The 243793-nt window shown below is 36.3% G+C and overlaps 2 protein-coding genes across 2 annotated transcripts; one reads left to right on the forward strand and one right to left on the reverse strand.

The window, feature by feature from the left end:
- Nucleotides 1–46093: 46093 nt before the first annotated feature.
- Nucleotides 46094–49664, reverse strand: NDUFA4 (NDUFA4 mitochondrial complex associated). Its single transcript, XM_075049928.1, has 4 exons — nucleotides 49473–49664; nucleotides 48737–48825; nucleotides 48341–48401; nucleotides 46094–46313 (listed from the first exon to the last, which is right to left on the reverse strand). The coding sequence occupies exons 1-4, from the start codon at nucleotides 49512–49514 to the stop codon at nucleotides 46257–46259; spliced, it is 249 nt and encodes an 82-aa protein (XP_074906029.1). The 5' UTR covers nucleotides 49515–49664; the 3' UTR covers nucleotides 46094–46256.
- Nucleotides 49665–72713: 23049 nt separating this feature from the next.
- On the forward strand, nucleotides 72714–240914 carry PHF14 (PHD finger protein 14). Its single transcript, XM_075049939.1, is given in 21 exon segments — nucleotides 72714–72774; nucleotides 72777–72830; nucleotides 72833–72895; nucleotides 73485–73595; nucleotides 84001–84650; nucleotides 89392–89536; nucleotides 100794–100953; nucleotides 108776–108887; nucleotides 110990–111127; nucleotides 113036–113182; nucleotides 116807–117077; nucleotides 117650–117756; nucleotides 119252–119347; nucleotides 120918–121021; nucleotides 122302–122433; nucleotides 129907–130075; nucleotides 143046–143096; nucleotides 143259–143380; nucleotides 184134–184251; nucleotides 205943–206056; nucleotides 240208–240914. Coding segments are annotated over 21 exon segments (3000 nt in total). The 3' UTR covers nucleotides 240283–240914.
- Nucleotides 240915–243793: the final 2879 nt, after the last annotated feature.

The raw sequence follows: 243793 nt of genomic DNA on the forward strand, positions 1-243793 counted from the left end.
AGCAGTGACTCCTGAAGAAGAGATTGTATTTGGTGTCGTGCTCAGGCTGCCCCCCTAAGTGTATCTCCAGTTTATCCCAAGACCTGAAAAACTGGCATATAGCACTGTTAACCAGCATACTGCCATACTGACAGATGGGCATGAGTTTAAGGAGCCAAGAGATGGAATACGATATCTGATGTGCATTTCAGTCATTGCTTTCCCAGCCAGGAATGTCACAGCTGCAGCTTGTTCCTGGTGCTTATGCCTGTGGCTAAGGGGATACACCATCACTAGTTCAGCTCTGAGGTATATTCATTTAGAAAACTAATGTCTGTTGTCCCTGGCATGAGACATGGTTTCAGAGATTTAGGATTAGCTGTCTACAGAGGAGTCTTTGTCTTTGACTCTCTACCAATGTCTTCCATTGAATTGGCTGGTAAACCCCACAGTATGTCAACTGAGAGGGTGAGGAAGGTGTCTGGAAGTATTAACAAGATAAAATTAAGTTTTGAAACAAGTGTTATTACTAACCAATAGCACTGAATGAACGGTGCAATGCAAAATCCTTAATATACCATCAAATTGCAGAGAACACAAAAATCCATTTAGGATGGAAGGGACCTCTTGAGATCACCTAGTCCAACACCCCTGCTTAAGCACAGTCAGCTAGAGAAGGTAGCCCAGGACCACATCCAGACAGCTGTTGACTATTTCCACAGACGGATTCTCCAGCTTGTGTGTCTGGGCAAACTGTTCCAGTGTTTGACCTCTCTCACAGTAAAAAGTCTTTCTTGTGTTCAGCTGGAATTTCATGTTTCTCAGTTTGCGTCTGCTGCTTCTTGTCCTATCACTGAGCACTACTGAGGAGTCTGGCTCCCTCTTCTTCATTGTCCCCATCAATTATTTTGCACATTGATATGATCCCCCTTGAGCCTTCTCTTCTCTAGACTAAATAGTCCCAGCTCTCTCAGCCTTTTCTCATGGGACAGGTGCTCCAGTCCCTTCATCATCTTTGTGGCCCTTCACCAGTCTCTCTCCAGTATGTTCACGTCCCTCTTGCACTGGACATAGCCCAGAACTGTATACAGCACTCCAGGTGTGGCCTCACCAGTCCTGAGGAGAGGAGAAGGATCACCTCCCTCGACCCGCTGGCAGCGCTCCTGCTAATGCAGCCCCAGATGCTGTTGGTCTTCTTTGCCATGCGGGTGAGCTGCTGGCTCACAGACAGCTGCTTGTCCACCACGACCCCAAGGGCCTTCTCTGCAGAGCAGCTTTCCGGCTGGGTGGCCCCAGCAGAGAGTGGTACACATTCCTCCCTAGATGCAGGCATTTGCATTTCTCTTTGTTGAACTTCAAGAGGTTCCTGTCAGCCCCGTTCTCCAACCTGCTCCATCCCTCTGGATGGCAGCACAACCCTCTGCTGCATCAGCCACTCCTCCCAGTTTTGTATCATCTGCTAACCTCCTGAGGGTGCACTCTGTCCCATCCTCCAGATCATTAATGATGTCAGACAGCATTGGTCCCAGTATCAATCCCTGTGCTACACCACTAGTGACTGGCCTCCCTGGGCCTGAGCATTCAGCCAGGTTTCATGTCTAACACTTGCGTATTTCCAATGATGGTCTTCAGAAGCAGGTTTCTACACTGCACATAGAGATCTACATAGATTTTTTTTCTGGCTGCACTATATGCATACCCAGAAGTTAAGCTTTACTACCGAGTCCAAGCATTGCAGAACAACATGATGGTGTCAAGATGTATCCTTCTAGAAATAATTCATTTCATTCTTAGTTGGTAGTTATGCTAATTCTGGTATTTCTGTTCATATACAATTGTGCCAGAGTAGGTAGTAACTGGGTGTGATTTAACTTTTCTTCCACACATGAGAGTAAACCGGAGCAACCAATTTCATCCCAGAGAATTTGGATTTAGCTGCCAAACACAAGCAGAAAATTGTGAATCTGATTTGCTAAAACATTTTCAGTAGAAAAAGATTAATAACATGCAAAATGAAAGGTCTGATGGCTCCCACTAATTAAGTCTCAACCAAAGTGTTACTGTAGCTCTCATTAACTTGTCATCTTTCTCTTTCAAATTTAAACTGAAGTAGATAATTTGTGTGAATTTTACATTTTTTCCTTTTTTTTTTTTTTTTACCAGGTGTATCATGGTTTAATTATAAGGATAATATGCTCTCAGTTATGCTGCCATTCATATCACTAATTTTTAAGCGACCCATCAAAAGATAAAATTTAATGTTATAATTCTATCCTTTGGCCATTTTTTTTTTTTTTTTTCCTGAAGCTGAATTCATGAATGCTCTCTGAAATGGCACTATTTGGTTTTGACTCTCTGCAACTCTGGATCACTAGCTTAACACTCTGCTCTGCTTTGAAAGGAGTCCACATCAAAGCGGTAAGATTTCTTCTGCTACACCAGACAATAGAGTTGCTAAAGGATAACAATGCCCCCTGGGAAGGAAGTGAAACCACATTTCTAAACTCTTGTACATCAACCAAAATTGTAACATTCTCTGTATTTGGAGGCAGAATAAGATCAAGAAAAACTATCAGAAAGGGACTTGTCAGATACCAAACACAAAGTGCAAGTTATCAGGATCGGAAAAAGTTGTATTTCTATTTGTTACAATTTCAAAGTAAATAGCTCCACAGGGTTAAAAAAAGCAGTAACTTTTAAGTAGGAGAAAAAGCCCCTGTATCTGGCAAGTGAGTGTATTTCTTTTTTATAAATTGTACTCTGCAATCCATTTGTATACACAGAGACATAAACATATCTATTTGTCAAATTGTATATATCAAAGCAGTCAAAGTAGTCCTCTACATAGGTTTATAAAATGATAGCACATGGTAGAGTTATAATATTTATTGAATATAGCAAAAGTGACTTCTGAGTATTTTTCCTCTGCTATACTTTTTACTGAATGATCAGCTTTTAATATTAAGAGGAAAACCTTACAGAAGACAAAGCTGCAAGAGGAGTCATAGATTCCAATAACCCTTTGTCCATCTCTATGCTTTCAACTCTGTGTTTCCTTTATTTCTCAGACGAAATAAAATGCATCAAACCAAGTTCAGTTTCTGCCTTTTAAAATACTGAAGGTGAAAAACAGGGAAGCTGTGGATAATGTGGTAAGCAAAAAAAGCTCTGTGAGAAGGGGATCTTTGTTCTGTATCGGCCATTGTCAGAGAAGAAAAGTGGCTGTTCAAAAAGAGAAATGAGAGACTATGTTTTCTTTTTAAATATAAGGGATAATAAATCCTACAAAAGTATATGTGCAATATGTAGATCTCCATTGAAAAAGTATTGTAACAGAGGTAGGAGATGGGGGTGATGATGGTTATGGTAATAGAACAAAGGCAGAAATATTGCACAAGGATACGCATATAAGTGTCAGTTGATTAGGCAGTACTGAAACATAGTTCCAAACAAATTCTGAGGACAAAAAAATCATGGATATTTCACTAAGCAGTTAGCAAAATTTAAGTCAATAGCTAGATTTTTGCTAAGATCAGCTTTTCTGTGTTTAGCTGCTGCACTCACATTTATTTTCTGTCTCAAGGAAGTTCCCTTACCAGAGAAGACTTCCCATATGAGTCAGGGCATTTGTTGCAGCCCCCTCATGAGCCTGACCTTCAGTTCCTAGTGTTTGAGGCACACATAGAGAAAATTTATTTACCATTCCTGAGGCCTGCTGAAATTCACATCTCACTGGGGACCTGGCTCTATAGGCCCTACATGATCTCTTTCACAGACTGACCCTATCTTCTTCTGGAATATATTGGGGTATTTTTCTTATTGTTGGTCATTCATATTTGCTGCTTTTAGATATTGCCCTGCCCTCCATCCTTCTCTTCAATGGACAGGGGATTAAATACCATCATAAAAGCCTTCCTAAAAGCACTTATCTCATGTCTCTTCATTATTCCAGCAGAGCTGGGTTCTGCTTTTGTTGGCTATGTGTGGATTTGCATAGACTTCCTATCACTTTTTACTAGAACTTTGTGTCCCCATGTTGCCTTAGTGGATGCAAAAAATCAAGTCCCTTTTTTTCATATATTTGTCTGTATTTTTCTTCCTTAGCAAAGTGACCAAGTTCATGTTCATATGGAACACCTGGCCTGGTACAACTAAAACAGGGTCTTTCTTAGTAGCTAAATAAAGCTATAATTCTCCATAGGCAGAGAAGACAATTTGAGATTTTTGTCTATGGCTAAAGTTCCTCCCTCAACAATTTTCATTAATAATTAATGGTCCTAGATAGAAACTGTCTCAGTACTGAAATTGGGGGTTATGACTGTCTATTTAGGCTTGTCCAAAATCTGACAACCAGCCATCACATAAAGCAGAAATGCTATTCCTTGCTTTTGCAGTTTTTTTGAGCCAAAGATACACAACCAAGGCAATGTAGTCGCTTTATTAAGAGCTTCTAAATTATTTTTCTGTATCTCACAAGTCATTGCATGGAACTTTATTACCTGTTTTTGAAAATAACATAATAATATGTATATATTCTGTTTATATTTCTTAATTTTCTCAAGTAGTAGCTAAAGTTGAACATGTTCTGCTGGAATTCATATTGATTCTACAATGATCTGACTTATATTGCCTTTCTAGGATGAATTAGTCAATGTAAAAGGACCTCAGAGATAGGCTGTTATAGAGCACGGACAGGAACAGAATACCTTCACACTTCTTCGATTTTATCTTCCTTTTTCAGAACTGGGTATATAGCCACTTCTTTTTGAAAAGTCCTCTGGTTTTCTTTTTGAACTTCCAAACAAATGAAATGAATATGTAGAAAGTTTGTTTGACTTCTCCCTTCATGTGTTTAATACTTCAGTGGGTTCATACCAGAAGCTTTGTTATTTGATCATTCCTGATGCCTCTTGGAACTTGCCAAAATTCGGTTCCTCAAGAGTGAGCGCAACAAATGGTTGATCACCCTTACTGAGCTCTTCATTAAAGCACTCATCAAAATATCTCACCGCATATCTATAGCTGCATTCAGTGTAAATGTGTATCCTATTCATGTGATAATTCCATTTTTGTCCTTTATTGAGCTTTGTTGTTGTTAATATTCTTGCCTCCATACAGTGACATCCTCATAGAATGACCTCACCTTATTAGTGCTTCTATCCTGTTCCATCCGCTCTACCAAGTTCAGCAAGTATTGTCACTTGCATTGTTTTATCAGTCTCTTGGCATTTGTTTTATCTTGATCATATTCTTCAGCAGCAGTCTGAGCCCCATTCTGAACACATGCTGTTCTTACACTGCTGGCAGACAGTGTAAATAATTGACCTTTTTACCATTCAGTCTTGCCCACAAAAATGGCTTCAAAAGGCATTTACTCTACCTTCCTTTACACTTGCCCAGAGCATGGAAATCACAGCCTGAGTCTGTTGACAATGGTACCAGCCACACGGGAGTTAACCAGAGTTTCAACCATCAGCCTGATCACAGAGTAGAACTTACATGGGCTTCCTGATGGGACCCAGAATCCAGGCAATACTGAGTCTGAGTTTTATCCCTCTTTCTATTTTCACATTTTAAACAGAGAAGCAGCTGACTTATTTTTGGCCAACTATACCTTTCACAGGTATCCTTCTGTTTAACTACAGTGCACTCTAGAGTACTAATGGCAGGCAATAAGCCCTTCATCTGCTCAGGCATAGACCTATGAAGTAACACACTTTTCTGGTCTTCCCCAGCATTTCCAGGTAATTAGTTTCTGGAAGCAAGGACACAACATGGCCTTCCCTAAATAGAACGTGATCTTTACCTGGAATATTAAAGCAGCACAGTTCTGCTGACATCACTTTATATCAGCTGACGATCTGGCCCATTGATTCTTTATTGAGAGATGAGCATAATCAGTACCATTAATATCTTGCCGGAAGGCACTAATCCTACTTTTACAGCTTATTGTTTCTTGTAATTTTTTCAATTGTCTTTGCTGCTGATTGAAAGAGGATGCTTGCATTACTGATTTCAATGAGGCTTAGAGGAATAAGAACGAAAAAAACCAGGCTTGCATGTGGAGACACTTGTGAATTTATAGTATATTTGTTGGTTCATCTATACCACATTTGGGAGGGTGAATTGGTGCATAATTTGGGGCAATTCTATGAGACATTTTGTGCCATGCATAATTTTACCAGCAGATAAAATTGCTCTATATAAAAGTAGAGAACCTCATGCTCTCCTCCACTTGTCTGATTTAACAAACAAAAGTAGTCAAACAGTGGAAAAAAATGCAAGTGAAACAATGTTTTTTGAAAAAACGGTATTGTTCAATAAACAAGCTAACAGATTAACATTATCCAAGCACAAATATTGTAGGGCAACAGAAAGATGCTGCTGAATAGAAAATAATTGTTTTACAGAGACAGAGTTGTTTTCTGTGTTGTTCTGCACTCCTCTGTTCTTAATTTTCCCCCTTTTTCCTTCCTCCCTCTAATCTGACTTTCCCTCTATATGGGGTGGATAAGCCCCTTATTGCTTTTTCTTTCTTCTTCCCCTTTTTCTCTACTTTTCCTTTTGTTCCAACTACAGCTGGATTTATCTTTATTACATGGTCAGGTCTCAACTGTAAGTACATTTTTAAATGCCTACTTTGTATCAGTATAGAGGTATTTTCACTCTCGAACAAATGCGGTTCCAGTTGCACTACATGGCCACTGTGTGAAGTAGAAGGAAACCAAACATGAGAAGTCCTAAAAGCAAGTTAGGAAATCCCACTCTCACAGAGTCAGTTGCCCTCAGAAGAGGTGAAGCAGCTGAATTTACTGAGTCAGTATAAAAACGAGGTCTCTGAGCATGCATATTTCCCTTCCCAAATCCTACAGCACCCATGCTTAGAGAACACAGGACACATTTCTAATGCACTGTTATGTAATGTCGCCACTAACAACGTCAATATGTTTCCATCAGGTTGAGCTCTGGGTCTCCCAGATTGCATCCATGACATGCAGACTGCCAGCCAGGATCAGGAAATATTTTTTCCCTGCTGAGGTCTGGAGTAGGGTTTTCAGTCTTCCTCAGCTGGTGTTCAAGTTGTACATAGTAATATCCAGCACAAACCAGCTGTCTGTCACTGCGTACCTTATTAGTGCTGAAGTGGTAGGGAAAGCAACAAGTTACCTAGTCCACTTTCTTGAGGAATGCTGTGAATTCCTGGGGAAGCCTAGGACCTCTACTAGTATTTAATTAATTTCCCAATTTGGTGAAATGTGGCAAAAGGCAGACAATTCAGCTTTAAGACCTTTGGTGGCTGCAAAGGATGCCACATGGGACACTTACATTATTTCATGAATAGGTTTCTTCCCAATCAGCGTGGTGCTGAGTGTGTCCAGCTCTGAAACTAGAGAACACATATATCAACTTTGGGTACAGCCGGGTTTTATTCCCAGCAGCATCCTGGCAGTAGGACGTTGTACAAGCTCTGTTGAAACAGGTTTTCACAGAGGTGCAGCAGAACTCGGCAGAAAGAAAGATGGTTGCATATTATCAGTTGAGGCCCACTGGGAAAGCAGCAACATAGACACTGGCCAAAACAAAAAATAAACTCTATATAAAATGTCCAACTGTTTTGATAGCTTGGCTTAAAATGAGAAAACAATGAAAGGCAGAGTTTAAGCTGTCACTTCATCTTTAAAATATATTTTTGTACCAGTCAATGTGTGTCTCCCTAGAAGTCTGCAGAACAGTAGAGGAATGGAAATAAATTAATGATGGGGCATGCAAATAGGAGCAGCATTTTCTTGGGGAAAAAAAAAAAAAAGCATGACATTTTAACAAAACTAGGTAACCAAACCTGATGTATGTATTTTATTATCTCCTTTGTCATAGTATAACCAGGTAAATTAAGATAGTATTTAACTGATTTAACTGTATTTTAGTGAGGCATTGGGATTGCTGGATTTTTGCTTAAGGACTGAATAGTAGGATCTTCAATATATTGTCAATGTCATTATAAATTAAGTGAGAGAGCTATCTGTTGATTTATCTCAGATGTTTACAATGTAAAATTGCAGAGAAGTTTTTTGAAATCATATACACAAATATATATGACACAATAAATGACACCTGCCTAATACAGCTTCTAAGTGCTCCACTAGGAACACTGTGCCTTTCTCCTTTGATTTAATGGAAATTTGTTACATTCAGTGAAGTACAGTGAAGTGGAGACACCAGGTTCTTTCTTAAATGGGGGAAAATATGAGCCCCGTTACCTTTACATTTTATGAGTTGCTTGCTCTTTAGTGTTTGGCAAGATAAATAGAATTACATACTGTGGGTGACTCAGAACAGAACTTCACTATCAATCACCTGCCTGACTCTGCACAAATTCTGTAGGGCATTCAGGACATTTTGCTGCCTATGAATATTTCAGACAAGATGAATCCCTAAAAGCTTCCTGATGGATTAATACTGGAAAGTAGGACTTTTTCTTGTTTTATAGCTGTTTGTCAAAATACTATTGCCAGTACCGCTCTGCAGTAGAAGCATGTCTCTTTAAATGAAGGAACTAACCCAGGGGAATATTGCTGACTCCCTTTATCACAAGTCATTTGAAAGTAATGATATTTAATATATTAATATTGTATGAACTGCAACAGCAGAAAATAGAGAGTTGTATTAGCTTCTAAGCCTTTAATATGGCACTAATGAAAGTGAACTACAATGGATGCTTTAATAAAGCCACATCAACAGCCAGAGACATCCAAAGTTGAAGTCTATGGGCCTGGGCCTGTCATAAATCTCCAGAGGTTCCCCAGCAAGCGCTATGGGAGGATAGTCCCCCACATTGTACAGGCAGATTCTCTAATCACGATAAAACTGCATGGTTGTTGGCTGTCTCTTCATAATGACAAGCCACTTTTCTTGAAACCTTTCACTGCCAGAAACTCTGGAAAGGGACTATTCTATATACAGAAATGACTCTGCTAACTCCAACATACATGTTCATCACTTCCAAAGTGCATATGATGGAAAATTGCTCTGTGAACACATTTACCTGCCCAAAGATCTCCAGTCACTACTGCAAACAAGGCCTCCAAAATGCTTAAGATACCTCTATCACTAGTGATCTTATAATAAGAAATTACCTTATTTGATTTTACATTGAAATCTTAATATTTAAGAACTAAAATGACAGCTTTATTTTAAATAAATATTACTTCTGGTCCTCCACACATCCTCAAGAGACTGTTCCAACACTAATAGAGTAAATTTGCTCTGATTTGTGGTGCTTTGCTCACATTGGGGAAATCAGAAGTACTGTCTGGTGTATCATTTTTATCAAAATATAATTTTGCTTGCATCTGATTCATTTAATTAATTATCTGTCCATCTAAGTACATAGAAGGCATCCATTAGTAAAGTGTCTATTTCTCTAATCAATCTACAACAAATTACAGTTATCATAAGCCAGGCATATAGAATCATGATATAGTCAACAGAGCATTCGTCATAATGTCGACCCTTCGACCACCTTGGATGCTATACCTTTGCAACTGAAATTTCTTCTCCCTTTTAGCTCATCTCCAGCCTTAAACTGTGCTTCCACCTTCTGTCAAACAGCTGCTACATGCCAGTCCAAGGACAGCTGCATTTCAATTCATGTGAAAGAATTCCTATATCTCCCATGACTACCTCTCCAGGTTGTTATAAGTATTAATTAAATTTCGCAGAAGGCTTAGAGACATTTGGATGCCTGCAAAGTATTATTAATTACAACCTCATGCTAAAAGTAGATATCTTCAGACTTACACAAGTCCCAAACAAAGGCGTATGCGCCTAAGCTTTCTTGAACTTTGCAGGAGTTTTCACAAAAAGATGTGAAATTTGGAGGTCAAGCATACTTTCAGTCAGAACATGAGCTTTTGCAGAACAGAAAGAAAATACACCAACTTTTCTCATTTCAGACTTTGTCAAATGACAGAATATTTTTCTTTATTAGCACAAATATTAAACATGATCTGACTATCACTGCAGTACATCTGTTGTAGTAATGGATATGAATTTGCCAAGCTATTCTCTCATTTTGTTGTAGTAAGAATAAAAAGCCCAGCCCATTAACAAGAACAGGGTAAATGATCTCACTTCATCATTTTCAAAGGGACTGATGGAATATGAAATGAGTTTCATGGCAGTAAAGCATCATGGTATTACAGAAATTGTTTGAAATTACATAGATAAATGAACAGACAGACAGACAGATAGCTGCAAACCAGTCTCTTGCATATTTGTATGTATATATATTTATATATGTCTGCATGTATATATATACACGTATTTATATTTAGATTTTAATACAGAAATAGGATAGTATTATTTCACTTCTATTATTTATTCTTGTGACATTGTATATGTCCTTACCAGACATGTATTCATCCTGTGACAAATCAAGTTGGTATAAATAATAACTGTTGTTTCCATCAGCTGAGGATCTGGCACTGCATGCGTGCATGTGTGTATGTATGTATGTATGTGTGTACATATATAGATGTATGCATCTATATCTACATGTGCCAACATATATCATAAGGAAACTTGGAGTGAGAACAGTTTAAGGTTTTCTTTTTCCATTATAAAATCTTCTATGCCCTTTTTATGTCTTCTTCCTTTATTGATGTAACAGGCAAAAATCAAGAAAGCAGAGAGAAAATCCATGGAATAAAAGAAATGGCTTTGAAATTACATTGATGTTTAGCTGGGGTTTTATTTATTTATTTATTAAACATGGTTAAAATCATGGTTTGTCCTGCAGTGTCTGGATTCCTCAGAAAAGTTTTGGCCATCTTCCCAACAAATGTTCCAGAACTGGTCCCCTCATGATAATGCTATACCAGAGATACCAGAAACCACTGGAGGTTGTACAGTGTTTCTGTACACTGGGACACAAGCCCAGGCTTGTTATCCTTTCAGAAAAAAATAATTTTATATAGATTTAAAGTGATAAAAGGCACCTATTAAGGTTATGGTATCCTAACATATTCCTTACAAAATACAGTGAAATACCAACTTTCCCTTGGCACGTGGTTAAAATGCTGAAACTCAGCGCAAATGGGTCACAGATTTGAAGCTCAAAGCCAAATGAGGAAAAACAGGATTGTGGAGTTCTATGAAGTCTTTCCTTTTAGAAAACTAAGAAACAACACATTGAGTTCTGCTGTACACAATGGGGGTTAGTTTTCAAAAGCACAGTTTCATGTTTAAGTGCTAACCATGTTTTCCCCAATATTGGACAGTTTTAAGGTTCAGCTGGACAGGGTGCTGGGCCATCTTGTCTAGACTGTGCTTTTGCCAAGAAAGGCTGGATTAGATGAGCCTTGAGGTCCCTTCCAACCTGGTATTCTATGATTCTATAAATATGCACTTTCCACTTCTTTATGTAAAAATCTTCTGATGGCTTAACCGATTATACACCATTTTTACATAATACTTTTTCTTCAGCATGCAACCTGCTTACACAGGGAAGGAGAAAGAGGCTTACACAAGCAACTATGCATCTCAGTGCATGCTAATTTCCGTGAACACAATTTTGCGACCTAAATAATATTCTTTTTTTTTTTTTCTCCTACTCTTAGATGTTCCACAACATAAATGCCTCTTGCATCATGACTTGCTTCTAGCTCCCTGTCCCTTAGGGAGCATCCAGCCCTTGCTGTGCCCTGACAGAAAGGTATTGATTGCTGCAAGACGGGGATGGCTGCCCCTGGCAAAAACCATGCTGACTTATGAAGGTCATCAAAGAAGAATTATGTTCAGATTCTCTTATTTGCTAATCAAGCAAGAATACTTTGTATTTAAGCAATAAAAGTATTTTACAGTCAAATCTGTTATCTTTGTTCACCTAAGATTCCCACAGAATTCAGCAAAAATATGATGTTCAAGAAATACGGCCCCCAAAAAAGAAAGCAAAAAGAAGTGTTATCAATAGCAAATGATATTCAAGATTTCAATGTTAAAATACAAATGTAAGAAACTTAGTAAACAGCTACAGATGGATAGAAAATAATATTAATATAATATTTTAGATACATAAGCACCAATTTTTAAGATGCAGACTACCATCTGCCAGGTGTAAATGTGAAATGATCCCCTGTTTCCTAAGAATCCTAGCTATTCATTGCAGCATATTTCACGCCACATAATATATTTTCTAATATTTTGTAAATTAAATGTATGAATAGATATCCCAAGTTTTAGCATTGGAGGTGTGAAATTAGTTCTGTACTCACACGTGTTTTCAATTGCTAGGGATTTAGAACATCCAGAAGCTTAGCTGGGAAAAAACTGCTCCAGTTATATTATACCAAAGTTAAAGTAATCCATACAGAACAAGAATAAAATCAGAATGGATTTTTTACAGAATCTACCATGTAAAATTAAACAGTGATTTTTTTTTTAGGACTGTTTTGGGGATTCAATGAATTTTAAAGAAACCCTTGTTTTAGGCACTAAACATGGTAGTGTGCCTCATTTCTCACAGCCTCTGAGCCTCGTTCATATTGCAGTTATCACAAATTCTCTATAATAACAAGATCATTTTGTTCACAAAACCATAATCTTGCAAAACATTTGCATCACTAATGTAATTAAGGACTTGTGCACAGGCTAATGTGTTCTACCTAATCTTAGGTTAGCAAATTTTCAATTTTGTGTAAGGAATAGAATTATAATTTTTCCTTTTAGTAAATGCTTCAGGTTTTAATGACAAAAATTAACTGGATAACATTAGTATATTCCAAGAGACAAAGAAATCTAGGCTGTGGAAAATTTCCCTGCCACAAACAAACAAACAAATCTTTCCATGTAAATTTTACATGACTAATGCTAACTGTGTGCTGAGCTTTTAAGAAATTAAATTGCTGTGCTATGTTGAACCATCATTTCATGCTCTAAACTGAGATAAAGTGAATAACTGCTAATCAAATACTCCTAATCCAAAACTCATTGATGTCAGTAGGAGACATTGTACTTGTTTGGCAGTCTATTGAAGTGTAACCAGTACTCTAGAAGCATAGGCTAAAATGTAACTCTGTTTGAAATGTTCTTAATTCAGACTAGGTGCTATCTTTTAAAGCAAATTACTTTTAGGCATCTGTGCTACACCCTAAGGTGGAATACTTACTCATTGTTATATTAAAAGCTCATGATTCCTAAACAGACCTTTCATTAATTCCTGCCTAAGAAAACAGTTGGCCTGAGCCAGAGAAAATGCAGAATAATTATCACTGTCAAAGTGCTCAGTCTCTTGTAGGACTGGATCCTCAATATGGCTATATAATACACTGTTAATGAGGTTTCATTAGAAACCACCCTCTCAGTCTAAATAATTTCTGTATTCACATTTATTACAAAATAAAATACAGGCTGGTTTAGTTTTCTAAGTAAGCCCTTTCCATGTTTTACCTATGAAAGTCCTAAATCTGCTTACTTATTTCTCCACATTAGCTTACATGTAATACTTAAAATAGATGGCATTTACCATACAGAGTCATTAAGAACAAATTGGTTACTAGGCCATATCTTCTTTGTCTTAGAAGCAAGAGTTTCCAGGGTAGGGACATAAGTCATATAAATAAAACATGATAAATGTATTGGCAAAGTAGCAGAAAAAAGAAGTCTCAACTCTTCCAGTATGGTCAAGATGTAATCCATGTATGGAGTGAAGAAACAGGATTTTGAGGATGATAAACACAATTTTAGGCCACCTCTAACATTTCCTATTAAATGACCTAACCAGAAATATGACCCAGCTAGACTCCTTCCCCAGTGTTTAGCCCAACTGTGCTGGAGACCAAATGGCTGGGGTTATGCATGCTTTTATCTCCTCAAGGTGCTCAGAGTATCTGAGTGGCCAGAAGGTGACTCACAAATCCTATCTTCTCATTCACCTAAGGTGTTTTATTCATGTAGTTATAGTTACAGCTACTGCAGTATTTGCTGTTTCTGAACAATTTTGGTGCCACGTCCTAGGCAATGGAGCTCCTACTGATTTAGTGTTTCTGAAGATGAAAAGGTTATCTAACAGTTAGACTTGGAGATTAAATATTACAAAAACAATGTTAATAAGAATTTTTGAAGATTTTAAATGTCCTGAACATAACATTTATCTTTTACTAGTCACCAGTAGTGAACGCTTTGTGAACAATTTCTTCTCCAGGGTGTTTGCCTGCTCTTGGTACAAAGCCTCGTCATTCATGAACTAGTGTAGTCTCTTAATTACTGAATACTCATTACCTGAACCCGTTTTCTTTCTTCTCCTGTTTAAAATAGTACCTGATTCAAGTGCAAAAGCACTATCACATTAGTTGAAGGATCAGCTAAACTTCAGGAATGAATATTAACAGTGAATTGTGTTCAGTTTATTACTAATTACTAAATACTAATTATTTTTATTTCCAGAGACCTCTCAAGCAATAGGTCACAACATCACTGCTCACAGAAGCACAGATCTTGTTAGAAAAGGGGACTACTCAATTGCTTAATATATGACTAACAGCAGAAGGGGTGATAAATTCTGCTGCACACTGGAGTGTCTCTGCTTTCAAACACTTGGCTTTATAACCTTAGCATTGTTGTCTTAACATCTTTTTTTCTGTAGAGTTTTATAATGAAGATACTTACTGAATATTTAGAGCTTGTCATATCCACTTAGAGTCTACTTAAGTATACTTCAGGCAACAATGAAGCTATATTCATCACACTCTAGAAGTGGAAGACAAGTACTAAAGATTCAGTAAAGGCAAAGCATTATAAAACTGCAACTTTTATGAAGTCCATGTGAAATTAAAAAAAATACATATAATTTATAACTTAATAAAAGCTGTTTTAATAAAACATGTATCTATACTTATGAGTTTCATATTAATACATAAAATAAATTATATCATAAAATTATTTAATATTCAAGTAGAAAAATAACCCTCCAATAAGAAGTCAGAAATCTACTACTATACCACCAACATCAGATTTTACTGTTGTAAAATCCATGGGTGCAATCTCCTACACAGTGAAGTTAATGAAGACTGGATTTGTGTTCAGACGGTGAAGTTCAACATTTTTTTAGTTTCTCTGATACATGCAGTTAACAATCAGTGCCAAATTAAGATAAGCTTCCAGCTGTTTTTTTTTCATGGACTCCTGGAAGCCAAGCCTCACTGTTTTCTTTTGCTGCTTTGCACTATTCACCATACTAGCAATTTTCCTATTTGTATCTTCACAAAAGCCATATCAGAAAAAAACATCATGGAAATTTACAATGTTTCCAAAATGAGACTCCACTGTCCAAGTTCATATTTGCTCTCCTCCCTCCTGCTATTCTCCTTTACACTCTTCCCTATCACCAAAGACTTTGGCAACCTGGCCAATATGATCTCCCCTATCTGGTTTTGTGCCACAGCCCTTGGAAAAGCTTTCAACCTCCTGCTTAAAGGAAAGGGCCTCTAACTACAGCAGGCAGAGCAAACCAGCTGGTTCATACGGGATCTTGAGCAAGGAAAGAGCAACCTACAAGCTGAGTAAGGCCGTGTGTCAAAGCACTCACAGAGAAACAGCCCAGGAAATGTGTGTACACTGAGCGTGGCTGAGGTGTGCTGACTCCTACACTGATCCTGGATGCTGTGCTTGAATCAGGCATTAGCCACCACCACAATGGGTGGAAAAAATAACAAATCCCACAAGTTAATGTAGTTCGCTTGTATATTTTTTGAGAGCAGAATCATGTTAAAGATACTCAGACCACTTGCTTTACACCTTTCCTGTTAGGTATGTTTTTCATTATTTGCTGCAGATTGCAGTCCCCATGTCAATCCCTTCAGGATTGCCTCCTCCTTTTAGAGAAAAGAAAAAGCAGTACAAGTTGTAAAAACCCTGGTTATTCAGACGTGCATGCAGAAGCTGATTTATTTTTAATAGAACTGCAGTACTTTAGGTTTAAATCATATTAATGTAAAAGCATGTTTCCTAGCCCATTAAAGCTTAAATTGTGCAGATTAATATACTTCCTCTACTACTGCTCTGTTTTGGAAAGCAACCAAATTGAAAATTCAGTTCAGCCTGAAACAAACATATTTTTATTATTATCTTTGATATAACTGGTCTTGTTACTAACAGTATATATTGCCAATGTAATTTGAGGCAATTGAAACAAATGAGGGTATAGTTATGCCAGATAAAATATAAGACCGTTTCATTTCCTCTGTGAAACGTCGAAGTTTATGATTCTGGTGTCTAGAACAGAATAGAGTTGAGATAACCACAACCCACACACCAGTTTCATTTGTGGACTGCAGACACTTCTTGATCTGTGCCAATAGATTACAGTAGTATGTTTTTAAAGAGCTCATCATTTATATAAGAAGACAAGAGTTGAAATGAAAATGTGTAGAGGAAAACAGCCCTCATAAAGTGAAAGAAGCCCAAGATAGCTGTAAGGTGACATAACATCTATCAGTGAAATGAAACAGCTGTCTCAGGCAAGACAGATAAAAGTAAATGACTTCAAAGCAGAGGAGGAAAGTCAGGACCAACCCTGAGTTCCTCTGTCTTAATGGGTGTCCATAATGTAGGAAGGGGTTGAATACTAAATGTAAGCTTTTAAACACTTCTCCACATCTGGCAGCTGCTGGACAAGTATTGGAGTAGATGGTGCATTGCTGGGATTCAATACTGTGATTTTAGTCATTCTTTGTGTTCTTGGTATGCATATGACAAATCAGATTTTTTAGAGACAATTTAGAAATTTTTGAAAGTATCACTCAGTGACATTCCAAAAATTTCGGACAGTATTTTTTTCCACAAAAAACCTCTGTTAAAGACACAACAATTATATGAAAAAAAAAATTATCTGTCTTACACACAAAAAGTCCTTATGAAAAGTTCAAAATTAATGCTGAAAGCTGAAATGTTGAAGTACTTCAGAGTTGAAAGTATTGGCATTCCAATTAAACGAGAATTAGTGCCTGTTTCCTTAAATTTTCCCTTGAAATTAAGCAAGTGAACAAGAACTAATGTAGTCTAGGCTGGAAGGAAATATAATTTTTAAGGCCCTGCAGCAGATCAAGCAAAATAATCCTATTTCAAACATTATGTCATTAGAGTTGATCGGGATGATTAGTTTTGATTGGGCAAAAAATAGCCTAACACCAAAGTAAATTATCTGTTCAGATGGAATAATGGAGAGAGCTTGAAAATTGTTGTCGGGTGTTGGGCATTATTTTTATGCAAAGTGAAAGTTGTGCACTTATAACCATGTTTTATGTTCCTCATTATCTGAAGTCTTACTTCCCTACATTTGCATATGAACTTAAATTTGTGGCATAGTTCTGAACACCTACCGGTGAACAAGTCCATCATAGCATCTATAAATAAAAGTGAAGGTGCCTGAACTCTTCATAAAGCTAAGAAAGAAACAATTAGAGCTGCTGATTAACACCCAGGAGGTGTCTGATTGTCTTTGTGGTAACAACACAAGTATTTTTTCAGTCATCAGCCCACCAGATCACTGGAAACAGTAGTTAAAGGTGAAAGACTTTGTTTACTCTATTCTTTGCTTGTATTTGTGCTAGAGGTGGGTTTTGACAATTAAATTGGCCCACAAGCTATTCATAAATACAAATGTAATTTGTGATATTCAAGCAGTGTGATATATTCATATAAAGGAATTTTACTAAAATAATGCCAAAGAAATATTTGCATTACAGGCTAATATAGAAATAATTATTAGCTGCAGTAGTAGCATAGCCCATTTTGCTTAATGCTGAAAAAAAAAGCAGTCTTGCACATGAAGAAATAATTATTAAAGACAAGACAGCAGACATAGCAGTAGAAAACTACATCTACAAACCAAATGGGGTGAGAGCTTACGGACTAGTACATTAGTGCTGTCACATTGCCAGTGAGGTCCAAGGGGCAGCTTTGGTACAGCACCCTCCCAGGCCATGTCTAAATATGGTACTGGATTTAACTCAGGCCAGGGAACAGTCCCACCACGTAGTGTAGATGCAGCCAGCCTATTCTGAAACATTAGTTTAGCTGTGAGGATGTGACCCATAACCTGATAGCTGGCCTGAAGTCAGAGAGGTGTTTATGGTCTGTTTCATTTACAGGCATGTCTTGCTATCTATCATGAATGTACTGCTGAAAAATTGAATGGTTAGTGATACAGTGGCCTCTGAAGCAAGTTCTCCCATAAGTATTACTGTAAGAAAGAGGGGGTGCATGCTGTGTCTTCAGAATTGTTTAACTCTGAAGCACATCAGGCTTGGAGGATGGAGAACAGGAGCATCAGGATTGTCAAATGGGAGATTCTGGCTTTTTAGAGACTGACTTTAAGGTGTAGTCACTGCTCTGAAAGATCTCTGCTGCTTCATCTGTGAGACTGCAACCAGACAATTACTGCTTTTTTCCAGCCTCCACCTTTGATTGATTGACTCAATTGGACCTTCACTCATGTAAGAAAGGTGGTGAAGCTGCTGCTGCTGCTGCTGCTGCTGCTGATTAAAATGCAACTGTTCAAAAAGAGGCAGCAAGACAGCTCACTATAAAAGGTTTGCTTTGGGCAGTATGTTTCACAGACCAAGCAGCTGCTCTGCTCTGCACAGCCAGCTTCCAAAAATACTGTTGACGATCTTGCCGATGCTCCTCCAGCCTTACCATCCTCTGTGAGGTATACTGTCCCCATCAGATAAAAGACTATATATTTGCCATCATGTTGTTTGCTAATGTCTTTGATATGCTGAAGGACAATTCATTGTTTTAATGCATGATGTAGTGTAATTCATCATGCAGCAAGAACAATACTAATCACCTTTCCTGTTTGCATCAGCCATCACTCTTCAGCCCCTATTGTATCTGAGGCAATCTGAGCTCATTTATATTAATCATGAGTTGTTTTTATAGAAAAAAGCCAGTTACAGACTGTATGCATAGGTACCATACTGCAGAAAAATATAGAGCGAGCTGAGTATTAGAGAAGATAACAATAGGAAACGAGAAGGGTGTTTTCTTTTCTTAGGTTTATAAAGCAAATAAATAGATTAAACAAACAGCATATAATCAAATGTTACAGAGAAAAAAATATTCAGGAAACCTAATGTGAAAATGAAGATAAGCTCAATTAAAAGAAATTGAAGAACAACTTTCAAACTATCAGAAGACTTAAAAATTCTCTTCTGATTTGCACTTTTAAAGAACTGCAATATGAACACTATGAAATATTGCATATATCGTCTCAATGGTACGGTCTCAAAAGTATAGCTCTGTACCAAGTTCAGTGCATTTGCATTGAGATTTATCAACCTCCTCTCCTAAGCGTGCAAGCTGGACATTTATTTATTTTCGTTTCCACTATTAAGGGTTTCTTACGTTATACATCAGCTACTGGGATGAATGCAGTATTCTATTGCTTATAAAAAAAAAAGACTACCTTTGACTTTTCAGTTTACAACTGAACCTAAATATAAATGCTTCTTGCATTTATTTGTTATAAAATGCAAATGCCTAATTTTAAATAAAAAAATAATTTTACATCCAAAATAGTGACATTGAAATTGTGTGCCATCAGAAGTGAACTATATCCCTAAATAATTCTCTGACTCATGCCTATTATAGTTTTCCATGGACATAATATGTCATAAACCAGTGTATTTTAAAGATGACAGTACAAAATAACCCTACATAATATTTCATATTAATATCTCCCAAGGCACAGTATAAAACCAGGGTGTAAAAGGTGCTATATCATTTAGCATTAACTGAGTCAAGAATACTTATTTTTCTCTTTAGCTTTTAATGTTGGATGTAATCCAAAGCTAATTTCCATATTTCTACTAATGACTAAGAAATTTTCTTTTCTAGTCTTAAACCTTATAATAGAATAGCTCATAGAGAGCAGTTTCAGGCAAAAATAAGAGTAACCTAAAAGTACAGTTCAGCTAGAAACATAGTTTTTAGATCATCAATCCCAAATCAAAGGGTCAGTTCCCCCAGCGTATTCATAAAATCCCATGTAAGATTAATGTCCGTTAGATATCACAAAACCAAGGGAAGAATATAAGCAATCTTGATATCAAGGCAATATTTATCAGTAAGTTAGTTTAATGTATAGCAGAATATTCGCATTAAAAGAATTGCAGGGAACAGAAGAAAGAAAATGCATTCTTTTGAGCCAAGTCATCAGCTGACATTTTGGTAGCCAGATCTGGTAATGGTGCCACTTTAAGTGCCATGAAGATGCCTTGATTCTCTTCATTTTTTATTCACCAAATGCTCACAAGATACAACTCCTTAAAAGATATTCAAGTCATACATTTCTACCTGCTAATGCCCAAATACATGATGCAACTAAGATAAGGACTCAGACTGGGGAAACAATCAGAACCTATTCACAGTGAAAAATTCCTAGTACTGCAAGGCTTGTATTTTTGTGTAAACTATTCCATGAATTTGTCATGTTGGGGTTTTTTTGTTGGTTTTTTCAGTGGTTTGTAACACAGAAAGAAAATAAGTTGTCCCATTACTGTGGTATGTGAGAAGCCGAAGGAATGACATTGGCAGATGCCCTGAAAATGAGGCAAATAAGGATGGTATCACTCTGGCAGTGTGGTTACACTGGACTTGGATCTTAGGCTGAAAGTTTCAGGAAAGCAGTAATAAAGGCATTTAAGGCACAGCAAGAGTCTCACCTACTGGTTTCCAGGCATGTCTTATGGTATGTATCAGATTAAGAGCACTGGGTTTTTTTAGGAATAGTAAATACAATATTTCATAAAGGTTCAAGTGAAAAAGGCTTGGTCTAAGAGTTATCATTATTGATAGGAAATATTGAACAGATAGGCAAACCATTAGATTATTACAAGATACAAAAATATTTCTAAACTATTCATCCATTTGAAACAGGATTGGAAAAATATTACTGAAGACATTCTTTTTGAGCTGGATATATCTTCTGCAGTGTGATTTATGAAACAGGAATTCCATCATCCTCTTTATTGTTCTGCTAGCTAAAAAGAAGACTTTGAAATGGCAGGTTTCTTCTAAAATTAAGATTTATTGAAGAGATAATAAGAAAGATTAGACTTGTCAATGTCTGCTGGATGTATGGTCTGAGCAACTAATTTTTCATTTTGCCCAACAATTCTTTAAGCTCATAACAAGTTTTCTAAAAAACACTCTTTTTTGCATGAAGCCTTATTTCAGTAAGTTTTTAAAGAGAGTAACAAGGTAACCACCAGATTTCTAAGACATCAGAAGTAATCCAAGACTCCTAACCATTCTTATGTTTCCTCCAGGAATATAAGGTGAAAATCTGCACCTTATTCAGATTTATTTCTATTTATTTCTTTATTCAATAGCTTTATATAAATATATATAGAAGAAGCCTTGATAAAAGCACATTATATTTCTCATGTATAAGGAAATTCTACTGGTATCCCCACTATTTGATTCATTGTATTAATTAAATTAAGTCTTGTCACATAGTAGCAGCCCTGAAACATGACAGGGAAGTAAATTGTTCCATGTTATAAGTGGTAGGGTATTTACATATTTGTCCAATTTTTCTGCTGATCTACAAACATATTAGTGCTTTACATGACTTTTTTACTTTACAACTTGCATATAATGTTTCTGCCTGAATATCAGATAAAAGCTTAAAGGAAGGCTTGGTGTTTTAAAGGAAAACTCTTTTCTCAGTTAGCAACAATTCATCATTCAAGCCTAGGGCCTCCTGAAAGCAGCTGCAAAGAAAAGAGTGGATGTTCTGTTATTTCACTTGCTTTCTGGCTGTCATTTATTTTATTAGCAACACTACAGGGGACCAATTATAACAAGAATAAACAAGATATCTATTTGGGTTTTTCATTATTTGGCTGCTGCAGCTCCTTTTCCTCCGTTAGAGCTTTTCAGCTGAAAACACCCCATGGTTTTGCCTATAAACAGGATTTTGGAAGCATACTTAGAGTAATGGTATTCACTGGTGCAGAATAAACTCAATCATAATGTTAAAATGAAGTCTCTGGGTTTGTTTCTGCAAAACTGCAAGCTTCGGTGTGAATTTCAGTCTGGCTGCACCTTACACTACCTTTAAAAGAGTAATTGCAGTGCTGCCCTGTTTCAAAGACTTTGCCAGAAAAGAACAGCTTTAGCTAGTGGTCTCCTGTAGAGCTTTCAGGAGATGTACTTAAATTAAATAATAGCTGTGCCCCTGTGTCTAGGTCAATGTTGTCAAATTTACAACCTCTGTCAAAGGCAAGGCCAAGTCTTGCCTTTGTTGGCCCATACAAATTATTACTTATCTTGCATATCCTTGTGGCTTACAGGATGTGCCCTATCATAACCTTGGAGAAGAAGAAAGGGATACACTACAAATAGAAAATTTTGACTATGCTACAGCCATTTAGCATTGATTCATTGACATATTAGAGACTTAAGTCTGTTTGTTCTTTTGAGTCAGCATGGAGGATCTTTGTGAGTTTTAAAAAAGAAGTAAGGATGTTGCATTCAGCCTGCCAAAGAAAGGAGTTTATACTGCATCAAGCCACTGGCTACTGGTTGGGCATGGAATTTTGGTGAAAGGACCATAAACATTAATTGAAGATATTTGTTCCTTTAATACTCCAAACACAGGCTGGATGCAGCCCCAAGGTTTGCCCCTGCCAGAGTTACTTTTGATAATTGTGATTGCAGCCATAATTTTCTACTAAAGCCCAAATGTTTAATATCATATGGACAAGAACTCAGAATAAGGGAAACAATTCATACATCTGTTCACACCAATTAACACTTACAAGATCTGTGAGAGTCTCTGTGTAAAACTTTGCATTCTTACTTTCATCTTTGTTTTTATTTTATATGAAGTTTTCCTGCCTTTAATGCTTATATGCTTCCCAAGTTAATTTGTCTCACAGCTGCCCCGTGTTTCTCTACGTTTGTGAAATACCTTCCTTGCCACCATATGTGGACTTATTCCTTCTAGAAGACCAATAAACACCAGACTACCTATCATATGAGTATCAAAAAGCAATAACATTCATATTAGCTATCAATAAACACGTGAGCAATAAAATGAGTTAGTGTCCCCATTAAATGACATTTCTTGTCCTTCATATGTATTTTATATAGATTATAAATCTTCTGGGCATGAACCTTTCCTCTATCTGAAGAAGGATGAATACTTGTAGCTACATGTTTTGGATAAAGGTAGGGAAAGGGTAACAGCAAAGATGGTGTTGTAGATGTGGCCTGCACATCACAGTTTTCGAGTATACCTTGATGGCTGCTAGTTTTGTGATGGTATGTATGTTAGTCTGGAGGTCTCATGCACACACAGTGTTATCAACATAGGTTGCCAGATTCTGTGCTGAAAATTGTTTATTGAAAGATGATGGCCTTGAGGTATTTCAGCATATTTAGCTGCTATTGAACTTTGCACTTGCTTGAAAATATCTGGTTTTTTCCAACTTATTACAGTCTAATAAAAAATACTATTTCTTCCTACAAGCTTCAATACAAACAAGTGTTTCTCTATCATTTAATTTTAAGTAGACTTTACATTTATATTGCACAGGCAGTATCTCTATACTTGACAAAAAGCATAGAAGAGTACAATGATTCTGTTTCAAATGATCATTAATACAATTTGACTTCCCTAGAGAATGAAGTGCAAAGAAATTTATGAACTGTGTTCCAGGTTCAGAAAAAAATAAAAGGAAGATCTTCATCTGGTGAATTTATCAGATCTATGATGATTAACTGTAGGTGATGTTCTCGCTTACGGTGTTGGAGCAGAAGGTAAGAAGTATACCATTTGAACTTCAATTTGGCTTTGGATTTCACTCAGTGTCACTAAGTTGATGAGTATGCTTAGGGAGTTAAAAACAATCTGATTGTGGTATCATGACACAAGTTTGTGAAGCCCTATCCTTCATGACTGACTAAAACTAGTGGAGAAACATGACGTTATTGATGAGATTGATACTAACGTTTCTCAAGAAGATAAGCTGCCAGTCCCACATAAACAAGGAGAAATTTTTGCTAAATAAGCCTTTCTCGGATATTAACAATCTCACCAGCTGTTATTTCCTCTTGAACTTGGCAGGAGCATAGAAAGGCAGTCACAAGGTCCCCCTTCAGCTATATTTTTATTACACGCATTTCTGTTGTTTCTCTTAATCTACGTTTGTAACTTCATAAAAGACTCCAATGATTACAGATATTTATGACTAACAATTTGTTAGTCACAAATAAGTGTTATCTATGAAAATTTATTCAAGCTGTACTGTTGACCACAATCAATCCACTGCAAGACCTTACAGAAGAAAATGGAAAGGCTGATTAATGAGTTCATTCATCACTCTCCAAAAGGCCCTGAGGTTAATACTGTGGAACTGCTTTTCTACATCTGGGTTTGTGTATGCTATACCCTGTATGAGTCCATCTTCTCATCTTCCTCCTACAGTACAAAGATGAATTCTAGATACAGCTCTCAGAAACCTTTCCAAGTGCCTTACAAAGCAAAGAAGCTAGATTAAAACAGCTATAAGAATTTTCACAAAACACAGAAATACAAATTATTACAAAAAATATGTACTATACCCTGAGGATATCACAATGATTGTAGTTCAACTCCATTAGACCTATGGCAAAACCTGGATTCACACCATCAATACTTACATGGTGTGTGGCCACTTGGGAGATGATGTCTGTCCAATGAATACCTCACAGTGACCACCTACACCTCGGTCGCACAGAAACTTCTCACTGGAATGAGCAGGGTATTTTGAAATTTGATTTGTAGACCTCTGTCAAGCAGCACTGATATGACCATCACTTAAGTGGCAATAATTTGTAATACATCTACACAACAGCTATCTGTTTGGGGTTGTTTAGTCTGGAGAAAAGGAGGCTGAGGGGAGACCTTATCGCTCTCTACAACTACCTGAAAGGAGGCTGTAGTGAGGTGGGTGTTGGTCTCTTATCCCAAGTAACAAGCGATAGGATAAGAGGAAATGGCCTCAAGTTGCACCAGGGGAGGTTTAGATTGGATATTAGGAAAAATTTCTTCATGGAAAGGGTTATCAAGCATTGGAACAGGCTGCCCAGGGAAGTGGTTGAGTCACTATCCATGGAGGTATTTTAAAGACATATCGATGTGGCACTTAGGGACATGGTTTAGTGGGACTTGGCAGTATTAGGTTTACAGTTGTACTCAATGATCTTAAAGGTCTTTTCCAACCTAAATGATTCTATGATTCTATGAAATTTTAGCATTCCTTGGCTGACTTCAACTACTCCTTTAGCTGAGGGCTCCTACGTCTGAAAATGGACTTATTAGAAGCCTGTCAGACCTTTATCTAGAGACTCTTAGGCTTGATGGAAAATGTTTATTTCATTTAGCACTTAATGCTTTTGTTTCTGTAATTTCCATACTTCTTATTACTTTCATACTCAACAGCAATTGCTACAGAAAAAGCAAATAAACAGTGTCTGATTTGATCGACAAACAGCAATACTTGAGGCTTATCGTTTGCAACTCAGAGCAACTCAGCCAACCAAAGCTGCTTCTTTTTCAGCCTATTTCCTTAGATGTTCCATATGGAGTCCTTACCCTCAGTGCAAGGGTTTATCTAGATAATAATGAAATGAAGAGAAAGTCTTCATTGGTTTTTGGTCCACCTTTGGACAGGTTTTGTCAACATTCTTTTACAGAGAAGAGGAAGCATCTGTTGTTCTCAGGATATGGAGGTCAAAGACGGCAAAGGCTGCAAAGCACTGGTGGAAAACCAGCAAAAAAGAAAACTATAATATAAAGAACTAAAGACAGTGAATACTAATAAATTAATCTAGATTAATTAGTCTATTCAGACCATAACATTATCAAGTTCTTTGACTTGATTTTACCAAGCTTTCAGAGTCTACATTATTTTCTTCTTATTCTGTGTGCTGAGTTCCCAGTGCTCTATCTGGAAGCCTGGTTGTAGTAGAAGTACTGATAGAGTCATCTTTGTTTTATTTTATCCTAATTTAGTGGCTAGGAAGAAATTTTCACATGATCCTCATAATTAATCCAAAATACTACAGATCTAAATTACAGGTTTTCCCAATGTTTTTCAGTATTTCTTGAAAGAAGAAGGAGGTTGGGAGGATTAAAAGCTATGTGCTGCCATGAGAATGAGATTTTGCAATTCTTCATCCTGCAAGACTACACAATGGGTATTTTTTATTTTGTATTGAAAGGGGAGACCTTTATACAAAAAATTAATAAAGAAATTCCCTGAAAAACAACAACAAAACTCTATTTGTAGTTTGGGCACCACCTAAACATTGATATTTTGGTAAAGGAATTAAAATTATTAAAAGAATAATTATGTCAGTACTACTTTGACATGGAATAGAGCACTCAGTAGTACTGAGCCATGAGAAACCAATAAAGAGCATTTTGCTCATTTAGGAACTATTTTTCTCTGACATAACTCTTCCAAATGCATTGGTCTGATGCCTCATATATGGCAGCAATTAGAATCAGGGGTCTCCAGGAAAATAGCTAATAGATTATGAGCAGTATAATGCTATACCTAATCCTGAAAGCTGAATGAATGACACACACAGTTCCAGGTAAATGTTCATTGGGGTGGAGAACTCTGTGAAACATTGAGTTATCCTCCAGTAAAGCCAATTTCACACAGCAATAGACTTCTAATACTATTGCCGCTTTATAATCCATATCTAGTAGTCTCTCCCCACTGCTAAGAAATATTTTGATATGTTTACAATGCCTAAGAAGTACCAACATGATTGATTAAACTATGCCAAAATAAATGAAATCTAACTGGTAATTGATTGTGCTTTCTTTACTAATCAGCTTTTGAAAGGACATTAAGGTTTCTTATGCAAAACAAATTAAGACTCTTGTTTCTATATCTGCCCATCTCTTCTTCCCTATCAATGTGTAAATCTGTTGATCCACTTTTGCATGACAGAAGACAGTGGTTTAAGTTTCTACATTGATTAGGTTACTACAAGCTTTGTGAAAACTGGCGACTGGAAGGAGAAGACCCAAATATGCATCTCTGATGTAAAGGGAGACAGAAATTCAGTTATTGACTGTGGTTGGAATCAGCCAAATGCCCATGCAGGTATGTGTCTAGCACCCTGGCTAGCAACAGCACGTGCTTCTGGTGGATGTCATGAGATGATGGAAAACTTGGGCTCACTTCTCCTGGAAGAGTTAGGGGACAACATTAAAATCTGTAGGCAATGAGGCATTAATAATTCTACTACTCACAACATAACTTGCTTTTATTTTGGTTATTCATGTACTTGATAGTACAAAAATGTTAGGGATTTTTTTATTTATATATGAATATTTATTACTAACATATAGCAAACAAACAAATTGCTCCTGGAATAAGTGGACTTTAATGGGCTACTTTTAGAATCACAGAAAAAGTAATTTCTAACAGTGACCAGAGAACTGTATTAGAGAAAGGAAGATGTTATTTTCACAGAAACTAATTCTCCATCTCCTTGCCTCACTGCAGAGCTTCTGACTGCAATCTTCCCCACACCTCCTTCTCCCTAGTTCCTTGCAACAATCTTAACAGAGTCCAGCTGATCCTACAGTTTGACATGCAAATCTTTTGAGAGAAATACTACATTTGAAAGAAAAAGGAGAAATCTTTTGTGTAGCAAATTTGTTTGCTTATTATTATTATTACTACTACTATAACTCTTATAGCTGCTTCATGCTATTTAAGAGCTAAATAAATAGTATAATAATTTCTAAGGAGATGGAATAGCTGGAGAAGGACTGAGAAAATATACAGCATTGCATGTTAAATGTTTTTTTCAAATTATTATACCATTTCTTATATGGCTTTAATGTCAATACATATGGAATGTCTCTCTACTTATATAGAACCCTGGATTTCTTCTGTATGTTGCAATTCTGACTTACTTCCTTTCCTCCTTCCAAAGTGCTGAAATTTGCTATGAAGCTACCACTGTCTCCCTAATGTGCTCCAGTACAATCATCCTCATTACCAAAACCTGAGGATTTCTGACATAACTGCTAAACTTCCAAGTAGTTTCTTGGGATTTAGAAACACTGCTCTCATTGACTGTAACAAGATTAGTGAGACTCTACTGCATGCTAAGCTTTGAAAATTTAGGTGGAACCATTAAACATTAATGACTACAATGGTTAGACTCAAATAAATTAAAACAATTGAACTAATAATACCATCGTGCCTCACCAGAATTTTATGATAGTTTCTCATAAAATAAAGACTAATTCATCAAGGAATTTTATTTTGTCCTTCCTTCAAATATTCCTTTGATGTCTCCTGTCAGCCATGACAAATAATTCCCACAGTAGTGCTGTTTACTGTATTGGTGCTGTAGAACTGGTTAAGCTCTTTTTTGTTTTCTGTTGTTTATAGATAATTAGAAGTATTTTAGAGCTCTTATAAGCTATTGCTTAAGTATTTGCCATTGTGGTATTATAGTCAGTTCTTAAATTTATTTATATATATATATGTACAAACACAAACATATACACCTTGAACTTTGAGGAGATAGAAAAATAACAAAGGAAAAATGAAAATTGGTGAACTAGTTCTAAAAATACAGTATTTATCTTAATGTTCCAATGCATTTTAGTGATGGGAATGGAAAATGTGTTGGAGAAAAAGTACTAATTTTCAGTGTGGCTTGAAAAAAGGAAATAATAACAAATAGAACAAATCAGGGGTGATTTGCACAGAGTATACAAAAATCAACAAATAAACAGCAGCCTTTACTATGCTAACTAAGGGAAGAAAGGACCATAGCCCCTAGGAAGTCTGGAATCAGAAATTTTGTATGCAGGGGAATGTGAATTCTGCAGCAAGATGCACACATTTGACTGCATCACGGTAGGGAGTAATGTGGACCCCAACACACAGAGCTAGCAAGTGTCCATGTTCTTTTCTCCTCATCTCTGCCTGCTCTTGTCCCTAATCTCTCTCTCTAATAGCCCAACTGCAGATACTTCCCAAGAAACCTGTAGCTATCTGCTGGAAGCCTTCAGAATTGGAGAACAGGAAGGCTGCTGTGATTTCTTAGTGGAAGAGGGATGCATATGGCATTGAGGAAACCCCAACTATGGAAGACGATCATGACTGCTGTACTGGTGTTTGCTCAGGTCTCTGCTCTCTGCTGAAAGTATCACAAGCTCCAAAGTGTTGCTACTCCAGAAAGCTTTGCACAGAACAGGACTGACTTGTCTGGGACGCCGAGCAAGCACAGCTTCATGTGCCACTGAATGACAGAACTGTGAATTTCACATGTGAAGTAACTGGGAGAGAGTGCAGTCGAAGTAACTTTTCTTGGTCAAGTGCCCAGGCATCTAGAAGCAGAAAAAATTGCACAATGCATTATCACCCAAATAAAACCTGTATCCTTTGTTTTCTGAGCTTTCCTAGGAAGGCATCTTATTAACAGTAGCTTTTAAAATAGCCATAGCATGTGACACAAAATGTTTAAAGTCCATGTCTTCTGGAGGGTAAAATGATAGGCAGTTAGAGAAGACAAATTTAGGTAAATAGCAAGAGTGAGTTCCACACCATTTCAGTGTTTCCATACTCAATAATAATGTTCCTTAACCCGTAATTCACCACAAACTTCTGCAAATACTTGGGGTGTTGCTGGTTTGCTGCTGGGATTTATAGAGTGAATGATAGGATTCATGGGCTACATCATGCTTCATGGTAAAAGACATTTTTTGTCAAAGTCACATTAAATTTGTAGCTGGAACTAGCTACACAGTGGCTAGACTTAGAGGGTTTGATCCTGTGAAAACATACCAAAGCAATAGACTTGCCTATTGATATAAGGGTGAACGTTTTGGTTTCAGAGAGGCTAGTCATATAAATGAAGCTGTGCATGCAGTTTTACATACCTTAAGTTGGATCACATTGTTATCTAGTTATTTCTCTCTTCATGCAATATATTTATAATTCTTAAATAATCCTCCTGGTTATAGAAGGAGAAAAAATCTCACTTTAGGCAATAAAGATCTCCACATATATTTTTGTATTTCACCTAATTTTAAAGTAGCTGACTTCCCTCCTCCTCTTCTGTATTTGTCATTTAAATAAATAAAACCCCTAACAAACAGAAAGTATTGCTTTTGGACTTAAGTTTTCTGCAATTTTTCATCTTGAGACAAATTTTTTACAAATTAGTTAAAAGGTCCTCAACGGTCTTCTATCAAAAGTGCTGATGTAATTTGGTAAGAGCTTTGGTAGGAGGATGCTCTAATTAGTGCAGATGGATAGCTACAAAACTCAGTTTAGCTCCACAGCAGTCACTAAAAAGAGGAGTATCTATATGAACTATAGTGTTTCCTTCTGAGTTAGTTTCTTTCTGACACTTATTTCCATTTGTACTCATTCTGTTTCTCACTGATTAAATTATTTCCCAAATCTCCTTGTTTTTTCCATCATTCCTTATAGTTTAGCACTACTACCAAAGCGGTTTTGCTCAGTTTACACATTAAATGCAGTAAAATGTGTTACCACAGAATTACATGCCTCAGAATGTGACAACCTGAAAACATAATTTTCTGTGTTAAAGTGGGTTCAAACACTGTGAAATGTTTCTTTTTTTTCTTGATAGGCAGCTAAATTTGCTCTATTACTAGTCTGCCCTGGTCAGTTCTTAAAGTAATTTCTAAGCATTTAGCTCACAGTAAGAGAAATGCTTTATTTTATAAAAAATAAGTTTATATTTTTAAGTTCAATGTTGGCCATCTTGGCCTAATTAGGTGGTTATTCAAAATATTCTGAGGACAATTCAAACCTACAGTAGTAGCACAGGTGAAATTGCACTGAAGACAAAGCAACTGTGCTTTAATTTGGTCAGAAATGTAAGTGGAAACAGTAGCTTCACTATTGATTTTAATGCATGCTCTGATCTCTAAGTAAAAATTCCCAATGTTTCAGTGCAAGTTAGCTAATTTGAGTTAATCAAATCCTTTTAAATGAATAAAGATTACAATCCTTTTGATAGTGTAAGTGCACCTAAGTTGCTGGAGTTCACCGGGCTCCTTAGGTCACTCATCACCCCATTTTTAGGCTGCACATTCTCAGTTCTTCTCTGCCGCACTTCATGCTGGAAGGACGTGCCTCCTCCCGCTTGGTTATAAGCTGCAATACAGGAACCTTTTAGGGCTTTACAGCGTCTCTGAACCTTTTACGCTGACCCTTAACAGAACACTGTTTCCTCTGGATCTGAGTTAGGCTTAACAAAAGGAAGCTCTGAGAGCATCTGGGCAGCGTAAGCATTTGCTGTAGTTGGCAGCAAAAAGAAATTGTACCAAGGCAGAACCAATGTCTTAATGTGTTAATCCAAGTAGCTAAGTTAGAAAAGGAAAATAACTTTTCATATTAAATAGGTAACAACTTGTTTCATTTAAGGACGTGCTCCCTCTTTAGACAATATGCTAGTAGCTCCATCCATTTCTAGAACAGAGGCTTATCTGAACCTCAGCTATCTGCACGTGACCAGGATCTCAAATGTTGTATACACACTATATTCATTAATAGCAATATATCTATATACATTTTCTATCATGATAGCATTCTAAATTGAAAGTTAACAGAATACATTTGCCATTTTCATAAATGCTATTCCTAATATCAAAACAGAAATTAATAAAAATAATTCCTTTCACTGATTCCACTGACCTTGGAGGTACTTAGTAGATCAGCAAGTTTTATTATTTTAAGCCAAGTAATATTTTATTGAGCCACACAGAACTACATGAGCTGATAGTGAACTGAACGGTGCTAATATATACACACAAAAACTGACCCAGGCAGATAATGGTCACAGTATACTCATAGTCAAGTAATAAATATCAATAAGTGCTGGGAACTAAAAAGAACCAAAATCATTGCGTTAATAAATTGACTTATAATCATTGGTTACATTTTAGTGCAGCTACTATTTAAAAAAAAACACAATTATTTTTAGTATCTAACTGTTTTGTGCTGAATCACATTTAAAACAGCACATTGCTGACAATTTTATAAGCTTGTGTGCTAAGGTTATCTTAGTTCCTGTTTTGTCTTGTGCATGACATAAAAAGGAATGCTTTAAAATACCAAAAGAAATTCTCAACAGTTTAAGTTTTATATTCCTTTAAACCAGTGTTCTTAAGTTTATCAGGAAGAAGTATACCTAAAAGCACTGCTTAATTAAAATTCAGTATATGATTCCTTGGGGTTTCACTTAAAGGTCTAAAAACTCACCAAGCAGCTTTCAGTTTTTCCATTTCTCTCACAAAGAGAAAGAGTCATGGAAAAAAAATTTATCGCATTTTTTTCTTCCCCACCTTAGCAGCCACAGGAGATGGAAAGCAAGCCCTTGAGCCTGGCCAGGTATCCAAAAGCACTTCTTATCCTGCTGTTCTCTTCTTAGTTCCCCCTTCTAACAGCAGGTGAGGGCAAAGACTATCTGCATGCAATTACCAAGTTTTGGGATTTCTTACAGTGACTTTGTTTTTATGTATCTTGGGTAAGGTACATAAGGCTAATGGAAAAATAATCAACTTCCTATTTCTGTTGGACCCTTGACAAATGAGTCTCAGCTTTTCCCACAATTTATTAGCTACTCCAGTTTATACCCAGTAGATGGTACAGATGCTACAAGAAATGTTTTGAATCTTTTTCTTAGCCAGAGGACTTGTATACAACTTCATATTCAAGGACCATGTTTTTTAATTTTTCTGCACTAGTAACCACATTGCTCTATAATGTAACAATGCTCAGAAGGAAAATTAAGTTCCCGTTACTGACTGAACATTTTGTGCTGAACTACTTATAATAGTGGGTTTTTTTCCTCACAGAAGGACTTGCTCAGGATAGGAAATAATGCAACAGAGGAGAAGTGAGTCTGTAAGAATTTTGGGGGTATATATTAATGTAGTCCCTGATATGGGGTGATGGCTGTATGGTCACATATCTCTGGCTAACAAAATGTTTGCCCTCATTTGACCTTCCATTTTATTAGGTCAATTCTTTAGATTTATTTTACAAAGTATTCAACTTTGGGTTCCCTCATTAGTTCCACTACCAGTAGTTAATCCCACTTAATGAGACAGGGAGACAAGAATTCTAGCTACATGCAAACCTTTCTCTTGAATTATGTTGTTAGGTTTCAGTTTGACAGACAGTGACATCTTGACAGAGATGTCCATGTTTTCTTCCATTCTCTTCAGTACTTTCAGAGGACCGGCCATTTTGATTGTTAATGGATTCATAAAGAAATTAAACAAGCCATCCTTGCCTCAAACTTGATTATGCTTCACAGAATCAGAAAAAAAGGAATAGGGGTCGTGTCTGAATGACTCTAGGCACATCTGCACTTACTGTGCATCAGGACTAACCTATAGGACATGTGGGTCTTATGGAGATACGTGTGTACAGGGCATGGTGTATATGACACACATCAGACAGGACTTAGCACTGGATAGGGTTTGTGGTGAGCCTAGCCTTCGTGTGAAAGTGGTCTGCACTGTCCCAGTTTCTTAAATAGCATCCCTTTTTTTTCCTCCACTGGTCTAGAAACCTTGTTCAACCTCTGTGCTGTCTGTTGGATTTTGGTTGTCTGGTAATCCTGAAACTGCTTAAAATCAAGTACAAACCAATAAAATACTTACGGTTTCTTCCCTTATTTTTTTCTTCCCTTCACCATGCTGGTCTGTATATAAATTGATTGAATGTACCTTTCCTCTCTTTATCCCCACTGTGGCCACATTGCTGAGTTTAGGGTTGAGGTAATTTTACAAATGTTTATCAGTTCCAGTGTTAAAAATAAATTGGACCAACTTGGTGTTTTCAGCTTTCAGGGTTCAAAAGTGAGAATTATAACCAGCTATGCTGGGAACCAGAGATTTGGTGAACTCTAAGCTTTTCTTCGGGCAGAGGAAGCTACACTCGTGCTTGTCGAGGAGATTAACGAGAAATCTGATTGAGTCTGGAAGACTATTGCTGCAGTGGATTACAAGTTTGATCTTCTCTTTTTTTCAGGGATAAACAACCTCAAGGGCTAGGACACTGGCACAGAAAAGCAGATAATATCACCAGCTGTGAAGAAAAAGTGTGGCCATATGGCAGGCCCAATAAATGAAAGTAAATTAAAGTGAAGCAATCCATTCAATAAAAGCACGGTTATGTACTGTTGTACAAAATAGTTACTTTTATTTTTGTATTTATAGATTAACATGTACCCTTTCTCCAATTCCTATTTTATTTATTCAGACTGCATATTCTTTGGGAAAGGCCAGTCTAGTATTAGGAGTATGCACTGGATCCTGGAGCTATCATAGTGCAAATGTTTAAAATCAAGTCTTTGAATAATCAGATTAGAATAAACACAGGGATGAAGATTTATAGCTGCTGGTGGAGTGTGGAATTTCTAAAACTGCATAGTACACTACATAATAAGGAGGGAATTTCAGGAGAATTTAGCAGCTGACAAAAGAGATGTATCCTCTTAACTCTTTGATCTCAGGGACCTCAAGAGTATTCAGAGAAACCTTACCAAATAAAAAAAAATTATATAAAAAATAAAAATTCTCACAACTGGTCATTTCCCTCTAGACTGCATGTGTTACTGTTTCTTAAACAGGCAATATCCCTGAATATAAAAAAAAAGAAACCAACCAATCAACCAAAAAACCCCGATAATGATAAGCAATATTTCAAAATCCTTCTTTGGAATATTTTATTATATTCAAAAGATATCACAAGACAAATCATCATGTATATATTCTACATAAACTTATCCTACATAAACTTATTAGCAAAAATAGGGCTAGCTACCTACCTTAGAATAACACACAAAAAGTAAATCACAGTAACACCCAAAAGCATTAATTTCAGTGACAGCACATCTGCACTAAATGCAGCTTCCTCACTTCTCAGAGAATGCTTTCCAAGTAAGAACAAGAAAAGGATTCTGATGGTTTTAACTCTATCCTAAAGCAAGATAATCAATGAATCAGATAAACTATTAATCTGTTTAAAGCTTGTTACTGCTATTTTGCCAAGGCTGAGATGCTTTGCAGAAAAAGCAGCCAGGACGCTGCCTGCCAAGAACCAGACATCTCATGCATGTTTCATAAATATGTTTCTCCACTGAAAATAGAAGGATTAAGCAAACACTAGTTCAGTTTGCAAAAGCTTCCACTAATGATTTTTAAATAACTCCAAAAGAAATCTTGGCTCTATTTAAATCAACAGTAAATTCTCATTGCATTCAGTATGTCCAAGATTTTACCTCTAATTTTTAGCCATAGTACAAACCCTTTCAGTTTTAAATGAGGGCAACAATAACTCATACAAGCGCACTGAATATGATGATGCCTATTTTTATTACACTTGTTAAACTTTTAAATACCCAAATAGATGCCTTTTTACTATTAAGTAAAATCTACTTAAAATTTGGATAGATTAAATCAAGCTTATGCCTGCATTAGGTGTTCATAGTAAATATTAACTGCAAGAAGCCAAGATTTCATAATAAAGCTCTGCCATTTGTAACATAACATCACCACACACCAAAATTTTGTGTGAAATAGATCAGTCCTCAAGGAAGGACCTTTCTTAGCAAGGCGAAAGATACTTCCACAGAACAGCGATGCTGTGTTTAAAAGAGTGTTGATAAAGAGTCCTCCTTTACTTAGAAAATCATAATCTTTATGGAATAACAGAGAAATAAATATGAACACCAGCAAGGTTTGCTTTGCAAGCATGGTGGGATACCAACATGGCATATTAAAACATGCTAAGAAATAGTCTTATGGCCTGATATGCATTATGAGCTACCATAGCACCTCACACACCTGGGAACCCAGTGGAGAGAAGATAAAGAGAAGATTTCCTTTCCAGGCAGTAAAATAGTAAGAAAGCTGTTCACAGACAGCCACTGGGTGACTGCAGTAGCCTCGGCTGCTCTAATGATGCACAGATGTACGTGCAGCTGGATGGGCTTGGACGGTTGGCGCAGCGCACCGTTCAGTGGCCGGCTTCCAACCCTGGCGACGCAGAGCTCAGCCCTAGAAATCCTGCCTGCTGCTTGCCCAGCGTGACTGCCTCTCTTTTAAGAACTGATGTCCCCATACAGATTCAGCTGTAAAAGGACACACCATGCTCATGAAGGAGAGAAGAGCATATGCCATTTAAATGCCATGGGAGATGAGTGCTCTGTAGTGGCTGCATGCATGTCACCATATTAATATGTAACATATCACCTGAAGTGCAAATATTAAGAACATTTCATGTGTGTATACTGTATCTATATAAGGCATGTATTATGCGTGCATATGTGCCCACTTTAATAGAAAGTATTTTATACTCACAGCTGTACAAAAATCACTTGTAATTTATAATGTACGTTCTTCATTCTGCTTGTATTGTGTACTGTGCAAATGCAAAAAGCAAAAACAATTCCCATGGCTCTTTTTTCTTCCAATCATAAAAAGTCATAGAAACAGTCTAAACCCTTCAGTCTCGCCCTTTAAAATCATTAAGTATGTTCTAGACTGCATAAATTCACAAGGCAGAGGGCAGTGCTGCACAGCAATAATCGAGAGAGCTCTTAACAAGCTGGCCTGGAGACGGGCAGCCATGGCCTTACGGTAGCGTTAGGTAGCTCTGTTAGCCCGAGTGGATGCAGTGTGCTATGCTCATGTGGCTCGACTGCTACTAGTGTGCAAAAACAGGCTTGTTTGCCCAAAGTCGTACTGCTGCAGAGTACAGCATTTTGCTGGATAGGTTTCCTTAAGGCTTAGGGCATACCTGAAAGCAAATTGTATGGTCCCTTAGCTGGTGGTGTTAGCCAGAACATCGAAGCACACCTCTCACCAGAAATCAGAAGTTAATTTTTCTTCTCTGTTGGAAGTTGTATGCGCTAATTGGTGCTAAGAAAATTAATATAGTCAAGATTGTTTAAAAAAAAAGCAGTTTATTTGGCTTAAGAAACAGAGATAAAATCCAAAATAGTATGCATTCTACAGAACTAATGTCGTTGAGTCAAAAAATCATGTGAAAACTGACCTTGCTGAAGTTAAATGTGTTTGTATGCATATACAAAATAGTAACTATACAAAGTAGCTCTAAAAGTCATCTCTGGCACCTTGGATTGGTAAAGCAACTTTTGTGAACTATGTCTACCCAACTGAATATCCAATCCTAAAGGGAAATGTTGGTCTCATTCGAAGCAATCACAAAACTCCATTTGACTACAGTGACTTGAAAATATCACCCTGGATGCTCCTACCTTCCTCCCTGACCCCAAAATAGTCAATAGGCTCTTAGTACAAAGCCTGCTGTAGCTGATGGGGAACTCTCTTTTAATTTCAACAGGTTTTGTATCAGTTCTTGTGCAATATTGCACAAGACTGGTTAGAAGCAAGTAAGCAAGTAACGTTGTATACCTCTGTTGTGGTTTAACCCCAACCAGCAACTAAGCACCACGCAGCCGCTCACTCACTCCCCCCCATCCAGTGGGATGCAGGAGAAAATCGGGAAAAAGAAGTAAAACTCCTGGGTTGAGATAAGAACAGTTTAATAGAACAGAAAAGAAGAAACTAATAATGATAACACTAATTAAATGACAACAGCAATAATAAAAGGATTGGAATGTACAAATGATGCGCAGGGCAATTGCTCACCACCCGCCAACTGACACCCAGCTAGTCCCTGAGTGGCGATTCCCTGGCCCCACTCCCCCCAGTTCCTATACTAAAACGGGACGTCTCATGGTATGGAACACACCGTTGGCCACTTTGGGTCAGGTGCCCTGGCTGTGTCCTGTGCCAGCTTCTTGTGCCCCTCCAGCTTTCTCGCTGGCTGGGCATGAGAAGCTGAAAAATCCTTGACTTTAGTCTAAACACTACTGAGCAACAACTGAAAACATCAGTGTTATCAACATTCTTCACATACTGAACACAAAACATAGCACTATACCAGCTACTAGGAAGACAGTTAACTCTATCCTAGCTGAAACCAGGACAACCTCACTTCTGAATCTACAAAGATCTCTTCTTGCTACTAGCAGTCTTTCAGTAAAAAACAAAACAATACAAAATGCAACTACCTTTGAGTCCTTCACAGATGCACTTTTAAGTCAAATATACATTTAATGTGGCACTGGTTTTGGCTCTAAGGTACCAAATCACATACTCGCACAATCTTCAAACAGCTAATAATCTTCTAGCTATGTAAAGTACAGCGAATTCCCATTTTCAGATATTGCTGTGGCCAGGATGTGATACCACTTCTTTTTCAGAGAGGTCAGGCTTCCACCAACGATCCTCACTTTGTTGGTAGACATTTTTGTATCAAGGCAGTTTCCTACTGCAAATTCTACAAAGTTTTACTTGGATCACTTAACTTTCCTGCTTACTCAGAAAGCTGGTGTCACAGCTGTAATGAGATGTTGATGGGAAAAGGTGCTGTTTCTTTTTAACACAAAAGTAGCCAGTCATTCTAGCATGTCAGGAAATAGCATAGCCTAACAGAAGGAAAGCTCCTGACAAGTAGAAGATATATGAGTGAAGAGGATTTCTCAGGCTAGTAAGCAGAAACCCTGGCTATCTAGCTGAGGAAAGGATGAGAGAATAAAGACTGAAGACAAGAAAAATGGAGACCCTAGGCAACGTATCTATACACATTTATATACTGCTGTCACTGAGCTTTTTCATTTTCAATAAATGCAACATACAAACAAACAAAAACTCCATCCACTTTTCTATGTCAAAATTCATGTACAAAAACATTTCCCTGTGACAATAATTTGTAATGGAGGAATTCATTACACGTCCACTGCACATTTTACATCCTCTGCTTTCCTATGCCTGAGTGAGTAGGCCACTTGTTTCTGTCTCTCCATGCTCCTTGCTTTGGATGTAACAAATCTCTCTTTCTGGGGTCTCAAAAAGCTCATTATTCTTTCCCATAAAAGCTCTCTGTAATGACTGAGAAACACAGCAAAACACATCCAAGTAGAATTTCATATACACTACTGGACTGTTTATTTTGCGTTTGATGTGCACACAGGTAGATAATGGAATATTAAGCTTCATCCGGAAGAGCTCCACTGTTTCTGAAGCATGCTGTTTAAGCTCCATGAGCCGGTGAATGCAGCTACATGACTCATTTGACTGCTGGGGCAAGCACCTAGGCTTCAGGATTAGGAAGTCTATTGCAATGTACAATATAAATCATATCTACCTGCCTGACCCTTGCATGCTATGCTCCGTGGTGGAAATATTTCTTTGGTAAGATTCTCTGAATTTGAGGATCCCATTTTAATTTTGTGCATTGTCCTCTATTCATTATCAGCTCAAGCTCACATTATTAAAGTGTAGAATTTCTAAAAACTCGACTAATCTTTACTCCAGCTACCAGGCCAGCTGTGAAAGATTTGATTTGATATGGGGAACAGGTAAGGTTTGAGTCATCTTCTTTATCCTCACCATGTAAATACTGCATGGCAGTCTGGATCACCTTTAAACACACAGCTGTTGTAGCCTGGGCCATTAGTCAACTCCTGACCTTATTCCCCTCTGCCAGGGACTGATGAAAGCAAACAATTGCCAGGGCCCTGGATAAAGAGCAGCTTGGGTGGTGGTTCTTCACTACCTGTCCATCCATCCATGCAAAAAAGTTCTTTCATATTTAGATGTTGTGCCACCAGCATAAAACAGTTCCTGGAAATTTTGTCTCCCCTTGTTTTAGGGAGAGATATATTCAACCACTTACTTTGTTACGGTGCATTACAGGAAAAGGGACGGGGTCCCTTCTCCGATGCTGAATAACAATTTGCTGAACAACTGCTTCCAGTGATGCAGGCATTTAATTTTCATACATAAAAATAAAATTAGATTTAAGATGGAAGATCTTCTGAAACCCTTTTCCTGTTTGAAGGTGAGAGGTAAGTTTTGTTCAGGTACAATAATGTAGGGTGAGATATAAAATACTATGATCTTAAACCAATATAAACAGTTTCTGACACTGAAATCATTAAGAGAAAGCATATCAAATTAAAATACATACAGTTCAGACATGTTTCATACATACATTTTACATTATTTGAATGTTTTCAAAGTAAGTTAATCTTTAAAGAATGCCATTATGAGGCTATGTAGAAAGAAAAAGTGCTATTTTCAAAATTAATCATAAACTTGGTTTTGGTTTTATTTAACACTATTGCACTACTACAAACTTGTCATTAGGAGTCTAAATTCAGAACAGGGTGCACCAGACCTTGTTCTGTAGTTATTCTGCTACTGCTTTTTTATTTTGAGTAATAAATTAAACCCATTGGAATGTCATGCTGTTGTTTTTACTCTTAGCATTCTAATTCTCACTGCATCCTAATAGGCCAAGCAGTCACGGTATGTGTAATGAGCAACTTCTGCATTTGCAAATACATGTAGAAATTGATGGACATAAACAGAGAAAGCTCCTGCACTAAACCCAAGAACTTGCTGTCATTGATGTAAAAACTGATGCAGCTCCATCTGCCTATTCTGTCACATATATATTACTCCTTTTTTTTCTGGAATAATTCCTGAACTTACCTGGGCTTTTACAAAGGGGAGGAAGAGATATGATTTCCACGTGCAGAAAACCACTTCAATGATCCCTGGTCATTTTAAGCACATTGTCTCTGTTGCAGGGATGAATTTCTTCCCCTAAGCTTCAAAATATGAGGAATTTAAATGTTTGACACATCATGAAGATAAGAACAACATCTGAAGCAAATTATCCCCTTAACACTCTATCAAAATCCCATAGACTATCATGAGATATAAGTGGTACTAGAGTAGGAATTCTGAAACTGGGATGAAATTCTGTTTTCTTCATGTTGATAATGAGTTATGCTATTTTCCTGCTCTCAGTCTAGCAAAAAGAAAAAAAGAAAAAATGTTATCAGTACTGAGGAAATCTTATTAGATTCAACCCTATTTTTAAACAGTTAGGACCAAAATCTTCATTCAGACACACTGGTGCAACCCCATTAAATTCCAGCAGTGGCACCACTGGTAGAGAAAGAATGGCACTCAGATTTTTCACCATTAAGTAATCTGTTTTCATTACCTTCTCAGCAGTTTGTTTCATTTCCCTGCAGTAGGGAAACTAAAATTAGAAAACATTTCATGTTCATAGTTAGTTTGCTTCCAATGTGAAAAAACAAGTCTATAAATTTGTTTATTGGATTATGCCTTGTGCAGTTCTACTAAAAAAGTTGTCTTTACATTATAGTGATGAACTGTAAATGGCATAGTGCTTTATTTTGTCCAAAGTAATTCAAATTAATGACCCTAGAAATATTATTCGAGGTGTCTAAGTTATAAAGCATTGCCAATAGTCATGAATATTACCAGCAGAATTTCTATTCTCTTTTGTAATGTATGCATTGCCATGTGTTAATAAATTATTTTCTGATCATCTTCAGAACTTGCTGTCTCTTGCAGGAGTTCCACATGCCAGTCTTGTATCAGTTCTAGTAGCAAATGAATGTCAGGTAAATGCTGATAGCAAACTATCAAATGTTTCAATGCATTGTTCTTGTCTTGACTTGCATACTTAAGTTCTTACTTCACATTACCTAAAGTAATACTGATTCTGACTAAAAAGGAAATAGAAAAAAAAAGAGCAAGTCCAAGTGTGGTGATCTCATAGGTTCTTCAGCTTGTAACTGTGAGAATAACATTAGCTTAGAAAGTCTAAAAATTAATTTTTAGTTTCATTTACATGAAACTTTAAAAAAAGAAAAAAATGTAGAATACCTTTCCGGTTTTGATAAATGTTACTCTGGATGCTAGAAATAGATTTGCTTCTCAAGAACGGAAGGGGTATGTATTTTCTTGCATTGTAGTGGCTCATGTCATTCTTACCAAGAAGGTGTTAAGTCTTACCAACCATAGATAATAATATTTTGAAATGATTAAAAGAACCCAAAAGTTCATCCAAGCCGGATGGTACCAGAATTAACACACATTTGGGAAACACGCCATCATAGTGGTATCCAGAGACACTCTTAAGAAGCTTACAGATCAGAGGAGGAGATGAAATGATTTGAGCTTCATAGAGACTTCTTATGACTAAATACTGATGCCAAGACCACTTCTAAGGAAAAGTGGATCGATCGTGAAATCATGAAGTCAACCAACTTCCAGATTTCAAAAGAGGGGACTGAAGAGTAAGCTTTTCTATGAAGTAATATAAAAAACCTACTGTGGCAATGATGCAAGTGAACATCTATTTTTTTGAGTTCTCATAGACCTGCTGTGCTTCACTTGGTCCTAGACAAAGGGTTTTCTAGCTTATACAGTTGCTTTCATAGTAAGGCTGGCCAATGAGTAGAAACAGTAACTGTGTGCGCTTGAACCTATCTAATTTTTCAATAACTCATTTTCTGTTCTAAATACCTTTTTAAAATTCCTGTAATAACTTTTCAACCTTTCTTTCTGACAAAGTACTACAGTCCAATCAGCATGAAACACACATGTGCTTAGTTTTAAAGGTCATTCAATAGTCACACACCAAACTATCTTTAAAGGTAAAGCAGAGCTTGAAAACAGATCTGAAATATATTTCCTCAGATGAGATTTGGCTAGAAATCCTATGCAAAATTTAAATTATTCTTTTAATATCAGGCACAGCCTTCTAATTTCTTAGAGGCATTTAGATACTTTATACTTACAAGGAATTTTCCTTACTGCAGGCAAATAACATAAATCCTTCTTACTGGCTATACTAAAAATACAACCAAAGAAAATACATGTGTCATGTTAAATTCATGCGTCATGGAAACCTGTAATTCTTTCTATCCTAGTTGGGCAGAATTAATTTCAGATTTGATCACCCTGCTGCGCATCAGGATCACTGATAAGGAGGCACAGAATAACTGCGTTAACAGAAATCTGACAGTGGCAGGCACAATGCTGTATTGTAAAAATAACAGACAAATCTTCTGTACGTGGCTCATTAACAAGACATGCAGGCCAAGCCTACGCTGATCAGTTCAAAAAAATCTGCCACAAACTGGAACGTAGCAGCTGTATCCATCTTAGTCAAAACATAAGACAGCAAAATATCAGTCTCTTTCAGATAACACGACATCTGCTCAAGCAAAATTACATGCCATGGTGTTAATGAAGGACCTTAGTTTTCCTATTAATGATGGGATTTAGTTGTTTCATAAAAGTTAATAGCCAAAGATGAACATTAGAAGCTAGAATCCTGAAAATCCAAACTGCAATCATTTCTTCATGCTGTCTTCAGGGAATACCGTCTCTGACTTCACGAAGAAGAAAGAGGTAGAAGATGGCTTTAAAGGAGAAGCTATAAAGATTATGGCTGAATATTTTAATACAGATACAATATTGCCAAGCTGTGAAAACAGCTCTCTTTCAGAAACAGTACACTACAAAAATGCAAAAAAATGTACTGGCTACTGATAGACCACTACCAAGCAGTTATAAACTAGGGTCAAGCACATGCTTTGGTTTTACATGGAATAAATGGTTCCTCTGTCCCTAATGAAAACTCACAGTGGAAAAAGGTAAGCAGAATTTAAGGCCTTGCAGCACTGGAATTTTAGGAGTAAAAACAATGTATGAAATAACAAAAAAAGGAACTGGGGACTAACAAAGTGCATTTGTATGTTTAAAAAAAAAAAACACAAAAAAACCCAAAACAAACAAACCAACATAAAAACCCCTCCAAACTATTGAGGAAATAGTAACAGATCACAGAACTGAATTACTAGGATAGATCAACCCATAAGTTAATTATAAAATATCAAAAATTGTCTAACTTTTTTTTCAGGGATTTTAAGAACACACACTGTCATACTACCAATAGAGTTGGATGAATTTCAATGTTTTTATGTCCCAAAGCTGAAGATTTAAGCAAGTGCTTAACTTCTGCCCACACAATAATTTAAGACAGCACTTACAGTAAGTAGTGTGGCCTAAGGTCTCTATAGGTGTGAGGGTTCAACAGTAAGAAAAACAGCTGCAGTGAGAAATTAGTCCCATGGAACCAGAAAATAGCATACTATGTTTGTATGAAAATAATATGTTATTGGTTGAGCTGCTAGTTCACACAAAATACAAAGCATTCTTCATTTGACCTGTTTCTTTTTGGAAATCATATAATATTTTTCAATTACTGAATATCTCAAGCATTAAAGATTGAAAAAGAAACAAAAATCTTATGACATTTATTAGTTTTGCCAGGTAACAGTGACTACAGCCTGTTACCATTTAAAATAGGACAGAAACATACCACCAAAAGAAAAAGGAGCAAGTCTCCCCTCAAGATAATGGCCTTTAGAATGAAATATGATGGTTTTAACTTAAAAGACTTAAAAGTTTTGTCTATTCTCAGCAAGTATGCTGCTATGAGGAAAGAGGAAGTAGCATTGAATTAATTGCCTTTTTGTTTTCTAGTCAAGCCATAGTTAAAGCTTTAAATAGCTTAAGTACTTGCTAAATATATTTTGAAATACCTCAAGGGCAGACTATTTATTTTATCTTAAGTGCCTTTATTAAGGAAGACATAAGCCTATACCCTCTTCAGCTAGCAACCTTGTCTCACCTTACCAAGAATCAGGTTTACGTCCTGGATATTGGTCTTTCTTAACATCCGGAGAAATGATCTGCATTTGAAGATCACGATAACATCAGTAAAATCCAGAAGGACTACCAACTAGCAAGTTATAACACTTTCCATTTTTACACAACCTACTTTTGAAAATGAAAAGTGTTGCAACAGAATGTTCTACTTCCTAAAAATATTTGGATTCAGATAGCAACCATAGTCCCCAAGGAGGCTTACAGACTTTGCCCACCACTGTAAACATCATCTTTGTCATAACACTCATTTTCTTCTTCAGACTCCATGAGAGCCTCTCAAACCAGCAAGTGAAAACTGGAAGTAAATCCACCATTTTGGCATATAACAAAAAGGAAGGTAATCTGAACTACCAAATAAACCCCATCCAATTGACCTGTAAGAATTTTCCACGTAAAATATGAAGTCTTTGCAAATATGTTATTTTGCAGTCAATGACCACAGAATAGTTTTTCTTCTCCAATAAAAGTTCTTGCTACCCAGTTTCTTTGAATCTATCCTTATTATTTATAACAGCAGCTATGGTTACCTACATCCTGAGTCCACTTTAAGTGGACTGAAATCTATCAAGACAGGAACAGCTGTAGTCTGTCAGGTAGTCCAGTATTAAATCCCATACCCAAGGAAATACCAGATGTTCACAGAAAAGCACAAAGAAGAACCTACCATAAGTTACAGACTTGCAAAGACATTTTTGTCTTCCCATAGCAAGACTCAGCCAAGTACTGAAGTATGAGAAATTGCCCTTCCTGAAAGATATTTTTGTTCTTACATGGAAACCTAATTATTTCTCAAATCCTGTACCCTGTTCTGCTTACTGTGTGCTTTCCTTCCTCAAAAGTGTGATCCACAGGAAATCTTGAATATAATCCTAGAATTTTATTTTTTAAATATTTAAGATCATCTTCTTTTTTATTAACAAAATGCTTATGACTTAAAAAGAAAAAAAAGAAAGAAATAAAGAAAAGAAACAAAACCTTTTGCAGACAGCTTGGCCTTTTTTTTTTCCTTCCCTCCAGCAACATATGGCAACATCTGTTGCCTCTCTGCTGGACAATGACTTGTTAGCATTGACTTGTCTGCTACCAAAACTTCTTAAAGAGGCAAGTAGAAAAATTTAGGTGCAATTAAAAAAAATATATATATACACACACATATAAATACTGGCTTTCAAATTCTTGCCGTTTGTTATACTGCATGAACATGTAATTATTTCTCTGAAGTCAATGGACTGAGTGTAAAGCCCATCAAATCAACTTGGCTTTCTTGTTGAGGAAACATGAATTGGCTTTTGCTTATTATTTGACTGATCATAGAACAAACTGTCAATAGGAGGATATTCTCATTTTGCAAAATTGGAGTAAAGAATAGACACGTCAAGTTTCAGACATTTATTAAGCCTCATCAAGACACTTTCAAACACATGACCAAGTGCAGCATGAGGCACATTTGATTATTTCCTGGATGATTAAGCATGACAATTGTGCGGACGGCTTCCGGAAGACCTTTCTGTGCAGCTTACGGAGATGAGTGTGTTGTTCAGAAGTCAGGACGGTCCTTTTTCAGTCTACTGTAGTCTACATTAACTGAGTAGAACTAGGAAAGAGAGGGGGGGAAAAAAGAGTAAGAAGCTCAACTATCCATTTGCCATAGTATTTACTGAAAAACAGGCATCATTTGAACTCATGTCAGGAAAATGAAATCATAGGTTGAGTCTGTACAATAGACAAAAATAAATAAATAAATACTTTGAACAGCAGTAACTTTTTTATAGTATCTTCATTCTGCATACAGTATTAGAAGCTCTGCATTTAAAATGAGACAATGCTCGTGTCTACAACTATAGAAAATCCCACAATCTCTCTTCTTTAATCCCCAGAATTAAAAGTCCATTCACACAAAGTTCTTCCAGTACTGCCGAGTTCATCCTTTTTTCCCCAAATCTATGTGCTCCTGTATATCGAAGGCAATACCTAGCTTGCAAAGTGGCATAAAGCACGGAGTATGTGAACAGATAGTGTCACGAGGGAACATTTACAGCGGTGCTGCAAAAGCCAAATTTGGTTTAAGTAGCTGCATCTAGAACTGCATGGTATGACAAGGAGGAAGGAAAGTAAGACCAGACCCTTTCACACTCCCAGTTTGTATTTATAAAGCTGGATCCCATTACTAGCAATTCAAAACAGCCCAGTCACTGAGGACAATAAATTTACAGACTAAAAGCATATTTTGGCATTCCAGTCTGACTTGACATCAAGCATATGATGCTACAGGTTTTTTTAAAAAAAAAAAAAAAAAAAAAAAAGGAAGAATTACTTATCTATTAGCTTGATTATTTTTAGTTATGCCCAAATTCAATTTTTTTTTGTTTTAACTTCCTCAGAGAAAACAAAACAGCCTACAGCACATTCAAATTACAGCTTCCTGTGCGACTCCTACAGTAACAATCTGGTCTTCAACTCTTTTCTTTGGGAAGACTGAGAAAGTTGACATGACAAAGAGAAGTTATACGAAAGAAAAATGGTTTCATCAAAAGCGAAAACTTGTTGTATCAGAGGTTTTTACTAAACAGTCATCCTCAATTTAGAGTATCAGCCTTGCCATTTCCCACAGTGCAGATTTGGAAAAAAAATTCCCAATGATACACACACCCAAATATGGTAAACCCTGAGGTTGTGTTTGCATGCTAAGACAGAAGGGGAATGCTACACAAGGCATGCACTCTTCAAAAGAATTTGTGCTGCGCACTAAGTTGAATTTGCCTCTTTCAGATATTTAAGAAACAGCAACATTCCCAAAGCAGCAATGAAAAAAAAGTATTATGTTCTTCCTGGACCTTTAAGGGAACTGCAACATATTTTCTTTTGGAGTGTGTGGGGTTTCTTACTTATTTCAATGACAGGAACAGTAAGGTATGGTACTGAACAGACACCAACTTTTAAAACATAGTAGGTTTGCTTGTTTAGTAGCTTGAGAATAATCTTAAAATATTCTTAACAGGAATCTACTAAAATACCACTTTAGTAAAATGTGATAAAAACATTATTTCTGTAAACTGCCAAATCTTTTACACATCTTTGCATGCTTCCTCATTAATTCAATGAGGTAACTTGAATATTACTTAAAGAACATTTCTACTGCATCCAGTTACTTACAGACAATTGTTTTTGTTTTCAAACAATCAACTATAGAACTGAGATAGTGTTTATGTTAAACACTGCCGTTTTCCTGCTTTGCTTCTCATGAATAAAGGCCAATAGTTTAGAGCTTAGAAAGCTTTAGTTCAGAACTTACGAGGTTTTGTCCTTCTCCCTGTAGTTTATTTCTGAGTATTATGAGCTAGAATACTCTTCCTTCCGCATAGAATTCCTCTTTTTCTTACAGTGCAATATATATGACTGCTTCTGTATAGATTCCTTTCACCCCATTATCAACCAACTCTAGGAAAGCTTTAGACCTCAAACTTGTCTCTCTCTGTTCTGAGTTCTAGAGACAAACAAATGTTGCACAGCAGAAAAAATAGAACACTCATTCAGCTACTCTCCAATACACTCAAACATCCTAAAGCAACAGGCTACACCTTTGATATTATGTTTCTTAAAAATCTGTATTTTTCATTTTACCTTGTACTGGTCACTGGGAGACAGTTTGTTCCAAGGTTCTGGATTATTTTTCTTGTCCCAGCTATTGACAGAAATGCAAGATATGAGAACATGCTAAGAGAATCACACTACCTTCAAAATAAACAAAATCTGTAGGTGTACTGTAGCTGTTAGACCATGGAGAGTCACCCATCCAAATAAGTTTCCACAGAAAGAGACACAGTCCTTTGTCAGCAGTCTCTAAATATCATATAGTATATAAACAAATCTCCAAATCAAGGAAATCCACACACACTTGGTGGCAGTGATAATGCAGAAAGACATTAAGGCCTCCAGAAACATAAATACCAAGGCAGTGATGCTGACTTTGGTACATACAGCAAGAGAACTGGGCGCTGTGAATTCTTTTATACATACCAGACATCAGGGTTGAACACTGCCAAACGCATGAGATACAGGGCTGCGCCAACACCTCCAGATCCAATGATCAAAAACAGAGGGATCAACTAGAACAGACAAACAAAAAAAATAAATGTCACACCATAATATAACAAAATAACATTATTACATATCATTTCTGACTACGGCAATGGCAAACCAAAGAACAAGTTCACACACTTGAAGCCATAATGCGTGCCCTCGAAAACCCTGACATCAGCTCCCTGTGTGCAGGGCATCCCTGGGGGCAGAGAGGAACTAGCAGCTATGAAGAGGCAGACATGAAAAAAAATACTGCTACATGCAGAACAACCAAACGTCCCATAACAGCACGTTTCTGAAAAAACAACATTAGTCCCTCCACTGCCCAAAACAGCCCCCACCGTCTGCACCCCGGATGATAAAGTAAGAAGACGGGGGCGGGGGATGGACGAAAAAAGACGAGCAGGAAGAACGGATGAACCACCTTGAGCCTTGCTGCTGCAGCAGCAGAAAGGCCCACACATACCAGAGGAAAAAGGGGGCCTGGCCGAGTCTCGCCCATCAGCCACGGCGCACCCGAGAGGCCAGGCATCCCGGGGCAAAGGAGACAGAGGAGCGAGGCGGGGGGCGAGCGGCGGGGCCGTGGGCACCGGCCGTCAGCAGGGGAGGGCGCAGAGAGGGGCCGAGGCGCCGAGGCCGAGGCGCCGCAGCGGCACCGCCGCCGGGTACTCACGCTGGGGTGCTTCCTGGCGTGGCTGACCATAACGCGGAACATGGCGGCAGCGGGCGCAGACGAAGGTCTCGCTCTCTACCAGGCTGCGGAGCCCCTCCTCCCCCTTCAGCTGCCGAGGCCCAATGTCACCCGAGGCCCCCGGCGCGGCAGGTGCCCGCCGCCGCAGCCCGGATGTAGCAGCTCCGGCGTTCGCCTGTTCGCTCTCCGCCGCGGCCCGCGGCCCTCCCCCCCCGCCCGGCGCCCCGCGCCGACACCGCCGAGCGCCCCGGGCTTCGCAACTCCTGCGACAGCGCAGCCCCCGTCCGCCCGGCCGGCCGCGCCGCTCGGGGAGCAGGCACCTGCCGGGGCACCCCGGGCCCGCTCCGCGACGGGGAGCCGAGCAGGCGCCAACGCCGCCTCGCCTCGCCCAGCCCCGCCCGCTGCTGAGAGCGCCGTGGGCAGCGCCTGCGCCCAGGGCGGCGGGTGGCGCGGCGGGCGGCGCGGCGGGCGGGCGCTGGCAGGGCGCGAGGCGCCTCCGACGGCCGGCTCCTCAGGGCCGCCCGCCTCCCCTTCCTGGGCGCTTTCCCCTCACACCGCCTTCGAGCCTCTGCCACGCAGACGGGGGCCAGAAGCCGCCGCAGCCTGCCCGATAGGCGCCTGCCCTCTCCTCCCTGGTAACGGGACCGCTTTGAAGGTGTGCGGCGGCGTGCGGGTGCACGGGCGAACACCCGCCTTCGCCTTCTCCTCAGCGAGGCAGACCTCGGTGTGGAGGCCTGTCCTCACCATCACCCGGGTTGAGGGGGTGGTTTGAAGGTGAGACAAGAGAGTTAGGGTTTCGTTGACTTGAAAAAGAGTGAAATTCATCGTAAAACTGGCAAGTTAATTACTCTGCTACGGGCAGGGTGGCGAAAGGCGGGTGCCTACACAGTGTTGAGGGAGACCTTCGATTTTCAGGTTTAGTGTACACATGATACTCATTGAAAAGATTATCTTCTGCAGGCTTATCATTAAATGTTTCCTATTTTGGCCAAGGTTGGGTTGGATTTCATTATCGTTAGATAATTCTAAATGAGCAACAGGGCTACTTACTGTATAATACTAAGTGTGTCCAAGTGCTGCCCTGGTTTGGTCTCCATTGCTGTATATCATAATTTTATACAGAATTGGGAACCTAAGGCCCATCTTTGGGTAGGATCATTAGCCACTTTGATATGTGATTTCTTTCACAAAAGGTAACCCAAAAAGTAAATTTGCACCCAGTCATTAAGAAATTCATCTTTAGGTAGAGGGGATATCAGCATGCTACTAACCTAAGACAAAAAGGGTCCCTTTACTAGGTTAGAAGCAAAATAACTTTACATGAATGCTAATGGTTTGTGTGGATGTGTATCACAGTAAAATTTTGAAGTAAAAAATAATGAAATGGCAGGGAATAAATGTATTTAAGTAGATGGATGCCTTTTATTTCACTTACTGGTTCCACAGACTGGCTTCTGCTTATTTTCAAGAATTGTCTCAAACTGTCACTGTCACAATAAATTCTACAAAGAAAAAAAAAAAAATCATATTCCTTGCTTATCATTCCATAATCCAACCTTTTTCAGTTTGCCAGAGCCAGTTTAATCAGGCTAATGGATAGCCATGCACAAGACAAGAATGCTGGCAGTTGGCCATATTCAGTAACTTGTACAGATATATTTGACAAGTCATTGGATGACACCAGAAAAATTATAACAATGGAGCAATGCAATCCTCTTACTTGCCTCCCTCATTTGTTGCAGAGTTGATAAACAGAAAAGGAGCATAGTTAGTGTGGTCCAAGAGTCTGTTAACTGTTTCAGTATAGATTATGTGGTGGGGACAGTATTTTTTCCATTTTTTCCAAATGAAAAGAGCAATTTGCCCATGCAGTTAAAAGTATTGAAAATAATTGCATCACTACTCTTTCTTCTATGGGAGAGAAATACCTGAATACTCCAAGAATAACTTGGAAGGTTACACTGCTTACCCTCTAGTACAGTAGTTGAGCTTTTCACCGTATATTTGGATCACAGGAAATAGCTGTTGCCAAAGCAGCTGCAGGGTAACCAGGGAGAGACCAAAGGGTAGCCAGTAGCCATGTGGGGCTGCTCAGCAAAACTGATCTCAGACTGAAAGAGTCTGCTTTCTTCTGCACAGCTGACATAAGGCTAAGTGGCAGAAATTCAGAGACTTTGAGTAGCCTGTTTCTACACTACTATGGGAAGACCTATCAGGGATGCATTATTTCCACTAGGCATCTTTCGGGCACCTATATTTAGGAAATACATCATGAGTTTTATATGCTTCTCAGTATATTTTTTTTTTTGCAAATGATTTATTCTTTTGCTAGCTTCTTGTGCTTTTATGAATTTAAACAGAGGCATAGTACTGATCAGTTTGCAAAATTTGTCATGCATTTTATGGGCTTTCATAAATTTTAACCATTGTGTACATCAGCTTTTATTGCCTGGGCCTGTATGGCTTAGCTGGTTCATTGTTCATATACATGTCTTATTATTAATGTTACTAGGACTTTATGTATGTTAATGAATTTTACAGGCAAAAAAGTTGAAGTGTGAAAACAAGCAGAAAACAGATCCTTTCATTATAATTTCAGAAATTGTGAGTTAATATTCTTAAAGTACACCCAGTGCAGGCATCGCTAAAAATGCAATCCCTCAGTTACTTGGCTTGGTGAAATTCTGAGTATAAACTCAAGCCACCTCATGGCATCTTGATGGTGGATCTGTGGTTCCTAGAAATACCTACTTAGCGGCCATGCTTGTGTGCTTGAACTATTCTATAGTTCTATAAATTGTATGTGTTAATTTATAGTAATGTTGTCAATATATTGGCCATACTTGAAGGCTAACAATTTTCTATTACTCATCAAGAATCCATCCATTCCCTTAAAGAGAGTGAACACTAGATAAAGAATTTTACCACTCTTTTATCTGTCGCTTAGCTCCTCAAGCTGAAAGTAAACACATTTATTTCCTCTTAAAGCTTGGTGTCTTTGTGTTCAGACCTGACAATTAAATTTATGATGCTTTAGTTAGACTTGTCACTTCTTTTATTCCGAGTAAAGTTATTTTTGTGTAGGTTTCTGCTTTTTAAATAAGTGAATCCATAAATTCTTCAGGTATTTTGGCAAGGTTTTGTGATGAACTGGTCCATTAAGAACTAAAGGGCTAGATTTGCAGTAGTGCTCAGCACTGCTGAAAATCAAGTCCTCGGGTTATTCCAGTGCTTTATCATTTATTTTTTCCACTTTTCTTTTTTTCTCCTGTACAGCCTCACCTCATGCCTTCTGTCTCTTACTTGTCCTTCTTTGATTGCTATCAGATCTTGTTCCTATCCTTAGGCTCATTTGAGCTTTTCGTTTCAGAAACTTTTCTTCTATTCCAGATGCTTTGTTTTCATATTTGATGGCCTTCCTATTTCTAAAGCCTTTCTTCCCTAAACCTTATTTGTTATTATGAATCATATATCCACAGATTTCTACTCTATTTAACATCAGTTACGGTGTGCTTCATTTTTTTTTATACAGAAAGCAATCAGGTTTAGCCACAGGTATAATTGTGTCTGATCTCCTGAAGAACAGGAACATGAAGTCATAATACAATCACAGGTTATTTGAAGAATTGCACTCTTAAGTTTTGACAGAATCAGTTGATTAAAAAAAAAAAAAAACAAAACGAGAGACATAATTATAGTCACTTTGAAGTTACATATTTTAATTGGAGGAACACAGGAAGGAAAGAGTACTAAATTTGGAGATGTTCCAGTTGGTCACAGATCAAGAAACTAAATTCATTGTGTATTGTCCTATATCATCAGGACACTTCTCTGTTAATCAGAACAATGTATAAACTGAGGATTTTCTATAGGACATAGCAGTTTTGGTAAAAAGGCATAGACTTTTAAAAATAATTCTTAGCAGAGAAAAGGAATTCTAGGAGAGCAAAATGTATTTAGAAACTTTGGGGAAAAAAAAAGTAAAAATGGAAATGTAAACCCTGGCATACATGCAACAAATACACAGGGATTTTTGTAATTTTTTTTTTGTGGTTTGTGACTTTTTTTTTTAATGTCTTCTTGTTCCCATCTGTATGTCTGTTCCCTCTGTTGCAAGTCCTTCTATTCCTTTCTCTGCACTTAGTGGGGGGCAACAGCAGAACAGGATATATGTATGCACACCTCTGCCAAACCCGTTTGGAATAGTCTGTTTACATCTTCCTTAAAGTCTGACTTACATTTGGTTTTAACACTGTGAAATGGAGTGGCTGCATATTCTATTTTTGCATCCCTGGTCTAAGGGCAGTAAGGGAATTTAGAGGACTGAGGTGGATGCATAGGGGCAGTAACATTGCAATATAGCATCTTGTGATAAAACCTTCCATCTTGTGATAAAATCTTCCATTAAGTGTAAACATTGTAAATATCGTAACAGTTCTCAAAAAAAAAGTTGAAGAATTTCAATATGTTACAGTTAGTTAAGTCAAATGTTATGTTTACAAAGAAAAAAATTTGAAAGAAAAAAATACGGATCTAGACCAGATATTTTTTTAAAACTGCCACAAAAGTATGTGTAGCATTTAAGAGAACTATGGTGAAAGGAAAATAGCTACTGAAGTCTTAAATACTAACAAAATAACACAAGGGCTATAATGAAGAAGAAATGAATAACAAATGGTACTGAAATATATGGTACAGGAATATTCTACTACTTCTCTCATTTGTATCTGTCAAAAGTGTGGGTTGATAAAGCTTCTTGTCTCCATACATCCATTAAAAGTAAACAATAATCTTAGCATTATAAATAATTATTTTATTTAAAAAATCCCAGCTTCAGTTGGAATGAGTTTATATAAAGGCATGTTATACAGCATAACCTGCTAGCAACCATATAAGCAAAAATTCTGTTAAATAGGCATGCTAGAGATCTGGAAAAGAAAAAACTTGGCAGCAGTGGTTGTATGTTCTATTATTAAGGGAAGAACAGTTTTCTAGAGTTTATAATCTGCTCAGCAAGTTGAATAATATTCTATTAAGACAGAAAAACTTTTTTTTAGCTCACTTGCATTTATGTATATAACTTATGCTTATTCATTTATATTACAAATACAAATTGTGTCCTGGATTTTTACAGTGCTATTTGTAAACTTAAGGACATTAGCCCTAATGGAGAGAACTTCTGTAATATTACACTTTTAGTGTACAGCTATATAGACTGCTGTAGCATTAAAGTAATTATAATTACTTTAAAGCAAGTAAATCCTTACTTTAAAACAAAGGCTTTTATTTTAAAATTAAAATAAATACACTCTTTACACAAAGAGAGTGAATATGTACATTTGTGCTATTTAGCAAAAGTGAAATTACCAGTAATAAAATGAAGAAAGGATTTCCTTAATCTTTCTTTCCTGAACTTAAGCATCTTCTGGCAAAATGTGGATGTATCTACATGTATTTAAAATTTTGTCCTTGAACATAATTTTTATAAAATCCCAGTTCCTTAGTTTTCATAAATTGTTAGTGGTGAAACTGCATAAAAAATCTAGAGGGAAATTTGTTGTTTGTGCATGCAGAGTATAAAAGAATCACTGGGCGGGACATTTCTTAGCATAAAAATGCTCTTATCCATTCCTTGCGTAGCAAACCTATTAAAATGTATATTTCACAGGGAACCACGTGGCTATATGGGTTGTTCATGATGGGATATTGAGGTTTATTACCTGTCAGTCAACAGACTGAAATCTGTCTCAATTCAATCTCTCTAGAGAGTTTGGAGCAGCAGGGGCTGAAACAGTGGGAAGCACCTCAGGTAACAGATCCTGCAGGAGCAAACAGGTTAAAGCACCTGTCACCAGCAAGACTTCTTAGCCTACTGAAAATAAAACATTTCAGTTGAAAGACTTCAGTAGTTATGGGAGAAAAACAGAAATAGAGATGTGTAAGAGTAATAAGACATTCCAAAATGTATTAAAATATTCAGGTTTTAAATACCAACATTTACAAAATGTATGTTTGGGGTTTTTTTTAAATGCAGTATAATTCTGTGACTATTAGGAACAGAAAGCAAGAAAGAGAATGACATGGCAAAAGCAGAACAGCTGAGAATCAAATACTTAAAAGGAACTAAATTGTGGTCACTGCTTATTCTCTAGGTTCAAGAGAGCAAGTGAAACAGCTGGTCTTTATATTTAAAATAGATTTTGTTTTAAATGATATAATTTGCCAAAAGTTGGGTTGCAGAAGTACAGACCCCACGCAGCTTGCACCCAACTGGAAGGCTTGAACCTGACTGGAAGACCACAAGAAATTATTGGAATGCCCCCCCCTAAAAACTATGCTGATTCAGTGCCCTTTTACAGATAATCTCTCTCCTGCAATTGCATCCATAGATGGTATTTCCCTGTAAGCTGCTCTTGTGTTCGATTTGAAAAACCATCTGAACTCTATAAATAAAAGATAAGTTTAATGGCTCAATAGAAAGTCAAAGAAAATGCAGAAATGTAGAAAATGTAAACAAGACTGGTACCTGGAACTGTTTTTAACTAGGTGCTGCCTCAACTATTCAACAACTTGTTAGAGACAAAACTGCTTCTGTTTCTAATGCTTATAATTGTCATATGTTTTTTGATCTTTCCTCTTAATACAGGAGGTTAAAGGTTGCTTTTTAGTTTCTGCTGTGGAGTAAGGAGAAGCACACTTGAATAACGCTTCCAGGACCATTCTGTGCTGTTTCTTTTACATACGCTGGGAAAGAAATAGGTAGTCCTTACAAGTCCTCTGCTCTGATGTTCAAAATTTAAGTTAGCCTTTAATTAATCTTTTGTTTGCTTATAGTTTTACCAAAGTTTACTCAAATCTTAGCTGATTATTTTTTTTATGCTGGGAATCTACACTGACTGAGACAAGTTACAGATTTCCAGGGCTGGCCTGACAGTCAGGTTCACACTAGCAAGAACTATTATATTTCATCAGCATTGGCTAATTATTTATAAAAATCTGTTTGGAGTCTGCTTTCTGAATAAAGCTGTTGTTCTTTACCAGAAAAGAATAATTTGGTATTGACAGCCCTTTCCAGGACATATTGCTGCTTAGGAGAAACTGATGCAGCTGCCACAGGAGTGACTCAAGCAGACAGTCTGGGAACAGAGCAAGCTGCTTATAAGCAGCTTCTGAAATGTAAAAATATATATATATATATTAAAAAAAGTATAATTGATTGTGAAGCAGCTGTAAGGAATGATATATGAGACCTCATGTTCACTATGTATTCTAAACATTAAAGAGAACAAAGAAACATGAAACCAGCATGTTTGCAAAGTATAGTCTTATTGCTGTGGCATTATCTGCCCAAGCTGTGCCAACAAAGGATTACACAGTTAGAAAAGTATAAATAGACTTTGTATTCTAATTTATTTTTCTGTATTTTTTTCTTTAATTGATAATGTCAGTATTTTAATGGAAACACAATTTATGGAAAGAATAAGGTTCCCAAATCTAACACTTTCAATAAGCCAAAACTTGTTCTCGTTTAAGACAGTGATAGAGCCTTTAGAGGACAGGATGAGACATAATTCTGATCAAGCTATTTTCCACAAACCTAGGCTGGAGAAAATCTCATCTGTCTTCCACTAACATGAGTCGTATGCTTTTGTTTCCTTTATGGAAAGGGTAAAGAGGGATTCTTGCAATTTATGATACTGCTATTTTGGAAGTAAGAAAGTTATTCATGTACTTTCCAGAGAAAATGTTATTTGCCTCTCTTTTCTGCTGTAGTTTTTAGAGGAAGGTTAATGTTTGCAAAGTAGAAAGGTTTACTGAATAGAAATTGCAAAAGAATGTTTTGCAGGTAGTTTAGAAATCCCATATGTTTTATGCATTGCAGCAAGAACAGACACGTCAATCCAGCTGCTAATAGCAGATGACAGAACTATTATTGATTACTTGGGGAGTCTTTGAATTATGTTGCAGATCCTGACACTGTTGGGTAATACAGAGCCATCTGAAAAGCATGAATGTGGAGCGTGTTTTGCTTGTGTTTCAGTGAATGACAGTGCTGTGGGGGCAATACATTTCACAAAACTTTAGAAATGCAAAAGTTACGGGTTTAGTTTAAGCAAGTCTCCCTTCTGAAATCAGTAGAAAGATACAGGCGTCTCCCAGAGGCAATCTAAAGTAGAGCTAGAATAAATCACTCAGGATGTCATCCCTGGCCCTTGCCAAAATCACTGGACATACAAGCTGATGCACAGAGATAGACTTCAGCTGCATTTTAGAAGATGTTACTGGACAAACCTCATTCTTTCATTACCTTCCAGAGCAAAACCAAGGTACCTGCAGTATCCTGGTATGAACCTGGAAAGACCTGGACAGCTTCTGCAGAACAGCTAATATCTGTTTCTTAGTACTCTCACATGGTTCACACCGTGCAAAAACATTAGTCTTGGGGTTCCTCCTACAAGGGATATGATGTTGGACACTGCAAGGACTGATGAGTTTTGTAAGCAGCTTGGTTTTGCAGACAGAGGCATTTATAACTAAGGATAAACTATTGATATTTTGGCAGTGGTTTAAACCTTTTCCTGGCTTTGCCACCTGAAGTACAATTTAGACATAAACAAAATCTGCATGGAATGGCATAGTGCCAGGTTCTTGTAAAGAAGCAAGTAGTGGATCTCCAAGCCATTGCCCTTTTACAATTGCAGGATCTGCAATTATCACATTCACTTGAACCATAGTACTTTGTGCAGATAATTTCTAGTGTAGTGGAATATGAAATCCAGTCCCAGCTTGCCTCCTTTCTGGGTATTAGCCACTAAATAAATATACTATACTCACCGTACTTGGGGGAAAGGAGATAGGCCATGTTTCAGCCTGGATGCAGATTGAAGTGCTGCATTGTACTCTAACTCATCTGCCACGAATTTTGAGAAATGAAGTTTTTTGTCTGTATATGCATTTATCTAGATTAGTACAAAGCTCGGCGTTGTTTCTAAGAATACAAAGTATCCCATGATCTCTCTTTAATAAATCACAAAATCTCTATCAGAAAGGGCATGAAAGTAATTGCTTTGGCTTGCTCTTGAGTTTTACCTGTAGTTTTTTGGAAACTTATACTCTGTTAAAAATTGTGTAATGTGCTACTTAGCAAGAAGTAGTATTCCCATATTATCCTTTCTTTAAATATGGTTTCATTTAAATATAGGGAATTGTATTATTATATTTATGGGAGAAGGATAATAACATGTTTTGATGTGTGACTGAGCCCATCCTCTTCCTTTGAAGGACATATACAGCATATCTGTAAGATTCACATTGTCTGATTTCATGAAATACATAGCTGTAATAAGACTGCTGTGCAGGATTTTCTTATTTTATTTGAACAGCAGAGTCTAGACTGAAGTGAAAATGATGCGAAGAGGAAAACTACAGCATATCTTGATGTTTTTTCTTATATGTACTAAGACATCAAAAATTTTCTTTCAGAACAAGCAGAACATAAAAGCAAATTTAATTAAAAAGGAGTTTCGTAAAGTACTTTCATTTTTTTTCTATGAAATGCTGTTTTCATCTCACATCACACAAGAACTCAGATTAAAGACAACAGAATGTTGTTTGTTTACTTGCTTGTTTCAGAACATCCTTGGTCCAAAAAAGTTGACTCCTGTCTTTCACTAACCTATTTGCCTAACTTACAAGCTTGTATACTTTGAGATGTTACTCCATTGATGCTGTCTCTGCCCATCTGTTTTTCCTCTTTGGGACTTGCCCTTAAGAAACACCTCCTTCAGGCTGCCATCCCTATTTACGAAGACATAAGCAGAACACTAACACTTGTGTGAAAGAGCTGTCTTAACAAATACATGTAGTACTCCTAAAGTGTTCAGGCACCCAATACTCTTGTCTTTTCTCCATGGAATGCAGAACAGATGTGGATGAAATGAGTAAATTTTAAAACTGATATCTTCTGCAAGCATAATATAAAATGCTGGAGTTCTGAAAAGCAATACCCATGACAAAAATATGTCTCATAGGAGATACATTTTACACAACCTCTCCACAGCAGAATCATTGCTAATTTAAAAAAAAAAAAAAAAAAAAAAAAAAAAGGAGGCCAGTCTAGAGATGAACTAATTTTTTTAAAAGTAAAACAAGTAAGTCTTTAAAAGAACAATCTGTCTTATCAAACTTGGATTCATTGTATTTGTTTGTACGGTAAAATGAGCTTTGATTAAAACCAGGCCAAAGTGAAATGACTCATGTGATTTAAAATCAGAAAATTCCAGTGTTTTAAAAGAAGTAATCCATACTGCATCTTCCAAAGAAACAAATCAGGACAGTGGGAATTTTTGCTCCCTGTCTCTCCCTGCCCGCTCCCCCATTTGATCTCTCTCCCTGTCCACTCCCCCATTTGATCTGGGAAGGAATGAATCATGATTTTCAAGGTCATAGTTCTTTTAAATCAACTTGCTGGTATACTGTTTCACGACCATGGAGTCTGGAAGAGAGAGAAGAGTCATTTGAGGGAACAGAAAGGACTGTGTACTGTGGATTCCCCGAATCTTCTTTCTTTAGAGCCACCTTGAGTCATAGAATACAAATAAATAGTAAGAACACAGACAGGTATGGTTTTATTACATGGACCACTAAAGGATGTAGTGAATCACTAAGGCAAGGTTACACAGTCATGTTAATTCACGGTAAGTCCAAAGCGTTACTCAAGACAGTTTTATCCGTCCTTTGCCCTTGGCTACTCATGCACTAGCACCGGTTCACATAAGGCTGTGCAAAAGAGACGAAATAAAAAGTTTTTATCTGGATCAATTCCAGCTCATTGCTAATGCTAGCATAAAGGATGTGATTGCAAAAAGCACCTGGGAGAAGCAAATGGGAGAGGGGCGATGGGATCGTGCCCTCTCACTACAGGCCTGACTGATCTGATCATGTAGCCGCCACGGGCTGCGTGTGTCACAGCTGATCAACATGGACTGCTGGTGAGCTGGGGAGTGGTGCCTGCTTTCCTCTCTTCCCACGTGTTCCTGTCCCTGTGTCCCTGCCCCTGGCTTGCACTGGATCAATTGGTCTTGGAGCCACAGGGCTTCTTGCTAGGGTAGATTTCTGTCAGATCAGAATCTGGCTCACTGCATTGTTGGATAATTGCAAAATATGATGCAGGTATTGAGAACAGAAGATTTCATGTGAAACTGCACCCTACCATCATTGTGACTAGGGAAACATCATTATGGTTGGACGTTCTCATTAAAAAAAAAAAAGTAGTTATGTCAGTGTAATTGAAAAGAACTTTTCTATTTTAATTTTTACAGCATTTCCCGCATTTGACAAACATTTAAAGCAATCTGGAAATTGATTCCATTCTGTATTTGATGAGAAAAATCCCAATGGCCCCATGTTTTTTGTTTGTGTTTTATTTCCCTTTCCAGTAGAAGTATTGAAGGGACAGAGTTTAATCCAAGGTCTCTTATTTGTCCCCTTCTCATCTGGGAATGGGAAGAGGAAGGGAATGAGGAAGGGGATAGCAATACTTTTACAATTAATTAGAGAAAAAAAAAAAGATAAAGCTTTGGCAACATTTAAGAGGACAAAGGAATGTCCATCTTCAACATCAGAATGTTTTCCTGCTAAATTTCAGAGACTGTAACAAATGAGCTTCTGAAAACTCCTCTATTATTTTCTAAAACGAGGCTATTTTCTGTTAAATATTTTAAATAGGGGGTTTCTGCTATTTTGCCCTATAATTGTCACAGTGTAATACATGTACTTAATCTGTATAAGCATAAAAATTATCACCGCTAGAGGATGATATTTAGCATACAAATATCTCCATGGAAGATGGAATGGAATCTTCTAGCGAGAAGTCTTGCCCATGTTTGGGACTGAAGATGTTCAAGTCTCTTCAGGATCTCTGGTTTATGAACCATCACAATTACAGTAGATTCCCTCTCCGGTCACTACCACTAAACCCTCCAAAACTGAGTACTGCCAAGCTAGGTTTCGAATAATGTATAAATAAATGAAAAAAAAAGTCAGTGTTTCTCTTTTTCACATGGAATAGGTCATCACTCTGAATGTCTGGCTCAGCAATATGACAGTATGGAAGAAAATCTGCTTCTTTTTCAGAAGTCCCACAGCTTCCAGGATTTCATCCCAGTTCTCAAGAAATACTTGAAATCGAGACTGACCTGTTAATTATTAAATTAGCATTATTATTTCTGAAACATTTATACCTTGAAATATTTATTTCACAGTAGCATATAAACCACAATTACACAGAGACTTCTGAAGGTCAAGCTCTAACAGGGACTGTTCTGGGGGCTCTACCATCACTTAGGAAGGTAAAAATCTCTTTCCCTGACTTGCAAAATCAGTTCATCTCCCCACATCTGTTTTCAGGAACTTGTGCTTCTTGCCAAGCTATTGATGGTCGCAGGCCATAAGACTGGCCTTCGCTGTTGTCTGTTTTCTCCCCAGCCACAGAATGAGATCAGATCTATCAGTTCTTGCTGCACTTTCCAGGCAAGGTGCCAGTATCGCTGCCATATGCCGCCAGCAGGGTATCTTAACAAAGATGTGTCTTGGTGATTGTTTTTTAAAAAAGAAAGAAAACTGTGTATATATTTCTTGATGAAGTGGAGCTCTAACATAACTGAATGCCTTTTGGTTTGCAATAAATTGGATCTTAAATCAGCGCAAATTCTTAAAATAAAATTTTTCAAGAAAAACCTGCATAATTTGGCAAAACCATTTTAAAAACAGATTAGTTTCTATAAAATCTGTGATGATAAAAGACATCTTCTGTGTCTTTGCTTCACATTGTGGTAATCAGTGAAATAATGGATATTAGAAAAAGGAAGCAAATTGATTCCTAAATGTCACAATTACATTTAACAGAGAACTTTAAAAGCAGTTATTTCCTTTATTGCTTACTGGTTTTATTATTTCATTATAATTTTTCATACAAATCCAAACCAGGCCAGCTCAGCTTCTTTTGTTTACAGATAATAACTACATAGAATTTAAAAGGAAGCTATAGAAACCCCTTCAGTAGAATTTATTTTATAGCAATTCACAACGTTTTTTGTCAGTATAGCTGAAGCATCTTTTGTCCTCAGTGAGACCAAAACAAGATTGTATTGGAAAAGCTTTATGTGAGAAGGGTCATTGGCACTCACATTCAAAGTAATTATTCTTGTAAAATTAATTAACTTTTTTTTTAAATCCGAGCCCTTAGAATACTTCCCATTAGTAACAGCAGGTCTGTGCTTTTTATGTTTGTTGTGGCAGATGTTCTTTACATCCCAGATTTTTTCAGAACAACAGAATGGTTTGATGGATGAAAGATTGCATCTGGAAAAAGTGTTATCAGTCAGTGTCATTAAAAGCCTGAGCCAGAGCACACTGAAATCAGTGGGAATCACTGGGTTATGTTCACATTTTTCATATCTTGTTAAGGGGGAAGTATGTCTTGATTATTAAAGAAGATTGGAATGATGTTCTTTACTTGTCTTGCACATAATTTCTTTCTTCAACTATGGGGAAGAGAAGGGTTGTATTGATGGGAGAATCTGTCCTTGCACATATAGATGGCTGGGTTTGTGATCCCATGAGGCCTGCAGGCTTGCACAGTGAATACCAGGTGGCAAACCCCCTTGGGGAGTCTGGATAGGCTCCTAAGAAATGCCGGGAAGGGGTAACTGGTTGTGATGTACCAGTACTATTGACAAAGGGAAGAACATTTAAGCAAACATAGAAGCTAAAGACTACGGTTTCTATGATAGTGTTTTGTAAAATGCTTCCTGGCCTCCGTGGGACCATGGGAAGAGGTGGAAAGGCAGATTTTTTACTACCTTGATTGGATAATGTAAGTAGGAAGAATGCACATTCATCATGAATCGAGAACAGTTTCACAATAAAGGGAGTACTTTATCTGAAATTCATCTGAATGAGGTGCCAGGGAGCTGCAAGTGGGAGTTGCTCTGTAAGGGAAGGTGAACAAGGAGCTGGTGCTGACAGCAAAGCAGAGAGGGCATGGGGCCCAAAGAAAAAAGAGCAGAGCAGGTCTGGTGATGGTAACCAGGGTCAGCCAGTGTTTTGATGACTGCTAGCCAGGTACATAGCAATGAGGTAAGTCTACGGTCAAGGCAGGATCGGGCAAGATCCTGGTAAGATCGGGCAAGGCAATACAATGTTGTTCAGGCAGGAACCACGGGTAAGAACTGAGCTTAAATGCAGCTGCAGAGCTCCCCCAGCAAGGCTTCTCCTGGCTCTTTCTCACACAGCTCTTTCTCCAGAGTGTGATCCAAGGTCACAAGGCTGCATCACATCACTGCTCATCTCGAGCACTGGCAGCCAAACTTCCCTAGGAGCGTGAAGAGCCTGTAGGTGCAGGTCCCTAACAAAGAGTGACATTGTGTGATTTTAAGTTTGAGACTTAAGATCTAGAAAGTCGTAACTGAGCATTTAAACTGGAGGCTGTGGAAGAGCTTACAAACGCACAAGAACACGTGGCTCTGAAATGGTGATGCTGCTGAAAAGAAAAACTTGGAAGTTCTGTATCTTCCAGTAAAGGATTGGCCAAAGCATGTAAATCTCAGGCAGGAAATGGGAAACTGAGTGTTATTTAAATGAGTTCCCAGGACAGGAACAAAACAGAGGTACTCGTAGGCAAATGCTAGAAGTTTAAGAAATAAGATGGAGGAACAGGAATGTCCTCCCTTACTTAAAAAAGTGACATAGCAGACATTGAAAATTTGGTGGGAAGAAGACAATCAGTGGCACACTCTAATATCAAGACAAAATATACAGAAGATGATAGAATAAAGTGTGCCCAGGGCTAAGAATCAAATGAAATCAACTAATAAACCACCCCACTGAATTTGTATGGATTGACATTCCAGACGTGAATTGGACAGAGGTAGTACTGGGTGTCTCTTAATAATCCCCCATAAAGGATGGCAACACAGACTGCAATATTCTGAGAAAAATTGGGAAGGTAGCAGTTGTACTGAGGGACTTCAGTTATCCCCCCCTCAGACTGGATGAACATGATACTGAGATATAAGCAGAAATGAAATGTTAGATGTTATGAATGACTTTTTCATGGAATAAGTGGTTAGCGAGCCCACATCCAAAAATACAAACCTTGACTTTGTACTGAATAACTAGCACAATCTAATAAAAATCTAACTGCTGAATTGCTCTTCTCTAACAGTGACTATGCATTTATTCAGCATTCCTACAAAGGCGGCAAATCTCAAAAACCCTACACTTCTTGTGCTCTACCTCAAAAGGGACATCTAAAAAATGAGGAAGCTTCTTAACAAGGTATCTGAAAGGGATAGTCCATGGAATTAAATTCTCATAGGCATGTAAGCTACTGGAGAACACTATACTGGAATCACAGCATTAGTGTTTATCACCTATGGAAATGGCAGAGAAAATATAAAAGGAAGCTGAAATCACTTTCCAGCAAAGTCAAGGAGACTACTATAAACAAGAAGGAATCCTTCAAATTGTATTTAAAACAAGAAAATAAAAACTATCATAAACTCTAATAGATTAAATGTATGAATTCTTTCCATCAGTATTTTCTGTGAAAAAGAAATGAAGATACTCCCATGCTGGAGTGCTGTTCTCTGGGGGAAAAGGGCTCAGCAGACAACCTGTCTGAATTTGAAGTTATTGTGGAAGCAGCCAGAGATAAAATATTAAACATAAAAAGATAAAATGCTCTGATAAAATACTAGGAAACCACCACTATCACAAAAACTCTGAAAGAACTCATGTATGAACCAGTTCAACTACTAATGGTGTAAACTCTTATTCAGCTGGGCAGTAAATAAAATAGCAGATGAAATTCAGTCTAGATAAATGCAAAGGAAGTGAAATGTAGTGTAGATAAATGTAAAGAAATCAGTGCTTCTAAGAAAAAGCAATCCTAGCTTCACAAATAAAATGATGGACTCTGAGTTGACTGTTTCCACTTAGGAACAAGACCTGAGGATTACAATTGTTTTATGGAAGTGTCAGTTCAGTGCAGTCAATGTTCACTCCATGTCCCAAGAAAAAAAAAAATCTTAAAAATTACTAGGAAAGGAATAGAGAACAAACCAGAACACATTATTATTCAACTGAATAAATGCACTATTTGCCTGAATTTCAGTGCTGTCCTCTCATTACAGAAAGGCTATATATAAAGATTGGAAAAGATTCATAGAAGGAAAACGAGGGTCATTGGAGAAATGGAAGTCTGTCTCAGTCACACTATCAGAAGTGACTGTGTTGGCTGGGATCCTTCAGCCTGGGAAAGAGATGACTTGGGAGGTATAGCAGAAGATGACAGGAGCCAGGTTCAAAACAAACAAAACAAGGTTGTTTTCATACCTAAGGTAGCAGATCTGTGGAATTCTGTGCCAAATAATGTTGCAGTAATAAATAACTCTACATGAGTTACAAGGGAGAATGGACAAGTTCTTAGAAGAAAGATTCTTAGAAGAAAGAGTCATTACAGGCCACTAAATGGACAAATGACATCAGGATCAAGTAATTTCCACAGCTGAAAATAATTGGAAGTTTGGAAATTAGTAGATAGTATCATAAATACTTGCTCTGTTCCTGCTTTTCCCTGGCTGTCCACTTAGTCTAGATAGGCCCTTAATATGAACCAGTACAACACCTCTGTAGTCTAATAATTTCATAATTCTGTATTATTATTAAGTATTCTTATTTTTTTATACAGTGGCCCAAATTATATGTACTTTACAAGCACAAACAACATGGATTACTTGATGAGCTTGCTATCTGAAAGTCACATGATAAAAATTATTAATATTCTTTCTATAGCTTTCATATCTAGGAGCTTTAATCATGACTCAAAATTCTGCTACACCTGAAATAAATCATAGACCAAAAACCAATACAAAAATGGAAATACTAAGTCTGCCCCAAATGGATTGGAAATATAAGAATAGAACAAGAAACAGAAACAGATAGCTATAGCAGGGAAGCACAAGTGAACTGTGAGACAATGTGAGAGACAGTATCCATTGCACCTTAAAACTTTTTGGGGGAGCATGGTGGTAGAAGTGTATTTTGAAAGGAAAAATTAATTGAGTTTGCAGGTATTTACATGGAGCATATTTTAACTATGAAGGATGGCTGAAAAAAAAACCCACCAGAAACTTGTCTGAAAAATTAACAGAGAACAGAAGGCCAATACATAGTGTTAAACAAATTTGTATGGCAAATGTCATCTGCCATAAAGAAATGGCAGATGAAAGAGTAATCTGTGAAGTGTAATGTATTGGTTTTATGTGGCAAGGTTTTGGTAGCGGGGGGGAGTTACAGGGGTGGCTTCTGTAAGAAGCTGCTGGAAGCTTCCCCTGTGTTCGAGAGAGAGCGAGCCCATACCAGCCGGCTCTAAGATGGACCCGCCGCTGGCCAAGGCCGAACCAATCAGTGATAGTGGTAACGCCTCTGTGATAACATTTTTAAGAAGGAAAAAAAAAGTTGGGAGAGTGAGAAACAGCCGCGGGAGAGAGGAGTGAGAACATGTAAGAGAAACAGCCCTGCGGACACCAAGGTCAGTGAAGAAGGAGGGGGAGGAGATGCTCCAGGCGCTGGAGCGAAGATTCCCCTGCAGCCCGTGGTGAAGACCCTGGTGAGGCAGGCTGTCCCCCTGCAGTCCAGGGAGGTCCACGGTGGAGCAGATCTCCACCTGCAGCCCGTGGAGGACCCCACGCCGGAGCAGGTGGGTTCCCGAAGGAGGCTGTGACCCCGTGGGAACCCCACGCTGGAGCAGGTTCCTGGCAGGACCTGCGGATCTGCAGAGAGAGGAGCCCGTGGAGCAGGTTTTCTGGCAGGACTTGTGACCCCGTGGGGGACCTGCGCTGGAGCAGTGTGCTCCTGAAGGACTGCACACCGTGGAAAGGACCCATGCTGGAGCAGTTCGTGAAGAGCTGCAGCCCGTGGGAATGGCCCACGTTGGAGAAGTTCATGGAGGACTGACCCCGTGGGTGGGACCCCACGCTGGAGCCGGGGAAGAGCGTGATCAGCCCTCACCCTGAGGAGGTGAAGCGGCAGAAAATAACGTGTGATGACCGTAAACCCCATCCCTGTCCCCCTTGTGCCGCTGGGGGGGCTTGGTGGAGAAATCCGGGAGTGAAGTTGTGCCCGGGAAGAAGGGAGGGGTGGTGGGAAGGTGTTCTGAGATTTTGTTTTATTTCTCATTACCTTACTCTGGCTGATTTGTAATAAATTGAGCTAATTTTCCCTAAGCTGAGTCTGTTTTGCCCGTGACGGTAATTAGTGAATGATCTCTCCTGTCCTTATCTCGACCCGCAAGTTTTTGTTATATTTTTCTCTCCCCTGTCCAGCTGAGGATGGGGGAGTGATAGAACGGCTTTGGTGGGCACCTGGCGTCCAGCCAGAGTCAACCCATCACATGTACTAAAATCAAACCCAAGAAATTTATGACTGATGTAGCAGACGTGAATTCACTGGAGGGATAAAAATGGAAAAGGAACATGCTAGAAGCTGAGAATAATCTTTACAATAGATATGGCAACATCAGAACTGCATTTTTGAAAACCAGAGAAAGGAATATTGATGTAAATGAGAAGGGAGATGAGCCTAGACAAGAATTTTAGCTGAATGGGCAGATAAGAAAGCTGCATGTGAGGTATGTTTTGCATTGTATCTTTCAGATGTAACTTGAGTGGCAGGATCTGCAGCAAGGTCTGAGTTGAGGATGATGTCCTTTGTATGGGCATGAGTGACAGGGAGTGGTCTCATAGTGGCTGAAAAGGAGGTAGGCATATAGAGCCAGGGTAAAGGTGGGAAGATCTCTCTTTTAGCTATGTCAAGCTTTAGCTGACAAAAATCTAAAAAATGACATTTTTTTCTTAAGTTAAAATAGCTGTTTGATTAAGGGGTTGCAGGGCTGGAACTTGACAGACAGTAGGGAAGAGAGGGTATGGAAGGCAGGAGTCTGCCGCCTATGAGTATCTATATGAGCACAGGTACCTTACATGGTACCTGACTGCAACAGAAATACATAGATCCATCTTTCCTAATCCTTGGGTTTAACACCTGCATCCTGTATCGACAAGTAAAAGAGGGAGTAGGGCCCATCTCTACCTAATCCTAAAAAAAGACACACATTACTTAGCATGACAATTCACGCAGAACTAAAGATATAGGTAGCCCTAGTTCTAATATTTCTTAACCTTTGCAATCTTAATATGTATGGTTTTGTTTAATTCAGAAAGCTCTTCTATTGAAGATATATACTGTTGTTTTTTACTTTTCCTGGCCTCTTTTACAACACGTGTACCCTGTAATCAAAAACCCACCATAATTAATGGACTGAGGCTCAGCGTGGCCTAAGGAGTGCAAGAAATATCTTAATATCTGATGGGAACGTTCCCTGGCAGCATTTGACTGCAGTAGACCTTGTAGCAGCGTGTAGTTTATTATTTCAAAGTCTTATTGTTCAGAGACTATAGATACTGAATTCCCTCCCTTTGTAATTTAAAACAGCAAGGACATCTGATTCAGTCTTTTTCTCTTTATATTTTACCATATAATTCTAGACAAAAGAGCAGAGATCACTGAGAGATGTTCTTGCTGTAATGGCACAGTTAAAGAGTGAAAGCTGGAACAATTCTCTTTGGAAAGACATTTGAAGAGGTCAGTCTCCCTACTACAGATGGCGATGTTTTGATGGACAAAAAAAGTTTGTTGTTTGGATTCAGACAGGTAGGTCATGGCTTTAACTCTCTGCTCACTGACAGGGAAAAAAAAACCCAGATACAAGACTTCATACTATTATTTCTTCATTCACAGTTGATGGATAAGTTAAAAACATACTTACTCTTGAGTTTATTCCATAGATGAGGAAATGTTGTATTATTGTATTTCTTTCTTTGAAAATGTGACACTTTCATTAAACTAAGAATGATATTTTTAAGGTAATTTATGTGAGTGTGACTGTATTCTCTGCTGACTTGCTATTGTGTAACTCCTAAAATGGTCTTTACAGAACCACAACAAAGATTCTTTTTTTCTTAGGGCAAAAGTACAGTCAGAAGATATTATTTTCTCTCTTTTTCCAACAGTTGAAGCGCAGCACTGAAATGGAGATTCAGACACCTGCTCTTGCAACAGGCTGTGTACTGAAGGCTCGACCTAAAGAGAACCACTGGAATGCTGAGATAATTGGAAGACCTGACGTGCTTGACATGACCTGATATCCTGAAATATTTCTAGGCATTCTTTTAGGTATTATGTTAGTGATGGAGCTGCGATAACATTTTCATACTAGATGTACTATTTCAGCTCTTCATAATTTTACTCTGAAAATGACCTTTTAAGATAATTTTGTGTATGAGGGTAGTACTTAAAGGTGCTAAACTAATAACACTTACAATCTATTTAATGGATATAGCAACATCAGTACTGTGCCCAGCTCCCAGCAGTGTGCCAGTAATACCTCATTTTTTCAACCAAAAAGGCAACTGAACATTTCAACATCCTTGATTATCTGCTGAGATTGGCAAAGGCCTTGCAGAAATAAGGGAATCAGACATTCTCTCTGAAGGCTTCTTTCATTTGGAGCATGAATTTTCCCTTCTTTTCCCCTTATTTGAAATAGTCTAACTCTGCTAAAGGAGGTTAGCATCTACTAAGAGGGACTTATCTTTTATCAGATGTTTTAACAGCCAGAAACTTCCAAAGAATGATGATCAAAAGATAAACTGATAGTTCTATTTAATTTCTATGCTGTACATTTTATTTACTTCTAATTAGTAAATTTGGAGCATTTGCTGGTAAGCCCTATGTTTGTAGTGCCCAGAAGTTTAGTGAAATAGTGAATAAATTTTTGGTACTTCACAGTTCTTTTCATTTCATTGATGTGTTTTTTTTCTCTTCAGGAATGAGGGCAAAGTATGCAAGCTGACTACAGAAGATAAAGAATGTGTGCATGCTACTTTCAGAAATAAAAGTAAGTGTGAATATTCCTCTGGAGAGGGAAAAAAAGAGAGGAAGAATAAAAAGAAAGATCTGGGACACAAAAGAGTAGGACAGAAGGGCTGAGAGGGCTTGAGTCATGGGACAGAGTACAAAGAGGGAAGGAGGAAGGAGCAGTTGGGCAATGTGAGGTGCTGATGAGGAGCAGATAGAGGCAGGCAGCCATTAATTAACTTCTGCTTGATCACTTATTCTTGCCATAACTGTGTAGGTTGAAACTAGCATAATCCTAGCATTGCAGGCTGCCCCAGAGGGCTGAACTGAAAGCCAGACAGTCCATACATCTGCTTGGACTTTAAAGGAATCATAAATTCCTCAACTGCTCTACAGGGTGCTCCCCTCCCCTTGTCTGTGTTACATGCTGAAAGCCCTTATTCTTTGAAGCTGTCTGTGTCCCTCAATCGGCTCTTCTACACGAAGCCAAATTTGGGGTCAGTTCTGTTTACTTTTCCTTCCTCTTACATGTGATTTGAGTTGTCCTGTTAATCATCATGTATCGGAGAAGATCAGGGGCTTGTCCATTGGCAGGCAGGGGGGTCTGCAGAACTTGTTGCTGCATGTCAGCATGGATCTGCAGAGACTAAAGAAAGTCATCCGAGCCCTGCTACTTGTGCTATTAAGACTGAAATTGTGTGTGAAGAGAAAGTAGGATGGAGATGCCAGTTAAAGGGAAAAAAAAAACCACCTTAAGGAGTAAAAAGCTAAGACCTATGCAAGTCCTACTGGAACAGGGAAGCTGATCAGAGTTTTGAAGGAAAGACTAGACTGCATTGGCTGACAGCATATTTGGCCAGGGCTGGCAAAACCAGATTCAGGAAAGGAGTTCACTGTGCAGTCAAGCTAAAGAATTGGTGGAGGAAACAGGACGTGCCAGTGTGAACATCGACTATGGATGTGATAATGTGCTACAAAAAAACTAGGAAATTCAAGCACAGAATGAACATAGTATTCACATTTTTCTTTGGAATTTTCTGCCCTTCCAAAATACTCAAATTCTGAAACACGGAAAATTATTATTGAAAGTATTTCAGATGCGTAATTACATCATAGGCCATTTCCATGCTCTATTTAAAAAAAGAATAATAACATACCCATCACACACTATCCGTCTTTGCAATACAAGGGTAAGTTTTGGCTCTGGAAAGGCTTGCGTGGGTGATACATGTAGAGCTGTGCTAAATGTAGCGCAGACTCTTGTCACGGGCCATATACTTGCCAAACTTCATGTTCCCTCTATGCTTCATCATAGAACTAGTTCGACCCTACTTGCATTTATCCGTCGTTAAACAGACATCTTCCAATACGGCTCTTACAATTCTGTCATAAGTTTTCATGTTTAGCACTATTCTTGATCCTCTTGGAGAGCTTGCGGAGCCATACCAGTATGCCAGAGCATCAATTCTTTAAGATGTCCCTGTTCTTCTAATTAACAAAAACAAGTTTGAGGAAAAAGCCAAAAACCAGGTTCTTCCCTCAATTTGTTTAAACACCTCATAAAGGTTTTGTGCAGCTGGCTCATTTAACGTGGGGGCCTGGCAGTCCCATGTGTGCAGAGGTAGGGATGCGGGACTGAATGCCGCGTGTGCAGCGGGGCTGGGCTGGCTCTGGCGACTGGGAAGGCGTTGGGACCTTTGCAAAAGGCAACGGCCCTGCGTTGCTCACCTTCGCCATCCCTCTCTCACCGTTAGGTTTTGTGCTTAGCTGCTGGACTCGCGTGATGCGGTCAAACAAAAACCCCTGGGTGTTTTTTTGTTGTTGTTTTTCTCCAAACACAACGGCTTACTATTTGCCGAGAGTGCAAGAATGAGCTTAACAATGCGACCAAGTCCACAAGGCACTCAGCTCTTAAAACAGGGGTTAAAAAAAAAAAAGCTTTATAACGCTTCGTTTCGGCACGGGGGGACAGAGGAAGTGCCAAACCGGTTTGTGAGCTGGTTTTCCTAATAAACGAGATCCTGAACCCCCCCCGCTCCCCGGGAAGGAATGGGTCCGCACTGAGACTTTGTGTTACGTGCTCCTCACTCCTGGGACTGCCCGGATCTCCACCCAGGGGAGATCCCAGCGCTGGCCGGGACGCTCCGCTCCGCGCCGCCTCCCGCCGCCGCGGCCCCGGGCGAGGCGGGGCAGTGCCCCCTCCTCGGCTTCACCTCCCTCCGCGCAGGCGCGCTCGCACGGCGCATGCGCCGCGGGGCCGGCTGCGGCCAGCTGCGCAGGCGCGGTAGCGGGACCGGCCGCCGCGGGCGGGCGCGGGTCTGCATCCGGGTCGCCGCCGTGCCCATTGTCTGGGGAAGGGGCCCGGGGCTCGGCGGCGCTGCACCCGAGGGCCCCTGCCCGTCCGCCGCTCACCCGCGCAGGCTTTAGTAAGTGATCCTCAGCGGCTCTTCCCGCCCCAGTCCCAGGGAGATGCCGGGGTGCCCGCGGAGCGTTCCCGTCCCCCCCCCCCGGGAGGGCGCGTCGCCGTCCCTCAGGCGCCCCGCGGCCCCGGCTGTCCTTTCCCCGCGCCTCTCGTCGCTGGCGCTGTCGGATCACGCGCGGGCGCTGCGTCTGGAGGTGCTGGTGGCTCCGGGGGCCTCAGGCGACCCCAGTGCGCGCCCACCCCCGTCCCCCCCGCGGTTCCTGCCGGTAGCCCGCCAGCCGCGGCCGGTCGGTGCCGCGTTGTTTCCCGGCGCCTGAAGGGAGCACCGCTGCTCCGCCGGGCAGGCAGCTCCTGGCCGGTTGGCGGGGGGTAGAGCCTTGGCGGTGTGCGTGCCGCCGCTCCCCTCCCTCACCAGTGCGGACGAGTGTCTCCGGTACCGTCTGCATCTTGCGGCTGGTTTTCGGGCGCTCTGGCGGAGACTGCCCCTGCCTGTCGCTGCTATTCTGTCTTTCCTTTTAATTTAACCATCTTTAACGAGGCTGAGTTTTCATTATGCCACCTAGTAACTATACTGTGCTTTTTTTTTCCTGCAGTGGACCGCAGTTCGAAGAGGAGACAAGTGAAGCCTTTGGCAGCTTCGCTGCTGGAAGCTTTAGATTATGATAGCTCTGATGACAGTGATTTTAAAGTTGGAGATGCTTCAGGTAAATATGCTTCCTCATCTCCTCAGTTCAGAATTATCTCATTTTTGGTTTATGGTTGCTCATTTAATATCACATGGGAGACAGAATGCTATTAGTGAACTGTTGGAGCCACTTGAAGTTCAGTCACTCAGTTGGATAACTGGAAATTGTTATGCTGCGGATAAGAAACAAATTAAACAAAACATCCGTACAGTACTTCAATTGCAATTAATTCTTTCTCAGCAGAAAACTCATGATTATCAAGGAAGTTTTGGCAGTAGCTTCTGTGCTGACTGCCTTAGCTAGATCTATTGCTTTTTATTTCTTCAGTGTGGAGATAATTTTTGGAACACTCACTGCATTTAGTATTGAAATAAGAATATTCTAAAACCATTTTGTTTTTAAACAGTATGGATAATAGTTTTTTGTGGACTTAAGAACTTGCCTATTTCTCGAGGTTAATTCCACTCGGTGAATGAAAACTTTAAGCAGAAGGATAATCTGTTCAGGTTCTTTTTGTTTTTTTACAAAAACTTAAGGTGTCCATTCAGATAGCTATGCAGAAGGGTATATGCATTTCATACCAGAAGGAAGTCCTTGCCTCAGAGTGTTTTTGTTCTGCAGTCTTTTCTCTGTGTACAGATTCCTGTATCTGCAGTGAAGATACACAGAAACTGAAAGTAAACAAGATGCCAAAATAAAATGAATAAATTCAAGTATATTGGAGGGAAGGGAAAGAAGGGGCAGGACCACATTTGTGAATAAACTTCACATTGGATGATCTGTGGCATATGCTCAGGGAAATAAGGAAAGAGATGCAGGATGTGTAAGGGAAGCATTATGACAGCTTGTCAAATAACTTCACTTTGTTATTTCTGCACTGGGCACGCTCATCTATGTTTTCATGTGCATGTATCGTGCAAAAATATTCCCCATCTCCATTTAAAGGCTTATTTTTTTTACATCTGGCAAGCTCCTCTTTATTAATGAACTTAAAAATGCTTAATAATAATTTCTCCAATGCCAGTTTTAAGGTATGCCCTAATGCTTCTTGGATTTGTTTTGTTTTTTTTGGTTTTTTTTCCCCCCAAGCTTAGACATACTTCTCTTGGTTGGTCTGGTAGAAGCAGCAGGCTGCAATGACTTAAGAGAGTAAAACTGATGTCGTCTTACCAATTTAATGCTAAGATTTTGGGAGGCTTGTTTTATTTACTTTTAAAATCTTGTTTTGGGGACTTTTGATCCTTTCTTTTGAATAAGGGCACTGCCTTTTGTAAAGACAGTTTTCCATAAAAGGAAATGATTTTTATTTCCCAAAGAAAATCTCCCTATTCTGGAACAGTAGTGTAGGCAGGATTCAAGGGAAAAGCAGAATTGGAGTATGGGAGATGGACACATAATTCACAGCAATATATGATCTGATAAAAATACAATAATTAATTAATTAAAAATAATGAATAAAGCTTCCTAACTCAACTATGTCTAAATCAGAGGATCCATCTGTAATTGATATCCTCTTTCACTTTTAAGATATCGTATGTACACATGGTGGGAGGGGGTGGTGGTGGTGTCCGTGTCTAGCCTTGAGAGTATTTCAACCTCAATTTCATTTTCAGAAAGTTGGATGGGTTTTCCCGTAAAAAAGCAACACTGGATTGAAACAAGTGTATGAGAAAAACTCAAGTTCTACTTATAAAATGTTTTTCTAATTACTGTCGTGTGTTCATATATCTCGTATAGCGTTGTTTTAACATTTCAGAACCTATATCTATCACTTGTAGTAGAAATGTGTTCTGTTTAGTGAAATTTAAAGTTTAGTGAAAACACTTTGAAACAGCAGCAGAGTTTGACTTTTTACACTTTATTCAAAGATTTTGAATGTGAAAGGAGAAAGTTGTGAGCATTTGGAGAAGTTGCAGAGTAGAAAGTTATTAAACATGTATCTCTTAAGTTGAAAGAAAAAAGAAATATTTCTTATGTGTAATACAAGTTAAGTGAATAGTTGCAGCATATTTGAAACAGAACATCTGTGCTGATTTAAAATGAAGCTGGTATAGCCTTAGATTTGGTTGTACCTAGTCCATTTAGATTCGGATGGAAAAAATGCTGAAATAAAGAAACTTTTTAACAGACACAGACATATATAAATAAAATCAATAATTTCAAAGTTATGTATATATAAAGTATATGTGTGTACACACACAAGCAACACTTCTAGACAAATTCTGGATTGTTGAAAATAGAAAACAGGTTTTCTTTTTTAACTGTGGGATCAGCCTTCAAAGCATAATGTGTATTTCTCCAATACAGTCTGGGCTGTTGCTCTTTTTCTTCTTTCAATGACTGTAGAGGTCTCTCCATCTGCAGTCCATTGCAAATCAGTATTTATTATTTGTTTGAATCAGAATTTCATTGCATAGTTTGCTTACAAAGGGAAATAAGTGACAGAAGGAAGAAGCAATCTTTATACATTGAAAATGACCATAAATTCTGCTCCTGCACTCAGAAAAATCTCGTAAGTATGGTAATTCCATGGCTCTGCAATGTATGTTTATTTGATTCACAAATGCATGTATAGGTATTTAAAAAAAAATAAAACAAATTTGAAAGTTAAAGGACTATTTAAATACTGATTTAAAAGAATTCTGAAATTGTTTAGTCCATGTTGATTATGTTGCATCCATGTGTATGAGCTTTAGGATGTTAAGTGTTATCTGCTAGTAGAAGATATTACGCAAGTCTAGAAGGACTGAGCCCTGAACATTTAAGCTTTTACACATGGTCATTGTTCTATCAGATTTGTGGGAATACAAGATGCAGTAAGGGTTTGAGAAGTTGGTATTCAAGTACTTTTAGGAAGTAATCGGCGTTTCTGAATTTTTGTATTCAGAGTCCTGATGCTTTGGTAAATTTTTTTCATTACAGAAAATATTTCTAAACACCGAACCTCCATTTCCACCAAAAAAAAATCCATAGGAGATATGGCCTTTACTTACAGTGTAGTTAATGTCTTTTCTTCTGGATTTAAGTCACACCAACAGGCAATTACTACCTTTTCCACTTTAAAGGTCTCATCATTCTGACATCTCTTTTGGGAAATTGATTTTAGAATTGTTACAGTCTTGTAAATTTACTTAATGTAAATAGTTTTCAGGCCTGTGGGCTTTTCATTATGTTAATATTGAATGAAGTAATTTTTTAATGGCTTCTCTGTTTTTATGTAATAGAAAGTAGTAATGCCATATTATAAAGTACTACATTTTTCTGGTTTTTATAAACATCTTGAAAAATTTGTTCCTTAAGTAAGAATGTCATATGTAATCTTAGTGTGGGATCAAAAAACCTGTCCCTTTGGAGACAGAGCATACAAATATGTGACTTGAAATGATGGTACAGTAATATACTCAACTGAAGTTTTTTAATATGCTTCACAATACAGATCAGTTATTTGAAGTTTTGCTTTTAAGTTAATTAGAGCATACTTTGGTTTTTTTGTTGTTTTGTTTTTTTTCTTTAGTGAGAGCAGCTGAAGAAATACTGATGTCTGAAATCAGTGTATAGTTGTAGAGTAATCCCAGCAGAATTCCAAAGCAAGGATTTACCACTTTCTGTCTGTCATTGGTGAAATCGGTCAGTTTTGGCAGGTCATATACTGAAATTGAAATGATTCAGAGAAATGTAGTGTGGTCCCTGAACAAGAATGATGTGTGAATTCAAGGACTGGCTCTCTATCTCAGTGTAGCCAAGAAGAGCATAGCTGCCTTGAATGCTGCCTTGAAGAACTGGATTCTGTCACTATGTCTGCTACAAGTCTCATAGACTCAAATTTTTAGACACATTTGTAAATGTTTGGGGTTTTGGTGCTGAGTGTGAAGCCTGACTTGCATAAATATTATGTACTATTACTGCAATTGAGGTCAGTAGGATGTCTGTTTAAAACATGTAATGATCTATATAAATGCTATGTTAGGTATTCTGAAAAACCTGTGGCTTGATCTAGAAATAAAAAGTTGCAAATATTTTTATCTTTCTGTAATTCCTTTCCTCTTAGCACAACAGAGATTCCACTTTTGCTTTCCTATACAGTATATTGTAATATAAAGAAATGTTTGTGAAACACCAAAATACTGTAGTGATAAACACTACTGAAATATTGAGGAAGAAACTAATATGTTTGTTTTTGAGAATAAACTTAAATGATATGCAAAAGAAAAGTTGTAGGGTGTTTCAGTAGACAGTGAAGGTAAGAAAAAATATTTAATAGCTAATCATTAGTTAATTATCATGTAATTGCACAATTTTAATTGTTACGATCATTTCAAGGTTTGCCTTTGCAACTGTAATGTGTAGTCCCTCAGAGTGGAGTTCCCAAGGGCTTTTTCCCATTGAGAAAATGGAAAATACGGACATTAGGTTCTCTTGGGTGATCTCCACTGCAGGTGAGATCTTTTTTCTGTACAGATGTCTGCCACTTGAAATAGTGACTGAGGAACATTTTGAACTTGCATTCTCTTTGGAAACACTGAGATTTCTGTTGTTCTGTGTGTTTACTGACAGCGGAGAAGCAATGTAACAAATCTAGGCTTTCATTCCAGTATCTGGGCAGGGTGGATTTAGTGATGGGATGACATTATTTTTCTATGTTTTCCCCCTACTGTGACTATTTGTGCCTCGTCTTTCCAGTCTGTCTGTCCCTTATGGAACCCTTGCTCATTGGTTCAGCGTCATTCTGCTTGTTCAGTCAGTCTTGAACAGGGTTTTCATGGTCTCCTGCTGTACTACTACTTTACTTTCTCTTGCATTGCCTCTTTTTTGTATGTATGTCCATCTCTTGTGTATTTCCTGCCATATGGAGAAGGTTCTTCTGTGCTTTATTAACTCCAGCTTGGTGGGGTGGTCTGTTTGCAGCCTGGCCACGCTTGAGAGTCTAGATGTGCCCTGTGATGATGGGACGTTTCAAGTGTTTCTTGAGCATATACTTGTTACAGTGCCTCAGAGACTTAGACTTAGCATGTCCCAGACAAATGTTCAGCTGTCTCCCAGATGTCACTTCCCTTGTACAAGATGTGAAACTCTTAGGTGTTTCTTGGAAAAATACATATTCTAGCTCACTATTCAATAATTTGTATTGGAATCCAACTTTATGGATTGTTTAGGACTGCAACTTTGCAGGGAAGTCACGGGGTATGCAGTACTTTATCCCAAACAAGTAAAGTTTGATAATGGTAAAAACAGGGAAACTGGGAAATGTCAAGCAAATTCAGGAGGTAGGGTAACCAATTCCATGTGTGTTAGAACGTTGTAAATCAGGCAGTTCCCAATGACTCAAGTCAAAGTTGGCAGCCTTTAGTTTTGAGTGCTTTTATGACTTGAATAGACATCTACTGAAATGCTGTGTGATATAATTACTACTAGTGTAGAAGTGAGGAAACTGCTTACCAAACGACTTCCATTTATGTTCCTCCTCCATCCTCTTTTCTATTAAATTAAATACTTGTCTTCTGAAAAAAGTGTAATCATGGATCAGTGATGAGTTTCATTTCCTATTCTGCCCAGTCTACATCTGCAGTTAATACAGATTAGATACTTTTTTCAAAATGTTATTCGAGAAGTGAATTTCTCTCCTTAGAGCCGTAATATCTTAATCTGTGTTGGTTTTGTTTTATATGTTCTTAATCACGTTACTTTGGACAGTTCCATATTTTTAACTGCCAGCATTACTAGTGCTGAATTGCCAATAGTCTACCAATGTTTAATCATCATACTCAGCAAAATAGCATAGAAAACTGGTGGCATATATCTAACTGATCCTAGACTCTCTTTTTTGAATTTATGTTGAAAGTGAAGTATTAAGGCTTTTCAGTTCTTGCTTTCAGTATAGTTATATTGGTCTTAGCATAATGGACCTCTGCGGCTTTAGTCTAATAGACAAATGTGATCAGGATTTTACCCATTCCACAACTCTGCCTTTGGCAATTTAACAGCTCGTATTTTCCATGTATGATCTAGGTTCCCTGCCTTATTTTTACATCCAGTTATTAATATCAGAACTTTCTAGTTAGTTTAAGCATTTCCTTAAGGGTTTTTTGAGTATTAAAATTATTTGCAATTTCTAGATTAGATATATAGGAAGTACAGCTGTTTTTACATGTACGGTATGGCACATGTGCAAAAGAGTTTTTTTGTGACTCTTGAGCGGTTCTTGTAAGGAAGTTTATGGGCAGAGGCAGTTGTCCACAAACACTTTTTCCAGTGCTTTCCACTTTCCCCATCTGTCAGGATGCAGGCAACCTGGGTGAGGGATTGTTCATGGTGTGTAATACGGTGTTTTAGCAGAGCCACCCAGGTAATTTCACGTCATCATGTCAAAGATTTGTTGTCTGCCTTGTGATTGGGAGAAAGAGGCTAAGGGACACCTAGACAGGGTGATGGTGATCGAGTGGCTTTAACCTCCAAAAGAATTAGGTTCACCTGGAGCTTTTTTTTTTTGTTTCTGCCCTCAAAAAGAGGGTATTGTGAAGCACACTGTGGGCTGGATGACTTCTCACGTGGTGCCTGTAGATCATTATTGAACAATATTATTTACTAGGAATAACTTCAGACATAGGAGTTGTTGTCTGTATTGCATGCTCAGTTTTTCAGATTTTTCATTCCTTTTCAGTGTTCCAGGATCCTGGATTATATTATTTGTATGCAGCTTTGGGCACCTGGGTAAGACAACCAGACAGGACTCAGTGGAAAAAAAGAACTTTCCAAAATGATTCCAGATGCTTCTCTTCTGCTATCTGGAGTTGGTTAGGCTTTGTTAATGGAAAAGGCAAGCCCAAAATTGAGTCTGTGATTTCCTTTAACTAGCTTATCCTTCAGACTTCAGTTAAACACAAGCAATAAAGCTGCTTTTTACTGAGCTGCTTGTTAAGCGAAATACTGCATTGAAGAATCAGCCTGTCTTCTGTGAATGAGTGGCCATGTATTACGTAGTGTAGCACTTAACTGTCTGTATACATGGATTTTCTTAGAATCTTAAAAAAAAAAAAAAAAAATCACAGGGTACCATGTGTAAAGTTGCTGCTAAAATGGTCCTGCAAAACCCTGGGAGGTTTTTTTCACTGCTGTAGCGATTTCAGTAGCTTTCCCCTGAAGTCTAGTGCATAGTATGTATTATACAAGACTCAACAGCTGATGTGGCAATTAGTAGTTACTTTTTTTTATCTTCATTACAATTTTTCATATGTTAATTCTGGAGCGTAATGTTTTGTCCCAGTGAATTCCTCTCAGAATTATCCTCTTTGGATTTGACTGCCACCTGCTGTTGTGCTCAGTAGAGCTCAAGGTAGAAGGTGTACAGAAATACATGACACCTTTCTCACAACTGTTATCTCTTGTATTTATTCTCAGTGGAACTCTGTATTTTTCACTATTTGATGGTGTATCTGGCCCCGTCTCTCACTAAGAGTAGCTTGACTTCTGTCCCACAGGGAATGACATGATATGATTGCCAGTTTGAAAGAGCCATTCTTAAAGAATTTCTTTCAAGGAGAAAACTGTATGCTACAGCCTCTTCCTAGCTGAAGGTGCATCTGACAGAAGAACACCTGCAAAAATAGCTGTTATCACAGAATGGCTCTTTCTAGAAAAAGCTCCTATCATGGTGGATGCATTCAGACAGAAGAAGGATGTCCCTTACTATAGGTATCTCTGGTGTCTACGTGCATGCAGAAAGGAGAGTACAAAGCATAATGTGCAGGCAGAAGGCAAAGAGAATTTGAAGGAGAGAAGTGAATGAAACTAACATTTATTTGTTCTCTGCTTTATGTTGTTTGCATAGCATAAAGCAGCTAGAGAGTATTCTCAGTGCTGTAGTATTGATATACAAGAATTACTGTTGGTAATTTAGAGTGCTATTAAAGATCAAACTATATCCAGACTAAGATTCTCCCCAAAAATGAAGTCAAAGCTTAAATTCGCAAGGAGTCTAAGCATATTTAGAAATGGAACAGCACAATTAAAGCATCCAAACAAATTACTGTCATGGAGTTATGTCGGGGAAGTAAAACAAAAGAAAATAATATAAGGTAACTTAAAAATGCAGTTGAATTAATTTTAACATGGCAAAACCCTCTTCTGCCTTATTTACAGTGAGACAAGTAGTGCATGCTAGCACTCAGAATCTGTGAAATGAGATAAAAAAATACATTTTGCTTTTAAACATACATATGGCATTTAATCTATAATATCAACATCTAGTATGGGAGTTTAGCTTTAGGAGTTACTTGTAAAGTGTTTGTGAGAGCTGGTAAATATCATAGGACGGGTTGGGTTGGAAGGGACCTTTAAAGATCATTTAGGCGAACTCCCTGCCATGGGCAGGAACAGCTTTCACTAGATCAGGTTGTTCAAAGCCCCATCCAACCTGACCATGAACATTTCCAGTGTTGGGGCATCCGCAGCTTCTCTGGGCAACCTGTTCCAGGGTCTCACCACCCTCATAAAAGGTTTCTTCCTCATGTCCAATCTAAACCCTAGCCTCTTTCAGTTTAAAACCAGCCCCCCTTTTCCTGTTGCTACAGGCCTTGGTAAAAAGTCTCTCTCTCTTATAAGCCCCCTTTATATAGCAAAAGGCTGCAATAAGGTCTCCCCAGCACTTTCTCTTCTCCAGGCTAAACAACCCCAACTCTCTCAGCCTTTCTTGATAGAAGTGTTTCAGCCCTCTGGCTGTTTTCGTGGCACTTCTCTGGACCCACTCTAACAGGTCCATGAATGCGTATCCAAACAAAGCTCTTGTATTTTAAAAATAGTTTTTTAGATTGCATATTAGTTAATACTGTTTTTTGTTTCTTAGGCATGCCTGAAGAGTGTTCTGCTATTTCAAAACTTCTGTTAATTATGTTGTACTTCCATTACTACCATTAAGGCTGGTAGATGTAGGGAAATGACTGAATTACTCTTTTCTCAAAAGACTGTACAATAACTTGTGTTACTGCGTTCTCATTGTTTTTCTGGCCCTCTAAAAGGTTAGAATATTTGCAGGAAACTTTTACTTTCTATTAGCTTCTAAGAGGACTTATAACATTAATGTCCTGATCAGTAGTAGTAGCACTGATGGATTCTTTTGTTGGTAATTACAGAATCTCCTCATCAAATACATGCACATACAGGTATATGCAGAAAAAGACAAAACTGACTATTATATTGAAGTAACAACTGAGTTACTGGCTACTCATAGACAGTGTTCTGTGGGGTGGAAATAAATGCCACGTGAATTTATTTTTGTTTATTTGGCTTTATACAGAGATGGATGTGCACAAAAATTCCCTGTAAGGTGATACTGAGAGGTGGTTTTTTTGTGTGGTAACTAAAGCAATTAAGGGTTATTTTAATTTGCAAGCATCAGTATGTTTCTTCTTTGCATCTATGTGACAGTGCATCAAGAACTTGGTGATGGATCTGAACAAACTGAAAAATGTAGCCATTGCCTAATTGATCCCCATGTTGGATCAAGCAACTTTGTATTTTCTTGTTAATTTTAAGAAATATTTTCTGAGTTTTTATTCATTAAAACTAAAAATGTAAATGAAAAGTAGTAGGTGAATGTAAGATGAGAGATAGTCAAGGTGGATGATGTTTATAAAATTTAAACAAGTTCACTTGTCATCTTTTTCAGTATTTTTTAAATATACTTTATAGCACAGGTGGCTTATTTTTGTGACACCCCCCCCCCCCCCCCCCCCCCTACAAATCCTCTTCTGTTCTTTTCTGTTGCACAGATTGGCCGGTGTTAATTAATGGAAATAGTGACAACACACAGAACAATACCATATGAGTGGTATAAGGTTAGAATTTATGTATTGTTGTGCAGCTGCAACACTGAATGAGGCATAGCTTATGTAGGATTAATAAGTGAAATAACACTGGAAATTAAGAGCCCCCAAACCCAGAAAAACAAATGTGTACTAAAATGAAGGTGTGGGATTATCCATACTAATGTTAGTACTTGTTACGTAAACTCTTCATTTTGTAATTTTAAACCTCTTCTATTGGATAGCTATTTTATTTTGAAGATTTAGAAAATACCTCCAGCAATTAGAAAGTGGAATGCTCTTTCTTTAAGATGTGACTTCACATGGAAATTATTCTGTGCTACTGCTTATTGTTAATATAAGCTGCAGTTCAAAGGAACATTTAACGTTCATTTAATAAATTCTGCCATCTTTTTTTTGTCATCTTAAAATGCACTCATGTTTAACAGATTCTCAACATACCACTTGAAATAGCAGTATTTGGACACCAGCTGAAAAAATAGGTGGAATACCTTATGAGGGAGGAACATGCATCATTCTTTTGTTTAACAACTTGCTTCAACAGATTTTATTTTTGGGGGTACATTTGTGTCGGAACTTTTTTTAAATTTTCATATGCTCAACAGATTCTGAAGGAAGTGGTCATGGGAGTGAAGATGCATCAAAGGACAGTGGTGAAGGTTCCTGTACTGAATCAGAAGAAAATATCTTGGAGGAGGAACAGACAGAAAAGAAAGTAGAAGACCAACAGCCAAAAACCTCCACTGAAGAAGAGGTGCCAGCAGCAGACAAAGAGGTAATTAAAACAGAAAAGAAAGAACAAGATGAAGAAGAAGAAAAGCCAAAAAAGAAGAAAGAGAAGGAGAAAGCAGCTGAACCTGATGCTGTGGCTGATGAGCAAACAAATGAACCAAAAAAATGGAATTTACGCAGGAACCGACCTTTGTTGGATTTTGTATCGATGGAAGAACTAAATGATATGGATGACTATGATAGTGAAGATGACAATGACTGGCGGCCTACTGCTGAGAAAAGGAAAGGAAAAAATGCCCTGCGAAAAGAGGGGAGTGATGGAGATAATGAGGATGATGAAGATGATGGGAGTGGAAGTGATGAGGATGACAATGATGAGGAAGGTAATGAAGAAGATAATAGCAGCACGGCTAGTGATGGAGGATCCAAGAAGAAGAAGAGTAAAGTTCTTAACAGGAGTAATGCAGATGATGAGGAATTGACAAATGATAGCCTGGCTCTTTCACAAAGCAAGAGTAATGAGGTAGTGCAACCAACTTTCTATAATATATCTGTTGACAGATGGAAACTACTCGCCAGTAGCTATTCTGTTAATTTGAAACGTTAAACTGATTGGCTGGAATTGTGTTAACAGAAATAAGCGAAGCAGCAAAATTGTGCTAAATAGGCACTGCATATTAAATAGCCTTGCTTGGACAATTTGGCCAATCTAATGCCACTAAAGTCAATAGAGAGACTTCTCTTGACTTTAGTGGGGGTTGGATAGCAAGTAGGAGGTCCAGTATGCAAATCAGTATGTATTAGCGAGACTTCTAGTTCTGTTTTAACCTAAATGTTGCATATCTGTAATGTTCTAAAAGTTAAAAGAATCTGTGACATATTCATAAAATAGCTAAATGATAGGTTATTGTTTATACTAGCCTTTCTTTGTGACAAACATCGAAGTCTGAACACTAAGTTCAGAGATAGAAGAAGTCTAAGTAAAGAAATATGCACACTGGGTTTAAAATCAAATAAGATAATCATGATAATTTATGTTGGGTTTTCTTATAATGCTCACAAATGAACTAATTTCTTACAGTACTAAAAAGCATTTGGGAACTATTATTATATTAAATATCTTTTGACTACAGAATGTGAAAATGATGTAAGTGTTTAATAATGCAGCTTTTTTTCCTATGCACAATTACAGTTGCCTTGAAGGTTGTGCTTGTGGAAAAATTAAAATATTAGGTTGTCAGGGTGGTTGACTTCATGTCCTGCAGTAGCAAAATTTTGAACAAAGTAAAAAAAAAAAAAAAAAGCATTGCTGTAAAATCTGCATTCAATTTTCAGGAAATAATTGCAATGTCAACATAACATTTGATAAATGATAGTGGTATGACACTATTTAAAGTTCTGCTGTTCCATTTAATCTTTATTTTAATGTGTAAAATGACAGGGAACTAAACAGTATTCGGAAGAATCAGTTGTCTCCTTTTCAGATACTTTGTTATGTATTATATATATAGATGATTGCAAGTGAGCTGTGCTGTTTTAATTACTAGTAATAATTATGATTGGGGAAAAAAGCATAATTCTGGGGTTTTTTTTACTTTTTGTATAGGCATCTTCTTCTATTGTCTAGCTCTGTAATTCTAGTGCTGTTACCCGTATTCTCTTGGCTCAGGAGCTGAAAGTGCTCCACCAATACTGATGATCAGAACTTCAAATAGAGATAGGCAATTTTCTTTCAGAGTTGTTTCCCATATCAGAATGGAGATGCGAGTCTACATTCTTAGGGATATATTCTTGAATATGTCCATAATTTCCATTGACTTGAAAAATTAGGCCTGTTTCAGAAACCCAGAGCTGTCTCTGATGTATCTTTTGTGAAGCTTCTGAATATGCATGGACCTCAGATTCTGTTCTTGCCTTGGATTTAGGACATTGATCTAAAGATAAAATCAAAATTTGAAAATTTGAAGTTCAAGTTATAATTTTGTAACTGATAATTTATCTTTACTTCATGTAGAGCAAAGTACTATTTAAGAATAGGTCTTTTAACAGAAGTCTTGCAACAGTGAGTATCTGTAAGACTGGATTATGGACTGTAATTTTTAGATTGATACTCAACTGCTTTATAACAGTATACTTTCCACTACTACAATATTTTAAAATAGTAAAAAAAAAAAAGTAAAAAAATCCTGTCTAGCAGACAAGTCTCATTACACTGCAGAAGCGAAGTTCTTAGAAAACCAGATGTCTGGACGCATAATTAATTTATGAAAGAATGTTCAGGTAATTAACTCTGAACATGTTGTAGTGTCCTTAATATGCATTCTGTCTTTCCTTTACTGACTTTTTGGGGGTGGATGTTGGGGGGGGGGGAGTGTTGGGAGGGGGGTTGTTTGGTTTTTGTTTCTCTGTGATTTTTATTTTATTTTTCTATGTTTTACAAAAATATTTTGAGGTTTCTTTTTTAGCCTCAAGCATCATTAGTAGATAAGTGGTGCTTTTCTGTTTTTATAATTGCTACCACTTTATGGGATTCTTCTGTTCTCAGTGAGGTGGTTATTTTATTTTTTAATTTTTTTTATTCCTTTAAAGTGAGAAGTATATAGGCATATAGCTCAAAATGCTCACTTTCTTCATTAACACCACAGAAATGGAAATTACATAGTGATTCAGCTGAAATACTTTCTGTCGCTAGGGTAGGCAACAGGACTTGTTCAGGAGTTGGCAGCAGTTACCATCCCTATGTAAAAGTTCCCATGCTTTAGGCAAGTAGGGTCAGCTTCTGGGATGGGGCCTTTCAGGTACTTCCATGGACTAAGCAGAGGAGAGCAGCATACATTCCAGACCGCTCCTCCCTTTCCATGTCTGCATAGAAAATTAAGTTATTCTGCTGCTCTGTTTGACCTGTTGGCTGTCTTCATGTAAGGTAAACCATAATGAATGGGGATACTAAGACTAGATCCAAATTTGATGCCCTTCCATCATTGCTTGTTTCTTTTTTTTTTTGCCCATGTTTACATATGTTATCACTGCCTATAGTGTTACTTCAATGTTCTTTCTACAGTGCAATTCTGTTTATTTAATTTAAAGTAATAGTTTGGGGTTTTTTTCTTCTTTTTTTTAATTACCTTGGGCTTCTGTAGCAGTAGAGATTGCAAATTTCTTTTAAATTTCTGTTAGTGAAGCCAAATAAGTCGAAGGTACTGTCAGAAAAAGCTAATTTCTGTAGAGTTGCGAAATGCATCTGAGAAGCCTGTGCCATTGCACAATTAATCTGCCAAAGTTGTTATTATCTACTGCTATTTTCCTATCTGTAGGGTGAATGGTGAGCTAAACGTGGGTATTTTGAGTAATGATGGGCCACAGTATTTTTGAAAAAAATGTGCAAGTTTCTTGCTTTCCTCAAAATGCCTTGCAACTTTGACCTAAAAGTAGGATGTTGGAAGAAATGCTCTGTTAAGTCTGAACTCTGTAGCAGAGAATCTTGTATTTTTCACGATTAGTTGCCTTCCTGTAAGCAAGCATGACTGTGTGAATGGCTGTATAATCTTTCATTTTTACTTCTAGATGAGGGTTGGGGTTCTTTTTCTTATAGGTCATGTTTCCTTTCATTGTTTAGAGAAAATGGATGGGAGATCCAGAAGCCTTTCCTAACTGCTAAAAGTATGTGTTTGACCTCTCCTAGGTCAAAAACATTGTAACAAGCCACCTCTATTACTTGAGGTAAACTATTTGAGGCCAGCTTTAGGTGGTAAGGTTATTCAACCCCTTTATCTTGCTTTAAAATCAAGCAAAGTTTCGCCCCCCTTACCCTCCAAATACCTGTCCAGATAAACCTAAAGTACAAAGACACTTTATTAACGATTCACTGAAAATTTTGTGTGGATACTTACTGTATCAGATTGAGAGGCTATCATGAAATAATTCCATAGATTAGTGTGAGAATTTACCATCCTTGAGGAAGAATACCTACTTCAGGTAGCATTCATGATACTTTTTATCTGCTTAGGCTACACAGGCATAGTATTGGTGCTGTGTTTTATGTCATAAATGGGAGGTTAGAACGAGAAAAAGATGTTTTAGAGGGCATCTTCCACCTTAATTTTTTTTTTTCTTTTTTTCTCCTGGTAGGATACCACAGCAGTTTTGGAATATTGTCAGATCTCTGATATTTTGAATGGATGCCATTTAGGCTTGAACTCTCAACCTCTGCTCTGAAGCTATTACTATTTCTTTATACTGCAATGATTGTTTTTTACTAGTGTGCCTAATTTCACACCTCCCTATATGCCTTCATATCACCAATGAAGGTAGTTAAGCTTAATGTTTGCTTTTACTATAAAAAAAAAAAGAAAATGTATGGAAGCCATGAAACCTTTCAGAAGAGACAGCAGCTGTATCTCACAATGAAAATACTAAGAAGCCTAGATGGTGTTCATGAAAAAAATTAAATTTACATACAGCTTTTGTTTGGTTTGTCTCTCTGTCCTTAGAGAAATTCCCTGTTAAAAGCCACCTTCTTTTTATCTGTAGTTCACATTGAAGGTTGCCAAAACAGAGCAATGTACTTGTTCTGCAAATCCTTACTCCTGTATATAATCAGAAGAAAATAAGTTGTTGCAGTTTTAATAAATCATATGGTTTTGCACAGAGACTTATAAATTTGCTTTACAACAAAATAGAACTGAGTTGATAATTAGTTATATTTTACGTAAGTGAAAACTTGGCAGGCTTGTTTTAGCTGTTTATTTTCAGATTTTTCAGATCCATGTGACTTTTTTTGGAAGGTGCAAGTTACAACAAAATGAAGCAACTTTTCTGAATATTGGGACCTTTGAAGGTCATCTTTGGCCTTGGTGGCGTTTTGTTTTGGGTTTGGGTTGGAGTTTTTTTGTTTGTTTTTTTTTTTTTCTTTCTTTTAAATGGTTTCTTAGGTGTGTGTATTTGTTCCTTTTGTAGAACATAAATGTTTTAAAGACATACATGTTTCTGTCTGAGGAAACAAGACCCTTCCCTGGCCTTTGGTTCTTACCAGATCTGTAGGTATATTGAGATCGGATTGTATCCATCCCTTCTCCCAGCTCCTGTATGTGTGGATGAAGTGTTTGTATGTTTTGACAACAAAGAAGCTTTTAGTCTGGTGAAAATAATTTTCCATCTTTTTTTGTTTGTTGTTCAAAACCTGAGAAAATAACAGATCTTTTCTTTGTTTTAAATAAAATCTAAATTCCTGCCATAATCCATGTGTCTTCATTTTTTAATATTAGGACTCATTGATCCTTGAGAAGTCTCAGAATTGGAGTTCCCAGAAAATGGACCATATTTTGATTTGTTGCGTTTGTCTTGGAGATAACAGTGAAGATGCTGATGAAATAATCCAGTGTGACAACTGTGGAATAACAGTGCATGAAGGTAATACAACCCTTCATTCTCATTGTGGGAGAAAAGCACGTGCTTTGCTTTTAATAAAATTTTGACTTGCTTTCAAAAAAAAAAAAGCCTTTAACCTCTGGCAGATAATTTTTTGTAATGCTACATGGATCCTTTTTAGTGGTGACACATCTATCTAACGTTAGCAAAGCAAATATAAGCAACTACGGGACAGGACATGGTCTACAGATACCTATATAATGAATCATAGTCTGCAAATATTGGAACTATAACTTGTATTTTCAGGGCTTTAGGATATTATATTAAATGTATTTTTGTCTTACCTATTTCAGTATATGAATTTGATTCCATAACTGAGATATGACATCATGAGAATAGGAGGTCCTCTAAAAGGAAAGGGTTTCTACATGTATTTTTGCTATACCGAAAAGGCAGAGAGATGGGGAGGAGGAGAGAAAGGAATTGTCCATGGCATTTAGTTATAAGTGAAAACAGCTAGCCTTGAACTTTCTCATAATTTTCACTGACAATTTGAGATGGGGAAATTTTAAAGTTAAAACATACTCAAATCATTATTTTGCTAATACCTTCAAAATCTAGTCTGTATGTGTGTTATAAATGTAGGAGGTCTGGTTTTAAAGAAACACTTCTGCAATAATTCTGAGGTAAGCATATGGAATTTTAACAGCCATACATGGAAGGTGAGGCTGTATTGTGTGTTACTGCTCTTGAGTATGGAAGGTAGGGTAGATACTGACACAGAGACGCATACCTATTTTGTTGAAAAACAAAACCTGTTTTTTCTTCATTAATCAGCTTTGTGGTTTGGGTTTTTTTTTGTTTGTTTGGTTGGGTTTTTTTAGCATTTCTGATATCCTGTATCTTTTTAGGGCTTCACTTTTTTTTTTAAGGTTTCCCAGGAAAATGAGATAGGCTACTTCAATCCTTGAAATGAAAAGAAGGTAGACTTTCATTATTCAAAAGCGTAAAAGGCATTTATTTAATTTATGTGACTCCCTTTTGGTTTAAAATTTTTTGGAGCTGCTTAGCATGCCTTTTCAGGTAGGAAGTGCTTTTTATGAATCCCCTGCTCCCCTTTTGTTTTCTCATACTGGATTGAAAATTTTTTCAAAACAGTATTTTTCATGCATCAGACTGTAGTTCAGTTCTTTGCTTAACATTAATTAGGAAACTGAGGATGGAATCTCTGTCCTCAGGTTCAGATGCCTTATGTTAAGTGTTACCATATACTCTAACTCCTGAACTCCTGTTGTGGTCCTTTGAAGAGCTAAACAGTACTGTCAATGGAGCTTAGAGAGCGATTTGATTGACCTAATCTATGATGAGCTGAATCATGCTCTAGGTGCCTTTGAGGGCATTAGTTGGGTCTTTGTTGACTGTAACAAGTGTTAGACTCCTAAATTTAAGTGTCTTGGTATGCTTGCAGAATTCCTTCCTCTGAGTCCATGGAGTTTTTGGAAAGTAATGTGGAGAATATATTTTATTTGAGATGTAGTAGGGTACTAAAAGTTAGTTTTATAGAATCTTGATAGATTCCCACCCCCCCCCCCCCCACCCCAGCACAGCCTACTATTAACTCATGAGAAAAGAAAAATGGAATGAAAGTGTCTTTTGCTGATAGTTATGAATGCCTGTTTCAGAATTCCCCAAACATTACATACAGTCAATACATCTAAACCCTAAAGCTGTGGAGCTCCCTGAAAATTCTTCTGTAAAATTTATTTAAGGATTGTACATTTAGTCATATTAAAGTGCAGAATGATTGTGATAGAAAAATGATCTCCTGCCTTTTTAGAATAAAATGATGGCAAATTTCTTTTTTATTCCAGAGGAGTGCCTTAAAAATCTCCAAAAGATCACTTCCTCATTTTCTTTAGTTTACTAAACCTTTGTCCCTACAAAAGGTAAGATTATAGCTGGCTTTCCTCCACAGGAAAATAGTTCCATAGTTCAAAAGTCACTTGAATTTTAGTAGTTCAAAATCAGCCTAGAAGTAATTGCTGCCATTCTTCTTTTTAAAGTGTTGTAGGCAAAGATTCCCTAGAGTCCCACTGATATAAAGAGTACAATGTGTATATGTTTCTTTTGTTGTTATTAGAACAAAGTAAAAGATGAATTCAGAAGATTTAAATTGCTGGTTTGTTCTGGTAAGTTCTACAGTCTGTACAAGCCAACTGAGTATGGATGTTAGTTAATTTTTCACATTTACGGTTAAATGTTTAGTTCTTTACAATTTATTTTAATAATAAATACTTAAAAGCATATGTAAAGCAGTTGTGAAGTTCTGTTTGAATAGGTGAAGTCTTAGGGGAAAAAAAAAAGCTGTGTAGGTGAAAGTAATTGTTGACTGTGGTAAAAATGTAAATTTCCCCAGCAACAAGCTGAACTTCAAAGCTATGGTAAATGCAGTTTGGAAGTTTGCTTGATGTTTTATGTGTATGTTTCATTGCTAGATATGTATATCAATTTGTAAATACATTAATATAGTTTTAAGTAGAAATGAACATTTATTTCAGTGTATTTTTTTGTACTTTGATATTTTATAATGGTAAGTAAGAGCAGGTACTATTTTAAATTGGAGCTTTCTTCAGTAATTTGTTTAAATAATTGCAGCACATCAAAATTTTGTAAAAAAATTTGGAACCTTTGCAGCTTTAGTTTGATTCCGTGATCTTATGTATACATATGTTCAATAACTTGGAGATTTCTGCGCTCCTGCCCAGTGGTCATTGATTCATTGTATTACTTCTGAATGCATGAGTAATAAATGAAGACACAGACTATCATAAAGGAGTTGCAGTGAAAAACAAAATGCAATGCAGCAATTACTTTTTATTCCTGTTGTCTTAATCATTCAACTCACGTGATTTCCAAAAATAAATTGAGAAGTAGTTGAAGAAATAATTACTGTCTAATCATATAAACGTTGCTTGCAACCTTGAGAATGATTTTTTTAAGTGTTAATAGAGGCAAGGTTTACTCTTAATATCATTGGCTTGGATCTGTACCTCATAACTGTGTGCCCAGATCACTGACGTAGGCTGTATTATGAGAAGTCCTTTGTACTCTTATACACAGCTGCTTTGTAGTCTGAAAAATGTGTCCTAGTAATAAGTGAGTCTGTTTTGTAAACACATAGGAATCCAATAATTTGTTTTATTTTTGCAGGTTTCCTTTTGTAGGTAGATTGCTGTGGCTGCAGACACCATGCTGTGTCCTGAAATTTGTTCTAATGAGCTCTTGAGTTTTTCAGAAAATGCAGTTTCTAGCACAGTATTGAACAAAGAGGCTCCTATTTATGAATTGGATAGAAATCGATACAGTGATGTTTACCTGAGTTTGCCTGCAGTTGGGAAGAATAATACATCCATCTCTTGTGAACTAATTTTGATACTTAGCACTTGTCTTTTCCCTAGAGTCTCAAACCCAAGTTGCCTGTTATCCTGAAATGCCCAGACAAAGCTGCTGGAATAGCTCAGGGTTTTTCTTCATAGTTTTTGTATGCAATTTCAAGTTGTATTATAAATTGATATGTTTTCTCTACTTTTCTATAGCACTGTAGATATTTATTTGGATGGAAGTGCACTCCTTTCACACTTTACTGGTGTCCTACCCACGGACCCACGTAATGATGATATTGGTGATTAGATTGTTCTTTTCCTGAAGACCTTATTTTCTCTCTCCTTGTTGACTATTACAGAAACTGTTTCACTTCATAGGGAGGGGTCTTATACCCTTGGCTTGTGCCTTTGTGCTCTGCTGAAGTGGAAGTTTGTCTACCACAGAACCTTTCAGGTGACTGGAAAAGGTTTTTCTGTGGTGGCTGCCTCTATATTTAATATGAAGTTATTCACTAGCCGTGAAAATGCTGCCCTTGAGTTGAGCCTACTTCTTCTGGATGCTAGGGCTCCCTTCCTTCCCTGGGGGAAGCTCTTGCTCTACTTGTAGCTACTGGTCAATGGGCAGGTTCCATGCAATAGTGTGGCCCCTTCACCTGAAGGCGAGCCTTCAGGCTGCAATCCCTAAGTGGCTGCTTGCTAGCATAGTTGTTGGCAAGAATCTGTTACCCTCTTTCAGAGGGTATGCTAATGCTGTCTTGCATTTTAAGTCAGGCAGGATCTAGAACTCCATTCTCCCTTGCTCTGGTAAGTTTTGGCTTTTCTAGCACAAGGTAGCTTATTGCTGTGCATACTGCTCCATTACTTGTGTACCTGGGTACTTGGTATTAGCACCTTTTCCTTTTGAGTACCTGGTGCAGCGGCTGCCTGTTTCGTCACGATTTGTGTTCAGTTTGGTTTGGTCACTTGTGTTAATCAGCTATTACATGAGGTCTTCCATGGGAAAAGAGGAGCGATAACTCACGTGGGAGCAACTCTGCCAGTGCTCATGTGGAACACAGCAACATAGCCAAGAGTTAGAGGGGGATTCTGTTTCAGACCTAGAGTCATGGACCCTTAATAAACACTTCTGCTTGCCTTACTGACAAGTTTTGAGAGTGTTAGAAATTCAGTTTCTTTTCCAGTGTAACTATTTGCTGTGTGATGTTCATATCACCTGCATGGTCTGCATCAATTGTCCAAAAGCTATCTTTGCTCTGCAGACATATGTCCAAAAAATGTATAAACTTTGTGGAACAAGTAACTGGTTCAAAATGACAGAAATCTGTAACTGCCTCTAAAACTGTGTAAGTAGCATACATATAATGCTAATTTAATACCCACTTTTATACTTTGCATTCATCTTATATGTCCAAATAGCCTGTAATGAATTTATTTAAAAATTTGTTCTCATTTCACATACCAACAAATTTCCCCCCCCTCCCCCCCCCCCAAAAAAAAAGAAAAATGTTTACATTGCTAGGGGAAAAAATCTTCCGTAGAGAATGTGTAGTAGTACAGTTGCTTTTTGGAGTGTTTACTTCTGTGTGGAGATAATTCTCATTTCTTTTTCTAATAATCTTCTTTAGGCACTAATCTGTCATTTTGGATAAACGCTTTTGTGGTAAGATCTTGTAATAGCAGCACACCACCAACTGTGGTGTCAGGTTTTTTGACATATTGATAGCAGCGTGTCTGAAGAAAATGTCTGGTGCCTAGCATAGCATGTGCCATAACTGTAGGTAGTACACTTGCCAGCTATTGCCCTTGGGTTAGTTGCTGTGAATGAAACGGGAGAAGTTCTACATTTCTCCAGCTGTTTCTTTTCCATCCCCTCTATTTGTTTCTTACTTTACTGTGATTTGTATGGCAGGAAATAAAATTTCTCTTGCTAAAAGCAATAGTGTAGTCACCATATGCTTTACAGTGTAGTAAAATGTTTTTGCATTTTAATTTTGCTGCTTACCCGGGTCTGCTGCTGTCTGGTATAAAAATTCATTTTGCAAAATGATGTACTTCAGTACTCTCCATTTACTAAATAAAAATACTGTTCTGAATTTATGATGTGTGAACTGATTAATGTCTTTATTCTAAACTGTTGGTCCAATTAAGGATTGAATGTAACGTATTCTGAATACTGTGATCTCACAGCATTTAATTTTGCAAACTTACAGTTTGCCTTGAAGTTCATGTTTTCATGATCTTTATAATAAGATAATGTTTCAGAGTATATGTAGGTGTAGTCAGCATATGCATATATTCTGTCTGACTGGCAAAAAATTACCCTGCTAGAGAAATGGAGAAACAGATGCAGCCGAGGCAAGAGTTAGGTGTCTCTTACCATTTCACTCAGCGGTATAAATTTCAGAACAATTGTTTTAGTGGTAGCATTTTAAAGTGTTTGCAATTTCATTTTAATGACAATCACATAAAAAATAAGCTATTGACAGAGTACAATGACTTTTAAAATCAGGGAATAAAAAAAGTTTGTTTTCTGTATAAAATGACATACATTTAATAGACAGCTTGGCTGTAATCATAATACATAGATGCCATTAATGGAACAGTAAATGTCATGAGAGTTTAAACTTTTTGACTTTCATGTGTTTAAATTCATATGTTAATCTTATACTAAACCAGTTTTATTGTTTAGTGTAAGAGGTATTCAAGGAGTTGGCAGACATGGAGTTGTGATACAGTAAGCTAAGAATATATGAACGTGAGGATTTAATGAAATTTAGTTGAAAATGGGCTCTTGGGCGAATTCTAAAGATCCAAAATTCAGAATCTTTGTGAACATTAAGGGAAGGCAACATGCATTTTAAGCAAAGTGTTTAAAAGTTGTTTTGTTTTCTTCATATATTTTCTAGTGAAAGGGGTGGGTGGTTGACTTAATGCTGGATAGGTCACAGGTGCAGTGATAATAACTGAAACCAAACATGTTGTTTGTAAGATGTGTATCCTTTCCTCTGTAGTCCTTTCAATCCTTTAGTCACACATTCACAAAACTGCAACACTTTTAGAAAGAACCTAAAGATTGCCTCCTGATGTTGCTTGGGAGATTTACTTGTAGCGAGCCCTTAACATTGCTTTCTGTTCCAACACCAGCAATTCCCAACAATTCATACAGGAAAGTTGGATTGGACAACTTTTTCTTGATGATCAGCTTAACTGTTTAATACTAGAATGGAATAATTTATCAAGCAACAGCTTTATATCTGCATGTCTGTGCATTTTAAGGAGTCATAAAAATAATGCTTTTTAAAATTTTCGTTACTAGGACAAAAATAATTCTTTCAGCATAGGAGAAGGCAGACAGTAATAAGTTGAACCTTTGTTGTACTTGGCAGTTTTAAGGATCCTAAAATGATATATTTAAAGAGGTAATTGTCTGTTACACATAAAAGAATATTACTGTGGTAAAAATATAAAAATACAGCTGTTTTTAAAAACTTTGAACTCTTGATCTATATCTTGTAACTTTTCAGACTGCTTTGGACAAAAGTGCGTTTAGATTTTTTTATCAAGTGCGTTTTGTACTGTAGGTCTGATTTAATACACAAAAACTCAATTACAGCCATGCAGTAGAAAACACTTTTTTTTTCCCCCAGTTTCAACTTACTAAGGGAAATATAAATCCCTTAGCATGACTGTTATAAAGTTACTTGAAATTGGAAAGTGGAAGCTGCTGAAAGTGTGGTCTAGAACTGCAAGTTCATCTTTTTCATTAGTGTAAATTAATTACGTCTGCTTGCTTGAATATCTTTGGTTATCTGTTTATCCACGATTCTAAATTTTGACAAGGTATGTATAGCATTCTGTTGTTTAAAAACTTGATGTTAATCTGACCAAATTAATTTTCCTCTTGGCCGTTAGTATTGCAACTTGTGATAACAAGAGACGAAATAGAGTCAGAATATTGAGAAATTTTGAAAATTTTTTTTTTTTTAATTTTGACACTATAGACACTTACTAGGTGAGCAGAGTTCCTCAGCTTTGCCAGGGTTTTTATTATGGTTGCTAGTTAATAATCAGAAAGTAGATTTCCATTTACTGAAAAACTTTAAGGAATTGAAGTTTTTTTTGTTTCTCAGTATGTTGGAACAATTTTGACCTGCTGCAGTTAGGCTGCAGAATTAGTAAACATCTTGTACAATAAATACAGTAAAGTTTATATGTAAAAAGTTGAGCAACTCACAGAAGAGACTGAGGTATTTATTCGGGAATAACTACCACATGTGATCAGAGCACTGGTTTGGAGAGAATAGATTAATATCCTTGCTCTGGTTTGGAGTGGGCAGAGACTTCAAACTCTTTCACATCCCAGATGAATGCTATAATTATCTTAGCTTTTTGTTGTTCCGGAAATACTTACTTGGGCTGAAATTCAAAGTTTTAGCAAAATTGATATATTTCTACAATAGAGTTTTGTTCTGAAACTGCTTTTGCCTTCATATCTCAATTGAAGTGAAATAAAGTGAGGTTTTTTTCCTTGTACATTTGAAAAACAAACATAACATCTGCTTCTGTACACATCTGGCGTCTTAATGTCAAATGACATCTTTATCTGTTCCTTAAATCAGGACAAATGTATTTTGTGATTTATTATTTTTTTATTCTGACTTATTTTGCTGTTTTTGAATCATGAAAGTTATATTATTTAAAAATCGAGCTACTAGTAATTTTTTGCTTCACTATGTATTTTTGGCCTGCAAGGAACTTTCACTACTAGTTTTTTAAAGGCATTTAATTCTCTTCATATACGTATTGATTTTTTGGTGTCAGAACCACATGCAAGATTTGTAATCTTACTTACAATTTGTAGCTTTACAGACATTTCATGAATACAGCTGTTCAACAGATTTGTATTATCCATATGGATATTACATTGATGAAATATGATCTCTCCTTTGGTTTTCGTTAGCACTTAACAGCCCCAAAGCAGCAAATGACCCTTTACAGCAAACATAAGAAAAATTCTGGGTTAAAATACTTGCTTATCCTTAACAAAAAATACAGCTTAACAAGTGGTTTCCAGTTAATTTTGGGACTCAGGTCTTCATTTTGTTAAGTACTATTAGATAAAATTTAAACTTCAGTTGTTGGGTCCTAAGACTTGAGTACAAATTATTTATGATGCATTACCTATTTAAGTATTGCTAATAACGCTGAGTTTTGTTTCACTATTTGTATACATTAGTCCTAACTCCTCCTAGAAAGTAAACTCTCCAGACACATTATGTAGAGTTCAGACTTTGGAGCATACTGGAATCGGTCCATGCCACTACTCAGTCAGGAACAATTACAAAATACCTTTTCTGAAACCTTGCACTGAAGTTTTTTTCCTTCGTGGTTAAAGGTAATGATCTGATGTATGTGGGTATAAAAAACTACCACTGAGTGCAGCGTTTTTGTTGCTTATGTGCTTTCATAGCAAACAAGGTTTTGTATTGCAGTTTTGATTCTGTAGCTTTATTTGGCAGTGTATAGCAAGTCAATGACAGTCTTATGGGCTGGTTTTCCTTTCCTTCAGCTCTGTTGTGGAAAAGATTGTTTCAGTGTATTTATAAGCAATGATTAATGGTAATCTAGTCTATTTTCTCCAGATAATGACCACCTCTTTTGCTAGTTGTAACAGTATGGTGTTTAGCTTTTGCTAAATGGCAGTTAGGGAAAAGAGTAAATGCCTCCTTATCTGATAGAGGTCTTAAACTCTTTAAAGCTGTCATTAAGACTTATGTACAAATTGGGACAAAATATTTTGGTTAAAAATCCAGACAATTTTTTTTATCTACTTGAAAAAAGGACCTAGATTTGTATTGTTATAGAAACAATGTCTAATGTCAACATATACGGTAAGGATGGAAATAATTACAGCACACGTGTCATTTTCTAGGAAGAAGGTTAAAAAAATTGGGTATAAATGACTGATAAGTACAATAAGGTAACTGTGAGAATGAAGGGAAGTCACCATTCTCATTTTAGCAGACTGATAGCACTTAGGTTAGAAAAGCAAATCTAATTACTTTCAATTGGTGAAAAAGCACCAGTGTTTGAAAGAAACTGATTTTATTTTGCCATATGGATTGATGACAGTATTACTGCTTCTATAGTGTTAGGTAATTTTTAATAAGTATATTTAGGAAAACGTTAGTATGTTAAGTCTTAAGGAATTATAAAAAGCTTAATGATTCATCAACTCTATGATAATGGGCTGTGTGTTTGTACATTAACGTAATTGCTTAAAAGCGGCTTTACTGGCGTGTATTCAAGACTTTGTTATTAGAACTTAAAAAATTACTTTCCGGAATACTACTTAAACCTGATACCACATTATAAAGAAAATGGAGTTGCCTTATGTGTGAACTATATGATCTTTTATATATACCTAATGAAACTTGTCTGTGAATGCACTTCTGCACCTTACTTGTCCTTTGATTCTGGAATACTTTTATAATGAAAAGTAACATTCTGGCTTCTTATTTTAATTCTTATTGATGAACTTCATTCTGTAATAGAAGACTATTTTTCTTAAATGGTTCCTACAGTATTATTGCTTATTTCCTGAATGTAGTTTTATTCTTTTATGCAAACCTCTGTTTCTGTCACAAGGGGAGTTACAGCACAGTTGCTATTTTATTACAGTCAGTGGGTAATGAACCAAAGTAAAAATTATGTTGCTATTTAATTGCAGAATTCAATAATTTAACTGTTTTGCAAGCACAAATGTTGACTTGATCGCTGTATTTGACAAATAGCTGAATTTAATCTTTTATTAAAGCCTCTAGTGTGTGTTGTATTGACAATGACTTCTCTTATTCAATAACATAAATATTCAAAATGTGGCATATACAGAAATACAGCTTTGTGGTGATAAGCTTTAAAAATTTCCTTTTTGTCATTTGTAATAATAATACTACTAGTCTTAGTCTTGTGCAAAATTTAAATAGCAAGCTTCTAAATCACTTTGAAAATACTGTTTTCCTATATTTGTGGTGATTAAGCATGCACAGACACCTTAACAGTCATAAAGAATACCGTGGATATACCAAAGAATAATGGAGAAACTGAATGATTGAGTCTAGTCATAATTTAAAACCAGGTAAAAATGAGAATGCTTAAAAAAAAATTAATATACTTCATCAGTCACCAATATGGTGTCTCAAAACTGCTCTGCAAATTGCACTTTGGTTTTGAAGTTATAGAAGGTCTTTTAGGATCAGTCCTATAACCCCTAAAGTATGCAAATAATGTTTTTTATTTCATGTGTATATTCTCTTAGTTGATTTGGATGCTGAACGCAAAGTGGAAAAGTGGAGTGCATATTTGTTGACTGGATACTACTGGCATAATCAACCTCTAAACCCTCCCCACCCCCCAAAATAATGTTCATTTTCAGAGTAGGGAGAAGGAGAGAGATAGGAATATCCAACAGAAGCCTGCAGATGCTCACAAATTCCTTAGCTTGTTGCTTTTAACTTGAAAATATTTCTCTATTTGAAAAAATGCTTTGAGTTCTTCTCAGTCTTGTTGGTTGCTTTAAGTCTTGTTTTCTTACTTCCCTTCTTATGGATAGTCTGGAAGAATACCAAGTGTTGCTAAAAGAATAAAGTAAACCAGCCATCTTTTTCTTGTTTTTTTCAGTTGTAATCTAATACGTCACATAAAATAGATCACTTCTTAGAATTAATATCTCCTTAAAATGTAAATTTTGCACTGAGGATAATATTTGCAAAAATATCTTAAGCTTTCTTGGGACTCTCAGTATCATTCCTCTGAATGTTTATGTATGTATGTTTCCTGCTGAAATCATAACTGACAACTGTCTACTACTACAATTGTCTTGTCTTATATTGGTCTTCCATTTTTCATGTGTGTAGGTTGCTATGGTGTTGATGGAGAGAGTGACTCTATCATGAGCTCAGCTTCAGAAAATTCCACGGAACCTTGGTTTTGTGATGCATGCAAATGTGGTGTCACACCTAGTTGTGAATTGTGTCCTAACCAGGATGGGATCTTCAAGGAGACTGATGCAGGCAGGTAAGACTGAAGAAGTGATGTTTTGAATTTGATGTCATCTTATGTTAAAAAGGTTGGGTTTTGCCCTAGTCTGTTTCTATAGGAGACAGTGTCATAAATTAAACTTTGTTGTTGATATCCTCTCTCTCTCACCTCACTTTTGACTTGGGTGCTCTTTGGATAGTCAAGCACCTCATTTTTTGTGTGCTTCTAATATTCTTCATGCCCGCTATAATATTAGGAAGGTGTTGTCTTAACGTGAATTAGAACGAAAATTTATGGACCTATGAGCAAAAGATGTACGTAGGTGAAACAAAGATCACCATTTACTTCAGGGAGTGACAAATCCTGTTTTTCAGTATGAAGTCACCATGTATTGTGATACGTATATAGATGTTCTACTGGATATACTAGAAGACCTTTCTTTGTTCCCTTGAACTACTTGTGTGATGCATCTTTTTTAACACAAAAACATATTAGTGAAGGTGATGGGAGCCTTTAAAAAGAAACTTTTGTTTGTTTGTTTGCCTCAGAAATGCAATTTACATTTAAACAAAAAGGTTTCTTGTGTAGAGGAAGTTAATGTCCTGTAAACTCTTACTCAGTATTCACACATCTGCAACGATAATGGCATGAAAGACATTTCTCAGTTAACCAGTGGCTTGAACTATTGACAGCAGGGACTGGGGATCAGAAAGTTAGAGAAAAATTGTGTAGTTGTTTTGGATTTGCTCAAGCTTGGAGGTTGCAGTGAGAAGAGCAGTGTTTGAGTCCCTAGAGCCGCACTGCTGAATAGCAGTATTATGTTCTAGCAAGGACAGCTGCTGTGGCTGGTCATAGTGGTTCTCTGATGGTGACTGAGCTTGTAGTGTTTGGTATCTGCCGTCAGTCACTGTAGAATCTGAGCCTGTGTTCTGCTAGTTCAATTTAATCAGCTGCCAGAAACCTGCATTTTGTGCCTTTCTAGTATTGTGCTTCTTTCATGGTTAATCCTGAAGAGTAGCAAAACACTGAAGTGCTCTTCTTTAGTTAATAACACCACAAAAAAGAATGAAGTCTGCAGCAGAGGGGGAAAACATCTTCCAGACTTCTTGTCGTATTAGATTGGGAGAAGTAAGTGGCCATTGGGAAAATCAAAGCATGTGCTCCATTTCAAGGAAGGAAGAGTAGACTTCATCCTCTCTGTAGTATTGTGCTTCATGCAAGGTAGCACCACTGCAACCTTGTACAGACTCTGCTCAAGTCTGGTGACTTTCAAGTATGATGGAAGTGGGAGGAGAACTCCATGCTTCTTTTTAGGATAGCTAAGGACTGGATGTCACTAATGGCAGTGGAAAAAAGTGGAAAAAATGGAAAAAAGTAATAAAATTATTGAAGTTGTGCTAAAGGTATGCAGACAGACCTAGTATATTATGATTATTTGGAATGATGAAAATTATATTCTTGATTTTTGAGAGTATGCTCCACTTCTGATAATTTCCAGCCAGAGATGAGCTTTTTAGGATAGAGTTCAGGTCTAATTTGAGAATAAGTGGATTAATTCTCATGTAATGTCTTCCATTCCTGTCACATTTGGAAAATAAATTAAGATGTAGATATTAAGGGTCCAATTTATGGCTAGTGTTACTGTTTTTTGGTGGGTGGTGGGTTTTTTGGGGTTTTTTTTGTTGTTGTTTTTAAGACCATGGCAATTAAGTTCTTTTTCCATACATTTTACAGTTATATAAATTGCAGGTGTGTGGTAATATACAAAGCTTTCAGATGCTAGTCCTGTCATAAGCTTTTCATTGATCATGTTAACATGGAAAGGCAATAATTAGTTGGTAAGGCTGTTCAGAGGAAAGAGCAGCTTTCTTAGCCCCTTAGTCCTGTTTGAACGTATCTGTTTGAGATAGATCTCTGCAAACGTTTATATTTCTATCTTACTGATGATGATTGATAAGTGGGAAAGAATCCAGTTAAATATTCAGTATTAGTACATATACTTCAAGTACTTTAAAATTTAGAAATGTCAGCATGTGTTACTGTAAAACCTTTTGTGTTTTTTAATACAAATTCATAGACACATTACTATTTACACTTAGCTGTATATTGTAGAACAACTTTTTTTGTACTAGTAAATCACAAAATATAACCATGTCCTTGCTCTTTCTTCACCCACTGGTTTGTAGTGGTCTTCATGGTTTTTCCTACTCATTGTGAAGAGTTCCATAGTTAGACTTGCACAAAAGCTAGGAAGTGAGTTAAAATGAAGTAAAAATTTAATCTTACCATCTGTATTAGTAAGCTTTTATATCTGTTACCATTTAAGTATACAGCTGTCTTGTAATGTATGCATAAACATACCCATATCTGGTTGGGGTTTTTTTCCCCCTTTTTCCCAGTTCTTCGGTGTTTGCTGTTTTTTGGTTTTTGTATTTGTTTGGTTTTTTATTTTTTCCCTACTTTCCGGTTTTACACAGACTTTACTGTTGCTAATACTGTAATGATCTGGTCCTGCCATCACTAAAAGCTCAGCAGAGCTCAGGATGATGGTTTGGAAAGCTTTTTTTCACATACTGCATTGTCTGTCTTCAGAAAAGTAAATACGGTATTAAAATGTCATAAGTTGATTCAGGTTTTGTGGATTAAATTGTACATGCTCTTGCATTTCTCCCTTAGTTTGTATTTTTTTCTGATAGCAAAAACAATTTGAGTTTGTGTTGGGAATAAAGAGATAACTAGGGTATTCGTAACACTGAACTCTGACTGTTCAGTGCAGATGCTAGCAGTAATCTTTGGAGGCATCTACCTTTCTCCACTCAATATACATTGAGCTCAACTTCTCAATTTGTAGCTGAGATGCATTTTAAAGATATACATTCAGCATGTGAAAGAAATCTTTTTTCACTTCATGTCTTCTATATGCATCTTATAAAGGGGAAACGCTGAAAGTAGAAGAAAATACTATGCTATTTTAAAAGAAAAAAAGTTACACAAGTAAGTCAGGATTTGTAGTGAATAATTTTGACCCCATAGAAGCAGTTGTGCTTCTTTTTAAATACTTTTGGGGTTCAGATCCTCAGTTTCTGGTCAGTCTTAGCTTCAACAGTGTCTATGCATCTCTCTTATAAAGCTGTTACACAATTAAATTGTACTTTTCAGTTCTCTGTTCTATTTTAATAATAATGCTATATGGAAAAAATGTTTTTGAAGACTGAAGTCAATTGTCTAACAGTTAGGAAATGTGAGAATCAATATCACCTGGAAAATTTCATTACAACTTTTTTATTCCTGTGTTCTTTAAGGCGGTTTAAGCACTATATATGTAATTTCCCATTTAACCATAATAGAGACTACAGTCAACATTTAAAAAATTGCTTAAATTTCTTCTTGTAAAATGGTGGTATGCTTTTGGTTGATGTGGAAGTGTTTTCTCTGTAACACTGGTTCTCTGTGCAGAAGCACATGCCTGCTTTGGTGTTTGTGGGCATTAGCACAATAATTTATTATAGTTATTACTGTATTTTTACCTGTTGGGTAATGTGATATGGCTATTGTGAATAAGTGTAAGTTTATTCTCCCAGATGAATAGAGCCTCTGTAATAGAAAAAACAAATACTAACTACCATGTGAAAATTCTGTGCTCGCTCTCTTTCTATCATTTATTTACAAATTTGAATTCTCAAGGGTAATAGGGCACTACAGGCTAAGGGTGGGGTCTTGTGGCAGGCAATGTCCATCATGTTTTCATTGTACTCGGTAAACTGCAACCCAATTCAGTTCTGTTCTTGAAATACTAGCAGAGTGGAATTGCTGAATAACAGAATCCTTTAACTTACCATTGCTGTCCATCCCCTTACCACCTTTTTGAAATAAATTCTCCATATGCATCAGTGCTGGAAATTACACAAACCAAACTTATTCAGTTTCTCTTCATGATCAAGTTGGAGTAATTTCTCTGTTCCTATGTGAAAGTGAATTATTAAAATAATGAGGTGCTTAGTTTCTCAGCAGAAGCCTTTTCACATTAACCTCTCAGTTTCACAAGCATAAATGTGAATTTATGAAATTTTATTTCTCAAAATGCTGTTATCAGAGAATATGAATTCTGCCCTTATTTCAGTATGGAGTTTTTCTTCTTCCCTAATCAACATCTGTCATCATTGCTCCAAGCTAAATGGATGGTAAAGTAACAAGGAAGATTATTCTTCTTTGATTACCCAATTTGTCTTAATTACAAGGTTCTAAAACATGTGCAGCTAAATAAATGAGCAGGAAAATATTTAGAACTGGTATTAAAAGCAGCTGAAATTGCTTCAGCTGTGAACTTGACTGACTTGTGTATGTTTTTTAATAAAGATTCAGGTCTGAGTTCGCATATAGGTGGTTAAAGAAATGAGGCATTTGTGTGCCAATCACACTGAAATGGCAGTTTAAATCTGTGATACTGTAATACTTGGGTGACATGTACTAAAACATTTTGAGAAGGTCAGTATGAAGCAAGCAGCCAGCTGTTGGGTTTATCATAGATAAACTTCTACAGAGTGCAGCAGCATTTAATACACCAGTGGAGCATGAAAAAAATGTGCAAATTGAATTGAGAAGCAGCTGCTTGTAGAAGATGTGTATCTTTATATTGAACTTTGGAGGGTACATTTAGGAGGCTGTATTAAAACTTACTATCAAAAATCTCCAACCAGAACCTTGGATTTTTGTGAAGAATAGTAATTGTGGAGATGTGTAACTTCTGTTTATACAAATTTTTTCTGTATAACACATCTTAAATCAGTGGAAGAGTATAGAAAAGAAGCCCTACAGAATTCTGATGGTTTTTATTTACAAACAAGCAGTCTCTCTATCTCAGGGTTACAGGTATTCTGTGTGTGGTATTTTGCTTTTTAAAAAAAAAGGTATTTTGATTCCTTTTGAAAATGAGTAGAATATGCTCATTTAAATGATGTTTTTATTTTAGTAAATGCATAATATTTACCAAAATACACACTTATGCACACACATATGCTTTTTTGTAGAAGAATATTTCATAAAGGTATTGTAGTGATCTAGGCCAAACTATTGCTAGCTCTGGATACAGTGTGGAAGGGCAGAGATGGTACAAGGTGCTCCATTGCTCCGCTGAAGGAGTATCTTGTGCCTCCATTGCTTTTGTGGGGAGGCAGACAAAAGATGCAGTTTTCATATACTAATGAGAAGAATCTTATTTTTTGTATATAACATTGTATTAAGTTAGGGATTTGTGCTGGCATACTGAAGTGCTTATACTGTAATAAAAACAGCGATGAGCTTTAGTCCTTATCTGAGCAGCAAGAAGTTTGGCAGAACACTTGAGTATCTCACCTTGTTCTCTGGCAGCTAGCTTGCTGTAATATTTGTACCATGTTATTTAAAGGCAAGGTTGTAACTAATCTTTAAACTTTAAATTTTCTTTGAGTCTTCCAGTAGTTACAGTGCTGTGACCAAACTGTTTTGTGCATGTGGACAACCCTAGTAAAATCTGTAAAGACAAAGCAATGCAGTTTTTCCATGTAAATGTGTATTTGGGATATACATTATTCTCATTGTTTTAATTTTTTGTGTTTTAAAGGGAATTTACAAATTTACGACTTAGCATCTCAAACCTGAGTGATTTAACAATAGGGTAAAAACTTGTTTTCAAATACACAGGTGAAAAGAGTCTTGTCAGATATGACACTGTGGATCAGTCAGTGTTGTGGTTTATGTTAGATTAACTGGGAAATTTCTTATAGAGTGAAGTGAGTTAATGGCTTCTAAGTAGTTTCTTACTGTTACTGGGATTTTTCTGTTATCCAGTTACTGTCATGGACTATTTTGGGGGAAAATGCTAAACAAATAGTCTGTCCACCAATTTCGTACATTGCAAGATCATTGTTTTCTTTTGTAAAGACTTAAATGTATATCTATTTTTGAGCTTGCTACTGAACCTTTCATAGCTTGCTTTTTTGGAATTTCTGGTTGGACATACGAGTCATATATAATTAACTTTAAACTTGATAATTCTGAATGTGATAAATTCCAGCAATGTAGGTCTAAGGACCACTGATGAGAAATGTGCTGATTTGGGGAAACATGGGAAATGAGGGTTACATGTAGCTCCTGACTAGTATAATCATCAGCTTCAGGATTTCTCTTATCTGTAGAGAGCCAGTTAATACATGTTAATAAACATGCTGTTTAAGTGCAGCTAAACCCAGGATCTTACTGGTCTGGTCCCAGTCCCCCAATTGATTTTTTTTTTTTTTTTTTTTTCCAATTGATGCACAAAACAAAGAGGAGGGGAAAGAGATAGACTAAACGGTGGTAGAAGATTGGAAAAAAAGAGCACAGCAGTGTAGATGCAGATTTAAGTAGGTAGTAACAGGTCTGTGCTGAACCCCTGGTATTGAAGGAGATTGGAAAATTGCATTATGTGAGTAATGAAAGAGCTAAGGGAAGAAGTGTTTTTGGCATCATCATGAGTCTTCTTGAATACAAGGAGTAGATTCTATGATTCTGTTAGAATAGAACAGAAGTTTTAATCTTCACTAGTGATATATTTATTGTTAATGACTGGGAATTAACTGAATTAATGTACTTGCTAAGGATCAAACACAGGATATTTCAGCTCAGTTATGTCCGAAGTCTCTGGTTGTATCCCATATCATCTCAGAGCTTGTAGGTTCAAAATGGTAGCTACACACCTCTGCAATTGTAAGGCTGTTTTCTTGAATATTTTAAGATAACAGAAAGTAGCAATCTTGACCTGTCTATGACAGTTTGCTCCCACCTAGTGACTTAGCAAGGGGTAGCAAATAGTGTCTGGAATTTCAATAAAACAGAAAGTTTATTTTGGAGAGGAACACTTCATTTTTTTGGAGTAGTTTTTCAGTTGACTTGAGTCGTGTATGCTGTGTAGAACAGATTTTGAGTTTGTCACTAACTGATGGTTTGTGACAATGAGAGATGGATCTTTTGGAAAGTGTTAATTACGTAAGAAGAAGAAAATGTGTCTTCTGCTGCAAGGCTGTCTTTTGGTAACTTGAGAGCTCCAGGAGATTATGAAGATGTCTATCAAAGGCAGACTTGAGGCTGAAGCCTTTGCCATTGTGTTGTATTTAATTACTAGACACTGAGGTCCAGATTCATGCTGTCTCATTTTATGCCCCTCAGGGCTGAAGATTTAGACCTATTACCCTCCAGTTTGTTTATGGCCAGTGAAGAAGAGTACAGCTAAGTAACTGTTGATCTGACTTTCAGATAGGTATTTCTGTAATACAGTCCAGGTGTGTTTATAATTGAATGCAGCTCCTATCTGTGTTGCTTAAAATTAGTTAGTTACCGTGATGCTAACAGGTGTAACAGTGCAAAGTCTGACGGATGCTGGGTTGTAGATACTTCATAGCTATGTGCCTAGAGCTCAGTGTTGCTGTGACTACCTGTATAATTTTGTTCCTCCCCTTCCCACCCTGTGCCCCATCATGAAAGTATCTGTCTGCCTTAGCTTTATAAGTAATATCAAAATCTCCACATATGTTTCATGTTAAATGAAAAGCTGTGTGGAGCCCCACGTGAGAGCCATCAGTACAGAGAGGTGATGGCAACCCAGCCCTTGATCCAGACAGGCAGAGCAACCCCAATGGCTTTGAAAAGCCTTACTTCATGGTTCAGTGTGTGAGCTACTGAATTCCAAATATGCATTCTCTCCCTGCTTCTCTTGTACTTCCCTTCAAACACATTTCTTCTAGTGTCTGTAACATTTACAAGGCACTTTGAAATCTGCAAATGGTGAGTATAATACAGGATCAAAATGTTGATAACAATAACCTAATTTTCTGTGCTGTTTTAGGTGGGTCCATATTGTTTGTGCCCTCTATGTTCCAGGAGTGGCATTTGGAGATATTGACAAACTGCGGCCAGTAACACTTACAGAAATGAATTATTCAAAGTATGGTGCCAAGGTAAGTTTAGAAGAGATGTACTGCCAACAAGTAGCTTTATTTTATATTTTTACGTATAATAGAATAACGTGTGTCTTCCCAACTTTGTTTTTCTTGTTTATAGCAGTTGCAGTGAGGTTCAGGGCTAAAAATGAGACCAAGTTTGTTCATGGTTGTTATACCATTGCTCTTCCCTCCCTCTTTCTTTCTTTCCTTACCACTGTTCTCCATAATTTCCATCCCTAAGTTTTCCTCCCTAATTTCCTTTATTTTTTACACAGGTGCTAACTAGTTTATTTTAAAGTCAGTTAGTGGCAGATTGCCAAAATGTGGATGGAGAGTGAAGAGGATTTATGGGGTGCGAAATGGAGAAATGGAAGGTTACGTTGACTGACAAAGTGACAGATGTACATTCAGTAAGAATTACTTTAGGCTCTATATAATTACAAGCTAGAATGCATACAAAAAGGTTGCTGCAAAGCAGTAAAATTTACAAAAACATGGGGCCCTCAACTTTAACAGAAAAATGGCTTTAAAGTTAAAATGGTTTTACATGTAAATATTTTCAATCCAGATCAAAAGTGATCATGCACAAACCATACAGAAAACCATTGCAATGGACAGAGGGCACCACTCAGTAATGTGCTAAGTGCTGTTTCTATAGCTGATGGAGGCAGTGTGGAGAAGCCATATCTATCAGACTGATGTGAGGGAAGGTGGTTGTACTCCTGCTGCTCTAATGCTTCATTTGTGTGTAGTCAGTTTCATTTCCTGGAAAGTCAATTTGTCAAGTTGAATACTAAATGAAAATATAGAGTACATTTTTAAAAATACACGCAATATATAAAATAAATTAAAACACTTTGGACTGCCCATGTACAGCATACCTGTACCAGGAGCATGTTCAACACGGGCCTGCTGAGGCATTTAGCATTGTTTAGAAATGTCTGTATAAAAAAAAGTCAGAGCAAGCTCCCAAAAACCTACAAACTGTTGTTGCAATGAATCATGCATTTTATTTTTATTTTATTAACATGAGTGATGTATAGGAGCAGGGCTAAGAATTTGGACATATTTTCTTACTGTAAGGTGAAAGTGAACTGCACAGATGAGGACTCATTACTCTTGCAGAGCCGTAAACAAACGCTGTTCTCTGTATCAAGTGTGGAAGTTACAGCTTGCTTAGCTAAATTTCCCCCTACAAAAGCAGCTTAATATAATATTCTTTTTCACTTCGTTTTTCATTTGTTATGTGTTGCTGTTACACAGTTAAAGGGTGCTCTTCCAGTGTAGTGTATGGGGTGCTTTGAGATTCTTCAATCACTGAGTTTTCTTTGCCATTCTTTTCTGTTGTTGTTTAACTTTCTGCATGGAGATATTTTCTGTACGTGATACACAGCTTTGTTCTGTCTTCAGCGTGAGAGATTTAAGAAAAGCACACCTGTATAATTTCACATCATCTTTATGCACTGGATAGCAGCACTGCTTAAGCAGCCCATGTTCTCGTTTGCTTGTTCCTGCTTACATGCTCATCACTCTAGTTTGCTGGCACAGTTGTTTGGTATGATTTCTGTGATGAAACAGACTGAGGAATTGATCTGGCTGAAAAAGAAGTTTGGGGTTTTTTTCCAGGCCACATTAGGGGATATCAGTTTGCTTTGTAGCAAACGGCTGTGCCTAGAATGCGTGTAGCTGAAGCCATAGTGCAGTAATTAAGTGCATCACAACCTTCTTTAATGATATTTATGATTCTTGTGTATTTCTTTCTGCATTGTCATACATTTACTCTTCGGTTGTTGCTTACCAAAGGACATCTATGTAATTATCTATGGTTTTCAGTCATCCAGAGCACTGCTCTTTGTCCTCTGAACTTGTGGAGCAATTGAATATTTGCTGAGCAGTAATGTACTTTTCCATTGCTTGTTGAATATGAAATCAATCGTGGGGGTTGGGAAGGGGTGAAGTTTTAAGTAGCATCAACTGTCAGCAGCATGCTTGGTTTCTGTACAACACAGGAGTAAACCTACCTGTTTGGTTTTTATATGTAAGATGTAATTTATCAAATATTAGGCAAAACGCACCTGAAATATTCACTGTGGCATTTTCCACACTTCTTTATAAAGGAATGCAGTTTTTGCGAAGATCCTCGTTTTGCCAGAACTGGTGTATGCATTAGTTGTGATGCTGGGATGTGCAGAGCTTATTTCCATGTGACCTGCGCTCAGAAGGAAGGCCTCCTCTCAGAAGCAGCAGCAGAAGAGGTAGTTATGGAAAGGATAGAAAAAAAGAGTTGTATGGAAAGTTTGTGAAGATGGCCTGAAATTGTGCCTTTTTTGCTCACTAACACTGAGCAAAGTTTTTGTAAATTAGTAGCAAGTCATAGGCCAAGTAAAGGGACTGTCCAGGGACGGCTCTTTGTTCACCAAATTGTCCAATTCTGAGCACTTTTGAAATGGCCTGGAAAAAGGGATAGAGAAGGTTAACACAGAAGTTGGCATAATAGACTATCAGTCCATATAGACATGAATTCTAACTCTAATTCTTGAACTTCACCTAGCTTGACATACTTACCTAGCTGTTTATGTGGTATGGTAATCTCTGTTTCATAACAAATAGGACTGTCTTGAGAAATTAACTACATTTCTAATGCCATTTTTCATCGTGTTTTCCAGTATTTTCTTCAAATTGCACTACAGGTATATGACTTTCCTTGTGGTAACATTAATCTTAGGAATCAGAATGATAAGCAAACATTTCTAACCTACTGATAACTTTTTAATATCTATTCTTACCAGTTTTCTCCCTGTAATATGATTAAAGCAATTTAGATTTGAAGCTCCTACTTCAGAATTCATTTTTATGGTATTAGTACTTGTAGGTTGCCAAATTTCATCCTGATATGTATCATTTGAATTAAGCCTGTCATGTTCATAGTTGCACAATTTAACTTATTGCCTTCGGAAGTACCACAGGTAACACAGAAACAAGTAGTACTTGCACTACTGACATTGACACCTTTGTTTCTGAAAACAGTGGACCACTAAGTGATTCTTAAAGGAATCACAAAATACTCTTTTCTGTGAGATTGATAAATAGGAAGATACCAGAGTTACCTCATTGTTGTTGTCCCTAATAAATTATATGTAATGTTGATTCTTCAAACACTCTATGTGAATTTCTTCTAGACATACGCATTTACCTGCCTTTCCACCTTAAAATATTGTTACGTGTTTTCTGTAACCAAAATATTTTTAATCAAGGCCTCACACAATCCAATTTTAGGCTGCTGCTAATTTTTGGAAGTTCTCACACACTCTGAAAATCGAAGTCAAAGTAAAATATGTTTGTAAGGAAAGCCTGCGTAGATTTTATTGGTCTGTGTTTTATAGGTGGAGTAAAGGAAAATTTGATAGACAAATTATTTATTAATATTTTTATTACTTTATGAAGGAAGACTGCTTTAAGTTTTTCTTGTTAGTCTGTAGATTTATGATGACGTTTCTACACTTCTGAAAATATACTAGCAATGAAATATACTTCTCAGACCGTATCTCCTCATGGCTCAGATATTTGTAGTCTGCTTGCAAGGTTTGCAAGTGATAGAAGTTGCTGTAAACTTACAGCCATGATAATATGCAGATCTGATGGAATGAAAAATGGAAAAAAAAATCATCTGAGAGATCATAAATCTCTCTGTAGGTATATAGGTATAGCCACCAAAACCATTTGGAAAATTGTTTGAGAATGCCAAATATATTCCCCTCTGTATTGTTCAGAATTGTTAATCCCTTGTAGGATATAATGCAAAAGACACAGTGAAACAACACGAAGTTAACAATACATGTTGTATGTTATAAGGGATTTGTACTTAGAAATTTATTCTGCTGGTTTTCCTGGAAATGAGAAAACAGTACAGAGAATGAACAGCAGAGAGTTAAGTAGTTAATGCATTTAAAAATGTTTAGGGTCATGCAATAAAACAATGGAAAAACACTTCAACACATCAACATGACAAAATTGATTTAGAAACATAGATATTAGTTGTTTTTAAAAACATATCTATTTGAACATGTGAACTGATTGCTAGAATGTTTGTGCTGTTCAGAGCCTTTTGGCCTTTTATGTCTTACTTTGTTTTTGTTCCTTCCCCTTTGTTTTCTCTGAAACAGGATATAGCTGACCCTTTTTTTGCTTATTGTAAACAGCATGCGGACAGGTTAGACAGAAAATGGAAGCGCAAGAACTACTTGGCATTACAATCTTACTGTAAAATGTCCTTGCAGGAAAGAGAAAAACAGCTCTCACCAGAAGCTCAGGTATCGTATTCATGACACAAATGCGTCTGTATTAATCATCCATGTTAAACAGGAAAGAAATGAAGAGGATGGGAAATTGTTATTGTAGTAGGAAATGAAATGTGAAATATATTGATAGTGCATGTCATTTAACAAAGCAGTGAATTATTTGTAGGTTTTGGTCTCTAAGAACTATTCTCAATGAACAAATTATCAAATAGGGATATCTGTGCTTGTCTGAATTGAAAAATCTTACTTTGTTTGGTTTTGTGGCAAAAAGTTGGTAATTACATTTTGATTGTAATTCATAGATTTTGTTTAACATTTTCTTCAAGATTCTTAACCAGAAAAGACAGCTAGACAAGAAATTAGGCATGTTTCTACATCCGAGTTCAGTAAAAATCCACTTTTTTCCCCTAGTAATATCTTGAACTTGGCAGAAAAGTTTAGCTTGCCTAAAGTATTTTCTTGTTACACCCCTTTTCACTTTTTGTAGGCCTAAGTAGGATCTTATGTGCTGGGTTTTTTCATAGTGAAGATTTCCTAGGAAAAAAAAAAATTAGGTAAAGAGACTGAGTGTGTGCTGCTGAGTGAGAGTTGTCTGAAAAATTTAGGCAATGTCTGTATCTCTATCTAGTGGCAGGTCCATGTAAAAATGTTACTGCATAAGCCTAACTGATAAATGTCCTGTTGATGTAAAGCTTTCAAGCCTTCTGATGGAATCTGTGTAGTTTAATATGTTTTAACGTGTGTACTTTATTTTTTTTCTGATTCTGAGGAATTTATGGCATACTTTGCTTTCACTGCTGAGGCTGAACTGCATTCTGTGGAAGAATCATACCTGTGTAGAAAAGCAGCTTGTTATCTGAATGAATCCTGCCTAATTTGTTGTCGAAAGTAGCAGATGTTGTAAATAGTGGAAGGCAGTTGTGGGAGAGAAATAATGTCTTTTTTTGTGAAGGGAGGACTGTAGTGTAATGATCAGAAAATAAATCTTCATATAATCAAACTTTTTATTTAAAAAAATCATACCTTTCTTGTTCTTCAAAGATCTTTGAATAGAAGAGAATATTAATTTCAAATAACCTGTGCAGTTGAGAATGAATATGAGCAAACTCTGTTGTAGAAGAATTTTGAATAAAGTATTTCTCTGGGGTATTGAGCTTCATGTAGCTTGATTTAACTGGTTACATAATTCTTGCTGAATACACTCAGCTCTCAATTATGTGAAATGCACCTATGTGATGGAGTAATCACAACAATATGAATACTACGCAACATAATGGTAAGTGCTGGTTGTGCAAAATCAGTTTTGGTCCAACAGGGCTTATTAGCTCTGTTTTCAGGCATTTGTTATGAAGAGCTGATAAATTCCCAGCATTTCCCTCTCTTCCTCCTCTTTTCCCCGAACCACAACCCTGCAGATGTTTTAATCTAAATTGTTTGGATTAAATGTTTGGAAACTGAAAGAATGAATGCTGAAAACTGCAGGTGGAGTTACTTGACATGGTGTCATAGGCACCTTGGTACAAATTTGATAATTTGCATATGTTTTGTAAAACCACTTGATTTCACTATTGATGGCTCTGGTGTTGTATGAGTTTGCATTAGTATTGTGTGTGCCTGAGTTTACATGGATGGAAACAGATTGGATGCTTGAAAAATAGATTTCCATGTCCAGTTTTATGTATTGGGATTTTATGAAGTAACTGTTTGTCTTTGAGTGGTTTCTGTGCCTTTTTAGAAATGCAAAACTGTAAGGGTGCTTAATACATACTAGAAATGTCTGACCGGGGAGTTCACACAAAGTATGTATAAATTCACCCCTTACCTTACCATATGTTGCCTGCATGAGGATGTTAAAATTCCACCAGTAAATTCAGCCATCCTTGTTAAATTAGGATTTTGTCTGAGTAATGAGAATCTTGAGACAGCTTAGTCTGGAAAAAAAGATTAAGTAGTAAATATATAGAGAGAGTGTATATATGTATGTACATACAAAAGCTCACTTCCAAGGGATTTCGTCGGCTTAAGTAAGGTTTACAAACATTGAGCTAACATAAATAAGTATGCAGTTGTACAAATAATTTATCTGGTATTGTGAAAGTGGATTTTTGAGGCATACTTTTGAAGGGGGAAAATGGATATTTGGTGCTTTGTAGCCCAGGCAGGAATAACTGAGCCAATGATCTGGCAAGTCATGTGGCCCAAGAAGGTAAATCTCTCTAAAGAATGTAATATACAAAGCTGTCTACAACTGTTGTTGATTGTTGGAAGATGTTCTACATTGAAATAGTTCTTTTGATATCAATAAAGTAAATGTACATTCCTTGAGTAAAGCGTATACTTGAAAATTGCTTAAATCCAAGTAACTTGAGTTCAGGATTCCATTTAGACATTAGCCATTTTAATCTGTCATCTATTTCTGGAATAAGGCTCTGGGTATACAGTTGTATGACATCTTAAATGACCCCAAGGGTTTCAGAACTGAGCATGTAATCAGTAAAGAAGTGTCTTAGCTGAGGAAGCTATAAACCATCCTTGGTCCTTACGGTGGAGAATAAAACGAGGCGGTGGCTGTAGGTGGATCTGTTCCTTGCTGCTGTGGGTCCAAGAAAAAAAGCCCTTGGGGTCAGAGCTGGCCTGCAAGCCACATTTACCATGTTTCTTGGTCATTGATGTTCAAGACCTAGTAAGGTAACGTGTGTTAAACTGTCTGTAATATTACCTTTAACAATTCTACTTGTAATCAGAGATGTTCCTTAACCATAGCATGTGTATATATGCATGCTTTTTGGCTTTTGTCTCAGAAGTATCATACCATATGGTGGGGCAGTTGGATTAGTTTAGTTTCTTCTTTCTGCAGGCAAGTAAACAACTTCTAACTGATAGTCAGCTGGAGTTTTGCCTCTGAAGGTTTGTATGTTGATGTCATTTTCTGCCAGAATTGCCACTGCATAGTGTTCCTGCAAGACAGTGTTTTCCAACTGTCAGTAACAACTTGATCTTCTGGGGTAGATCTCCCAGATGGTCACAAATAAACAGATGTCATCAACAATATATATTGTGAGCTTCTCTTGCCTACTTCACTTCTGTTTGATTTGTGGGTTTGGCACATTATAATCAGCTAGTTTAAAATTTATAAAGGGATATGGCATCGAGGAAGGAGTTCCTACAAAAGGATGTCAAAATATGGCAAAAATACTCTTCATCAACTTTTATTGCTCACAGAGCTATCAATTTAAAGTGTATTTAGATGTATTTTTGGTAGGTCAGCCAAGGCTTTTCCCAGTAGTGAGTTTTCGCAGTCCCATCAAATTATCATTATTAGATGGGATTGTCTGAAAGCCAGCAATCATTTGTGTTACTTTTGTTGGTGGGGAAGTCTCATCAAGAAACCTGTGCATAGCTCCAAAACCTATTGAAAGGATAATGTTATTTGTGTATACGTTTTGAAGTAAAACCAAATGTCTGTATCAGCGGCTGTTTCTTAAGTTGCAGAGTTCCAGAGTGAAAATGGCATTGGTTAGACCGTGTGGCTTTCAAGATGAAAATAAAATGCAAATATGTTCCAAAAAGATACAACTCAAAATCAATTTGTAATTGTTCTCTTATGTTTTTAATCTATGGAATTCTTTATTGCAGGCTCGAATCAATGCCAGGCTACAACAGTATCGTGCCAAGGCGGAGCTGGCCCGCACCACTAGGCCTCAGGCCTGGGTTCCCAGGGAGAAGCTACCACGACCACTTACTAGCAGTGCTTCAGCCATACGTAAGCTTATGCGCAAAGCTGAATTAATGGGAATTAGTACAGACATTTTTCCAGTGGATACTTCAGATACTAGTTCCAGTGTTGATGGAAGAAGAAAACATAAACAACCAGCTCTCACTGCTGATTTTGTGAATTATTACCTTGGTAAGGATGAAAATTACATATTTTTCTTAATGTAAAATTATCACTTTGCTAACTCATTGGCTTTTTTATTTTACTTGTATTTCATTGTTATTAATAGATAAATATGAATTATGACTTCATTTTAGGTCAGATATATTATTGCTTGGTATCTTTATTTACACAGAAAGTTAGTTATTTTTTAAAAAAGACATTTCAGAAAAGAAGAAAATCTTTCAAATATATACAGGAGGCTAAACTGTCTTTGCTAAGAAGGGAGTAGAAGCCTAGGTACCTTTTGGTATAATTTTTTTTCCTGACATTTTCCTCCATTTCTATGCGGAATAGCGTGACTTTGGGACTATTTGCTAGATGGCTGATCAAAGCTCACCATTTAAATAACTGTATTATTTATGCAGCAAAACGTAAATGTTATGACTGCTCATTCTACTCGGTCTGTGTAATAAACCTATAGGCTATAGTTTTGTGTTTTCGCATTGTTATGGTTTTATGCTTTCATTGTTTCACTTTTTTCAGTGCATAAAACTTGAAAATATATCCAAGGATAGGAAATAAACCAATTTTCTTTTAAATAGAGAGAAATATGCGGATGATTCAAATCCAGGAGAATATGGCTGAACAGAAGAATATCAAGGATAAATTAGAAAATGAGCAAGAAAAGCTTCATGTGGAGTATAATAAGGTGAAGAAAAAGGGATAATAAACTGTCGTACTGTTTTAGTATTGCTACTGTTAAATTTGATAGCATTCTGCTTTCCAAGCAAAATGACTTAGAAAGAAAGATACATACTATTCTTTCCTTAAAAAGTAATATCTAAAAATATATTTCTTATTTTAAAAATATTCTGTGGTCCATCCTCCCAGTACAAGTAGAATCAACTTTTAAAATGTCCTATGTTGGCTGGGCAGGAGTTCTTTAACCGACCCCACTTATTGCTCCAGTAACAAATTGGACATGGACAGACAGGTCCCTCTCATGAGTGAACTGTGTCTTAAGGTCCTTCTTTTTTTGCGTTCTTTGTATGCATTTCATTTGGGACCTTGAGACAACAGACAATTCTCTCTTTCAGTGTTTTGTTTTGTTTTGTTTTGCTTCTGTATTGTTCTAGGTTCTTTTTGAACCTGCTTAGTTCTCTGCTTGGAACCCTACCTGATACTTGGGAATCCAGGATTGTCACAGTGTTATTTATTTATTTATTTATTTATGTCAACTCCAGCTCCAGTTGTGTTCATCACAGGTTTAATGACTTAGCTAATTTTTCAGGCTGAAATAATCAATATTCACACTGTGTCCTCTGCATGTTTTGTTTGAGTACAGGAAATTTGGGGCCTGTAAATGATGGCATTGCTCCACCAAAATGTTGCTAATGTAATTTTTTATTAACTCATCATCACGGTTAAAAAAGCATTTTGTGTTTTAATTGCATTTTTATGAAATAATTATTTCTTTATTTTAATCTTTAAATATTTTTATATGGAACATAGAAGTACTGTATCTTTTGTGACAGATGACATGCTGTGATTCTTGCTGAATTCAGCAACCTATCAAGTGATGGTTATTGATAATGAAAAATAGTGTTGCTATTAATTCTTAGACTGTTGGGTGTGTGTTTTAAATGAGAACATATGGAAATGAAGCAACAGGTCCTTGTGAACTGCCCAAAGATGGTAAAGGGGAAGGAGATTGTATGTGGGGCTTTTAACCAAAGTAATAGGTTGTGTATGCTGGGTGGTAGCTAACAGTTACTTCCAGAAGAAAAAAACCTTCTTTTCTGCTTGCATCATTTAATAAATTATATCTCTTTTTATGAGAGTGAGAATTAATTTATATGCTTGCTTGTTACAATCTTGCTGCTTAAGTAGTATGGACAACACATAAAGATGTTGCTGTATTTTAGTTTTGCTTTCTAATTGACTTTATGAAACCTTATTTTCATGCTGAAATGTTTCAGATCTTCTTTACAAAATGAGTGGCTGCCCAGGTTTTCATTTTAGTTCTGTTAAATTGCTGAATGATTGCACTGGTCTCAGCTATATTGACATGAGTTCTATTTTTTTTTTTTTTTAATTCTACAATAAACTAATGCACTCTTGATAGGTAAGAGGTTGAATAAATTTTGTTAAATAACTCTTAATGGATTTTCATTCTTGTTGATTCTTTTTCTTTAACTTTTCAGCTGTGTGAGTCCTTGGAAGAGCTACAAAATATGAATGGAAAACTGCGAAATGAAGGGCAAGGCATTTGGGCTCTGCTGGGTAGAATCATTGGGCAGGTTGGTTGTATTTTTTCTCCCCCCTCTTTTATAGTTCATAGGCAGACCTGGTTTTCCAAGAATAGGCCCTTTTGTTTCTGTCTGTCACTTCTATGGCTGAATAAGTTAATTTGATCAGACCCAGGCTTTACTCTGGGGATAATGTTTCCCAATTGAAATACCTAGACTTTTGCAAACCACCTACTGGGAACCTATAGCTTAATTTTGTTGTTGTAATAGCGAACTTGTTTGCAAAATTCTTTCATTTGGTATAACTGATTGACCTGTCATTTGTGACGAAGCTTAACGTGAAGCATGAGTTAATTCTACCATTTTTGTCTCTACGTTGTCTTTAGTTACTGCAGGCTTCAAATGATATGGTAATTCTTACGGCTTTTATAAGGTATAAATCTTTAAAACTGCATCATGTGTGTGATGGTTTTAACTGGACAGAGCAGAATATTTTGGTCACATGAATATAAATATCTAGGAGAAAAGATTTGGATTACTTCCTGTTGCCAGCAATTATCTTTGTTCTCATTGATACAGGGAAAAGAGAGAAGTGTAGATTCTTGCAGTGTTTTGATATATGTTTTATGTCAAAGGCATTAAATGGCGATGGGCATTTTAGATATCGGAGATAGATGGAAATGATTTCCAATTATGATTTTAAGGAAGATTGAAGAAACTGTTCATTGTGAAAATGCAGACATACAATTAGGTCACAATTTTGTCATGCCCTTTGGTACTGCTGAGTTTGTGCTGCTGTTCAGAAAATGAAGCTTGCCCTTTCTTTACGCAGTAGTAGTTCTTAAGGTATGCTAGCTTTTTCTAGTTCTATTTGTCTGTCTATCTTTTCTACTTGTGAAGAAGGATTCTCATATAACATATCTCTTGAATCAAGATTATTTTTTACCCTCCTTTTTAAGATGGCTTTGAGTAAATATTCAGAAATATATTTCCTGGTGCAAATGTTACTAAATTTAAAAAAAAAAAAAAAAAAAAAAGGTTGAGTAGAATTCATTTACACAGCTTGCATGACATTTTTTTTCCAGTTGGTTGAACAGATGCAGACCCATGGGGCTGCTGAGAAATGACTTTGATAGATGGTTGCTGTCCGAGAAGCTAGCATACTGCAGATTAGTAGAAACCCGAAGAGAATCTTGTCTGCTTTGTGGAGGGCTTGGTCCAATAAGATAATTTTTCTAATTAACCTATTGAGCACCAATGTAGCAGGGATGTTGGGGAAAGTAAACTGCCTCAGTATTCTTGAGTATTCGTGAATTTGCCTTTGATTGTTTCAGCTGCCTAGACAAATGCGTCCTTGTCCATCTCTCTATTTGAGGCTTGGAGAAAAAATTTAAAAGCTAGTATTTCAATATGTTTTTTATTTATTGAATTGAAAAAATGAGTATATTACTACTTTATATTATGAAATCATACTGGGATAAACATCTGTAGTGGCTGTTGTCTGTAAAATAGCTAGGTAAGCAATTTCCCACACATAGTTTGAGTCTTGTTCTTCATGCATTGAGATTGGAGTGGTAAAGTCTCAAAACTCACGTGTCCTGCATTTCTTCAAATCCAATAGAAACTGAACATACCAGCAATTCTACGTGCTCCTAAGGAAAGGAAACCAAGTAAAAAGGAAGGAGGAACACAAAAGGCTTCTACACTTCCGGCCGTACTTTATAGGCAAGTAATGAAGTCTTGACAGAATAGATACAATATCTAGTAAGTTATAGTTTCACAAAAGTGTTAAGAGAAAATTGTTAATCAAAACCGAAGCAAACAAAATGTGATGTGAAAATTTTTAACTAGTCATCTTGTCTTTTGAATGGAGTCGTCATTGTTGATGATTTTGTGAACAGTTCTGCTGCTGTTTAGTCCCAGTGGCTGGGTGCATAAAACACTTGTTATACAAGAATGTTTACTTTTTGCTCATGGGTGGTCAAATGGTTTGGGATATCTTGTGTTTTAAATTTCCCTACTTCTGTTTTCTGGGGAATTCATAGAAATAGAATGTATTCACTTACTCTGCTGTTGTTCCACCTTTTCCTCTCTTCTGTAAGTTGTGAAGCTACTGACTGGATTTTAACTAAGCCTAACAGTAGAACATACTAGGATCCCAGAGCATGACTGTGCAAAATATACATATTGTCTTAGATCATCTTCTCTTGCCACCCGCTGAGAAGCAGCACAGTCTGTCACTTATCTAGAGAGCAGCAGCCAGGCCTTAGCCACAGCAGGTGGGCAGCATCTTGCCCAGCTAGCAGGCTAAATGAGGAAGATGGGTCACGTAATCAAAAGTTAATTCTAGCACTGTGAGAGGTGGAAATCTTGAGAACGTGGCAGTAGGCTGAGGATTTGGCAATTTAGACATATACACAAACAAATAATATGAGTCATGCTTTGCTAGTTCTTTTTCATTCAAATCCAGTCATTTAGTCCCTCCTGTTTTATAACGGAATCAATGAGTGCCTGATCTTTTTGAAATAACTAAAATTTCAATTCCAGTAAAATAATAATAATAAAAAGGAAATGTAATTTCTTATGAGTTGATACATTGCCCAACATAATAGCAGCACTGACCTATTTCAGGAGGCTTGCATTATTAAAATAAGCATATGATTGTTAAGACTGATAATAGCAGTATAATTTTCTATTTAAGTGTTTGGATGGCACAGGTAGTATTTTTTCCATTTGCCACTGGTACTTTTTGTTGAAGTATCAAGTGATTACTTACTGCTTAGAAGTCCTCAAAAAATATAGATTGAAAGCCATTTTGTTGTTAACTATATTAGGTGCCTTTTATGCTTTATTGTATATAGGTAGAAGCTCCTTAAAAAGCACTTAAATGAAGCATTCAAATTGAAGTTGCCACGTGTTTGTATTGAAACTGGGGAATGTGCTGGGATGTATAGTTTATGATTTCAAATGTAATTATAATGCTTTTCTGCTACCTACATTAAAAGTTGTGGAATTTGCAAGAAGAACCATGATCAACATCTACTGCTACTGTGTGATACTTGTAAACTCCATTATCATCTTGGTTGCCTGGATCCACCTCTTACAAGGATGCCAAGGAAGACCAAGAACAGTTACTGGTAAGAATGCCTTTGATATGTTGTCTTGTGCTATCTCTGTACTTAACTAGGACATAAACGTGAGTAGACTTGCAAATTCTAAGTGTTTTGGACATTGCTGTAATGCAGTCTGAACTGAGTTATTTTACTTTCAGGTTATTAGCAATGATATTTCAAGATAAAAAAGTTGTAAAGATTTTCTCATTATTAGCCACTGTGTAGAAATAGATTATAGCTTTAATTTTCTTAGCTTTTGTGTTCATTTGTGTTTATTAATGCTGCTATGTAATAATGATAGGAAACTGTAGGCTGCCTTCAGGAGATGAAAGGCTTGGTCTTCTGTTTCTCTTAGGACCCAGATAGGCAACTCTCTGTCCAGATCTTTAGGAAAATACTTGTAAATGCTTAAAATAAACTTGTTAGTAGTAGATCAGTTTATTGCAATATGGGAAATCAGTTGGGTTTACTTCTGTCTTACGATTCAAATCTGCAATGGCAGAAGCATGTGTGTAACCATACTTACTGCAGTTACATTTCCATGAATTAAAATTCTTTTTGTGGCAGGGTAGCAGAACAAAAGCTGTACAATGGAGAATTTATAATGTGGTAAAGGTGCTGATTTCCAACCTGTCATAAAATTATTGTGCTGCTGTGTTGTGTTAGTGTTCTGCATGTTTCTAAACTGCTCTGAAATGTGTTAGAAGCAGTTACACAGAAGCGATTTTTATCTGGCAAGAAGTTAGTGTACAGCATCTCTAGGAATCATCATCACTTTGTCTGAACGTTAAGGTACCGAATCACAATATTATAAGAATTCCTTCTAAAAATATAGTAGTATAAGAATTCCTTCTAAAAATACAGTAAAACTATTTTAATCAAGAAAACTTGATTTCTCTTTTTCTTTATATGTCTCTTATTTTTTTTTATTTTTATTTTTTAAAAACTTCCATAAAACATCTACTTAAGTCATTGTCGTGGTTTAACCCCAGTCAGCAACTAAGCACCACACAGCAGCTCACTCACTCCCCCCCCACCCAGTGGGATGGGGGAGAAGATCAGGAAAAGAAGCAAAACCCGTGGGTTGAGATAAGAATGTTTTAATAGAACAGAAAAGAAGAAACTAATAATGATAATGATAACACTAATAAAATTACAACAGCAATAATGAAAGGATTGGAATGTACAAATGATGTGCAGTGCAATTGCTCACCACCCGCTGATCAACACCCAGCTAGTCCCTGAGTGGCGATTCCCCGCCCCCACTCCCCCCTGTTTATACACTAGATGTGACGTCCCATGGTATGGAATACCCCTTTGGCCAGTTTGGGTCAGCTGCCTTGGCTCTGTCCTGTGCCAACTTCTTGTGCCCCTCCAGCTTTCTCGCTGGCTGGGCATGAGAAGCTGAAAAAACCTTGACTTTAGTCTAAACACTACTGAGCAACAACTGAAAACATCAGTGTTATCAACATTCTTAGCATACTGAACTCAAAACATAGCACTATACCAGCTACTAGGAAGACAATTAACTCTATCCTAGCTGAAACCAGGACGGTCATTTTTTTGGTAGTTTTGATGATTGAGTGCAGAGCAAGATGGCCAGTACGTGAAATGGGAGGTCTCTGGTTTTTTATATTTTAACTTGACAAAACTTGGATCTACCCCAGTAAATTTAGTTAGTAAATTAATAGAGATTTCCATTAAATAGCTGAAAATCTCAGAAAAGTTTTCACTATCACTTAATGTAGTGTGTGATTTTGGCCTTTTCATTATTTCAAGGCATTCTGAGCTCTTTGGTCAAATTTACCAAGTAGTTATGTTACACGGAAGCGTTTTTTAAAATTTTTTTGATAGCTTCTACATTTGCACAGGAGGCTCTTGATTTTTGTTCTGCTTTTTAACCAAGTTGAAAAGGCTCGCTAAAAGCCATCAGTCCAAAAGATGTAAGACTACAATTCTCAGTAGGTGTTAAAGGCAGAATAGGTCAGGTTAGGTAGTAAAACGCTTTTATTTCAAAGCTATAACTTACCTTTGTTGTGAATTTCATGCTTCAATTATATCTCACATTGCAAACTTAGCTTTTACTTCTAATTAGCTAAGGCATAATCTGGAGTGTGAGATTATAGCAGACAAATTGAGCTATACTGATTGCGTTCTTTTCATCATTAAACATGCCTTTATGTATTCTTTCCAGGATCAGTAGAGAGCTTATAGAATGGACCCTTAATCTAAGCTTGAGTTCAGCAGGTTTTTCCCCCCCTGCTGTTTTGAATACAATTTTAATCTTCTGATGAAGCGATGAAGAAAAGTGATTTTTTTTTTTTTTTTTTTTATTAGTACGGAAACCATGTACTTTTCAGATATTTGTATAGGATATAATGGGAACTTATGCAAAAAGATGAAGTAAGAAAATCGGTATAGAGGTAAATTCCTTGAAACATTAGGCAGGTTGAAAGACTTCAAGTGAAGTGGTTAAAGATGTTGACTTTATTCCTCTTGTAAAATAGTAAGCAGGAAACAGTTAAAAATAATTGTTTCTTAATTTTTACTTTCTATTCCATTATCACTGCTAATCATTTATTCATAATTGCTAGCTTTAGCCTTTGGAAAAGGTTTGATGATTAGAGTCATATTCTTTATCAATACGTATTTATTTAAACATTGAGTAGTTTAGCATGAGTTTATTCCATATGCTTCATATTTTAGACTGTGTTTGAGGATGCCAAATGACTCAGCTTACGTGTGTGATGCTATGGAGATTAGCTAATGTTTATACTTTTTGTCCATTTCATGCTTAGCATTTAGTAGAAATCTAAATTATAGTATACAAAAAAGGATTTTGAAATTGTTTTACTAAATCCACTATTACATGTAATGGTAAGAAAAAGTTAATTTATTTTTTTTTGTATTTAAGAGCTAATTTGTTAAAGAAAGCACAAATTATAATTAGTTATTAAAAGGAGGTAATGATTTTAGTCTTAGTGAAATCGTAGTAAGAGTTTAGACCTGGTGAGCACCAGTGTCTCACGGCTTATTAGAAACTGGTTTCAAGCACTTAACACAAAGAATTTCCCCGTTCAGAGGCCTTACAGTTTTCTCCAAGGTAAGACTTATACATCTTGAATATTTTAGTAAGAAATTGTTTGTAACATAGTAAGTTCAAAGCCTGTCCTCATTTCAAATGGATTTATTTTGAGAAAAAAAGGATAACAACTATTTTATATAATAAAGCATGAAAGCATTAATTTCTATCTGTTTTGATGTGGTGCTTTCAAAGTAGACCTGCAGTTCTAACCATAGAGTAAAATGCTGTGGCATACTTTTATTTAAAAAATTGGAAATTTTGAGTTTCTCAGAAATCCTGTTGATTAAACACTAGTATATTCTTTTGATTCAGATGTTATCATAAAATTAAGTCTTGTCATTCTGTCTGACAACTTATGTGCTTTTATGCTCCTGCCCATTCTGGGTGGACTGGGAACTGTGTATTTTCCTGGTGGAGAATGATTTGAACTGATACAAAAGCAATGCACAAGTGTTGACAGACAATACAATGAATCAAAATCTGATTGTAAAATATTGACAGTTTCATTAAGAAAATACTTGGCAGCTATCAACAGGGACTAGCTCTTTCTATTGAAATGAGATTGCTGAAAAACAGTGATAATTTCTGGTAGCAAATGAAATACTGGGCACTGAGATGAACAAACAAGGACTAATGATCATATTAGGCTTGGTAGTTTTTATTTTTGTTCTGGAAGGCCAAGTAATTTTAGTGGTAACTGCTGTGAGGAGTATTAGCCACAGGACAGAATGAGCTGTGGAGTTCCTGACCAGTAGTCCCATGAACACTCATTCAGTATCTGGACAGTCATTCATATTCCTGACCCCACTCGTTCAGTACTGATCCAGCACATACTGATTGTTTTTTCATCCTGAGTCATTGGATAGTGATATAAAATTATTAATTTATATAAGCGTGAGTGCAGTATAATATTGCATATAACATATAAATTTTTACGTATTTGTCACTTGTCCTAATTGAAGGAACGTTTGGATCACTGCAAATGGCAAATTTTCAGTACCTTTACTCTCTGAAAGATGCTCTTTGACAAACTATTTTTGGTTTATATATACTGCCTTTTTATCCAGAATAAGAGCAGTCCTCCTTTTTTCCACTGCCAGTACATCATTCAACATGTGTGGTTTATTCAAATTACCAGAGCATAGGTGTCATCTTAAAGCTATGGTCCATGTTTCTCAAGTTCTAAGTGGTTTAATTTTTTGCTAACATTGCAAGAAGTGATTTATTACAGAGTGTGTCTATAAGAACTGTTTCCTTCTAATTAAAACCAAGCCAAACTCTAATTAATAACTGTACAGTCTTTCTTTTTAAACACTGAGGGCAGAACTGTTTTCTGGAAGCACTGTAGTAGTGTTTACTCAGCACAGAAGATGTAAATTTACTCTTTTCACAGTAAGCACTGTGTGCAGAGGATGCTGGTTTCTTCCAAATCCTCTTCCGGCCTAATGCCCAGTTCTGATTATAAGAATGACTGTCTTGTTCAGACTGAGTCCTTTGTATTTTCATCACACAAGCCACTCTGAAATTATGTACCATAAAACAGTTAAGGCAGTCTAATTTGTCTATAATGTGATAATTGAACAAACCCTCAAGTTTTTCTTAATTTTTTTGTACTGTTACCTTTTCAATAAAGTATTTTCTTATGTTTTTATCTGGTTTTCTGTCTCATGTAGCAAAGATGTTTGCTTTGTTATTAAAATTTCAAAAATAAAACCAGATTTGTGTTAAGTTTACCAGTATGTTGGCTTTGAGCCCTGTTTGTGAGATCTTCAACTTTGTGACCTTTCATTTATAAAGGAACAGTGTTAGTGTTTCTTCAGCTTTTCTCATCATCATTTCAGAAATACCCGTGTGCCAGGCCCATCAGTTAAAGTGCATTTTTTTGATGTGTAAAGCTGCAGCATAAGGAAGCATCATAATGTCATTGTTTACACTAAATTTTTTGGGAAGTAACAGGGTTCTCTCTCCACTGTTTTCATTGCCACTTCGCCAAAAAAACACCCCATCTCCAATCTATCCCTTCCCTCCTTGTTTTCTCAGTGATGTAGGTGTTCACTTTTTCACTTTGTAAATTTCTAGGTTTAAGTTCTTATGCTGTCAGTTTCTAAAACTTCATAAACGGAAAGCACTCTTTGGTATTTCAGTGCTTATTAAAGCCCCGAAATAAAGCCCCGTTATAGGTTCACACGTTTGTTGAAGCTGCCCACACTCAAAAATCTATTCACTGCCAGGCAATATAGAAACATTTGCATCATGCAGCTACACAAAAACACTGTTTCAGTGTTAGCCTGGACCATTAATAATTTTTGAAAATTAATAGTGTATGTTCCTTTTCACTTGCTGTTCTTGTCTTTTGCTAGTGAGTAGAGAAGATCCATTAGCTTTGTGAGATGGGAAGTTATCTCACTTACTGTTGGTTCTTGTACCAAGTCAGATTGAAAACACAACAAAACCATGCAACTTCTTTTCTTCTGTAGGTTGTTAGCACTTAATTAAAGACCTTCCGTATGATTAAAAGGCTTCAAATCATCACTGAGATTTCTTGATAGATCAAACATTTCCAGTAATTTTTAGTAATAGGCGCATTTTAGTAGTAGGCATATTATTGCCTACTATTGATTTTTTTCTGTGAATCTAGATTAGGCAAGTCCAGACTAAAAGCAAAACAAAACCTGTGTGCAGAAGTTGAATCTTTGGCGCTATTTCTCCTGTTAATTTGCTTGTGCTGCATGGCAATCTTGCTAATTTAGAGACAGTCAAAGATTGTTGGAGTAGTTGGAAAGGTGACCTGTTGTGGTAGGTTCTCTGTTCACTGATTGTCCTTGAAGAGGTGAAATTAAATGAGCATGACTTTAGTGTAGCCAAAAGGAAGGGGAGTCATATGGCTGCTTTCTATGAATATATTGGGATTAAACAGCAGAATGGGAAAAGAGTTCTTTAAGTTCAAGAACCATGTTGAAATAAACCATAATAGGAGCTGAAAGTTAGGAGATTGTTTCCAAGTCAGAGGAGTGTGTGTCTGTAATAGCTTTTCTGTGGACCCTATGGGAGCTAACAACCAAACTACTTTATCGTTGAAGCTTGACTGCTTTATAATAGGGTTGATGTGCTTACCTGTAATAGTAGAGGCTATTCCAGTAAATCAAGAGGTTGCTTGTAAGTTCATGTTTATAACTTTCCTTTTTTCCTCTCACCTTTGGTGTATTTGTGAAGTTTTATTCTGTGATTCACACACCCCATGCCCTTCATCATGCTATGATTTTGCAGCTTTCTTGTTGTAGATCCAGCTTTTTTCTAATTTTGATTGCTCTGACACTTGGACCTCCTGTTTCAGAGCAAGCTCGGTCATAAAAATGGGATTTCAGGAACTTGCATGCAGTACCTCATCTGTTGGCAGACATGTTTCTTGTCTTCCTCACTAACATCAAAGTTAATATACTTTCTTTATTTATAGTTAAATAGGGCCCTAATGAAACTGAAGTAATTGACTGATCTGCATAGCTATTTTCTTTGTAACTGTCTGAACTTTTGTCGCAGAAAAACAGTGTGTTTCCCTTATAATAGTGCAGAGCAAAAGAACAGGAATGATTTAAATCATAAGTGCAGGGTGGTAGATCCAAGAGACTCGGTTCCCAACTCCAAATATTGCTGTAAAATCATACTGCTATTTTTTTGTCTTATAAAAACTTCAATTTTTTTAATGCAGCTCTGTAGTTGTAGAATGCTTATTTTTAAATTTATACATAGTACATATTTTTACCATAATAATTGAGAAAATAAACTCTTTGTAAGAATTGCTCATCGCAGTGTTTTTGAACACTTTCATAGCTATTGCTTACATCTGCATAAGCAGATCATAGTAAGTACTTTCAGTTGTGCTTTCCATTACATGAATTAATGACATGACTGATGCTGCAGTATTACGGAGGGCTGTGCTCTCTGATGCTTACCAAACAGAAAATCTTAGAGTTTTGAGTTGGGCAACTTGAAGACAATACATCATATAAAAGTAAAGAACACAAAGTAACCTTTACCTAAGCAGACACACAAAATTTGGAGGGAATGCTGTTATCTCTAAAGCTTCTTTCTCCTGTTACTTCATTGGAGAGTTGGCTGGGGTTAAACCACGACAGATGCAAATGGTGAAGTAGGGTGCATCTTTCTTGAAGATTAAATCCTACTTCAAAGTCTTGGTTTTCAGAGTTTAAATACTGTCAGAAAAAAACCCAGCTATAAGAACGTCTTGCTCATTTTTTGGTTAGTTGCTTAAAATATCATACATTCGAGGGACTTTTTTAGCTGTCCATTGGGTTTCTTGACTTTTTAATTTATTTTAAACCCAAACACTTCAATACGTTTCTTTTTCTGATTTTGTGACTGCAGTTTTAAATAGAAAATCTTCCACTTTGCAGGCAATGCTCAGAGTGTGACCAGGCAGGTAGCAGTGACATGGAGGCTGATATCGCCATGGAAACCTTACCAGATGGGACCAAAAGATCAAGGAGACAGATTAAGGAACCAGTGAAATTTGTTCCTCAGGATGTGCCACCAGAACCGAAGAAAATTCCAATCAGAAACACGGTAAATGATGGTTGAGTTGTTATGCAGCTCATATTCATAATAACTTTAAGATTACTTACGTTTTGGACATTTTGAATTGTGGGATTTCAATTTGATTGATGTTCTATTTTTGTTATAAATTCCTTTTCTTCTGTTTAATGCTTTCTTACTTGTGTTAAATGCATAGTTTTGCTAAAGTAAAAAGCTGGGAAAGACAGTACTGAACTGAAGAGCTGTACAAGCTTTTCCTTTTACCTGGGTCACAAAGTCCTCTGTTAATTGCAGGAAAAGGGAAAATTCAGTTTGCACTTAACCTTTACATCTGTTCTTCACCTTAGTAGTAAGCACACTTCGCTCTTGTATTCCAAGATTTAAATATATCAAATTGCCAATTACAGCTGTAAAGTAATCAGTCATTTCCATATGTATGGGCAACCTATTGACTGAGTGCACATTTTGTGACTATCACAAGATCCTGTTATTTCAGTTTATTTATCTTCCTAGTCTTACTAGTCACTGTATGTTTTCTCAAACTTTTCTGGTGGATAGTTTTTAGAGAAGAGAAGCAAAAGCTCTTGCTTCCTGTACTGATAAAATATTTAGCATCTTTCTTTCATTTGAAAGTAGAAAAGTAGTGCAAAATGAAGGTAACAGACCTCTGAAGACTTAATAGATACTTCCTGGCAGTATGGGTTTCCTACTCAGCTCTGCTATGAACCCAGGAAAGTTGGTGTTAGTTTTTGTTGCTTGTTTGTTTTGTTTTGGGGTTTTTTTTGTTGGTTTTTTTTTGTTGTTTTTGTTTTGTTTTTAGGAAGAGAATACTTTTGAATTCATTAGGTCTGTGACTATATTTGAGGGGAAAAAAACCTGATCTTTGAACAATTTCATATGAGAAGTTGAGTCTGACTACACAGAGAACACCTATGTGGTGCATTTCGACGATGATGACCAGATACTTGTTCTGTCCTTTGTGTTGTCACTGCTCAAATCCTTTAAAATAGTTTAAAATAAAGAAGAAAAAAATCAACAATTGGAAAATAGACTTACTTTACAGTCCTCACTTCTCAGTGTACTTTGTATCTCTGGGCATGTTTTATTCAATCTCGTTTTCTTTTGGAAGGAATTGGCAAGCCTGCTTAGCTAACAGTGTGTAATCAGCCTTGCTTACAGTTAAAATCAACAAGTGCAGTTATAAGACTGTTGAATTGTGTATCAGTTGCTCTTAAGGGAATTTCCATTTGTTTTGCATAAATTTATCTTGAATTGATATAATTGAAAGAAGGGGTTTTTTGCCACATACCTAAGAGAACAGAATGCATCTTACATGTTTGGATTTCATTGTAGCAGTTTATCATAGTTAACTCTTCATTACTTTGTTGACAGAAATTGTGGGTAAGCCCTAATATTTCATTTTGATAAAGTTGCATTAGGTGTTACTGACAACAATAGCTGGTATCTGTAAGACATTTTGTACAAATGCATGTGATTAATTAAGCCTATATGCTAAATATATGAAAAAAACATATTTCATATTAAATTGTACATTCAGAATTTATATTTTGCGATCAGCTTATCCTGCAGCTCCTATTTATAACACTGATTTCAGAGATGATAAAGGATACCCCCTTTCATGAAAAATTGTTTTTTTCCTTCTTCATAATAATTTTTTTTCTAATTTCTGTCTGCTCGGGGTGTACTATGAAGAGTAAAACACCCTTTTAGAAGTATTCGTAATTTTACTGTTGTTTCTCATCCAGTGTAATTATGGATGTATACTTAAGTGCTGCAGTTTGGTTTTTTTAAATTTCTTTTTGTTATCCTTCAAAGCACCTGAATTCATTGATGTTGTAGAGTTTCTTTTCGAGGGATAAATTGTTTTTTAAAGAAAATAGTGTGGGGAGGGAGATTCCAGTTTCAGTGTAACCTTACAATTTCCTTTTGTTTTGCGTTATTGCAAGAAATAATAAGGACATCTAATTTTAACTCCTGCAGCCTGTGCTATTTCTACTCCTTCTTTTCCTTTATGAATATAATAGTTCTTTTCAGGTTTCTCTCATCTTAAGTGTCTTAAGTACTTAACCTTACATCTGTGTCAGGATACTCTTAGCAGAGATTTAGAGTGGGATGCTCTGCATTATTTTGAATGAGGTGCCTTTTTTTCATATCTTCAGTCTGCTTGTGCAAAAAGCTTAACTCATAACTAATTACTGGCTGGGAAGAGCTGTAAAGAATATTAATTTTCCAACTCATTGAGTGGAAGGTGAGACTGTTTAATGAAAACTCAGGTTTTCTCCTAGGGACTACATTGTTCAAATCTTAATTCAATCTACTCTTACATCAGAACAGTGATGGCCAGAGACCTGTGGCAGGTGGAGTACACTAGTGTTCACAGCTTCTACGTGGTATCCGAGACTCAGTTTTCTTCTATAATTTGGAAGTGTGAGAAAAGTAGGACTGAAGCAGGTTATTCAGAGTCAGGACAGTTCTTCTCCGTTGTACAGTTCTCTATGTTAATTGTGGGTCAGGGCAGTATTTTGCATCCTAATGCTGTATAAGCTTTTTAAAACAACCATGTGAGTGCTCGCTGGTATTTCCATTTCTTAGCTTTCAAATACTTCGGAGGGTGTTTATACCAAGAAGAGCAGCTGTTTCAAAGAAGATGGGAGGACAGAGAGAAAGTACAGCCATTTGGACTGCCTTGTTTTGGAGAGAGCACCTATTATATTGTACATTAAAATCTAACTAAAGTTTACAAGAAGACCTTTCTGATTTTAAACTTCTGAGAAAGACCATGTAAGAGAATATACCTAAATGCACAAGGGTAAATTTAAACATATCAGAATTCTGCTCTTAGTCAGGGTCTGTAAAAATTACAAATGAACGTAAGTAGGTATCAGGCCTTTATACTTTAATCTGTTCTATAAGGGCTGTATTTGTGGACAGAATTTAATTCATTGTTTATGCTTATACATTTCAAGCCATGCATAATGATCTTTTAAACAATTTTCTGAATTTCAGTGCGTAATTATTTAAACTAGCTTTGTTTAAAATCTGTAATCTTTATAATTCCAATCTCGTATAAGCTTCACAAATCATTTCTGCTGCTAGTTAATTTCGGAGAAATTAACAGCTAATGATTAACTAATAGCTAATAGATATCAATAGCTAATCTGCATAAACCAGATGTCTATAAATATTTTTTTATATTTGTTAAAAATCTAAAGATGTTTTTTAACATTTGCTTTCAGAACTACAATTTCTTCATATTAGATATTTTTATTATAAAGGTTGAAAGTGTACAGTAGTTTGTTTATTTGGAAAAAATCTTCAAAGAGATAAGGGTAGTGCTTTACAGCAGTAAGTTGAGATTAATGCTTTTCATCTACTCAACTATGTATGTTCAGTTTCTCAGAGCCTTTATGAGATGATCCATATTTACAATAAACAGCTTTTAACAAATTGCCAACTTCATTTGCTATCCTCGAATAAAAAAGAACATGCATGTTATTGTTTATCTAAGATGTCATTGCTAAAATAATTTTATTAGTCTGGTGTCATATTTTTGCAAAATAAATGTTCTCCTCCTGTCCCTTGAAAAAAATTCTCTTAAATATATTTCAGTGAATTTCTTCAAAATTTCATGAAGTGTGCTTTACCTACTGTATGTGCTATCAATAGGAGGTGTAATGGAGTTTCTGTAAGAAATCTCGCGTACATGCACATCTTCTAAAGCAATATTGCACAGCTGGGGCTAGCTGTGTGCTTTAAGAGGTGGTAGGGGATGCTTTTTCCTGTAATTCTAGTGTATCCTTTAAGGTTAAGTATTGTTTGTGTTGTTGACTATTCCATCCTCCAACAAATGCTGTCAGATCCTGGTACTCTTAATGAGCATATTAGAGGGTGGTATGGGGGGGGGTTGTGTGTAAATTCCATTTTTGGTTCTTTTTTATTTAAAAGGAAGTATCTACCCACTGTTATAAAGGTGAAAAAACTTTTTGTAAAGGCATTTTGGGAACTGAATAGCTTGTTGAGGGATTAAAATAAAACCTTCTGATCTTCTGATACCAAACTTATTTTCGTTATCTAAACCCTGAAAATCTGATAGCTTTTTTTCTATAATTACATTGTATAAAATCCAAATGAACAGACTGATTTTTTTCTGTTTAGCAGTAAAAAAGTCTGTGTTTTGAGGAAAGAATTATTAGCCAACACTATGCTCTTTGTTCCTTGGAACATGGAAGAAAACAAATCTGTGCCTGAGGGTGTGTAGTCTAAGTAGATTAGTTTTAAAAATTAATAACAATAATAAAAAAAATACTGACAAAGCACCTACAAACTGTTTTTAGCACAGGGAGTTGTGTATACTGCTTTTGTTTTACAAATAAATACTGTTATTTGGAATAGAATGTTATTTCTTGCTTTTGTTTCAAATAGGAAAAGATAGCAGAGGAGTGATTATTTTTTTTCTTACCAAGTATATTAAAAGATAAACAGGATTGTTGTCTTTTATTTAAGTGAAGCATTTCCACCGAAGTGGTTTCCAAATATCTATTGTGTAACTTAATTATGTGATGTCATAGATACAAGTTTTGAATAAAAGATGGCTACAGAAGGAAAACAGAACATTAATTCCAATTTGAGTGTAAGTATCAGTGCTTCATAAAAAGAGCAAATAATTTTAAAACACCTATACTTATCAGTCATCATTTTAATTAACATTGACAATGATTGGTCAACGCATTTAAATATCACTTCTAAATAAGTACCTGGAAGACCTTTTAAAGCAACTATCTAACAGTAGTGGTTTTGACATATTCAACTTAAGAGAAATTGATGTCAACTGAACATTAATGCTCTGGAAAAAATAATCAGGAGCTATTCAGCTTTCTGAAACTTAAGGTCTTCATTATAAAGAACATTGTAAAGTATTTTTTTTTTCTTCATCACCGAATGTAAAAACTCAACTGAGTCTATGACACGTCAATACAAACATAAAAACTAAATCAATCAGCTTCCCAAATAGATGGATACATGATAGTATAGGGTTTGTCTTGGTTGGTTGGTTGGTTGGTTGAAGAGAGCAGGGGAGAAAACCCCATAGATGAAAGATCACTTCTTTTTGATGTAGCAAAGGCAGGAAGAGATGGACATATTCCAAGTGGTATTCCAATGGTGTAAATATCGATATCTCTGTAAGTAAAGGTAACTAGCATATGTATCAGTTCTGCAAGTAAGTGCATTAAGTTTGTTTTTCCAGAAGGGAAATCACTTGTTTTAGCAACATCTTCAAACTGACTTTTCCTGGCCTTTTCACCGTCCCACTTCTGTTTCAGTTCTCCAAACATGCTTTGTAGGAAATTAGTGTTAAAAAGGATAGAAAGCAATCCTGCTAGTTCTCAAATTCTGTTATACATTTCAGTCTTATAAGCAGTAGTTTCAAGATAATTGCCAGATTCAGTGGTACTATATAGCTTGATAACAGCAATGTCGCAAAATTTTTGCTTTTCTAGAAAATAAAAATTCTCAAGAGAATGGAAACTAAATAAAAATGTGGTAAAATTGTAATTCTGTGTAATTAAGCTTCATGGTCAACTTGTTTCTCTTTATAATCATATTTTAATGTACTGCTCTTTCTTTTTGTCTGGCAGTTCCCTTTTCATTATTGCCAGCTTTCTGGAAAATTAATAATTATTTCAGAGATATATTAGGAAAAGTAGTGATACGTACCATTTAGGGCATTCACTTTGATCTGTATTGAGCGAGTGTGCCATCTGGTGTCTATATAGCTCTCCTTGCCTTTACTGAAAATAATTTTATGCCTGTTTTGGGCCATTAATAGAATTTTTTTTTTCTGCCTTTTAACAAAGCAAAAGAAGTCAATGGGATTTTTCTGCAAGTGGCTTGATTTATAACTTTTTCATTGGAAAGGGGTGTTTATAACATTGAACTCTTAACAAGGATTGGGTGACATCATGCATTAAAAATTGCTATCTTAGCAAAATGGTCATGGTTTGTGTTTAACAGGAGAGAGATCACATTATCTGTGCAGTTTCAACCTGTGTGGTGTTTTTTTTTTTTTCTCAGGCTTTTGAAAATCTATAGTTTGCTTTATGCATGCTTGTGATAGTTGGTGCAGTGATTTCATTAGGTTATTTTTTTGGTAGTAGTGGAAGTTTTCCCAATTCTGTTTTCTGAGAGTGTTATGCTCTGCTTATGTTTCCTATCAGAGTCGTCTTCTGTTCTGTAGTAATGAAATGACTCCTTGCCATGACTTCTTTGTTTGGAATGATTCCATAGCATCCTAATATTTAGTGATTTCTTTTATTTTTTTTGTCTTAAGATTCTCATTAACAAGTATATGTTAAAGGCTGCATGAGTGAGAGGGTTAGGGTTAGAAAGTTTTTGATATGCGATATGTATCAATGAACGATAGTTTGATAAAAGGTTAAACTGTGGAAGTATATCATTAATATTAGAGTGTCAGCTATAAGGTGACATAAGATAAAAATTAAAATGCCTGAAGAATTTAGATGGGAAACGGAATTAGAACATGGTTTTAATCTTAAACTGGCCCTCTTTGCTGTTTAGTTCATGTAGCTACATGTCTTTGTATAACAGTCACCGTGGCTACAGGTCAGTCAGGGAAACAAAAATCAAATATGTGCTATTTCAGAGAAGAAATGTGACATGTACAGATCCACAAAAATCAAAGCATCTTAAGTTCTTCGCGTTTGGCCCTCTGATAATTACAACACAAACCAACATCTACAGACTTTTTACGCAATAAAGAAATCATCATAGTACTGATAGTTCTGTCAGGTGTGTCATTAGTAATTTAATCAATCTTCTAATGTGAAATCTGTGACTAGTTTTGAATTATTTATATGAAATTCTCAAACGAAAATGCATGATAGCATGATATTCCTAATGATACCATGTGCCCCCAAACTTTCAGGAGCACTTGGAGTACTGACTGAATTTCCTGTGCTCACGTTTACAAAGAAGAGTAATACTTACTTCAAGGTGCCAGCACTATTAGCAGTATCAGAAACTCAGTGCCAAAAAGAAAAGCCCTATGTATATGACAGTATTGTTTCACTGGCATCCAAGAGGTATAGAAACACCAGCATAATGAGGATCATCTTTCCTGTGTATTAGCAGAAGCAGTGCACGCTAATGTAGTGAAACCCCTGAATTTAGATACAACAGCATCAGCAGGGTGTGCTGGGCCTCTTTGCTGCCTTTGTGTGTGTGTGCAAACAATTAAACGAAATTCTAACTGGTTAACATATTAAGCAAAGCAGAAACTGGGAGCAGTGCTTTCTACTGTGATGTTTGAAATAGTTGACAGAATTAATATGGCTTTTTCAAATGACTGGGAATCTGTTAAGTTCTGTTAAATACCATTGCGCTCTAACCCCTCTTGGGTTTAAATTTGCTTTCTCAAATAACTTCTTGAAATTGCCATGCAGAAATCCCCATTGATTTTCTGAAAAACAGTGACTGAGCTGATCAAATCCAGAACCATGTTTGTTCACTTTATGTGGAGTGGACTTGAACCATTGCCACTGACAACAGATGCTTTCAGTATTTCATATTCTTTTCCATTTCTTTGCAATACTGATAACTTCTGTATATCTTGTCAGGTAGAAGAAGAAATTAAATAGGTGACAGTAGAAATTTTTATCCTCCAGGAGCACTTTAGTAAATGCTCATATTTAACAGGAACATATACTTGTGACTCTTGAGAATTGCCTCCCCCCTTTCGGTTGGTTGATGAGTTCTGGATTGTGTTGGTTTTCCTTTTCTTCCAGCTGACAAAGCAAAACTGCCCCAAAAGAATGTTCTGTTTTCTATTGCTGTCTTTGTATGAGCTGGTTTTAAAGCATGTGTCTTCCAGAGGCATAACAGTGTGGTTTGGTGACAGTCATGGTGGTTTTGGCTTATGTGGGCACCCATTTTGTCATGTTCACCGTTCTGCTTTCATGCTTGGAAACTAACATATCAACTAGTTGCATCTGGAAGTGATGGCAAACAGACTGTTTCCTATGTGGCTTGGCTTTGCTGCTTTGTTTCCTTTGCTGTTTTGCAGTCTGTTTCCTTTCAAAGAGTGTAGAATTCATCCTAGTCTTTATTTGTCCCTTACAGATGTCTTCCATGTGTCTTGTATATGGAATTTATTTTTCTGAGAATATTAAAAATCTTACAGTCAATGCATTATTTAATCTTTTCCATTTTATGTGTTTCATATTGTTGTCCGTTTGTTACCGAGTTGCTTATTTCCAAGTCTAGAGTGGAGACTCCCACTGCAGTTTTTCTTCTTTGCCCACTTTTGGGTTGACAATTTGATCCCATTGTTGATCATATTTTCCCTCAATATTTTTCATTCCATTTCGACAGGTTTTTTTAACTGATTTTTTTTTAAAGTGTCTTGAGCACACTACTTCATGGGTTGGAATCATGTTATCCCCACACCTCTGCTGATTTCTTGTCCATTTATCTTCTAAAAATGTCACCCCAAATCACTCATGCATTTGATCCACATCACGTTGTATCATTTATTGCTTCATCATTCATTATTCATTTCTTACATCAGTATTCTGTTTTTCAGCCATTTATGTCCTGATTCTTTTAATTCCCTAAGCTGGTACACAAGCTTCCACACCATAACAGTAGAATACTGCACAGCACAGATGGATACTTTTGTGACACAGAACATGAAGGCTGAATGAAACCCATTTTTTATTTATCTTTCCTGTGGCTGTGAAAGTATATGCCCTGGTTCTCCTAATTTTTTTTTTTTTTTAATTTTTTAGAGGCATTCTCTAACATTCTTTCTTAACTGTTTTTTATTACTTACATTATATATTATAAAATACTATATATTTTATGGAATTTTTTACTAACTGTCAGCTTAGATCATTACAAATTAGATTAGACAGGGGAAACAAATGTTGGGGCTTTTTCTACTTCTCTTTCTTTTCAGGTTTGATAGCTGTTTGTATGTTGTGTCCGTCACTGCGTCTCTGTAGGTAGTCTTGTAATATTTTGTGTGAATTTTTAAAATGTTGGGAGAGGCAAGAGGCAGGGGTTTTTTTTCCAAATTTTGAATGTGAAGTCAGAAGTTAATGAAATAACTCGAAGAATGGTGTATGCTTTAATACTGTGGGATGGTTCTCCAACTTCCACAGATGATAAGCTTTGAAGTAAAAGACCGAAAGGGGCGTTGTTAATCTTTAGGTTTCATTTACCCAGAGCATTATTCTTTTCTGAGGGAGGGCATTAAGATTGATGTGAAGGCTAAACCTTAGTAAGATATTCTTGGAAAAGATGGCTTGCTTTCACCTTGATGATTTCATTGAATCAAATGGCTCAGTCTCTTTACCTGAGGAACAACATCTTATGGGATTTTAAAGAGTTCAATTGGAAGCTGGTTTGCTGACATATAGAGGTGGGGTTTTTCCCTTAAAAATGTTATGCTAAAAATGACTCATAGGAAGAATTTAATCTATTTTAATCTTTTATTATTTTTAACTTTTTAATTGTGTTTTTTTCCTTGTTGAAATAAATAAATGAAATACTTCCATTTTATGCTTGCATCTTAATTTTAATTCATTGATCTTTCTTGGTCTGCTCAGATTATTTTTGGATGTATTGCTAATGAAATAAGACATTTTATTTTTCGCTTTCATTTCTGTTCAGATTTATTTTGAACCACATTCCATTGTTCAGTACTTTTTTTATTCCTGTCCTAAAGTGTCATCTTGTGGCAGTTGCCATGTATGGGTTGCATCTGTCTAGTCCAGATCTAGCTGTATTTTGTTCTGGACTGAGTAGTCCATTCCAGATGGTAGATATTTTAGAGCATATCTACTTTTGGAGTATAACAAAAAACTGGCTGGGATAGCACAGGCATTAATGGGAATTTTGCTTGGGTGCTGATAACATGGATTTTTGTATTGTTTAAGCACTTTGGAAATGCAGGAACAAATTTCACAAAACTGGCTTGCTCCATTTTATGATCTAGGGAAGTCCTGAATTGAAGGTATCTCTATAGTATTGAATTTCCAAATGTTTTGATTAAAAAAATCACTGACTTTATATGAATCTGATACTGGATTAATGTCTCTGATTCCAAGTAAGTTCTGAATATGAAAAAGTTTATCTCAGTTGTAGTATTTACCATTGGACATATATAATAATAATGTTCCTTTAAGCTTTTCTTTTACAAGAAATCTTAAATTTTAAATTGTTTATGGCAAGTATGTGCAGCTCTAATATTTGATGTTTATAATCTCCGATGTTCTGATTCTGAGCCCACTAATGACAGAAATTATTCAAAGCATTTTAAATGCAAATACAGTACTTCGAAGCAAATAGTAATGAAAAACACTGGACAAAGTAATCCAGGTTTATCTGATTCTTTTCTGTGAACCTGTAAGGTAACTTTAGTGAAAATGTGTGTAAAATTACAAATGCCTAATCACTGGAAGGCTATTGTTGAAAATCACAGAATATTCAATTTTCAGTTGTGAATTTGATGTTATTTTCCATCGTGAATACTGGAAATAGTATAATGATTCTGAGCAGAAGTTAGCATTGCAAATATGTTTAAGTGTGGAAATCAGTTTGGCAAAACATTAATGTAAAATTCTGTTACTTTAAAGGCATGTAAAATATCCTACAAATGTGTATGTCAAAGGTGTTTATTCTAATGTTTGTTTTCTAGTGATTGTCAAACAGCTTCAAGTATGTTTGAAGGTTTAGAAATCTAATGGAAGCGTAATGCAATTATAATTTAATGTGACATTCCTTGTCATATACATCACACATTATATAGCAGACAGATGAAAACCAACATTTTCTTGACAAAGGTGACTAAGTTATTTATAAATCTTGTATTTCCATTTTGCTGAAGTTTAAATATGATTCATCACTTCTTAAAATGTAGTTATTAACTTGTAATCTTTTCCACTTAGGATAAAAAATAATTTCATTATTACCTATATTTCCAAATTATATATCAGTTTTCAAGTTGGCATTACTCTGACTGTACAAAGCATGCATTATTGTCTCTTGCTGCTTAAACATGGAGAATGAGGACCATAACACTGCATATATTGGCATGCACCTTTACACCTACTTCTGTTTAATCTTTACACAGCTGCGTTCAGCAGAGCCTACATGGCTTAAAATTGTCAAAGTTTGTAAGTGTTCTTAGGACTAATGCCAGAGGTTGAAAGCAGTAAAATTGGCAGCAATGTGCTGATGTCTGATCAAGCCTTTTTTTTGTCTAGTTTTAATTTACAGTGAGCTTGAGCTGTGTAACTTGCAGTTGACATGTAGCCCATGTTACATTAATACTTCTAATACTACACTGATAAATTCAGTTACCTGTAATAAATCGATTCTTCCAGATTTGGACACTTAGGTATCTACTGTTTAGCTCGTGGAAGGTAGAACACCTCAGTTATGACTGTATTATTAAATGTATGGTAAATATTGGTATGTATTAAATAGATAAGGTTTTACAATTTTTTGTAAATTGTCTTTAGGGAAATGTGAAAGAGAATTCTCAATGGTAATTAAAGTATTCTAAAGAGGCACAGAATAGACTAGTGTTTTCCATTCTACTACAAAGTTAACTCTTGCCTAAAACCAAAAAAACCTTCCCAAACAGTATGTTACTAACATGCGCAGATCAAAATCTGCATAGGTAGAAGTGTATAGATGTGTTGAAGTGGCAGGTTTATTTACAGTATAACTATATTTAAATGTGTAAACCAGCTTAAAATAGTGAACATTAGTTTGAAACTAGTATAAATCTGTTTCAAGGAGGACCCCAAACAGGAGAAACATGATATTACTAGCTTGTTCGGAATTGGATTTATAGCTGTTTGTGATTCTAAACTGGCTTAAGATTTTTTTGATCAGCTGGCTTTTACTTTTTCTGAGATGAACACTAGCTGCTTCAAAAAAAGTTTTAAGAAATCATAAAGTAGGAAGTGATTTTTTTATCATATGACAAATTATTTCCGAAGGTGATGATTTCCTCCCTGAAAAACAAGCATTTTAAAGTTTCTTTGTTTGTTTTATTAGTGTCAATGTATCAGACATTGTGGGTTAGTGGAATAGTCTCTGATGTTTTTAATTTCCTTCCGCATCCCTTCTAATTTTCTTTTCTTGTTAAACAAGGAGGAGAGAGTGTCATATTGTCAGCTTGTGGCAGTTTCTTAACGTATACAGGTTATAATGCTGCTATTTCAGAGATACAACCACAGTGACTGAAACTGGACTTGTGTGAGTTGCGTGTAGTTACTTGGAGCTGCTTGTAAACCTATGGTGTTTTCCTCCACACTGTTGGTATTTAGATTTTTTGGCCAACTGCAATACTGAAATAATTGCCACTTTTTGTATTACCCATTCCATCTGTTATGTACCAGTCATATGTTGGTATATGCTACAGCTTTACGAGCATCTGCCATATACCCATTATATTAAGCTTCAGTTTGAAAGCTTTAATTCTTGCTTACTCCTCAAAAGCTGTAGGAATTATTTTGTATTTCTGTTTTGATGAAGTTTTTAATTTTGATATTTTTTGTCTTACAAATAGAGCACTTCTAAGTGCTCAAGGAATTTACTGTAATATACTGTTCATATCAATTTTCAAATTATGCATTTTAGTATTGGGAAGTTTATGCAAAGTCTGTAAGAGATTTGTAATTCTGGCGGCAATCTTTTTTAGAATAAGACTCCACATGCTCAGGTCAACAAATGTATTTATATTTACTTTTTGGCTAGTTCTGTAGACTTACATGCAGAATCTGAAGCTATTGTTCTAACATTGGTTATTATAGTTGTCTTGCAGTGGCTCTGTAGTTAATGCTTTAAATTATTTCCTACGATATGTTTTTGTTGTTGTTATGAATAATAGATAAATAGCAAAAACATTCTGTTACTAATATTGAATTTTAAATATATTTTCTTCTAGAGAACTAGAGGACGAAAACGAAGCTTTGTGCCTGAAGAAGAAAAACCTGAGGTTGGATATATAGTGTTTTGTTTTTGTTTTTGTTTTTTTAACAGTTTCACAAAAAAATTAAACTTTGGGCTGAAGTGTTACTTTAAGTGCTATAATTGAAAATATTTGCTTTCCTTTCCTCCTTTCCCCCCCATTCCTTTCTTTTGTTTTCTGCTGTGGCAGGAACGGATTCCCAGAGAAAGAAGACAACGACAGTCTGTTCTACAAAAGAAGCCCAAGTCAGAGGATTTAAGGACTGAATGTGCTACCTGCAAAGGGACTGGAGACAATGAAAATCTAGTCAGGTAGGTTTGATACTCTGACCTTATGAGGAATTAAAGTTTCATCTTCATCACTTGTCATCATGATTATAATAAAGAAAATGTGCTTTTTAAAAGAAAACAAACAAAAACTTATTTAGGGAAATATTGCATTAGAAACATTGATTTACTTATTGACCTGCCAAACACATTTACACTGTGGATTAAGATGTAAATAACCAAGATAATCTGTTTTTCCAACACAAGAGAATTAATTTTCTCATGTCAGGGTGAATTGTCAATCAGTGTTTTAGAGCAGGTCAGAAAGATAAACGAACCAGCAATTTAATAATATTAAAGCTAGAGGAGCATCCTAAAAGTAATTAAATTAGCATCATTAACTATTTTATGAGCTGAAATGTGGATTATGAGGAATTTATGTTTTTAAAACTGTATTAATGCTACCTCCATTAATGCAGATCATGAAAGGGTTTGATAATCATGTTTTTATCTGAAACAGAAGTGGGAAAAAAATTATCTGTTGAATGTTTTTTTTAGTAGGTGCAGAAATCTAATTAAAGTGTAGAATAGCTGCCATTGAATAGCTACCATTGACCACAACTTCTGATGATTTTGACTTTTTAGATGGCATTGTGGCCTCTTTGCAAAGCTGTAGAAACTGCTCACAATTCTTGAAAGAATAATAATGGAGCTTAGCAACCAGAAAGTGGATTTTAATTGAATCTACTGAGCTTTCATTAAAATGATCTTATAAGTTCAGATAAAAAATAGTGTTGTATTTAGGTTCTGTATGCCTCAACTAGATTTTTCTGGACAAGATCTCTTTAGCTCAGATATAATTGTTTTTAGTTGGAAGGATTGTTCCAAAATACATCTTTTAATTTATTTCAAAGAATCAGAGTTATGAGAAAAGTCAGAATCAATGATTTATGCAAGCAATACATAGCTTTAGAATCAGGATGTGTCCCAGGTACAGATGTATCAGAGTAGTTGATTTTAGTATCAATTACAGCATACGATTTATTGTAGAAGTTGATACAATTACGAGGGTTGTGTGCTAGGTTATATTTTTATCTCCAAATTGGAGGCAGGGTGCCTGTACGAGCTCATCAGTAACTGTGTGACTCTCATACATAGACAAGCTGCTACTGCTAGGTACTCCTAGATCCTGCTCAGTACCAGACTGTGAAAGAGAAGCAGGATGTTGCAGTGATTGCTGATATAGTTAGATGAGAACTAATGGCAACAGTTTTTAACTGCCCAAGACAAGATAAAGGGCTTTCTTCAGCCCTACTGTTTGCAAGAAATAAAAGATACAGGAAGACCATTTTGTTGTGGGAAGGAATCCTGGGAACATGTACTGTACTTTACTGCACAAAAGGCAATGAATTAGTTTTCTTCTTCAGGCGTTTTCTAGAAGTGTTAAGTATGTTGAGGACATAAAGGGTAAGATGAGAAAATGCCATGAAGAACTGTATATTTAAGTTGCAATTAAAAAATATGGTAGAAAATTAGTGATACGTATTGTTTACTACATGAAAAGATTTTAGTAGTAATTGAGATGGGCCAAAAATAAGCATACTACATGCCCAAACCCAACAAATTCTCTCATAAAAAATCCTCATAGTTAGGCGTGGAAACAGAAGAGTAGTCCTGCATGGGAGGAAAGAAGGAGATTCTTATGTTCTAATTCTTTGTTCATAATTTTCTGAAAAATATTTTCTTAAATATTCTGTTTTATTTTCTATATTAGTTTTTAAAAGACATTATGAATTTAAAACTTGATTTTCTTCAGATAATTCCTATAAATAGCTGCAATTGTATCCAAGTTAGGTGACCACTGCTTCTAAAGTGCTGTGGAGGCTTATTTTTGACGATTACTAGATGATGGTAAAGTATTTAGTAAATTTGATTTTTTTTAGTACTATTTTTTTGTTTTTAAAGCTGTATTTCTTTTGATGAGAGAAAATTCAGGGACTGTAATAAGATGCTAGCTGCCAGATAGGTTTTCTGCTATGCAGCCAAAGCTGTGTAGGGGTGTGATCCACAGAGTGTTGCAATGTCAAAGAAAGTTTTCAGAATCCTTTTTGCTCTTACATTGTCATAAATTTAAGAGAAGCAACCTTCTGCCTGCACTGCTTCTTTCTCCTGCCTCTACCGTCATGCAGGACGCCTTTGTAGTAGTAGAAATAGAGTGTTATTTTAAATGCAAGCTGGTAGAGCTCCTTATAAGCCACAGATATTTAGGAGGGAAAACAAAGTATTTTTTCGATACCCATTTTGTTTGGCACTGTCTGTTATTAAAGCCAAAACTTTCTCAGAAAACTAGTGATCTTTGTCATCATCTTTGCTCTTCACTCAACAGATGTTTTGTAATTTCAGTATAGTACTATGCACTAGAACTGAAAGTTTAGGTTTTGTGGTTTTGTCCACAAAAAAGATCAGTCTTGTGATCCTTTTGTGATACACTTTTTTTTTTTTCATAATTGACAGGGAATTTATTTTATAAATTCTTTTAAATACATCTGTGTAAGTTTTATTAAACTAAATAATTCTGCAAATTTTACCTTTTACAAGATCAGTGAGTGGTACAGTCAAAATTTATAAATTAGTCAAACAGTGAAAAGTTAATTGAAAACATTTACTCAAATGAGACAAACTGATCTGTAACATTATAAATGACAGTAAGGAAGCTATATCTGTAATTAGAGAAAAGTCTGGATTTTTAGTATCTTTTTACTCAAATGAACTGTCATTAAGTTCTTAGAGGAATAGTAGTAAAATATGGAGGGGTTTTAATATTTTATATTTGACACAGATAGGTTTGATGTAAGGCATGGAGACACAGCACTTTTTAAAAGAACTCAGTGAAAGGAGTTCTAGTGTGCACTTGAAACTAAAGTGTTGTGAAACCAGAGGGTGCCTATAACAATATACTTCTCAATCTCAAGCAGTAATCAAATATTGAAAGTATTTGATTGAAACTGAAGACAGTTTGAAATACAGCAGTTTCTAAAGCGTGATGTGAAAGATAAATTTTCTAACAACCTCAGAAAGTATTTTTAAAGGATATGTTTGTTTTTAGAGGTGGCCTCTACTGTTTGGTTTAGAAAACATTTATGTAATGATGCTTTTCTTTTGTTTCATTTTGTGAATCTTTTAAAGTTATAAAGTTTTAATAGGTTTCTCGAGTACTTTATTACAATAGTCTTGCATGAATCACTCAGAATGATAGATCTTGCAAAGGAATGATTCATAAGTATCTCCTTTTTTTTTTTTTTTTTTTTTTTTTTTGTGAGGCAATAATTCAGTATTGCAAATCTTTAAAAATAGCTCCCTAATATATCCCTTTACAACTTAACCATATTTAGCAGAAAGACGGATAAGGAAGTGTATTTCAGGTGGCTCAATATGTAATAGGTAAAGCTTGCCCTCCATCTTACACCACACTCCAGAGTAAGGAAGACGTTGTACCACTGTACACAAAAAGTGCTTCTAGCACAGTATTGCTGTTTGTTCTGTTTTGGTAAAAGAAAAAATGAAGATGAATTGTGTATTTTTATTTTAATATGTAGAACAGTTTCTTAGACAAGAATCCACGGGCTTATCTAGTTTAAAATCTTCCAAGGGAAGACTTCTAAATGACTTTACTTCTAAAGAAGTGGCCTATTTTCAAAAAATGATCCAGCTCTCAACTGCTGCTATTAAAAATATAATATTACAGCTTCAGTTGTTGATTTTAAGATGTGTTTGGGTAATATTATCTAATTGCATTAGATAAAATTGATATCTCAATGCTAGATTTGAGAAAAGCAGAGTAAAATTAAAATGTCATTTATGTATGGGGCAAAATCATATTTGATCGGTTAAAGAAATCATTGAAAAAGCATTGTATTTCTTCATCCCACAATTTTGAGCAAATATGTAGTAATACATACTTCTATTGTTTTGTGTATTGGATTGTTATGCTTTATTGTCAGTTAAGTGAGGATTTACTGTTCTGTTTTATTTACAGCAACTGAGGCAAAATTATTACTTCAGCATTACAGAAAGGGTAAAATAGACTAAGCTTATGTATTTGAAAAAATACAGAATAGAATTTTTGAAAACATAGATTTGAGTGCTGGTTATAAAGTAATCAAAAACCACAAAGCTGCAAAGCAAATTATTAAGCATGTATGTAGTATTTATTTTTAATGCAAATGTTTACTAGGAAATAAGCTAAATGTGAAAGTATTTATTTTTCCCAGTATACTAAGTCTCACGTTTCAAGCAAGTGTAATGTTCTGCATGTGCAGTCACTGTATCAAGGCAGGCCTGAAAGGGGAAGGTGAGGAGTAGGAAGGGAGAAAGACAAAAACATAGGCAGTGTCATATTTACTAAAGAAAAAAACTCTTGAGTAAAATTGACTATAAGGTTTGGCATAGCTTTGAGTCATCAAATCATACTATAACTGAAAATCTTTAGAATGTATGCAGCTTTTGTAATTCTGGTGGTACAAATGCATTTATCAAATTGAGGATAATAATTTATAGTGTATAAAGAATTGATTCCTTAGTTGCACAGTGTGATTTATTTTAATTCTGGTTTTGACAGAAAGTGTGGTCTAGACAGGCTCTTCTGAATCCCCTGGAAAATTTTTCTCCGAAACTGTTACTCACCATATTTCCTTAATTGCATTTGTCTTTTATAGGTTCATCTTTGTGGTTTTATTTTCTTACATTTCCATGCAGAAGGGCATGCCAGTCGTCAAGTTAAGGATTTCTTCCTTATCTGTTAGCTGCTAGTTTTGATGCTCCGCATGAGCTGAAGTTTATTCCAGAACAAACACATTATTTATTAATTGCTTTAAATGCACTGCAACAAAATTAACAATCCATCATGGTAATTGAAAGCCTATGATTTACAGTAGTTTTAGAAGTTTAAGGCTGCTAATGCAGAGATTAATCACAAGGGAAATGTTAGTTAATTCAGCCACAGTTTGCAACAATCTTATGTTTTACAGAGGATTACAAATGCATTATTTTATTGGAATGAACTACTTGAATGAAAGGAAACTTAACATTCAGTTGTGTAGTTTATTTCTGCTGTATAATTTACAGGGATTAATTCTGTGTATTAACTTTTCTAATTGCTTAAGTTATCAGTTAGATTTTTTCTGTCATTTGCCTCATCTTATTGCCTTCTAAAAGTTGTTTCTTTTTATACTAGATAGCAGGATAATACATATTATGACAGATGCACATTTTTGTTCATAGCGGACTTTATTCAAACTGAATTGCCTATGCTGCATTGCCTTTTACTGTAAAATGCCACAGATTTTTCATTTTTAGTAAATTCATGTGCTAGGGCAGTCAAAAAAAAAGCTATAGGCGTTGTGAAGCTCTCTTTTGAAGTACCCAAAAGTCAGGCATGGGTCTGATACTAAGAGTCATACTGCTGTCATTCAGGGCTTCTCTAGAAGCAGAGTGCTGGGCACATTTGCATTTGGGCTACCCACCTACTTAAAGCTGCATGCTTCTGGAACATTTGAAGTTGTACTGCAAAAAGTCCATGGCAGACTGTTGAATTTTCTGTTAATTAGGAACCAGTCTATTTACCTGGTACCTAAAGGATTTCTTTAGTACATTTGTTTGTTATTTTCCTGAACTGAGACAGCAGAATCTGAATTGAAGCCCAGATTATTGTTTTTCCCCTGATTGTTTTGCTGGTTAATTCTTATGGAAATTTAAGCTATTGAAAGAATAGAAGCTCAAGTCTTTGGATACTGATTTTGTGGTCCATCTCTGGTTTGATTCTTGATACTGTGTGATCTTGAAGGACCTATCTTAAAGGTAGTCAGTGTTGGAGTGACCCAAAACTGAAATTTTGGAGCTATTGCCATGATTAAAAGACTTGTTTCCATTTGATTCTGCATTATCAGAATTGGGACAGCCGGGCTGGGAAATACGCACAGGACCATCCAATGTTATTTTTGTGTAAAGCTTAGCATTGAGCTCTCATTTTGAAAAAGAGAGTAAAACTGCATGAAAAGTTATTCTGCCTACCTGCGCTTTCTGATCAAAGTGCAGACACAGCAAAGGATGATTCCCAGCCCCACCCACCCCCCACCCCCCCCCGCCCCAGGAAAAAGGTAGGACTTCTGTGAAAATTTTTTTTTTGGTATTTAGTGGCATTTCCTGTTAAAACATGGTGAAGAAGTGTAGTTTTTTAAAGTATGTAGAATAGAGGAAAAAATGCATGTTTGTTTCTCTTCAGTGTTATGAAAGTTCTAAAACCCTGTTGGAGTAGTATTGTGATATTTGGCAAGATTTATTAGTGTTCCTCTTACCAGGTATGTGGTGTGTACAACCTCCAAATGTTTTTCTTTACATTATTTCTTGGACTGTTTAATGATCTGTCAGTCAAACCTCCTTGAAGTTCAACATAGATCTTTTTACGGTTGCAAACCAATGACACCCAAGCTCTTGTATACTGGGCTTTAATCTCTAGAACATTTGTGAATAGTAGAAGTTTATGAACTCTTCAGGTACAAGTTTGGTTCAGGTGTTTAACTGTCAGATGTTCTTAGTATTGATATTTAAACTCTGCTGATCTGAAAAGCTTGTGTACCAGTGTCAAACTTTAGATGTATGTAACAATATAACCACTTGTAAATAAGAGTTTCAAGCAATTCTTTCTGCAGGGTTACTTTGTTTTTTACTAGCAATTAGTATTTTACCTTTTTTTTTTCATCAGTGAATTTTTAAAAATGTAGTTATCCTTTTCTCTCCTTTATTACAGCTGCTTGATCAAGTCTGTGCTGCAATTGTGGATTTGTACATTACAGCTTGAAACTATATTTGGCAGTTGTCATCTGTTCCCAGAACAGCTATGTATTTCAGGATTTATATATTATTTTTCTGGTTGCCTTAGGAAATGCATGCATCAGAGACCTTTGCGTCTCCTGTAACTCCTACAATTCAGAAGAATTTATAAAATAAAAAAATATAATGCTGAGGATGTCCTAATTAGCTTTGCTATAAGTAATGAGTGAGTTCTTTAGATAAAGCAGTCATTGAGTGAGGTGCCTCTTCAGAAGATTAAAATTACTTTAATGAAACAATATGCAGAGAATATGAAATCATGTTAACCTGTGATGGAAGAGGGGAGGCTGATGACATATCAAATTATTTCCCAGTCTGGTTACCAGTAATAGGTTATGGCTGCAAAAATATCTATCTTGATGGAGTCAGTATCTTCTTATTTTTGTGGGCATTCTTAAGAATTTTTTCTTACAGCATCAAAATTGCATCAAATGATTCAATTCAGTTGGCATTTGAACGTGTCAGATACTCCGTCATTCTGGCCAAACTGCTTCAGTCACTTTCAGTGCAGCAAGGTTATCACATCAGAGCATTTCATAGTATAGGATGCTCAGAAAACAAATGTCACATTCTTTATCAGTTCAGTTGTTTTGCATCGTTAAGCTGAGCCATTGCTACAGAAGCCATGAAACTGAAATTTATGCTTATGAAATTTATAACCTGAGAATGTTAGTATTCAGGTATTAAAATAAAGTGGTAGAAGACCACAGCAGGAGACAATAACCATTTAAATGCTGTGTTGCAGCATCAGTTTTGACTTTTCTCAATTAGTGTCAAATGAGCATCTGTGCAGTTTTCTGAATTAAATGTCTGTCCACAGAACTGTAATGTAAATTATGGACTATTTGAGTAAGAAATCCCAATATGCAAAATAGTGATTCTTTACTGTTACACACATATTTTTTTCCTCACTTTTGTTACTGCTGCCCAATACTTTTACAAGTCTTTCATCTGTAGTTAGTCTGTGTGGGGTTTTGATAGTAGTACGCCTGAGGTTTGGGTGCAAAACTTCATCTACACAATTCAAAACGAAATTTATCTTGTAGTAATGTGAGAGTATGTTTTACATTGCAAAGAAGCCCATACTTGAAAAGCAGTTAGAGGTACAGGGAGCTTAAGGATTTTGAATCGCTTTTCTCAGCATTGACCAGTGGTATTTTTCACATGATTAAAATGGCATATAGCACAAGTTTTCATTAATAAATCAATGGAGCAAAGTTGCATGCAGTTAGTTGCTAATTTGGGTCTAAACCAAGAATTTTACGTATGGTATTATTACCTGAGAGGCTGTAGATAATCTGTGTATATATGGAATATTATTGTTCTTTTTAGCTTAATAGTTCTATAGCCTAAGATATTTTGGAGCTACTTACTAGAGAACATACTTTTAAAAACATGAACAATGAAAAATGAAAAAAAAGCTCTTGTCAAAATGCCTGTTTGGCATTATATTTGATAAAGATTGCTTTTTTTTGCAGCGTATGTTACAGGAGAAATTCAGTTTTATTCTTGAACTTTATTTTGAGGTAGCTGAAATAATTTGCATTTAATAACATCTAAATAGATAATTTGAGAATGATGAAAGTTAATATTAATCTTTTTATAGAACGCCTTTGGGTTTTGGGGAAAGGAATCAAGTTGTAGGTTTTATTTGTTGTTCCTGTACTTCAGCATAATTTTGACGTCGACTAGATTTTTCATTTTGTCTACTCTCACTTGTCTTACTTCAGTTCCCTATTGGTGTGGCCCATTGAAATCTAGACTAAAGTAATTTTTTTCTGTAAGCAAATTTTAGGATTTAGGATAACTAGAATTACAGATTTTTAATTTATTTTTCTGCCTTATTAATTTTGTTATTTTCTTTTACGTGATTTTAAATTTTTTTGTTTGTTTTTATTTTACTTTTGTTTATTTTTGTTTTTACATGTTCATCATCAGTACCATATCCAAGGCTAGATTCAGATTTTGCTTTGCCTTACAATTAAAAAAACTGGATTCTCCTTTACAACAGTTGAGATTGTTGTTATTACTTATACTTTGTGTAATTCCTTTACATGCTCATATCAATGAAATCCAATTCTTTGTATCTGATTTGCTTCAGGGCATTTAAAATGCCAAAGACAAAATTCCGTATTAAGGCAGGAATTCAGTATCACTGAATGTTTCAGGTAGCACTTCATTACCTTATAACAACCTCATTCTTCAGATGTTTTTTCTAAACATTTACCCTTGAATGGGTTTTTTTAATACTTGCTCTTTGCTTTAAAGTGTTGTCTTTTTTTTTTTAAATCTTGTCATTTGAACAAATAGTCTTTGGATATTGTTGTCTTGTGCACGTGAGAAACACATAATTTAAGAATTTTGCCATGCTCTCTTGAATAAGGTTACAGCTAAATTTTTAAGCCTATCTCTGACTTCATCTTGAGGAAGGCCTAGTAACTTCACATAGTTTTGAGAAGAAAGGCTGTGGAGAGAATGTGCAAGAAGGAAAAATGCTTATGTTTTTCAAGAATATCTAAAAGCTTTTAGCAGAGACTAATATGGGTCTGTTCCCTTTTTCATATCACTGGTTGTAACAAAGCAAAGGTCAAGCATAAATTAATTTGCAGTTCTTTGATTAACTGGCTTAACTGATTTCCCCCCATCCCAAATTGTCAGTTAAGCTAAGTATAGTAATGCTATTGTATTGCATGTGTACTTACTGTTGAGGAACAGGAACAATAAATACTTGTAATTCTGACTTTGAGATCTGATGTGATGTCATATTAGGGAAATATGCAGTAAAGTATAAGCTGACATTGGAATATGGTGTAGTAACTGACTTTTACCATTGCACATAAACAGAGTAATTATTCTAAATCATAGCATCACTTTCAGCTGGATAACCACTAAAATCACTGCACTGTGGTTTCCTGAAAATGCCACAATCCTTCAACTGCCAAATTAAGCCCAGGGAGAACAACCATCAGTAGTGCCTGCACAGTTATGTAGAGGGATGAGCCCTGAACCAAGTGAAAAGATGTTCTGGAAGAACAGTAACCTTTCCCATGATGTGCACATTTTCCATTACATTTCTGACACAAAATGCTGTGAAATGATTTAATGGTGACATTTTGTTTTGCTGACTTTCCCTTTTCTTATTAAAAAGAAACAAAAGTTAGGTTAGGAAAGTAGAGCAAAGGTGGCCAAGCATTTGAATTCTAATACAGAAATCTCTATTCTCTTTTAAAGTCAATACCAAAGCCATTCTAGATACATGTTGTTTCTGACACTGGATTTTACTGGTTTGGGGGGAAGGGAAATGTACATATCTCCAGCATCAATGTTGAACACCTTGTTCTGTAAGGTTAATTTATGTTGTTGCTTTGCAGTAATTGCATATGAAGTATGATAATTCAGTAAAGCATCCTTTCTAATTAGCAATCACAGAGACCTTACACATCAGCTATACAGCACAGCACACGCAGTACGCTTATTTCTGCTTGTCATTTTTGATGTATATTACTAGAAACAATTGTAGAAGGGAGCATAGCATGAGCAGACACAGTACACTGAAAGGTCAGCACTTGTCACTTGGGAAAGGATAAATTTTTATGGAGTGAGAAAACAGAAAGCTGCTACCCATTGATGTTGTACAGGAGCTTGTCTGCATCTAAAGTAATACATGTAAGAATGCTTGGACAGAAAAATTCCTTGTCTAAAAGTGTGGCTCGTGCATCCTTTGGCAGCTTTCGATTTCCTGTTTCAGAACTGATGGAAAGCCTTGCTTGTTTCTCGCACGGTATACAATTTTATCTTTGAAAAACACAGCTTTTGCTTTTGTTTTCTTAAGGATGTCTGAAGTTTTCTTGGCACCTCATTTATTTTATCCTTTTCCCATCCACTTTTAATGTGTTGGATGACGGTTGCTGTCACTATAAGTCATTCTGTTTCCCTGAGGGGGCATCTAAATATGAATAAAATATTTTAGTTTGGTGTCACTGGAATTAAACATAGAGTTCAGTTGCACAGTAGCCTACTTGAGAGAAAATATATATATGTTGGAACATGTTTGCTGTCACATTATTTATCGGTTGGCCAGGAATGCATGCTGCCTTTGACAGATTCAAAATAATCTTAAGTGCTGGGCAGAGAACTTCAGTTTGTTCAGTTGAAATCTAAAACCAAAACCACATATGTAATTTAAATACTTGTAGCTAAAACTGAACACAGACAACTAACTCCCTACTTTTCCTGGAAGCTAATGTGTACAACTGGATTTAAGGGTAGATGTGTCTTAGGAAAACCGTGTGGCATCTGATAGCATCTTCAGGATTTTATGAAAGCTTCAGCCTCCCACATATGCTAAAACAGTTTTGACGACTTGTGCGTGTTTTTGAGAGGAAGCTGAAATGGTAGTGATAGCCAAAGTTGTATACGGTACTGATACTTGTTCATTGCTCAGTTTTAGCTTGAGAAGATAGAAGTAAATGCAAGTATAATTCAGTGATAGTAGTGCACTGATAGCTAACTTAGTAAATTCTAAAAAATAATGTTCTAATAAAGGCTAAAATAATTGTAAAAATCCTAATGGCAGTAATCTAAACGATACAATTTGTTGACATTTATTTGACCATAATATGTAAACAATAATTTCAGAGCTGTTTCTTACAAAAGGCTATTAAAAATGAAATAGATGTGATGAAATTGTTTTGGCAGCCTTTAGCTGTTTGCTAACAATTTAATACAGCAATAAAAGCTAGCAATAGCAGCACCAAAATTGCATAGCAGAAAGTTGATTATAATTTGGTAAGAAAATATTGTATGAATAAAAGTGCACACTTCAGTGTAAACTGCAGCCAAGGTTTATCCTTGGGTTTAAAAATCTCATAAATTTGAAGAGCTTTCTGAAGTGTTCTTGTTACTAAAAGTCAGAGACAAATTATGCCTGGTGCTGATGTTGCTACCTAGGGAAATAGAGGAGAGAAGTTAAATCTTCTATTCTCTAAGTATGCCTGTATTAAGCCTTCCCAGGCCTCAAAATGGAAGTCTCTTTGGACCCTGTGATATGGACTGCTTATTTAAGTATTCCCATCTCCACTCAGCGATCCAGGCGAATAAAACATAAAAGAGAATGGATGAGACTGCTGCCTGCATTTTTGCATCTAACAGAAAGCATGCTGATTAGCATAACCAAGTGGGAGTACAGACTTATTGTTTATGCCTGGTGAAAGGCAATTATAATAAAAAAAAAATTAATCTTTAAACTCTGTCTTTATGAAATTGCGAAGTCTATTGAAATTTTGAATTTGACTGTCATTTCCTTTGTAGGGTCATTTTTGAGGTAATGGAGTCGATGCATTTCTGAATTGGCTGTCCTTTAACTTGAGTATAGAAACTCATGACTACATGAGGAGGTGTGTGGAAGAATTTTCTGGACGTGAAGTGTGTTTTATTATAAATGCTTATTGAAATAGACATTAAGTAGGTGCAACGGAATACATAGCTGGTTTAATCAGCAAGAATCTGTGCAAGTCCAGAGCAATTTTTATTTGAGAACATCAACTGTTTTTGAGACACACAGGATATTTAAATTACATTTCTATTTAAATTAATTATGGTTTTTAAAGTATTTTGAGAAAAAGTGAAAATATGGAAATGCTGCTCAAGAGGGAGCTTCTGGGAAAGTGAGAAAAGAAAATGAGACAAAAGAGGGGGTAATAGGCAGAGAGAAGTGTAAACGAGTAATGAACAGAGGAGAAGTCAGCTTTCAAATTCTGTAAATCTCAAAGGAGTGAACAAACACCTGAAATTTCACATGGAGGCTAGAAGAAGTCCTGTCTAGAAACTGTTGGGGACATAAGTTCCTGACTGTGTACATTTTGCATTACCATTTGATGATGCAGAAATTGAGAAGAGGCAGGATGAAGTTATTTGACGATGGTACAAAATGTGACCAAAAAATCAGCACTAAAAAGGAATAGGTGAATTTGGAAGATGTTCAGAAAGAATAACATATTGGATTCAGTAACAACATGAGAAATTGTGGCAGGGATAACCTAATTTATAAAGCTGTTTGCTTCAGTATTGAAGACCATTTTGTACTAAATGACAGGAAAAGAGAGCAACTTTTAGACTTTTTTTTCTGGATTGATGAAGACTATTTGTAACTGCCAATGTATGAGTCTGTGGAGGAATGTTAAGAAAAGCACTTGAGAAAAAAGTACTTAATGTCCTTTTTTGAAATTGAATGCAGTATCTGTTAAGATTTTAGGTTTGCATGAGTAAAATCAATAGTGCTACTTTTAGTAGTCCATTTGTGTGATGTGGATCAATCCAGTAATTTTTAATTGAAGTTTTTCTACATTTTGGAAAGATTGTGCAAGTACTGGTATGTAAAAAGTGGGAAAGCAGCAGCTTAATATCTTAAAATGCAGAGCAGACGAGAAGAAGGAGAAAAGTGTTACTTTGTAACCAGTCTTAGCAAAAATTGTTTAAATTTACATAAAAACAGCCTGTCGTCTGCTAGTACCTACTGACAGTTCTTTTAATAACACTTGCTGTGAAAAAGAGATAAGAAAACCAGCAGGCTTTTAAAACTCCAGTGGTAATCTTCGTTTTTCACATTAAAGAACAATAAGTAAACTGCAGGACTTTAATTTCCTTTAATTCTGAAAGGCTTGTCTAAACCATTTCTGCTTTTATTAAAAGCAGAATCACAGAATAGTTGAGATTAGAAGAGACCTCTAGAACTGGTCTAGTCCCCCGCCCCCTTACTCAAAATGAGGTTAGATAGAGCATGTTACTCAGAGCAGTGTCTAGGTGGGTTTTGAGTATCTCCAAGGATGGAGTCTTTGCAACCTCTCTGGGCAGCTTGTTCTGCCTCCTCACAATAAAAATTTCTTTTTAGGTTTAGAAAAAATTTATTTTAGTTTTTGCCACTTACCTGTTCTTGTCCTTTCACTGGACACCACTAAGAAGTCTGGCTCTGTTTTCTCACCCATCAGGTGTTTATACACACTGAGAAGATTCCCACTGAGCCTTCTCTTCTCCAGACTAAATAATCCCAGCCCTGTCAGCCTCTCCTTGTACGGCAGATACTCCAGACCATTAATCATCGTTATAGTCCCTTTGCTGGACCTGCTCCAGTAACTCCATTGTCTTTTTTGTACTGGGGAGCCCAGAATTGGACTCAGTGCTCCGGATGTGGTTTCACCAGTGCTGAGTGGAGGGAAAAAGCATTTTTATAGTCCATAAAAGTAAACCATTAAAAAAAAATAGAATTCTTCTGTTGTGTATAACAGGCAAAATTTGGTTTGTTATAAAAGAAACATCTTCCTGTAGTCAGTATAGTGAGTCATTAAGGACACTACTTAAGGATGAGAAAGTATTTCAGTTATTTTGCTTATTAAATCCATGCCTTGGGAAAATCATGTCATAGTTGTAGTTGTAGTTTAAAAGGTTACTTCATTGAGCAACATACTGGAGAACTACCAGTGCTCATGCTTACGGTTTTCCATGGGAAGTTTTATCTCTTAGTGCAGGGTTCCACTATGTAAATTAAGGTAAGACATCCACAGTTCCAGCTCCTTCGTCTGCTCTCTTTGAAAAGTGCCTTTTCCAAATGCATTTCCAAGTTCAGTGTATTAGAGTGTCATCCCTTCTAATGATAGCTTTCAGTGGGTTCCTGTCAAATTGCATTAAAAGAGCTGTAACATCTAACCTAGCAGTGGACGGAGAGATATGAAAACTCCCAAAACTCAACTGTGAAGGTCTGTTTGCTAATTCCTTTCAACCCCAGAAAATAATAAATAACAACATCATAGCTAAAACTCCACACTTTTTCTTAGCTATGAAGAAGGAGTTAGAAGTGCTGGGAGAGAAAGTCTCGTGGTATTATAGTAGAGGGATAATGTTCCTTTTCTGAGGGATGGAGAAGTTGAGGGCAGGAGGATTGTCACCCTGTAAGTTATCCTTTACATCCCCTCTGGTGGGTAGTGGGGGTACCCCACAAAGTGGGGGTAGTGAGTGCACTTTTTACAAATGTTAAGAGTTAAGATCTCCCCTTTCATTCCAAACACAAGTAGGAATACATGACCTGGCTTTCAGTGGAGTGACAGAAGAGTACTACTGGTAAGGTTTTTTTCTAATACAGATCCTAGTTCCTTGAAGACTTGATCTGAACAGTTTGTGCAAGTTAGCCATTAATTTCTAAGCTATACCAAAACCATTGTGGCTTCTTTTTCACCTTGTAGGTAGTAGCTCATATGTGTGTATAGACTGTTGATAAGGATATCTGTATGCACACGTGTGTGTCTATTTGGAGTGGTCAACCTAAGTGATAGCAAACAGTGTTAGGCATGTCCTATGTTCCTGTTTGCTGTCATTTCCTCCAGATTCTTCTCTGAAAGAAAATGACACTTTAAAAAAAAAAAAAAAAATTGTTAGCCTGTTCTAGCCCATTTAATTGTTGGGTGTTTATAACAGTGTATGTTTTGCATCTTGTGGGAAAGGAAACATAGATTAAGTTTACAGTATATAATACTTGGTACCTAAGTATTTTCCTTTTTCCAGTTGGTCCTGCTTACCATAGAAAACACGTAAGAGTATATTTTTAAAAGACAGACTTTTATTTTGAAACTTCAGTTAATAGTGTAGGTACTTAGTTCTACTTAAATATCTTACTTCTCATTCCAATTATGAAAATACCTTAATATTTCATTCAAAACTAGTTTCACTGTTCTGTGAGATGCTTCAGAAAAATTCCCATGCTCCCTTCATTTTTACGTTTAAATTTTATATTAAGCCGTGTGTATGAGGTGATAATTAACTTTATTGGTAATGAAGATTGATAAAATTCTGAAATTAAGCAGCACAGTATTTTCAGTATAGATTAATCCATATTGTAAATTTTTGAAGTACAATTTCACTGACTATGTAGAAATGTTTATGCGAAGCTGGTGGGCTTTGTAAGTTAAAGTGATAAGGTTCAAAATGTAACTCTTGTCACCTTAAGCAAAATTTATCAGTAGACAATGAGCTTAACGCATATATTTAACTTGAAGAAAAGGAAGAACTGTGTTTCTGGTTAAATACTGCTGCAGTTGCCTTTTTCAGTAGCTTGAGTGTATTTAATGTTCTCTGCCAGCCCCAGAAATGGGAATGTTTTTAGAGTGTTATTTCTAATTTTGCTATTTTGTAAGACATACGTAACATTTTCATTGTTCAAACAGGCAAAAGAATTCCTTCTGTCTTGGGCACCAGAGCTTTGGGAAAAATAGTGCTTCAGCTTCCGTTGGTCATTGTATTAGAGGCTTTCTGTGTCTCTGTTATTGTCAACAAGGGAAAAAGATTTTCTGGAAGTCATTGCTGAATGAGCTAAAAACTAATGTTTGATTAATTAATTATTTTTTTTCCCCCGGAAGAATTTTCTTATGGAAGTTTGGTTCTTCTTTTAGAATGTTAGTTTCAATTCATTTATTTCAAATTCATACTATTATTTTTGTTTCTGAAATGGTAAAAGCTAACCACTCCATTTCATCAAGGCTCATGAATGATGCATATTCTGTACAATGATTGTATTATCAAATGCTAACTTACAGGCAGTGAAAGGAGAAATGGTGAAATGATCAAACAAAATGTCCAGAACTGAAACTTAGCAAAGCTTACTCTCTGAATGTTTTTAACTGGCATTGGTATAGATGAAAGTTAGATGTGCTGGGCAGGGGTAATAATTGCAGTATCAGACCCCATTTTCAGTATTTTATTACTTGTAAAACTTTAATCACTTGGACTCAAAATTCTCCATATCTCCTGTATATCTTTGTTGGGCTGGGTGTTTTCAGGCAAAATTCTTGATTGGAGATTTGGGCAAGTGTATTGTCTTGCCCAGGTTCCCCCCCAACACATATGCACATAGGCCTTTAAGAAGAAAAGTGAATTGAAGTCTTTGATCAGTAAATTGAATTTTGGCAAAGACCTCCCTTTCCTTCCCAAGGACAGAGAAGAAATATATCCATGTCAGTTTGATGAAATTTCAAAAATTGGAAGCCTTTTAGAATATTGGGGAAGGAATAGTTTCCTTGTAACTACCAGAGTTGTGGTACAGCAATTTTTAGATCTTCTGTCATCTGTGCTTTGAGAGTGCTGTGGGCCAGCTGAGCATGCTTATCCCTGCAGTTGGAGCACTAAGTTGCTACAGGACTTGCAAAGAAAAGAAATGTGAATTGAGAACAAAGATCAACGATGATGTCAGTGACTGGTAATTTGAAGTCTGATTCATATGCGGAGTCAAACACTAGATGAGAAAAATAAAATGGGTGCAGTGAATGTGAGGAGGTGTGTAACTCCATCTGGGTCAATCACAGAGATGTAAGCAGGAGGTACATAACTGAAGAATACACAGCAGCTATATACTCACTTATGGTGAGGACTGTCATGTTGCTAGGCTAAGCTTTAGTATGAGTTTCATACCCAGTGCAGATGTCTGATGAATCTTTGCTAGTCAGGCAGTCATTGGTAAGGTGAAGATGTTGCAGCCTCTGTTGTTCCTTAGACCAGGCTGGTCCTGATCCTGCTGAATTGCCATCTTCACTCTCCACTCTATTCTCAGGGTTTTTAAAGTTCGTAGTTTTTTGTTTTGTTTTCTTGAGTCACTACTCTATATCATTTCAAATCAACAGATGCAATGAAATTTTTTTACTCATCCAGCAGAGTTTGGCTTTGTACTATATTAGAGCTTAACTTGTTTGCTCAGTAAAGTTAAGCCAAAGTCATGCACATGTGCTGTGTGAAACAGGGCCTTGGGTTACAGACAAACCCTTGAGCTGTGGTTGTCTGGGCAAAAAGACTGGTACTCACAGCCAAGTATGGAGATCATGGTGGGATTGAGACTGGTGGGCTGGAGAAGGACCTGAGTTTGGATGGTAAATGTGCAGAAAAAGAATTGAGAGACAGTGGTAAATTTGTGTGGAGAGGCAGCAAAATTTGGACTTTTCAAGCTCCAGGACTTGAAAGAAGGAAGTTGGGCTAATTAGAGAAAGACACTGGAACAAGAAAATCATGTGGATGGTAGTTGGAGGAGGGGAGAGAATGAAACTGTTTAAAGAGCTGGGGAGAAGGAGTTGTGGATAGGAAGCCTATGTGGAAAGAAGAGGTTCGCTATGGTCAAGACAAGTAAGTCATTGAAGCTGAGATGGGGAATGGGTGACTGGAAAACGACATCTTAGTACATTTCCAGCTACTTTATTGGTGTAGGTGGCAGAGGATATTTATTTATTATGATCATAAAATCTCACTTTGATACTGATAGTTATTTGAAACTACTGAAGGTGCATGGATAGAAGACCTTTCTCATCCTCAGTCATTCCTCAAGGTGTTTTGGTGTGGTTTTTTTTCCCTTCCTGTTAGCTTCCTGGTGGTACATTTGAGCATCAGGATGTGCAGTGTCATAGGAGATAAACTGTTCTTTAAAACAGCTTCTGTCAAAATTGCTTACAAGTTGAGAGGCAGAGAATACAAGCTAGACAGAGTGGCCTCTAAGGTGTTTCTTTATGTTCATTATACATCATTCTGATACACAGAAATCTCTAATACAAGTATACCAAATAGATGAAGACTGATTCTGCTGAAACTTTTTTACCAATTAATCAAAATATTAGTAAAGCTCCTAACTGAACAAGAAAGTATTTATTAAAAAAACCACAACAGTATAAACAGCAAACATTAAAGAAAAAACAGTGCTAAACCATAATTAGCATTGCTTATATTATTACAGTTACAATGTATTTATTTTGCATACTTAGAAAAACTTTATTCTAAATGGAGGAAAATATTGCGTATATAACTTAACTAATCAAATATATATTGATTAATAATTCTCCATAAACAAATTTTTTTGGCTGAAATTCCTTGTTATAAGACTTTATATATTTTCTTTGATGTTACATGCTATCTTTCACCTATCTTGAGCAATTCATTAAAAAATAGATAAAATAGTCAAGGCCTCATTTGGAATATTTTCATTTTCCTTTGTTCTCAAAAAATAAGTAGGAAAGGACAGATTTCAGAAATCAGTTAATCACAGTCACAGATTCACGCACTTTGCAGTTTTCTTGAAATCAAATTCTTTAACTTCTTTGTATCTATCTTTTTTACCTTTTGTATGTCTGTCATTGCAATGGGTTGATAAATACGCATTCTGTGTTGCTTTCTTCTTGAGAGGAAAAAAAGCAGTGAAAAGGAATAGCAGGGGTACAAGGGCATTTCGGAATGACCATGACCATTAATCAGTCAAAAGGCCAAATCTACTCTCTGTAGTTCCAAAGTCATGCAGAATGACATACAGTTGTCTTTTATTTCATGTTTTTTCTCCCCAAATTCATGTTCTGAAGACAGAAATTTATATAGGTGCAGTGTTTGAAATGCATTTAAGCTTGTTACTTAATTGCTTTTAAAAGCAGTTTAATTTCTGCCTGCACTAAATGCTGAGTTTGTTGATGTGTTGCAGAGGGAACTGTACTGTGGAACAGGTCTGGCTGTTCCCAACAACAGCAGTAACAAAAGTTTAGGAAACTGGTAAAATTGAAAATTAATTTGATTCACCTTACACCTAGCATGGCATAGGGTGAGGCATGAGTTCACTATACTGGTTTGTTTTGCTTTAGGTTTGTTTCATATAGATTTTACTGCCAAGATGTACTATGAGAATATGTATTACAAATAAAATATTATTTTCATATCTAAAAAAATTACTGCATCTTTTGATTCAGTTGAAACAAACCACGCTTCATGCTTCATCTACACTATGTTGTTGATGTACCTGCTGAAAGTAATATTCAAGAATACACTTATGTGGTAGTGACATTGTGAAAAATCTTCAAAAACTCTTATTGACTTCCATTATTGTCATAATGAAATAAGTTTGTTGAGGGCCCTTTTTTATATTATTTGAGAAAAACCTTAAGTAAACATGTTACAATGTACATCATGGTATTTCACTGATTTTTTTTAGTTCTCTTGGAAATGATTTATATAATACTTAGTACAGAGTTCCACAAATAGAGCATCTTCTTAATATACTTTTATCAAACTTCTGGCATTGGCTGAAATGCTGTTAATTAACAGATTTTTGTATATAATACAACAAGGCTTTGTCATTGCTGTTAAGATTTATGTATTATATCTGAAATTTATTTGCATGTATGTTTTGCATGTACGTCGGCATAGAACAACGTTATAACAACTGTTGTTCTAAATAGTCTAAATAGTTATTTTCAGAAGTGCTGTGTGATGTTTTTTGTCTATACCTTGATTATGATGTAAATGTATCTGTTGCTTATACATACTGGTTAACTTCTGGCTTCCTTTGAAAAAACTATTACTAAGTATTGCATGCTCCAGAAGTAATTTGAAAGAAAACCATAATTCCTGTTTTTGTGTATTTCAGATTTATTCTATTTTTAGTCCATTTCCACTTAAAGAGCTGTCACTTTTGTTTTAGAAAGTTTTAAAAATGAAGACTGAAAATGAATGATGAAATTATAATGGAATATATGAAATGTTTGCCTTGTAAGTTAAGCAAATATATTTTGAAACACATCTTTCCAGCCTTTCTGTATCTATCGGTTTGAAAAACTTACTGGCCATTAAAAGAAAATGGCCCAGTGTTAAGATGTGTATTTTAAAATACAAGGACGCGTATGTACTGTGCAAGTGAATGCATTACATTTTCCCTACTTTTCTGGCTAACTTTATATTTTGTTTGTAAACGCATCTGAGAACTTTTTACTTAGGCCATTTCATGTGTAAAGTTTTTTTTATTGCGGAGTTGTAAATATACATGAATAATGCTAGTTTTCTGGTTTTTTTTATTTTGATGGCTACAAATATGCTTTAGATATGCTCACAGTTATAGAACATACCCACATAACCTTTCCTGGCTTTTACTTGGTGAAATGTTTATAGTATCTACGTTTTGGTAGAATAAAAAAATCACCTTTCAATCAAAGAAAAGGCCCTTTATTGTGACAAATACCATTGCAATTTAGGATGGCATCGAGGCACAGTATTTCACTATTTGTGCACAACAATAAATCAGTATTGGACACAACTTAGAAATCTAGTATTGGCATGTGGACAGTCAGATACTGTCTATGAGAGGGCTGGGAAGCAAATTTCTTACTCCTTGTAGCTGGCAGAAATCCACTAGTGACCCAGGCACTGGACATCGCAGGGTATTTTTCCAACATAGCTGCTTCCCATCCTGATCATAGGAATCGGCAATACTTAAGAATTATGGTCGATGTAGGGATTTCTAACACCAGAAATGAAAGCTTTTAGAATATCAAGAAAAAATTATCATAACTTCTTACTTGACTGTTCCCATGCAGCTGAGTCCTGAGTACCCCCTGAGCTTGCTGCACTACTCCTTGTAATGAAAAAGCATCTGCTAATGTCCACTCTGAACCTCCCAAGCTGCAGGTTGTGGCTGTGAGCCCACGTGATGTCGTCAGTCACTAGTGAGGAGAGTTGGGCTGTGCTGCGTAACTGCCCTTCAGGTGGTTGTGGGTAGCAGCTCGATCTCCCCGCCTCGCCCCTTAGTGTCCTCTTTCCCAGACTAAATCAGGCTAGCTCCCTCTGCCTCTTCTCCTAGGTTATATGCTGCAGGCCCCCTACCATCTTCGTAGCTGTTACGTAGACTCTCGTTTTCTCATCTCTCTTGAATTGGGTGGCCTGAAACAGGTTATGGTATTTTAAGCACAGTGTTATTAGCTCTGAGTAGGGAGCAACAATAACCTCCCTTGAATTGCTGGTCCTGCTTTCATTCAGTCATACAGAGCTTGACATTCACTTTAATCCCCAGGTCCTTTTAGCAGGGCTGAGAGCAACTTGGCCAGTTGCTTCTCAGTCTGTACTGATGCATGCAAGATTTCATTCTACTTCCTGATGAACTTCATGGTTATCTGCTGATCTAGTCCTCAAGTTTCTCAAGCGGATTTTGGATCAGAGCTTTACTGTTCAATGTGGCAGCCACCGTTCCTAACTTAGTGTTGTTCTGAAAGTTACAGAGGGTGAATTTTGTCTCATTATGGTGATTTTTTATGAATGCTGTTAGCTCCAGAATCGCCCCCTGTGGTACTTTGTCTGTTATTGGACACCATCTTGATCTCAAGCTATTGTCTGCTGCTCTTTGAGTCCAGCTGGCTATCAACCCATTCATCCAGCCTTGCACTTGGTAAGGAAAATGCTGTATGGGACTGTTTGAAAAGCCTTATGCTGAATACACTTTGGTGTATGTTAGTAGCACTGCTCTTTCCTCTTTCACATAGCCAGTTATTTCATCATGGTCATTTCAAACATGACCAACTTGTCTGCCCTTGTTAAATCTTTACTGAGTGCTCTGGGTTACTTTCTTGTCCTTCATGTGTTTGAAAATGGATTCTGAGAGGACATGCTTGTTGATCTTTCCCGGGGCAGGGGTGAGACAGACCAGCCTGTGATTTCCTAGGTCCTACTTACTGCCTTTTTTTAATGGGCATGTCTTAACTCTTTAAGATGGGCTTGTCTTAGCATTTTTCAGTTGTCAGTGACCTGCCTTGGTTGTCATAATGTTTCTTAGATCTTACACAGGAGCCCAACAGAAATAACAAGCATCCCTTTCAGAACCATTGGATAATCCCCATGGATTGGAATATATTCAAATGGATTAGACCCTGGCTTGTTGCTTTCGTGCTGTTGGCTGTCCTCCTTCCCATGTCACACTGGTAGGCATGAAAGTCTGAGAGCAAGTTTTCACTGTGCAGACTGAGGCATTGAGGCAAAGGCATCAAGTACCTCAGCCCCTTCTGTGGAGCCAGTTGAAATCCAATCCATATATTCTGTGAACTTCCTTTCACTGCTAACATTCTTGAAGAACTACTTTCTGTTTCTCATTGGATCCATCTGGTGTTTTGCCTTCTGAATTTTACCAGCACACATTTTGCATATTTAGTTCAGTAAGAAGCTTCTTGCTTAACCAAACACACCTGCTGGATTTCCTCATCTCTTGTAGTATGGTATGATGTGTTTCTCTGAGCTCTGAGTAAATTTTCTTTTAAAAATCATCCCTCTCTCACCTGATAACCTTCCCTTTCATGGCAGCCACCTGCAGGATTCTGCCTAGCAGTTCCTTTGACAAGCCAACATTTTCTCTTCCAAAGCCATGATACAGCTTTTTGTAGTCTTTGTTATGAAGAAGTAGTAAATTCTTCTGTAATTTTTAAACTGTAACAGTGATAAGAGGCCATACTTACACCTCCCTTTGTTCTCTGGACACAATGTTCCAATAAGCAATAAAGTTTCAGTACTGCCATTAATCTTCTCAATCTAAACTATAAATAAAACCTGATCTGAATTGATTTCTTTGTTTCTCAGTCATAGCAGCAAGTGCATCACAGATTTTGACCGGGGCTGTGGTACACAGCAGCTTGGTAAAGAGGTTGCATGTGATGCTGCAGTCTTGAATGGCTCACAGTGGAACTGTTACAGTTTTAAGGTTTCTGGGAGTGGGGGATATGGGAGGAAAAAACCCTATAAATGTTTTGAAGAAGAAATTACTTTAAAAAGGAAGAAAAAAATGCCCATCTGTTAGCCCTGAATCAATGTTTTACACTGAGCAGACTACCACAGTCACATAAAGCCTGTTACCTACAGCAGGACTTGTTATTAGACATGTGCTTGATAGAACAGCTGAGCGGGAAACCAGAATTCCTACTTTGGCTTGTTTTGTGGCGCTCTGATAGTCATGCTTAGATTTTAACATACTGAAATCACACAGGAGGTTCTGAATGCTTCATGAATCTCAATAAACCATCAATAACTGATGCCTTAGTGGCTTAGGCCTGCATTTTCATTAACAGCAGCATGAAAACCATGCAGTCCAGTGACTTTGCAACTCCTTTACACCCTTGTGGTGACTGTTGAGTGTTAAAACTTAGGCACTGGAGTGAAATTCAGATTTTCCCGTCAGAGCTCATCTATCCCCAGTGATAAAGAGCCAAACCACAAAAATGACTTCATCTACTTTTCTGTAAAAAATAAACAAAATAATAATAGTAATAATAATAATAAAACCAAACACCTTTAGACTTTATTTAATATACTGAAATGGAAAAAATATACTTCCCACCTTTTTTTGCTTAAAAAAGATTCCTCTATTCAGGTTTTTTTTATATCAATCTTACAATCTAATTTATTGTATTATATAACCTGCTAATTAAAATATTTCTCACAGTACATCCTAATAATAGTAACAATAATAAGCAAAGCCAGTTCTGTATTTGAAAGCAGTTTAGATTTTTATTGCCAATAAAAGATTTGATCTGAAAAATTAGTGGTATTTTAGTATATCTATATGGTACTTAAGAAGGAGTACACAGTTCTCAGTGTAACAGAAAAACAGTTACAGTGAATGACAGCACTTATAATAAAAAGAAATTGTGTAATACATAAAATGTAAATATTTTTATTGAGTTTTTGCTGTTGACTTACTTTATTGATAGATTAAGTCTTAATTACACACAGTTTATGCAAGAGAGAATTTACTGGGAAGATACTCTGTAACTATTACCATCAACAGAATCCAAAGCCCTTTTAGCTTCCTTTGGGATCAGGCAGGCAAAGTGTTTGATGCTGAGGGTCGGGTTGTGGTTTCTCCGCAAATGTTTCTATGGGCATGTCTGGGGTGCATGCTGCTTCAGAGCAGCCTGAATGTTCCTGCCACTATCGATACCTCAAAACTCTTAAACTTTGAAGTAAACAGATTAGACATAAAAAAACTCAATTACAGCAGAAGTCCTATCATCTTCTGTGATACAAAAAGTTGGGAAGGCAGTGATGGACTGGCAGTTGATTTTTAGCTGCATTTTCATTGCTAGTTAGTTTATAAGAGGAAATCTCACAGTTTTGTCTTTAAGTCAGCTAGTCATGTTTAGTTGGTCAAGCATGTTTTGTGTGCGCAGACAGCCTAAGACTAAGTCAGCGTGAGTAAAGGTCGACTTAGTTCTGCAGTGACAAAGTTTTCCTAATTTTTTGTTTCACTTCATTCCACCTTCATGAAATAAAAACAAGGGGAAAATAAACCCCAGTCTGTGTGAGGAAATACCAAATGCCTTTCTTGTAAGGCAAAGTTTTACTTCTCAAATCATATGTATGCTTATATAGGGGATCAGAAGTATTTTGAAAATGACATTTCAGTTGTTTAAGAAGCACAAAGTTTTGCTTTAAAAGACCAGCTTTCACGTAACTCAAAATTAAAACATTCTGTCCTGAAATTGGTGTCTATTTCTGTAGATTAAATAGCTTTTTTAATTTTGTGCTTATATTGCCTTTCCCTTTTTCTTTTGTTGCTTTGACATTTTTATATGTTAAATCGATTTTGTTGGGTGAAATAATTGAACATAATGTGTAACTTCACTGTCGGGATCGATAGGCATTTAATAAGACTTCCCATCTGTTTGCTTTTAAAACCAAAACAGCATACCAACTGAGAAAAACTAAGCATGTAGTAAAGGCATTACATTGGAGATGGTGCATTAAGCTGCTGAGCTGCACTGTTTCAGGTCAATTTTAGTTGTATTTTATCTTAGTGACTTTATCACATGGTTGCTTTCGGCTTATTTGTACTAATGTTCCATTGATAAATTTGCCCTGCATTGCAGTGTGTTAAGGAAGATGACTCTTAGTCATTTAAACAGGAGAGTGAAAAGCAGTTTAGTACATTAAAATATTTCTTAAATATAAAATGGTTTTATATTAAAACTGAAGCCTCCATTTCTCTTTTGAATCTTTATGAAAGGCTTCTTTTTGAAGCAACACCTTTTTTCAGGCAGCAGTTAGGCCAAACATTTAGAATTTATATTCAGTTAACTAGTCAATCATTCATTAATCTGAGAGACCTTTCATGAAATTCTGTTTTGTAATCTTAAAAAAGTTGACCTGCCAGCTTCATTTTGCTGGCAACATCCACTGACACATCCTGATTCAGCTATAGTTTCATTGTCATATAATAATGATTACATTATTAATCAGTTATTCAAGTATCTGAAAAAGATCACTTCCTGAATGAGAGACAAAATGACTGAAGTTGAAAAAGTTGTACTGAATTTTGGAGAAAATATCTTTGCTAAAGAATACACTGATACATGTAAATCACTTGCAGTCTGAGGTGCACATCAGTGTCCGTGTTCCCCTTAATTCTGATGAAATGTAAACAAGGTGTCCGATGTTTAGCAGTGCAGCAACCTCCATGAACAGGATCCATGGATACTGGCCCACTCATTTCCCCTCAAGGCTTTGTTATGTCCTCATCTATACCACAATTTTTTTTTCTTTTAAGATTTATGCTGCTTAAAATTTACTTTAATTATGAAGTTCCCATGGGTACACCTCTTTTCTGTTAAAACTGTTGTACACCAAACTTGTATGGCAAGATATGATTTCATACATATCATGACCATATTTATAAATTATTATGCTCATTGCTTACCAAGCAGGTTTTTTTCTTTTGAATGCATCTAAGTACTCAACTGAAAATAAGTACAGCCTGTTACAGTGTAGCTTACATGATATTGTGCAGTTGGGATTGAGAATCAGTTTTGTACTGTCACATGACCTTGTGTTATACAAGCCCTAACTCAGCATTTGTGTTAATAATAAAAAAATTATATTCTACGACCTGTTTTTCTAACCACATAATGAATATACTAGCAGTCACAAGATTTGGTTGAATTCATGGGTTGGCATTCAGTTGAGTATATTTTTTCTTACAGTGAGTACAGAGATTAAACTTGAAAATGCTCTCCTTGTGTGCTCATTCAAAATAATAGCAGGAGGAAGGAAGAGTTTCACTTTAAGTGGAAAGGGATAGTCAGTCCTTGCGCTTGCACTTGCACGCTGAATCAGATAGAGACAGCTGCAGAGGGAAGATATGCATTGCAAAAACCAGATCAATTGGATTCAGCCACTTCCAAATGAAATTACATGAGTCAATAACCTTCCTTTCAAGTTACTGAAATCTTCCTGGCCCAAATTTCTCTTGTCAAGTTACTGGGTTTTGCCAATGATTAAAGTATCTTGAAATTGCTTCGATAACATCAAGGACCTTGTTGTGACAAGGTCTGTAAATGCAGTCTCTTAAAAGAGAAAGCTGGGTTTCATGTAGAGTATTGAGTGTATTGACTGAAATTTTTTTTCATGGGTTCTCAGAAGCCTGTATTCACAAAGACAGTGCAGAATGAAGGAAAATGACACTTTTATTACCAAATGAAACCATTTCACATATGTGATATCAATATTTCATGTATTCTTTTATATAGGATATGTCATTTCTTCTAGGCTTTGAAATAGTTTGAAAATGTGTTCTTGTTTTGAAGTGGGCATAGTAGTACTTGGAGAACAGAATTCTGTAAATCAAGACTACTGTTAGTCTTACACGTTTACCTCAGTCAACATGTTTGTGCAGTGACCAGCTCTAAATGTCACTATGTATGCTCCAGTGTGCCAATTATTAAAATGAAGCAGAGCTTTTCTATTCCAGTGGTACCTCAGGTGCTGTGATGTTTTGTCCTGCAGATAACTTTTTTACAGTCTAATCAGTGTGTATATTAGCAAATAGAAATCTGTAACCATTCAGGAAGCATTTATTAATATTTATAACTTGATCAATACTGAGAAGAATTGAAGTAATTAACAGTGCCTAGAAAACACACTGCTCATCATTGTTTTGGGGTCTCTTGGGTTTTTTTCCACTGAAGATCTCTGTAACTCTCATCTACTTAATGGAGCTGTGGGTACACATTAATTCCTGGGATCAAGAGGTGTACCTTGAGCAGCCTGAATTTTAAAAATGCTTATTACTTCTGTCACCTTCAGATGGTTTGGTGTTTACTGCAGATACGGTTCCTTGCCTTCTAAAATTGGTCTTTGTCAGCACTTCCTCTATAATTAAATAGCTCCATTTTCCCTCTTGTTCATTACCATCTTACCCATTAAAGTGTTTCTCAAATACCCCAAATACCTCTTGAGGCTTGACAGACTTTACCTGGTGGGAGAGTCCTAATGTTCCAGAATTGGTAAGGTATGCTGAAGCAGCTTCCTACCTTCAGACCTTTGAAGATAAACTGAGCTTACATTATGGTTGCAAATGTATTTTACTTGTGCCTGGTTAGCAGCCAAAAACATTGTTCTCACAAGAGGTATTTAATCTGATGAAAGCAAGTATTAAAATGGCTAAATAAGAACAAGGATCAAAACAACTACCATAAGCATTACACTTATCTGCAATTTGCACTTTTCAGTAACTGTTACACAAATGAAGAGGGCCTTTGGCAATTGCAGTAGAAAGTATTGAAATAATTTGTGGGGTTTCTTGTGCTGTAAATTCCTTTGAAAAGGAAGTTTGTACGTATTCATAGACACCCCACCCCTCCACCCCACCCCCATTACCTAATATTTATTTAACTGGGGAAGCAGATTACAGCCATGTGTGGTTAGGCAAGAGAGTGAGAGGTTGATGTGTTTCTCTCCCTTTCTACCAAAACTTGAAGGAAAGTGCTTTCATAGTTATTTTTGTCCTGGAATGAAGGAGATCTGGAAGAGAAAAAACTCTTCTGAAGGACCAAATACACAATTGAGAACCTCCTTGTTGAAAGCATTTATTACAGCATTACCTGTGATGCTTTCTTCTGTCTGATATTTTTTCATCTACTGGTAACAAAGGAAAGCTGTTCAGTTCACTGTCCTTATTTCAGATTTTTGTGTTCAGTAAATCCTTTTCCCAACTAAGGCTGAAAATGCAAGTTCAGATATTGTGGGCAGCTCTGGGTGCTGCAGTCAGTAGAAATTAGAGTGGATGTATAGGAATAAGAGCAGTTCTTTGGATGAGGGAGGGTTGGGAAATGGTATGTGGGGGTGGGAAGAAAGCAAAAGCAGAGAATAGAACAGGAGAAATGTCATCAATATGGGAGATCCCAGGAAAAATTTTTAGTAAGTAGTTCTCCAAAACCAGTAGTCAGTTATCAGATGAGTATGTGGGTTACAAGCTTAAAAAAAGCTATTGTATCTATCCATTCATATTCCTTTGTCTTTTGCCAATCTGTTGCTGGTTAGAACTGTGTTTAAGCAAAGTCAGTAATGATTCCTTAACTAAATAATACTTTGGCAAGGAGAGGAGTGAAGATAACCCTAAATCATGTAAAATAAATGATTTTTAATAAACTTATTATTTTATTAGTTTATAAACTAATTATATACATTTTTAAATAAACTTGTTTTATAGTTCAACTATGAAGTTTTATATATAAAAGCATGCGTTTACATAAATATAATTTTTTATAAAAATAATATATAAATTTATATATAAAGTACAATTATAAGTACCCATACATATATCTATGAGTACATATACATACATGTATGTATGTGTGTGTGTGTGTGTATAGATATATATATATCATTTTGAGAAACAGAAATAAAAATCTGTATTAAAAGTATGGATAACCGGATTCATGTCCAAACCTTGCTAGCCCAGATAGGGCATAGACCATCACACTTTGATGACCTGACTCCGATGTTACAGTTGCAGCTACTCATACTGTTGCTGAGAGGATAGAGGTGGCACAAAGACCTTGGGCTTATCTCACATTGTTTGCTGATGCTACCCTTCATGTTCAGTACCTGAATGTACACCCATGTCAATCTCATCCACCTTGAGGTGATCAGAACAAAACCAGTTGCACTTGCTAAGGGGAGGGGATTGTAGTAAAATGAATATTAAATGTAGTTCTATTTTATAGCTCATCTTTTCAGTTTTCTTAAAAAGTTCAAAATTGGGCTGTAGTATTGCAGTTCAGGACACCTGATTTAAAATTCTTATCATGTTCCAAGTAAGAGATGAAGTGAGAATTGAAATGGATTTACATGTACCACTTCCTTGCTGTCCCTCCAATTCTTAGACTTAAAATCCTTACACTCCAAATTAAAATTAGTTTGCAAAGAACTGTTGTAGGATCATGCAGTGACACGATGCGTCCTGTTCATCAGATTGTTATTTTTTTATTTTATGAAAGTATGATAGCACTTTAGAATTCCTTTTTATTTACTATTCTACTTTAATGTGTTTCAGAGTAGAAAACAAAACAAATGCAGTGGAGACTATATAGGTCTGTCTTTGAAAACTGATGTGTATTTGTTATGCCAGTGCAGCTTAAACACAACATGGATTTTTTTCTACTTAAAATCTCATAATGCTATCTGTTACATTACTTTGCTGTATTGCAAGTAGCTTTAAAGATTTTAAATGTAGACATCAGCACTTTAAAATTGTATTTATTAAAAAAAAAAGGCGCATCCTTGAAAAGTACGTATGTCACGAGAGTGTCAAAAGACAGGAAGTGCAAGTAGGAAAAAAAAAAAGCTGTGAAGGCTTTTGAATTATTGCCTCAAAGACATTGTTTCAGAAGTGACTAAAGCTTTCTGTGTACTGAATTATTACATTGCTTTATGAAAGAAACCCTCCCTTACTTAATGCTTCCTAAACCCTAGAACTTACTTTCTTTCAAATGCTGTTCTACAAAACAAGCATTTTTTTAAGGTTGTAACACAGTACCCCTGTTGTTTGTGCTTGTCATGCAGTCAATCTCATAGCTACATTTGTGTGGGTTTCAAATCTGAGGAAAATGCTAGCTTCACAATCAAGCCTACTTGTATTAAATCGTTGCTTTTATGATTAAAAAAAAAAAATTATCTTCTCTGTCTCACGGTGGACAACTTTTGTTCTTTAAGCTGTATTGAGAAAAAAGTTAAAAGGATGCTATACTTAACTCAGTTTAATGTTTTGACACCTAGAGACTCTTGGAAGTTTGGTAAGAGTGTCTTAAACTATTTGGATCTGAGCATACACATTGCTTGAATTTAGTGTGATGTTAAAATGTTTCATAAGACAGAGCAGAGCTGCTATGATCTTTCAATGTTAATATTTTTTTCTTATCACTTTACTGTGTAGATACCCTTCATGAGACACAACTCTGCCACAACTCATCCTCGGAGGCAATCGTGGAAACCTTTTATAATATGATTTTTAAATGTGGATAAAGCTCTCAATAGAGCACCCAAAGTAAAGGAGAACAGCTACCTTGTCTCTACTATAAGCTTATTATGACAAAGAGTTGAGTTTGCTTGTCAGGCTTGGATAGAATGTAATTGATTGGTTTGTTATTTGGACTGACAAGGTAGTTAATTTGCCTGCATTTTTTTGCACTAATCAGGAACATTTCATATGTGCATTGTTGAAAAATCCCAGATAAATGTCTTGTCAGAATTGTCCTATTAAGTAATGTCTTTTTCCCCCTGTGCTTCGTTGGCAAATGATGTTTTACAATGCTTGGATTCACTGAAGAGTGAAAGAAGCCTGTGGGACTTAAATATTGTGCGTTCCTCTATGGTGATACTGAATGAAATAAGCAACGGTTTGCTATCCGCCTGCCACTCTACTTATATGCAGTTTAATAAGAACATTTCTATATAGAACACCGTGTTGTACATAGACCTTACTGTAAAAAGGATTGTTTCCTTAAAAAAAAAAAAATGTTCAGTGATAATGAGACCTGTAAAACACTTAAAACACTTGAGACTTACTATTCTGAAGGAATAGATTTGCCACGGAAAAAATGATTTTATGCTTATTAATATGAACTAATTGTTTCTGACTTGAGATACTCAAGTGAATAGAACTATACCTATATTGCTTTCTGAAAAATTTTTAAGAAAAAGAAAAATTTGAGTATATGCAGACATTTGTTTTATTTGGCTTACTTCTCTGGCATTGTTCAGGACAAGCTTATCTCCTCACAATACAAATATGAAATTGTTATGTAAGTTGGGGAAGGAATGAAGAACTGATCACACAGCATGACAGCTGAGATCTTCGTCTTCGTCCATATATATATATCCTGGTAGATGCAGACATAGCATTTTGATCTACAAATGGTACCGATCCAGTTCTTAAATCTACAGTAGCAGTGTGTTGACATCTTCATCGTTTACATCTTGAACTTGCTCGGAAAAATTCTACTCAAATGCAATCACACTTGTAACTTTATGCCATATAATCTTTGAATTTCTTGAGATATGGTGTTTTTTGTCATCTATCAAGGCACATTTACATTTGAAAATATTTTTTAAATTTAAGAAAGAAATTAAATGCTGTAATAAGTAATAGGAGAAATATACAAATTTGTGTATACTTACCTACAAGTCATATCTTACCAGGGCGTTTCATGTTTGGATATTATATTAAATAAAATTAACCTGATGTCTAACACGTCGTTTTGTTTTAAAAAGGGGTTGGGATGATATCAGAGTAAGATTTTTGTCTGAACTATCAGCAATGCTTACCATTCTGTTTTGGCAAGGCACACAAAGACACCTTAAAAATATAGAAATTTGCACTAGGAAGTTGATGTTAATGCAGGAATTTGATCTTTAAGAATCTATGAATCTGTTAAAGACCAAGTTTAGTGACCACTTGTCCAGAATTCTGGAAGTAAAAAGTTATATCCAAATGCTGTGCTAACGAGGGGGGGGGGGGGGGGGGAGGTGTTTGCCCATACGTCATGCTGAGTTTAGGGAAAAAAAGTAATGTTTACTGTGATTTATTATGAGTTATTAAACTAACACAGTCTAGGTATTGTGAGTAGGAGAGAATGATAAATGTAGCATATCTTGGCTTTAGTAAGACTTAAAACAGTTCTGTGTGTGACATTCTGCTGAATAAGCTAGAGAAATATTCTGTTAATTAAGCTGCAATAAAATGTGTAGCTGATTAGAAAAGTAGACTAGCTACCATGGACTCAACTGTCCACTCACTGGGTTCCACTAGGGACTCTCCTGGATTCAGTATTGTTATATTTTTGTTAGTTTTTTGCTTTAGTGTATTAGGTGCTGGAATAAAGTGTTCGGTTACATTTGCAGGTGATGCCAGTATGATGTGGGAGACTATAGTGTTAGAATTAAAAATGAAATTTTAAGAAAGCATCCAGAAAAAGCATGCAGTGCAGTAAGAGGAAAAGGCACATCACTGTTTAGTGCATGATTATGATACAAAGAGTAGTTAGGAGATAAGCCTTCAAAAAAGAAGGTATGGGGGACTTTGGATCACAAACTGATCGTTAATCAAACTGATCATACCTGAGATGTACAAAGAGAGATGTTACATTTAACACATGAAAGTATTCCTCCTGAATATTCAGAAGACTGGTATCCCACCCTTGGAAAAGCCTCAGCTACCATATTCTGTCCATTTTGGCAAGAAATATGTAGAGAAAGTCCAAAGCAAACTGAATTGCATGATAAGACTACAGGAGAGATAAATGAATAAAAAGACTTAAAATAGTTAGATTTCTTTAATTTAGACAAGACTGGGGAGTGTCTTCAAACAGCCTAAATTAATACAAAGATGAAGAGAGAAGTTGCTGCAAAGAAGGGAGAAAAGTTCTTCAACTCTGGTCAGACCAAAAATAAGTTAAATTGTAGCAAGATGATTTGGGTTAGGCAACAGAAAGATTTTGCTAACAATAATTATGCTAGAGAAGTTTGCTAGGGAAGTTGAGTAATCTCTGCGATTGGAAGATTTTAAGTACAGACTAATGTGTGTTAAAAACTGTTCTGAGTATTGTTGAGTCTCCCCTGGCCATGCTTGATATCCTAAGGTGATTTCCTGCTGTATTTTGTTTGTTTGTTCCCCAGTACAGCTTCTTTGTAGGATTTTGTTTGTTCCTTCCTTGGTACTTTCTTTTAACATCAGGTATTAGTTTAGTGCGTGCACTTTCTCTCTCTCTCTCTCATACTAAAAAGCATGAATTAAATCAAGTAGGAAAGGTGGCACTTTTGGGTTTACCATAATAAATTTAGCTACACAAATGTCTGCCAGATTAATACTTATTTTCTTTTGTTCATTTGTAATATAATTGATCGGCACTATTTGTCAGTTCTGTTAAAATGAAGTATTCAATGTCTGGGTTATGTGATCATGAGCGGGAGCAGTGGGGAGTAGGAGCTACATAAAATGTTTGGGTTTTTTTTCCTTTTGAATTTATAGGTAGAATGTTTTGTTTACCTTTTTTGCTTTAAAGTAGAACTTCCTAGAGGTCAAAGCCATAAGAAATTCATGCTGCTATGTAGTATAACTAGTGCTAAATACAGGATTTTTTAAAAAGTTGCTTCGTGTAGCAGATGCTGAAAAGTGTAGCGTAGATCCTCTGGGTGAATGAAGGCTTTTCCATGGGATTCTTGTACACCAAAGAGAAAAAATAGTCATTTTATTAATACCCTTGAGTTTTGACAGAAATTTAAGTTAGAGATTATACAGTTTCCCACATCCAAAACCATATAGGTACTTTATCGTGAAACTACTGTTAGCTGAAGATAAGTAAGCTTACCCTGCTCTGTCAGGCCATATGTCCATCTTGCCCATACACCATCTTCATCAGTAGTAGGCAGATACAAAAACCAGAGTGTAATAATCATCCTGCGTCTGGTATATTCTCTCACCTTTCAGCAATAGCCATGCCCCTCTGTCTTCCAGGCATAACAGAAAAGAATAATAGTCTATTGTCTCATCTAACATTATAAACTATGGAAATCAGGGACTTCCTTTTGTATGCTTGCATTGTACCTGGCATAATAGAAATTTGAATGTAGCTTTTAATTACTTTGTGTAATACCATAAGCATTATCCTTCCCAGAAAGAGTATTTAATTTACTTAAAGTTATGAAAATATTAGAATCCAGAAAGATGTAGGTTAGAAGGAGTCTCTGGAGGACATCTGTTCCAGCCACCCACTCAAAGCAGGACTGACTGCAAAGTTAGATCTAACTTTGAAATTAGATCAAGTTCCACAGAGTTATATGTGGTTGAATTTTGAGCATCTTTGGAGATAGAGAGCCTTTCAGGATAACCAGTACCTGTGTTTGAAGAGGCTATATAATTGGGCAATATGCTCGTTTATATTCAATATTATATGCATGTGCAGTCATATAAGAATTTTAGTGCTGGAATCTGTCACACTTCTGATGGTGAAGTCACCTAAAGCTTGTCTGGCCTATGTGAAAATACTTTTAAATTATCCTGGTCCTAATAGTTTCTTCAAACTGTTCTGTAGAACAGAATCTGCAAGATGACTTGACCATCCATTTTTAGTTGTTGTGCCACTTATAGGCAAGGGAAAAAAGTGTAGAAATCAGGAAGAGGAAAACCAGCTTTTCCATTTTATACTTAATATGTTTTTCTCTTTTGACAATATTCTGCCTAAAAAGAGTTGCTAAGGATCTGGAGCTTATATTTTAAATAAGAGTCTAAATACAGCACTGCATCACTTCTGGTTTGTGCTTGGCCTATGACATCACAACAAATGAAAGCAATTTCTGTTGGAATCTGGGGCTGAATTGAAGAGTTTTGGCGTAGAGTGGCAGGGTAAGATACAAAGACATATCTTCACCTTGTTTCAAGAGATGTCAGAAGAGAAAGCTAAAAAGAGGAATGGTTTCCACATATTCTGTAATTAAAAAGTGCTACTGTTTTGGGCTCCTCCTTCAGTAAGTAGAATAAATGTACTTTTTGGACAGTATACAATTATGCAGTTAATTCACCATTAGATCTTTAATTAATTTTATTCTTTAAATAAGGGCACAGGAAAGTGCCTTCTTTGACATTACATGTAAGAGTTGCTGATATAACCCATCCATAGTATTCATTCCTATCACCCAGAATTTATCACCTCCGTGGTCTGGTTGCAATTAAGGTTTCATAGGAGCACTCCTCACCTGCTCCAGTCCAAAGTCAGTCATCTTGGTTCTACGGTTTGAATTCACTTGAGCTATATCTGTTTATTCTGGGTTTTTTAGGAATGCTTACATGCTCCTTTACATTGGATCTGTTGTACAGCCACTAGCAAGAAACAAAATGATGACCGTGCCTTAAACTGTCATAGCTGGTTTTAAGTTGTTCATCTGAACCCAAGAACGTGCCGCCACTTAAAATGAACCCCTGTGTATGTCCAGCTGTTTGCAGTTTCAGAGTGACCCAGCATTTGGACACTGATGGATTAAAGGGGAGAGAGATCAGTGCCTGAGAAGAAACAACTGTTCCTCAGGTGTTAAATGCTTTTAGTCAGAAATGGGGTCCAGAACAAGCCAACAAGGAAAGATGCGTATGAATAGTTAAATCCACCCAGGTGCTGGAACAGCCATTGTGTTGCATCCCCCCAACTAATGGGTGAGTGCATGTACGCCCATCCCACTACAGTTGTCTGAGAGTTTAAAAATCCTGGATTAGATTACTTCTAATTTTATTCTAATTAATTCTAAGTTTGCCAGAGTAAGGCTTATATGACAGGTTCTCTAATTTTAAGGGTGATGATGGTTTGTCAATATGTATCAAAGTTTTATATCTTTTTTCCATTAAAGTAAATCTTTCTAAGCTGTTGTGTTGAACAGGGAGTAGTATATATGTTTTGTAATTTTGTATTTTCTTCAATGGGGTACCTTTTGGCATGACGCTGCAGACGATGTGCAATGATGTGTACGTAAGTGAGAGATTTTCTGTAGTCTCTGAAGCACATTTGGAAAGTTGTATTTAAAGCTTAGCTTATTAATGTTGTGTTTCAGGGACACGTAGGTAATTACTTTTACAGCTATAGATGGGCGATGCTGTCTTGTGAATGCAAAATAAGTTTCTTCACTCTGGCTGAATCAGCTCTTTGTGGTTTTCGATGATACTAACCAGTGACTTACAAATGCGCCAGTGACGGGCAGGTTTTGCATTCACTGTTCCTCTGTAAAAGCACAGGTCTTTTTCCCTGGTGCTCGCAGGAAGACTTCTGCAGGCCAACTGATAAGACTCCCTCCTGTGCAGGTAGATGCAATGTAATGAAATTGGATGTGTGTGCTGGGCTTTGTAAATAAAATGAGATTGACCCCAGCCATTATCTCATTTATCTCATTTACATTGTAAAATCAGTATCTACACTATTGATTAGAGCATAATTAGTTAATTATGAACAGGAGAATGCAGAGTTATGTAGGGCTTGAGCACAGCCAGCTGTACTGCTAAGAAACCTAATAAAAACAATCCAAGGGCATGAGCAGATGGAGATCACTTTATTAAAAAACAAAGCAGACATATATCAGGTATGGAAATGCCTAATTAAGCTTTCTTGCTGTGAAGATGTAGCTGACCTGCATTCTATACTTTTATAAGTGCAAATATTTTGTTTTATTATTTTTTAATTTATTAACTTAACTCCTTCAGAATTCACCTTTCTTCTTCACATCCCATTTTCTCGGTATATAATGGGCATATATCCTCATTAATTGCTGGAATGAGGAACACAGTGATTTCTGATTTTGATGCATAAAGTAATTTCAGGCTTGTTAAAAACACTGATAGTAAGCAATTACCTGTCAGTTAGAGGTAAATTAGGAGGTTAGGTTAGCTTGTCTTTGTATGGAGCTTTGTTTTTATTTTCACAAAGTTTACAGTGGAACTGCTAGCCAGGCCACTGAAGATGGCTGTGCACTTACTTGCATTTGTAAGTTATGTACTTAACCACAAAAAAAGTTATCCACAAGTGATAGGAAGATAAAATATTTGGTAATTTAAGGACTGTTTTGAAGGCGTGACCTTGAAGGCACAAGGGTAAAAATTTTAACTGAACCTTTAAAATGGAGGAAGTGGTTTCTTTCCCTCTTTTCCCCTCTAGCCCAACAGTTTAACTTGTGCTGTTAAGCCATCTTCAGGATGGAAGTGGATGATATTTGTAAACGACAGTGTCGTGTGGCTCCTTGCTCTGTAAATGTCTGTACTGTGATTGATCTGAGTGCATTTGCTGAAAGGCTGCGAGATTGTCAGCATGACACCTTTTGTGACCCAACAATTTCTTTCTCTAATTAAGTTGAAAGTACTCCTTATTTTGTATCACTTTCTTATTTTCTGAATCTGACAGTGGATTTTTTGTCATTTTATGTTGCTAGACAAAAGAACACAAAATAGTATACACTTGAGGGCTTTATTACATTTTACTAGTGCTATTTTAACCTAGGTATGAGGTTTTCTTTCAGAATTAGGAATTAAGAATGCCAATTTTGTTTTCTGTACTGTGATACATGTAAGCTTCACATTTTGTCCCAAGTCAGTCTCAGCAGACAAGAGAGCTGCCAGACAGCTAGGGCATCATCTTTAACCAAGGTACAGTGTGTATTCATCCATTTTCCCAGCATCATGCTCTGGGAACTTCAGAATCAGTGAATTTGTGTTCCACAATACAGAACTTGTATTCCAATAAAAAGCAGTATGAAGGAAGTGTTTGAAAATACTTGGTATAGTTACATTTTTATCACCATGCAGCTTTTTATGTTCTGATACATGAAAATACACTTTTGTTATTTGCATTTTCTCAGCTGTGCAGATGCAGATAAAAGCCATTAGTATCTGAAAACTTTCATATAGATATTTTTAACTCATTCCAGGAAAATGCAATTTTTCTTCTGCCAAACTAAACAGCTTTGAAGTGATAAAAATTAATGACAATAAATATTAAAAATGTTTAGCTTTAGAATGGCGCCTCCAGATCTGTATTTAATTTCATAATGTTCTGGTTATTTCAACCCAGCCTTGCTAACTCCCTCAGCGTACTTCTGCAATGTGGCTGAAGGTGCAGTTGGGAAATACCACATTCTAGATTCAGAATGGAAAAGATGTAAGAAGAGATGGCAAAGTGTAATTTTAAAGGGGAAACATTTTCTTTTGCATGTATAAGCACTTGTGTTTATAGACCATCACTTTAGAAAAAAATCTAAATTACTACTGTTTGAAGTCAGATGTAGATTTTAGGATTAAGCTCTGAAAATACACTAAATCAGTCAGAAATAGTGTGATGCTTTATTTTGTGTTACTTAGAGGATCCCAAACAGTTTACAAGAAGGAAGTTCTGATAAGCAGTGCTCAAATGCAAGCACTTATGTGAATAAGATTCTAGATACAGAAATAGGTTAGTAAAAATGTATTCCTTTACAGATGAGAACATTGAGGCTCAAAGGAGGCTTAATCTTTTGCTGAAGGTCACATACGCTGTTGGGATGTAGGACTGTATCCTATCTCATCTCCCACCCCTAACCTTTTTATTATTTTAATATGCCTGTCACAAGAAATAAAACTGCATATATTCCTGATTGTAAGTAATATATTTCTACATTAGAACTCTTCTTTCTTTAAAAACTGAGAGGGTTTCCTTTTTTTAAATGTTTTCTTTATCCTGAAATTAGATTGAGTTATTACGAAACAATCCTAAGGATATAGAGTGTAATATGGTATATCCCATTTTTTTAAAATACCAAAACCATGTCAGTCCAGTGTTGCATACTGTGGATAGGTAGATTATTGCTTTTAATGTCTACTTAGTGGAAGACAGTACATGCAATACTCTTAGCAGTGCTCACGTCTCACATATAACTGGTAAAACCAGAAGGCTTCCCTGGCAAGCACAGCCTTGGCAGCAAGGACAAAAGTATTTACTTAAGTTAAAGAATCATAATCAGAAAATGGTTACTTCTTTTTATTTGGAGACTAATCCTTGGAGAAAAGTCGCACGAACTTTTTCTTCTGTTAATACAGCAGCATGTTCTGTTAGTTGAATCCTCTTTCTGTGATGCACCCTGTGTTCTGTTGACAAATTATATCCCTCTGTCTTTGATGATGCCTGTGCCATGCTGTTATTGCAATTTTTGGAGATTTTTGTGTTGGCATGTTTTGTAGAGGAGAAAATGAGTGGCCAGGGAAGCGGAGAAAGAAAGTGTAGGTTTCTTAGAAAATTTTTATTTTAAAACATTTACTCTATTTCCTATTTTTAGATCATTTATATTGGCTTTAACTCAGAGTTTAAGGGCTTTTAATGAGGAGAATATTGCAAAGTAAATCTGAAAAAAGCTTTCTTTTTCATACAAAAAAATATAGGGGGATATGCAAATAAACTGAAGTTCAGTAGGATATGTGAAAATCTCTATTACTTGTTTTTAAAAATCTCTTTCTCATTTTGAGCATATTATTGTACTGATTTAAAAATCCTTTCATGAAGCACTTGTTATACTGTAGTGTTTCTTCAATGCTGGTACATTAAGAATAGGTGAACAATAGCTATGCTGTGTGTTTTGAGCTTATTGTGTGGACCATACACAGTACAAAACACTAATGAAAGGTTTATTAAAAAAGAACATAAAATTGCTGTGTGTACACAGGGCAGTTTTACAAGTGAAAGATCACAGTGAAATCATTTTAAATTAATGCCCCTTTCCAGAAAATTCAAAGCAAATCAGAAAATATTTTGTGCATTCATTTATCAATCACATAGTCCTGGTGTAAAAAAATATAATTAATAGCTGTAAATTATACTTGATTTGTTGGTTATGTGACAAGACATTTCAGAGTTTACCTTGAGAAAGTAGATGTGTAAAATGGTGTCTTAAAACTATGAAAAATCAATATTGTCGCTGTCTAAAAAAATCACAAATTTCTGAAAATAAATGGCAATGAATGACATTGAAGTATCTAAAAAATTGAGCTGGTTATATATTTTTTTCTTTAATTTGCAAGTCTCTGAAATAATGTCATTTATATAAGATCATGACAAAGGTGATATATGAGTTACCTGCATCAGAATATTCCAAATTAGGCAGAACCTAATTGAAGTGATTGTGTTTGAAAATACTGCTTATAGAAAATGGGTTTTCTGTATCATGATAATGGATCAGGAAATCTTGTGCTGACAATTGCGGGGAAGCTGAATCTAAAATAGTATAGAAGTACCATTTATATATAAGTGTATATTTTGTTTTTCTGTTGCAGGTGTGATGAATGCCGGCTTTGCTACCATTTTGGCTGTCTAGACCCTCCCTTGAAAAAGTCTCCTAAACAGACTGGCTATGGATGGATTTGTCAGGAATGTGACTCTACATCCTCCAAAGTAAGTTAATTCATCCTGTGAAATAGTTGAAGTATTCTGGTTTTAGCAGTCTTACTTGGCGTCTGAAGTTTTTGTTGAAATGCTATACATAGGTCTGCTCTGAAAAACAGTAGAATAAAATAATGATTTCAGATTCTCTGTAAAACAGGTAAAAAACCAGAATGTATGCAAAATGGAAATATTCTTAATCAATAAAGAGAATTTTATTATCCCAGTTAAATGCTCTCTTTTCACATGATGTTCTCTCTGAGAAAGGAAAGAGTATGGATACTCTATCAGGACTGGTAATATTATTGACAAGTGAAAGTATTTCAGGAGTAGTAGAGAATACAAACCTCTAAGGACAGAGATAGAAAATGCATGTTTTTCTAAATAAATGAAGATGATTTGAATTACTAAACCTGTGTTTTTCACTGGAAAATCATATGAAGGTTGTTAACACTTTATATTGATTGGTATGCCTTGATCAAATATAACATTGTAAAACTAGAACTAAATTTTTGATGTGGATTAACTCTCTTTAATAATATTGACAGTAATAGTATGCTTCTGTAGAACCAAGTTGTCAAAAAATAAAGCTTTTGATTCTTTGTTTGTCTGCACAGAAGCTTCTTTAATACTGGCATTCTTTTCTATCATCACCATAACCTCTGAAGAGACACTTTCCAATTCATTTTCAAAATTGGATTTATAAAATGCATCTGATACCTCAATGTTAAAATAAAAGAGCATTCTAAAAGTCTTTAAAATTTTACAGGCTATTTTGCCACTTTCTTTGTATTTCGCAGTATTTTTTAACTAGTAAGGAAGCAACTCAATATTTGGACACACAGGGACACAGCTATGCAGAGATGCTGTCATAAGTTACCTGTTAGCATACTTGAATACTTAAACTCTTTCGTGATGTTACTCTGAAGAATGGAAGATAAAAAATGTTCAGAGAGGGGTATAATTTTTTGGCTTTCTAGTGTCCCTTTCCAACTGGACAAACATGGTATTCAGTTTCACCCCAGGGGGTTAATCAAATTGTTCTTCTGTAAGGAGATATGAAGACAGACATCGGAAATTAGCTGTCCACTATAGTTTGGACATCAAGCAATCTTTCTCGAATACTACTTGGATGCAATGGACGTTCCAAGAGTGAATTAAAATTGTTATTGAATTCCTGTCACCTGCTTAAACTAAAAGGGGTTCTTGAGATAACGTTAGTTAAAATCTTCCGTGTCCTGTTTTATTGGCTTCTTCTGAGTAAACAAAAAAAACCAGGGTATGTAATTTCTAAATGTGTTTTCCAGGAGATTAGCACAGTATGTACCAGATAAAATTTTTAAAATACTTTATCATGTAAATTAAGTATGAGTGACTTCACTTAGTGGAGGGCGTGTATTAGTTTTAAGGTGCGTGTTGAAAAATACAATGTTCGGAAGAGTAAACAAGTTTATTGTTAGAATGATGATATATTTTGTTATCTTAGTGATTATTACAAATTTAAAAAATGCTTGCTATTGTGTCTAATTTTCATTCATAAAGATTTTTAATGAGTAAATTTAAATAAAGTATTTTGCACTTTCAAGCACAGGCAATTTGATTTGTATTTGAGTGAATATGTAATGAATATGACAGACACTGAAAAATTGTCTTATGGGGACTCCTTGTGGTTTTGTTTAGTCACTTTCCCGTAGCTTTTCCACAGAGCTGTGCAGAGAAGTTTCTCTGAAAAAGCTACATTGCTCTCTTTTAAAAAGTCTTTTTTTGTAGCTTTTTTTGTTTGCTTTATTCTATACTGCATAACAAATTCAAACAACATGGTGTTGAGTTAAACTTCCTGCAGCCTCAATGTGAATGTATTTTTTAAAGGATTAGGGCTTTGTTTATGTACTTAATCATTTTCAAATTCAGTATTTTGTATGGCTCTAGGATTGTGTATTATATATCTGCGATTTTGCACAGCTTTTCACAGCCAGGAGGAACTGGTACGATAAGGCTTTTTCTACCCCTCACTAGAGGGAGTAGTCTCTCCAATGTGTACTTAGAGATCAGAAGAGGAAAACCGTAGAGAAAGTTGTGTTGTTTGCTGCACTCTGCCTGACCTGTGGATGAATTACAAGCCTGAGCTACCAGCAATTTCAATCTCTCAGTCACTCACTAAATCCAATTTTTGGAGTGTCACAGTGAAGTTTCTTGTACGGATTGTTGCAGCAAAATGGGATTGAATTTCCAGCTTTGGCCAAGGAGACTATTGTTTTGTTTTCATTCCTTCAACTTTGTTAATCTGTTTTGATCCAATTGAAATCACTGTTATGGTATACATTTTAAAATTCCCCAACAGTATCTTCTGTAGCAGTATTGGACCTTCAAAAAAATTGGTAGGTAAATTACACTGTTTCAGTGATGACAGAGATTATAGTGCGTAGCATATAGTGGTTCAGTTAGTTTTTATTTCTAATTATGAAATTCAATTTTAGATGTTCAGGAAAAGTTGCATACTGCTGACACGAATAATGTGGTTTTATTTTCAGATTTTGCTAAGCACTTGCAGGTGTCAGCAGTACAAGGGATGTAATTTAGCGGTAATAAACATACGCTTTAAATTGTTATCTATCACAAATGTTGGACATGCTGCTTCCATTTTGCTCATACTAGTCACAGGACTCTTCAGCAATTGTGTCAGTTTTTCCACCAGCGTAACATATCCCCATATTACCCTGCCTGTCAAATAATAGACAGACAGGGACTTTGCTGTAGGGCATGAGGGCAACAGCTTCTCTGCTGGTAATACTCACTGTCACTTTTATGGAATGGGTGATGCTCACTACTAAGGTCTGACAAGCTCTCTCATCTCAAAAACATTGTAGATTTTGTTACATCACATGAAAGCTGAAGTAAACCTATAAGCTCTCCATTTCTATAACATTATCCATCTACCCTGTGGAAGGATTACGGTGTGCTTTCAGGATTGCCAAACAGCACTCTAAATCATAAATTTCCTGATAGTTTGAAATAATGATACTCAGAATGAATATAGAATCTTGTTTTAGTTGAATTTAATCAAAATAAAATAAATAAAATATAAACCAAATTATTCAATATTACAATGTGGTAATACTCAGTAGGAATAAATGTGGCCTGACCACTTGTTCATTACGTGTGATAAGGGTCTCATTATAAGGTCTCATTGTTATTAGATATGGATTCCTTTCTATTGCCTTCCATTTAAAAAGTACTGTTTAAAGTATCTCCTCCTATTTTAAAATTTTGCAAAAGACCAAGTCAGTAAAGAGTTTAAACATATATCATGGTGGTTACAATGACCGTACTAGTTAGGTTTCTATCTGCTCATCTTTGTGTACAATCTATTTTGCAAAATGCTGTAGAGTGTACATGTCAGGTCATTATTTCCATGCTGCAAGATCAGCTGCCTTGTCTCTAGACTTCTGTTTAGTTTGCTTTTATTTCAGCTTTTTTACTGTATTGCATTTTTTCAGTGGAAATAAATTGTCAGTATATATGCATAGAATTCTCATCTAAACCCCTCAGGAAATATTTTCTGGAACTACAAATACATGACACACTAACCCTAGCAAGTAATATATTTTTGTACACCTTTTGTGTTGGAAAGCCGTCATGGATGATTTTGCTTATTAGCCAAGTAGAAGCATTTCTTTGGGTGTATCTCACTTTCACATAGTGAATAAGCAAATGTAATTGGACACTGTAATATTAAAACATGGAGTATAATGTTTGAAATAATATTTTAAATTAAAAATAATTTTTAAAATGTAAAAATTATTTCAAACCTCTTAATTTGGTGAGATAAAAAAAGTGAGCAATTCAATTTAATTCCTGTAGTCCATGGAATTTTATTCTAGTAAGAAATAATGTTGGTCCTTAAGAAGGCCTGTGAGGAGTGTAGAAGTTTCTGATCTACTTATGAGTTGTGCAGGTGACGATCTCATTATGGTTTATGGAATTTAATCTTTTTCATTATGCCTTTTCTTCAAACTCAGGGAGCATTTTCTCACAAGTGTAGTTTCACACAAGTGTGTTTAAAAAAATAAAGAATGAAGCCAAAAAAATACTGACGTCAAGCTCTCAAAACTTAGGAAATATCAAAATTAAGGTGGCATGCAGTACTTTTAAGTCCTTTCGTGGCTATGCGCGAGTTTGCAGCCTTTAATCACTTCATGCTGTGATACTGTGGTTTTTTTTATAGGACCCCTGCCTTCCCTGATTTAGCTGTTGGGGGTCACTAAAAGGGATTAATTTGGATTGAGTATTAGGAGAAGATCATGTCTTTAGGTTTTGCAAGGCATGAAAACTGAAGCTACAATTTCAGGAACAGAAAAAAAAAAAAGGAAGCTTGACATTACTTTTGAAGTAGGTGAGTTGTGACCAGAAAATTGAATTTTACCTTTGTCTCACCCCAGAGGTTGTGTGAAAGTTAGACAAATTAAAATTTTCAAACGTTTAGTAATTTTTTCTCCTTGTTTACTGTTGCCCAGCTTGGATCCCTTGGCCCAACGTGCAAAAATGCTGAATTCTCTGATCTGCAGCAGGTGATAGTGTAAGCTGTGTTTTGAAAATACTAAGTCTCCATGATGATGTGGTCAGGGCTATTGCAAACTGAGTAACTAATTTAATAGAAATTTTAATTCTTACTCTCCGTGTCTTGGCTTCCATTTTGCAAAACAACCATACTGCTCCTGTATTTTAGACATTTTCCGTAGATTTAGATGAGTTGTTCTCTGGAGCTGCCTTTTCCTGTCCACTGACTATAGGAGGGAGCTGAGACAGCTAGTTTAGATTAGTGAGGATTATAGTTTAGGTGGGATTCTCCTTGCTTGAGTACACACAGAAGATGATTGAAGCAGCGTTGCATGGACAGACTTTATCTGGGCATTTACTAAACGTTCAGAACAAAACATTTTCAATATAGCCAAAATCTTTAACATTTTATATATACAAGAAAACCCTATTTGAATATAATATATGAGGTTGGCACATGGTGGTAGTATATATGCATGCTTAATCATGTCTTAAATATGCTTTATATATGATATTTTCTTATCATTCCATACAATGTGATTTTAAGTAGTTATATTTAAAATACGTCTTTCAAAAAATAAAAAAATCCTTCAAGGTCTTTTATATTAATTCAAAGTTGTTTCAGCTGCATATTCTGACAAAGGGTGACTGCAATTGTAAAGAAACTGTGACCCTAATTAAGTCAGCTTACATCAGAGACTTGCATCAGAGAACCCTCTTTTGAGGACACAACATACAAGCAAATGTACTGCCACCATGGCAAACAGCATTGCAACTGAAAAATGGTAAAAGAATACTGCTAATAAATCTGCTTGCTGATACAAGCAGAACATAATATAATGCAAAAAAGTTCAATTTTTTTTTTGCAACATTTTTCAGCCAGAAGTTAGGAGTATTTCAAAGTGGTTTACAGAATAACATCGTATAGTGTAATTTAGTGACCGCATTTGTAAACGTAGAATCTGTTTTCACTTTTACTAGGTGTGGATGGTATGATCTATTTTATTATATGGTCATCAAGAATGATAAAGTTAAACATTTTTGTGTATATTCATATATTTTAAAGCTGGTTAAGGAGAGTTAATTATGCTATGTAAATCAGATTAGGACTTTGGTTTCTTGCCTGACATGGAACAAAAGATTTATTTTATATAGCAACTGGAAAATACGTGGTTATTTTGAAATCATTGTTGTCTTCTTAGGTTTGTGATGAGCAGTCAAACATTGGCACTGGAATGATTTCTTTAAAATTAAACAAGAGAAAATTATCCGAATCTGTAAGGCTGTGTGAAGATTTAACACAAGTCCTTACACCGCTTATGCCCTGTTCTAAGAACTTCAATAATGCCAAACCTTGGCACAGAAAAAAATTTCGCTATCAAGATGGTCAAAAAAAAAAGCGTGAAATTGCAGTGTACAGTAATTCTTCTCAGTTGGCTGAAATATTGCCAACTTTGTTTTAATATTTACTCCCCAGGTACCATATTGAAAAAAATTAGTTGGCACAGCCTCTGTTATTTTCTGGCACACAGGTATAATACATCTATGTAATGAATAATTTATATGATAAAACGTTCCAAAAATAATAAGCCTTGAAATTAACTTAAGATGGGACTTGATTTATGAATAGCAGATAAACTCAGCATAAAGTTAGTTGGTATTAAATCCTCAAATTAATCCAAATAATCAGATACACTTAGTTGGCAGAAGAAGATTCCCATAGTGTAGGTGGGAAGCTTAGGTTTTAATGAAAAATAAGGTTAAGCACTGTAAAGTATTTCTGGAATGGAATGTTTATTTTAAATATTTTAATTCTTCTCCACATCAAAATTAATGCTACGAGTTCCAATACCCCGTGTTACTGGCTGCCAGATCCTCATCATGGACTTCTAGTGCTTGTACTTCTTTGTAGGTACAGCTTAACTGTATCAAAAAAGTGATGAACAATAATGAACAATACAGGACAACATTGTCTTTCCCATAATGTTGTCTGAACAAGTCTCTTTTTGACTGGTTAAACAGATGACAGTACATCAAATACCAGCCAGAAGTTTAAAGAAATTAGAATACAGGGATCTTTTTCTTAATGAGATATTGTTGTTCCAAATGCAAAACCAGATTTCTGATTTTGAAGGATAACACTGAGATATATGAAAGAGTATTAATTAAAATGTTTTAAAAATAAAGTACCAGATAGGAGTGCACAGTGAAATATATAATTTTTTCTTGCATTAAACTTTGTTAAAAACCAGTGGTATATTCTTAGAAAATTAAGATTTAAAATATGCACAGCAGTTTTAAGTGAGTATTTTTGTCAAAAAAGCCCAATTTAATGGTATTTGGTCCAAAAATTGTTTGGTTTCCAAGATGCATTTTCTTCTTCCCTGTAGTTTTTCTTATCCAAGAGACTGAAGAAATCACTTGCTGCTTAACTTCATTCACTTTTTTTTTCTTAATGGGAGAGCAGTAGTATCATTTAATGCCTTCCATAATGCTGAATATTCTGTGAAAAAAGTAGGTGGAAAAAAATGTTTCGAACACTGCTGAAAACAGTGATTCATTGTGATGTCATTTTATGCACACACACCTTATACTACCTTTAAAATGAAGCAAATTATTTTTTCAAGAGGTTTTGTGAGTGTCTCATGAATCAAATTATTACTGAGGTAGTCCTTTTCATAAGTTGTCTTGACAGTTTTGCTTTTTTGTGACTAAAAATATGTTACTGAAGTTAAAACAAAAAGAATGGCTGAAATTAGAAACAAGCTTGGTCATTAATTATCGCTTTGGTTAAAATACACAGCCATATCTAATTTCCATTGGAACATTTAAGAGGTATCTGATTAGTAAAGTACTAGACTTAAATATTTAAATCACAAACACAGCACAGTGATTATGCATTTTTAATGCATCTAATCTGAATATACACAATCTAGCATTTAAATGTCTAAACGTCTAGTTTAGATGTGGTTTGGTTTAGATAGAATAACCATTACCTACTCTAAGGTAGTGGTCAAGGAAGCAAAATCTCTTTGTGCGCAGCTGTTAGAAACACCACTGCTACTCCTTACCTTCTTTAGGTTATGTTTCTAACAACATCTGCTTACAACTACGGTTTATCTGGGATATAGCTCTTTACTGAATTATGACTTACACTTCCTAAGCCATGACAAAATTAATTTACAGCCTACATTACCCACTACTGTAGGGCTGAGCGGCAAGGAATCTCTGCTGGGACCTATCTGCAATTGGGAAAAATCCAAAAAGCAGCTAGCATTGTGTTTGAAGTAAAGCCACTAAACCTGGTTTTGTGCTAACAAGATGTGAGAGAATAAAAAACGAGAGCACTTTTTCAGCCCTGAGCAGCACCCTGCAGCAGGAAGATTTTACATGTACTCTCAAAGGATGTGAGAAGGCTGATAGAGGGGTAGTGTCTAGGAAGGACAGGGGGAATGCTTGCTCCTTAAAGAACTGGAGGCTTCCTCTTTCTTGCTTTTGAAAATCAATTTCTAGATATTTACAATATTGAGCAGTGTTGTGACAGTGAATTTTACGTATTGAAGATGCTATATTAAAATGTAAACGACATGGAGATAGTAGTTTTAACGCAGGTTTTCTCAGTTTTACATTCCTTTTTAAGTGAAGTTGCAAAAGAAAGATGTAAGTGTGTGAAAGTCACCAATTGTAGCTGCCAAAGCATCATAGCTTACACCACTGATATACATTCAGATCTACTTCATCAATCCAGTTGTCTTCCTGCTTCTCGAGTTCCTGAAATAATGAGCCTTTTGAGTATTGATAATTAGGGGCTTCACGCTAACAGTGGAGCCGTAAGCAAATTTACCAATAAATTGTAATTGACCATTACTATTTTCTATTAACAACCCTAGTGGCAATTTTGATTCTTATTTACTTAATTAGTAGAACACATGTTGATTTTGAAGGCATTTGAAGAAAGCGTGAATGAAAAGCTTGTAACTGAGTTTGAATTTTTTAACCTTTTGAGCCTTGATTAAATTTTTGGTTTAGATGATATAATCTGCCAGGAGGGCAGTATTAAAAACCATTTCCATTGTGTGTAATATTTTCTAATTTGAATATTCATGAAGAATTGAAGAGTCAACAGAAAATAGCAAAAGGTGTGTGCTTTGCAGTGACATAAACAAAGGGAATCCTGAGAGGTGCAAAGGTATATCTGGAGTCTGATGGCATCCTGGTTCACTCTAATTTTGCAAAGTAGTGTTCTGTTCCTACCAAATTCCTGAGATAAATTTCTTTACCTAGAAATATATTTCTTGCCGTATGTTTTGTATAGAACTAGAAGGTATGTAATTAAAGATGAATTATTTCTCTTAATTTCTCACTAGTCTGACTTTATTACCCTGCAAATTAACTTAGCACATCACCTGTGATTATATTCTATATGATGGAAGAAGAATAAGATCTTTAATTGTTAGTCTCTGAATAAGATCTGCACACATTATCATAGTTGCCTGATCACCTGCTCATGTTTACTCTCAAGGTTGATCTTATTTTAAAGTCTTTCAAAGAAATGCAGCCATATATGTCACTTTAACTAATGTGTCACTCCTCAGTATAAATTACTAATGCTGCCTGGGCAAAATCTAATCATATTGAACCAGGAGAAAGAAGGGGGGGGGGGGGGGGGCGACCAAAAAAAGTGCCATTTTATGAAGTGCTAAGCAAATAATGAATTTTAGCAGAGTCAAGACTTGCTTTTTGTTGTCGTGTTAGATAGTGGTAGTGAGGTTTAGTTGCCATTTTCAAATAGAGATTCTCTTAGTGCCAGGCCACATTTAATCACATTTTGCAGAAGACAGCTGGGCATTGCCAATTTGTGCTGTGTCAGCCACTTTCTGCGCAAAGGAGTGTCTCTTTGCTTGGATTTTAGCATTCTGTAGCAGAAAAGTTCCCTCTTCTTAAAATGGGCTCAGCAAATAGCTTGTGTGGGAATATAACTGTAAAAGCATTACAATCAGGTCTACCAATAAAAAGCACAAATATTATGTGGAATTTTAAGATGGCTTTTGAAAAGATTTTCACAAAAAACTTTAAAATGTATAGTGCATTGTTTAATTCTGGTAGCAATTGAATTTATCTTAGTTTTTTTTTAGTAAATGTGTCTCTGGTAACAGTTAAATTATTATCTGGTTCAGTGGTTTGAAACACCTTTGGGCACATTTGAAAAGTCTTAAGTATATTTCAGCTGCGTCAAACAGTACAAAAAGATTCAATATGTGGAAAACCTTGGAATCTGTAGATATCAAGATTTCTTCCAGGTACTAATCTCATGAAGACTGAAGGGCAGATGGTATCCTTTCAGATATGGTATAAATAGCCAAAGAAAAGAAGTGTCAAAAAGGAAATAGCAAGATAACTCAGTATTTATGGAAGGTACACAGAAGTGTACTTAGAGTGGGTTAATCACATCACATATTTATTTTTGGCAATAGAAAGGCATCAGCAGATTGATACAGTCATTGACATAATGAATATTAAATGTGTAACCAGTCCTGTGCAATAAGTAAGGATACATACCGGCTACTAATGTTTGCAAGTATATTGTGTATTAAATGAATATGCAATTTGTCCTACCATTTTCTTTTAGTGCATAATATCTTCACTGTTTGTTTAGGTTGAAAGTATTGCAGAAGGCAGAGGAACTTCAGAGCAAAATGATAATTTTTTTTTTTTTTTTGATTGCTGGTGGTAAGCAACTTTTTGAAGGTAATTACAAGATGTCTGTATTCATATAAGGATAGTTTCAAGAATCTTACATTTAAAAGTAATTATGGGAATATACAAAAAGTTTGAGATTTGGGAGCTGTGATTTATTAATCTGTTATTAATTGTCTCACTGGAATGACCTATAGACCTGTTGTTTATTTGCTTTCTCGGTTCAGCATAGACCAAGATGTAAAATAGTGAAATATTCAGAAGATAATTTGTACCCTTTCTCAGGTACCTCGGTTAACATAAAATGAATCATTTTACCCACTGACTCATTCTTCCATGCAAAGAGACCTGCTTCAGCTAAAGAATAGTAAGACAGCTTAAGCAAGCCCTTGGGAAATACAATTTTGAACCTTCTTAAGAAGAGGGAAGAGGGAAGTGAACCAGGATCTTCCGTATGATGACTGAATGTGTTCACCAATTAATTTAGTGCAGCAATCAAACCATCATCTAAAAGTAAGGCATTAAGTGTCTCTGTTTCTCTTCTTTTCTTTTTTTTTTAATTTGAAGAAAAAAAAAGTGGCAGGGGGGAGGCTGTTAGACCCCAGAGAGCTTTCAGTGTAGGGAATCTGAGGAGGAAGGGAACTGTTGATAATCCAGGGTGACCTACTGAATTCTGAATAAAGCTGGTATCTAAAATACCCTGTTATTTTGAACATTTCCTATTGATTAGCTTAAATGGTTCTACATTCCCGTATGCTCATTTGCATGGATCTTGGTCTGAGGTATCTTAGTGTGTATTTATCTTAGCATTTTGATTAAGATCAGGAATGAGTTTTTGAAAGGAATCGCCCAGTTGCCACCAGTTGCTACACTTTGGTTCACATTAAGGAGTGGTCTCAAGAGTGTGCAAACAGGGTTCCTGTCAAGGGACACTAAAGCTGAGGATGTATTCTGACTGCTAATGGGCATGCCATCTCTGTGTCCAAACCAGTCGTACCTTTGAAACATGTATAGCACATCTGGCTGATCCTCAACGCCAACTGCTTTGCTCCACAGAGCTGTTCCTGCCACACCACGATAGTTGCTGGTGTGAAGTGACTATTAAAACCACTCTTATATTTTCTGTATCAAAGGTATATTTGTGTTTTGGTTTCATTGACTACAAAAGTTATTTCATTCCTATTTTGATAAGAGAAATTGTGGAATTCACATATCAGTAGTCTCAATGTCAAAAGCCTAAAAATTAATACATTGATATATACTGCTAGGGTATTAAATTTTATCATTTGTCTGTTTGTATAAGCACTGTATGCATATGCTTTTAACTGAAAAAAAAATTTGGTCTGCAATGTTATTAAGCAACTATATCTAAGAGTAAGGGACTTGGTGGGTGTTTTCTACTACAGATGAGAAACACAAGGAATTTTTGTCTACTAGATGTAATCTTAAAAAGAAACCAAAGCACACAGGGAATATATTCATGCCTCCTAAAACAAGGCAGTAAAGTTGACATTTCAAGTGAATTTAGCCTCATCATTCCATGTATCATTTACAGTGTTCTTAATTAGGGAAGAATGAGGAATTTCCAGGCCTTTCTGAGGATGCTTTAAAACAGCGGCACTAGTTGTGACCTTTCAGTTCCTGTGGGCTCAGCAGAAGGCGGCTGATTAATGTCACATCTTAAACTGTGTCAACTGGGCTGTTCATTCCCTTTTTAGTAAACAGCCTGTTGTCAACGTAGCTCAGTTTGACAGCATAAAATATCATTGTGTTTTAGCTGGCTACTTTAAATTAATAAGAGTATGTATCTCTAGTTAGTAGTATAAAGTTATATGGAAATTTTCTTTAATTACTCTAGTGACTAGCACGAATGGTAAGTCAGGGGCACCACAAAATAGTGTTCCCAACTTTTGTTTGAAGCTTCTTAAAGGATGTCCAAGAGATTTTTTAATTTGGCACATTCAGATGTTAGAGAGATCTGAAAAGGAGGATATAAGAAACATTTTTATAGAAAGGTTTTCTACAGATAGATTGATTCTTTAATTCAAGGCCATAAAATATTTTTAATGTTTTATTTTTCTATTTTATCAGTTGAAAATAAATGATGGTACTTTTTAAGAAGAGAGAGAGAGGGAGAAGAAGAGAGGGAGAGAGAGAAAAGCAGGATGGGAAAAAATAACGGGACTGCAAGAAGTGCCCTTGGCATAGGTGGTGAAATGTGAGCACACACACATTCGTAAGAATGAGAAAACTCCACTTGAAGATATACACAGAAACCCTTAGAGGGGAGAATGGGGTGAATTAAGAAATAGGGCCATGGCAGAGTGGAAAGAAGGATATGGAGGGCACGCAGACAGCCTTCCCTCAGAGCAGGGTAGAGTGTTAATAGAAAAAGTTTGAAGCCCAGGCAGATAAGTGGGTGCCATATAAGGAAAGTTTAGGGAGCTATGAAACTTGCATAATAACCTTAGACTGCAAAAAATTATGTACTGTGCAATCCCTTTATTTCATCTTGTTACTGGAAAAAAAATTCTGGAAGTGGGGAGAGATGAAAACCAATCTTGATTTAGTAAATAGCCTTTGATGATTTTGTGATGCTTTTGGTGATCACGCATTTTAATATCACTCTGTTTTGCATTACATTGGAAAAATCTGAACTTCAAGGAGATGAAGAGCAAGAATCACTGCTGATGAAGATGTAAGGAGCTAAATAAATATTACTTAAAGGACTTCTCAAAGGGGAAAAAAACCCCAACCCTATGAATGTGCTGACCCTGTCTTGAGAATTAAGTTAGATGGTACAATTTAAAGCTTTGTTCCAACATCTGACAGGCACAGTCTGCATGCTGATGCATAATATCTGAAGATTGTGTGCTTGAAAGAAAGCCTTTTCTGAGCTACATTCTATTTTTGTTAGAATAAAGCAGCTGCTTTTTGGAGCAGAGATCTTCTAAAGTGCTCAGTCTTCTAGTTCAAGTTAAGTATTAGCCAAGTATTGTGAGCGAATCTTGTGTATGCTCTCTCCCAAGCTGCTGAAGTGAAGTAAAGCAAACTACTTCAACCATAAATTGTGCAAATGTGCAGCTTGACCCTGAGAGGTGGAAATAAGTTTGCCGCTGTCCCTTACTCCCAAGCTGTCACTGCCTCAGCAATCCAAGAGCATGGAAAGTTTGGGTCAATTTAAACATGATTTGAAAAGAAATATGGGTGAGTAAAACCATGTTTTAGAGAGACTGTATGAATGGATTGCTGTGGTCTGCCCCTGATCATTTCTGAAGAAAAAAAAAGTTGCTTAAGGAAACAGACAACGGCAAACCCAAATGTCACCTCACTAATGGAGCCATTGTAGCTGCAGCACTGCCTTCCACAAGTAATAGCAGATGTCTTTGTACATTTGTTGTTTAGAAAACCTTGTTTTAAATGTTAGGTGTGAGGTGCCCATATCATTCTGTAAATACATTGAAGTCAACAATTGCAGTTATATGCAACAGACATACAGCTGCACAGAAAGTGCCACATTTATTGTGGCCATAGATGCTTTTGATGTGTTTGAGAATTTGTTTTGCAACTTTGGGTTTGTTTTCTTTTTTTTTAGACAGGGTGGGGAAAGGGATTGGAGAGATCAGAGCTGTACAAAATGGGCACAGGGAAGATGAAATTTCCTGATCCAGCAATAGTAAATTATGTCTGTATTGTCTTAAAGAGCTTTTAGAACTCCATAAAATAACTTGTAAAACTTTGCAAAATACGAAATGAAGACAAAAATAACTTTCTAGGTTATAATATATGCCTGTAACCTAATTCATAAGAAGAAAAAATAGCAGGACAATGTATAGGAAGAAAGTGGTGTGGACAAAAAACGGAAAAAGTATTGAGTTACTCTTATATGCAGTGATAATGGCATAGTACAGCAGTCTTGCCAGTATATTAACATCCTGCAAAAGGATATTAATATAAAATCTGTTGCTCTGGTGCACCAGATAATTACCAAATTATGCAAGACATAGGAGATTTAGCACAAAAAGGATAGATACTGGCTTTTGCCCTTTATTGAAGAAGTTCTAAAAATTTCTGGTAATGATGTTCATGTTTGTACAGAAATTTTTGCCAATACTTTGAGCCATATTGTACCTGTGATCAATGGCTTTAATCCATGACAGTAACAGGAAAGTTGTATTCCTTTGCATTATACATATGAGATGACATTAGTGTGGTGAATCTGTATTTTGAAGTTTAATTCCTGTTTTTGTATTCTAATGTGGTTTCATTAATTATGGTGTTTTAAGAGTTGATTTTGAATACAGTTCAGAGAATTCCAGGGTCAGAAAAAGCAGCTATTGAAAGGGTAGCTAAAAGAACAGCTTTTGAATGTTGGAAAATAATGGGTGATGAGAAAGTAAAAGGGAAATACAATAATCTAGGAGAGTTTGATTTGAAAGGTGGAGATTTCAGTCCAAAAAGAGGTAGGATTAGTACACTGAGTAATGGAAATGTATAAAATATGTGAATTAGGAAGGGGAAACTAATTCAGGTTCCAGAGGTCAGTGAATGATAATACCTTCAAATGGTAAAATGTTCTCCTGTTTGCTGTTTCTATTTGCATGTGATAAAGCTGGAAGAATAAATGTGAAAAACATTATTTTGAGAGTGCTCTTTCTAGCTTTAAATATATGTAAATTATTTTTTTTCATTTGAAGAAGCCATCCAGAGAAAACGCATGATCCTGTTTCCTTTCATACTTTGTTCAAACACTTCTAGTAAAATATTAGCAATAGTAGCGTCCTTATTTTAAAACAACCATAAAAGTGGGAATTCACACTTTGACACTTGGAAATGTAGGCATATTTCAAAGATGCAAGCTTGCTTTGTCAGTGCTGTAGTTTATTGAAAGATAGAGGGATAATAAATTGAAACAGATGGGTATTTATTGGAAACTTCTTGAAACTTTATTAGTTCCTATATATTGCACAGTGTGTTTGAAGAAAAAAAAATAGCGTAAGGCTAAAGAATGTAATTAAGTTTTTATATCTGGAAAACAGAGAATTATAAAAGGTGTTTCTTTTGTTTCTGTCTTTAAAAGATGGCAGAGATTTTAAAGCTAGGTTTAGGTTTATTGCCTGAACTGAGGTAGTTTCAGAGTCAGCTGAGAATGAGACCCTCTTGTGTTAACAGTGTATAAACATAGAAGTCATTGTCCCCTTCTCAAGAGAGAGAAAAAATAGCCAAGGATAGAACAGCGGCGTTGCCTCTGTGACTGGCAGCGTAGGAGGTTAGCACATGTGCGTTAAAGGTTGCATTTGTAATTTCCTGTCTTTGGAGAGGGCAGAAGAAGAGAGGAGATTGGCAGATGTTAAATAAAATCAGCATGAGGAGAGTGACAAAGGCAGAATAGAAAGAGGAAGGGAAATTTTACAGCTGTGGAGCGTGACTTAAAAGTTTAAAGCCCATGTTCTTACCTCACTAACTAATGCAGGGTAAAATCCTAGGAATGGCAAAGTGATTGATCTCACATGTAAGTAGCTTGAGATGAACTCTACACTTCTGGGGATTTACTTTGGCCGCTTGTGAACTGTGGAGAACTACAGATATCTGGTCTTCACTAGATTTTACCAAATTCCAGCTAAGATGATGTGAATACTTTCCAAGTATGCTCCTGGGGTATAAGAGAGAACAAGGAGGGGTGGGAGCGGCCGGTTCACTGATGGAGGGACGCTCTGCGGTCTGGGCTGGAGAGGCACCTTTGGTCTGACCCAGGAAGGCTTTCCATGCGCAGCACTGCAAATGATACTCCGTGAGGCTACAAGCACTTTAGCACTTCAATGGAAATGTGCTAATTTCTGCCCACAGTTGTTCAGCCTTGAGAAGCTGGCTTCATGTTTCAGAAAGGGCACTGGATTTTTTGCCTTTTTTTTTTTTCTTTTGTAAGTCTAAAGGGGGACAAATATTTCTACTTTGCTACTGTTAAAAGTCTTTGTTAGTAACTTTGGCTTCCAATTCATTACTGCAGTCATGTTTTCAGAGCCTGGTGTGAGAGATAAACCCTTTGCAAATGAAGACAGCATCCATTTTCTTTCTACCTCAGGCCACACAGAATTGATTGGGGTAATAAAATGACAGTACCATGTAATATACTGACGGCTCTTTAATTTGAAAACTAGTTCCAGGCTGATTCAAAACTTGTTTAAAGCTAATTTATTACTTGTGTAATTTTCAACTGGACTAAGGTAAAGGATGATACATGAGAACGGATGCAGAGTTAACATAATGTATTCAAACTTGTCAGGTTGAAATCATCTGTAAAGGGCGTGTGGGTATGTGGGCTGATTTGTTTGGGCTGATTTGTTTCAATTCTTTTTTAGCTTTCTTTTGTTTTAAAGTAGCAATGGCAGAAGAAATAGCAGATGCTTGGCTGGTATAAATACCACTATAAGACACTATTTTTCCATCATCTTGTTTCAAATGAAACTTTTTATGCTTTCTAGCAAATTATTTTATGCATACTTTTTTTTATATACATCAGTTCTCCATTTCCTTCAAAATCAGACGCTGTGTAGAGTTTCTATTTCGTATGACTCACCATCTGTGCTGACAGTAACATGGATTCTATGATTCTGTGATTGGTAAATAATTAGAGTATTTTCTCACCATGATGTTCACTGTGAACATTCCCTATCAAGATGCGTGTCTGTATATACGTATTTGTATCATATTTACAATTATGTACAGTACCTATCTTTGTATGTGTACTGATCTTGTATTTAATGGTCTGGGTTTTAACAAACAAAAAGTAAAAATAGTCAAGTCCTCAAATTAAGCCACAACATCAGCGTAGCATGAAATGTAAATATTTTCCTCTGAAATCTATCACTTTTATGTAGCTCACAAATGAAATCCACATCTGTTCTGTATGCACTATTGATTTTTCAGCGTACTGTATCAATGATACTTATGTGCAGAAAAGGACAAAACTAAAAGCACATTGTTTGCTTCTATTACAGTAGATGCAAATAGCAAGTATGCCAAATGGGATGAAGGAGAGAAAAGAAAATGTTTTGAGGGAGGTGCTACAGTTGGATACACCTTTTGATTTCTCACTTCCTGCCAGTCGTTGTCACCTTTGATCTCTGCTGACCTGAATTAAAAAAAAAAGAAAATGCTGAAGGTCCAAGACTCAGAATTTAACCAGCCAGCTACACTTTTGTGTCTGCTGCCAAGAACGTTCTAACTGGTGTCCAAGACTAGCAAGCAAGTTCTGTCCCAGGACTAGAATATCCAATTTGTTATGTGTTTGTGTCAACATTTAATTCAAATACTACTTTTTTTTGCACAACTGTGATTGATTCAAGCCAATGTTGTTATGGTGCCTTAAACCGTGTGAACATTTAGGTCATATGAAAAGAGGCGTAGTTCAAAGCAGGGCTGTCTTTCTTGCATAAACATAGTAGAATGTCTACACAATTCATGTTTCCTCTTCAAGGTTTTGTAAGTCCAAGAAGAATCATGTTTTGAGGAGCTTTGATCAAAATCAGCATTTTGCAGGAAAAATGTGATTCCTGAGCATTCTGAATGTATTTGTTTATGATGCACTTATATTTTGATAAAGAATTTCTCTATTTTCAGGAAACTGGAAGTACCACTTAATAGTGGGTTTTCCCCATAATTTATTAATAAATGTAATTAAATATTGTGATCCATTAGAAAGCCATGTCTTGATCTGTCCAACTTGAAAATGCAGATATCTGAGCTTTTATAAGTAGGTTGGAAAATATAATAATATTTTAATGAAATGAGAAGGGCTTAAGCACTGGAAAAGATGTGTACGAAATTACTTATTGTGAAGGTTACATGTCTATGTACAGTCGTGTCCATCACTGCTACAGTTGGGGCTCACAGATCAATGAGAAGTGCCATTGACATGGTTTTCATCATACAAGGCCTTGAAAAAAGCAAGAAGTGACTTTTTGCAAAGTCACTCCAGTATGATAAAATTAAAAATTAGGAAGGACAAGAAACTAATTTTAATTCTTTTTGAAATACAACTTTCCTTTTAACACTTCTCAGTAAAAATGTTGTTTCAAGTCAGAGATACAGATTTTTTGCTTTTCTTTACAGAAGGAAACAATGTTAATACTTTTTCAGGTTGTTTTATTTGCTGAGTACAAGTCAAGGTAACAGGATTTGTTACCAGAACTGTTGCTCACTTTGCCATGTACTCAGAACAGACTGAGAAAAAGCTTTATGAAAGTTCTCACTTGCACCTCACAGCATTTTTATCGTTGTACCTTACATGAAAGGATCTTATTCCACATACTGAATATGTTTATTTCTGAAAGCTGTACTTCACATGTTGTGAAACTCATTCAGAGTAACATAGATTACCTTTCTTACATATGTCCAGGCTCTATACAGTTTTCCTAAGAAGTGACAGCAGTGTGAAAAGATATTGTCGTGGTTTAACCCCAGCCAGCAACTAAGCACCACGCAGCCACACACTCACTTCCCCCCACCCAGTGGGATGGGGGAGAAAATCGGGGAAAAAGAAGTAAAACTCGTGGGTTGAGATAAGAACGGTTTAATAGAACAGTAAAGAAGAAACTAATAATTGTAATAATAACAATAATAAAATTACATTAACAATAATAAAAGGTTTAGAATATACAAGTGGTGCACAGTGCAATTGCTCACCACCCACTGACTGACGCCCAGTCAGTCCCCGAGCAGTGATTCCCCCCCACGAGGCCAGCTCCCCCCAGTGTATATATTAGATTTGACATCACATGGTATGGAATATCCTTTCGGCCAGTTGGGGTCAGCTGCCCTGGCTGTGTCCCCTCCCAACTTCTTGTGCCCCTCCAGCCTTCTTGCTGGCTGGGCATGAAAAGCTGAAAAATCCTTGACTTAGTCTAAACACTACTTGGCAACAACTGAAAACATCAGTGTTATCAACATTCTTCTCATACTGAACTCAAAACATAGCACCATACCAGCTACTAGGAAGACAATTAACTCTATCCCAGCTGAAACCAGGACAGATACAATAAAACCAGTGTAATTGGAAAGGGAGATGCATTTTTTCAGCTTGTTTTCTGAATAATAAAGTAAATTTGTTTTCCGTCCATCTCCTTAAAAATGGAAGTATTATATTAGCTAGCTCATTCTTAAGAAAACTATAGAGAAGGATGGCCAAGCTGCTTGGAAAGAAGATATTCAAGACTTGATGGGGGAAAAGAATCTGTCACGTACTGGTCCTGTTGAGGCAAGAGGAATGGAACAGGAATGTATGTTTACCACATTGCAGTTGCTCCAACCGTTTTTGAAAACCATCATTTATTACTTTCAAAGATCATAAGCAACAAAAAAATGTTGCTACCATTATCCGGCCACAGGTAATAGCAACATAATACAAGTTTGTTCAGACACAAAAGACAGGCAGAATTCAAGGAGAGAAATCACTGAACCAAAGAAGTCAGACATATACATCATTTTCTTCCAGCAGATGTGGTTGTTACTTTTGGTTTTGTAAGTAGCACAAAAGATCTTCTGGAAACACTGAGCTGATAAATTGCATGGAGATGATTTAACATTCCAGTTCTCAAGGAGAAACCAAAACAGTACTGTTCAGTACTCAGAGTCAGTTCATGGCCAGTTGGGTCAACAAGAAGAGATAGTCTCATCGTCATAGTTTACTAGGAACCAAACTGAGGAGACCTTTGAGAGAGAGGACGTTTGCCTATGCAAGTCCAGATCTGCTAGGGAACGAGCGAGCTGTCAGGATGAACATGATGCAAAGTTTATTTTTATGACATAGAGCATGGGGCTTTTGTACAGTCGGTAGAGGAAAATCAGACTTTTATTATCAGAATGCTAGAGATGTTTCTGCTTGTAGTTCACTGTGTTTAGCCGTGGTGTTGATACTCTTTTGAGGAGCTGAGAAAGCTGAGAAATAGTGTTTTATTATTCCTGTCATGGAATTATTTGGGATGGTAGCTCTACCAAGGTATCTCGTTTTTCCTTTTATTCCACAGATCCAGTGCTTGCACATATAAAACAGTACAGTGCAATGGTATTTGGACTTCATTGTTAACATTTTAATTGGTAGTAGTATTTAGTCATTGCTGAAAGCTGATTTTTCCTAAAATGTCTTCCTCATACTGAACCTTAAACTTAAGGTGATAACCCACAGAATGGGCCAGAATATCCTTTTTCTAAGTCACGGAGAGGTGGTGCAATGAGAAAGGCATAAAAAGCTTTATTTGAAATATTTAAGGTCAGAAACTATTTTAAAGGGATTCCCTTGAAAAGGCACATGAAATAGAGATACTAGAGTATTCCCCCTCCAGGCCCAAAGAGATTTTTCCAACTTTCTAGCCTCCAGCAACCCTCTCCATGTATTAATTCTTTTACAATATCTGGTCTTACTTGTCATTGTCCATGTGATTCAGTGACAGGTGTTTGACCACAGTGTTCACTTTTTACCTTCCAACAGTCCAAACATACATTGGGCTAAGCTGCAAATGCTGAATGTTATCATTGCAAAATTTTAATTTACTTTTTAGAGGTTGTTATGTTGAAAAACTTAATAATGAGCTTTGCAGCTTGCAGTTTCTAAAAGTATAATCTTGATTTCCTTGCAGTTAACGACTGTAGAGAGAAAGTGATATATCAAAAGCACATATTCTGCTTGCTAAGCGATGACATCTGAAGTATCTTCTGTAATGAGCATTACAATAAGCACAGTAGAGATAGTACTGATTAATGGACTTTTTTTTCTCTGTAGTAAAATATCTTAATCTACGCAGTTATCAAAACCACTGTGTAAAGCAGTGAAGGTATTAAAGTGGTTTTTGTTTTGACTGATCTAGTCACGTTGCATTGCAAAGTCAAGGTAATTTGGAAAGTAGAATGTAAGCTAATTAAGAATTTTTATTTTGTTTATTTTACTGTGCTGTTAAACTTGCTAATAGACAGCCAACTCTACTAACTTTTCTAACTTTACCAGGTTGTGTGCTATATTGATTTGCAGTGATTGATAAAATACATTTGGGAGGGGTTGTTCTAGCATGGTCCCAGCTGTTTTGCAGAAACCTCCATCTTAAATAAGGGGATGAAATGTTATATTCCCTTCCTTGCAGTTCAGGAGCAGGGGTAGATATGGGCAAAACAAGCATGCTTATTCAGAACTTTGGAATTCTGAATGCTATATAGCTATTTAGTAAGTCTTAACAATGATCTTGTGAAGAAGATACTACCATTTTAAGAGAAAATGTAAGACAGATGTTTTTGCCTCTGGGGTAAAAGAAGTTGCCCAGGGTAAAAAGAATAGAGTTTTAGACCTCAAGTATTTTTCATTTCTCTGTGCTTAGAGCACAGTTCCTCTGAAAAGTCTCATTTTCTTGGCGTGCCACGTCAACACGCTGCTGAGGGGTCTATTTGTCTCTGTTGCCCTCAGGACTCCGAGCCGTCAAATGAGGTGGTCTCAGAGGCCCCAGGTAATGTGGTACCCTCTACCTCAAGAAGTAGCTCTGAAGAGCTGGTATCGGTGGCACAGAAACATCCAGAAGAGGTAGGACATTCTGTGTCTATTCTTTTCCACGATTAACTTGGGGGATACACGTTTGCCTCTGGTTTTCATGCCTAGTGCTGTTTTACTCATAGCAGAGACTTTTTAAAGCTAACGCTCAATCTTATCCTCCCATACCAACGACATGCAAGACCAAGGTAAATCTCAGGACCGTGATTAACGGTACCTGTAAGCCAAGTATATTCCATCTGCTATATTTTTAATACTGTTTCTTATTATCAGTGATTGGGAAAATATTTTTGCTTGTTCCTGTCTTTCACTCCATGACAATAACAGGATCCTTATTAGATTCTGGCAAATTAAACTTTATGACACTAAAGAGTCAGAAATAATATCTGTACCTAGGTATATAGGTAGATGTAAAGCTTTTGCTATCCTTCTCTAAATTTAAATACAGCTAACTGATGGGTTGTGCAAAGGAAAGACCTCACTAGTACGTGTCTCTTTTTGTGCCCTTGTTTTCCAAAAAATGATACAAGATGCTAATGATGTAGCATGATCATAAGTCCATCCTCACTGTTGTTATAAGAAAAGGTGCTGGCTTGTAAGGTAGTTTCATAAAATAGCCAACGACTTGGGGTTTTTTCTGTCCCTGCAATGTATACTTGTCACAGTACACCATAGCTGGATGAGAGGTTGTCTGCAGAATTCAAACTCACAACTTCATTTTATGGTGGCAATTATCCTTTCAGAGAACCATTATTACCCTTAAATTAACCCTTGCTGTGAGAAGGAAGTCCTTCATGTGGAGTAGCCTTAACATTATTAATCTTGGCTTCCTCAAACAGTTTAGTTATTATTATAAAGATATTCCAAGTACCCGATAATATAAAGACTAGTCTTTCCTGCTTTTTTCTCAGATTTCATCTGACTATAATCTTCCCAGTCGAGTATGAAATATTAGCCATAGGAAATACAGTGGCATTTATTAGTTCTTTAGTGCAGCCTTTAGTTAATTATCAAATACCTTCTTGAATTTCTCCTTTCCTAATAGTCTTGTCACTTTGTCTGGAGAAGAGGGAAGTCCACAGTACAGGGCCAGGAGAATTCTTAAGAGTGTCTTCTGGATTAAGACCAAATAGGTACTTCACTTATTTTGGAGCATGACCACATATTGTAAGATAGAAAGTCAGGTTATCACATCTAAGCAGTCCTGAGGATAGAGTAATATAAGCTTTTAGTAATATTTTTGTTTATATTCTTGAGTAGCAAAGGGACTTCTAGTCTATGGAGGGCCATGGGTTCTGCCTCTTAAGTCTCAACTTTGTCAGCTTAGCTCACTCCACTGGAGGAATTAAAATTGAGAGCACAGATGATCTTTAAAAATAAATACAGAGGAAAAGTGCTGCAGGAAGAGGAATGAAATATGGTTAGTTAGTAAAAGGCAACCGAGAGGAAGATAAGTATAGAGTTTTTGGCTCTGTGAAATAAAAACCAGCTAAACTGGGGGGGAGAGGAAACTTCAGAGAATTGAAAGATGAAAATATTCCTTTTGAACTTTACTAAATATCTCAGTAATAGTTTATGTTGAAGCTGTTTTACTGAATGTGGGGTCATAAAGTATTATCTGTGTTTTGTAAGGGAATGAGACGTTCTCCAATCATATTTACTACAGTTTATATAAAAAAAGAGAGAGGTGAGTCAGAAAGAGTTTTGTGGTTCAATTTGCAGGGAACCTTGAGAGGGGAGCACCAGTATGCTGAATTTCCAAATTCAGAACCCACCATGAAACAACCCATCTAAGTTACACATGGGTAAGTCAGCATGGTAAACAAACATTTGTGAATTACACCCTAAAAAACAGGTCAAAAAAAGCGTTTGCAGAGCTTTACTTCAACTAATGCCTTTTTTATTTCTCATTTCATTTGAAGTCTCCTGGTACATCACTCCCTTATATTCTTTCAACATCTGCTTAATGAGTTAATATTTGGAATTAACTACAGCTGCGAACTGGTGCATTATTTGTATAATAATTTGTCTCTGAATTCAACCATTGGTATCGGTGCAAAGGCAGTTGTTGAGGAGAAGCTCAAATGCAGCCATGAAAAAGAGAAATAGGAGAAAAGTTTAAAGAAGGCAAAATCTGTAACAGACTGAAGATTTCAGGAAGGTGGAGGAGAATTGAGGAGGATGTGGAAAGTGATGTTCAAAAAAAGTCTCAAACTTGCAAGTGTGAGGAGAAACAACTTCTAGTAGGAGAAAGTAAGGAAAATCCCATGAGTTGCCAGATTAATTTGTACAAAGCATAGTTTTTTCCTGCCTACAATTTGTTTTCCTCTTAGGCCAGTCTGAATCTAACACCTAGTTACTTGTGTCATCAGTTTTAACTTTGTGGGATGTCATTTGATCACTCAGATGAAGCTTTGTTTTGCCTGTCCAGTTGTTCCTCCTAGTAGAAAGGATGGTTCAATTTTGAGTTCTACTCAACAGGAGGGCAGGATGGCATCTGCTCCTCTTACTGCCTCCCTTCTTCCCAGCCTTTTTTCATGCTCTAAAATCAGATTTAACTCTGTGTAGCATAGGGACAGTGTCCAGCTATGTGGCATATGACAAAAGCCACTGCAGAAATAATTAGCATGTTGGGTGTTGAAATTTAGATACCTGTGAAATTTTTGTACCTGTGAGGCATTCAGGAAAGTGTGTGTGTTCATCAGTGTATTTCAGATGCAGAAACACTTTGGGTTGTAAAATAACCAAACTGTGTTTAAAGTTAGAAAGATACCTTATTCTGTGTTTTCAAAAGCTGTGCAAACCTCAATAACCTTTAAGTTGTATAGATTTGAATGCTTGAATGATTTTAATTAGTATCCATACTAAATTGAGTTACCTGTGTGATTGATGAGTTAATATTATATATATTTATTGTCTTTTTTTAAGAATTGGAACTGAACAGTGGATTTGAAAGAAAAATTCAATGCATGTGAAAGGGGACAGGACAGATCTGTGCCATCCTAATTTCAGTGTCATTTCTTTAGACCTTCTTTGCAGTTTCTTAGGAAACTGTAGGATAACACTGCTTTTCATAGGATGTTATGCTGAATCATAGAGTTTTGACAGTTTCCCTCTAATAGTAATGCTTAAACCAGGAATTTTGTTCCCACGACCCTTTCAAAATTCAGAACTGCACTATTGTTGGTATGCCCTGAGTCAATACGCTACATTTTATCTCTGATATCACACATTCTTTACCATGAACTGATGAAAAGTAAATTCTTTGGACATGTTGATTACTTAAGATTCAGAACTTTTAAAATGTTTTAAATGTACGTATATACTTGTTTGAATAACACTGTAGTCATTCGATAAAATTGAAAGGCTGATGAGTTAGATTTCATGACCTTTACTCTTTTCTGTGGTCACTTTCATTGTGCATCTGGCAGTTGCAGTATATTTAGTAAATATATTTATGTAGATTTTTAGATGAATATACAGTGACATTGAAGAAAGTGAAGGTTTGTTGTTAAAGTAGTTTTGGTTTCCCTTTTTCATGTAGCAGATAAAGAGCCAGACAGGTGGGCTGTACCTTGATACCATTTCTCATAAGCAGCACTTTAATCCACAGGGAGTGATGGTGGCAGTGGTTGGTTATCTGAGTAAGAAGAGACTAGTTTTGACAGTTCCCTTAAACGTGAGTCTCATAAGAGGCATATCCTCTTCTTTAATTAGGAGTAAAATAGAAATACATGAGTTCTGTGTATTAATTTCCTTTGCCGATCCTGTGGCAAATCAATTAATCATGTTGTAATAGCGCAAGCCTAGAGGCTAACAGAGCTGTTCTGTCTGAATGGCTGTGTTGCCAGAGCAGCACAGATACAGATGAAATGCTGTGCCATTCTCTCTCTGGGATAAAACAATGAATTAAACAACCAACCAACCCCCTACTTTCCTCTGCAAAAAAGCATGTATATATGTTCTGGAGCATTTTAGGGTAAAATATGAATCACGTGATGGTAGCATATGAACATGAGTAGCTTATATATCTGTGGTGCTTTCTGAGTGCTGTATTAAAACTAAAAAGCTGTGCAAAGCATTGTGATTCTCAACTAAAGAAAGATTAAGATAGTGGCCATTAATCTGTTTCTGAACTACTAGACATTCACTGCTTGCAGTTTATCTGGATAGAGCACAGACTTTTTTCCATTAGTAATGCACAGCTGAGGTATAGTGTTTTCTTTTATAGGAAAATATGTGTCCCACACTTAAGTCATCTGCCATTAGTCATAAGTATGGTACAAGCAGCTTAAAAGGATTATAGAATTCAGTGTTAAAATCATTGCTTTATTCTTGGAAAATCTGGGGGAGCCATCTGCATTATTTCATATACAAGCAAAGGGAACATTTCTTAATTTTTATGAACATAATTGGCAGCTCATACTATCTTTTGTTTCTTGACCTTCCTTGATCTCTGGATAAAACCTATCGCAACAAGTCCCATTGCCTCTTCAAGTTAGTAGGAAAAGAGATTTTTTTTTAAAACCCGAAGCTATAAACTTCATCAGCAGAGCATCCAATCCATTCTTACGCTATTTTATTACAGAGGTGTTTGCTTTTTAAACAAAGGATGATGTTACATGTTCTGAAAAAATTGAATAAGAAGTAATTCCATGGCAAAGCTTGTAATAATGCTCATGTGATATTTTCTCCATCTGCTATTATTAGAAGACTGCTAAATAGCTGGATTTCCATCACCGACATCATTCATTTGAGAATATAACTCAATCATCATGTAGAATAAGCATTGGCAAGAAACTGAAAGATTATTTGCACTCTTAGAGAACACAAGAAAATGTTGGAGAAAATATACATTTGTATATCTATCTACATGTATAAACGCACAGCTTTTATGCTTGTGCTTGTGTAAAGGCTGTGTGTTCTTTTCTAAACTTCATAGGCATAACAATATTTTTCCTCTGTTCTGTGTAGCTGCTAGCTTGAACTCATTTAACAGAAGAATTGTGTCAGACTGTTGTTGCTATAAATATGTTATTCGTCCTGACACACTGTTAAGTGAAAAAAAAATACAGTTACCCACATAGAGTGGGTTGGACTGCATATTTACTCTTGAACACTGCATTTTTTTTATAACTTCTGAAGAACTTTCCTGCTCAGAAAAGTCATTGGAAATTTCCATGCTGTACGGACCTAGCAGACTGTTTTCTGATGAAAAATCATAAGTGATAATTACTAGTTATTCTATATCATAGATAAATAAACCCCCTTAGTATCAGAGGTGGTAGGACTGTGACTTTGGAACAGAGGTTGGTTTGTACTCTGAACCTGCTGCTACACTGAGATCGGGATGTTAATTTTGTGCAACACCACAAACACTACATGGCATACTTTAACAAAGAGAGGTCATCTGTGTCATCCATCGCCTAACAGACATAGGATTGATCCCTCTGCTGTATTTGTTAGTACTTTATTCTGATTTTAAATCTTCTGAGCAATGATGGTTTTCACATTTTCGGAGCCTTTTCCTTTACACTCCTGTTCAAAGCACCTGACAGAATATTTACTGCACCCCTCCTCTTTGTTTTCTTTGAGTGGTAACGAAGAGTTTCAACAGATTACAGATCTGGAACTGCTATGCATTTAGAATATTTTCTGGACCTAAGTCAGGTTCACTGTAGAGAAGACTGAAATTTGGTTACTTGGCTGAAATTTGGTGATTTGGCCCATAATCCAACTCCTTGTGTCAGACTGTGGGTTCCAACCATCAGACTCATTTATTAAACTGGAGTAGCTGAGTTACCTATTCAAATCATCTGGCACTCAGGAGATATGTTTGATTTACTTTTTATGCTTCCACAAGTAATTGTGATTACTGTAGTTCCCATTAATATTTTGTAACAACGTGCTAAACCATATGCCTAAAAAGCCTTAGAGTCTGTGTTAAAAGTGAATGAATAATTAACAGAGAAGAGAACATAATACCTATGACTACTGAAGTGATTCCTCTGTAAAATAAACTGGGAAATACAGTAAACATGGAAATGCTCTGGAGTTAGGAATCTGTATTTTCCGTCTAATCTCTTCACATGACTGTTTTATGTAATCTTCTTAATAACAAAACATAAAGGTTGTAAAATTGCTGGAAAATGCTGTCATGCAGTTCTGCTTTTGAAGTCAAAATTTATTTATGTATATTTAAGCTGTAAATGGCCTTATGGAATGAGGGCTCCTGTTAGAAGAACATTATTAATTTAAAAAATTAATTAGGTCTGTTTAAAATTTCCACAAATCCAAGACATTTTTCTTTATTTAACCTTTTCACAGTCTCTGCCCTTCTTTAAAGTACATTCAGTCCTGTATCATCTGTTACTCAGGAAGGTATTTAATACATGACTTGGCATCATTTGCATTATACAAGAAGATTAACTTTACAAGCTCTGCTATTAATCTGAGTAGCTCTACATATTGACCTATGAAAGAACATAATCAAGTTAGCTTAATTAAGTTAATTAATTGTTACACTCTGATGAACTTACTATTGAGAGGAAATTAAAGGCAAATAGAAAATGGCATTCATTGGTTTGAAATCATATTTTAAAGGATTTTACAAAGATACATTATATTTAGATGACAAAAATATCTATTGTGTAATAACCAAAGCAGAGGCAATTAAAAATGTCAAAAGCTAAGAATCCCTGCAGTATTCTCTCTTATTGCCAGACATTCAGCCATATTTCTAAAAGTAATAAAAAAACATGCTAGAAATTCAGAAAATAACTGTTGTGGGTGTTTTTTTCCCAATACCCAAATAATTTCATTCAGAAATTGACACCACTGGCTACACATGGACTACAGAGAAAAGCAGACTATAAAAGTTAGCTAAGTGTTATAATCTGATATCACACTCTCCTTTGGGGGAGAGAAAAGGGGAAAGGATTGAAAGACAGCACCGGGCAGCAAGCAGTAGCCCATGAAAAGCACATACTCGCACATCAGTGTAGGAATGTCTTTCTCATGCAGTGATGGAGGGGAAAGGAGAGACGCTTCTGGAATTTCCTCCATCAGCTGCATTTCTTTTGTCAGGAGTGCCTGCAAGTTCACTGCAGGAAAACATTCAGGGTTACAGCACAGATCCTGTGCAGGGACGGACCCTCTGCGTGACTCCAACATCTGGGGCACGGTCATCAATCTTCATATGCACTGATGTGTACCCCGGAGATCATCAATTCCAAGTAGCCATAATTAATAAAAAGAGAAAAATGGTGAAACATGCACAAATGTGCCACAGTAAATGCTGCCAAATGAGCAGTTTAGTAGTCTGTGAGATTCATTAATTTTACCATGGCTTTAGTTTGAAATTAATTTGTCTGAACAATTATTAGCTCTTTACTATGGTTTTTTTTTTCCCTAGATATAGAGATTTTCTGGATAGCATCCTCAGTGATTTTAGGATTTCATGCTATTGTTCTGTTGTAAAAATGAGTATTTTAACTCAAGTGAGAACAGTATTTTCCCTGAGGTATTATTCTTTGGCATTTCCAGATCACATGGAAGGGTCATTGATCTGTGGATACATTCTCTGGAAAAATAGCAGCATTGAAAATGAGAAGCCAGTGGCATTTAGAATCACTTGTGTACAAATTTGTATTCATATTCTGAATACAGATAAGTTGGAATTTTGTTCCTTCAAAGCGAAAAAACAATATCTTTCCTTGAATAATAGGTTCTTTTTTCCTTGAAAAAAAAATCTGAAACATTCTTTAAAATGGATAGACTCAGAAGAAACAATTAAATTACAGCTACTGTATATTTAAAAAGACATATTGTTTTTCTTTAACACCTTGCCCACAAAAAAAATCAGTTTTAACTTTTGTAAATTCAATTTGAAATTAACATTTTGTTATATTTGGTCACTTTAAGGTGTTAGAGAGCGTTAAACAACTGGATATATTCTAAGAAGAAAGAACAGGTTTGATTTTAGCTTAAACGACATGCTTTAGATCATAACCTTTTTTTTTTTTTTTTTTTTTTTTTTTGCTAGAGGAAAGTGGAATTAAAAATTAGAATTCAGCAAGATTTGGGTAGGAAAATAGCAGCAAGTTTTACAAGTTGAAGGCTGTTTCCCGCCTGCTGTATTTTTTGATAGCTGTACTTGTGTCAGTGGACTTCAGCCTACCTGTCTGCACTATCTGGTCAGCTATGACTGGATTGTTTTGAGGTATTCATCTTTTGCTGTGTGGCACGTATGATACACAATGGAAATTCTTTCCTGGAGGAAAGTAAACGTAACTCCTTTCTTCAATATGTTATGTACACACTCTTAGTGTTCTTTTTTCTTTCTTTTCTGAGGGATTTGTTATCTTCTCTCTTATCTGTAAAACTTGAATGAAAAATTAAGCAAATACATTCTCTGGTCATTGTATGCAGTGTAAATATTAGACTTCACATTGCACTACGTGAACAAAGCAATGACCCTTTTTCTAGGTGATATATAAAGTCAGAAATTTTCTGTTTTATTTTAATATGACAGGTTGAAAATATCATCAGAACCCTTTTAAGTTATTATGGTTTAGATTTCAGATAATGAAACTTGAGCAGAGTTGAAAATTTCAATGTCATCTTTAAGGTACTGAAGATAAGCAGAGGTCGGTCAGTAGTCATTAATAACGTAGGTTATATAGATTTTTCCTTACCCAGTTGTTTCAGGGTTATCTCTGAACTGCAGTGCTATCCCAATAGTGTCGCAATCCTGCTTCATCAAAGTATTGTTTCTGTAAATTTCTTTCATGGTTAAGCAGAATATTTAGATGTTGAAGTGTTCGCAATACCTAAATGTTTTAGCACAGTAGGATCAGTGTTATTTATTAGAATAGCTCTTTTTGCTATTAATTTGTATTTTTGTGATAGTCATATATAGATTAATTTACCCTAATTAACAGTAAATGAAAACTAAATTTATGTTAATGCCAAGTATGTATTTTCTGAAATCTATGAAGTAGATTAACACACACCATTCTCTTTCATAGCCCTCATTGACCTGCTAAATCCTTCTTTCTTAAGTGAACAGTTCTCCTGTAATTAATTTTTTATTTTTTCAAAGTGGCTGCTCAGCTATCTTAGTCTTCCAAACCCTCTAGATTACCTGGAATATTCAGAACTACGTATTCTATGCTATAGTTATGGGCTTTGTTTTATTTAGAAACTGTGAAAATGTTACTGAAAATACAATTTAATTTGGAGAGACTTAGACTGTGATGAAGAGTGGTATCTTTGGGAAGTTGTTTCTCTATTATCTGGTCCTGATGTGTTTTACTCCGGTAAGATTCTTGTTTAAATTGATTGAAGTCAGCACAGGAAATCAGCACACACCTTCTGTCAATAAAGATACTTTTATGTCCTCTCATAAGGACTACACTGGTATTATTTTGTATTCTTGATATACACAAAAGAGGTGCAGATAAGCCTACTGCACAATTTAGCTGGCTAAACTTATTGGTGTAAACCTCCACAGATTGTGCCAGTGTTCACTGAAAAAGATGCTTGCGGAGGGCTTTTCAGGGCACCCAGAGTAGGGTTTAACCTAGGGGAATGTGTTTCACCGCTGGCTAAGACAGGGGTTTGGAGATGCTCTGCAATTCAGTGGCCAGTAGAGCAAGTCCTCAGCCAGTTTACAGCAGCCCAAGCCCACACTGCTGCTGAAAGAGCGGTCTGTTCCCACAGCCGCCTGCTGCTCTTGTTGGACCAGATGAGCGAGCTGGGTCGGTGGGCTGATCGGACAGACCATGGGGTGACATCCACGGGGGCGGAGGGGATGCATAGCTGTGGACCATGACCTCCCTCTTCAGTGGCAGCCTGAAGTTAAATGGTCCAGAACTGACAGTTGAGACTGCATTTTGATTTTGGTGCTCTAGAGAAATTAAATTAAAATAACCCTCAAAATACCCGTTAGCGCTTCTGGCTTTAGTGTACTGGCCAGTTCTTCTGTGTTTATCCATTCAAAAGGAGCACTTTTTCCTCATTTTACAGCTCTCCTCTCAGTTTAGCCCAGTAGAGTAGGCTTGGCATATTTGGGTTGTTCGGGAGATTGCCTAAAATTAAGAGCTACTGCTTAATGTTGTAACTAATGAAAATCCTGCTCTTCTTTCTGCAAATTAGGATCAATTACTACTTGTAAGATTTTCAGACAGGTGATTAGTTACACAAAATTTAGACTGATTTGGAATCAAGAACCTCAGGCATTGGAATGTACAGAAAGTGGTATATGTGTGCTTGTATCCTTGTGACTTTTTTTGTGATCTTTATCAGAAGAAATCTTTTCAGAATATTAGTGCACAGAGGCATATCCACACCTTCCTTGTTGGAAACCTGTCACTGTTGGTTTGGATTCAACAGGGTATAGGGAACCATGTTTAAATCTAGGACTCTAATCTGAGCATCCTATCTCCAAAAATAGAGTAAGTTTAAGTAGTAGGTTCTAATTTTGAATAGTTTTACAACCGAAATTCCAAAACGAGTAGTCGGTGTAGAAACTTGCCTTAAATCTGTGCAAGTGAATGACAATAGAAGTGTTCCCTGTATCCTTGGTTAGTTGTTGTGGTTCTTTAATGTGTTAAATATTAGTGGTAACTTCAGTTTTATTCATCAGTAGCCAGGTTTTGTTCTCTATGATTCATAGATTAGAAGGCCAGAAGACGTTATTATCAGATAGTCTAATTTATTATGTAGTATATGCCATAGTATTTATCTTCTAAATTTCATGTCGATAAAAGCATACTTTTGCAAAAAAGGTATCCATCTTCATGAAAAACATTTCAAATTATATGGAGTGAACCCAAGCCCCTGAATAATAATTTGCTTCATGTGCTAATGACCTCCGGCGTTAAATATTAGTTTGATTTCTAGTCTGGATTTGTCTTAGTTCAGCTTCTGTCTTTGTCAGCTAGATCAGGGGCTCATTTGTTTTGCATTTTCTTTTCCCTGTATAAGCCTTTGTGGCCTGTGAACTACTAGTCTTCCACTTTAACATATGTTCTCCGAACTTTTGATTGTTCTTGACCCCATTTTTCTCCAAATTTTCAACAGACCTTTTGCATGTAGGCATTCACTATAGGTAAACTCAGTTAATCCAATATTGGTCACACAGGATGGGTATTACGAAGATAAATATTCATAGTTTAGGAGGATAAAGGCATACGTTTAGAAAATAGCTTCTTAGAGAACTGTAGAAAAGTCAAGAATAAGGGCATATTTGGTCTAATGTAGCTCTGAGTCTGGGAGGTATAATACTGAAAATGGAAGACAAGACATGAAAAAGTAGGAAGCATGAAGAAAGAGAACATAAAGGAGCAGAAATTTTTTTTGCATTTTAGATGCTTATTTTTATTGTCATTTTCTGACAGTCTTTTTTTATATAGTTAGCTCTGGTAAAAAGATCTTAGTAAGTCAGCATTTAAAAATGGAGTCACCCATAGAATATAATTTGTGTATGTGTGTGCATGCTGTGCACAATTTTAGATGTTTGTTTCTGCAAAATGTTGCTTGTTTTAACAGCCTCTTTATAGTTTCAAGGGTGGTATTTGAAATGGGGATAGAGGCAAAAATGGTGCGGTGTCATTCAGAGCTTGTAGATAATCCAAAAGTCACAACTTTTCATATTTTACCCTGATAAGCAGCAGAGTAAAAATAACCCAGTTTTGAAGTCATGTTGTCTGCAGAGTCACCAAGTTATGCAAAAAGGGGAAGCACATTAAAAACTTACAAAAAAACCCAAACCCAACCCCTGTTCCTGTAAGAAAGATTGAGTAGAGGAAACTTCCTTCTTCACCACAAGTGTGACCCTGTGCAAGATCTCTCCATCTTCACCATGGAGGGAAATATATTTGATCCCTCCATCCCTACCTCAAGATCTCATGTAGACACACTGAACACTTAGAGAAAATTTGAAAATAAACTTATATATGCATTATTTTATCTGAGATCAACAGGTGGAAAAATTTATAGTGTTCTTTAAAATAATCTTACTGTTCCTGAAGTCTACATTTTCTCAATTTCTCCAATGATACTAAGTATTTCAGGTGAAATTTCTTTATCTCAAAGGTTGTTGTATTTAGTAATAACATTTCATTTGGGAAACTGTTAGGGATAAATTTGATGTGTTCTTTCCCTCCTCTTGCAGTCTTCCCTGGGCATCTGCCTGTGGCCATTGAAGGCGACAAGTAACTGGGCTGGGTAAACATTTGTTGTTACCCAATGCAGCTCCTTATTTCTTTATGCCAAAAGGTAATCTGCTAGTGGCCAGGTGGAGTGATGAAGCCAACAAATAGTGTCAAAAACTAAAACTTTTCAGAGGCAGTATTGCATACGTGGTGTGGTTACAGTTGGGGTTTTTTTCCTGCTAAGTTAGCATCTATGAATTCTGTTTTATAGTTCACTGTTTAATACAAATGGAGCACAATGAGAAGATGGCTTAGCCAGTTTTTCCAGAGTATTATAACTTTACAACTTCCCAATTTTTATTTACTGAATTAATGCTAGTTTATTTTCATTTAAATCAATATGCATTTTAATTTGAATTTAGTAAGCAAGGGGTCTTTATGTTACAGTCTGTGAAGCTCCCATAACACAAATGAGCCAATAATTCTGTGCAATAATATATTATACTTTTCTCATGGCAATCTTACCCCAAGAGCTTGTCATTTTGAGTATTTATTTTTAACTCCATAATTTGTATTGTGAATACATTTCAATTTTGCAGTCAGAGCTATTTGGCTAAAAGCACTGAATCAAAAAAAATGATCCTTACCTCAAAGAGCTTCCATTTCTAGTATGAAACCAGACATTGTGGATAAAACATTTTTACAAAATCAAGTTGTATTAGTTCTGTTTACTACATTTTGGCTAGCATTTTCACTTAATAGGAGAGGTTTTCTTTTTTTAAAAGGAAAGACTGATAGTAAGACTGATAATATTTTTTCAAATATTTGGAAATTCCACTGTTTTTTTCCTACAGAGTTTATTATTCAGCAGGTTATAATAGCCTCTACTTCTCTGCATAATGTAGAAACTTAAGTCAGTAATAGAAACAAGATTAAAGACAGTGAACAGATCGCATAATGAAACAAATGGATTCCTAGTCTTATTAATTGGTAAACTTAAGCTAGAGAAGTATTGCACATATAAACTGGGAAAATGGAAGGCTGTTTGCATAAATATTTTTTCCACTGTTAAAGCACATCATTAATAGACTTTATCAAATCAGACCAAGGATCTGTATCAAGCAGCTTCATCATCCATGTAGTCATGAAGTGAATGTCATCAGAAATCACTGGGCTTAAACACTTATCAGCTCAATATGATAAAATGACTGCATTTTTATTTACACAATAACCTCAAATCCTCATATTAAAAAGTGGCAAATTTTTTTGCCCTTTGCTGTTCTAAGCGTGACACATGTAACAATTATTCATCATCCCATAATGGATCATTTTTATCAGAGTCCTGTGTCTCTTCTGTATATATAGAATAAATATTTATGTTTTCTCATTTTTCTGAACTAGAAGATACTGATAGAATAGGTTTGAAGTGTCAACTATAATTCATTGCCTGCAAAGAAAAGCTTTATACTGATACTGTGTGAAAGGAAAAGAATATCTAAATCATTTCAGCAGCGAGCTTATAACCAAGATAATATCAGCATTTTCCTTCTTGAAAATATATCTGCCATAAATTAAAGGAGGTCTTCAGTATTTTATTAAAATGCTTCTGACAAGTTTAACCCCATCTTCAACAGGAATGTATGTATGAATACAAAAACCTTTTTTCTAAAAAAAGGTGAAGGTCAAGTGAAAGTTAAAACATGCTTGTGTTAAACTTCGTACTAATTCTGCAAATATTTTGTTCAGAACAAACTATAATGCTTATTTATTATCAATCTAAAGGTACACAATTTATTGTTATAGAAAGCTTACTTTGCTATTTTGTACAATAGTAATATAGTTTGCAAAAAAACCCACAAACTATGTGTATACTGAGTGTATTTGAATGAACTCTTAATTTAGTTAAAATTAGCCTTAGCAGTAAACATAATAGAGAAGAGGTGCATATCACATTATCTAATTATGTTTAAATGTATACATAGCAAAGTAATTGGGTTAATAAGAATATAATAAGAATTCAAAATATGTTTGTAATGAAGCATTTTATACACAAATACTCTGGTTCAGCATCTTAACACATTTTCAGCTATGCTTCCAGTTTCTTTAACAAGAAAATGCAGGAAAGTGTTGGTGCTATTTGTAATGAAGTAATAGCACAAGGGAAAAGTTGTATGTGATGAAACCCTGCACCTGTTTTGCAAAATTCATAGCTGTCCCTCTATTATTTTTTAAAACCGTTTGATCTGAAGTACTTTAAAGGGTCATATACCGTCTTTATCTAACCAGGGGAGAAATGTACCTGCTTCACAATCAGGGGTGAGTGGTTAAGTTTTGTGCTTTCTTTGTGAGTGCTCCTTCCCCAAGCCCCGGGCTGCAGCAGCACCTCCCACATTTACAGCCACTTGCTCCATAATTCCAGCTGCAGCTGCGCATCTTCTGAGAGAGGCGCTCTCCAAGGCACTTGGTCAGAAGAGACATTTCTTTTCTGCAGCCAGTCCCATCCACAGAAGACCCAAAGCATCCGTCACAGGCTGCGACAGCTTTTTGCAAATAAGTAGAAAGCTGAAGCAAAGTGTTTCTGATGTATATGAGCATTTTACTTTGAACTCCAAGTGTTCTTTTCCTGCAATAAATTTAACTTTAATCACTTATTAGTATCACCTCACAATGATGTTGAAGCAAGTTGGAAGACTTAGTAAGGTCATGTATTTAATTGGAACCATGTGAAAACATAATTTTATGGGGTATACCCAACATTTTGGTTTAGAACTGCTGCCTAGAAACTTGATAATTGTTTTCTTAAAAAAACAGATATTAAAAGACAATGTGAGAATGAATCCTTCCTTTCCATGACAAAAACACAGAAGTGGTCCTTCATTTTGGAAGCAATTAGTATGTTAGGAAGGTCATTAATGTAAAGCTATGCATTTGTCCCTGCTAGTGACATGAATAAGCCAAGTGATCTTTGCAAGTGGTATTTGCTGTTGTCAAATCGCATTAGCATCTTAGGCATGATAAGAATGTCATTAATGTGAAACAAAAATTAATTACTATGATAAGGCAATAAAACTTATTTAATACTGCATGATCAGTAGGTTGAAAGAAACTTGCAATTTCAATTTTAATTCCTTCTGTAAATATTTCCAGTTCCTACAGACTCTGAATCTTTACCTTTTGTGATTATTTACAGACAGAGTGGAATTTACTCTTGCAGGGGCACTCTGTAGGAACAAAATGTTAAGGGTGTCTCCATTTGCTTGCCATCTGTCTTTGCCATAATGTTTTTAGCAAATGTATTAGGGAACTGTGGCACTATCCCATCCTAAAATCAATGTGGAAGATAAGGGTGATGAGTTATGTTCTGGGCATTCCTTCTACTGTCCACTGAGTGCATCTTGTGTAAGCAAATTATCTAACTTTCAGAGAGCTCAAACACAGGAAAGACGAATCTGAGTCATGGTCATTGAAATTAACAGCGGTTCTGTATCAAACCACATAGAAATTAATTGATTAGCTTTGATCATATTTCATTCAGGTTCTTAGGCATCTTTTTTAAGATCATGCTGTTTATCTATGCTGAGTTTTGGTCAGCCACCTCAAGAGGCCTCAAAATAATACAGTACTTCAACCCAGACAGCTGCCTACACGCAGGATGAGAACCTCCTTTAATTGATAGGTTCCGCTGCTTATTAGGGAGAAGCAATGGCATCAGTTGCATTTGTATCTATAAATTCTACACACTCAATTTATAAGCAGCATCATACTGGAAAGATTGTTATTTTCTGGACAGCAGACAACCATTTATATTTGGTCTTGTCCTGCAGATTCACTGCGTTCTCTTACCTTATGAAGAATCAGAGTAAATTAATAGTAATAAAGGCAGGAAGTCAACTGAACCGTGCTGTTTTCCACCAGCTACTCTAAATGAGATTGTAAACTTTTTCAGCCTAAAAGCTTTTCTCTCAGTGTTACCTTACCCAAAATTTGGTGTTGAAAATAAACCTTGATTAGGTGGACAACACACAATTCAGAATCAGTAAAACGCAGCATTTCATTCCAACAAATCAATCTATCTGCATCTGTATGGGTCTGCTTCTGCAGAACTATCTGTCTAGAGCTTTCAGTTGCTTGCATACAGTCAAATGCATGATAAGAACTTAAGAGTTCACAACAGCCCGTTGTTCTTTCCTTTAAAATATCTATTGCTGTTTCAGTATAAGAGAGATACTACATGAGGATATGTGTATATGAGGTCATACCTGTTGGAAGTCAGGCACTTATGTTAGGTTGGCATATGCGTTTGGCTTTTGGCTATGAAGAGGCATGCTAGCAACTTAGCATTCACAGCGTGTCTTTCAAAGAATTGGCTTCTGATACACTGTGGGACAAGTTCATCAGACAAAAACTGTATTAGGATACAAATACGTACAGTTGCATATAGCAGAGGCTTTTCTTGCTCTGGAAAAGCCTCAGTATCTTCTGTTCCAAGAAAGTGGATACATTAGATGAATTGACTTCATTACAAGTCAGCTTTTTCTGCTTTGAAATGGGAGTACGGAGAAACACTTGGTTGTCTTCATCCCTTGCTGAACCACGGGAGCCTGCCTGCATTGCAGAACAAGTATGATGCCTTCATGGCAGATTGAGCAGGCACACTGACTGCTACTTCCTTCATACTTTTCAAACATACAGCAATACTTCTGAGGCAAGCAAACTCCAGGATCATATAGTCTGGTAGACTTCGATTGACTGGTGGTGACTTACGAATTTCAGCATGAGAATTCACATCTTCACAATGCTCTGTGAGGAGCTTGCTTCACATCTTCCAGCATCAAAAAACTTCATTAAGGAAGCCTACCATTGGTCAGAAGTAAAGTCATATTCCTTTTTTCGTAATTGCATTCCAGCTAGCTGTAAGTGCGTGGCTTAGAAATTTCAGCTGATCAGCTGATCTTGCATTTGAAAGTGGTTATTTCAGTGGAGACATTCAGGAGGAATATACCTAGGGCTTTCTGAAGTGCTAATTTCTTAGACCACATATGCTTGAGTGTGCCTCTTGGAGAGTATGAAAAAAATCGTTAACTGCAGAGTATCTACTGCTTGATTTTGCAGGGCTTGATAGATCACTGATTCATAAACGTTAATGTAGAAAGCAGGAGAAGTATGCACAAGCTATTGAGGAGATCTGGCCTTTCATATGTTTGGACAGGCATGATACGTTTTTGTCAGTTGACTCTTCTTATCCTTTCCTGCTGTGGGTTATGAAATCATATGCCCTGAGGAAAGGAAATTCAATTATGCATTTAATATTTTTGGATTAGTGGGGAATATGCATCTGGTGTGGTGAAAGCAGGATGGTTTTATCTATAATAGTTACAAAAATTATCTCAGTTCATATAAATATCATCACAACCTGCTGTATTCCTCAGAAAATCTGTAACACTTGAGACAAAGGCTGCTATTATCACTGTTAGAATCTAAGTCTTTTTTCAGAGTAATGAATCATTAATGTGATGGGAGTTCTACAATACTAGAAAGTTTGGGTTATGAAGGTGATGATAGAAATCTGTCACTGTGTCCACAAAGGATTTAGGGGCAACGGCTGATGTAACAGCTTACCAGCAAATAGACCAGTACAATGTGACTTAAGTTCTCTGCTCCACCCCATCCCAACTGAACTAAAATTTTTCAGTTTTTGACAGTTCCTTTTGCATGAAAAGACTGCAAGCTTGATTTTCCAGGTGCAGGAGAAAAATAAAATAAAATACTGGAATGAGTAGTGACTGGATGCTGCTAAGCAAGGATTAGTGATTTAGTCATGGACTAGTTCTCTTCCCAAAGGAGAGAGTAAGGACTGAAGTCTGGCAACTGCTGTTATTGGCTATGGAATAGACAGGTAGACTGTCATTTCAAACAAACAAACAAACAAACAAGCTGAACACACAGTCAGTTGGAAAATTGATTTCTGTGTTGTATCCTTTCCTCTGAAATGTTTAGTTTTTAGTCTCCCAGTCATTCCTGGTGAGGTGGATAAAATAAGTTGCTCAACAGAATAAACCTGAGGTTAAATATTGCTTCATATATTCCCTATCAGAAAAGAGGACTCCTGGCTCAATAGGTCTTTATGACAGATGAATGAGTTGAAAATTACATTTATTGGTGAAAATTTCAGTGCCTATGTCAACCATGAAAAAATGGACACCATAGGTGGTGGTTTTCTGGCTGGAACACATTGCTGTAGTCCCCAAATGTGTTTCTAATTTTTTAGAGATAGGGACTGGGGCCTGTTTCAGTTTTTCCTCTTGGATTCCCTTAAATGTCAGATTAGAGGAAAAATTATGATTCAGAATTTAAAAAAAGCAATCCAACTGCCAGATATTTCCTTTCTAGGAAAATCTCCTCAGTCCCCACACCTTGAACATATTATAAGTGGTAAGCTGTTATTTCTACCTTATCCTTGAACCAAGAGAAGATATTCTTTTAAGGAAGTAGACGGAGAAGAGCAACAAAGAAAGAAAAGCTTGTGTGAAAAGGAAGGGATACCAAGAAGATTTTAAGAGTTATCCCAAGGATCTTCAGGAACTTTCCTGGTTAAAAAGATGAGAATTTTGTAATGTAGACTGTGAAAGCTAGAATAAAATAAGCCTGAAGATGGTGAAACATCCACAAAAGGGTGAAGTTCCACACATGCTGAGAAGGCAGAAAAAGGAAATAGTTTGTATGAGGAAGGTGATATGGCCTTGAGACATGTTATTTTCACTTGCTTTTGTCTAATGCAATCAACTCAAAACAAAACAACCAAATGGGCATGGATAAGACCTTGAAAATGAAAAAATATATCCGGGACTTTACCCAAGGAGTAGGGGAGGGGTCTGTTGCATTTAATGAAACTATTCAGACAACATAAAAATCTTAGCTTTCACCTCAATCACTCAGAGAAACAACAGGAGAAAGAGAATCACAGATACAGCCTGTATTTTTACATAGGTCAGGAATGCAAATCCTTTTCATTAAGCAAGAATACTAGCTTATTGCTGAGAGCCAGTGCAGGCAAAGTGCAGTTCAGATCACCTTAGAAAGAATATTGCCAGGAAATTTATTTTCCATTTTCTTGGGTCTTCTTTCTCCTTCCTGCACACTTTTGAGCTTCTATCAGCTTAACTTTGAAATCTCCTGTATAAACAAAACCCTTATATCTTGTGAGAAATTGTAGAAAGTATTAAGGAACAATTTACCTTTCTGTGGAGAAGTGTGTAAAACTGGCGAGTTTGGCTATGCAAAAGAAACTACATTAAGAAAACGTTTGCTTCACAAATGGTAGAAAATACCATTTCCTTTTTGCCAGCGGTAGCCAATTGAGAATTTAGCATGGGTCCCCAGACTACAGAATTAACTTGAGTTACCTACCCTTGGCTTATATTTGTCATGTTTTCCCACTGTGAAGGAAAGTAGGAGAGCTATGGTTAGTTACTGAAGGTTGTTAGAGTCAGCTGCCAGTGAGCTCTGGCACTTGATTCACTTGCTTTGTGCTTTCTGCAGATTCTGAGTTGTAGGATTGTAATCCATTAGCTTACTGAAATCTGCTTTTAATTTGGGTAGGTACTGTTTTCTTTCTCCTGCTCAAGGTATGAGTTAAAGACAGACTTCTATGAATAGATACCAGTTTGGCTAGGATAAAAAGGTATGTGGCACTGAATATTTTGATGGGAATACCTTAGTGGTATGCTTTCATCATGTTTAAGTTGCTTAAAGATTGTTGGGGTTGTACTTTTTAGTTAAATACCTGGTGAATCTCACTGTGCTGCCAGAAAGTCTGACATCATATCCACAAGCAATGAGCAGCAATGATGTGTTGCCTTCGAGTCATCGATGGACCCAGAGCTTCTCCAAGGGAGACACAGCGATGCTGGTTTTCTGGCCCTTCTTTGCCAGGACACATAGATGGCAAGCCACTGGCATCCACGAGTGTCTGTTATTTTCAGGATGTTGTCCAAGTTGCTTCCTGTGGTTAATCAGGCCAAGAAAGAAAAAAAACATTAGCAATGTACATTGACTATGAAATTATTCTTTTCTGTGGCAGTAAAATATGAGTAAGGGTGCCTGTCTGCTGTGGGGCGGCTGTGTAAGGTATGCATGGGTGCTTTGGCCTATGGAAAAGAGGAGGTAATACCTGCTAATGAGGAAGCTCTTGCTGAATAGGGTAGCTTATACACTTATGGGCTGCACCAGCAAAGTACCTAATGCTGTAATAACCTACAAATCTGAGCTATTTAAATTGGGATAAGTGTTACAATCAATTATTGTGGCTTTCAGTAGAGTGCCTGTTCCTCTTCTTTTTGTCAGACTTAGCCTCTTATCTGCCTTGTTGAGTCATATCTTGATGTGTGATAATTATATCTGGTCATAGCTGGTGCTGAATGCTGGTTTGTATGAAGTTATCTGTGGGTTAAACTTCTCAGTTAATGCGGAGCTGACTGTGTGGGATTGGATTACCGCCTGGATTAGATTTCTAACGCAATTAATTTCCGGGCATTCTCTTTCAGTATTTTCACTACACTTTAGTCTATATTAAGGTGGAAATTGGATTAAAAGGACAAAGCGTGAAGTCATTTGCTGAAGCAAACAGACCGTTAGTGCCAAATTTTGTATAAAAGGATGCTGCTGAAAGGACTGCGGGTCTCTCTTCTAATCCATGGAGAATCCCTCTGCCTCTGAGTTTAAGGACTTCATTTCCAAATACAATGAACAGGGGGTACATAAACCCCTGTTAAACAGTTCATTTTGTGCATTCATCTCTTGTTTGTTTATGGTATTAGAGATGTTGTTTTCAGCCTGGAACAATCCCATTCGTGCAGAAGTCACTTCGTAAGTAAATACTGTATTAGTGACAGCTCTGTTCAGAGCAAGTATTTTAACCTGTCGGGCAGTACCAATAGCTGTCCTCCTGTAATTAAAGTTTTAAATATATGAAAGAAAATCCTGCCTTTTATTTTTCTCAATGAAATAAAGATTTTCAAGTGGAAAAATTGGTTATACGTAGAGTCAATGCTCACTGTATCTGAAAATGTGTTACTAGGACAAATGAATTATTACTGTTCTTGGATGAAGGAAATGTTTTGTGTGAAATTCCACTGTCCATTGAGTAAACAGCAAAGTTTGAGTTGTAAGCAAAAGACAGGATATAAAACAATACATTTTAAAAATCCAAAATCAGAAACTAAATATCTGTAAGTTTGTGTCCCCAAAGGTGTAATTCTGGTCCACACTTAACAATTATCATCACACGATGCAAGACAGCCTAAATATGAAAGTATATTCACATCAAAAAAACTGATCTAACTCAAGCTGACCACTGTAGCTTTCACAGAGAGGATATTTACTACCACTTAAATGCTATTAGGATGTGGTCTTCCTTGGAGAGCAGGTACTTGTCCTTCTGAAAAAGAGGAATAGACACATCAATTTCATTTGATTCTGCTGGCTGATGTACTTGCGCTGACTTGGTAGTTACTTCCTTATTTCATTATGTTTTAAAAATTGACTCCATTCTCTTTTCATCATTCGAAACCAGACACCTTTTTTATGCATTGCCTTCTGATTGCTCTCAAAGCATCTTTCCAATTAAATAATTTCCTGATGAAAAACAAGTTTATATGAAGTAGAACTGTTTTTCATATGCTTTATAGCTTGCTGCATATTATACCATATCATGTATCATAAAATTCCTCCTATTAATGGTTGTTTACTTTTCCTAGAGACAAAAAATATGCATCAGAATTTAAAACCAGACAATTTCTTGCAATAACTGCACTCATTTTATGTCTTCTTTGCTGATTTCAGAAAGAACAGGTGATGTCCTGCACTAGAAAAGTTAATGATTTTAAAGCCTTTTGTACTTTCTGAATATAATAACCATGACAGCACTTAGCACTTATATAAAACTTTACATGCATAGAACTCCATCCTGACACTGAAAATATTCACATTTTATGGATAGATTCTTTAATGTATCAGCAAGTTCTATGTCCACCCCCTTCAGGCCGAATACATATTATAGTAGGGTGACAAATGTAAGAGGTTTTAGCTGAGAAATTCCTCATCTGAGTCTCAGACCCTGCATTACTATGGACACATGCATTAGCTTAATCCTGGTTTCTGTTATTGACCCTCCTCTAGATTATAAATCCTATTATGAAGGACTCCTCTATTTCTTCCTCTTTTCCAGTGACATTTTGCAGCTCACTATCCAGAGGTTTTCTCAGCTTTCTCCACACACCATGCTTCATATGGGGAGTTCTCACCTTGACCTCAACTCTGTTTCCCCCACAGAAGCACACCTCAACAGACTGACTCCTCAAGGCCCAGTACTGTTTTGATAAAATATCTGCAATAACTGTCTGATTTTTTATGTCTGTCCCATATAGTCAGTCTATTTATTTTATAAAGAAATAGAAAATATTTCTATATGAAATAGTTTTATGTACATTTTGATGATAATCACTTTTTAATCATTCTTCATTAATTAGCCATACTTGGCACAAAAATGTGATTGAGATACATGCCCATTATCCTGACCCACTTATCTTTTATGATGGTTTACTACTTGTCCTCTCTTTCTTTTTTTTTTTGTGACTGATTTTAGACTTTAGCAGATCAGACTCTCCAGATGTGTCTGTACAGTATGTGGCATGATATGACTTGGCCAAGATTCAGATTATTAATTAGTATTATAGTTAAATAAATATTATATCGATGTATTACCATTTATCAAATTGAACAGTAAAATCTTGAAAGGAGCTAGCTAGGTCTTAAAAGGCATCATTTTGGGGGTTTTGAATGGACAGGGGAAGCAACAGCTAACAAAATTGTCAGGTTTTGCTTTTTTGAGAACTCACCTCCTGAAAGGTTTCCTTGAATTTAAATAAACTGAAAATACTTCAGTCCAAGTCACAAATGATTAATGCCAGTAACTGTCACTGATGTTAAGGAGACTAATGACAGACAAAAGGAAGTATTAATTAATATAGGAAGAGTAAGATCCTTGATTTGTTGTTTATCAAACTAGACAGCATTTGTTGTATTTTCTTCATAGTCTTCATATTCTTAATAATCATACATTGGCAGATGAAATAGTATAGTTAGATCTTTGTTTCTAAATTTAAAAGCTGATTTAAATGGCAGTGCTACAGGCTTCTGTAGTTCTTGATGCGTTGCATTGTCTAAGGTACACTAGATGAGAGGAAGCGGGCAAAATGAGTTGTATCAAACACGAGGTAGTATTTTCCACAGGAGAACATGAGCCTGTTTTTAATACCTAACCTTTTTTTATTTTATTTTTTTACTACCTGTTCTGGTTTGTGAGTAAAGGAGACATGCGATGATTATCTTAAATCATTAGTAAACAGAAAATAATGAAATAGTTACTGACTGTGAACTCTTAGAATCGTGACATCCAATTCCTGGAGCTCCTGTATGTGCAAAGAGAAAAGCCAATGAATAAAACCAGGCAAATAGATTGCAACTAAGTGAAATGAATGAATATGTAAGCTTTTGCTTGATATTGTTAGGTAACGTAGTGATGAGAGCAGCTGTTGTACAAGAACAGAGAGCAGCAACTACCGAACGTTGTTGTGAAGCCATTGCTGACCCTACATAAGGTGCTGGGCAGAAACTCTTTAGAAGCAGCTGACTGGCAGCACTAGGATTTCAGGAAAAAATAGCCCTCTGAAAATAGCCTCAACTTCCTCTTAAATACCCATAATTTAAATGCCATGGTTGATCCAGGGGCTGTTTAAATTCAGTATTCCATTCCAGAAAAGCCTTGCTCTACAGTGTATTTACTTCAGTAAATAGTACTTTTCACTTCAGTGATCAGATTATTTGAATGTAACAATGTACGTATACGTGTTTGCAAGTTGTGGCCCTTAATGGTTTTGAAAAACATTATGTCTTGGAAGCACTGTGATATAATGTAATGGGAGACAAAAAGCCTTCTGAGTGAGTAGTCTTCTGAGGAATGGAGTTTAGTGAGCTTCAAAAGGAGTTTCAAAGAACAATACCAAGTTGCTTCAGTGTTTTAAGGAAAAAGTAGATAAATAATGATTTATAATGTGAGGTCTGTAATGAGCTCTTCTACCACAAATATGCAAAACACTAATTAGTTATAGCCAAATTTCCCTAGCTTTGGGAATCTTTGAGAATATAGCTTTTCAGTAATCAAATCACATCAAAGTATTTTTTCTCCCACTCTTCTAACAAAGTTATGTGTGATTTGTTGGAGCGCGGGCAGAGATGGGAAGCAAGCTGTTGACAAACCAAAAGATTACTTTGATGTAGTACAGTGAAACAGTAACTTCTAAATTTATCAGAAGGAAATGCATCATGAACCTGTAAGGAACCCTGTTTGTGGTGACTACCTGCACGGAGGTGAGGTCTGTCAGTTAATTTGATTCCAAGTTTCTGAAAGGCAACTAATCTTTTTTTTTTACAAACTGTATAATTATTGTTAGAGAAGAAGTTTTGGGAGGATATCAGAGTGTGTTTGGAGGCAGATGCTGCTTTTACAGGGCAGGTTTTTGTAAAGTTCCTTTTGATGATCGTATTACCTTAAATGGTTGGACATTGCATTATTTCCAGTTGAAAGGGTTTCATCAGATTCTGACTTCAAAAAATTACAGTGAAGCAACATCAGTATCATGACAAATTACCAAAACATCCCTCAGTATACCCACTGAATTAAATAACATTTGGCTTTAGAACCTCACTTGGAAATGCAGATGAGTGGAGGTTGAAGAGAATTCATTCTACTGTTAAACCTAATACATTCATTTTTTAATTTAGAAGCTGATCAGCTTGAAACTAATGAAACCTTGGTATATTAAAAGTTAGAATTTTGACTCAAAATTGACTATGTGTTTATTACCAATATGCCCTTGATCCTTCAAATACAGCTGAGCTGATCTGTTATATGGAACAGGACTGTTCAGGCATCATGACAGGATCAGAACAGTAAGTGCTATCTTCAAATACAGAAATAAAGTCAAAATATAAAAACAAATCTACAAGCCTTCCTTTGCCATCAAACCAACAGAATTCCAACTTCTAAAGCCATAGGTTTCTTGTCTTGTTTCATTTCAGGTCCATAGCCAAATGTTTTGGTTATATTGTCAAATTAAAAGTACATTTATACAGCTTGTAGAGGAATGATTTTGACTTCTGGGTAGGTCTGCAGTGCTAGTGTTAATTTAGATTAAATGAATGATAACAGTAGGGAAGGTGTAGGTCTTCCATGAGAGATTGTACGTGGTTTGTTAGCATGAAGATGTGGACCTGGTCCTAGCCTAGAATGCTCTTTTGGGGATTTTATTTAATCTATGTTGAAATCATTGAAACATCTGTCTAGTTATAGATGTTGGATTCTGAATTTAAATGTCAGTATGTGTTTTGGGGGGCCTACTGAAAGGAATTGTGTTTTTTTAAAAAAAGCAAAAGTCTCTTCCATCTCTGATTTCTTCATCAGTAGCACAGGTTCTATTTGCTGTCATAGTCTATCCTCCATCTACTTCTAGAGCTTCATTCATTTCTATCAGTTTTGTTTGCAAATCCATGGATTGTGACTAAATATATGCATTCAGTATTATAACAAATATAAAGCCATTTTTACAGCATTTACTTATATCACATTTTGGAAAATAGGTGACTAAGATAAAGGCCTTTGCTGTGTTGTTCAGACTTATGTCATCATATTAACTACAATGAAAGATCCATCTTTTATGCCTCGAGCCTGAGCAGAATTTCATGGCTGTACTCAGGTGAAATGTTCCGATGGAATATAAAAGAAAGGAGAAAAAGCCTTCTGAATTGTTAGCTGTCACATTGTAGCAATATTTTCATGAATTCCCAAGTTATTAAATTTATAATATACTGCAGTAGACTTTTTCTAATTAAATGTGCATTTTCTTTTGTCATAAGGAAAGAAAAAACTTTGGTTATGCTTTTTACAGTAATTTAATTAAGCATTTCCTGTAAGTTCATTTCAGTATCTATCATGGCTCACTAAAGTTGGAATTCAGTATAGAATGGTAGATTAATTGCCCTTTGTCTTAGATGAAACGAGAATCCTAAATATGCAGAGTCATGAAATTTAATTGTGCTCCTCAATTGCTTATTCAATGCTTTGGAAACCTGAATCAAGAAATACTGAAGAACAGGGCCAAAGGTTGTTAAATGTAGCGAGTAACACAGATTTTGAACTTTACTTAATGAACCGAGTGTTTATTACTATGAAATAAATGCACCATTTAAAGAATTATGGTGGAAATGTAAAACATTAAAACTCTAATTAATTTTGGTCAGAAGCATGCAATGCACTCATTTTTCCTAAAACATTTTCATTAGGATCTAGATTTTCTGTTATTGAGATAAATTTATTCCTTTCATATGGTAGTGCTATCTTTTTCTGTTAAAAATGTGTACTTCAGTGATGTTTAGAGTGATGTCTTTCAGCTGCCTTCGACTGTAGGCAGCATGTCTTGATTGTAGCTTACAGAAGCATTTTTCTTTAACTCAGTTGTGCCTACTTTTCTATTTAATGTTGTTAATCATTTTGGAAACAAAGAATGTTCAGAGCTCTTGGTAAAAGGCTGTCTGTAGCCAAACTTATTTGTGAAAACAGTCAAAGAATGAAAAAAAAATCTTCAGCTATCATTTAGTAACTACCAAGATACATGTACAGCCTGACAAGTGAAGTGAGTGGTTAAAAATTAGCCTCTTAATTGTTTTTGTTTATTAAACAGTACTTAGAAATAAAATTGTTTAAAGGAGCTATTAATTCCTTATTGTTGGCCTGAGCACCTTTTGTTCTCATGTAGCTATTGTAAGAAGAAGCCATTTTATTTCTTAGTATCAAGCATACAAACATGAAGTTTTGCTTCTTATAATTTAGTAAATGTATAGTGTAAATATGGTGGGAATATAACCATGAATATTCAAAATCATCTTGATTTGATTAGAATATGCATTTCTAGGCTATGGAATATTATTCTGTAGTAGTATTATGATTATATATAAAGTGGAACTTTCTGTTTTAATTTATAATTCATAAAAATAATGATTATATTGCCACATAAGTAGAAAATGTTATTGTGGTTTCCATATATATGTTTATATATACACAGTTGTGAGTATTATCATTGAGTGACAAATTTAGCTTAGAAAGGATCTTAATCAGGACAGTGTCAGACTTGAAGGCTTGAAAATTAATGCAAATGTGCACTCTGCGACCAGAGTGGAAATTAAGGAGACCCGTCCCAGACAGGCACAGTGCAATCCCATTAAAGTGGCTTTTCATCTATTTCTTAGTTGATGTTTCAGGTTAGTGATATCTAAGCATTTATAGATAGAGACTAAAGTTCATAAACCTAAACCTTTAAAGGCTCAAATTGTTAAAGAGGAAACATTTTCCTCTACTTCCTTCAAGGAGAACCAGCTGAACTTCTGAAACAATGGTTGGGTTTCAAGCACCACCTGCCCTGAAGAGCATCCCAACTGTAGTGGCAGTCAGCCAAAAGGGCCACTCAGTGGAATGGTTGTCTCCTAAAAAGGAGAGAAACAGATGGAAGATTTGAAATCTGGCATGAAGTTCCACTTTCGTACTAAGCGTTAAATGAAATTTGACTGTAAGGGCTCTTGCGATGGTACATTTATCTGTATAATCAGAATTAGAAACAAGGAAATAGAAAATACAGAACACTGACAAACATTTCAAAAAGACTTAAAGTTCTTGTACCAGTGCGAGTTAAACGAAAGAGTTTGTGATAAACATGCAGCTGCTTGTAGCTTCTTAAGAGGTGCTTTAGTATAAAATTAGTTCTCCTAGTCTTGCATTGCCACCTAGAGCACGATGCCATGTACTGCATCGGTGAAGGAAACCCAACACTTAAACGTTGCTCTTTTTACTGAACAAAATGGGGTGGAGAGCTGCTTCCAGTTAATTGATGTCATGTTTACTTACATTATAATGGTTAGTTCATTCATAGCCTCCATTTTTTAATGTACCAGATCAGCAGAGATTTCATTGTAGGAATTTGGTGGGCTTTGACAGTAAGAATTAATGGAGACGCGCATTAAAAGGTATAACTGTCAGCTTGCCAGTGGTCCCAGAGGGGACATTTTCTTGATGGCTGCTTCAGAATACTTCATGAAGCAAATGTCAAACTTGTCAAGGCTGTCATGGTGAAAATGATCCATGTAGCAAGGGTCTCCTTTTCTTGGGAAACAAACAGCTGCCTTATCGCTGCAGAGCTACGGTGACAGAAAACTGTCATCTATCACAAGAAATTTATATTTGCTTCTAATATCCACTGGTAAAGAACTGTTCCAGTTGTACTCTGTCTTTTTGCACCACTCTTCATTATAATGGTTGTCAGTAATGCATTTGAAGAAGGTAGCATAGACTTTGGAAGAAAAACAACATCTGAGTTTTAGTGCTGGTTGCTCACCTTTTGCCAATTTAACATACTGATTTAACTCCCAATTTTTGCCTGAAACTCATTTTCCTCCAAATTTGGCCTATGACATTGGAAAGCTAGACTTTAACATACACAAAGAAAAGCTCTCGTAGTTTCTAAAGTCCCTTTTTCCTGATATATTTTTGAAAAGTATTAGAAGTATTTCTACCTCCTTCCAACTGGTGTTTTGCTGGCTAGAATCTGTGAGGCAGGAGATGAAATACCAGCTGGACACCCTCACTGGAGCTTAGTATATTAGTTATATTACAGCTCTTTTGCGTTAAGATACTATGAAAAGTAATAGTATCTGAATTTGGTCCTGAGTGGTTTTGAGGTGGTATTTCTAGATTATGTGATAGCATAGAGAACCCTTTAGTCATTCCCTATTACACTAAGATATTTTTATGTTTTGCATAATTTCTTATTATTCAGATGTTCATTTACATCATACTGTAATATATAGCTGTTTATTAAGTTTATAATATGGGTTACAGTTTGCAAAGCACACAACAGCAAGTTTATTTTATTAAGTACACCTTTGTAAGGCACCTTTAGAAACTACGGGTGTGGTGTAATGCACAAATCTGTGAATCGGTGCATTTCCTATCACGGTTAATTGAGGTGTAATCTGTTCTACATACAGAGTAGTGTCAAATTCCCTGTAGAGTTAAGACTTTTCTAATTCACTGTCATCTTTCAGATTTCATTTCATTAACTAATGGAATAAAAAGAAATTCTCAGACATTTTGAATGAAGTTGGTTGGAGGGGGGGGGAAGAGAAAGGGACACCCAAAACCCTATTTCTAGGCAGCTTTTTTTTTCTTTTTTTTCCCCATGCCAGAATTTGTCTACAGGGGAATATTGTGGAATAATTTCTACAAAATTAACTTTCTACGTCAGACCTGTTATTCTCTGCTTGGAGCACCATTTGTAGTTGACCTTAAACATTCTTTCAAAGGGGATGAAGTTGTATGACAGTCTCTCTCAACTGTCAGATCAAAATTTTCAGAAATAGGATCTTAAAAGTTAGCTTCTTACCTTAAGGTTTTGGCACCTAAAGACATCTAGATATTGAAGTATTCCCATTAACTTCAGCAAAGCTATTGAATGCTCAATACTTTAATAATTATTCACAACACTTATTTAGGTGGGAGATTTTAAGGTCTCAGTTTTAAATTCTTGGCCCTGTTCTGTTGCTGTGACCCATAAATGCTCATCTACGAAGTGTAGACTAAGTAGTTGGAAGGAAGAGATGTCCATAGGACATTTGAAGACATCTGTAGAGCATCCAAAGGACCCTTTAATCCAATACCTTGTTTCCATCAGGGAAAAGGAGGGTTGCCTGGGGAAAGGATGTAGGAAAAAAGCTGATGTGAAAGGTCCATCAGTCCATCAGCGTCATCAGGACAGTGATGAGGTGTCCAGTCATCAGTGGCTTAAGGAGCTCCTTGAGCTGACATTTCAATTCAGGCTGTTGGCTTTAACAGCACTTTATAAAGCCCTTTGTGCCTTTCCTTATCACTGCTGGGTTTGTAATTCTGAAAGAACGACAATTCATTCATTTCAACGTGAAAATAATCTTTGGGCTATTAAATGCACGTTTTCAGTAAGAGTAGTAATACAGTCTTGAGGGATTCACTTCCCTTTGCTACTCTTACAAGTCACCAGATCTGTGCTGAGGCAACCTTTACATGTGTTCAAATTCACTGTATGATATTCAAGTCTGTGGTTGTCTGTAGTCAGAAAAGGTACTGAGAGAAGTTTGATTTGTGACATCTGCTAGGAACACCTACTTTGATCGTTGAACAACTTAACACCAAAATGCCTGTTCTCTGTTTCAGGATTTTTAGGACACAAAGCACTAGACAGTAGAGTCATAGGCGGCTGGAAGCAAAATAAATAATAACAGAAAATAGAGATGTGAGTCATTAATAGGAATAATGTGAACTGAATTTTTGTGAAACAGAAACTGGAATTCAGTATTTCATCTGCTGTGTAGCCACTGGTAATAGCAACTTTACACACTGCTACCACAGACACGAAAATAAAAGGTTTTCCTTTGTTATCATCAGAACTAAAAGGATTATAAAGATGATAATGATAGGTGGTAATTAGTAAAACAAATAAATATGTTTATTCTACAGTGTTTGGCATCATTTCTTGATAATTAGGCTATATGGTCTATTTAGCTGAAAATTCAAACATTATTAATGACATTAGAATCTCCAACCAGTTCAGTATTCTATGTGCCATCATCAGGATGCCTCTTGGGCTATTAAAAAAAAAAGATAAAACTGTTCATAGAAATTTTGCATTGCCAGCAAACTGAAAGAATAGTGAGTCTTCACATCTTGGAGTACGGTTGATATGTGTGCTCTAAATTGCCAGTTCAAATCTTTCCCAAGTGTACTGGCAGTGATATTGCACTTCTTATAAGAGTTCACATCTCAAAATTTTCTCATAATTTTCAGTCATTAGTAAGTTTGCTATTCTCAGGCCACTGCTGTCACTTCTTTTCTGGCAGAAAGCTGCATGAGTACCAGAACTAGTGGTTCATACTTTCCAGTGTCTCCCACCAATCATTTCTGCCATCTCTTTTGTGCTGGCACTGTTGTTCATGTGGCAGTGCACAGGTCTGGGAACTGATCTGGCTGAAGACATACCTGACAAAAAGTTTTCTTCCCTTGATAATTCATACTATGAGAAAGATCAGCCATCATTACTCTGCGTTTTGCACAGCAGTCACCCATGTTCAGAGATACTAAACTTAGATTTCTGTTTCAAAATGACATGTGAGTTTCTGTTCTTGGAAAACAGATGGAGTAAAAGCACCTCTACAAAATTAAGATGTCCTCTGTGGAGCATGGTTTAATACAATACTATTCAAAAACCTTTTGTGCCTAAAAATATCAAAATAACAAAATATCAGTCAGGGACCTGGATGACTTGTATGTGGGAATCTGCCTGCATAAGTCTAATTTATACTCTGCTGGTAGATTTTACCTGTTTGAATATGTTTTACCTAGTTGAAGCAACAGGAGATGAACAAAGGAAAGAGTATGGGTACTGCAAAATATCCCAAAGCAGATGCTTCCATCTTGAGTATTCACACAGAGCAAATCCTGGACTTGCGATAGCCACTGAGCCATCATTTCTTCATCTCAGAAAGCACTGATCACTGCAGCTGCTGCTGTAACCTAGGAAATCTGCCGGAGAGCAAACATGACCTTATAAGCACAGAATTAAAACATTTCATGTCTACACAAAGCCAGAAGATTCTGTTACAAAACCTCTTTCACTGAATAAAATATTTTCGTCCACAAAAAATAGACTCAGGAAGCTGATGTTCCCTATTGAGCCTAATATCCCTTCACCTTCTTGTAGTCCTCAGTGAAGGTATGGCCCTGTAGTCTCTGAAATTTCTCCATGCTCCCTCTATTAGGATAGGAAGCCCTAAGCAATATGTCAAGTGTGCTGGGAAAAGAATGATTGTGTAGGGTTTATATTCCCCATATGAGGGAGTACAAGTCAGGGTGTTGGAATAATGGCAGGTTCTGTGCTAGGGAGGTGGATTTGTTGGCACTGAGGTCAGTAGGGATACAACTTCTGTAGGTAAGGACCTTCAGAAACATGCAGATTTGCTGTTCTTTTATTAACAAGTCCTTCATTAAAGAACCTGGCTCTTTTTCTATAGCAACCAAAAGTTTCTGTGGGTGGCTTTTTTATTCAGCAATATTCTTTGTCACCTGTAAGCAGTACATCTAAGCTTAGTTACACACTGCCACTTTGTTTCCCATTCTGCCTTGCCTTTATTTTCTTTAGAAGTTTGACCTTTGTATGTGTACTATACATTACACTCTCTTGAATATATGCTACATTTGTAATTTCAAAGAATCAACAATCTTTGGTTTCACACACATGCACAGACATGTTTCCTCACCTGAACTAGAAGAGCTACAGGGCTCACTGTGTGTTTTAAAGGTAACTGAAGAGATGACAGTCCAGAAAGATAAGAAAAAAAAGCTTTTAGCCTTTCGTGGTCAGTCATGTAAATATTTCTCAGTGCCTAGCCTATCCCCAGAAGGGGGGAGGATTTAGAAGCAGAATGGTTCAGAGTGTATGTTTCTTTAATAGAACAACTGGCTTTTCAATTTTATTTTAGTGTTGTGTAATGTAATAAAAGACCACATTTTTTTAATGAGATTTTCCATTGCTGTTCTATTTTGTGCTGCCCATGTGATCTTCCTATATATTTTGTACCTCTAAATCATTATTATAATTATTCTTACAAAACACCCTTTGGTGCTGAAAGGAGGACTAGGATGCAAAAAGATATTTTCCTAGAAGAATGAAGGTGCTATTTTAAGGCAGGAAACTGCACCTGGGTTCCTGGGTCCCACCTAACGTCCCTGACATTTCCTTTCTCTCAACTCTTGACTTGTGATGAGTGGTGTTACAGCAGCCAGGACACTTCTTCATTCCCCAATGTCTATTCATTTCTTCTCCTTAGTGTTTTTGGAATGAGGAGGATTTGCTGTATATTGAATTAAAATGCAGGCAGGAAAACTGGCCATACTTTGAATGTGTGATAAGGACCGTTCAAGATGCGATGGGTTTCAAGTTGCCTTATAAAACAGTTTTCTCAGTCTTCCATAATTTATACTTTGGAGGTCACGATTTTGTACTGGACATAAAATAGTATCCATTCCTATGGAAACGGGCATTATGATGTCACTTCATTTTTTCAGTGAGATCCAGAGGAACCCGTAGTGAATTATGATCCCTACTCTTGGAGCTGAAGCTGTAGAATATTGTAAGCATGCTGCTGCCTGACATGCTCATGTTTCCTATTTTAGACCTGACTGATCTTCAGATAACATATGGTGGTACAAGTAATTGGAAAATTGGCAGACCTGTCAAGAAAATATGCTAGATGGGACAAAAATATGATGCTGCAGCACATAAAGTGTCTCTGAAGTTAAATTTATTGTCTTTTATCAAATGGTGAAGTAAACGTATCTGGTCTCAAAAAAATGAAATATTTTTCAATGGCAGATGCTTTTCAAAAGTAATTTTTAGAACAATGATGAAAGTTCTTGCATTCGAAAGTAATTTAGTGGAAACCTGTGGTCAAGAACAAAGGAAAGGTGTGTAATGCTGTCTGCTGCAGACATTTGAATATCTTGTCATCCGTGTGTGGTTTAGTAAATTCTTTATGTAACCATCCAGTAAATTGGTCAGTGAAATATTAACTAATTAAATTATTCTTTTACTATAAATGCAGGTGATTAGACTTGTTTAAATTTCTTATCATTTTTATTTCTACTCGAGCAAAATCAAATGGTTGAATAAATGACATTTTTGGCTTATTTTTATGCTTATTGGTCAGGCAAAAGATGGCAAAAGTCTGTACAGAATTCTATACATATGCATAAGTGTACAAAAAGTGTAAACAAGTACAAAAAGTGTACTTCTTCAATAAGTTGATTAATGTTCAGGTTTTCATTTTCTTTTACAGGAAGATGAAAATGAAGCTGAGGCAGAAAATCCATCTCAGGATCTGAATTTGGAACAGAAAAAATCAAAAAAATAGGAGATTGCTGTCTTGTTTGAAATATTTGCAAGTTGTGTAACAGTGATTATAGTTTCTCATTGTAAAATTAAAAAAAAGTTCTCAATAAAGTCATTGAAAATTAAATTCATGCTGCACTGGGGAATTAATTAAGTAGCTCCTGGTGATAGTCTTGATTGCATTAAAAGCTGAATTATCAGAACTGAGCACTATACCAATAAAATTCTAAAAGCTTTTTGAACATGGTATAGAAAGCTGATGGGTTATTCATCACTAATAGCATTTACTAAGCAAACAGGTAAATTATTTTTTTTTTACTCTGCAAAGCAGTGTTAAAGGATAGTTGTAACTCAGACATATTTTGGTATTTATGAGCAAGAGCTTTGATTCTTAGAAGTTAGGTAAATATGTTCTACTAAATGAGTTCTGAAATTTCTTCTGATCAGTGATTAACAGAAATGTTTCTGAGAACTGGGTAGAGGCAAGGATTTTTTGGTATGTACAGTATGTTTTCATATGTAATTAGTTTTACATGTTTGTATATAATGTGATTTTTAATTGGTTTCATGTTGCATTATCATTTTCTTCCATGTAAATCTTTTTCATTTTCACGTGATCATTGTCTTTTAATAAATATCAAGCTTTTATCTTGATTAAGCCATCTTACCCAGGTCTAATTCCTTCATACTAGTCTTTCCATTCTAACAGAATAAAATAACTCCTTGCTGTGTCATTAGACCTTTAAGTGAGTAGTGAAAATCTAAAATAAAAAACTTTCCTTCCTATATTCATAATTTTGATTTCCAATGTAAATTGGAAATCAAATTACCTCTGCTTTTTAGCCTATGCAGGTCAGTGAATGGGAAAGTTAATACAAGAAACTCAGATGTAGATTTATAGCTGCATAGTTTCACAGATTGTAATGAAGAAACCAAAAATCTTACAGACTCTGTTTTAGGATTAGAGCAACACTCACTGAAGTCCCTTGAGTGAAGTTCATCTTGCTCTAGGAGAAATGAATCATCTTCAATTGAAAAAGTTCACCTCTTTTCCCACTCTTCTATATTTTTACTGTTATTCTGTATATTGAGTGTTAAATCAGATTGTGAATAGTATTCATCCTCAATTTTATCCTGTCTGTATAAATTATAGTTTAGATATTTTAAAAACAACATGCCTGTGCTTAAGCAATATCTTTTATAAATTCTTTTCTGGTTCATGAGGTTCAAATGTATGTAGCTCGTGGACAAATTTCAATCACAATTACTCTACAGGAGTTTAATAACACTAGATCTCATTTTAACGAATGCAGCTATCATGTAAATTAGCATATAAAATAAATTCAGCATTGGTCTGTTTGGTGCAGATCAACCACTGTAGCCATCTCAGAAAAAAGGGGGAATATGATTTTGACTTCACTGCAGTGGAAGAGACAGATTTAGGAAAGCCAGAAGCACAGATTTACCACACAAGACCTTATGGACCATTCTCTGTGCAGTGGTGTGTAGGATCACAGGGTAGACAAGAATGAAGTGAATGTTTTTTCTCTTTTTCAGGCTAACCCAGAAAGCCATGGTCAGTTCCCAAAGCTTGGTACTCACCAGGATCTGAAGAAGGGGCAGGGTTGCCACTGGAAAGGGCTGAAAGGCCTCTGAATTTTGAAGGACAGAACAAGTAACTTCTAAGCAAGGGTGAGAGAATGAGGTTTTACACAGGGCTTACACAAAGGTAGGGTGGTGGCAGAGGGAGTTACTGGCTGGGATGGATTATGGCTATGTCTTGGCCTCTCTGCCCGCCTCCATCCCCAGTGCACTTGATGTTTGGGTTTATCCACCCAAAGTATCCTGTCTGAAATTAGCAGATAGGGTCTCATTTGTGCAAAATAATCTATTTCCATTCAGTCCATGGCAGCAGGTTTGTCCTTTTGATGTGAGTCTCAGATCTGTGACAGCCCAGGACTGTACAGGTGCATAAGATGAGAAAGGTGATTATTAGGTGTTCAGGTTTTGTATGAAAATATATTACTTGGCTCTCAAACACCTGAGTGAGAAAAATGGTAGCGATGTTGAAAGACACAGAAGCTTCCATTTGATGCATCATGCTGATGAGCTTAAAAGGAGTATTTCTGTATGTTTCCTAAATTCTTAAAAAATTTAATGTGAAAGTACAATTACATAAATCATACTTTTAGGTAACTCCTTTTTCAGAAATCCAACATATGTCATCAGAAGTCTACAGTCAGGGTTGATAAATAGAAACCAGTCCCCTGGTTAACTTATTTAATTCAAAATTCAAACAATGGAATTTAGAGATTTTCACTGCAAAATAATAATAATCAGCACTGTATCATAATCAGCTGGGGTTTAGATGAAGTGTGACAAATGTGACTGAATCAAAATGCAGTCCTAACTTCATCCCTTCCAGAAAAATTGAGGAGACCTATTTAATGACTTGTATGTAGACATTTTTACTAAATAGAGGGATTTTTACCTGATAAAGATCAAATAAAGATGATACAAAATAGGTAGGTGACTTTATTTCCTTTATCTTTATTTTGATCTAATTAAAATTTGATTGATTTTTTATATATTCTTGAGTTTTCAGACTACCAGTATGAATTTCATTTTCATCATTTTTTTTTTCTCAGTGTCTGGAGGTTCTTTGGGTACAACGCACTGGTGAAAGCAGATGGCTGCAACAGTCCTACATGACTATGACATGTCGCTTCTGAGTGTTACTCTTTGTCAGAACTAAGTTGAAAACGTGATGCAGAATAGTGTGCCTTTTATTAAAGGTATGTCCATGCTGCAGTCAAACACAAGCCAGCTTGGATACTGAAAGCAGCCTAGCTCCTGTAGGGTGAAGCTCAAACCATATCTAAAGATGCTCAAAGGCTAACTTAGAGATGGGATGAGCAAACGTTTAGACAGCTTTAATTCGGCTAATTACAGACATTTTTACAGAGCAGTATATTCCTTGTATGTAAATATAAACAGACACCTCTATGTACGTGTGCCCAAGCAGCCAGTTATAATGTCCGTTTTATTTTATTCTCTCTTCCTCTATGCAGCTATTCGATAGCAAGAGTCACATGCTGCTCTGAAAGTCTAGATGGAGAACTATTTGTTTCCCACTCCATCCCTTTCACGCATGGCAGTCGTGGTGCTCCCCAGTTGGGAATTGCAGTTTTCTGGTTTGCACAAGTGATAGCTATTTTAGGGTGGCTTAGGGGACAATTATGTTTTCCATGCTTGTGGAGAAACTGTCATTTTCCTCATATTAAACCAAATTTACTGCTTTTTGTGCAGTTTATGATGGATTACTGTTGGGTTTTGTTCAGTCCTTCATGTTTACTCTTTTCCCCTGTGGAACAGTGGGCTGTTGAGAATTTTGTGGACTCCAACACTGTGTTTTCTATTACAGACAATCACTTCACCCTCAGAGAAGAGCAAATTTGTCTATTACTATAATTTTTGTTCTTAGAAAACAATGTCTAACCTTTCCACTCCCTCATATGGGGGTCAGCAATTTA

The sequence above is a fragment of the Buteo buteo genome, chromosome 2 (genome assembly GCF_964188355.1).
Source record: "Buteo buteo chromosome 2, bButBut1.hap1.1, whole genome shotgun sequence".
Classification (NCBI taxonomy): Eukaryota; Metazoa; Chordata; class Aves; order Accipitriformes; family Accipitridae; genus Buteo; species Buteo buteo.

Coding starts and splice junctions, on each gene's coding strand:
- NDUFA4 (XM_075049928.1), bottom strand. CDS start 49,514: ATGTTCCGCGTTATGGTCAGCCACGCCAGGAAGCACCCCAGC. Junction 48,826..49,472: donor ACGCCAGGAAGCACCCCAGC/GTGAGTACCCGG, acceptor TGTCTGTTCTAG/TTGATCCCTCTGTTTTTGAT. Junction 46,314..48,340: donor CTCCCAGTGACCAGTACAAG/GTAAAATGAAAA, acceptor TCTCTTTCCTAG/TTCTACTCAGTTAATGTAGA.